The sequence below is a fragment of the Pleurodeles waltl genome, chromosome 4_1 (assembly GCF_031143425.1).
Source record: "Pleurodeles waltl isolate 20211129_DDA chromosome 4_1, aPleWal1.hap1.20221129, whole genome shotgun sequence".
NCBI lineage: Eukaryota > Metazoa > Chordata > Amphibia > Caudata > Salamandridae > Pleurodeles > Pleurodeles waltl.
Window position 1 is genome coordinate 490442975 of NC_090442.1, and position 288358 is coordinate 490731332.

At 49.6% G+C, this 288358-nt stretch overlaps 1 pseudogene; it reads right to left on the reverse strand.

The window, feature by feature from the left end:
• Positions 1–42302: 42302 nt before the first annotated feature.
• LOC138287168 (ribonucleoside-diphosphate reductase subunit M2-like) lies at positions 42303–159506 on the reverse strand (annotated as a pseudogene).
• Positions 159507–288358: the final 128852 nt, after the last annotated feature.

A 288358-nucleotide genomic window follows, 5' to 3' on the forward strand; every position in this document is an offset into this window, starting at 1 on the left:
AATTAAATTCATACTAAATATAAAATCATGCACTGCATCAGTATGTGCCTGGGTGTGTCACTCGATGCCTAAATATGTTCCTCAGTGTATCACAGTATCCATCACTTTGTTCTGGGTGTATGAGTGTACATATGACTATCTGTCTGAATATGTCAGTATATGCATGTGTATGTACCTCTATATATCACTGTATGCACCAGTGTGTTCCTGGGTGCGATAATTTATGCATCTGTCCCCTAACTGTGCCACCGTATGCAACTGTATGTGCCTGGATATCTTGCTCATCAGTATGCATGTAGGTATATTACAGTATGCATTTGTCTATAATTAGGAATGTCAGTGTGAACATCAGTGTTTACCTGAATGTGTCAGTATGTGTATCAGTGTATGCATCAGTAAATGCCTACCTGTCTTAGAGTATGCAGCAATGTGTGCCTAGATGTAACAGTGTCTATGTAAGTGTGTGCATTGGTGTGTCAGTGAATGTATCAGTGTGTACCTAGGTATATAACTGTATGCATGAGTCTGGGCTGGATGTGTTAGTGTATCCATCAGAATATCCCTGGAAGTGTCATTTAAAGCATCATTGTGTCCCCAGGTGTCTCAGTATATGCATCAGTGCGTAAATAGGAGTTTCAGTGTGTGAATCAATGTCTATCTAGGTGTCTCAATCTATGCATCAGTGTCTGCATGGGTGTTTCAGTGTATGCATCAGGGTCTGCCTATGTGTATACATCTGTGCATCAGTGTGTGCTTGGTTGTGTCAGTGTATGTATGAGTGTGTGCCAGGCTGTGGTCGTGTATGCATCAGTGTGTCCCTGCATGTTTTACTGTATGTATCTATCTAAGCCAGCATGTCTCATTTAATACATTAGTGTGCACCTGGGTGGGTCAAACTATTCATTAGTACGTGACTGGATGTGTCAGTGTGTGCCTGGGTGTTACAGTGTATGCATTAGTTTTTACCTGGCTCTGTTACTGTATGCATCACTACTTGCCTGGGTCTGTTAGTGCATACATCAGTGTTGGCGTAGATGTATCAGTGTATCCATGAATTGGCTGGTAGTGTTACTAGCTCCATTCTCTATTTGATTTCATAAGTACTAGGGGGCACATGTACATACCATTTTTCCTGTTGCAAACGGCCCGATTCGTAGAATCGGACCGTTTTCAACAGGAAAAAAACATTTTGATATGTACAGAGCCTATTTTGCGATTCGGTAATCTATTTACCAAGTCACAAAATAGGTTTGCTAGTTGCAAATTAGGAAGGGACGTTCCCTTCCTACTAGCGACCCGCAGCGCTATGTAGCATTGTTTTGTGACCGTGAATGTGGTCACAAAACAATCGTAGTTAGCACCAGTTTCAAACTGGTTTTAACCCATTCACAAACTGGAAGGGGTCCCTAAAGGAACCCCTTCCCCTTTGTGAATGGCAGTGAAAATATTTTTTCAGAGCAGTCAGTGGTCCCACGGACCACTTCCGGCTCTGAAAAATTTAAAATAAAACTTTTCATTTTTGTTTTTGAAATGCATCTCATTTTCCTTTAAGGAAAACGGACTGCATTTAAAAAAAAAAAACTGCTTTATTTAAAAGCAGTCACAGACATGGTGGTCAAATGCAAAAGAACAAGTGATGGACGGAATGCTGAACAATGTCAAACATTCACCCCCAGTACAGAGATCTGGGCCTAAGTCCATCGTTTTTTTGCTGCCCATGCCATTCCAGTTTGGACCCAGCCATATGCAAATCAGTCTTGACCCTGTTCCCCATGGGAACAGTCCAGCCCGAACTGCCAGGCCAGGTCTTCCCTGGACTGGAAACAAGCATCCTGGGACAGTTTTTGGGTTTCACCCCTCATCAGCCAGATTAGCTTGAATCCAGTGGCATGTCTCCAGCAGACCACCATCCTTGTGAGGGTGGTGATTCCCAATGGGGTCGCAAATTGCGACCTACCTCATGAACATTCATGACGTAGGTCATTTGTGACCCCATTGCGAATCAAAACAGTGTAAAGTACACTGTTCTACATAAGATTTTGGGGCTCGCAATTTGCGACTCGCAAACGAGTCGCAAATTGCGAGTTGCAAAACTTGGGGTCGTATATGTGGCCCTAAATCTTTACTATACTGTATATATACTTGGACATAGGTGTGTAGAGCTAATATCTTACTTAAACTCTGAAAATTGTGTCATGATCTAATAAGAAAGCATTCACTTTTGTCAGCTATCTTACTTAAAGGTTCCAGTTATTTGTACTAAACGGGGTGTACAAACCTTCTTAAACACATTGTATAATACCAAGTCTACTTAACCATAAAGCGATGTGTCTGTGCTTATCATTACACAAAGAGCATTTGAAGACTTCCTAAGCAACTTTTTTTTATACTACCTGAAAACAACAGTAAATAGCCACAGTTACACTTATAATAAGATGGTTCATTCATGTCTCTCTCTAACTGCTGGTGAAACAATCTCTGTCATTTCTCAATATATATGTAACTCTCTATGAGTTCTCTATTGCTTTTATAAATATCTATATCAGTATAGGCATAGACATTTCAAGTTAATACTAAGTACAACATTTTTAATGTTTTAATAAGTAATCACTGCATTCTGTATACTAATAGCTTCAACATAGCTCAGCGGTCAGTTAACTATACTGAAACAACATAGAAATTTCCATAAAGCACCCTTTTCTAATTTCTAGTGAATACTTTTAGTCATTTATTGGCTCGCTTCTATAATTTTATCATATCAATTACAAACCTACTATGTATATTTGTGATGACATTGTGGTAGCAAACTGCTGAGTTGCATTCACTTAGTATCCATTCATTCCTTTACTACTACTTTCTAACATAAAGTCTATTTTACTACTCTTGTAGCATAGTGTGTTTGCCTTGCAGTATCAGTTAGATTTTCTTCTCAACGGAAAATATACAAAAAACCAACTACAAGAATGGAAATCCACTTTCACAGCAGGCAACAATCACAATCTCCCTTTCATCTGAAACTCATGTTCTATCACTTATGACTGGCTTCTACACTTAACCCCTTCCAACACTTCTAAAAAAATAGCCCAATTCAGTAGGAGTTTTCGCTGGATCCGCAGATCCACCACAGAGCTCAGCAGGCCTCCCTCCTATTCCCGTGTAAATCTGTGAATGGATCTGCAGGAAAATCAAAAAAAAGAAATTAATGTATTAAAAAACACACATCCATATCAAAGTTTTTTTCTGACACAAAAGCAAATCTGAACAGCAAATAGTTAGTGCAAATCATTATTGCTTCTACAATTAAAATCATGATGTCACAGCCTCAACCTTTTTTGTATACCCTTCCTCCTCATGCTACTGTATGTACTCATGCTGCAGCAGGTCACAAGTTCATAACAGTTTATGACTGGAGCAGACTTACTTTTAAACCATCTTTAACAGGTATGGTTGAAGCTTTCAGAATAAACATCTTACATCACAGGTAGGAATAATGTTTTCCAGTTTTTACAAAGCCAATCCAACATTTACTTACAATTACCATAACCTCACTACCAAATCCACCAACAAACATATCTTCAAGAGCCAATTGAATCTGTTAATTCAGATTATTCCTTCTACCCTCCATGTTAACTGCATTTCATTTCATACCAGACTCATTCAGCTGCAGCCGTCTCCTCTGTGCTTCTCCAGATTACCTCGTAGATTCTCAGAGTGTGAATTGTGGGACAATGCTTTGTGTTTTGAATCAGAGAGAATGCAAAAAGAAGTGGTATTGACAGGGACCTAGGTTTATCTAATGTGGATATTACTTGGCTTGGCCAGAGAGGGTTAATATTATTTGGCTTGGCCAGAGAGGGTTCAAGTGGCATCAATTACTCCCTTTGGTTGAAAGCATCAAGGATTGTCAACATCCAAACCTTATGATTGTGCGATATGGTGGCAATGACATAGACACAGTTCTAGGGGTTGGTTTGGAAATCCCAATGAAGGATACCTTTAGAAAATTAATGACACTTTCCTGCACACTATCTTTGGATTTTCATACTCTTGCCAAAGGCAGAAATGGATCTAGTCAACTCAATTTTGCATGCAAATAGAGAAATCCAGGAAAAATGTTAAGAGAACTGTGTCTGCATCCCTCACTGACCATAAGGTTCTATATATCAGAACAACTTACGATTTGACTGTTAGGGTATATACAGAAATGATGGAGTTTACCTAGCAAACAAAGGAAACAAGGTGTTCCCTCATACCTGAAAGACTGAATCTTCTATAATTAGTAGTAGTGACCTACACAGAGTAAACAGGTTTTTTCAGAGCCAATTCATTACCCAGATAGGAAAAACTATTTATTTATAAATACTTATTTTTTAAAATGTCCTACGTATCCATGGATCCACCCGAGGATCCCAAAAACAAACAAAAAAACTATTTTTAACATCCTGTACACATGGTTTCCAATGTGCCATATTAATTTAAATGTATTTAGTAATATAACTTGTACCCTAACTCATTTATATGCATCATTGCCTACATATTGGCCCCAGGACCGTTGTGTACTGACTGTCTGTCTGAACACTGGATTTTACAGCAACTCTCTAGCTGTGAGACGGCTTAGACAGTGTCTATCCTACTGTGAGAGTGAATATGATAGTGTATGTCTCTATTTGAGGGTGAGTGTCAATGTGTGTCTCTGGGTGTGAGACTATGTGCCACAATCTCTATATTAGTGTGGGACTGAATATGAGACTGTCTGTCTGGGTGGGCGAGGGAGTGTGACTGGGACTCCCTGGATGTGATAGTAGGTGTAAGAATGTATTTTTAAGTGTGAGTGAGTGTGAGAGTGTCTGTGTGAGTATGACAGTGAGTGTTAGAGTGTGTCTCTTGGTGTGAGACTATGTGTGAGAGTGTCTGGGTGTGCAAGTAAGTGTTACAGTCTCAGTCTTGGTGTGAGAGGGAGTGTGACAGTGTCTTGCCTCAATGTGAGAGTAGGTGTAATAGTATCTGTCTCTGAGTGTCAGAGTAAGTGTGAGAGTGTCTGCATGGGTGTGAGAGTGGGTCTGACAGTGTCTGTTTGAGTGTGAGGGTGGATGTGACAGTGGTTATCTTGTGGCGAGAGTTGGTCTGATAGTCTCTGTATGGGTGTCAGACTGAGTATCAGAATGTGTCCGTGGGTGTGAGACAAAGCGTAAGAACATGTCCCTCGATGGGAGAGTAACTATGACAGTCTGAGTCTGGACTTGAGAATGGGTGTGAGAGTGTTTCTCTGAGTGTAAGTGTGAGAGTGTTTGCATGGCTGTGAGAGTGCCTGTCTGGGTGTTAGAGTAAGTGTGAGAGTCTCGGTGTGAGAGGGAATAGACAGCGTCTATCTCAATGTGAGAGTGGGTGTAAGAGTATCTTTTCTGAGAGTGAACATGAAAGTCACTACATGGGTATGAGAGTGGATTTGACAGTGGCTGTCTTGCTGTGAGAGTGGGTCTGAGAGTCTCTGCATGTGTGTCAGACTGTCAGAGTGTGTCCAAGGGTGTGAGATAAAGCATAAGAACATATCTCTGGGTGTGAGAAAGCCTCGGTGTGAGAGTAAGTTTAACAGCCTGAGTCTGGATTTGGGAATGGGCGTGAGAGTGTCTCTCTGAGTGTAAGAGTGAGTGTGAGAGTGCATGCATGGCTGTGAGAGTGGGTGTGAGAGTGTCTGTCTAGGTGTGAGAGCAAGTGTGAGTCGCAGTCTTGGTGTGAGAGGGAGTGTGACAGTATCTACCTCAATGACTCTCGATATAAGAGTTTCTCTCTATGAGTGTCTGCATGAGTGTGAGAGTGGTTGTGCGAGTCTCTGGGTGTGAGAGGGAGTGTGACAGTGCCAGCCTGGATGTGAGAGTAGGTGTAAGACTGTCTCTCTAAGTGTGAGAGTAAGCATGATAGTGTATGTATGGGTATGAGAGTGAGTGTCAGAGTGTGTATCTGGGTGTGAGACTACGTGTGACAGTGTTTGACTCGGTGTGAGAGTCTCTGTTTGTGGGAGGGAGTGTGACAGTGTCTGCCTGAATGTGAGAGTAGGTGTAAGAGTGTCTCTCTAAGTGTGAGTGTGAGTGTGACAGTGTCTGTGTGGGTGTGAGAGTGAGTGTCAGAATGTGTCTCTGGGTGTGAGACTACGTGTGACAATATCTGACTGGGTGTGCGAGTAATTGTGAAGTCTCACTCTTGTGTGAGAGGGAGGATGATAGTGTCTGCTTCAATGTGAGAGTGGGTTTGAGAGTAGTTCTCTCTTACTCTGAGTGTGATTGTGTTTGTAAAGGTGTGAGAATGTCTGTGTGGGTGTGAGAGTGGATGTGACTGTATCTCCCTGGGTATGAGAGTGGATGTGAGGGTGTTTGTCTGGGTGTTTGAATAGGTGTATGAATTTACATCTATTTTTTTTAATTCCGTGAAATCTGAGGATCTCCCTGTGGATTACAATGGGGGGCCGCAGTGAGCCCCGCGGATGGATCAGCAGATTTCTGAAAACATCAGAAAAATATGTTTTAAAACATTTGAAGACCATTTGTACATATTTATCTCAAGCATATAACACCCATGAGGTCAGGGAACCTCTACCCTGGCCCCATCATCTACATTCAGCCAAGATTTCAGTCCTGGGGACTGTTTCCTAATGATATAAATTGGTAGACGCAACATTCTTGTCCGGTTGCGGCCAGCCAATCAGATTCTTCCTGAGGCACTAGATAGCAATATTTTTTGGCCCAAATTACTCCAAACCCACTGAACAGATTTACCCAAAAAGTGTAATCTGTGGAGCAGAATATAGCTTCTTGCCGAATATGGTGTTATTACATTCAGTGGTTCAGCCTGTAGGTGTGTCTAAAGAATACAAAATCCCCATTGACACAGAATGGAGAAAAAGTGTTTAGGGACCCCCTCTTTATTTCAGGCCCCACTTCACAGACAGCAATCATCACTAGGAAATAAAAGTATATATATATATATATATATATATATATATATATATATATATATATATATATATTACTTAGTTACCTAGTGGTGGATTGCTGGGCGGCAGAAGGTAGTTATAGTTATGTGTTATAGTTATGTGTGTATGTGTATACATATATATATATATATATATATATATATATATATATATATATATATATATTTATATATATATACATATATATATATATATAAATATATATATCATTATTATTATTATATATATAGTTAGATAGATTTATATATATGTGTATAATAATAGGTATGTAGATATATATATATATATATATATATATATATATATATATATATATGTATATGATTCTTGTTTCTGGGTGATCTGTCAAGCAGGAACCGCTGAAACAGCCCCTATGCATACTCTGAAGCGTCTGTCTGCAAATAAATTCCTGGGAGTAGTCAGGGGCCTTGAGCATGGGGGCCATGCACATGGCTTCCTTCAGGGAGTCAAAGGCTTTCTGACAAGCCTCTGTCCAATTCATTGCTTTTTGGAAGTAAGTTCTTTCAAGGGTGACACAAAGGTACCATAGCCCTTAACAAACCTACGGTAGTATCCAGTGAGGCCTAAGAAGGCTCTCACTTCGGTCTGTGATCTAGGTGGTTGCCAGGCCTTGATAGTTTCAATCTAATAGGTGTTCCAAGTACACAACGGAACCCTGGCCAATCTGGCACTTACTAGCCTTGATGGTCAGGCCTGCCTGTTGCAGAGCCTGAAGCACCTCCTTGAGGTGGAACAGGTGTTCCTCCCAGCTAGAACTATACTGTAGAGAGCTATGTCATCCTGGTAGGCTGCACAGTAGGCATCCTTGCCAGCTAGGATCCCGTTCACAAACTGTTGGAAGGTAGCGAGGGCATTTTTTAACCCAAATGGCATCACCCGGAACTGGTAATGGCCATCAGGGGTGGAAAATACAGATCTCTCTTTAGTCCCCTCAGTCAAGGTGATCTGACAGTACCCTGAAGTGAGATCAAAAGTACTCAGGAACTTGGCAGCGCCTAGCCTGTCAATGAGCTCATCAGCTCGGGGGATGGGGTGAGCGTCCGTCCGTGTGACTAAGTTGAGACTCTGGTAGTCCACACAGAACCGGAGTTCTGGATTTGCACCGGGGCAGAAGCCTAAGGAACCAGCACCACAGTGCTGGCCCAGGGACTGCTGGATTTCTCCAATATCTTGGAGACCTCCTCCTTGATGCTGGCCTTCACCTAATCTGACAACCTGTAAATTTTGTTCGGGGACTGTCTCCCGTGTCAATGTCATGGACACACAGATGGGTGAGTCCAGGAGTAAGGGAAAACAGGGAAGATAACTGCTCCAACACCTTATAGTAGTCTCCTCTCTGATCTAGAGTCAGGGAGTCAGAGAGATTGACACCCTCCACTGACCCATCACCTTCTTTGGCAGATAGGAGGTCAGGGAGAGGTTCACTCTCCTCTTCCATGCCCTCATCTGTAACGGGGAGCATAATGACCTCAGACCTCTCAAAATGAGGATTTAGGCCCTCATTACAACCCTGGCGGTAACTCCCGCTTGCTGCTGTGCTGACGGCCGTCAAGATACCAAGGCAGCGGTGGAAATCCGCTACAGGTATTACGACAACCTCTCGTAATCTGCCACAATACAGACACCCACACAAGTCCGCCACACCAAATGTCAGTGATAAACTGCGGATAGCAAAACCTACACCGTCACGCCAATAAGAATACGCCCACACTATCAAGTCCCATGAATCAACGGGGCGGTCATTTAACCGCAGTAATCCATTGGCGGTACACACTGCAGCGCTCAAAATACACACACACTTACAAAACACAACCACATTGGACAATTCCAAATACACACACGTGATACACATACACACACCACACCCACATGCTCACACCACTATAAAACACATACCCACATTACCCACAACCCCTTACAACAACATTTTTTTGAAGAAGCAGAGAGAAAGAGAATAGCAAACACAACACCAGCATCCACAGGCACACAACATCATCACTCATACAACATCCACGCACCTCAATCAACACACACCAACACAACACATCACACAACACAACAAACATCACCTCACACATCACCCACACCACATAATGGCACCTCAAAGACACCCCAGGTTTTCAGAGGAGGAGCTCGGGGTCATGGTGGAGGAAATCATCCAGATAGAGCCACAGCTATTCCTATCACAGGTGCAGCAGACGTCCATTGCAAGGAAGATGGAGCTATGGTGGAGAATTGTTGACAGGGTCAACGCAGTGGGACAGAATCCAAGAACACGGGATGACATCAGGAAGAGGTGGAACGACCTACGGGGGAAGGTGCATTTTGTGGTATCAAGACACCAGGTAGCCATACAGAGGACTGGCAGTGGACCCCCACATCCTCCCCCACAACTAACAACATGGGAGGAGCAAGTCTTGGCGATCATGCATCCTGAGGGCGTCGCAGGAGTAGCATGAGGGCTGGAATCTGGTAAGTCAAATCTTTACTACTTTATCCCCCCTACCTGCATGCCATCACAAATGCAAGCACAGGAGTAGAGGGTAACTCACCCATTGCACAAGATGGCACACACAGATACAATAACAATGCATTTACACCCCAACAGGACCCCTACCCAACGTCACCGGACAGGAGGTACCTGCCATATCAAGTCCCCCCACAGAAGAGGCCCACAGTGACGACAGCAGCTCTGCACACCTGGATCAAGATGACCACCCCGGCCCATCAGGGACCTCTGGACAGTCGGTTCCCCTGCCACAGTCAAAAACCACCACTGAACCTCCCCCCTCAGGAAACAACACCACATCACCCACCCAGTGGGCCCACCCCTCTGTCCCCGGGACATGTCAATCAGCAGTGTGTCCACCACTACAGGGACCCCAGGCAACCCCACTAACCCAAGACAATCAGGGACCTGGGGTCAGTGGCAGTGGGCACACGGTTCAGGGGACAGAGGCACAGGATAACAGGGAAACTGGGAGGACTGTTGTGCGACAGGGGGAGGACAGGCCTAGGGAACCCACTCTCCACAAGGCACTCTCAAACATCATGGGATCATACCGCCATTCCCAGGAGACCATGGACACGGTACTGGCCAAGTTTCAGGAGACCTAGCAGCTGCTGGAGGAACAGTACCTGGGGATCAGGGAGGACTTGAAGTCCATTAACACCACCCTGGTCACCATTGCAGGGGTGCTGGCAGACATGGCCAACCAACACCATGAGGGAGACAGTGGCACACCAACAGGCCCCTGACACTAGCCTGAACGATGAACAGCCCTCCACGTCTGCCAGCGCTAGTGGACAGGAGGTCCCGCCACAGGACCAACAGGCCACCAGCACCCCACCCCCAGCAGAAGGAGAACCACTCCACAAACGGTCCCCGAGATCCAGGCACAAGACAGAGAACATTGCCAAGACCCCCGCCAGGAAATAAGACCCTCCTGATTGGCACCCTTCTGTCCCACTATGTCACCCTGACAACCTTGAACTGCCATTACTCCACCTCCTATGCCTCCTTGGACAATGCACCTGTGATAGAAAGAGACTGGACTCCACCATGGACATTCCTCCACCATCACCCCTGCCCATTGCACATACCCCTCCACTGAATAGCACTTAAATAAACACCCCTGAATCACAAAACGATCTGGAGTCAGTCTGTACTTTCACAAGTGTGTTATTACAACCTCTCTGATAATAGCAATGTCAATGTTCATTTTCACATACCAATGTTCAAGAGTTGTTGGGCAGCAGTAAACATAGGAGAAGGCAGAAAGTGGTACCGCGATCTGTGAAATGGAAAGCCAAAGTGAACTGTCAGGGCCCATCACAGAGGTAAAAAGGTAGAATCATGAAATGTCCAACAGTAGTATGATATGAGAGGAGCAGTACCAGTCTCTTACCTGTGTCGCAATGGAAGTATTGCATGATGATGTTGTTTCGGTTGTCTATATCTTCTTCTTCTGCCTCCTCTTCTTCACTGTCCACAGGCTCCACAGCTGCCACAAGACCAACATCAGGCCTGTCCTCCTGCAGAAAAAGCACCTGGTGTTGCAAAGCCAGGTTGTGCAACATACAGCATGCCACGATTATCTGGCACACCTTCTTCGGTCAGTAGTATAGGGAGCCACCTGTTAGATGGAGGCGCCAAACCTGGTCTTCAGGAGGACGAAAGTCCGCTCTATTATCCTCCTAGTTCACCCATGTGACTCATTGTAGCGTTCCTCTGCCCTTGTCCTGGGATTCCTCACTGGGGTCAGTAGACATGACAGGTTGGGGTAACCAGAGTCACCTGCAAATATCGAGGGACAACTGTTAGACACACCAACCCTTAGGGACGCTCCCATACCCAGACACCTATTCAAACTATGTGGGGACGTTGGGCTCACCTATTAGCCACACACGGTGCCTCTGGAGTTGGCCCATCACATAAGGGATGCTGCTATTCCTCAAAATGTAAGCGTCATGCACTGAGCCAGGATACTTGGCATTTACATGGGAGATGTACTGGTCTGCCAAACACACCATCTGCACATTCATTGTATGGTAGCTTTTGCAGTTTCTGTACACCAGTTCATTCCTGAGGGGTGGGACAAATGCCACATGTGTACCATCAATGGCACTAATGATGTTGGGGATATGTCCCAGGGCATAGAAGTCACCTTTCACTGTGGGCAAATCCTCCACTTGAGGGAAAACGATGTAGCTGCACATTTGTTTCAGCAGGGCAGACAACACTCTGGACAACATGTTAGAGAACATTGGCTGTGACATCCCTGATGCTATGGCCACTGTTGTTTGAAAGGACCCACTGGCCAGAAAATGGAGTACTGACAGGACCTGCACTAGAGGGGGAATTCCTGTGGGATGGTGGATAGCTGACATCTGGTCTGGCTCCAATTGGGCACACAGTTCATGGATTGTGGCACGATCAAGTCTGTAGGTGATAATGATGTGTCTGTCTTCCATTGTCAACACAAAAGAATGATGGACGGAGTGCTGACAATGCAAACACTCTCCCCCAGTCACAGATCTGGGTTTAATCCATCGTTTTTTTGCTGCCCATGCCATTCCAGTTTGGACCCAGCCATATGCAAATCAGCCTTGACCCTGTTCCCCATGGGAACAGTCCAGTCCGAACTGCCAGGCCAGGTCTTCCCTGGACTGGAAACAAGCATCCTGGGACCGGTTTCGGGGTTTCACCCCTCATCAGCCAGGCTAGCTTGAATCCAGTGGCATGGGAAGCACGGGACCCACGTCTGGGCATACCCTTCCCACTTAGGGCAATATTAACAACACAAAAGAATGATGGACGGAGTGCTGACAATGCAAACACTCTCCCCCAGTCACAGATCTGGGTTTAATCCATCGTTTTTTTGCTGCCCATGCCATTCCAGTTTGGACCCAGCCATATGCAAATCAGCCTTGACCCTGTTCCCCATGGGAACAGTCCAGTCCGAACTGCCAGGCCAGGTCTTCCCTGGACTGGAAACAAGCATCCTGGGACCGGTTTCGGGGTTTCACCCCTCATCAGCCAGGCTAGCTTGAATCCAGTGGCATGGGAAGCACGGGACCCACGTCTGGGCATACCCTTCCCACTTAGGGCAATATTAACAACACAAAAGAATGATGGACGGAGTGCTGACAATGCAAACACTCTCCCCCAGTCACAGATCTGGGTTTAATCCATCGTTTTTTTGCTGCCCATGCCATTCCAGTTTGGACCCAGCCATATGCAAATCAGCCTTGACCCTGTTCCCCATGGGAACAGTCCAGTCCGAACTGCCAGGCCAGGTCTTCCCTGGACTGGAAACAAGCATCCTGGGACCGGTTTCGGGGTTTCACCCCTCATCAGCCAGGCTAGCTTGAATCCAGTGGCATGGGAAGCACGGGACCCACGTCTGGGCATACCCTTCCCACTTAGGGCAATATTAACAACACAAAAGAATGATGGACGGAGTGCTGACAATGCAAACACTCTCCCCCAGTCACAGATCTGGGTTTAATCCATCGTTTTTTTGCTGCCCATGCCATTCCAGTTTGGACCCAGCCATATGCAAATCAGCCTTGACCCTGTTCCCCATGGGAACAGTCCAGTCCGAACTGCCAGGCCAGGTCTTCCCTGGACTGGAAACAAGCATCCTGGGACCGGTTTCGGGGTTTCACCCCTCATCAGCCAGGCTAGCTTGAATCCAGTGGCATGGGAAGCACGGGACCCACGTCTGGGCATACCCTTCCCACTTAGGGCAATATTAACAACACAAAAGAATGATGGACGGAGTGCTGACAATGCAAACACTCTCCCCCAGTCACAGATCTGGGTTTAATCCATCGTTTTTTTGCTGCCCATGCCATTCCAGTTTGGACCCAGCCATATGCAAATCAGCCTTGACCCTGTTCCCCATGGGAACAGTCCAGTCCGAACTGCCAGGCCAGGTCTTCCCTGGACTGGAAACAAGCATCCTGGGACCGGTTTCGGGGTTTCACCCCTCATCAGCCAGGCTAGCTTGAATCCAGTGGCATGGGAAGCACGGGACCCACGTCTGGGCATACCCTTCCCACTTAGGGCAATATTAACAACACAAAAGAATGATGGACGGAGTTGCCCTAAGTGGGAAGGGTATACCCAGACGTGGGTCCCGTGCTTCCCATGCCACTGGATTCAAGCTAGCCTGGCTGATGAGGGGTGGAACCCCGAAACCGGTCCCAGGATGCTTGTTTCCGGTCCAGTGAGGACCTGGCTTGGCAGTTCGGGCTGGACTGTTCCCATGAGGAACAGGGTCAAGACTGATTTGCATATGGCTGGGTCCAAACTGGGGTGGCATGGTGAGCAAAAAAACGATGGATTAAACCCAGATCTGTGACTGGGGGTGAGTGTCTGACAATGTTCAGCATTCCGTCCATCACTTGTTGTTTTTGCTTTGTTGCCCTAAGTGGGAAGGGTATACTCAGACGTGGGTCCTGTGCTTCCCATGCCACTGGATTCAAGCTAGCCTGGCTGATGAGGGGTGGAACCCCGAAACCGGTCCCAGGATGCTTGTTTCCGGTCCAGTGAGGACCTGGCTTGGCAGTTCGGGCTGGACTGTTCCCATGAGGAACAGGGTCAAGACTGATTTGCATATGGCTGGGTCCAAACTGGGGTGGCATGGTGAGCAAAAAAACGATGGATTAAACCCAGATCTGTGACTGGGGGTGAGTGTCTGACAATGTTCAGCATTCCGTCCATCACTTGTTGTTTTTGCTTTGTTTTCCATTGTCGACAGGTCCACCCGGGGTCTGTATACCGAAGGATGATGCCATCTCATCATCTGCCTCAGCGGATGTGCCCTATGGAGGAGAAGGGTGAGCAGAGGGTCATACACCACATAGCTTGCACAAGGGTGTTTTGAACTATTGTGATGTAATCCGTGTATGGTGCTGTCTGTCCCTATTCCTGCCCAAAAGTGTTGTGACGCAGTTAGTTGGCCTGCCATGTGGCCCCCTGAATTGACGGCTGCCTGACCTGTAAGGAGGGACAAGAGGAAATGAGGTAACTGCGCTGGTGTTGTGCAGCGTCGCGGTAGGCGAACGAAGACCGCAGCGCAATTCAGCATTGGTTATCATTGGGCCCTATGGGTTCCAGGAGCCAATGACGATATGTTCATTCACTTGATACCTGACCTTCAACAGGAGAGGAACTACACTGCAAGTGCTGCTGTGACCTGAGTCTGGAAGCGACAATGGCTACATTGTCTGGGGAAAGGGCTCCTGCCTTCACTGAGGAGGAGTTGGACAACCTGGTGGCTGGGGTCCTCCAGACAAACAAGTGAGTACACTGAGAGCATGATGGATGGGACATAAATGTATGGTGTGGGGTGAGTGGAAGATACATGTGGGGGGGTGCTGTGGCCAGCACGTGAGGATGGTCAGTGTATGTGTTTCTGGGCCAGGGTGGGAAGTTGTGGCCAATGAGTAAGAAGAACCGGACGGGGGAGTTAAATCCATTCTTACTTCACTTTTCCTCTAGGTCAGCGTCCACCAGAAGAAGGGTATTTGGTGTGCCATCACCAAGGAAGTGCGGACCTTCGGGGTCTACCATAGACGGAGCACACACTGCAGCAAAAGACGGGAGGACCTGCGCCGCTGGAGCAAGAAGACGGCAGAGGCCCAGCTGGAGATGGCCTCCCAATGTGGAAGGGGTGCCTGTCAGTCCATGACCCCCCTGATGTACTGGATCCTGGCGTTGGCATATCCTGAGTTTGATGGGTGCTTGAGGGCATCACAGCAGCCACAAGGGGTGAGTACAGTCTCATTCAGCTTACTCTGTGCGCTGTATGAGGTGTCTGAGTGGGGGGAGTGGGCTGTTGGTTCCCCTAGGCCAGGGAATACTTGCTGGGTAGGTCCATTGTTAGGCAGGCTCTGTGGCACTCCAACCCCAAAAGTGGTAGTGGCCATCTACACCTAATCAGGCTCCAGGTGTGCTTCAAATGGGCTTAGGCACTGTCCCCCATGGGCAGGTGTGTTTTCCAAGAACAGTTAGTGCATGGCCTGGTGCATAGGGCTGCTCCCTGTGTGTTGTGTCCGCCAATGGTGGTGTTCTTGCTGGCATTGACCATGTGTCTCCTCTGTCTTTCCCCCTTTTTGTTTTGTCACCCTGTCCTTGTGTGCATTAGCATCATCTGGCGGAGGAGCATTGGCACCGGAGCAGGAGGGAGCTGCAACTCACATGGCCCAGGAAGGTGAATGTATGGAGTCTGAAGGCACCAGTGGGACAGGGGGCCGAAGGGAGCTCCACGACGGGGACAGGAGGAGACACCAGCAACTCCTCCTCTGATGGAAGCTCCCTTGCGGTGGCGGGCACCTCCGTGCCCACTGCAACAACAGGTACAGCTGCCACCCCCCCCTACCAGCACCGCCCTCCCAACAGCTCCTCAGTGTGTTTCCCGTGCCCACTCACCCAGGAGGGTGGGCATCTCCTTCGCCCCAGGCACCTCAGGCCCTGCCCCAGTCCGCCCTGCTGCCCTCAGTGAGGAGGCTATTGACCTCCTGAGATCCCTCAATTTTGGGCAGTCAACCATTCTGAATGCCATGCAGGGTGTCAGGAGGGAATTTGCTACAAACAAATGCATACCTGGAGGGCACTAATTCTGGTGTGGCAGCCCAACAGAGAGCATTTCAGGCTCTGATCTCAGGACTGATGGCAGCCATTGTCCCTGTGTCCAGCCTCCCCCCTCCAACTTCCACTACCCAGACCCAATCCCCTCTACCTCAGCCTATCCCAAGCACACCATCAGACCAGTATGCACACTCATCAACACACAAAAGTGGTTCAGGCAAACATAAACACCACACATCCCACAGGAACTCACACAAGCACCATTTCCATGCAGACACTCCAACATCCACTGCCTCCACTGTTTCCCCCTCCTCCACCTTATCCACCTCCCTCCCAACCTCATCTCCACTCACACCTGCATGCACTACATCCTCAGTCACTACCTCCATCACTAGCACGCTCATCACCACACACTGCTCACGTGCAATCACCACCCCCACTACCATGCACACGTCCCCTGTGTCCTCTCCCAGTGTGTCTGTGAGCCCTCCTCCCAAAGTACACAAACACAGGCACACACCCAATCAACAGCCATCCACCTCACAACAGCCTCCACCCCATGCACCTTCACCCATACTCAGCAGACGTACACCTCCTACAACCACTACCTCTTCCTCCACTCACAAACCCCCTCCATCTTCCCCTCCCAGTGTGTCTAAAAAACCTTTCCTAGCTAACAATGACCTCTTCCCTACACCTCCCCCCCCTGTCCTTCACCTAGGGCCAGGATGTCCAGATCCCAGCCCAGCACCTCAGCTACAAAATCCTCAAGCACTGTGGTCCCTGCAAGTCCAGTGACATCGAAGGTGGCACCCATCAGGGCTGCCAGTGTGCCACCTAGTGATGGCAAGTATCACCCTATTCCACCACCTGCCAAGGTGAAGAAGGGGCCCACATGTCAATGGGAAGTCAGCTCAGGGAGCCTCCGGGTGAGGGACTGGTGTCACCCCTACTGCAAGACAGAACAGCAACCTGTACAGCGGTGGCCACCGCCGCAACCACCGCCACCTGCACCACCACCTCCACCATCACCTGCACGTCTGCTGCCTCTGCTACAGTCCCCAGCATCATCCCCAGTGGGCAGCCATCCGAGACTGCAGGAGACGTCCTGGTGCCTCCCTCCACAGGTGCTGACACCCACACCACCGGCAGCATCTCCGCCGCAGACACCGCCACCTGCCCCGCAACGTGCCCAGCCAGTGCCACAACAGCCGACATCAGCATCATCCCCAGTGGGCAGCCATCCGAGGCTGCAGGAGACATCCTGGACCCTGTACACACTACATGAGGCACCACAACCAACACTGGCAGTACCAGCAGTTGGCAGGCTAAGTCACCACAGGGTGGAGTGTGTCTCTGCCTCCACAGAGTATCATGCTACCTGTTCCCAGAAAATCTCATGGCTCAGACACCCAGGTGAGGGAATGGGAACTGCCACACCCCAGGTGCAGCACTCTTGGCACAAAGCCCCCTCCAGAACCAGTGGAGAACTGCATCCACTACCCCAGTCCTTGGCAGGATGAAGCACTCTGAGCACAAAGCCCCCTCCAGAACCAGTGAAGAACTGCATCCACTCCAGAGACTGTGGCTTTGCACTCCTCAGGACCAAGCAGTGGGCAAACCACCCACTTGAAGACTGTGGCCTTGCACTCCCCAGGACCAAGCAGTGGGCAAACCACCCACTTGAAGACTGTGGCCTTGCACTCCCCAGGACCAAGCAGTGGGCCAACCACCCACTTGAGAGACTGTGGCCTTGCACTCCCCAGGACCAAGCAGTGGGCAAACCACCCACTTGAGAGACTTGAGGGACTGTGACTTTGCACTCCCCAGGACCAAGCAGTGGGCATGGAGCCCCCTCATGGAGCAGTGGTGTCGTCCCATCATCCGGCAGAGGTGACCTCCCCCTTTCCCCCTGAGGTGCCTGTTTTTTTTTGACCTGATGCCCCAGAAGTGTTCTCTCCGTTTTGAGGCAGGTGTCATGTATGGCCTTCGTCCATGCTTTTTGGAACCACTGGTCCACAGATATTGAATGGAACAGTATACAGACTTGTATACTTGCTGTAAATATTTGTATATACTGATCTTTTAAAGTTCTGTTGGCCTATCTGGATTTTCGATGATTACCCGTGTTACAATAATTTCATTTGGTCCTTGCATTCTTCCAGGGGGTTACAGGGAGTGTGAGAAACTGGGGCTGATTGCAGAGGCCCCATAACTTTTTGCCCCCATTTTCCACTTTATGCTGGTGTTTTCCTGACTCTGATGGTGCACTGGGTACTGCTAACCAGTCCCAGGGCCTGTGCTCTGTGTAAAATGGATATGCAAATTAGGCTAATTATAATTGGCTAAGTTAACATACCTATAAGTCCCTAGTATATGGTAGGGCATGTAGGTTTAGGGACCACAGCATAGGTGGTGCACACCTAGGTGCATTGCTGAGGTGCCCAGTGTCATTTTAAAAGCAAGCCTGCCTTGCTGGCTGCTTTTAAATTAAAGTTATATGCAAATTCGACTTTGGAATTAAAGGTACTTCCAAAGTCTTAAACTACCTTATTTTTACATATAAGTCACCCCTAAGGTGTGCCCTATGTGCCCCTAGGGCTGGGTGCCATGTAACTATAAGCAGGGACTTTATAAAAATAGATTTATAAGCCCTGGTGAGGTAAAAACAGCCACATTCGTTTTTCCCTCATTGAAGTAAATGGCCTTCATAGGCTAGAATGGGCAGACTTTATTTTAAATTTTAAAGTCTCCTTAAATGTTACATACCAAGAATTTGGTATCAAATTGATTGTTATAATAAATCCCACAACTTCCAGTTGTTGGATTTAATATAACCAGTTCAGGTAAAAAGTTTAGACTTTACCTAAAAAGTTGCCAATTTCAGCTCTGCATTGTTTTTGCTGCTGTGCTCTGATTGGCCAGCCTGCAGCAGCTTCTGCCAGGCTACTTTAATGAGGTGTGAAGTGGCCTGGCTTCACACAAAGGAATGTGCTTGGGGGAGAGAATCTCCCCTCAGCAGATGGTGAGGCAGGAAGGGGGAGGGCTGCCAAACTGGTCTTCAAAGGCAGAGAAGGACATTTGCAGCACCCAGCAACACCCCCACATCCTGCAACCCCAGACAATTAGGTGCCCCCTTGATTAGATTAGGAGAGGGCAGGAGAGGGGTGTGTTTATGATTTTTAGCCACACCAGTGGGTGGGCTCAGCCAGATGTAACCTCCAAAAATCAGATTCATCCATGTTGGATTTTTAGAGACTGTTGCCTTCTGGGATGGATTTTTGCCACACTTCCCAGGAAGTGGTCATCACAGGGGGACGACCCTGTCCCTGATTGGAGAACCAGGGCCCCCCTGCTTTTCACCCAGGAGCAAGGATAAAACTGCCAGACCTGCACCCACGCCTCAGATCCCCTCCAGAATTCAACAAGAAAGGAACTAAGGAAGAAGAAGGACTGCCCTGCTGGACCCCTGGCCTGCACCTGGACCCTGCACTCAGAAGGACTGCACCAGCTGCACACTTGGGCTTCACCACAAGAAGGACTTTGCCTGGCTTCAACTGGTTCAAGGAGGGACTCCCTGTTTGCTACAGGTGAAAAATTGCTAACCAGAGTCCCCTGCACCAACTCCTGAGAGAAGCGACCAGCTGACCACTGCCAAGTGGCCAAAAAGGAGTTTGCGCCAGGTGCATTCTGGGAGTTGAAGTCCGCACCCCCAAGGACCATCACAGAACTTCTGGACCCTTGGGGTGAGCTGTGGACCCCAAAAGAACCTTAAAAGAACATCTGGGTGAAGCCCCAGAAGTTTGGAAAAGATTGGAGAATGTTTGAAAAAAAGCTCCATAAAGTGACCGACCCGACGCCGAAATTCTAGCCGGCTTGCCTCAACCGCGACCCGGCCTGACTTCGTGGTTCGTCCCGGTAAAGAAAAACATCCAAAAAAGAGACTAAGTCCGAACGTAAAAAGTTGACCGGGACCTTCCAGCCATCGTATCCGAGAAGGGCTCCACGGACGTCGGATCAAGATCCAGGTTTACCCCGGTCGAAGGATTTTCATCTCGAAAAAACGACTAAGTCGGAAGGTAAAAATCACCACCGAGGAAACCGACTTCGCGTATCCGGACAAGGGCTCCAGGAGGTCGGATCCAACTGGCAGGTTCGTCCCGGGGAAGAAAAACATAAAAAAAGAGACTAAGTCAGAAGGTAACTTTTTAACCGAGGCCTCCCGCGACTTGTAGCCGAGCAGGGCTCCATCGCGGTCGGCCTGAAAGTTTGACTTTGCCCCGGTCCTGGTGCAACCAAATGACTCGATTGGCGCTTTTTGTTTCTAAGCGCTAGAAAATAATAATACTTTAAAAATTCATATCTCCGGTTCCCCTGAACCGATTTTAATCGTTTTTGTGTCATTTTAAAGATAAAAATATAAGCTATTTTTATAAATTGGTTTTGGATTTTTACACTGTTTCCTGTGTTTTATTTAATTACTGTTTTGTGATATTTGAATGCTTTACACTTTGTCTCCTAAGTTAAGCCTTGACGCTCGATGCCAAGCTACCAAGGGTAGAGCTGGGATTAATTTACTGAGACCTAACTGTACTTATGTGGAGGTTTGTGGCTTGTTGCTAGGTGTAGGTACCTACCTGCCCTACCAATAACCCATTTTCCAACAGGGAGTAAATGTCATGTTGCTGCATGTGTTTATGTGTGTGTTGTTGGGGGTGGGTGTGTTGCATGTTGCGTACGTGTGTTGCTCTCTTTTTCCTCCCCCCTGTGTGCTAGGTGCAGTACTCACCGTGGTTGATGCCGCCGTCTTTGATGTTCCTGGTAGAAGAGGAGGTAAACCAACATTGGTAACACCTGTAGCTCAGGCTCCATGGCATCCTTGTTCCTCGTTGGGTGTCGAGAGGTGAGTAGTTTCCCTTCCAATTCCTGTTTCCGCCGTGCTTTTGATGTCGTTGGTACCGCCCCGGAAAATCTGGCGGATTGGTGCCATGTAATAGTGTGGGAGGTACATTGTCTTCCACCTGTCTGTTGGCGGTTACTGCCACGGTGTTTGTTGCTACCGCCGTGGCGGTCGGTGTGTTAAAGTGGCTGTCTGTGTTGGCGGTTTCCGCCATGGTCGTAATGCAATTTTTTTAACCGCTGGCCTGTTGGCAGTATTACTGCCGCTTTATCACCGACCGCCAGGGTTGTAATGAGGGCCTTAGTCTGTTCTGATGGAGAACCCTTAGGGGGTGCCTAGGGGTTTTGAGGTACACTAGGTAAGTGGCCTCCCCCTTCCGCTCCTTGATTTCAAATGGGCCAGACCAGCGGTCCTGGAGAGCCCTAGGCACTACTGCCTCCATCACCCAAACCTTGTCTCCAGATAAGAACTCAACCAGAGTGGCCTTCAGGTCATACCACGCCTTCATCACCTCTTGACTGGCCTCAAGGTTACCCTTGGCCTGCTTCCAAAAGCTTTGGGTTTGGTTGCAGAGGGCCAGAATGTAGCTGACCACATCCTGGGGAGGTGTCTTGGAAGCTTTCTCCCAGCCCTCCTTGACTATGAATAGCAGTCCCCTGACAGGATGACCACAGAGAAGCTCAACTGGGCTGAACCCCAGCCCTTTCTGTGGCACCTCTCTATAAGCAAACAACAGGCATGGCAAGAGGATGTCCCACTTATGCCTCATGGCCTCAGGTAGGCCAGTGATCATACCTTAAAGGGTACTGTTGATTCTCTCAACAAACCTATTGGATTGAGGATGATAAGGGGTGGTAAACCGGTAGGTTACCCCACACCCATCCCACATGGACTTCATGTATGCAGACATGAAGTTTGTGCCTCTGTCAGACACAACTTCCTTAGGGATCCCACATGGGTACATTTTCCCATTAGGGCTCTGGTCACCACCGGTGCAGTCACTGTTCTCAGAGGGATTGCCTCTGGATAGCGGGTGGCATGGTCCACCAAATCAGGATAAACATGTTGCTCAAGGCAGTTTTGGGGCCCAAGGGACCAATGACGTTAATGCCCACCCTTTCAAAGGGGGTACCAACGACGGGGAGTGGGATCAGGGCAGCTTTAAGCCTGTCCCCTTTCTTCCCACTAACCTGGCAGGTGGGGCAGGCCCTGCAGAAATTATCTGAGGCTACCCGCATTCTAGGCCAATGGAAGTGGGTGACAAGCCTGGCAAAGGTCTTGCCTTTGCCCAAATGTCCTGCCAGGGGGATGTCATGAGCCAGACCCAGTAGGAAGGCCCGGTAACACTGGGGGACCACCAGCACACATACTGCCCCAATGGCCGGAACCTTAGGCTCACTGTAAAGGAGATCATTCTTACAGTAGAGATGGTGATCGCCAGAGGCTTCACCAGCTGCTTGGGCTGCGGCCTGCTGCCTCAGACGCTCAAGGGTGGGGCATTCCTTCTGCGCCTTGCAGAATTCTGCCCTGTTTGGCCCACCCTCTACTTGCCAGCCAGCAAGTTCAGGCAGGTTTATCAGGTCAGCTATGTCCTCTCCAGTAGGCTCAGGGGCATCCTCCTCCTCAGGGGCCCCGTCCACCACCGTGGGAACATCTGAGGCGGATTTCCCACTCCTCTTGCCCTTCCTCTTTGCAGCTGTCTGGGCCATTGTTCCAGGCTCCAGATGCCCTTGATTCCCTTCCTGGGCAGCCATGGACCTTGTGGTCATGCAGACCCACTCAGGCAAACCTAACATCTTCAGGAGGGATCTGAGCTCTACCCCCTTCCAAGCAGTATGCTCAAGATCATTGCCTAGCAGACAATCTACAGGCATGGCAGGACTCACAGCTACTTTTAGAGTCCCCCCCCACTGAAAGGGAACCTAAGCCACCGGTAGGTGACTCTCACGATTGTCAGCGACTATGACCTGGTAGAATGTATTAAGGACTATCTGCTCTGCTGACACCAGCTGACTCTTGACAGTAGTCATATTGTCTCCTGTGTCACTCAGAGCCTCCAACTTTTGCCCATCAATGGTGACCCACTGCCTATACTTTGAAGTATTTGCAGACATGTGGGCTTTAGGCACCATCTTTCTATCTCCCAGGGATACTAGGGAAACCTCTGTCTGCCTCCCAAAGCTAACTGGGACTATCTCCCCCGAGCCAACCCAGGTGTCTGTCCAGTGGTGGACTGTGCTCTCCTGGATCACTGGGAGTCACCCTTAGAGTGCCCATGCTGTAGTGAATCCTAGTTTGTTTTAATGGGACAACAGGAGTTAGCTTAGCTTAGCTTGCAGACTCGTGCCCCCGTCACCTAGTGGCTTTTAACCTACTTAGCTTGCTCTGTCTTAGACCATTTATTTAATTAAATCTTTTAAAATGGCTGCCGTGTTTATAGTTTCCCCCTTTTGTTTAGAGTTATGTTATCAGTGTTACCTCGCTAAGGCGTCAACAAAGACAAACAAGCTATATGGGCCCACATTAGAAATTACCGTCCCAAGCATGAGGCGTTATCTATTGTTTTGGAACAACCTACGTCAGGGGTCCAAGTAGATCTGCATAAATACATCACACTTTAGACAGATAATCAGAGGGATTCCTACCAGATATCATTGCCGCTATCAATGCTGTACATCACCTTGACGCTGACCCGGACTTCGTTTTCTGCTGAAGTTTGAGCTCGAGACCTCATTCAAGGTAACCAGGGTTGGGGGCTCCTTCCAGGGACATGGCATTGGCAGATTAGGTTTAACATACCCAGCTCTCCTCTAGGTAGAAGGTTAGGCCTATTATGATAGGGTACACAACATATGACACGTTTCATGTCTTCCTATGCTATTACAAGATGGTGGGGGTCTTCATAATCATGACCCTCATCTTTACAATTTTATCTCTTGTACTGTTCATTATCCTAATCATTGCAGCCAATATGATTTACTGCGTTATGTTAAATAAAAACTATTGAAATATTACTGCATCTTTGTCATCGCCTGTGTTTGGTTGAGATATAATATATCTGTGAGAAAGGGGTAATCTCCGTTTAACCACGACATTCCCTGACATGTCATACTTCTGAGTCCATGAGTAAAGGCTGCCACAAATCACCTTCAACTGTTTGGGTTGTTGCTGAGGTACTGCTAGCGAGCCGGAAGGGTTGGGGCTACAGTGGCGATTTGCTGTAGGATAGGCATAGTCACCTACGAACATAAGTGTTGTCATTCCCAAACCAGCAGTCTTGCCCAGGGCAAGAGTCCAAACTACGACAATGCTGGTAGCACTCTAAGCATTTGGGAATGAACTTCCCTAACTTTCTGTCAAAGAAACCTGGTTTCTTCCCAAATCTAGAAAAGGAATGGTTACCACCCCACTTGGGAATTGTTTTGAGGTCCTTTTGAGAGTTCCTTGTCTTTAAGTTTATCTCCCCCTCTTTCTTCTGTTGGGAACCCTGACCACCTTTGTGGGTGTCCCTCCCAGATGCGTTTTTGGACACTCTGGTGCTAACCCAGAGGTCTGCCTCCTCAGCAAGCTTCCTGGGATCAGTCAGCTTACTATCTACAAAGTGCTGGCGCAACTCTGCAAAAGAAATACTGAGCATGTGCTCTCTCAGAATCAAGTCATATAACCCTTTGTAATCATCTACTTTGCTGCCCGCACTCATTCATCCAGTGCCTTATTGGAGAAATCAAAACAATCTACCCAAGTTTGTGTGAAGAGTTTGGTGCTGTCCCTGAACCTATGACGGTATTTCTCAGGGGTCAGCACAAACTTGGCCAGTAAAGCGGCTTTCATGGGGGCATAGATATTCCGATCAGGTGGAGCTAGTGTAAGAAGTGTGTCCCTCCCCACTGCTGGTACATAAAACCACAAGGCCACCCCCCAGTGCTCCTCATAGGTCCCATGGGCCCTTAGTGCAACTTTATAGGAAGCCAACCACTTGTTAATGTCATCTCCCACCACAAAACTTGGCACCACATTCTTGGGTATACGAACCTTTTTCTCCCCAACAGGTCCTGCATGTATGCTGCCACCATCACTGCTGGACTCAGATTGTCACTCCTTGATCTCCAGCTCCTTGAGACTCATTTCATGAGCCAACAAAAGTTTCTTCTCAGCCAAGGCTCTCTCAGCTTCAATCTGCTTGGCAGCTCTTTCAGCCTCAGCTTGTTTGGCTTCTCTCTCTGCCCTCCTTCCCTCCTGTTGAGCCTCAATTTTCAGCCTTGACATTTGCAATTGAAACTCTTTCTCCTCTCTCCTTTCCTCTGCGGTCAGGCCCTGATCAGAGACACTGCTCCCTGGTTTTGCAGGGGGCACAATTGCAATGGTAACTTCATCCACTGAGGGCAACAAATTCTCTGAGTGGCCAGATCAAAATCTTCAGCTCCTGCTTGAGACCAAGCCAGAGACATGTTGAATAAGGATTTTAGTCTTAAAATTGTCAGGAAAAGTGAAATTGCAAAAAGAGATAAAAAATCAAGTTGACCTTCAACTGTGGGTAGGTAGTGAAATACTTAGCTACTGTATGTCACTGCACAAATACAAGTCCTATCCTCATCGCTGATCACCAATATTAGAAATGGGGTCTTTGGTTGGCAGTCAGGTTACCCCCTGTCCAAGCAAGGACCCTCACTCAGGGTAAATCACACACAATCCAAATTATCCTGTGCCCACCCTCTGGTAGCTTGGCACTGAGCAGTCAGGCAATGTGTAAAGTATTTGTGCAATAAAACAGACAATAACACCATATAGCACCTCAAAAATACACCACACAGTGTTTAGAAAAATACATTATATTAATCTTTTTTTAAAATCTGTTTATTAAACATTATGCACACACAACAACACGTTTAGTCATTGATAATTTTCCAAATTGTTTACACTCATTTATAAGTCACTACAGGTCAAAACGAATCAAGATGCAATAAGTAAATGTTGAGATATTACTGAAAAGTGATATAAAGTGTCTTAAGTCTTTCACAAGCAAACAAAGGCCCTCATTACAACCCTGGCGTACAGGGGAGAAGTGGCGGTAAGACCACCAACAGGCCGGCGGAAAAAAATTGAATTATGACCATGGCGGTTACCGCCATGGTCATTAGCCACTTCTCCACTCCGACCACCAGGGCGGTGACGACTGCTGGCCTGGAGACTTCGGTCTCCAGCCCAGCGGCTGTCACCAGACCGCCGGTGGTATCAGGACCCTGCATACCACCATGGATTTCGGGTGGTTTGGAAAAGCCACGAAATCCATGGCGGTAGGCACTATCAGTGCCAGGGAATTCCTTCCCTGGCACTGATAGGGGTCTCCCCCACCCCTCACCCCTACCCCGAGTCCTCCCCCCACACTACCCTCCCCCATGCAACCCCCCAAAGGTGGCAGGAACTCCCTTCCCACCCCAACATGCACATATACACACCCCCTCTCCACCCCCACCCCCACCCCCAACATGCACATACACACACACACTACACGCACACATACACTACAACACATACCCGCACACATACAAACAGACATGCACACAGACTGATCCGCACACATTTCCCATTCACACAACACACTCCCCGCATGCATACATGCACTCACACACCTCCTCTACATACTCACACGCACACCCCCATGCACGCACACAACACACAATACCCCTCCACCCCCTCCCCTAACGGACGATCAACTTACCTTGTCCGTTGATCCTCCGGGAGGGGATGGGATCCATGGGGGCTGCTCTGCCGCCAGCACCCCGTCACCAGAACACCGCCACACCAAATCATGGACCGTGATTCGGTGGGCAGTGTTCTGATGTCAGGTCAGTGGAGGTGGAGCAACCTCCACTTCCCCGCCGACCGCCAGTATGGCTGCTGGCGACTCTTTGTCCGAAAAAGGACGGAGGGCTGCCAGCAGTCATAATACGCTGCACGGAAAACCGCCTGCACTGGCGATCTTCAGCACAGCGGTACCTTGGTGGTCTTGAAGAAAGACTGCCGCGGTCAAAATGAGGGCCAAAGTCTCTTTCAAGCACAAGGTACCTGGTTCACGTGAAAAATCTCCGCAAAGAACCACAGAGGAGGAGATGTGTGGAAACAAAGGGGTGTGCGCCGATTTCTTGGCCCGCACACAGCGATGCACCGTTTAGTTTTCACACAGGGATGGCTGTGCGTCGATTTTTGGCACTCGGCTGAGGATCCTCTTCTGGTTGCGGGGTTTTGAGATGCCCCGGGAACGATTCCTGTGCTGGCAGGATGAAGTCACAGGAGCTGCCTTGATTCGGTGGCCGTTGCATCAAACTTTCTACCACACGGCAAGCACTGCATCGATTAATCTCTGGAGGTCGGGCTACATCGTTCCGGTTTGGCTGTGCCTCGTTCCGGTGGGCCATAAGTCGAATTTCCAGTAGCTACGCTGGCGCTTCGTCGATATTCTCGATGCAAAGTCGAGCTGCGTTGTTCCCGATCTGCGTGCCGTGAAGTTTTCACCGCAGTGCAGGCTGCGCATCATGTCTGGCAGGCTGTGTGACGAATTTCGACGCACAGGGAGTACTTCTTGTAGAGATGAAGTCTTTTTGGTCCTGAGACTTCAGGGAACAGGAGGCAAGCTCTATCCAAGCCCTTGGAGAGCACTTCCTCAACACAGCCAGAGAGCAGCAAGGCAGCAGGGCAACAGCAAGGCAGCAGTCCTTCATAGAAAGCAGACAAGTGAGTCCTTTGGGCAGCCAGGCAGTTCTTATTGACAGGGTGCAGGTTCTGGTTCCAGTTTCTTCTCCAGGAAGTGTCTGAGTTGGTAGGGGCAGAGGCCCTGTTTATATACCCAAATGTGCCTTTGAAGTGGGGGAGACTTCAAAGAGTGGCTTAGACATGCACAAGGTCCCCTTTTTAGTTCAACCCTGTCTGCCAGGGTCCCAGTAGGGGGTGTGGCAGCCCTTTGTGTGAGGGTAGGGTACTGTCCTATGACATGCAAGTGTCAGGCCCTCCACCCTCCCAGCCCAGGAAGACCCATTCAAAATGCAGATGTATGCAAGTGAGGCTGAGTACCCTGTGTTTGGGGTGTGTCTGAGTGAATGCACAAGGAGCTGTCAAATAAACCCAGTCAAACATGGATTGTAAGGCACAAAAAGATTTAAGTGTAGAGAAATGCTCACTTTCTAAAAGTGGCATTTCTAAAATAGTGATATTAAATCCAACTTCACCAGTCGGCAGGATTTTGTATCACCATTCAGCCATACTAAATATGACCTCCCTACTCCTTTCAGATCAGCAGCTACCACTCAAACAATGTATTAGAGCAGCCACAATGTTAGCCTATGAAGGGATCAGGCCTCACAGCAGTGTAAAAATGAAGTTAGGAGTTTTACACTACCAGGGCATGTAAACTACACAGGTTCATGTCCTGCCTTTTGCCTACACAGCACTCTCCCCTATGGGTTACCTAGGGCATACCTTAGGGGAGTCTTCTATGTAGGAAAAGGGGAGTTTCAGGTTTGGCAAGTATTTTTGACTACAAAGTCGAATTGGCAGGGAAACTGCTCACACAGGTCTTGCAATGGCAGGCCTGAGACAAGGTAAGGGGCTACTTCAGTGGGTGGCACAATCAGTGCTGCAGGCCCACTAGTAGCATTTAATCTACAGGCCCTGGGCACATATAGTGCACTTTACTAGGGACTTATAAGAAAATTAAATAGTCCAATTGGGTATGCTCCAATGTTACCATGTTTAAAGGGCGAGAGCATTTGCACTTTAGCACTGGTTAGCAGTGGTAAAGTGTGCAGAGTTTTAAAACCAGCAAAAACAGTATTTAAAAAGTGGATGGAGGCAGGCAAAAAGTTAGGGTTGACCACCCTAAGGCTGTCAGGTCTAACATGTGTCCCCCCCCAGCTGAAAGTGGAGAGAGCTACCCAACCTCCTGGGACCTCTCATCGCTAAGGCAGAATATCTGGAGAGACCGTCAGCGGTGGCATGGACAATCCCCGGGCGATGCTCCACCGTAAAGTCCATCCCCTGTAGGGAAATGGACCACCTCAAGAGTTTAGGATTCTCACCCTTCATCTGCATGAGCCATCTGAGGGGCCTGCGGTCTATCTGAACCCAGAAGTGAGTCCCAAACAGGTATGGTCTCAGCTTCTTCCGTGCCCAGACCACAGCAAATGCTTCTCTTTCAATTGCACTCCCCCTCTGGGAGAGAGCATATGCACTTTAGCACTGGTTAGCAGAGTCTTAAAACCAGCAAACACAGTATCCAAAAAGTGGAGGGAGGCAGGCAAAAAGTTAGGGGTGACCACCCTAAGGCTGTCTGGTCTAACATGTGGTAAGTACCAGTGCAAGGTAGGGGCCTGAGTTATAGTTACCTTAGGACCCAAAGTTAAAATTATAATTATAGTATGCATTGCTAGGGGCCATGGAGGGGGCCTCAATGCCCCCACAGTCCCTGCTGTTTCCTGGCCACCAGTGGGAGTCTGCATTGCTCCTGCATGAAGAGAGCAGCAGAAAATGCTGCTCCCTGCGTACAGGTGCAAATCTTTCATCTGTTTTCCTGTCCGCTTGACAGAGGGCAGGAAAAACAGAAGAAAAGTCCATGCCCAGCAGGCAGGAGCAGTTTTCCTGCCCCCGGCAGCTGGGAGCAGACTTAGGCCCTCATTACGACATTGGTGGTAAGTCCTGCTTACCTCCATGCCGACTGCCGCCAACATACCGTGACCGGGGCGGTATACCGCTCCTATATTATGACCCACACATAGCAATCCGTCACTAGACAGCCACACACACAAGTCTGCCAGCCCAAAGGTCAGTGATAAACTGGAGGTACCAAAACCCACACTGTTACGCCAGCAGAAGTACGCCCACAGCATTATGACCTATGAATCACTGCAGCGGACATTCAGTGGGGGTAAACCATTGGCGCTACATACCGCTGCGCTCAAAATACACACACGCATACAAAACAACACTACATTGGTCAATTTGAATAACACACACCTGACACACATGCACACACCACACCCACACACCCATAACACTATAAAACACACACACATTACCCACACCTCTTTACGACTAACAAAAATTGCCACTAGAGAGAGATACAGCAAGAGCACCCACACAACCAGAGCCACAGAACACCATCACCCATACACCATCCACACACCTCACAGCACACACCCCAACACATCACCCCACACACCCTCACACACACCACTCACACTACACGCATGGCACCACAAAGACACCACAGGTTCTCAGAGGAGGAGCTAAGGGTCATGGTGGAGGAAATCATCCGGCTAGAGCCACAGCTATTCATAACACAGGTGCAGCAGACATCTATTACTAGGAAGATGGAGCTATGGCGGAGAATCGTGGACAGGGTCAATGCCATCGAACAGCACCCCAGACCAAGGGATGACATCGGGAAGAGGTAGAACGACCTACGGGGGAAAGTACGTTTCATGGTAGCAAGACCCAGATAGCAGTACAGAGGACTGGCGGTGGACCGCCTCCTCCTCCCCCACAACTAACAACATGGGAGGAGCAAGTCTTGGCAATCATGCATCCTGAGGGCCTGGCAGGAGTAGCAGGATGACTGGACTCTGGTAAGTCAAATCTCTATTACTATCACCCCCCCTACCTGCATGCCATCACATACCCCCACCCCTACCCTCACTTCATCACACCACCACCTCACATACACCCTACCATCACACCCTACCCATCCCAACACCAAGCCCTGCATACACCACCAATGCATGGACATCACTCACAGTCCTGCATGGACACCCATCACTAAAGCATGAACATTAGAGCGAATCACCCAGCCCACAAAATAACTACTCACAAAAGGCAAAGCTGACAGGGCCATCACAACCATGCAAGTCAACACACACATGCACATGATGACACACACAGAAACAATAACACTGCATTTACATCCACACAGGTTCCACACCCAACGTCACCGGAGAGGAGGTGCCAGCAACATACAGTCTCCCCACAGAAGAGGCCCACAGTGATGACAGCAGCTCTGCTTGCCTGGATCTGGAAGAACTTCCTGGCCCAAACAGGGACCTCCAGACAGTCGGTTACCCAGGCACAGTCCCATACCACCACAGAGCCCCCCCCGAGGAAACACCACAGCAGCACCCATCCAGCGGGTCCATACCTCTGTCCCCAGGACACGTCAATCAGCAGTGTGACCACCACTACAGGGACCCCAGGCAACCCCACAAACACAGGAAGATCAGGGACCTGGGGTCAGTGGCAGTTGGCACACGGTTCAGGGGACAGAGGCACAGGACAACAGGGAAGCTGGGAGGACTGCTGTGCAACAGGGGGAGGACAGGCCCAGGGAACCCACTCTCCATGAGGCACTTACCAACATCCTGGGAGAAGACCACCATTCCCAGTAGATGATGGGCCAGATACTGGAAAGGTTGCAGGAGACCCAGCGGCTGCAGGAGGGACAATACCTGGGAATCAGGGAGGACCTGAGGGACCACACCAATCTGGTCACCATTGCAGGGGCGTTGGCAGACATGGCTAACACATGAGGGAGGCAGTGGCACACAAACGGGCCCCTGACACTAGCCACACCGATGAACATCCCTCCACCTCCACTGAAGCCAGTGGACAGGAGGCCCCGCCAAAGGAACAATAGGTCACCTGCACCCCAACCCCTGCAGAAAGAGAACCACCACGCAAACGGTCCCTGCGATCCAGGCAGAAGCCTGAAAATATTACCAAGATCCCCGCGAGGAAATAAGACTCTCCTGATTGTCACCTATGTGTCCCACTCTGTCACCCTGTCCACCTTGAACTGCCATTGCTCCACTTCCTATGCCCCCTTGGACAATGCACCTGTGATACAAATAGACTGGACTCTATCCTGGACTCTCCTCCACCCCCCCCCCCAGCCTATAGCAATACCCCATCCACTTATTAGTACATGAATAAACATCCTTTTATAAAATACAAGCATTGAGTCTGCCAAGTGATTGAACTATGTATTTGTTTCACAATCAGTAGAGATTGCAATTCACCTGTACAGTCATGTATACTTATGTGTGACCTGTAGTTTGCTGCAGTCAATACACAGGAGCCAGAGTGGGGCACAGATATCTGTGAATAGACATGTTAAAGGGTACAGGAAGTGGCCATAATAGTGGGAACATCAGCGTGCCAGTGAAAACATACAACACAAAACTGCAATGGTAGGTGAAGTTACAGTGTCTTACCTGTGTGTCACTGAAAGTACTGTCAAATGATTGCTGTTCTGTTGTCCACATCCTCATCCTCTGCCTCATCTTCGTCACTGTCCACAGGTTCCATTGCTGCCACACGCCCATTTCCAGCCTCATCCTCCTGCAGAAAAGGCACCTGGTGTCTCAAGGCAAGGTTATGCGACATACAGCATGCCACGATGATCTGGCACACCTTCTTGGGGAGTAGCACAGTTAGGTGGAGGCACCGAAACCTGGCCTTCAAGAGGCCAAAGGTTTGCTCTATAATTCTTCTTGTTCATCCATGTGCCTCATTGTAACGTTCCTCTGCCCTTGTCCTGGCATTTCTCACTGGGGTCAGTAGCCATGGGAGGTTGGGGTATCCAGAGTCACCTTCAAATATCGAGGGATACTAGTTAGCCAGACACTAACCTTTAGGGCCAACCCCTCACCCATATACCAACATCCACTGGGTGGGGACCATGGGCTCACCTATTAGCCACACCCAGTGCCTCTGGAGTTGAACTATCACATATCAGATGCTGCTATTCCTCAAGATAAAGGCATCATGCACAGACCCAGGACACTTTGTATTCACATGGGAGATGTACTGGTCTGCCAGGCACACTATCTGAAAATTCATAGAGTGAAAGCTCTTTCGATTACTGAAAACCTGTTTCATTTAATTTCTCCCGGGGGGGGGTGGCAAAGACAGTATGTGTATGTGCACATCTATTGCCCCAAATATGTTGGGGATATGTCCCCTTGCATAGAAATCAGCTTTCACTGTGGCCAAATCCTCCACCTGGGGGAAAACGATGTAGCTCCACATGCGTTTCCTCAGGGCTGCCAAGCCCACTGTCACTTGGAACGAGCCAGTTGCCAAGAAATGAAGCACTGATAGGACTTGCACAAGAGGGGGGATCCCAGTGGGGTGACGAATAGCTGAGATCAGGTCTGGCTCACAGCTCTTAGATTGTGGCCCTCTCAATTCTGTAGGTGAGGATAATGTGCCTGTCCTCCATTGTTGCCAAGTCCACCAGGGGCCTGTACACGGGGGGATGCCTCCATCTCCTATTCATCCACAGCGGTTATAATCTAGGGGGCAAAACGATGAGCATCTGGTCAGTTTTCAACATTTCCTAAATGTACAGTGTATTGCATGTTGTGACAGAAACAGTATGTTGATGTTTAGCCCCACAAATTTGCCTATGTGTGCTGTGACGCAGTTAGGTGCCATGGCCTGCACCTCCCAAAATGGCGGCCGCCTCTCCTGTGTGCATGGACAGATGGAAATGAGGTAATGCCACTGATGTTATGCACCGTTGCAGGAGGTGGTCGAGTACCGCTGTGCAACTCCTCATTGATTAACATTGGGCCCTATGGGTTACAGTAGCCAATGATGATGTACGCTGCCGGTAAAGATATGCACCGCCGCAGACGTCACCGCCATTTTCTATTTGTTCACACTCTTGCTACCTGACCTTCAAAAGAGGACCTACACTGCAAGTGCTGCTGTGACCTGTGTCTGGAACTGACCATGGCTCGTGTCACTGGGGAAAGGGCCCCTGCCTTCACCGCGGAGGAGTTGGAGAGACTAGTGGACTAGTGGATGGGGTCCTACCCCAGTACTGAATGCTATATGGGCCTCCTGACCAACAGGTGAGTACACTGTGAGCACAATGTATGGGGTATGAATGCATTGAGTGCTGTATGGGAGGGCCTTGTGTGAGGGGGGGTTGTTGAGGGGTCCTGGGCAGTGTGCTGCATGTATGGTGGGCAATGTCTGTGCATAAGGGGATGGAAGGGCTATGGTGGGCCATGAGTATAACAGGCCGGATGGTATGACTGATACCTTTTTCTATGTTTATTTGTCTGCAGGTCAGCGCCCACTAGAAAAAGGGTATATGGCGTACCATTGCCACGGAAGTACGGACCCTGGGGGTCTACAGCAGGCGGAGCACCCACTGGCGCAAACGGTGGGAGGAACTGAGACGCTGGGCAAGGAAGATGGTGGAGGCCCAGCTGGGGATGGCCTCCCAACAAGGAAGGGGTGCCTGTTGAACCCTGACCCCCCTGATGTTCCCCATACTGGCGGTGGCCTATCTGGAGCTGGATGGGCTCTTGAGGGCATCACAGCAGTCACAAGGGGATGAGTACATTTCCCAATATACTACTTGCGCGTGGTGGGGTGATCTCTGGGTGGGGGATGTGGGTCTGTTGGTGCCCGTAGGCCAGGCCGGACATTGCAGGGTAGGTTCCATGTTGGGCAGGGGGTGATGAACTCCACCTCCAAACAAGCTAGTGGGCATCCACTACTGGACAGTACTCTGTGGGTCTCAGGTATGCTGCAACTGGCGTTAGGTATTACTGTCCATGAGCTGGTGACTAGCATTGTGACTGGTAGTGAATTGCCTAGCGCGTCGGGTTGTCCCATGTGCTTCGTGCACGCCAACGGTGGTGTTGTTGCTTCCATTGACAAAGTGTATCCTCTGTCTCTTCCCCCCTTTTTGTTTTATCATCCTGTCCTTATATGCATTAGTATCATCTGCCGGAGGAGCAGAGGCACCGGCGACGGAGGGAGCTGCATCCCACAGGGCCCAGGAGGCCGAATCCACCGACGGTGATGGCACCAGTGGGGCGGAGGGTGAGGGGAGCATCACAGCGGAGCCAGGTGGGGACAGTTCTGAAGGTGATACCTCCTCCGATGGAAGCTCCCTATTAGTGGCGGTCAGGTCTGTGGCCACCCCAACTACAGGTACAGATGCCACCCCCCCATACATCACCACCCTCCCAGCAGCCCCTCAGCAAGTTTCCTGTGCCTGCTCTCCCAGGAGGGTGGGCATCTCCTTCGCCCCAGGCACCTCAGGCCCTGCCCCAGTTAGCCCTGCTGCCCTGAGTGAGGAGGCTATTGACCTTATGAGATCCATCTCTGTTGGGCAGTCAACCATAGTGAATGCCATCCAGGGCCTGGCAGGGCATTTGCAACATGCAAATGCATTCCTGGAGGGCATTCACTCTGGCGTGGCGGCCCAACAGGGATCATTCCAGGCTCTGACCTCCTCCCTGATGGCAGCCATTGTCCCTGTCTCTAGCCTCCCCCCTCCAACTTCCTCTGCCCAGTCCCATGCCCCTGAACCCCAACCTATCTCAAGCACACATTCAGACCAGCATGCACTAAGACAACACACAGGAGTGGCTCAGGCAAACCACACATCATCCCACAGGCACTCACACAAACACCATCCAGATGTTGACATAACAACATGCCTCCACTGTGTGTCCCTCGTCCTAGTCGTCCACCTCCCTCCAGTAGCATCTCCACTCACACCTGCATGCACCACATCGACACCCGCTGCCTCCATCACCATTGCACCTATCACTACACGCCCCTCACTGGCAGTCACCACCCCCACATCCATGCACACATCCCCTGTGTTCTCTCCCACTGTGTCTGTGCCTCCTCCTCCCAAAGTACACAAGCGCAAGCATTCAGACACCCAACAGCCATCCACCTCACAACAGCATCCAGCCCATGCACATGCACCCAAACACAGCAGGTAGACCTCCGACAACCACTCCCTCTTCCTCTAAGGGCAAGGAGGCACCACCACACGACAAGAGCAAGTGCAAGGAGGCACCACCAGACTGCAGGGGCAAGGAGGCACCACCACACGGCAAGGGCTAGGAGGCACCACTACACAGCAAGGGCAAGGCAAAGAGGCACCACCACACGACAATGGCAAGGAGGCACCACCACACGTCAAGGGCAAGGGCAAAGGGCCTGCCCCTGCAGGCAGAAGGGACAGGAGGCCTGGTGCTGTGACAGAATCTGAGCCCACAAAACCAACCATGGTGCTTCATCTGTCAGAGGCTTCACAGGAAAGGGTGGAGCCTCCCCCCACCACTAGCAGAACGGACACCTGCACCACTGCCAGCGCCGCCACCTGCACCGCCATCAGCACCGCCACCTGCACTGCCATCAGCACCACCACCAGCACCACTGCCGGCAGAAGCAGCCGCAGTGGGCAGCCATCTGAGGCTGCAGAGGAAGGGCTGGAGCCTCCCCCCACCACTGGCAGCACCGACGCCTGCACCACTGCCAGCACCACCACCTTTACCGCCATTAGCAAAGCCACCTGCACCGCCTTCAGCACTGCCACCTGCACTGCAACCAGCACCACTGCCAGCAGCAGCAGCCCCAGTGGGCAGCTGTCCAAGACAGCAGGGGAAAGGCTGGAGCCTTCCCCTACCACTGGCAGCACCGCCAGCAGCCCCAGTGGGCAGCCGTCCGAAGCTGCATGGGATGGGTCGGAACCTCCCCCCACCACTGCTAGCACTGCCAGAAGCCCCAATGGGAAGCCGCCCGAGGCTGCAGGGGATGGGGCGTAGCCTCCCCCCTCCACTGCTAACTCTGCCAGCAGCCACAGTGGGCAGCCATCCGAGGCTGCAGGGGACAGGCAGGAGCCTCCCTCCACCACTGCTAGCATTGGTATTCTTGGTGTAGGAGGAGGTAGACCAGCATGGGGAAGATCTGCAGTTTGGGCTCCATGGCGTTGTGGTTGTTCCCTGAGTTTCTAGAGGTGAGTCCTATGACTTCTGTGTTCTGTTTCCGCCGTGCTTTTGTTGTCGTTGGTACTGCCCCGGAAAAGGTGCCAGATAGGCCTCTTGTAATACAGTGGGCGGAACCTTGTCTTCCGCCTGGCTTTTGGCGGTTACCACAGTGGTGCTTGTTGCTACCGCCGTGGCGGTCGGTGTGGTAAAGTGGCTGTCTGTGTTGACGGTTTCCGCTGTGGTCATAATTCAATTTGTTTCCTATGGCATTTTGGCGGCATTACCACCGCTTTATTACCGATGACCAGGGTTGTAATAAGGGCCTTACTGTTTGCTCTTGCTTAGCAGGAGCTGTCAAAGCTCCTGCCAAGCTACAGCAAACAACTATGTCCTGAGGATAGGCACCACCAGACATTGGTAGACGATCCTGGGGGGTTGCCATCTCCAGGGTCAGTAATGGCTCCAGGCCTCACAGCCCCCTTTCTTTGTTTTTGCAGGGCCTGCCCCGGGGAGATGGTGGTCTCAGGGGCTGAAAATATCCTGGGAGGGGTGCCATGTGGTCCCTTTCCCCCTTTAACTAAATTGGGCTGCCCCTAGTGGGCCCAGGAGGGTGGTCTGAGTAGCCCCCTCACACATATTAGCCCCGCTCCATGAAGGTGTTCTAGGTGCCATTAAAAGGCCTTGGAAGGGGGCCAAGAGTTTCACCTCCACCTCAAATAAAATAGTTCTGCCCCAGGGAGGTGGCCGACCCCGGGGTTAGAATTGACCATGGGGTAGGGGCTGTGTATGTACCTCTCCCCAGCTTAATTATTAGCATTTGTCCCAGGACCTGGCCCACCCCAGGCCAAGGTTTAATCAAGCATCGGAGACCGCTCTTTTAAAAAAAAAAAATGCTGGGATTTTGCAGATCCTCCATGATTTTTATGGCAAAACTTGAAAAAAAATACTTTTGGCCCTGACTTTATCATCATGCTTTGGCTTCTACTGTTATAAAGCTGGGCAGCTGCCCTTAGTGCTTTGTTGCTCACATTTTGAAGTCAAGGTTTTGGCTCATCAAGCCAGAATATTTATAGTAAATACACACAAGTTCAACAACAAATGTGTTTTCATGTTACCTTGTTTTTATATATCAAATTGCAACATCACAAAATAAAACGATGGCTGGAGTGTAGAAACTTTTCAAATCACCCCTTTTTGGACCTAGCCATATGCAGTCCGACGTGAACTGCCAAGCTTTCTTTCCAGTCCAAGGCTGGACTGTTCCCATGGGGAGCAGGGTCACGACTGATTTGCATATGGCTAAGTCCAAACTGGGGTAGCTTGACGAGCAAAATATTGATGGATCAAACCCAGATTTGTGTCTGGGAGAGTGTTTGAAAAGTTTCATAACTCTGTCCATCTTTTTTTTATGGTGTTTCTATATCTTAAAATGCCACATGATAGTTTTTAACTAAAATTACCTTATGGTGGCAGTACTAAAATAATGTTAAGTTACAGTCAATTTATGTACTGGTGCTCGCCTGATACTCTTCTGGCCCATACAGCTGTCTGAAGTATGTTAGCCCCCCTCAAGAACTTTCAATTCCTTAGGAATGAACTTGGAGGCCCCATTAGCTTCTGCTTCATCCATCATGAGTCTGAGCATCAGAAAGTGAGCAGCAACAGGTGAAGGGGTTTGCTGCACCTAATAGATGAGAGGCAAGTGACAAAATGGATTTCAAAACATGTGTATGCCAATGTGAAAGAAAGTGCAGCAACAGACGTTCACACGACGGATTATAGATTACATCAGTCACAGATCATTTTAGCCACTACCAGAAAGAGGACACTGGTAGGTACAAACTGCACTTTGTAGTCCATCATCCATGACCGATATCTCAGATATCCTCATGTTTGTTCTACCGTCATGAAGCTACATTTCCAGCACAGGGTCTGTCTGATTTATACACTGGCAGTCCAGCGGCCCTTTCAAGCATTGACAGGAACCGCTGCCACAGTGGTTCCTGTCAATGCGTTATACGTTTGAAAGACGACTTCGTGAAAATGACAGAGCTGTTCATCAAACGTGCATTTCTTTTATTTTCAAAAAGAAGAAAACATTGTTACTGTTGTATTGTGGAATTAGCCCCTTTTGTCTTATTTCGGGGAAGACGAGTGAATACTATTCTTGAGCCATTTTGGGTCAATGAATTTTTGGGAGAGAAAGGAAGAAAGTTTGTTAACGAGGATTGGAAATTCAGGGAACAAGAGAAATCTTTAATGAGTAAAAATAATTTTGATAAAAGGAACGCAGTGAAGAAGACTATTGTAAATGTTGGTGATTGGGTTATAGTCAAGAATCCTGTGTTGAGGACTTGTGGGAAGATACTCTTTTCTCCCATAAAAGTTGTAAAACTTTTCACTAATGCTGTGAAACTGAGTGATGGTCGAATTTGTAACTTAAATAGAATAAGTAAGATTAATGCTAACACTGCAAGTTTGGAAACTTTAAAGGGTCAGCAAGATGAAAAGTCTTGTCCTGCTGATAACATGGAAACAAGGAAATCTGAGAGGAATATTAAGACTCCTTCACATTTAAAAGACTACATTTTAAAAGGACGGAAGGAAGGTAATTCAAAAGCCGTGGATGAAAGACCGAAGAGGAATATCAAGACCCCTTCTCACCTCAAGAACTTTGTAATGCGATGATGGACATCTTTGTTTCTTTTGCTTTATGATATTTAGAATGTTACAATTAACATAAAATATGTTTTTCAAGTTTTTATTATTGTAAACTTAAAAGTTTTTATATTTCTCTTTAGTTTTGTTAGGTATCCACTAGGTGCCAATCAATGGAAGAGGGGAGATGTGTTGTATTGTGGAATTAGAATCTTGGGAGGTTCTGGAGGTTCAGAAAGGGAGAGCGAAGATGAGAACTCGGGGAGAGGAGACGGTTGATTTGTGAGAGGAGGCTGGGTTCTATTTTACGGAGACTTCGTCTTTGAGAAATAAACTTCACGAAATATTTCTTCACTTGTTTTGGATCAACGTTACCTTCATAACAGTTACCCTCACCATGGGAGTTTAAATTGTGATGAGCGGTACATCAAACTTCCAATTTTTTTAATTAGTTTAAAAAAAAAATCCAAAGTGGGATTTTCTTTTTGAAGAAGGATTCTCTTTTTAATACAAGAAGAAAATGCACCCCTCAGCGTGAGAGACTCCTCCTGTAGTGAGGGGAATATTGGACACTTTTCAGAGCCCCTCATCACCATGATGGCAGATATTGAAAAACAACTACATGTCCACTCATCTCAATTAAGTGCCAAATCTGTAGCAGCCTTTACACCAACATGCAGTTGAAGGAGTTTGACCATGGCAGAGAGAAAGCAGTCTCTGGTGCCGTCAAACTGTGGTACGCACAAATTTAAATCAGACAGGTGGATCATTATGTTGTCAGGGAGCAACAATGATGGAGTTCCTTCTCCAACATATAAATCAGGTCTTGGGTTTTATGGCTTGGGAGGCATACCACATGTAGTTGGTACCATTAATGAAACCCAAGTTGCAGTGGTGCTGCATAAAGCCCGGGAGCAAGTGTACCATCAATAGAAAGCATTGCTTCTCTATTAATATGCAGGTTGCTTGCATACTCAATCTCTATATCACCAGAGTGTGTGCAAGATTTCCAGAATACATCTCTGACTTGCTACCGCTATGTAACAAGTCCATGATACAGAAGATGGGATGCCTTGCATCAAGTAGGGCATGGCTGCTCGCAAGTTAAAATTAGTGCTGTCATGATAATAATTTTAAAGCTGTGTCTTTCAGATATATTTTCACTAATGTTTACTTTCGTGATAACTGTTTTCAGGGGACTCCGTTTATCCTAGCCGCACGTTGCTTTTAACAGCATTGAGAAACTAAACAACACCAGGGTAGATACACTTCAATGAGGCCCATGCACAAACAATGGGGCGAGTGCAGAAGGTGGTTGGGCTCCTAAAAGCCCAGTTCTTCTGGTGCCTAAACAAGACTAGAGAGGCCCTCCTTAACTCTCCTGGGAAGGTCTGCAAATTGTTATGTTAAGTTGTGTGTTTCATCCTGCAAACTAACATCTTTTGACTATGATTACCAATGGGAACCTGAGGATGCTGTTGGTAAAATGCAGCAGTAAGATGACAGTAATGAGGATGAAGGCAGTGACCCCCGGGTGAATGTAATGAAAAAAACAAAACGATGATAACAAGGAAGATATTCATAGGATTAGGGCGCTCACAGTAGGTCCACATAGTAAAAATACAACTTATTCGTGGCACGGTGCTCCTGGCAGGAGGATCTTCCTTAATCCTCTAATGTTTCAAGGGAAACTAACAGTGAAAAGACAAATGTCAGGGCACTCATGAATCCATGATTAAAAGTTAGTGATGTATCCAATCTTCATTGTATATTGACAACAACCTCATGTAGATTTTAGAGTCCACTTTATTCATAAAGCATCACAGCCCTGCCAAGATATATTTGAGCAAGCACTCGTATCGCTGTTGTTAGTGGATACACTGTTCAGTGAGGATGAAGAGCCTGCTTCATAGTTTTGTGGGGGTTCATTCTTTTTAATTAGATGATCATATTTACGTGAAAACGTGAAAATCCTACCATTTTTGTAGTCCAACTCATCTCGTCTAAGTTTACGCGCCTTTCTTTGTGCGATCTCATTTTGATGTTGATCAATGATTTCATTCAGAATTTTATAATTTTTGGCAGTTGGTTCTTCCAAATTAATATTCTTAATCTCTGTTTCCAATTCTAAAATCTCTGTTTGAAGTCTAGTCACTTTCCTATCAGAGCTTTCTATCAGAATATTCATAAGTCTGAGTGAACTTGAAACCAATTCCTGCTCCCAACTGTCCAAAAGATCTGGATCAAGATCATCAAAAGTGGGAAAAATGTGTGACCTTAACCCCCTAGGTATCCTGTTGAGTTTTGCATATTGTTTTAAGGTGGCCCCATCCCACCATTTTGACACCTCCTGTTTCTTCAATTTTTCCAATTGAAAGAATTTAGCACGGAGCCCCATTTTAATATGTTGGACACCTGTTGAATATGGTTTAGGTATAGTCCCTGTCTGCTCTAAGTTACCAAAGATGTCTGCTGCTAATTTATCACGATCCATATCCTCGATATAGAGTGTAGACAAACAATACACAGTAAGTTAATAATGAAAAGGTCTGGAGCAGCACCCCTATGTTTAACAAGAAAAAAACAAAACGATGATAACAAGGAAGATATTCATAGGATTATGGCGCTCACAGTAAGTCCACATAGTAAAAATACAACTTATTCGTGGCATGGTGCTCCTGGCAAGAGGATCTTCCTTAATCCTCTAATGTTTCAAGGGAAACTAACAGTGAAAAGACAAATGTCAGGGCACTCATGAATCCATGATTAAAAGTTAGTGATGTATCCAATCTTCATTGTATATTGACAACAACCTCATGTAGATTTTAGAGTCCACTTTATTCATAAAGCATCACAGCCCTGCCTAGATATATTTGAGCAAGCACTCGTATCGCTGTTGTTAGTGGATACACTGTTCAGTGAGGATGAAGAGCCTGCTTCATAGTTTTGTGGGGGTTCATTCTTTTTAATTAGATGATCATATTTACTTGAAAACGTGAAAATCCTACCATTTTTGTAGTCCAACTCATCTCGTCTAAGTTTACGCGCTTTTCTTTGTGCGATCACATTTTGATGTTGATCAATGATTTCATTCAGAATTTTATAATTTTTGGCAGTTGGTTCTTCCAAATTCATATTCTTAATCTCTGTTTCCAATTCTAAAATCTCTGTTTGAAGTCTAGTCACTTTCCAATCAGAGCATTCTATCAGAATATTCATAAGTCTGAGTGAACTTGAAACCAATTCCTGCTCCCAACTGTCCAAAAGATCTGGATCAAGATCATCAAAAGATCATCTTTACCTTGTACCTTGTATCCTATCAACAAACTCCCTTGCAGATAGATTTTGAAAATGTACTCCTGTCATGAGCATATGGTTCACAGCATAAGAGAGTCCTGACAAGTCACTCTCAAATAACAGATGGAATATGTACGGAATACATTGCCGAAACCTAAGGTATTCAGAATATAATCTTGTTGACCTGTATTCACTTGCTGGTATTTGCACAGGTTGGTCATCAAATCAGCTCCTACTCCTCTGGGAAATAGCTGCGGAAAACAACGAGCCTCTACACTGTTTTGCCACACACTCATTGGAGCTCCTCTTGATTCGTTCATTTGAAAGAGATCAATAGCATCCTCAACAACTTCTTTAGAATGAAGAGGATGGATACTACAGAGTTCATATATTTCTTCTGATTTCTCCTTAACTACTTTTTGTATTTGTCCACTTGATTGTAGTAGTTCATCATCAATGCAAGTTACATTTCCAATCATGTCAACATTCTTGTAAAAACATTATTTTAATTCAGGTATATTTGGGCTTCATTTTATTCACATCAACTAACTCTTGCCAGATTTTCTTACTTTTGGTAAGGACTCCATTTACTAGAATAATCAGTGCTTCATCTATATCTTTTTCAATACCCACAGTCTCAACATTTTATTCAATCTGATGGTAGACAAACAACTATTCCTTTAAGTCCTTTCTGAAGTTCTATTGGTGGGAGATTACCTGTCTTCGGCTCCATTTGAATAATCACTTGAAATGGATGAACAGTTTGTACCAGAATTGATTCATAGACATTTAATTGCTCAAGTTCTTCTGCAGTTGATTCCCATTCTAATATATTATGAATTGCTCCAGCTGGCATTTTATTATATTCTAATTTGTATTCCTGCTACTTATCATTGTTATCTTCTTCAATTTTAGAAAATACAACCACATTACGAGTTTGATTTTTATAGTGAGTATGGCAGCAACTAATACACACATACTCTGGTTTCTGAGAACATAGGGCCAGATGTAAGTAGAAAGCAATTTGCGAGTTGCAAATTGCGAGTCCTTCCGACTCGCAATTTGCAACTTGCAAATTGGTATGCAGAAAGGTGGACCCAGACACCTTCTGCGACTCGCTATGGGGTCGCAAAGACCCACCTCATAAATATTTATGAGGTGGGTCGCAGTTTGTGACCCCATAGCGAATCTAGGCACTCACTGGGATGGTGGCCTGCTGGAGACAGCAGACCACCATGTCCGTGACTGCTTTTAAATAAAGCAGTTTTTTTTTCTCTTTGCAGCCCATTTTCTTTAAAGGAAAACGAGCTGCAAATAGAAAAAAATACCGAAACCTTTTGTTTCAGTTTTTTTCAGAGTAGGCAGTTGTCCATAGGACCACTGCCTGCTCTGAAAAAATAATTTTTTGAGCATTCACAAAGGGGAAGGGGTCCCATGGGGACCCCTTCCTGTTTGCTAATGAGTTACCATCCACTTCAAGTGGAGGGTAACTGCGAGTTGATTTGCAACCGCTTTTGCGGTCGCAAATCAACTTACATCGCGGTGCGAGTCGCAAATAGGAAGGGAACACCCCTTCCTATTTGCGAGTCGGAAACACAATTTGCGAGTCGGTTCCGGCGTTTTTCGCTGTTTGCGAGGCGCTAATGCCTTCGTACATCTGGCCCTTTGTGCACTAAACTTGTCTATCCCTTTTCCAAATTTTTCAACACTAATCTCTGTGTCCAGTTCCTCTACACCTCCAATCACTACTTCCTCATGCTCCCTACTTTCTTCTTCAGGGTCAGAGACACTGAACTTAATGTATTCACAAATCTTCTCAACCTCTCCACAGTACCATGTAAAAGAGCTCTATTCAAATCTCCCAAACATAAAGCTGGACGTTTTACAAAATAAAGTCTCCTTACTAAATTTCACATTTTTGGATGATGCAGAGCTAAACTTCTAAAGTGATGAAAACTGCTTCTACACACTTTTTTTGGAAAGACATGCCAATGAATGGCCTTTAAAATTTGTTTGTGCATTTTCTGACTTTGCATGGATCTAATTCTTGAAGCATTCTAATGTTCTGTTCCAGACTTCTCCATGAAAATTCTCTTAAAAAAATATTCAATTTATCAGTAGATTCCTGTTGGATACTACGAATGTTACTGCACTTCCGCTTGTACACAGGAGCCTGTTTATGCCCTCCTTCTACTTCATCACCTATCAATTCTTCTACCTTCCTATGAACTATCTCTTCTTTTTCTATGGGAGTACTGTCTTTTACTTCACAACAATGACCAGTTGTGTCAACTGCAAACACTAATGAACTCTTGTGTAAATAACTCTCTTCATTAAAAAACGGTTCTGTACTAGATGTGTGCATCCATTCACCTTTAAAGATTTTACAATAATTAGTTTTGTTCATATGTCTTTTTCTCAATGTTCTTTTTCTCAAGCACATGACTGTTTTGTCTTGTGTCTTCATTCTGAGAAAATAGTTTTTCAGAGCAGGCAGTGGTCTGACGGACTACTGCCTGCTCTGAAAAAATGAAAAGAAAACTTTTCATTTGTGTTTTTGAAATGCATCTCGTTTTCCTTGAAGGAAAACGGGTTTCATTTAAAAAAAAAAACTGCTTTATTTAAAACCAGTCACAGACATGGTGGTCTGCTGTCTCCAGCAGGCCACCATCCCTGTGAGGCTGGCGATTCCCAATGAGGTCGCAAATTGCGACCTACCTCATGAATATTCATGAGGTAGGTCATTTGCGACCCCCTTGCGAATCGCAAACAGTGTAAAGTACACTGTTCTACATAAGGTTTTGCGGCTCACAATTTGCGACTCACAAAAACGAGTCACAATTTGCGAGCTGCAAAATTTGGGGTCGTACATCTGGCCCTAAATCTTTACTATAGTGTATATATACTTGGGCATAGGCGTGTAGAGCTAATATCTTACTTAGGTGGTTATTACAGCCCTGGCGGTTGGTGTTAAAGCAGCGGTAAGACCGCCAACAGGCCGGCAGGAAAAAAAATGGAATCACGACCGTGGCGGAAACCGCCAACAAAGACAGCCACTTTAACACTCCGGACGCCATGGAACCTGAACTCCACATCCTGCCAGCCCTTATCTTCTTGCTCCTCTACCAGGAGCACGAACGCCGGCGACGAAGACCACGGTGAGTACTGTACCTACGACACAGGGAAGGGGGGAGGGAAAAGAGAGTGACACACACACGCAATACGCAACACCCCCACTCCCACCCTCACCCACGACAACACACACACTAATACAGCATGATACATAACAGTTGCACCCACAACCCCCCTGGGAAGAATGCAGGGACAAAAGGAAATGAGTGTAACCATTGTAATATATTAAAATCCAGTACGCAAAATATATATATACACTATAAACAAAATATACACCAAGAATAGTGGTCCAGGTATTGCTCCATTGAAGTCCGTGGAACACTGAGCCCACACGGTATGGGGGAGGCCCACATTCAATCCCCGAAATGACGGAGAGAACACTGCAGGGGCATCAGATAGCAATAAAACAGGCACCTCAGGGGGAAGGGAAAGGGGGTGCACCTCAGCCGTTTGAGTGCACGACGCCAAATCCACGAAGGGGCAACATGCCCACTGTTCCATCCTGGGGAGTGCAAAGCCACAGTCTCTCAAGTCTCTACAGGGGTTGGTTTGCCCACTGTTAAATCCTGGGGAGTGCAAAGCCACAGTCTCTCAAGTCTCTACAGTGAGTGGTTTGCCCACTGTGCAATCCTGGGGAGTGCAAAGCCACAGTCTCTCAAGTCTCTACAGTGGGTGGTTTGCCCACTGTTCCATCCTGGAGAGTGCAAAGCCACAGTCTCTCAAGTCTCTACAGTGGGTGGTTTGCCCACTGTTCCATCCTGGGGAGTGCAAAGCCACAGTCTCTCAAGTGGATAACAGTCTCCACTGGTTCTGGAGGGGCCATTGTGCCCAGAGTGCTTCATCCTGCCAAGGACAGAGGTAGTAGATGTGATACTCCACTGGTTCTGGAGGGGGCTTTGTGCCCAGAGTGCTTCATCCTGCCAAGGACAGAGGTAGTGGATGTTTGTCGCCACTGGTTCTGGAGGGGGCATTGTGCCCAGAGTGCTTCATCCTGCCAAGGACAGAGGAAGTGGATGTGATACTCCATTGGTTCTGGAGGGGGCTTTGTGCCCAGAGTGCTTCATCCTGCTCGTGACGGACTCAGTAGCGTCAGTGCCCTTGGCGCTCATGGGCCAGCTGTGCTTGTTGTGGCGGTGTCATTGGCAGCGGTGCTAATTGCGGCGGTGCCCTGTTCAGCAGTGCTTGTGGCGGCGGTGCTCTGTTCAGCGGTGCTTGTGGTGGAGGGGTCCTTTGCCGTAACTCAGCTGCTGGTGGTCATGTCTGGCCCAGCGGGGCTGGTGCTGGCGGCCCTTCATGGCCCAGCGGGGCTGGTGCTGGCGGTCCTGTCCGGCCCAGCTGGGCTGGTGCTGGCGGTCCTGTCCTGGGCAGCAGGGTGGTGCTGGCAGTGGCCTCCTGGGCAGCAGGGCTGGTGCTGGCGGTGGCCTCCTGGGCAGCGGGGATGATGGCAGTGGCCTCCTGGGCAGCAGGGATGATGGCGGCCTTCTCTGCCGTGCTGCTCTTCCCAGACTTGCTGACTTTCTTGTGGGCCTTCCCCGCCTTGGAAAGTGTCGCAGCTGACTCCACACTCCCACCTGTACCCCTGGGAGCGGCTTTGGTAGCTGGAGTCTTCCCCCTCTCCCGCCGGGCACTGGCCAACTTTTGATGCTTGACAAGTGGGGGACTGTCCGTGCTGTGGCTCCGTGCCACACTGGCTGCTCTGGTGGCCGGTGCACTCCAGATTCTGGTGACTACAGGCACCACTGGTCCCGGAGATGTTGTGGCTGTGGTGCTAGGTTGGGACCTGGAGAGTCAGGCCCTAGGAGACGGACGGGGTGAGGGAGGTGAGGGAAAGAGGTCAAGGTTGGACAGGAAAAGTTTCTTTGGAACACTGGGACGGGTAGCTGGAGGGGGTTTGGGAGTGGAGGAAGAGGTTGTGGTTGTAGGAGGTGTTTGTTTGGTGACTTTGGGTGAAGGTGCATCCTCTGGAGGCTGTCGTGAGGTGGATGGCTGTTGGGTGGGTGTGTGCCTGCATTTGTGTATCTTGGGAGGGGGCGTCAGACACACTGGGAGGGGACACAGGGGACGTGTGAATGGTAGTGGGGGTGGTGACTGCACGTGAGCGGGGTGTGGTGGTGTGCGTGCTGGTGAGTGGCTGTAGATGTAGTGCATGCAGGTGTGAGTGGAGACTAGACTGGGAGGGAGGAGGGAGACGAGAAGGAGGGGGACACAGTGAAGGCAGTGGATGTTGCTATGTCTGCATGTGTGTGATGCTTGCTTGAGTGCCCGTGGGATGTGTGGTGCTTATGTTTGCCTGATCTTCCCTTGTGTGTTGAGGTGTGTGCATGCTGGTCTGAAGGTGTGCTTGGGATAGCCTGAGGTAGAGGGGATTGGGTCTGGGTGGAGGAAGTTGGAGGGGGGAGGCTAGACACAGGGACAATGGCTGCCATAAGTGCAGAGGCCAGAGTCTGAAAAGCTTGCTGAAGGGCCGCCTGACCAGAATGAATGACCTCCAGGAATGCATTTGTTTGTTGCAACTGCCTTTCTACACCCTGGATGGCATTCAGAATGGTAGACTGCCCAACAGTGAGGGACCTGAGGAGGTCAATGGCCTACTCACTGAGGGCAGCAGGGGTGACTGGGGCAGGGCCTGAGGTGCCTGGGGCGAAGGTGATGCCCACCCTCCTGGGTGAGCGGGCACGGGGCAAAGGCTGATGGGCTGCTGGGAGGGCGGTGCTGGTAGGGGGGGTGGCGGCTGTACCCGTAGATGCAGGGGACACAGATGTTGCCTCCACCACAAGGGAGCTCCCATCAGAGGATGAGTCCGTGTCACTGGTGTCAGCTCCTGTCCCCGCCGTGGAGCTCCCCTCGCCCTCCGTCCCACTGGTGAACTCCGAGTCTCTAGTCTCGCCCTCCAGGGCCATGTGGGATGCAGCTCCCTCCTGCTCCGGTGCCACTGCTCCTCCGCCTGATGATGCTAATGCACACAAGAACAGGGAGACCACAGAAAGGGGGGGGACGACAGAAGAAAGACATGTTGAGTGCATGCATTACCGCTACCGTTGGCGGACACGACAGACACAGAAGCCCCCTGCACTACGCCGCACACTTGGGCTCCACTGTTCAATCCCTGGGACATGGCCTACAAGGCTATGGCCGACATCTGCACATATGGATGACACAGGAGCCTGACTAGGTGAACTTGGCACTGTACACAGGTGGGGTGGGGTGCCACAGGGTCTGCCAGAACAAGGGGACCTAACTAGCACACTCGCCCTGGCCTAGGGAAACCCACAGCCCACCTCCCCCACTCAGACACCTCCACTGCGTGCAAAATCAGCTGAATGAGAGTGTACTCACCCCCTTGTGGCTACTGTGATGCCCACAAGCGCCCATCCAAATCCAGGTACGCCACAGCCAGGATCCTGAACATCAGGGGGGTCATGGTGCGACAGGCACCCCTCCCACGTTGGGAGGCCATTCCCAGCTGGGCCTCCGCTGTCTTCTTGCTCCAGCAGCGAATGTCCTCCCATCTATTACGGCAGTGGGTGCTCTGTCTGTGGTGGACCCCCAGGGACCGGACTTCCTTGGCGATGGCACGCCAAATATCCTTTTTCTGGTGGGCGCTGACCTACATGAATTGTACATGGGGAAAAGAAAAGTTATTACCAACTGCACCGTCACAGTCATTGGCCCTCATCCCTACCCTTGCCATGTGGCACATGCAGTCACCGTCGTTTCATGCATGCCTCAATTTGCCCCCCATCTTTCATCCACCCCACTCCACACAGGCATAGCCCATACAGCATGCTCCCAGTGTACTTACCTGTTTGTCTGGAGGACCGTAGAGTAGCGTGTACTGGGGGAGGACCCCATTCACAAGTTTCTCCAACTCCTCCGATGTGAAGGCAGGGGCCCTTTCCCCAGACGCATGAGCCATTGCCTCTTCCAGACCGAGGTCACAGCAGCACTTGCAGTGTAGGTCCTCTTCTGTCAAAGATCAGGTGTCGAGTGATTGAACAGGTAGAAAATGGCGGTCACGTCCACGGCGGTGCGTACCGTCACCGCCAGCATACATCATCATTGGCTCCTGGGACCCATAGGGTCCAAAGTTAACCAATGCAGAATCGCACCACAGTCTTCGACCGCCTACTGCGACGGTGTACAACGCCAGCATAGTTACCTCACATCCCATTGTCCCACTTTACAGGTCAGACAGCCACCATTTCAGGGGCCCACATGGGTTCATTTTTAACTGTGTCACACATACCTAGGCCTTGCCTCAACACTCATACAGGCCAAATTTCGGATTATGATTCGTGTTCTGTGTAAGCTGTGTGTACCAACCTCTGAGTTGGTTGACTCTGTGCTCGCTGTTGTCCTTCATAGGCACCGTCCGCTGGGACATTTGAGGAGATGGCGGCATCCTCCGGTGTACTGACCGCTGATGGACCTGTCGACAATGGAGCAAAGACATGTGATCATCACCTACAGGCTTGATCGTGCCACAATCCTGGACCTGATGTCAGCTATCCGCCATCCCACAGGAATCCCCCCTCAAGTGCATGTGTTGTCAGTACTCCATTTCCTTGCAAGTGGGTCTTTCCAAACAACAGTGACCTATGTTTTCCAATGCGTTGTCCAGAGTGTCGTCTGCCCTGCTGAAACACATGCACAGCTACATCGTTTTCCCTCAGGTGGAGGATTTGCCTATGGTGAAAGGTGACTTCTATGCCCTGGGACGTATCCCCAACATCATAGGTGCCATTGATGGGACACATGTGGCTTTGGTACCCCCGCAGGAGTGAACAGGTGTACAGAAACCGGAAGAGTCATCATTCCATGAATGTGCAGATGGTGTGTTTGGCAGACCAGTACATCTCCCATGTGAATGCCAAATTCCCTGGCTCAGTGCATGACGCTTACATCCTGTGTGGCTATTAGCTGAGCACCTGGAAGCAAGTCAGTGGGAATGGTTGTCTGGGTCTGGGGATATCCCTACTGGTTAGTGTGTGTCTAACAGTTGTCCCTCGCCATTTGCAGGTGACTCTGGTTACCCCAACCTGTCATGGCTACTGACCCCAGTGAGGAATCCCAGGACAAGGGCAGAGGAACGCTACAATGAGGCCCATCGGCGAACTCAGCAGATAATAGAGCGGACCTTCAGCCTCCTGAAGGCCAGGTTTTGGTGCCTCCATATGACGGGTGGATCCCTATTCTACTCACCAAAGAAGGTGTGCCAGATCATCGTGGCCTGCTGTATGTTTCACAACTTAGCTTTGCGACGACAGGTGCCTTTTCTGCAGGAGGATGGTCCAGATGGCGGTGTTGTTGCAGCTGTGGAGCCTGTGGACAGTGAAGACGAGGAAGCAGAAGAAAAGGACATCGACAACAGGAACACTGTGATCCTGCAATACTTCCAGTGAGACACAGGTAAGAATACAAACCTGCCTACTACATGTACTTTAACTCTACTACCTCTCTACTGTCTGTTGTTTTCACCCAGTGTATGGTCACTGAGTTGTCACTTTCCCTTACGATTTCACAGATGTGGGTCCCACTGTGTGACATCTGCTGTGTTTCCTCATGGACTAGAGCTGTGTGACATAGGTATGTTGACATGCCATTTGAAAGAGCATTTGGACACTGTAATTGCTAATACACTATTTCGAAATCACAGACTGACTCCAGATTGTTTTGTGCTTCAAGGGTGTTTATCTAAGTGCTCAATATTGGAGGGGGTTGTAAAATGGTGAGGGGTGATGGTGGAGGAATGTCAATGGCAGAGTCCAGTCTATTAGTCTCACAGGTGCATTGCCCAAATGAGCATAGGAAGTGGAGCTGGGGCAGTTTGAGGATGGACAGGGTGACAAAGTGGGACAGAAGGATGACATTTAGGTTGGTCTCATTTCTTGGCGGGGTCTTGGCATCATTCTCTGTCTTTGTCCTGGATCTCAGGGAACGTTTGTGGGGTGGTTCTCCCTCTCCAGGGGGTGGTGTGCTGCTGTGGTGGTCCTGTGGCGGGGCGTCCTGTCCACTAGCGCCGGCGGAGGTGATGGGCAGTTCATCGTCCAGGCTAGTGTAAGGTGCCCCTTGTTGTGCCACATTGTCCCTCCTGGTGTTGAGTACTTCCTTCAGCACCCCTACGATGGTGCCCAGGGTGGAATTGATGGATCTGAGTTCCTCCCTGAAGCCCAAATACTGTTCCTCCTGCAGGCGCTGGGTCTCCTGAAACTTGGCCAGTACTGTTGCCATCGTCTCCTGGGAGAGGTGGTAGGCTCCCATGATGTTGGAGAGGGCCTCGTGGAGAGTGGGTTCCCTTGGCCTGTCCTCCCCCTGTCGCACAGCAGCCCTCCCAGTTCCCCTGTTTCCCTGGGCCACTGTCCCCTGAACGGTGTGCCCACTACCACTGCCACCAGGTCCCTGTTGTTGTTGGGGTGGTGGGTTAGCATTGGTTCCATGTAGTGGTGGACACACTGCTGATTGACGTGTCCTGGGGACAGAGGTATGGGCCCGCTGGGTGGGTGCTGTGCTGGTGTTTCCAGAGGGGGGAATCTCTGTGGTGGCCTGTGACTGTGTGAGGGGAACCGACTGACCCAAGGTCCCCGATGGGCCGTGCTGGTCATCTAGATCCAGTTGGACAGAGCTGCTGTCATCACTGTGGGCCTCTTCTGTTGGTGGTATGGACATGTGTGGACCCTCCTGCCCGGTGACGTTGGGTAGGGGTCATGCAGGGGTCTAAAAGGATGTTTATTACATCTGTGTGTGCTATGGTGTGCAATAGGTGGGTGAACGTATACCCCAGTGCTTGCATTCCTGTGTGGGACCTTGTGTGATGGTTGTTTAGGGGGGTGTATGGGTATGTGCAGTGGCCATGCATTGGTTATGGGTGTCCATGCTTTGTTGTTGCATGCAGGGCTTGGTGTTGGGATGTGTGGTTTGTGATATTGGAATATTTGTGAGGAGTTGGAGTGATGGGGGTGAGGGCGAGGGTGGGGGTATGTGATAGCATGCAGGTAGGGTTGGGGATGTAATAGTTAAGATTTGACTTACCAGAGTCTATTCCTCCATCTACTCCTGCGAGGCCCTCGGGATGCAGAATCACCAAGACTTGCTCCTCCCAGTTGTGGGGGAGGAGGTGGGGATCCACCGCCAGTCCGCTAAACCGCAAGGTGGTGTCTTGAGACCATGGAACGCACCTTCCCCCATAGGTCGTTCCACCTCTTCCTGATGTCATCCCTATTTCTTGGGTGCTGTCCCACTGCGTTGACCCTGTCCACTATTCATCGCCATAGCTCCATCTTCCTAGCTATGGAGGTGTGCTGCACCTGTTCTCTGAATAGCTGTGGCTCTACCCGGACAATTTCCTCCACCCTAACCCTGAGCTCCTCCTCAGAGAACCTGGGGTATCTTTGCCGTGCCATGGGGTGATGTGGGTGATGTGTGGGATGGTGTGTGTAGTGATAAGTGGGGTGATATTTAGTGGTGTGTTGTGTGAGGTGCGTGGAAGTTCTGTGGGTGATGGTATTGTGTGCTGTGGGTCATAATAGCTGTGGGGGATTTCTGCGTCCGCGGCGGTGTGTTGGGGGTCTTCTGCATGCGGTAAGTGGCTTTTACCGCCAATGTTGTAATGAGGGCCTTAATCCGGTCCCTATCGTGCTCTCACTTTACAGTTAACTTAAAATCTTTTATGTAATGTAGAAACTTTTATTGCCGGTTACCTTTTCTTCTGGTATTTTATTTTCCAATTTAGTATTTCACTTTAATACTAAGTACAACATGTTTAGTGTTATAAGTAATCACTGCATTCTGTATATTAGCTTCAACATAGCTTAGTGGTCAGTTAACTATACTGAAACAACATAGAAACATAGAATTTCCCATAAAACACCTTTTTCTGATTTCTACTAAATCATTTTAGTCATTATTGTCTGGCTTCTATAATTTTAGCATATCAATTACAAACCTACTATGTATATTTGTGATGACATTTTGGTAGCAAACTGCTGAGTTACATTCACTTACCCCCTACCGCAAGTGGAACAAGATCTCCAAAGAACAACTGATCTCCAACCTCCCACAAGGTCCACCTCCCAGTACCAACGACCCCAACGCCGCCACCCTCAACCTCACACGATGGCTAGAAGCATGCGCAGACTCCCTCGCCCCACTCAAAATAACCAACAACACCTGCACCAACAAGACAGCCCCCTGGTTCACTGCAGAACTTCAGTCTTCCAAACGAGAATGCCAAAAAATTGAGAAAGCCTGGTGCCAAGAACCCTTAGTGAGCAACTTCTCCGCCCCCAAATCAGCCATGCGCAAACATCACTAACTCATCCAGACCACCAAACGAATCTTCTACAAAGAACGCATAGGCAACAACGCACACAACAGCAAGGAACTTTTTGCCACCACCCATGCACGCAGTCTCGACATCATACTGGACTCATCTCGCTCCATGACTTAGCAAATCAATGCAATATCATCCTCCTGCTTCAACACCCTTTGCATGCTATGCAAGACTTTCAAATGGATTCCTTTAGAAACAAGAAGAACGGTTACCCAGACCCTCATAAGCAACAGACTGGACTACGGCAATGCCCTCTACGCAGGGACCACAGCCAAGCTTCAGCGAAAACTCCAGCGCATCCAGAACGCAGCCGCACGTCTCATCCTCAACCTCCCTCACCACGAACACATCTCCGCCCACCTCAGATCCCTACACTAGTTGCCCATCAACAAAAGGATCATTTTCAAAATCCTTGCCAGCGCTCACAAAGCCCTCCACGACACTGGACCGGCCCACCTCAACGAACGAATCAACTTCCACAAACCAACTTGACAGCTCTGCTCCGCCGTCCTCCCCCTCGCTACAGACCCCCGCATCCAACGCACAACCTCCGGTGGCAGATCCTCGCTGCCAAAACCTGGAACTCCCTCCCCACCAACCTACGCAAGACCCAGGACCTCCTAGCCTTCAGAAAGCACCTCAAAACATGGCCTTTCATTCCTTTACTAGTACTTTCTAACATAAAGGCCCTCATTATGACATTGGCAGTAAGTGCCGCTTACCACCATGCTGACTGCCGCCAACATACTGTGACCGCGGCGGTATACCGCTACACATATTATGACCTACACATAGAAATACTCCAATATACAGACACACACACAAGTCCGCCAGCCCAAAGGTCAATGATAAAATGGCGGTACCAAAACCCACACCAATATGCCAACAGAAATATGCCCACAGCATCATGACCCATGAATCACTGCAACGGACATTTAACCGTGGTAAACCATTGGCGGTACAGACTTCTGCGCTCATAATACACACACACTAACAAAACAACACCACATTGGACAATTCAAACTCCACACACCTGACATACATACACACACCACACCCACACACCCACACCAATATAAAACACACACTACCCACAACCCTTTAGGACCCAAAGAATTTGACAACTGAGAGAGAGACATGCCAGAAGCACCCACTGAATCAGAACCACAAAACACCATCACCCATACACCATCCACGCTCCTCTCAGCACATACCCCAACACATCACCCCACACACCCTCACACACACCACTCACACTACACCCATGGCACCACAAAAACACCCCAGGTTCTCAGAGGAGGGGGCTACAGGTCATGGTGGAGGAAATCATCCGGGTAGAGCCACAGCCATTTGGATCACAGGTGCAGCAGACATCCATTGCTAGGAAGATGGAGCTGTGGCAGAGAGTCGTGGACAGGGTCAACGCCATGGGACAGCACCCCAGAACAAGGGATGACATCAGGAAGAGGTGGAACGACCTATGGGGGAAGGTTCATTCCATGGTTGCAAGACACCAGATAGCTGTACAGAGGACTGGCGGTGGACCCCGCCTCCTCCCCCACAACTAAAAACATGGGAGGAGCAAGTCTTGGCGATCATGCATCCTGAGGGCCTGGCAGGAGTAGCAGTAGGACTGGACTCTGGTAAGTCAAATCTTTACTACTTTATCCCCCCACCTGCATGCCATCACAAACTCCTACCCTCACCCCCATCAATCGACCACCTCACATATACCCCACCATCACAACCCACCCATCCCAATACCAAGCCCTGCATGCTATACCAATGCATGGACCCCCATCACAAACCAGCATGGGCACCCATCACCACAGCATGCACACTAGTGACAATCACTTAGCCAACCAAATCACAAATCACACAAGCCACAACTGCTTTGCTAATAACAACCATTGAGGGAAACATACCCATGCACAAGATGTCACACGCAGAACCATTAACACTGCATTTACATCCCCACAGGACCCCCACACAACATCACCGGAGAGGAAGTGCCAGCCACATCCAGTCTCCCCCCAGAAGAGGCCCACAATGACGACAGCAGCTCTGCAAGCCTGGATCAGGATGGCCAACCTGGCCCATCAAGGCCCTCTGGACAGTCGGTGACCCAGCCACATTCCCAAACCACCACAGAGCCTCCCCCCTCAGGAAACACCACCATAGCAACCACCCAGCGGGCCCATCCCTCTGCACCCAGGACACGTCAATCAGAAGTATGTCCACCACTACAGGGACCCCAGGCAACCCCACAAACATAGGATGACCAGGGACCTGGGGTCAGTTGCAGTGGGCACACGGTTCAGGGGACAGAGGCACAGGACAACAGGGAAGCTGGGAGAACTGCTGTGCAATAGGGGGAGGACAGGCCCAGGGAACCAACTCAGAATGAGGCACTCACCAACATCCTGGGAGCATACCACCATTCCCAGGAGACCATGGGCCAGAATCTGGCCACGTTGCAGGAGACCCAGCAGCTGCAGGAGGGACAGTACCTGGGGATCAGGGAGAACCTGAGAGACATCCACACCACCCTGGTTGCCATTGCAGGGGTGCTGGCAGACATGGCCAACACCATGAGGGAGGCAGTTGCACACCAATTGGCCCCTGACACTAGCTACACCGAAGAACAGCCCTCTGCCTCCACCGACGCTTGTGGACAGTAGGCCCCGCCTCCAACAGGACCAACAGGCCACCAGCATCCCTCCCCCTGCAGAAGGAGAACCACAACACAAAAGGTCCCTGCGATCCAGGCAGAAGACAGAGAACATTGCCAAGACCCCGGCCAAGAAATAAGACTCCCCTGAATGTCACCCTTGTGTTCCACACTGTCACCCTGTCCACCTTGAACTGCCATTGCTCCACTTCCTATGCCCCCTTGGACAATGCATCTGTGATACCAATAGACCTGACCCTATCCTGGACATTTCTCCACCATCAACCCAGCCCAATGGAATACCACCTACACTTATTATCACAGAAATAAACACCTTTGGAACTAATACAAGTATGGAGTCTGTCAATTGATTGAAATATGTATTAGTTTAACAAGCTGTAAACATTGCAATTCAAATGTAGTTATATTTACATAGGTATGACCTGCAGTGGGCAGCAGTAAACACACCAGGAGCCATAGTGGGGCACAGCTATCTGAAAATGGAGATGCCAAAGGGTACAGTAAGTGGCCATAGAAATAGGGAAATCAGGCTGCCATGTACAATGTCCAAAACAAAACTGCAATGGAAGGTGAAGTTACAGTGTCCTACCTGTGTGTAACTGGAAGTACTGTTGAATTATAATAATTCTGTTGTCCACATCCTCTTCCTCTGCCTCCTCATCGTCACTGTCCGAAGGCTCCACCGCTGCCACATGACCGTCTCCAGCCTCTTCCTCCTGTAGAAAATGCACCTGCCATCTCAAGGCCAGGTTGTGCTTCATACAACATGCAACGATGATCTGGCACACCTTCTTGGGTGAGTAGTACATGGATCCACCTGTCAGATGGAGGCACTGGAATCTTGCCTTCAGGAAGCCAATGGTTTGCTCAATGATCCTCTTTGTACGTCCATGTGCCTCATTGTAACGTTCCTCTGCCCTTGTCCTGGGATTCCTCACTGGGGTCAGTAGCCATGAGAGCTTGGGGTAACCAGAGTCACCTGAAAATATTGAGGGATACCTGTTAGCCAGACACTCACCCTTAGGGACAACCCCACACCCATATACCTACATCAACAAGGTGGGGACCACGGGCTCACCTATTAGCCACACCCTGTGCCTCTGGAGTTGAGACATCACATATGAGAAGCTGCTATTCCTAAAGATAAAGGCATCTTGCACAGAACCAGGATACTTTGCATTGACATGGGAGATGTACTGGTCCGCCAAACACACCGTCTGCATATTCAGAGAGTGAAAACTCTTTTGATTTCTGAACACCTCTTCATATTTCTGGGGTGGGACAAAGGCAATATGTGTACCATCAATAGCACCAATTATTGGGGATATGTCCCATTGCATAGAAGTCAGCCTTCACTGTGGCCAAATCATCCACCTGGGGAAATATGATGTAGCTGAGCATGTGTTTCATCAGGGCAGACAACACTCTGGTCAGCACGTTTGAGAACATAGGCTGTGACATCCCTGATGCCATGGCCACTGTCGCTTGGATGGAACCCCTTGCCAAGAAATGGAGGACTGACCAGGACCTGCACTAGAGGAGGGATACCTGTGGGGTGGCGGATAGCTGAAATCAGGTCTGTCTCCAATTGGGCACACAGCTCTGTGATTGCGGCCCTAGCAAGTCAGTAGGTTAGGATAATGTGGCTGTCCTCCATTGTCGTCAGGTCTACCAAGGGTCTGTACACGGGGTATGTCTCCATCTCCTATTCATCTGCAGCGTTTGAACTCTAGGGTGAAAAACGGTGAGCAGAAGGTCATATTCAAACATATACTCAGATTAATATGCCATGTTTGTTTTACAGAAACAGTATGTGAACTTGTAAGTCAGTTGATGTGCCTATGTCTGCTGTGATGCAGTTCGGTGCCATGGCCTGTGCCCCCCTGAAATGGCGGCCGTCTGACCTGTGAGGAGGGACAAGTGAAAATGAGGTAATTCTGCTGGCGTTGTGCGCCATTGCGGGTGGCGGTCAATGACCGCCGTGCAACACCACATTGGTTATCATTGGGGCATACCGGTTCCAGGAGCCAATGGTGATGTACGACAGTGGTGACAGTACACACTGCCGCGGACGTGACAGCCATTTTCTATCTGTTCACTCACTTGCTACCTGACCTTCAACAGGAGAGGACCTACACTGCAAGTGCTGCTGTGACCTCTGTCTGGAAGCGACCATGGCTCAAGTGTCTGGGGAAAGGGCCTCTGCCATCACTTCGGAGGAGTTGGAGAGACTGGTGGATGGGGTCCTACCCCAGTACTGTTTACTTTATGGTCCTCCAGACCAACAGGTGAGCACACTGTGAGCATGATGCGTGGGGCATGAATGTATAGAGTGCTGTGTGTGTAAGTCTCGTGTAGGGGGGGCTGAGGGGTCCTGGGCAGAATGCTGCATGTATGGTGGTCAATGTATGTGCGTAAGGGGATGGGAGGGATATGTTTGCCCATGAGTATGACAGTCCAGACGGTATGAATAATACCTTTTCTGCAGGTCAGCACCCCAGTGTCCCTAAGAAGCTTTTCCTCGCCACCCTTGACCTATTCCCTCCCCCTGCCCCCGTCCTTCACTTCAGACCAGGGTGGCCAGAACCCAGCCCAGCACCTCAGCCACCCAGTCCACGGCCACTGTGGTTTCTGCAGCAACTGCAGGTGTGAGAGGCTCAAAGGAGGCACCCGTCATCATGGCCAGTGTGCCTGCACCACCTGCCAAGGGTAAGAAGGGGCCGCCAGCTACCAAGGGCAGGAAGGGGACACCAGCCAGCAAGGGCAGGAAAGGAACACCAGCTGGCAGAAGAAAGGAGGCACCGCCATCTGCCAAGGGCAGAAAGGGGCACACAATACCAACCATGGCACAGCAGCCATCTGAGGCTGCAGGGGAAGGGCTGGAGCCTCCCCCCACCACTGAGAGCACCGTCACCTGCACTGCAGCCTGCACCGCCACCTGCCCCGCCGCCAACACCGCCACCTGCACAGCCAGCAACTCCACTGCCAGCAGAAGCAGACCCAGTGGGCAGCCGTCCGAGGCTGCAGGGGAAGGACTGGAGCCTCCCCCCACCACTGACAGCACTGCCACTAGCACCGTGGCCAGCACAACCACCTGCACCACAACTGACATCCACTGAGCAGCCATCACTGCCAGCAAGCATTGTGTGGTCATGACTACATGGGCTGCAGTGCGTTCTGGCCCCTGCAACACCTCTAGGTGTGACACCCAGGTGAGAGACTGTGACCTTGCACCATCAAGGATGAAGCACATTGGGCACAAAACCCCCTCCAGGACCACTGGAAGAAGGCATCCACTCACCCCCTCCTTGGCAGGATGAAGCACACTGGGCACAAAGCCCCCTCCAGAACCAGTGGAGAAGCCATCCACTCCAGAGACGGTGGCTTTGCACTCCCCAGGATCAAGTAGTGGGCAACCCACCCACTAGAGAGACTGTGGCTTTGCACTTTCCCAGGACCAAGCAGTGGGCAATCCACCCACTAGAGAGACTGTGGCTTTGCACTCCCCAGGACCAAGCAGTGGGCAACACACCCGCTAGAGAGACTGTGGCTTTGCACTCCCCTGGACCAAGCAGTGGATAACCCACCCACTAGAGAGACTGTGGCTTTGCACTCCCAAGGACCAAGCAGTGGACAACTCACCCACTAGAGAGACTATGGCTTTGCACTCCCCAGGACCAGGAAGTGGGCATGTAGCCCCCTCCAGGAGCAGTGGCGTTGTACCATCTTCTGGCTGAGGTGCCCCCCCCATTTCCTGTCCCCCTGAGGTGCCTGTGTGTTTTTGACCTGATGCCCCAGCAGTGTTCTCTCCGTATTGAGGTCAAGTGTGGCCTTGGCCTATGTGTTATGGCCCTGTGGGCCACGGACATTTTGGAGTGGGCATTGTCCCTTCTTTTGTACATATTGTACATACTGTTTATTGATTTAAGGATGTATTTATCTTAAATTGTACTATTACACTCATTTTAATCCATTCCTTTTGTCCTTGCATTATTCCTGAGGGTTATGGGGTGTATATGTAATGTTGTTGCATCTGTTTGTGTGTATGGTGTTGGGGGTGAGGGTGGGGGTGGTGCATGTTGCATGTGTGTGTCACCCTCTTTTTCCTCCCCCACTCCCTTGTGTGCTAGGTGCAGTACTCACCATGGTCGTCTTCACCGGCATTTGTGTTCCTGGTGTATGAGGAGGTACACCAGCATTGGAAAAATGTGCAGCTCGGGCTCCATGGTGTCGTGGTTCTTCCTTGAGTTTTGAGACGTGATTTTTTTCCCTTCAGTGTACTGTTTATGCCGTGCTTTTGATGGAGTTGGTACCGCCTCGGAAAAGCTGGCGGATTGACCTGTTTTAATACTGTGGGCAGTACATTGTCTTCCGTCTGGCTGTTGGTGGTTACCACCGCGGTGCTTGTTGCTACCGCCGTGGATGTCCGAGTGTTACTGCCACTTTATCATTGACCGCCAGGGATGTAATGAGGGCCAAAGTCTATTTTACAACACTTGTAGCATTGTGTGTTTGCCTTGCAGTATATGTTAGATTTTCCTCTCTTCGGAAAATATACAGAAAACCAACTACAAGAATGGAAATCCACTCTCACAGCAGGCAAAAATCACAAGCTCCCTTTCGAAACTCATGTTCTACTGCCTATGACTGGCTTCTATACTTAATCTTTTCCAACACTCCTCAAAAAATAGCCCAATTCAGTAGGAGTTTTCGCTGGATCCACAGATCCACCACAGAGCTCAGCAGGCCTCCCTACTACCCCCGTGTAAATCTGTGAATGGATCCGCAGGAAAATCCAAAAGTGATTTTTTTAATATATTAAAAAACACACATCCATAACACATCCATATCAAAGTTTTTTTCTGACACAAAAGCAAATCTGAACAGCAAATAGTTTTTGCAAATCATTATTGCTTTTACAATTGAATTGATAAAGTCACAGCCTAGACCTTTTTTCTATACCCTTCCTCCTCATGCTACTGTAGCTGTGTTACCATGATTACACCCACTACAACATTCTGCTGCAGAAGGTCACAAGTTCATAACAGTTTCTGACTGGAGTATACTTACTTTTAAACCATCCTTAGTAGGTATGGTTAAAGCTTTCAGAATAAACATATCCATGTAGTAATACAATTTTACCAAAGCCAATCCAACATTTACTTACAAATCCCATAACCTCACTACAAAATCCACCAACAAACATATCTTCAAAAGCCAATTAAATCTGTTCTTACAGAGTCTTCCTTCTACTTTCCATGTTAACTGCATTTCAATTCATACCAGACTCATTCAGCTGCAGCCATCTCATGTGTGCTTCTCCAGATTACCTCCTAAAAGCTCAGAGTGTGAATTGTGGGACACGGCTCTGTGTTTTGATTCAGAGGGGCATATTTATACTCTGTTTGCGCCGAATGTGCGTCAAAACTTTTGACGCACATTCGGTGCAAACCGTGCACCATATTTAAACTTTGACGCCCGCAAACGCCAAAATTCCGCTGTGTGCGTCATTTTCTGGATGCAGGAAACCACCTTGCGTTAATGACATGCAAGGTAGGCGTTCCAGTCCAAAAAATGACTTAAACACCTGTGCGCCTTATTTATCCAATCGTGCAAAAATCCCACACGGCCAGGAGGCAGAGTCGGGAAATGGCGCACAGCCCGATTTGCACAAAAAAATAATACCTGGGTCAGGGCAGGCGTTCAAATGCGGCAAACACACCTGTACTTAATGATAACACACAGAAGGAACAGCAGAGCTCCAAAAGGAAGACATGGAGTTGCTTTTCATCCAGTATGGACGCAGACGCAGAGCACAGGACCAATAACAGCAGCTTCCACAACACCAGCAGGGACCCCAAAGGCAACGCAGAAGCCAGAAGAGGATATTCCGCACCAGGACAACCCTCCTGGGACTCCGCCAACAAGACATCATCCAGAGGTACAGGCTCAACTGGCAAGCCATTCAGCAGCTGCTGTGCAACATTGAGCCACAGTTGGCACCCAGCTTGCAGACACCCCGCACCATTCCACCAGAAACCAAACTGCTATCTCAACTCCACATGTTGGCAAGTGGCTCCTTCCAAACCACTGGTGCCCTGGTTGCCGGGATCTCACAGCCCTCATTCTCCGCCTTCCTACCCAAGGTATTGGATGCCATCATCTCCCTCACACCCCACCACATCAGCCTCGCTAACACACAGCAGAAGCAGCAGGAGACAAAACAGGGGTTTTACCAAATTAATGGCTTCCCACACGTTCTTGGTTCCATTGACTGCACACATGTACGCCTTGTGCTGCAACCGAGCATCTATACCGCGACAGGAAGCACACACACTCCATCAATGTGTAGACCATTGTCGATCACTGAGGATTGATCACCAACATTGTGGCAAAGTATCCTGGGAGTGTACATGATTCATTCATCTTCGGTCACTGCACCATCAATCAACACTTCCAGGATGGACGATATGGAAATGGTCTACTTGTTGGTAAGTACAGAAACCTAGGTATATACACACAGCACAGCAACCCTGTAAGACACACAACACATACACCACGACATCGACACGAGGCCAGGAAGACAATGAGGTTGTGACACTGCTAGGCATGTGTGATATCCTGACCCATTTGGATATAGACCTATTGACAAATGACAGTACCAAATAACAACAGATGCCACTCCACAGACACAAGGGAACAATTTAAAACAACACAGTGACAATGACATGACCTCAACTGGCAGTACAACTTTGAAGATTAATCTTTCAATATCACATCAATAAAACTCAATCAAACACCCTTCCAACCAATAAGTACTGTGTAAGGGGTGTGTAATGTGTTATGCTGCAGGTCAAACACCATGAGACACATAGCATGATGATGACTACAATGAAGGTGACATGGAATCATTGAGGCTGTACCAATATCTCACATCACTCCTGCTCTCACATTGCCCACTACCAATAAGCAAGTGGACAGTGCGAAGAACACATGTTGATGTGACAATATTGAAATGCACATTCCTACACATACGGATTGAGACAATTTCACACACAACAGATGTACAGGCATACGGACCTTCTGACACTCAAAATGACAACCTCACAACCCAGTTAGCCAGCTGAACTGGAACATGTTCAGATGTATAGGTACACGTTACAACCTGAGTCGACTTGGCAAGGGCAGAGAAATAGGTCTGCTGAAAATTTGTCACAACTGTGGAATCTGTGCATAGTCAATTGTCAACACGTCGGTGCTGACAACATACAGAGATGTGTTGTACATTGTCACCTAGCCAAATCTAGGGTCTCACTGATGTTTCAATAATTCAGTTGCATATGTGAAGTTGGATGGGATGTCCAGGGTATATAGATGCAACCGTGTTACCACCACTGTGGAATTGATTCTGTGTATGGAAGTATCATCTCACCCCCATTTAAGACACAGGGACACCTCTTTCACATGACATAATGCAAGAGAGTACACAATGTACTGCAACTCTACAAAAATACTGCTGACATCCGGTCAATCAGCCAAACACCTGTTCAGATAAGGAAACAACCCAATGCTGATGGTACATCCTAGAAGCCTAGGATTCAACACAATAACACAAACACAGCTGAGTCACAGACAACACAAGAGAACAACTGCCATGCAAAGTGATAATCATGGTGCTAGCAACATCAACATGGTCGTACTCATTTTCCCTTTCAGCTGATCAGGGGTATGGGATCCAGCCATGGCTCATGACCCCATTTGCAAATCCAAGCACTGCAGCAGAGCGTGCCTATAATGAGGCACATCGGAGGACACACACCATAGTTGAGAGGACCTTTGGCATTCTAAAGTCAAGATTCAGGTGCCTCGACATCACCGGAGGCAGCCTCCTATACTCACCAGAAATGGTGTGCAAAATCATTTTGACCTGTGCCACCCTGCACAATATATGTGTAAGAACGAACATTCCCCTATATGAACCCGACCCACAAATGCCTGAAGAGGAGGAAGAAGAGGATACTGTCCATCAACCTGAGGGGGACCATCCAAACACAGCTGCAGGATTGCATCGCAGACAACATATTGTCAAAAAATTCTTTTAACTCTACTCATCCATCACCACTATCTTACCATATGTCAATAAACACCTATTCTAATCACTATATCATGGTATGGGTAATCATTTTTGCATAACATTATCCCTAACTATCAGAATCAGAGGGTAGCCTCATGGAGCATTGCAGAAATACAGATTAGGATACAGAAAGTTCCACATCAATTTTGATGTGTATTAATATACAGCCAAATTCACACACACTGTAAATTACATATATCCTGTACATTTCACATTTGAAGGCAATATCAGAGGACACAGCTATTTCACACATACATGTTGGCAACATGGTTCATCGCAGCATAAGGCACACAACTAAGACACCATCAATCAATAAGCGAAAAAAATGCCTCATACATGTTTTCGGTTTTGGAGGTGGGGGAATGTCCTTGACCTCGCTCCTTGGGACACTGGCAGCCCTGTTGCTTGGCGCTCTCCAAAATCTAGGTCTTGCTGGTAGATGTAGGGGGTTTGGGAGTGGAGGAAGATGTAGTGGTTGTAGGAGGTGTTCATTTGCTGACTTTCGGTGAAGATGCATGGGCTGGAGGCTGTCGTGAGGTGGATGGCTGTTGGGTGGGTGTGTGACTGTGTTTGTGTACTTTGGGAGGAGGGCGTCACAGACACACTGGTAGAGGACACAGGGAATGTGTGAATGGTAGTGGGGGTCGTGAGTGCATGTGAGCGGTGTGTGGTGATGGGCGTGCTGGTGATGGAGGTAGTGGCTGAAGATGTAGTGCATGCAGATGTGAGTGGAGACGTGACAGGGAGGGAGGAGGGAGACATGGAGGAGGGGGACACAGTGGAGGCAGTGGATGTTGGTATGTGTGCATGGGTATGATGCTTGTGTGAGTGCTTGTGGGATGTGTGGTGCTTATGTTTGCCAGAGCCACCCTTGTGTGTTGAGGTGTGTGCCTGCTGGTCTGATGGTGTGCTTGGGATAGGCTGAGGTACTAGGGATTGGGTCTGGTTGGAGGAAGTTGGAGGAGGAAGGCTGGACAAAGGGACAATGGCTGCCATCAGTGCAGAGGCCAGAGCCTGAAATGCTCGCTGTTGGGCTGCCTGGCCAGAATGAATGCCCTCCAGGTATGCATTTGTCTGTTGCAACTGCCTCTCTACACCCTGGATGGCATTCAGAATGGTAGACTGCCCAGCAGTGAGGGATCTCAGGAGATCAATAGACTTCTCACTGAGGGCAGCCGGGCTGACTGGCGCAGGGCCAGAGGTGCCTGGGGCAAAGGATATGCCCACCCTCCTGGGCTGCTGGGAGGGCGGTGCTGGTAGGGTGGGTGGCGACTGTACCTGTAGATGCTTTAGGCACAGAGGGGCCCGCCACCGCAAGAGAGCTTCCATCAGAGGAAGAGTCGGTGTCGCTGGTCTCAGCTCCTGGCCCCGCCTTGGAGCTCCCCTCGCCCTCCATCCCACTGGTGAATTCAGACTCCGTTGTCTGGCCCTCCAGGGCCATGTGGGATGCAGCTCCCTCCTGCTCCGGTGGCACAGCTCCTCTGCCTGATGATGCTAATGCACAAAAGAACAGGGAGACCACAAAAAGGGGGGAAGAAAGAAGAAAGACATGTTCAGTGCATACAATACCGCTACCGTCAGCGGACACTACAGACCAAGCAGCCCTCTGCACTACGCCAGGCACTTAGAGTTCCCTAATTAATCACAGGGACACTGGGTACATGGCCTATGCCAGATTGCTGCACACATGGATGTCACAGGGGCCTGACTAGGTGTAGATGGCTCTCACCACTGGTGGGGATGGGGTGCCACTTAGCCTGCCTCACAAACGGTCCTTGCCTACAAAGCTAGCCCTAGCCTAGGGGAACCCACTGCCCACTTCCCCCACCCAGACACCTCCAATGCGTGCAGAGTCAGCTGAATGAGAGTGTACTCACCCCCTTGTGGCTGCTGTGATGCCCTCAAGCGCCCATCCAACTCCGGATACGCCACCGCCAGGATCCTGAACATCAGGGGGGTCATGGTGAGACGGGCACCCCTCCCACGTTGGGAGGCCATCCCCAGCTGGGCCTCCGCCGTCTTCTTGCTCCAGCGACGAAGGTCCTCCCATCTTTTACGGCAGTGGGTGCTCCGTCTGTGGTGGACCCCCAGGGTCCGGACGTCCTTGGCGATGGCACGCCAAATATCCTTCTTCTGGTGAGCGCTGACCTAGAGGAATAGTACAGGGGAAAATGTAAAACTTTAACCGTCCGGACCATCACAGTCATTGTCCCACGTTCCCACCCTTGCCCTGACGCACATACACTCACCGTCTGATCATGCAGGCCTCATCTCCCCCTGTATCTTCCATCCACACCACTCCAAACAGGCATTGCCCATACAGCATGCTCACAGTGTACTCACCTGTTTGTCTGGCGGACCGTAGAGTAGCGTGTACTGGGGGAGGACCCCATCTACTAATTTATCCAACTCCCCCAATGTGAAGGCAGGGGCCCTTTCCCCAGACCCATTAGCCATCGTCGCTTCCAGACTGAGGTCACAGCAGCCCTTGCAGTGTAGGTCCTCTCCTGTCGAAGATCAGGGATCAAGTGAGTGAACAGAGAGAAAATGGCGGTCACGTCCACGGCGGTGCATACCGTCACCACCGGTGTACATCATCATTGGCTCCTGGAACCCATAGGGCCCAATGTTAACCAATACAGGATTGCGCCGCGGTCTTTGACCGCCTACCACGATGGTGTACAACGCCAGCGCAGTTACCTCACATCCCTTTGTCCCACATTACAGGTCAGGCAGTCGCCATTTCAGGGGGCCACATGGCATAAATTTTTAATGCGTCACACATATATAGGCCTTGCATATACACAGTGACAGGCACATAGCGTATTGACAAATGTGTGCAATAAAATTATTGTTTTACTACCTCAGTGTTGGTTGACTCTGTGCTCGCTGTTCTCATCCATAGGGCACGTCCGATGGGGCAGGTGAGGAGATGGCGGCATCCTCCGGTGTATAGACCGCTGTTGGACCTGTCGACAAGGGAAGAGAGACATGTAATAGTCACCTACAGACTTGATCGTGCCACAATCCATGAACTGTGTGCCCAGTTGGAGCCAGACCTGATGTCAGCTATCTGCCATCCCACAGGAATCCCCCCTCTAGTGCAGGTCCTGTGAGTACTCCATTTCCTGGCAAGTGGGTCTTTTCAAACAACAGTGGCCATAGCATCAGGGATGTCCCAGCCTATGTTCTCTAATCTGTTGTCCAGAGTGTTGTCTGCCCTGCTGAAACACATGCACAGCTACATCGTGTTCCCTCAGGTGGAGGATTTGCCTACAGTGAAAGGTGACTTCTATGCCCTGGGTCATATCCCCAACATAATAGGTGCCATTGATGGGACACGTGGCCTTGGTAACCCCCCGCAGGAGTGAACAGGTGTACAGAAACAGGAAGAGCTACCATTCAAAGAATGTGCAGATGGCGTGTTTGGCCGACCAGTACATCTCCCATGTGAACGCCAAGTTTCCAGGCTCAGTGCATGATGCTTACTTTTTGGGGAATAGCAGCATCCCTTATGTGATGGGGCAACTCCAGAGGCACTGTGTGTGGTTAATAGGTGAGGACAAGGACCCTATACCCTCCGAATAGTTGTCTGGTTCTGGGGTTGTCCGTAAGGGTTACTGTGTGTCTAACAGTTGTCGCTCGACATTTGCAGGTAACTCTGGGTACCCCAACCTGTCATGGCTACTGACCCTAGTGAGAAATCCCAGGACAAGGGCAGAGGAACGCTACAATGAGGCACATGGGCGAACTAGGAGGATTATAGAAAGAACCTTCGGCCTCCTGAAGGCCAGGTTCCGGTGCCTCCATATGACAGGTGGTTCTCTGTACTACTCACCAAAGAAGGTGTGCCAGATCATCATGGCCTGCTGTATGCTGCACAACTTGGCTTTGCGACAACAGGTGCCTTTTCTGCAGGAGGATGGTCCAGAAGGAGGTCTTGTGGCAGCTGTGGAGGTTGTGGACAGTGAAGAAGAGGAGACAGAAGAAGAGGACATAGACAACAGAAACAACGTGATCCAGCAATACTTCCAGTGAGACACAGGTGAGAAGACATCACTGACTCCTACATCTGATAAAATTGTTAGACATATCATCTGTCTGTCACTTTCACCCAGTGTGTGGACCCTGAATTGTCACTTTGCCTTTCCATTTCACAGATGTGGCTCCCACTGTGTGACCTCTCCTATGTTACCTCATGGACTAGAGCTGTGTGACATAGGTATGTTGACAATAGAATGGACATTGCTATTTTCCTCAGTTATTGCAAATACACATTTGTGAAAGCACAGACTGACTGCATATTGTTTTGTGCTTCAAGGGTGTTTATTTAAGTGCGAAATAGTGGAGGGGGTTGTAAAATGGTCAGGGATGTTGGTGGAGGAATGTCCATGGCAGAGTCCAGTTATTAGTCTCACAGGTGCATTGTACAAAGGGACATAGGAAGTGGAGCGAGGGCAGTTTAAGGATGGACAGGGTGACAAAGTGGGACCGAAGGACGACATTCAGTGTGGTCTCATTTCTTGGCGGGGGTCTTGGCATTGTTCTCTGTCTTTGTCCTGGATCTCAGGGACCGCTTGTGGGGTGGTTCTCCATCTGCAGGGGGTGGGCTGCTGGTGTCGTGGTCCTGTGGCGGTGCCTCCTGTCCACTAGCACCGGCGGAGGTGGTGGGCAATTCATCGTCCAGGCTAGTGGCAGGGGCCCCTTGTTGTGCCACAGTGTCCCTCCTGGTGTTCACAAGGTCCTTCAGCACCCCTACAATGGTGCCCAGGGTGGTATTGATGGACTTGAGTTCCTCCATGAACCACAAATACTGTTCCTCCTGCAGCCGCTGAGTCTTCCGAAACTTGGCCATTACCATTGCCATTGTCTCCTGGGAATGATGGTACGCTCCCATGATGTTGTAGAGTTCCTAGTGGAGAGTGGGTTCCCTGGGCCTGTCCTCCCCCTGTCGCACAGCAGACCTCCCAGTTCCCCGGTTTTCCTGGGATTCTGTCCCCTGAACCATGTGCCCACTGCCACTGCCCCCAGGTCCCTGCTGTTCTTGGGTTTGTGGGTTTGCCTGGGTTCCCTGTAGTGATGGACACACTGCTGTTTGACGTGTCCTGGGGACAGAGGTATGGGCCTGCTGGGTGGGTGCTGTGCTGGTGTTTCCTGAGGGGGGAGGCTCTGTGGTGGCCTGTGACTGTGTCAGGGGAACCGACTGTCCGAAGTCCTAGAAGGGCCGGGCTGGTCATCTAGATCCAGTTGGACAGAGCTGCTGTCATCACTGTGGGCCTCTTCTGTGTGGGTGATGGACATGTCTGGAACCTCCTGTCCGGTGACGTTGGGTAGGGGTCCTGCAGGGGTGTAAAGGCATGATTATTGCATCTGGGTGTGCAATGGGTGGGTGAGCCTGTACCCCAGTGCTTACATTCTTGTGTAGGGCCTTGTGTGATATTTGTTTTGGGGTCTGTGTGGGTATGTGTAGTGGACATGCTTTGGTGATGGGTGTCCATGCTTTGTTGTTGCATGCAGGGCTTGGTGTTGGGATGTGTGGTTTGTTATAATAGGACATATGTGAGGAGTTGGAGTGATGGGGTTGAGGGCGAGGGTGGGGTATGTGTTGGCAAGCAGGTAGGGTGGGGGATATGGTAGTTAAAGATTTGACTTACCAGAGTCCATTCCTCCAGCTCCTCCAGCGAGGCCCTCAGTATGCAGTATAGCCAAGACCTGCTCCTCCCATGTTGTTAGTTGTGGGGGAGTAGGTGGGGGTCTGCCACCAGTTCTCTGAACTGCAATGTGGTGTCTTGAGACCACAGAACGCACCTTCCCCATAGGTCGTTCCACCTCTTCCTGATGTCATCCCGTGTTCTTGGATGCTGTCCCACTGCGTTGACCCTGTCCACGATTCTGCGCCATAGCTCCATCTTCCTAGCAATGGAGGTGTGCTGCACCTGTGATCCGAATGGCTGTTGCTCTACCCAGATGATTTCCTCCACCATGACCCTGAACTCCTCCTCAGAAAACCTGGGGTGTCTTTGCGGTACCATGGGGTGGTGTGGGCGATGTGTGAGGTAGTGTCTGTTGTGATGTGTAGGGTGATGTTTTGGGGTGTGTGGTGTTTTGTGCGTGGATGTGTATGAGTGATGGTGTTGTGTGCCTCTGTATGCTGGTGTGGTCTTTGCTTTTCTGTCTCTCTGCTTCTTCCAAATTTTTATGTTGTAAGGGTTTGTGGGTAATGTGGGTGTGTGTTTTATATTGTATTGGGTGTGTGGGACTGGTGTGTGTATGTGTATCAGGTGTGTGTATTTTGAGTTGTCCAATGTGGTTGAGTTTTGTAAATGTGTGTTTATTTTGAGCGCGGAAGTGTGTACCACCAATGGTTTACTGCGTTGAAAGACCGCATCATGGATTCATGGGTCATGATAGTGTGGGCCTATTCCTGTTGGCATGACGGTGTCAGTTTTGTTATCGCCAGTTTATCACTGACCTTTGGTGTGGCGGACTTGTGTGGGTGTCTAGATTTTGGCGGATTCCGAGCTGTGGGTCGTAATAGCTGTAGCGGAATTCCGCGGCGGTGTGTTGGCGGTCTTCTGCACGGCAGTAAGCGGGATTTACCGCCAATGTTGTAATGAGGGCCTAAGTCTTGGTGTGAGAGAGAGTGTGACAGTATCTCCCTGAATGACTCTGAGTAGAAGGGTATTTATCTATGAGTGTCTGCATGAGTGTGAGAGTGGATGTGAGAGTCTCTGGGTGAGAGAGGGAGTGTGACAGTGCCTGTCTGGATGTGAGAGTAGGTGTAAGACTGTCCTTCTAAGTGTGAGAATAAGCATGAGAGTTTATGTATGGGTGTGGGAGTGAGTGTCAGATTGTGCATCTGGGTGTGAAACTACATATGACAGTGTTTGACTCGGTGTAAGAGTCTCTGTGTGTGAGAGTGAGTATGACAGTATCTGCCTGAATGTGAGAGTAGGTGTAAGAGTGTCTCTATAAGTGTGAGGGTGAGTGTGAAAGTGAGTGTGAGAGTGTGTCTCTGGGTGTGAGACTGCGTGTGACAATATCTGACTGGGTGTGAGAGTAAGTGTGAAAGTCTCACTCTTGTGTGAAAGGGAGCATGACAGTGTCTGCCTCAATGAGAGAGTGGGTGTGAGAGTAGTTCTCTCTGAGTCTGAGTGTGACAGTGTTTGCAAAGGTGTGAGAGTGTCTGTGTGGGTGTGAGAGTGGATGTGATGGTATCTCTTTTGGTGTGAGAGTGGATGTGAAGGTGTTTGTCTGGGTGTTTGAATAGGTGTATGAATTTATATCTATTTCCTTTTTAATTCCGTGAAATCTGCAGATCTACCTGTGGATTACAATGGGGACCTGCAGTGAATGCCACAGATGGTTCAGTAGATTTCTGAAACCATCAGAAAAATATGTTTTAAAGCAGTTGAAGACCATTTTTACCTATTTATCACAAGCATATAACACCCATGAGGTCAGGGAACCTCTACCCCAGCCCCATCATCTACATTCAGCCAAGATTTCAACCCCAGGGACTGTTTCCTAATGAAATTAAATGGCAGCCACAACATTCTTGTGAGGTTGCGGTCAGCCAATCAGATTCTCTCTGTGGCACGTGGATCCGCAGATCAATATGTGAGGAATCCACAGAGAATCCGCAGCACTAGATAGCAATATATTTTTGGCCTAAATTTCTCCAAAACCACTGAACGGATTTACACCAAAATGCGTAATCTGTGGAGCAGAATCTAACTTCTTGCCGAATATGGTATTATTCCATTCAGCGGTTCAGGCTGTAGGCGTGTCTAAAGAATGCAAAATCCCGATTGACACAGAATGGAGAAAAAGTGTTTTGGGACCCCCTCTTTATTTCAGGCCCCACTTCACGGATCAACTTTCAAGACAGCAATTGTCACTAGGAAATATGGGGCAGATATATCAATCTCTATTTCTGATTCGCAAAGTGCAATGTATCATATTTGCGATTCGGTAATAGCGAATTCTTAAAAATCGCAAATGCTATTACTGAATCGCAAATTGTGATACAGCCCCCATTCGCATCTTTGGGCCTGTAGGCCCATATTTGTGAATATTTTGCATGTCCCAAATTGTGAATTCCTAACCGGAATTTGCAATTTTTGGAAATGCAAAGTCCAGGGTGCTGGGGGCCTCTGCTGCACCCAAATTATTTTTTTACAACATGTAAGGTGCACACATGCCAAAAGGGCATGTGTGCTTTACATGTACATTTTGAAAATGTGCACATGGTTACCACCAAGTTCAACTTGGTGGTAAATAGCGATTCCTTAATGTCCAATTCGCATTAAGGAATTGCTTCTTACATGTGCTTTAGAAATCGCAAATAAGGATTCCTTATTTGCGATTTCTTATTTAGAGAGTCGCAATTTGCGAATCTCTAAACAGGGTCGCAATTTTAAGGAATCGCTATTTTAGCGATTCCTTAAAATTGCATTCAGAATGCCTTTGATACATTCTGAAATGGCTTTTTGCATTCGCAAACGGGCATTAGCACCGTTTGCGAATGCAAAAAGCTTTGATACATCTGGTCCTATATGTATATATATATATATATATATATAAAACCTAGTGGTGGACTGCCGGGTGGCAGTGGGTAGTTATAGTTATGTGTATAGATCAGAAAAACAGCTCCTTTATATAGAAAGACGCCTCTGCCACATGGTGTCTTCTTCATCTGAAAATAATTTATTATGGCAAACAAACAAAAAATACTCTACGTGTTTCAGGAGTCACAGCTCCCTTGCTCACGAGTAATCATAGTCCATACATCTCTTTCCATATATTCCTGCAACAAGTGCTAACAACATAAAAAACAGACTCATAACATTCCTTCTAATACGACGGCCATCTTGAAACTGGCTTTTTGTAATTGTTCAGTCATGTACCTTAATAATTGCTTTTTTAAACACATACATTTTTAAACAGTTACCTTTTTAAGAGTTACCTCTTTAACAATTAATTTTATAACAATTACTCTTTTAACAGTTACTTTCAAAATCAAAGGAGGGGGACGCACTGGGACTCCACCCCAGAGTATTTTTACATTTTTCAATATGGACCACCACCTTTCTGAGGTTTATTAATGTCATAGGGGTGGGCCCACTGGGCCCACTCACGCCCTGGAGACTGCCACCTCCCTGGGGGATTATTTAGCTTGTATGCAAGGAAAACTGCCACCTCCCTGGGGCTAAAACAATAATGGATGCAAGGGCCACCCCGCCTCCTGCAGCCCCGAGGACCACCACCTCCACAGGGCTGTTTAACATTGGTGGGGAGCCATGCGGCCCATTCGAGGAGCCATAGATGGCCCTGGGGACTGCCACCCCAAGGGCCAGCTTTGACAGCTCCCACCAAGTCAGAGCAAACACTCTACTCACAGCAATTGAGAGCTATCAAACAGCTCTCACTTGGTGTGACTGGAGGTTTCCTCTGTTTCCATGGCATGCTGGCAGGGAAACAGGAAACTATAGTTCTCACAGAGAGGGAGCTGCATCTTTAGCAATACCAGGAGGCAGGGGGTCGGCTGGGATTGCGGGCTTCCCCTGCACTCCCACTGCACACTGGGTGCCCTGGAGTACACCCAGGAGAGATAGCAGGCCCCGGGGATGTGGTCCTCTGGACCAAAATCCACTAGGGGAAGAGTGCTGAATTGCCCCTCATTAAATGGTAGTGGATCCCTAGGGAATAGGGTCCCCGGGCTGAAATCGGTCTGGGCGTGCAGCCCCCCACCCCCACAGTGAACAGTCAACCAACGAGGCAGCACTTACTAATTAACCACTAGAAAGTGCTTCAGTTGTATAGACATTTTGTGCAAAACTGTGGACTCTAGCTGGATAAATGAGTAGTTGTTCTGTTCTGGCCATTATGCTCTTTTAAGAGGAATTAAACCTCAACAGGAAGCACTTAGAAATATAAATGTAGCAGGTGCCCCAGTTGAAGATCCGCTTGTGGAAAGGACAAAGGATTCTAACTCTTGGGCTTGGCGAAGGCAAAGCAAGTGTGTTTATGCAGCGATTCCATATTGAAAAACAATCTGAAATCCTTTGTGAAATACATCTTCCATCTATTACAGTGCAATCACACACTCTCACAGCCACTTAGACCCTTTCACACCCACTCTCATACCCAAACACACACACTCTCACAGCCACTCACACCAAGGGACACTCTCTCACACCTATTCTCACACCCAGAGAGACAAGCCCTGTGGCCAACTCCAGCCGCACACAGCCGTTAGTTGTGTGCAGTGCTGGGTTGGGTTCTTAAGGGGGTTGGCTGCAGGGACTGGCTGTAGGGGTTGGGTGGTTTTAGGGTTTGTCTGTAGGACCTGGCCATAGGCCAGGCCCTGTGGCCAGCCCCCACCTCACACAGCCTTCATCTGTGTGCAGAAGTGGATGGATTAATAAAAAAATCAATGAAACATATATATATATATACACATACAAATATATATAGTCACTGAAATAAACAAAGGTTACGGGGAGATAGTTAGGTTCAACTTTTACACGCACAATTTCATACAAATTCTACAGGTATAGTTCTACTCAAGAAACTATAACTTGTGCCCTAAGGTATCTATAACTCGTGCCCCCACCATGCATAGTTTTCTCATTACTAATTGCATTTGAATGTTGCAGCTATATTAGGAATGCTGTAAGTCAAGATGTCATTACTGATGCAATATGTGGGGTAAGTACCACTGCATGGTGAGGGCCTGAGTTATAGTTACCTGACCCAAGTTATAATTATAGTTATAGTGTGCATTGCTAGAGGCCATGGGGGGAGCCTCAATGCCCCCACAGTCCCTGCTGGTTCCTGGCCACCAGTGGGAGTCTGCATTGCTGCTGCATGCAGAGAACAGCATACAATGCTGCTCCCTGAGCACAGGAGCAAATCTTTCATCTGTTTCCCTGTCCGCTTGACAATGGGCAGGAAAAACAGATGAAAAATCCATGCCCAGCAGGCGGGAGCAGTTTTACTGCCTCTGCCAGCTGGGAGCAGACTTACTGTTTGCGCTTGCTTAGCAGGAGCTTTCAAAGCTCCTGCCAAGTGACAGAAAACAACTATGTCCTGAGGATAGGCACCTCCAGACATTGGGAGCTGATCCTGGGGGTTGCCGTCCCCAGGGCCATTAATGGTTCCAGGTCTTGAAGCCCCCCTCCTTTGTTTTTAAAGGGCCTGCCCCGGGGAGATGGTGGTCTCAGGGGCTGAAAATATCCCAGGGGTTGTGCTGTGTGGTCCCTTTCCCACTTTGACTAAATTGGGCTGGCCCTAATGGGCCCAGGAGGGGGGTCCAAGTAGTCCCCACATATATTAGCCCAGCTCCAGGGAGGTGTTAGTTCTAGGTGCCATTAAAAGGCCTTGAGGGGCCAAGAGGCCCACCTCAAATAAAATAGTTCTGCCCCAGGGTGGTGGCTGACCTAGGGGTCAAAATTGACCATGGGGTGGGGGCTGTTTATGTATCTCTCCCCAGCTTAATTATTAGTATTTGTCCCAGGACCAGGCCCATCCTGGGGCTAAGGTTTAATCAAGCACAGGAGACCGCTCTTTTTAAAAAAGAAATGTTTGCTGGGATTCGCAGATCCTCCATGATTTTCATGGCAGAACTTGAAAAAAAATACTTTTGGCGCTGACTTTATCATCATGCTTTGGCTTCTACTGTTATCAGCTGGGCAGCTGCCCTTGGTGCTTTATTGCTCACATTTTGAAGTCAAGGTTTTGTCTCATCAAGCCAGAATATTTATAGTCAATATACACAATTTCAGCAACAAATGTGTTTTTATGTTACCTTGTGTTTATATATCAAATTGCAACATCACAAAATAAAACGATGGATGGTGTGTAGAAACTTTTCAAACACTCTACCCCAATGACCCCATTTTGGACCCAGCCATATGTAGTCCAATGTGAGCTGTGAAGCTTTCTTTGCAGTCCAGGGCTGGACTGTTCCCATGGGAGCAGGGTCACGACTGCTTTGCATATGGCTTAGTCCAAACTGGAGTGGCTTGAAGAGCAAAATATTGATAGATCAAACCCAGATCTGTGTCTGGGGGAATGTTTGAAAAGTTTCATAACTCCATCTTTTTATTTTGTTGTGTTGCTATATCTCAAATTGCCACTTGATAGTTTTTAACTAAAATTACCTTATGGTGGCAGGACTAAAAACATGTGAAGTTACATTCAATTTGTGTAAACTGATATAAATGTAAGTACATTTCATATATGGTGCTGACCTGATTCTCTACTGGCCCATACAGCTGTCTGAAGTATGTTAGCCCCTCCCCCAAAGGACTTTCAATTCCTTAGGAATGAACTTGGAGGCCCCATTAGCTTCTGCTTCATCCATCATGAGTCTGAAAATTAGAACATAAATGAGCAGCAACAGGTGAAGGGGTCTGCTGCACTTAATAGATGAGAGGCAAGTGACAAAATGGATTTCAAAACATGTGTATGCCAATGTGACAGAAAGTACAGCAACGGACGTTCACACGACGGATCATAGATTACAACAGTCACAGATCATTTTAGCCACTACCAGAAAGAAGACACTGGTAGGCACAAAATGCACTTTGTAGTCCAACATGTAGTCAGATATCCCTATGTTTGTTCAACCACCATGAAGCTACATTTCCAGCATAGGGTCTGTCTGATAATATGGCAGACCAGTACTGCATTACTGGTACAAGCATGCGTCATCCATGATCTTGCTTCCATCAATAACAACTAGATTGTCTCCAGTACAAACTAGACATTTACACAACCAAAGGTGTAATGGGTATCAACATTGACAGACTTTGCAAAATATAACATTAAGATGAAAAAGTAAATAAGAAATTACAGTATTTAGGAAAATGTATATAAATAATTAGGAGCTATTTTGGTGATTTCGTTTTTTTTAACCTATAAATTGTTATTATGGCGGTCATTACAACCCTGTCGGTCAGTGTTAAAGAGGCGGTAAGACCGCCAACAGGCCGGCTGTAAAAAAAATGGAATTACGACCGTGGCGGAAACCGCCAGCAAAGACAGCCACTTTAACACTCCGACCACCACGGCGGTACAAGCAAACAGCGCGGCGGGCACCGCCAACAGACAGGTGGGAAACAATGTACCGCCCACAGTTTCACAACCTACTAATCCACCACCTTTTCCGGGGCGGATTCACCGCAAACAAAAACACGGCGGAAACAGGACTTCGAAGGGAAAACACTCACCTCTGCACACCCCACGAGGAACCAGGACCCCATGGAACCTGAGCTCCACATTTTACCAGCCTTTATCTTTTTGCTCCTCTACCAGGAGCACGAACACCGGCGGCGAAGACCACAGTGAGTACTGCACCTATGACACAAGGGAGGGGGGAGGGAAAAAACAGTGACACACACACGCAACATGCAACACCCCCACCCTCACCCACGACAACACACGCACTAAGACAGCATGATACATTACAGTTACCCTCCCGGAAGAATGTAAAGACAAAAGGCAATGAGCTGAACAATTGTAATATATTAAAATTCAGTAGTCAAATAATATACATACACTATTTACAAATATATACACCACGAATATTAGTCCAGGGTATTCCACCCTTAAAGTCTGTGGACCACTGGGCCCACACTGCATGGGCGAGGCCCACACAAGATACCCGAACATGATGGAGTGAACAGTGCAGGGGCCTCAGATAGAAATAAAACAGGTACCTCAGGGGGAAAGGAAAGGGGGGGCACCTCAGCCGGTTGAGTGCACAACGCCAAATCCACAAGGGGACCCCATGCCCACTGTTCAATCCTGGGGAGTGCAAAGCCACAGTCTCACAAGTCTCTACAGTGGGTGGCTTGCCCACTGCTATATCCTGGGGAGTGCAAAGCCACAGTCTCACAAGTCTCTACAGTGGGTGGTTTGCCCACTGTTCAATCCTGGGGTGTGCAAAGCCACAGTCTCACCAGTCTCTACAGTGGGTGGGTTGCCCACTGCTATATCCAGGGGAGTGCAAAGCCACAGTCTCACAAGTCTCTACAGTGGGTGGTTTGCCCACTTTTCAGTCCTGGGGAATGCAAAGCCACAGTTTCTCAAGTGGATAATAGTCTCCACTGGTTCTGGAGGGGACTTGGTGCCCAGAGTGCTTCATCCTGCCAAGAACAGAGGTAGTGGACGTGATACTCCACTGGTTCTGGGGGGGGCTTGGTGCCCAGAGTGCTTCATCCTGCCAAGGACAGAGGTAGTGGATGTGATACTCCACTGGTTCTGGAGGGGGCTTGGTGCCCAGAGTTCTTCATCCTGCCAAGGACAGAGGTAGTGGATGTGATACTCCACTGATTCTGGAGGGGGCTTGGTGCCCAAAGTGCTTCATCCTGCCAAGGACAGAGGTAGTGGATGTCAATCTCCACTGGTTCTGGAGGGGGCTTGGTGCACAGAGTGCTTCATCCTGCCAAGGACAGAGGTAGTGGATGTGATACTCCACTGGTTCTGGAGAGGGCTTGGTGCCTAGAGTGCTTCATCCTGCTCGTGGCGGCCTCAGTAGCATCAGTGCTTTTGGCGCTCATGGGCCTGCGGTGCTTGTGGTGGCGGTGTCTTTGGCAGCGGTGCTTGTGGCGGCGGTGTCCTTGGCAGCAGTGCTTGTGGGGCGGTGTCCTTGGCAGCAGTGCTTGTGGCGGCGGTGTCTTTGCCAGCGGTGCTTGTGGCGGCGGTGTCCTTGGCAGCGGTGAGTGTGGCGGCAGTGTCCTTGGCAGCGCTTCAGCTGCTGGCGGTCCTGTCTTGGGCAGTGGGGCTGCTGCTGGCGGTCCTGTCTGGGTCAGCGGGGCTGCTGCTGCCGGTCCTGTCTGGGCCAGCGGGGCTGCTGCTGGCGTTCCTGTTTGGGCCATCGGGGCTGCTGGCGGTCGCCTCCTGGGCAGCGGGGCTGATGCTGGCGGTCGCCTCCTGGGCAGCGGGGCTGATGCTGGCGGTCCTGTCTGGGCCAGCGGGGCTGCTGGCGGTCGCCTCCTGGGCAGCGGGGCTGTTGGCGGTCACCTCCTAGGCAGCGGGGTTGATGCTGGTGGTCCTGTCTGGGCCAGCGGGGCTGCTGGCGGTCGGCTCCTGGGCAGCGGGGCTGATGGCGGTCTTCTCCGCCGTGCTGATAATCCCAGACTTGATGGGTTTCTTGTGCCCCTTCCCCACCGTGGAAGGTGTTGCAGCTGACTCCACACTCCCACCTGTACCCCTGGGAGCGGCTTTGCTGGCTGTTGTCTTCCCCCTCTCCCGCCGGGCACTGGCCAACTTTTGATACTTGACAGGTGGGGGACTGTCCGTGCTGTAGCTCCTTGCCACACTGGGGCGAAGGAGATGCCCACCCTCCCGGGTGAGCGGGCGCAGGGCAAAGGCTGAGGGGCTGCTGGGAGGGCGGTGTTGGAGGGGGGGTGGCGGCTGTACATGTAGATGCGGGGGCACAGATGGGGCCGCCACCACAAGGGAGCTCCCATCAGAGGACGAGTCCGTATAACTGGTGTCAGCTCCTGTCCCCGCCGTGGAGATCCCCTCGCCCTCCTTCCCACTGGTGAAATTAGACTCCGTAGTGTTGCCCTTCAGGGCCATGTGGGATGCAGCTCCCTCCTGCTCCAGTGCCACTGCTCCTCCGCCTGATGATGCTGATGCACAAATGTACAGGGATACCACAAAAAGGGGGGGAGACAGAAGAAAGACATGTTGGGTGCATGCAATACCACTACCATTGGCGGACACGACAGACACAGAAGCCCCCTGCACTACGCCGCACACTTGGGGTCCACTATTCAATTCCTGGGAAATGGACTACAAGGCTACGGCCGATATCTGCACACATGGATGTCACAGGAGCCTGACTAGATGTAATTGGAACCGTAACCAGGTGGAGTGGGTTGCCACAGGGTCTGCCTGAAAAAGGGGACTTAACTAGCACACTCGCCCTAGCCTAGGGAAACCCACAGCCCACCTCCCCCACCCAGACACCTCCACTATGCACTGAATCAGCTGAATGAGAGTGTACTCACCCCCTTGTTGCTGCTGTGATGCCCTCAAGCGCCCATCCAACTCCGGGTACGCCACTGCCAGGATCCTGAACATCAGGGGGGTCATGGTGCGACAGGCACCCCTCCCACATTGGGAGGCCATCCTCAGCTGGGCCTCCGCCGTCTTCTTGCTCCAGCGGCGAATGTTCTCCCATCTTTTCAGGCAGTGGGTGCTCCGTCTGTGGTAGACCACCAGGGTCCGGACTTCCTTGGCGATGGCACGCCAAATATCCTTCTTCTGGTGGGCGCTGGCCTACATGAATTGTACAGGGGAAAAAGAGAAGTTATTACCAACTGCACCGTCACAGTCATTGGCCCGCATCCCTATCCTTGCCATGTGGCACATGCACTTACCGTCGTTTCATGCATGCATCATTCTCCTCCCCTATCTTTCATCCACACCACTCCACACAGGCATTGCCCATACAGCATGCTCCTAGTGTACTTACCTGTTTGTCTGGAGGACCGTAGACTAGTGTGTACTGGGGGAGTACCCCATCCATGAGTTTCTCCAATTCCTCCGATGTGAAGACAGGGGCCCTTTCCCCAAACGCACGAACCATTGTCTCTTCCAGACTGAGGTCACAGCAGCACTTGCAGTGTAGGTCCTCTTCTGTCGAAGATCAGGTATTGAGTGATTAAACAGATAGAAAATGGAGGTCACGTCCGCGGCGGTGCGTACCGTTACCGCCGGCGCACATCGTCATTGGCTCCTGGGACCCATAGGGTTCAATGTTAACCAATGCAGAATTGCGACGCGGTCTTCTACCGCCTACCGCGACGGTGTACAACGCCAGCGCAGTTACCTCACATACCATTGTCCCACTTTACAGGTCAGGCAGCCGCCATTTCAGGGGCCCACATGGCTTTATTTTTAACTGCGTCACACATACCTAGGCCTTGCCTCAACACTCATACAGGCCAAATTCGGGTTATGAATGGTTTTCTGAGTAAGCTGTGTTTACGTACCTCTGAGTTGGTTGACTCTGTGCACACTGTTGTCCTTTATAGGCACCGTCGGATGGGACACGTGAGGAGATGGCGGCATCCTCCGGTGTATAGACTGCTGGTGGACCTGTGGACAATGGAGGAAAGACATGTAATCATCACCTACAGGCTTGATCGTGCCACAATCCTGGAACTGTGTGCCCATCTGGAGTCAGACCTGATGTCAGCTATCCGCCATCCCACAGGAATCCCCCCTCAAGTGCAGGTGCTGTCAGTTCTCTATTTCCTTGCAAGTGGGTCTTTTGAAACTACAGTGGCAGTAGCATCAGGGATGTCCCAGCCTCTGTTTTCCAACGTGTTGTCCGAAGTGTTGTCTGTCCTGCTGAAACACATGCGGAGCTACATCGTGTTCCCTCAGGTGGAGGATTTGCCTACAGTGAAAGGTGACTTCTATGCCCTGTACAGAAACCGGAAGAGTTACCATTCTATGAATGTGCAGATGGTGTGTTTGGCTGACCAGTACATCTCCCATGTTAATGCCAAATTCCCTGGCTCAGTGCATGACGCTTACATCCTGCGGAATAGCAGCATCCCTTATGTGATGGGGCAACTCCAGAGGCACTGTGTGTGGCTATTAGGTGAGCACCTGGAACCAAAACAGTGGGAATAGTTGTCTGGGTCTGGGGATATTCCTACAGGTTAGTGTGTGTCTAATAGTTGTCCCTCGCAATTTGCAGGTGACTCTGGCTATCCCAACCTGTCATGGCTACTGACCCCAATGAGGAATCCCAGGACAAGGGTAGAGGAACGCTACATTGAGGCTCATCGACGAACTAGGAGGATTATAGAGCGGACCTTCAGCCTCCTGAAGGCCAGGTTCCGGTGCCTCCATATGACAGGTGGTTCCCTATTCTACTCACCAAAGAAGATGTGCCAGATCATCGTGGCCTCCTGTATGCTTCATGATGGGGGTGGGGGGTATGTGATGGCATGTAGGTAGGGTGGGGGATATAGTACTTAAGGTTTGACTTACCAGAGTCCATTCCTCCAGCTACTCCTTCGAGGCCCTCAGGATGCAGAATAGCCAAGACTTGCTCCTCCCATATTGTTAGTTGTGGGGGAGGAGGTGGGTGTCCGCCACCAGTCCTCTGAACCGCAAGGTGGTATCTTGAGACCACGGAACGCACCTTCCCCAGTAGGTCGTTCCACCTCTTCCTGATGTCATCCCTATTTCTTGTGTGCTGTCCCACTGCGTTGACCCTGTCCACTATTCTTCGCCATAGCTCCATCTTCCTAGCTATGAAGGTGTGCTGCACCTGTGATCCGAATAGCTGTGGCTTTACCCGGATGATTTCCTCCACCATGACCCTGAGCTCCTCCTCAGAGAACCTGGGGTGTCTTTGCTGTGCCATGGGATGGTGTGGGTGATGTGTCGGGTGGTGTGTGTCATGATATATGGGGTGATATTTAGTGGTGTGTTGTGTGAGGTGCATGGATGTTATGTGGGTGATGGTGTTTTGTGCCTATGGATGCTTGGTTGTAGATTGTAGTGTCTCTCTCTGGCCTTCTGTCGCAATTGTCGTTGTAGGGGTTTGTGGGTGAAGTGGGTGTGTGTTTTATATTGTATTGGGTGTGTTGGAGTGGTGTGTGTATGTGTATCAGGTGTGTGTATTTTGAATTGTCCAATATGGCAGTGTTTTGTAAGAGTGTGTGTATTTTTAGCGCGGTGGTGTGTGCGCCAATGAAATACCGCGGTTGAAAGACCGCCGCGTGGATTCGTGGGTCGTGATAGTGTGGGCGTATTTCTGTTGGCGTGACAGTGGAGGTTTTGTTTTCGCCAGTTTATCATTGACCTTTGGTGTGGCGGACTTGTGTGGGTGTCTCAATTTTGGCAGATTCCGAGCTGTGGGTCATAATGACCATGGCGGAATTCCGCTGCCGTGGCGGTGTGTTGGCGGTCTTCTGCACGGTGGTAAGCGGCTTTTACCGCCAATGTTGTAATGAGGGCCTATGTGTTTTTAATTATTTGGAGAATTGCTAAAATAATAGTGTTGTCAATAAACGTTTAACTATTTGTTTAAAAAAATAACTATTATGAAACTATTTTTGAGAAAAATTTGATAATTAAACAATCAAATTATGTTTTTATGTAAAATATAAAAATGTTGTACATATATGTTAGTTTATATGGCCTAAATTCCAAGATTTTCAAATATGTCCCACACCTTGTGTGAACAATACAGATTGACACATCACACTCATATTTTGCAGGTATGTCTATACACCAGCCCAGGGAAGATGGGAAAACATATATAAGTGGAGTGAAAAGTGTGCAAACTTCATCCTGATCGGGAAACCATGCTGGGAAGGCACATCATTAAGAAGTACAGAAAGAACCAGAACATCAGTGAATCAAATTCTGCTACCTATTGTGAAGATTATGGCAAATTTATATTTCTGCAATATTTCAATAGGATGCTCACTGCCAACATTTGCAGCAGTCCTTTGACAAATCCTGCCTGGTGATCCTCAGATACTAGTTATGTTCAGCAGTATCACATATGAATAAATTGGTCACGTTTCCAATAATGTTGCTACACTCAACAATTTCAAAATTGAGGGCCTGATTTATACATTGGCAGTCCAGCTGACCTTTCAAGCATTGACAGGATCCACTGTCATAGTGGTTCCTGTCAATGCGTTATAAGTTTGAAAGATGACTTCATGAAAATGACAGAGCTGTACATCAAAAGTACATTTTTTTATTTTCAAAAGGAAAAACACATCGTTACCCTCATCATGGGAGTTTCAATTATGATGGAGCCGTACATCAAACTTACAAGTTTATTTTATTAGTTTAACAAAGAAAATTCCAAAGTGGGATTTTCCTTTTGAATAAGGATTTTCTTTTTAATACAAAAAGAAAATGCACCCCTCAGTGTGAGAGATTCCTCCCACAGCGAGGGGGACATTGGACACTTTCAGAGCCCCTTATCACCATGATGGCAGATATTGAAAAACAACTGCATGTCCACTCATCTAAATTAAGTGCAAAATCTTTAGCAGCCCTTACTCCAACACGCCGTTGAAGGAGTTTGACCATGGCAGAGAGAAAGCAGTCTCTGGTGCTGTTAAACTGTGGTACGCACAACTTTAAATCTTACAGGTGGAACATTATGTTGTCAGGGAGCAACAATGACGGAGTTCCTTTTCCTCCAACATATAAATCAGGTCTTGAGTTTTATGGCTTGGGAGGCATACCACATGTAGTTGGTACCATTAATGGAACCCAAGTTGCATTGGTGCTACATAAAGCCCAGGAGCAAGTGTACCATCAATAGAAAACATTGCTTCTCTATTAATGTGCAGGTTGCTTGCATACTCAATCTCTATAACACCAAAGTGTGTGCAAGATTTCCAGAATCCATCCCTGACTTGCTGCCGCTATGTAACAAGTCCATGATACAGAAGATGGGAGTCCTTGCATCAAGTAGGGCATGGCTGCTCGCAAGTTAAAGTTAGTTCTGTTGTGAAATATTCTATAAAGCAGTATCTTCCCGATATAGTTTCACTTATGTTTATTTTCTTGATAACTATTTTAAGGGGACTCAGTTTATCCTAGCCACACTTTGCTTTTAACAGCATTGAAAAACAAAACAACACCAGGGTAGATACACTTCAATGAGGCCCATGCACAAACAATGGGGCCAGTGCAGAAGGTGGTTGGGCTCCTGAAGGCCCAGTTCTTCTGGTGCATATACAAGACTAGAGAGGCCCTCCTTAACTCTCCTGGGAAGGTCTGCAAATTATTATGTTAAGTTATATGATTCATACTGCAGACTAACATCTTTTGACTATGATTACCAATGAGAACCTGAGGATGCTGTTGGTAAAATGCAGCAGTAAGATGACAGTGATGAGGATGAAGGCAGTGACCTCAGGGTGAACGTATTGAAAACATCTTTGCTGAAGTGGTAAGTGATTTAAATTAAAATGTAAATAGAAAAATGCAAGTATAAACATTTATCTTTTAGAATGTATGCTACGAATTAGCTAATTACTTTTCAGGTCATTTTATGCCATTATAGTTATAGGGTTTATGTTTGAAGAAACATTTGAGGAAAATACACTAGGAGAGTAGACCTGATTCAGAGCTTGGCAGATGAATTACAAACATAACAGATTTCCAATCCACCTTATTGTAGGTGCATTATATCCTATGGCACTTGTAATGGTGCAGACAGGATATTCATCGCATTTTTGGCTCATCCAACAAACTCTAAGTCATGCACAATGTCTAAATCTGACATATAATTATGCTGTTTGAAATTGTCTTTGTTATAGTTCTTCATGCTTTTTTCTCTGAAAAAGAAAACATATTCTATTGGGAAATGAAAGGTAGTCACACTCATATCTGCATAATTCCTCTCAGGTCATGTCATCCTGTCATGTGCTGGAGCCCTAGCAAGTCACTGGTAGGTAATTTGGTGTCTGGCACAGATGATGATGAAGAAATCTTCAGTGTAAGTTGCCTAAACATTGGTGGAATGTTTCTGAAAAGAATATCAATACACGTCCTGTCAGTGATGGAGTTCAGTTTCACATAAGGTAACTGCCACATGTTGTGTGTATACATTAAAGTCTACAATTTTTACTTGATGAGGTCATATCTGTTGAAATTGGGTGTAATTTACAACTATGTCTGAACATAGTATCTGGATAAATCTTGAGGACATCTCAAAGTGTGGCTGAAGACTCAAATTGATGTTGATAATGTATGTGGAGGAACAATTGTTAACAAAATGTGCCACTGACTTCATATTTTCACAATAGGTAGGTTTATTACATTTCAGTGTAAAGCAATAATGTATTTTTCATTATAACTCACAATCCTATTTGTTGTTTACTTCCTAATGTTGTGACTCCTCTGCATTGTTTCCAGTTGGATAAGTATTTCTACACATTGTTGATGTATCTTTCTCCCTTGCTGGGTTTTTGTTTGATTCAGATGTTTCCATTCCTCCAAAATGCAATAAATAGGTCAAGATAAAATTCTTAATACTGAAATAATTGCCTTTTTTCCTTTTTTGTGTTTAACTGATGTAAAGACCCTAAGGCCAGACTCCATTTTCTGCCTACTGAGCGTCTACCTCCAACATCTGTCCTTATCTATCCACAGGCCTGTGAAAGTATCAGGTAATCAAGACAATGAAATTAGTAAAGTACTTAATTTAGCATCAGTCTTTGACAAGGACCTTTTTTTATCTAATTTTCAAAGTCACTTAATAACAACAACATGAACAATGTAGTTTGAATTGATGTATTTTTACCATATTCATGTCTACTAATGTGTCTAATACTAGTATATTGCACACAGGCTATGTCAAATTTTCCTCAAACATTTCCCACTTAAAAGAAGGTCAGTGCTCAACAGTATAGAAGGCTCATTGAGTTCCCATTAGATTAGAGGTGCCCTTCGCTCAGGTTATAACACAAGATGCTGCCAGAGATTCTGGCAGAGACTAACAGATTTCAGTACTGACACAGCATCCAATGCTACACTAAGGCCCTCATTCCAACCCTGGCGGTCGGTGTTAAAGCGGCGGCTAACCTGCCAACAGGCTGGCGGTTAAAAAAATGGAATTCTGACCCTGGCGGAAACCGCCAACAGAGACCGCCACTTTAACACTCCGACCGCCACGGCGGGACAAACAAACAGCGCGCGGTCACCGCCAACAGACAGGCGGGAGACAATGTACCGCCCACCCTATCACAACCCACCAATCTGCCACCTTTTCCGGGGCGGTAGCCCCGCCGATAAAAACACGGCGGAAACAGACATTTCAAACGGAAAACGCACACCTCCATACACCCCACGAGGAATCTGGACAGCATGGAACCCGAATTACACATCCTACCAGCTATTGTATTCCTGCTCCTCTACCAGGAGCACGAACGCCGGCGCAGAAGACAACGGTGAGTACTGCACCTACGACACAGGGGAGGGGGGAGGAGAAAATATTATGGGCACACACATACGCGACACACCCACCCCCACCCCCACCCACTACAACACACACATCAATGCATAGCAATACATCACTGTTACAACCCCCAAGCCCCCCGAAAGAATGCAAAGACAAAAGGAATAGATCATAAACAGTCGAATATATTGGATCATTGCCTTATAAAAATATCACACATTTAAAACTAATATATACATAAATATTAAAAGTCCGATAATTCTAGCTGTCATTGTCCGTGGACCACTGGGCCCAAATCACATAGGCAAGGCCCACACAAGATACCTGACCTAAATGGAGAGAACACTGCAGGGGCATCAGATAGAAAAACTACAGGCACCTCAGGGGGAAGGGAAGGGGGGGCACCTCAGCCACATGAGTACACAACGCCAGATCCACGAGGGGCCTCCATGCCCACTGTCCCATCCTGGGGAGTGCAAAGCCACAGTCTCACAAGTCTCTACAGTGGGTGGGTTGCCCACTGTTCCATCCTGGGGAGTGCAAAGCCACAGTCTCACAAGTCCCTACAGTGGGTGGCTTGCCCACTGCCATATCCTGGGGAGTGCAAAGCCACAGTCTCACAAGTCTCTACAGTGGGTGGCTTGCCCACTGCCATATCCTGGGGAGTGCAAAGCCACAGTCTCTCAAGTCTCTACAGTGGGTGGCCTGCCCACTGTCCCATCCTGGGGAGTGCAAATCCACAGTCTCACAAGTCTCTACAGTGGGTGGCTTGCCCACTGCCATATCCTGGGGAGTGCAAAGCCACAGTCTCTCAAGTCTCTACAGTGGGTGGGTTGCCCACTGTCCAATCCTGGGGAGTGCAAAGCCACAGTCTCTAAAGTGGATAACATTCTCCACTGGTACTGGAGGTGGACTAGTGCCCAGAGTGCTTCGTGCAGCCCTGCCCGACACAGATGCGGGCCTGCCCCTTCCGCCAATGGGCCAGCGGTGCTTGAGATGAAGGGCCCTGTTCAGCGGTGGGTGAGACGTCGGTGCCCAGCGGAGCGGTGCTTGAGATGAAGGGCCCAGTTCAGCGGTGCTTGAGATGAAGGGCCCAGCGGAGCGGTGCTTGAGATGAAGGGCCCAGCGGAGCGGTGCTTGAGATGAAGGGCCCAATTCAGCGGTGCTTGAGATGAAGGGCCCAGTTCAGCGGTGCTTGAGACGGCGGTGCCCTGTTCAGCGGTGCTTGAGACGGCGGTGCCCTGTTCAGCGGTGCTTGAGACGGCGGTGCCCAGCGGAGCGGTGCTTGAGATGAAGGGCCCAGCGGAGCGGTGCTTGAGATGAAGGGCCCAGCGGAGTGGTGCTTGAGATGAAGGGCCCAATTCAGCGGTGCTTGAGATGAAGGGCCCAATTCAGTGGTGCTTGAGACGGCGGTGCCCTGTTCAGCGGTGCCTGAGACGGCGGTGCCCAGCGGAGCGGTGCTTGAGATGAAGGGCCCAATTCAGCGGTGCTTGAGACGGCGGTGCCCTGTTCAGCGGTGATTGAGACGGCGGTGCCCAGTTCAGCGGTGCTTGAGATGAAGGTGCCCAGTTCAGCGGTGCTTGAGATGGCGGTGCCCTGTTCAGCGGTGCTTGAGACGTCGGTGCCCAGCGGAGCGGTGCTTGAGATGAAGGGCCCAGCGGAGCGGTGCCTGAGATGAAGGGCCCAGCGGAGCGGTGCTTGAGATGAAGGGCCCAATTCAGCAGTGCTTGAGATGAAGGGCCCAGTTCAGCGGTGCTGGAGACGGCGGTGCCCAGTTCAGCGGTGCTTGAGACGGCGGTGCCCAGTTCAGCAGTGCTTGAGACGGCGGTGCCAAGCGGAGCGGTGCTTGAGATGAAGGGCCCAGCGGAGCGGTGCTTGAGATGAAGGGCCCAATTCAGCGGTGCTTGAGATGAAGGGCCCAATTCAGCGGTGCTTGAGATGAAGGGCCCAATTCACCGGTGCTTGAGATGAAGGGCTCAGTTCAGCGGTGCTTGAGACGGCGGTGCCCAGTTCAGCGGTGCTTGAGGCGGCGGTGCCCAGTTCAGCGGTGCTTGAGACGGCGGTGCCCTGTTCAGCGGTGCTTGAGACGGCGGTGCCCAGCGGAGCGGTGCTTGAGATGAAGGGCCCAGCGGAGCGGTGCTTGAGATGGAGGGCCCAGCGGAGCGGTGCTTGAGATGAAGGGCCCAATTCAGCGGTCCTTGAGATGAAGGGCCCAATTCAGAGGTGCTTGAGATGAATGGCCCAGTTCAGCAGTGCTTGAGACGGTGGTGCCCTGTTCAGCGGTGCTTGAGACGCCGGTGCCCTGTTCAGCGGTGCTTGAGACGGCGGGGCCCAATTCAGCGGTGCTTGTGATGAAGGTGCCCTGTTCAGCGGTGCTTGATTGAAAGGGCCCAGTTCAGCGGTGCTTGTTTGAAAGGGCCCAGTTCAGCGGTTCCGGCCCAGGCATGGGTGTCACTCGCCACCTGGCATGTGGCTGGCAGGGCCTTCCTGCCCATCTGTCCGTTGGCTTGCGGGCCCTCCTGGGCTGCCATACCGGGCCTCTGGGTGTCCTCCTGCACACCTGGGAGGGGGCTGGTGGGGCACTCCTGGGCAGCTGGCCTGCTGCCGGACTTGTCGGCGTGCTGCCCTTCCCACGTCGTCTGTGGCCCTTTGACCCCTTTGGCGGTGTGCCAGGTGGCACCCCACTTCCAGACGGAGCCAGGGTAGGGATTTTGGTCCCTGGTGTCCGTGGCCTCTCGCGCCGGGCACTGCTCACTTTTGGGTGCTTTTCAGGGGGTGGGCTGGGCGTGCCTTGGCTCCTTGCCGGAGTTGTTGCCTTTGAGGGTGGGGGAAAAGCAATTTGGAAAGAGAGTGACGGGTAGGTGTAGTGGGTATGGGAGTGGAGGAAGAGGATGTGGTTGTAGGACTGTGAAGTCTGGTGTCTTTGGGTGCAGGTGCTTGGGCTGGAGGCTGTTGTGAGGTGGATGGCTGTTGGGTGGGTGGCTGCTTGCGTTTGTGTGGTTTGGAAGAGGGGGTGACAGACACACTGGGAGAGGACACGGGACGTGTACATGGTAGTGGGGGTGGTGACTGCACGTGTGCGGAGTGTTCTGGTGGGTGTGCTGGTGATGGACGTAGTGGCTGAAGATGTTGTGCATGCAAGTGTGAGTGGAGACGTCACAGGGAGGGAGGAGGGAGACGAGGAGGAGGAGGACACAGTGGAGGCAGTGGCTGTTGGTATGTCTGCATGTGGATGTTGCTTGTGTGAATGCTTGTGTGATGTGTGGTGCTTATGTCTGGATGAGCTTCCCTTGGGTGTTGAGGTGTGTGCAGGCTGGTCTGTAGGTGTGTCTGGGATAGGCAGAGGTACAGGGGATTGGGTCTGGGTGGAGGAAGTTGGAGGGGGGAGGCTAGAGACAGGGACAATTGCTGCCGTCAGTGCTGAGGCCAGAGCGTTGAACGATCGCTGAAGGGCAGCCTGACCCGAATGAATGCCCTCCAGGTATGCATTACTCCGGTGCACCTCCCTTTCTACACCCTGGATGGCATTCAAAAGGGTAGACTGCCCAACAATGAGCGTCCTCAGGAGGTCAATGACCTCCTCACTGAGGGCAGCAGGGGTGACTGGGACAGGGCCTGAGGTGCTTGGGGCGAAGGAGATGCCCACCTTCCTGGGTGAGCGGGCACGGGGCGAAGGCCGAGGGGCTGCTGGGAGGGCGGTGCTGGTGCGCTGTGTGGCGCCTGTACCTGTTGTTGCGGGGGCACAGATGTTGCCGCCACCACAAGGGAGCTCCCTTCAGAGGACGAGTCGCTGACACTGACATCAGCACGAGTCCCCGCTGTGGAGCTCCCCTCGCCCTCCGTCTCACTGGTGAAATCCGACTCAGTTGCATGGCCCGCCATGGCCATGTGAGATGCAGCTCCCTCGTGCTCCGATGCCACTTCTCCTTCGCCTGATGATACTGATGCACACATGAACAGGAAGACCACAAAAAAGGGGGGGGGGGAGAAATGAAGACATGTTGAGTGCATGGATTAACGCTACCGTTGGCAGACAAGACAGACAGAAGCCCCCTGCACTACGCCGCGCACTTGGGGTGCACTACGCAATCCGTGGGACATGGCCTTCAAGCCTATCGACGACAACTGCACACATAGATGAGACAGGGCCATGGATACCTGAACTTGGCACCCTACAGAGGTGGGGGGCGGGGGCACAGGGCCATGCCTTACGGAGGGGCCTAGCCTACAGAATTCGCCCTGGCCTAGGGAGACCCACAGCCCTCCTCCCCCACCCAGACACCTCCACTGCGCGCAAAGTCACCAGAATGAGAGTGTACTCACCCCCTTGTGTCTGCTGTGATGTCCTCACGCGCCCATCCAAATCGGGGTAGGCCACTGCCAGGATCCGGGACATCAGGGGGGTCAATTGACGACTGGCACCCCTCCTACGTTGGGAGGCCATCCCCAGCAGAGCCTCCGCCGTCTTCCTGCTCCCGCGGCAGATGTCCTCCCACCTCTTCCGGCAGTGGGTGCCCCGTCTGTTGTGGACCCCCAGGGTCCGGACGTCCTTGGCGATGGCACGTCAAATCGCAATTTTCTGGTGAGCGCTGACCTATGTGACATGTACAGGGAGAGAAAATTGTCATCACCTTCTGCATGCTCAATGTGAGTGGCCCCCCATCCCCACCCTTGCCATGTGGCACATGCTCTCATCTGTCGTCTGATGCATGACTCAATCGCTCCCCTCCCCACCATCTTTCATCCACCCGACTCAACCCAGGCATTGCCCACAAAGCATGGTCCCAGTGTACTTACCTGTTGGTCTGGAGGACCGTAGAGTAGCGCATACTGGGGGAGGACCCCATCCACGAGTTTCTCCAATTCTTCAGAAGTGAAGGCAGGGGCCCTTTCCCCAGTCGCAGCAGCCATTGTCTCTTCCAGACCAAGGTCACAGCAGCACTTGCAGTGTAGGTCCTCTACTGTGGAAGATCAGGTAGTGAGTGATTAAGCTGATAGAAAATGGCGGTCACGCCCGCGGCGGTGCGTACCGCGACCGCCGGCACACATCGTCATTGGCTCCTGAAACCCATAGGATTCAATGTGAACCAATGCGGCTTTGCGCCGCGGTCTTCGACCGCCTACCGCCACGGTGTGCCACGCCAGCGCATTGACCTCACATCCCATTGTCACACTTCACAGGTCAGGCAGCCGCCATTTCAAGGGCCCACATGGCTTAATTTCTACTGCGTCACACATACCTAGGCATTTCCTCAACACTCATACACACCATTCAATGCATAGTGAATCGTGTTGTGTGCAAGCTGTGGAAACGTACATGTGGGTTGATTGACTGTGCTCGCTGTTGTCCTTCCTAGGCACCGTCCGCTTGGCAATGCGAGGAGATGGAGGAATCTTCCCATGTACAGACCGCTGGTGGACCTGTCGACAATGAAGGAACGACATGTCATTCTGACATACAGGCTTGACTGAGCCACTATACATGAACTGTGTGCCCAGCTGGAGGCAGACCTGATGTCACCCATCCGCCAACCCACAGGGATCCCCCCCTCTAGTGCAGGTGCTGTCAGTACTCCATTTCTTAGCAAGTGGGTCATTTCAAACAACAGTGGCCATATCATCAGGGATGTCTCAACCTATGTTTTCCAAGGTGTTGTCCAGAGTGTTGTCTGCCCTGCTCAAACACATGCGGAGCTACATCGTTTTCCCTGAGGTGGGGGATTTGCCTACAGTGAAGGGTGACTTCTATGCCCTTGGACATATCTCCAACATCATAGGTGCCATTGATGGGACCCATGTGGCTTTGGTACCCCCCAGAGAAAGTGAACAGGTGTACAGGAACAGGAAAAGCTATCATTCGATGAATGTACAGATGGTCTGTTTGGCAGACCAGTACTTCTCCCATGTTAATGCCAAGTTCCCTGGCTCTGTGCATGACGCCTACATCCTGCGCAATAGCAGCATCCCGTATGTGATGGGGCAACTCCAGAGGCACCGTGTGTGGCTATTAGGGGACTCTGGTTACCCCAACCTTTCCTGGCTATTGACCCCAGTGAGGAATCCCAGGACCAGGGCAGAGGAACGGTACAATGAGGCCCATGGGCGGACTAGGAGGGTGATCGAGCGAACCTTCGGCCTCCTGAAGGCCAGGTTCCGCTGCCTCCATATGACTGGTGGATCCCTAGTGTACTCACCAAAGAAGGTGTGCCAGATCATCGTTGGCTGCTGTATGCTTCACAACCTGGCTTTGCGCCGCCAGGTGCCTTTTCTGCCGGAGAATGGTCCAGATGGTAGTGTTGTAGCAGCTGTGTAGCCTGTGGAGAGTGAAGAAGAGGAAGCCGAAGAGGACGACATAGACAACAGGAACACAGTAATAGGGCAATACTTTCAGTGACACACAGGTAAGAGTACACACCGGCATATTACATTTACTTAAAGACTCCTACCTCTCTACTGTCTGACTTTTTCCCCCAGTGTATGGTAACTGTGTTGTGACTTTCCCTTCCGTTTTCAGAGCTGTGGACCCCACTGCGTGACATCTGCTTAGTTTCCCCATGGACTACAGCTGTGTGACAGCGTTTTTTTGGCATCACTATGTGAATAACAATTTTGGCACTGTCATGTCTAATACATTTGTTAAAATCACAGACAGACTCCAGATTGTTTATGTGCAATAAGTGTGTTTATTCAAGTGCTCTAATTTGGATAGGTGGTAGCAAATCGGTGAGGGGTGATGGTGGAGGATTGTCCATGGCAGAGTCCAGACTATCAGGTTCACAGGTGCATTGTCCAAATGCCTGTGGGAAGTGGAGCAGGGGCAGTTTAAGGTTGGACAGGGTGACAATGTGGGACAGTGGGATGACAATCAGGGCGGTATCCTTTGCTGACGGGGGTCTTGACATGTTACTCTGTCTTCTTCCTGGATCTCAGGGCCCGCTTGCGGGGTGGTTCTCCTTCTGCAGGGGGTGGGGTTCTGGTGGCCTGTTGGTCTTCTGTCGGGGCCTCCTGTCCACTGGCGCCGGCGGAGGTGGTAGCCAGTTCTTGGTCCATGCTAGTGTCAGGGGCCCTTTGAGGTGCCAGAGTGGTCCGCAATGTGGAGATTAACTCATTCAGGGCCACTACGATGGTACCCATGGCGGTACTGATGTTTCTCAGTTCCTCCCTGAACCCCATATACTGTTGTTCCTGCAGAAGCTGGATTTCCTGAAACCTGGCCAGGACCGTCGCCATCGTCTCCTGGGCGTGGTGGTATGCTCCCATGATGGAGGAGAGGGCCTCGTGGAGAGTGGGTTCCCTATGCCTGTCCACCCCCTGTCGCACAGCTGCCCTCCCAGTTCCCCTGTTTCCTTGGGCCTCCGTCCCCTGGACCGTGTGCCCACTACCACTGCCCCCAGGTCCCTGTTGTTGTTGGGGAGTGGGTTAGCCTGGGTTCCCTGTAGTGGTGGACACACTGCTGATTGACGTGTCCTGGGGACAGAGGTATGGGCCTGCTGGGTGGGTGCTGTGCTGGTGTTCCCAGAGAGGGGAAGGTCTGCTGTGGCCTGTGCCTGTCTGAGGGGAACCGACTGTCCAGAGGCCCCTGATGGATCGGGATGGTCATCTAGATCCAGGGAGACAGAGCTGCTGTCATCACTGTGGGCCTCTTCTGGGGGTGGAGGGGACATTTCTGGACCCTCCTGCGCGGTGACCTGGCGTTCGGGTCCTGCAGGGGTATAAAAGTATGGTTATTGCTTCTGTGTGTGCCAATGGCGTGCAATGGGTGGGTGCCCGTGTACCCCAGGGCTGGCATTCCTTTGTGTGGGCTTTTGTGACGGTGTTTTGGGGGGGGGTGATGGGTACGTGCATTGGGCATGCTTTGGTGATGGGTGTCCATGCTTTGGGGCCGCATGCAGGGCTAAGTTTTGGGATGGGTGGGTTGTGATGGTGAGACATTTGCAAGGGGTAGTTGTGAAGGGGGTGAGGGAGGGGGTATGAGTTGGCATGCAGGTGGGGTGGGGGGATGAAGTAGTGAAGATGAGACTTACCAGAGTCCATTCCTCCGCCTACTCCTGCGAGGCCCTCAGGATGCAGGATGTTCAAGACTTGCTCCTCCCATGTTGTAAATTCGGGGGGAGGAGGTGGGGGTCCGCCGCCAGTCCGCTGTACCGCGATGTTGTGCCTTGATACCATGGAACGCACCTTCCCCCGTAGGTCGTTCCACCTCTTCCTGATGTCATCCCGATTTCTTGGGTGCTGTCCCACAGCGTTGACCCTGTCCACTATTCTTTGCCATAGCTCCATCTTCCTGGCAATGGTGGTGTGCTGCACCTGTGTCCCGAACAGCTGGGGCTCTACTCGTAGGATTTCCTCCACCATGACCCTGAGTTCAGCATCTGAGAACCTGGGGTGTCTTTGAGGTGCCATGGGGTGGTGTGGATGATGTGTGGGGTGGAGTGTGTAGTGATAGCTGGGGTGCTATTTAGTGGTGTGTTGTGTGAGGTGCGTGGACGTTCTGTGGGTATTGGTATGGTGTGCCTGTGGATGCTTGTTTGTAGATTGTGGTGTCTCTCTCTGGTCTTCGTTCGAAATTTCTGGTCGTAAGGGTTTGTGGGTGATGTGGGTGTGTGTTTTATAATGTATTGGGTGTGTGGGAGTGGTGTGTGTATGTGTATCAGGTGTGTGTATTTCGAATTGTCCAATGTGGTAGTGTTTTGTAGGTGTATGTGTATTTCGACCGCGGCGGTGTGTACCGCCAATAGAATACCGCGGTTGAAAGACCGCCGCGTGGATTTGTGGGTCGTAATGGCATGGGCGTATTTCTGTTGGCATGACGGTGGAGGTTTGGTCATCGCCAGTTTATCGCTGACCTTTGGTGTGGCGGACTTTTGTGGATGGCGGTATTTTAGCGGTTTGCCTAGTGTGGGTCAGAATGACCGTGGCGGTTTACCGCGGCGGTGTTATGGCGGTCTTCTGTCTGGCGGTAAGCGCCTTTGACCGCCGAGGTTGGAATGACCGCCTAAGTGCTGAAACCAAGCCAAGCCAAGCCCAAAAGGAGAGGCGCTGAGCCCAGCTGATATTTGTTTTCTTTTTGAGGAAACACTCTCTTCCGGCTACTGATAACTACAGCTTCTTGCTGTAAACAGGTATGTACTGTGTTGAATCCCAAGAAACTCTAGATACAAGATAAGCTCCTCCTGGCTCTCCTAATATACTGCATAGAAGTAATCTTTTAGGTGTTAGATTGCCACCTAACATTTTGACTTCAATAGAAAGATTCATATTATTCTTTTTGCTAGTACCATACGTGAGTGCTATTTAGCTAATATTCTGTGTAGTTATTTTACATGTGCTAGGAAACACGATGAGTCTGTTGCAAGAAAACACCTTTAAATATACAATTTTGTCTTAGTACATAACTTGTATGCCATAATATAAATAATGAAATTAGGTTTGAATTACCACTGCATTCCTGATCTTTTTTAAAGTTACTGTTAGTAACCCAGAAAGCACAGACACTGCATCAACTATGTATTGAATAGGGATGTGTGGGTATATAACAACCTGTACTTTCACATTTAACCGTTGATGCTCAAAACTATGTTCAGACATTCAGCCTTGTAGAGCTAAGCTAAAGTCTTAATTTACACACCTTTTGTAGTTTATTACATAGTATGTAAGTTTTTTCATAACAAAAGAATGCATAATTTAATGTTAGTAATGTTACAACACAGATTTTGTTTTAAATTTATTTTTATCATTATTTTCCAAAGAATGTAATTCTCTGAAAATTAGTTGACTGGTATGTTGTTTGAGAAATTAAATATGAGTTGACAATTGCTTGGAGTTCTATTCAAGACAATTGTCCCTGAGTAGATTGGAAATATGTGGACAAAAGGTAGATAAGGTAAATAATCCAGGCACTCACATTAAATCACCACATTTTGTGGCGCTTGGTGGTGGCTTGTTAGTTGTTGTGCTCAACTAGACCAAATGAATGACCCATCCTAAGGGAAACTGAAGCAGCCTTAGTGTCAAAGGCGGGGTGGTGGCAGTTGCCTTTGTGGCCAACAGTGTTCCGCTTTCTGTGGAACTGACAATTGTAGATGTTTCTAGAATTGAGCAATCAGTGGATGATGCTTGACTACAGAAAACAGCAGCTAAATTAGATACTGCATCAAAAATGCTCTGAAGCCATCCTGCACCAAACCTGAATGTAATGTCTGCACACTGAGGTGATGCACCAGGAGATCATTTTGATATCTTTGGATCTCATTCTGTGCCCTCATTAGATTATCCTTGGTCCTTAAAAGTTCAATAATCTGGTCTAACTGTTCCTGCTTCCACATAGCTGCACCCATCAGGTTTCAGTCCAAAGTTGTTACATTGGTGGTCACAACCTGGGGGTTTCTCTATTCAGCAGGTCCTACCCTAACAATTTCCCAAATCACCATGTGAGCTTGACTCGGTGACCACACGTGCAGACTATCCCAGATGCACAGCAGATTATATGATGAATGTGCTTGTCATAGGATTCAGAACAGGGAGGGATATATTTGTTGGAGTATGGTGTTACAGGGTCTTATATGGAGTGCTGATGCAAATAAAAGGGACAGGACTCCACTGGATGCAGTAGGAAGACGGTCCCTTGAAGGCTTTTTGATTACCTTTCTTCAGGCAGAATGGCCAATGAAGTTGATGTTTCAGATCTAAATCAGAAAAATGAAATTATTTAGACAATGATAATGTATATTGCCTTTAAGTAATATGTTAACTGATATATCAATTGTGCCTGATATGAAATTGTGCAGATGTGTTAGTCTGTCCCAAATGTGACCTATACTCACTACACATTATGGGGCATGTTTATACTCCGTTTGCGCCGGAATTGCGTCGTTTCTTTTGATGCAATTTTGACGCAAAACTAACTACATATTTATACTTTGGCGTTAGACGCGTCTAGCGCCAAAGTCCATGGAGTTTGCATCATTTTTTAGCGTGGACACCTACTTTGCGTTAATGAGATGCAAGGTAGGCGTTCACGTCAAAAAAATCGACTCCGAGGCATGTGCGTCGGATTTATACTCCCGGGCAAACTTCACGCCCGGGAGTGGGCGGGTCCAAAAAAATGACGTACGGCCGCTTTTGCGCCGTTTTTTAGCGCCTGCAAAAGGCAGGCGTTAAGGGACCTGTGGGCTCTGAAGGAGCCGAGAGGTGCCCTCCCATGCCCCCAGGGACACCCCCTGTCACCCTTGCCCACCCCAGGAGGACACCCAAGGCTGGAGGGACCCATCCCAGGGACATTAAGGTAAGTTCAGGTAAGTGTTTTTTTTTTTTTTTGTGGCATAGGGGGGCCTGATTTGTGCCCCCCTACATGCCACTATGCCCAATGACCGTGCCCAGGGGACAGAAGTCCCCTGGGCATGGCCATTGGGCAAGGGGGCATGACTCCTGTCTTTGCTAAGACAGGAGTCATTTCTATGGGGGTTGGGAGTGAAAACAAACGGCGCAAATCGGGTTGAGGCGAAAAAATTGCCTCAACCTGACTTGCCCCATTTCTTGACGCCCAAGCTCCATTTTCCCCTACGCCGGCGCTGCCTGGTGTACGTCGTTTTTTTTAACGCACACCAGACGGCGCCGGCGGCTAACGCCGGCTAATGTCATTCAATAAATACGGCGCCCGCATGGTGCTTCAGAATGGCGTTAGCCGGTGCAAATTTTTTGACGCAAAACTGCGTTAGCCCAGTTTTGCGTCAAAAAGTATAAATATGGGCCTATAGCCTTCACATTACTCTTCAACATTTAAAAAAAAGGTTAATATTGGATGAAGTTACTTTAATTATAGTTTCACAGTTTGGGAAACAATAGTATGAGTGAGCTGTTAAACCTAGGGTTACTGGGGTCCATCATATTATACCTTACCAACAGTCCGTAAAGTATCCTTAAATCAGTTGAATTATCCTAGCCATGTTGTATTGTTTATAGGACATACATCCGAGCATGATTATAATAGGTGTAGTTTGCAATATGGACTTTAACAATGAGTCATTTTAAATCAAATGAGAAATCACTGTGTTTTAATATTAAGAATGAAAACCTGATTTTTCTTAAATATCTGATAAGCATGCATGGGTGAATCAAAGCCATATGTGTTAGTTGATTGCCTAACATGCCACCACCCACCTTTTATAGATTTGGTTTTGCTATCAAAATACACAGTGAATGTGCAGCTGTACCCCTATTTTACTGCATGCTATCTATAATTATACTTTCCCAAAAGAAAGTGAGACTTGAGTGAGGCAAATGAAACTCGTTGGTCTGCGAACACAGACCACTTTGCATTGCTTTTGAAAGGATTATAAATACACCCCTCTAGTACTATGTTATGTAGATGAGACCATGTATGCATGTTTGTTGTTTTAATCAAAATGGGTAGTTTGTGAAATTTTGAATAAACAAGTCATACATTATGTATACTGAAGAATTCATTTAAAAGTAGTGTTACTTACAATACAAAATTGGAAAATATTATTCTCATTTCACATTGCCACTCTTTAGCTTTTAGTTTCTGAAATGTATCTTTTAACAATATGCAGGAACTTGAATAAAATTAATTTCCCACAAGACAGATATTGTAAATCCCTAACTGAAACATTGAACGCCTAGTAATATTGATTCATCTCTTCTATGTTGTACAACCACAAAATATATGCTTTAGATTTTGTGATATCAAGAAAGGTATTATGTGGAATGTGCATGAGATCAAAGTGGTTACAGGTTGCATTATTATGAGAAAATGTGTTAGATGCAGCCGTTACATCAAGGAGGGTGTGATAGGTGCAGAAAATGTAAAGGTAAAATTGTTTAAACGGGTTTTCTATATGATTAGGTAGGCGATGTAATAAGTTGTCACAGTCATACTTTAGCATATTTGTGTAAATAATATGCCATTGGATGAGAGATTTTGGTTAGGTAATAAGAGTACCAGAGTGAAGAGAGGATGAGTGTGTTAGTGATGGAGAGGCGGTGTTTGTACTTACCTGTTGCCAGTTAGCCTGGAATTCTCATAATATCTTAGTATGGACAAAGCTTTCTCTTCCCAGGATGTGTGATTGAGTGGCCTAGAAGACCCAGGACAATTGCCAGGGCATCTTGGTGCATCCTGGAAGTTAGGAAACAGACTCTCACCTACAGTATGTTCCACTGATAGCAGATGTCCTCTTGTGAGTGTCTGGTGTTTGAGACAACATTCCCCTTATCCACTTGTCTGGCCCGCATTTGCCTTCTCTGGCTCTTGTATATACCAAGGCTCCAAAAAATTGTGATTGAACCTGAATTATTTAACTCATTTTTAGAGGATCTGGGGGCTCTTTTTCTAGCCATCTTTATACAATTGGAACCAGGTGTTGTGCTGCTGGTGCTCTGTGATGTGAGTGTTAAATCGTTTGTGTGATTCGAGCAGTATCTTTCATAGTGGTAGCTGCAGGTTTTGTTGTTGAGTTGATTTTGAGCTGGTGCCTATGGACTGACATGTCAGTCAATGCAGATGGATGAGTCCACCATTGGAAATCTCATCCTCCATTGCTATCTTCTGTAGTGAGGGTGTCACTGTCTCACTCAGACAGCATACATTTCTAGACATGGCAGACGAATGTCCACTATACTAACGCTCATGGAGTTTTATCTGTTGATGGTGGACGGGGAGACTGTCATCTGAGGACTGGATATCAGCTAACACAGAGGACAACCATCCCATGATTTCTACAATTTTAATTATTTCTGCCTCAATTAACCTTTCTAATTCTTTTCTAACTGTTTCTATGGCTTTGCAGGGTATACTTCTCACTTCACTAGCATTTGGTTTGGCATTGGTTTCATTTTTATGTTTTGAATGAAGCTTTTGAGACATGCCAGTTGGTTTCTATACACCTCTGGGTATTCCTCCTCAAAGCTAGAGTCATTCCATCATTCACCTGTCAGCTCATCCATTTCTGGCACATCAGTATTGGAGGATTGGTATTCAGATTTTAAAAAACTCATATCCTTGTTCCTAAGGTGAAACTAATGTGTGATATAATCACCTTTAATGAAAACTGGATACCTTTCCAGTTGAACATTTTGACTTTTCTACACCCAGAACAAAAAGCATATAAGTTTGACTGTTTAGGCCCCCTAACCTTCTGGTCGTGTGTCTGGCTTCTATAAATTAGCTGTCCTAAAGATTTCCACTTGTATCATTTTTAACCTTGCACCAAATTCAAATAACACCCCTAACTCAGTACATTATATTTAACCATGCCCAGTGGACTACTTTCTCTCTTTTTCCCAAAAGCTACAGCACTCTATCTAAACAATCGTCAATCACATCATTAATTTTAATTTGTCTATTCTTGCAGACATTCTTGTGACCCTTTCATCGACATATCTTGCATTTACCATATAACCAAGAGCTCCACATCCATAGCATCCTTCACAGAACATCTCTGAACTTCCTTGCTTTTGTTTTATATTGATAATTTACACACTCTATGTGTGCATTCTCTCTCTCTATATCTTCTGCATAAGGCATACTAGCTTTAAGTTTCTGTTATTAACAACACATCAGCGAGAGTGGGATTATCATAGATTCACAGCCCATTGTTGGCCTTCTTATAGTTACACTCTAATATAACCTGGTCTCTTATTCATTTTTTTATATGGTCACTCAACTTGTAGATTGAGGCTAGCTTTCTTACCTCTGGTATATCTACAGTTTCACAATAGTTTTTAAATGTGTTCCCAAAATGAAAGCTTTCCACACAGAGCTCACTTTTTATAAATAACCTATGAGTAATTTCGTTATACATATTCCATAATCATTTGAACAATTATCATGCCGTTCAGAAAGATACACCAATGTATTAAATATGTCTTGTTCCTCTGGACTTCGGCAATGTAAAAGTAATGATGTTTTACTTTCAGCTCTAACTACACCCATGCACACCAGTCGATAAAAACATTTTCTTTCCATTTTCCCCATTGTAAGGCAGATTCTCCTGATGAAGGGATAAAATAGGGAAGCTTTGAACAGTTGCATGTGAAAAATGTGATGCACAGGTAAGACCAGACAAGTAAACCAGGCTAACAACTGCACATAAAAAGAAAACTGATCACTTGTATTCAATATGATGCTCAAGTCCACAAATATTCTCTCTCTGTGTACCAGCTGGTCTGCAAATAATCTACCATTAGTAAAATGCACACAGGACAAAGGGTCAAAAACTCAATTTAATGACCAACTTATATTTCAACTGATTAGATTAGAAAACAACTACATGTGTCACCACTGATAGACTTGTGTGCTCAGTTTGTTGTTCCTGTGGCTGGCATGCATGCACAGGCTGAGTTTCCCCCACAATTATTTCCCTTCCAGGTGGCCATCATTTTGACCCCTCTGTACAGAGCTTCATACTGATGATGTTGATAGTTTTCCTTCCAGCCCAGATATGCAGAAGCCCATAGGCGGCTGGCCTGGTTTGTAGTGGGTACTTACACCTTACACTAGGTCCAGTTGTCCCTTGTTAGTGAATGTAGAAGTGTTCTAGCAGCTTAGGACGATAGAGGTAGCTATAGCAGAGCAGCCTAGGCTGAACTAGGAGACATGCAAAGCTCACGCACTACCACTTATAGTTACACAGTACTTATAAACAAGTAAAGACAATACTCAGTGTTACCAAAAATAAAGGTATTTATTTGGGTGACACAGTACCAAAAATATCTTAGAGACAATTCTCCTTCTGGAGGTAAGTATTATACACAATATATACACTAGACACACAAATGAGACAAGTAAATAGTCATAGAGCAATGCAAACAGTAGGAAATCCTATAGAATGCAATGGGAGAAAATAGGTCTAGGGACAACACAAACCATATACTAAAAAAGTGGAATGTGAATCACGAATTCCCCCTTAGACAAGTGTAGTGTGTGCAGAATCACTGGGAGTGTAAGAATACAGTAAAGGTAAGTAAATTACTCCAACCCAGAGCCCAGAAAAGCAGGAGTAACATACTGCAAGTTTCCTTAGGACACACTACACCTCATTTTGGGGATTGTGCGGCAGACAACCAAGTCTGCAAAGAACAACTGCTGGATTATTGGACCTGAAGACCTGCAAAGGAAGGGGACCAAGTCCAGAAGTTGAAAGAAGCTCCAGGAAGGACAGGAGCCCCTGCCAACCCAGAAGAGGGTGGAAAAGAAGAGTCCTGGTTAGTTGAAGACTGCAGACATGCACCCTAGGAAGATGCCAGTGGGATGCTGCATGATGCAAAAGATGTCTCATGGCGTGAAGATTGTTCCAGATGAGATTTTGTGTTGGAAGGTGCCAACAAGCCTTGGCTATGGCAAAAGTGTTTTTTTTATTAAAATGGTGCTGGTTGGATGCAGGAGGCTCCTGGGGGCCTCAATCCTGTCTGAGGAGGAAGAGGGGGCTATCAGTACTTTAGAAAGCCCTTAGGATGCCAGCCAGCACCACCAGAAGCCACAGGATCCAGGTTCAAAGGAGGTGCAAAACACAGTTGATGCAGCACAACAAAAGAAGGTCCCACGCCGCCGGAGAACAACTCAGCGAGTTGTGCGTCACAGGGTGGAGTGCTGGGGACCTGGGTCAGGCTGTGCATGAAGGAATTTTGCAAAGAGTGCACAGAGGCCTTAGAAGGCAAAGAAGACACAACACACAGGGGTACCATAATTCTCGGGGAAGGCAAGGTCTTAACTCCTCCAAATGGCGTAAGCAGGACCTCAGGACAGTCTATGTTGATGATGTCCACACTCTGTGTCCTTAGGAGCATGCTCGTTGCCGTGAGAGGAGTCCCAGGGTACCGGTCGTCACCTTGGAAGGTGCCTGCTTGGAGCAGGGGAGTGACTCAGTCACTCCACTGGAGATTTCTTAGGTCCTTCTGGTGCAGGATGAAGTCAGGGAGTCCCCAGAGCATGCACACCGTGGAAACTGTTGCAGTTGCTGACTTGGAGCTGAGGTTGCTGAAGAAAAGTGTCTCTTGTAGACACTTTGTTGCAGTTACAATGTTTCTTGGAGCAGGCTGTGGTTGTTCTGAGGTCAGAGGATGCTGAAGTTGTTGCAGAGGATTCCTGAAGGAAACTTGCAAGCAGAATCTGAAGAGAACCCACAGGAGAGACCCTAAATAGCCCTGAGAAGGGGATTGGCTACCTTATCAGGTATGGACATATCAGCAGGGGTCTCTGACTTCACCTGCTGGCACTGGCCACTCAGAGGCCTCCAGAGTGCCCCACACCTTACAAAGCAAGATGGCAGAAGTCTGGGACACACTTGAGGAGATCTGGACACCATCCCTGGGGTGGTGATGGACAGGGGAGTGGTAAACTTGTTTATACAAGGAGGGCACCATCTGTGCTCTTCAAAGCATTTCCAGAGGCTGGGGGAGGTTACCCCCCCACCAGCCTGTAACACCTATTTCCAAAGGGAGAGGGTGTAACACCCTGCTCTCAGAGGAAATGCTTTGTTCTGCCTTCTTGGGACTGGGCTGTCCAGACCCCAGGGGAGCAGAACCTTGTCTGTGAGGTGGCAGCAGCTGTAGCTGCAGTGCAACCCTCAGAGAGCTGGTTTGGCAGTACTGGGGGTCCATGGTGGAGCCCACAGGATGCATGTAATTGGCTCCCCAATACCAGCTTGCTTTGGAATGGGGGACGATTCCATGATCTTAAACATGTTACATGGCCATAATCGGAGTTACCATTGTGAAGCTACATATAGGTATTGACCTTTATGTAGTGCACATGTGTAATGGTGTCCCCGCACTCACAAAGTCTGGGGAAATGGCCCTGAACTATGTGGGGGCACCTTTGCTAGTGCAAGGGTGCCCTCACACTTAGTTACTTTGCACCTAACCTTCAGCAAGTTAAGGTTAGATATATAGGTGACTTATAAGTTACTCAAGTGTAGTACAAATGTCTGTGAAATAGTGTGTGTACTATTTCACACAGGCTGCAATGGCAGTCCTATGTAAAGGTTTGTCTGAGCTCCCTATGAGTGGCAAAATAAATGCTGCAGCCCATATGGATCTCCTGGAACCCCAATGCCCTGGTGTAGGAAGTTGGCTCTGAATGTACTATTTCAAAGTAAGAAATAGCATGCACAGGGGGTGATTCTAACATTGGCGGGCGGCGGAGGCCGCCCACCAATGTTCCCCCGACAAAATACCGCTCCGCGGTCACAAGACCGCTGAGGGTATTTTGAGATTTGCCCTGGGCTGGCGGGCGGCCGCCAAAAGGCCGCCGGCCAGCCCAGGGCAAATCTACCTTCCCACGAGGATGCCGGCTCCGAATGGAGCCGGCGTAGTGGGAAGGTGCGACGGGTGCAGTTGCACCCGTCGCGTATTTCAGTGTCTGCTTTGCAGACACTGAAATACTTTGCGGGGCCCTCTTACGGGGGCCCCTGCAGTGCCCATGCCATTGGCATGGTCACTGCAGGGGCCCCCAGGGGCCCCGCGTCACCCCCTACCGCCATCCTGTTCCTGGCGGGAGACCCGCCAGGAACAGGATGGCGGTAGGGGGTGTCAGAATCCCGCCATGGAGGATTCCCCCGAGCAGCGGAAAGTTGGCGGGAGACTGCCGACTTTCCGTTTCTGACCGCGGCTGAACCGCCGCGGTCAGAATGCTCGAGGGAGCACCGCCAGCCTGTTGGCGGTGCTCCCGTGGTCGGTGACCCTGGCGGTCACCGGCCGCCAGGGTCAGAATGACCCCCACAGAGTCCAAGGGTTCCCCTTAGAGGTAAGATAGTGGCAAAAAGAGATAATTCTAATGCTCTATTTTGTGGTAGTGTGGTCGAGCAGTAGGCTTATCAGAGGGTAGTGTTAAGCATTTGTTGTACACATACAGGCAATAAATGAGTAACACATACTCAAAGACAATTCCAGGCCAATAGGTTTTTTGTTTAGAACAATATATTTTCTTAGTTTATTTTAAGAACCACAGGTTTAAGATTTACAATCAATACTTTAAATGAAAGGTACTTCACTCAGGTATCATAGGAACATTGAATCAGCAAAATAGTATGTACAGTTTTGACAAAAATGGCAATAAGCTATTTTCAAACTAGACAGTGCAAATTTCAACAGTTCCTGGGGGAGGTAAGTATTTGTTAGTGTTGTAGCTAAGTAAACCACCTGCAGGGTTCAAAGTTGGGTCCAAGGTAGCCCACCGTTGGGGGTTCAGGGCAACCCCAAAGTTACCACACCAGCAGCTCAGGGCCGGTCAGGTGCAGAGGTCAAAGTGGTGCCCAAAACACATAGGCTTCAAAGGAGAAGGGGGTGCCCCGGTTCCAGTCTGCCAGCAGGTAGGTACCCGTGACTTCGGAGGGCAGACCAGGGGGATTTTGTAGGGGACCGGGGGGGACACAAGTCAGCACAAAAAGTACACCCTCAGCGGCACGGGGCGGCCGGGTGCAGAGTGCAAACAGGCGTCTGGTTTGCAATGGAGTTCAATGGGAGACCCGGGGGTCTCTTCAGCGAAGCAGGCAGGCAAGGGGGGGGGCTCCTCGGGGTAGCCACAACCTGGGCAAGGGAGAGGGCCACCTGGGGGTCACTTCTGCACTGGAGGTCGGATCCTTCAGGTCCTGGGGGCTGCGGGTGCAGTGTCTTTATCAGGCGTCGGGTTCTTAGAAGCAGGCAGTCGTGGTCAGGGGGAGCCTCTGGATTCCCTATGCAGGCGTCGCTGGCGGGGCTCAGGGGGGTTAACTCTGGCTACTCACAGGGTCGCAGTCACCGGGGAGTCCTCCCTGTAGTGTTGTTTCTCCGCAGGTCGAGCCGGGGGCGTCGGGTGCAGAGTGGAAAGTCTCACACTTCCGGCGGGAAACGTGGAGTCCTTTTAAAGTTGTTTCTTTGTTGCAAAGTTGTATCTTCTTTGGAGCAGAGCCGCTGTCCTCAGGAGTTCTTGGTCCTTTTAGATGCAGGGTAGTCCTCTGAGGCTTCAGAGGTCGCTGGACCCTGGGGGACGCGTCGCTGTTGCAGTTTTTCTTGAAGTGGGGAGACAGGCCGGTAGGGCTGGGGCCAAAGCAGTTGGTGTCTCCGTCTTCGCTACAGGGCTTTCTGGTCGGCAGTCCTTCTTCATCTTCAGGTTGCAGGAATCTCTCTTCCTCGGTTCTGGGAGCCCCTAAATACTCAATTTTGGGGTGTGTTTAGGTCTGGGGGGTTAGTAGCCAACGGCTACTAGCCCTGAGGGTGGCCACACCCTCTTTGTGCCTCCTCCCTGAGGGGAGGGGGCACATCCCTAATCCTATTGGGGGAATCCTCCAAAATCAAGATGGAGGGTTTCTATAGGCAGGGGTCACCTCAGCTCAGGACACCTTAGGGGCTGTCCTGACTGGTGGGTGACTCCTCCTTGTTTTTCTCATTATCTACCCTGGACTTGCCGCCAAAAGTGGGGGCTGTGTCCAGGGGGCGGGCATCTCCACTAGCTGGAGTGCACTGGGGCATTGTAACATGAAGCCTGAGCCTTTGAGGCTCACTGCTAGGTGTTACAGTACCTGCAGGGGGGAGGTGTGAAGCACCTCCACCCAGAGCAGGCTTTTGTTTCTGTCCTCAGAGAGCACAAAGGCCCTCACCATATGGGGTCAGAAACTCGTCTCTCAGCAGCAGGGTGGCACAGAGCAGTCAGTCCTGCACTGAACAAGTGGGTAAAATACAGGGGGCATCTCTAAGATGCCCTCTGTGTGCATTTTTTAATAAATCCAACACTGGCATCAGTGTGGGTTTATTATTCTGAGAAGTTTGATACCAAACTTCCCAGTATTCAGTGTAGCCATTATGGAGCTGTGGAGTTCGTTTTTGACAAACTCCCAGACCATATACTTAATATGGCCACAACTGTACTTACAATGTCTAAGAATAGACTTAGACACTGTAGGGGCATATTGCTCATGCAGCTATGCCCTCACCTGTGGTATAGTGCACCCTGCCTTAGGGCTGTAAGGCCTGCTAGAGGGGTGACTTACCTATGCCACAGGCAGTATTTTGTGTGCATTGCATCCTGGGGGGATGCCATGTCGACTTTGCCTTTTTCTCCCCACCCACACACACAATCTGTAATGGCAGTGTGCATGTGTTAGGTGAGGGGTCCCTTAGGGTGGCACAACATATGCTGCAGCCCTTAGGGACCTTCTCTGGTCACAGGGCCCTTGGTACCACTGGTACCTTTTACAAGGGCCATTTCCTTACACCTGGGTACCTAGGTACCATATAGTAGGGACTTATAAGGGGGGTCCATTGTGCCAATAGAAATAGTTAAATGAAGTCACTGGCGTACAGTGACAAATTTAAAAGCAGAGAGAGCATCAGCACTGAGGTTCTGGTTAGCAGAACCTCAGTGACACATTCAAGCACTACTGAGAACACATACATTAGGTCACAAACTATGGGCACTGGGGTCCTGGCTAGCAGGATCCCAGTGAGAAAGGCAAAACACACTGACATATAGGTTTTATCTATAAGCACAAGGGTCCTGGCTAGCAGGATCCCAGTGACACAGTAAAAACACACTTACACACACTCACAAACAGGCCAAAAGTAGGGGTAACCATGCTAGAAAGATGCTACTTTCCTACAAAGCCCCATTGTGGAATTCAATAGGTTGTTAGCATAATTAGTCAAAGTTAAAATACAATTTGTTTTGGGTCATAGACCCAAACACTCAGCATAATACATTGCCAATCTCCCTGATGCACAGCCTATAAGGATAGTTCTTCCCTGATAATGGGAAAATTGCATCCCATCATTTGATATTTGGGAGAAAGTGGATTATTAATTGGGGTGGATGGTCCAACACAAATGAAAATCTTTTTGTTTCAGTAATTTAAACTAGGGGTGGGAGGTGAACTCTGCTCCACCAGCAGAGTTTGTGGACTTTTGCCACTCACCAAAAACTCAGAGGCCCCCACATGCCAGGGTTTACCTGCACCCACCCCCATATTTTAGTTGAAGGGGCACTTTTAAATTGCACTTTCTGGTCCTCAGTTCTTATCCTTCAGTTTTGGTTTTCCTTACCCCACTTCCACATGTCTCCTAGACCATAAAATGCATATAAAACTTGCTTTCTACCCTCCTCACCCAGATGCATTCAAGGACAGAAACAAACAACAGCCACTTTCTGTAGCATATTTTATGAGGTGCTTGCATCTGGTTGGGGGGCAGGGTTCATGGTGCATGTCCGCTGCAATACTATGCTTTTAAAAAAGGAGAAACTGTCAGCATAACTTTATTGGACACTCAACTGGACAATACCATGTCAGATCGACATGCACCACCAGTTTCTGAACTGTTGTGTTTGGGCATGATAGTGCATTCACCCTTTGGTGGGGCTGGGGGATAAATTGATATACACTGCAGTGAACGTAGATTGTGTCATTAAAAGCTTACACTTTCTCATTAAATATGTGACTGAAAGTTTGAAATAGTAGCTGTGACAGATGCACTCTAGTGCACAAGCGCATACTTTAACAGTTTATTAATCACTGAAATAGAGGTGAGAAAAGATATGTGGTGTTGGTGCGTTAAAGTGCTGGAATATGGCTGCGGGCAGCTCTGACAGTGAGATGTTTCACTCCTACCTTCAATAAAGTGAGTTCATGGTCAAAAGTCTTGTATATATAAAATGCATCGCATGCACTTCTTCATGCTTTCACAGTTATAAAGTGTTTTGTCGGAGGAAGGCTGCACAGGGCCAGGGTGGGGTTACATGGGGACACTTGAAAGTGTTGGACTCTGGCTGCAGTCATCTTGGACAGTGGGTGACAGTTCACATTTGTTGGAAAATGTGTTATTGGTAGGGCAGGTAGGTACCTACACCTAGCAACAAGCCACTAACCTCCACATAGGTACAGTTAGGTCTCAGTAAATTAATCCCAGCTCAACCCTTGGTAGCTTGGCAACGAGCGTCAAGGCTTAACTTAGGAGACAAAGTGTAAAGCATTCAAATATCACAAAACAGTAATTAAATAAAACACAGGAAACAGTTTAAAAATCCAAAACCAATTTATAAAAATAGGTTATATTTTTATCTTTAAAATGACACAAAAACGATTAAAATCGGTTCAGGGGAACCGGAGATATGAATTTTTAAAGAATTATTACTTTTCTAGCGCTTAGAAACAAAAAGCGCCAATCGGGTCATCAGGTTGCACCTCGACCGGGGCAAAGTCAAACTTTCAGGCCGACCGCGATGGAGCCCTGCTCGGCTACAGGTCGCGGGAGGCCTCGGTTAAAAAGTTACCTTCTGACTTAGTCTTTATTTTGAAGTTTTTCTTCACCGGGACGAACCTGCCAGTTGAATCCGACCTCCTGGAGCCCTTGTCCGGATACGCGATGTGGGTTTCCTTGGTGGAGACTTTTACCTTCGGACTTAGTCGTTTTTTCGAGATGAAAATCCTTCGACCGGGGTAAACCTGGATCTTGATCCGACGTCCATGGAGCCCTTCTCAGATACGATGGCTGGGAGGTCCCGGTCAACTTTTTACCTTCGGACTTAGTCTTTTTTTTTGATGTTTTTCTTTACCGGGACGAACCACGAAGTCAGGCCGGGTCGCGGTTGAGGCAAGCCGGCTAGAATTTCCGCGGCGGGTCGGTCCCTCTCTGGAGCTTTTTTCCAAAAATTCTCAAATCTTTTCCAAACTTCTGGGGCTTCACCCAGATGTTCTTTTAAGGTTCTTTTGGGGTCCACAGCTCACCCCAAGAGTCCAGAAGTTCTGTGATGGTCCTTGGGGGGTGCGGACTTCAACTCCCAGAATGCACCTGGCGCAAACTCCTATTTGGCCACTGGACAGTGGTCAGCTGGTCGCTTTCTTCAGGAGTTGGTGCAGGGGACTCTGGTTTAGCAATTTTTCACCTGTAGCAAACAGGGAGTCCCTCCTTGAACCAGTTGAAGCCAGGCAAAGTCCTTCTTGTGGTGAAGCCCAAGTGTGCCGCTGGTGCAGGCCTTCTGAGTGCAGGTTCCAGGTGCAGGCCAGGGGTCCAGCAGGGCAGTCCTTCTTCTCCTTAAGTTCTTTCTTCTTGAAATTTGGTGAAAATCTGAGGTGTGGGTTTAGGTCTGCCAGTTTTATCCTTGCTCCTGGGTGAAAAGCAGGGGGGCCCTGGTTCTCCAATCAGGGACAGGGTCGTTCCCCTGTGATGACCACTTCCTGGGAAGTGTGGCAAAAATCCATCCCAGAAGGCAACAGTCTCTAAAAATCCAACATGGATGAATTTGATTTTTGGAGGTTACATCTGGCTGAGCCCACCCACTGGTGTGGCTAAAAATCATAAACACACCCCTCTCCTGCCCTCTCCTAATCTAATCAAGGGGGCACCTAATTGTCTGGGGTTGCAGGATGTGGGGGTGTTGCTGGGTGCTCCAAATGTCCTTCTCTGCCTTTGAAGACCAGTTTGGCAGCCCTCCCCCTTCCTGCCTCACCATCTGCTGAGGGGAGATTCTCTCCCCCAAGCACATTCCTTTGTGTGAAGTCAGGCCACTTCACACCTCATCAAGGTAGCCTGGCAGAAGCTTCTGCAGGTTGGCCAATCAGAGCACAGCAGCAAAAACAATGCAGAGCTGAAATTGGCAACTTTTTAGGTAAAGTCTAAACTTTTTACCTGAACTAGTTCAATTAAATCCAACAACTGGAAGTTGTAGGATTTATTACAACAATTAATTTGATACCAAATTCTTGGTATGCAACATTTAAGAAGACTTTAAAATTTAAAATAAAGTCTGCCCATTCTAGCCTATGAAGGCCATTTACTTCAATGAGGGAAAAACGAATTTGGCTGTTTTTACCTCACCAGGGCTTATAAATCTATTTTTATAAAGTCCCTGCTTATAGTTACATGGCACCCAGCCCTAGGGGCACATAGGGCACACCTTAGGGGTGACTTATATGCAAAAATAAGGTAGTTTAAGACTTTGGAAGTACCTTTAATTCCAAAGTCGAATTTGCATATAACTTTAATTTAAAAGCAGCCAGCAAGGCAGGCTTGCTTTTAAAATGACACAGGGCACCTCAGCAGTGCACCTAGGTGTGCACCACCTATGCTGTGGTCCCTAAACCTACATGCCCTACCATATACTAGGGACTTATAGGTAGGTTAACTTAGCCAATTATAATTAGCCTAATTTGCATATCCATTTTACACAGAGCACAGGCCCTGGGACTGGTTAGCAGTACCCAGGGCACCATCAAAGTCAGGAAAACACCAGCAAAAAGAGGAAAATGGGGGCAAAAAGTTATGGGGCCTCTGCAATCAGCCCTGTTTTCTCACACAACCCCCCCCCAGCCCACACGCCCAGGAGACTCAGCCCAACCCTGGGAGAGTCTTCCTGGCTTGTTAGGCGAGGAAGACAGTGAAGAAAACTGGCTGTCCCTTTGCAGGGCCTACTCTGCCTTATATCCTCCTGTCAGGGTCACTCCCTATGGGTAGTGAAGCCATCCCAACAGTAAAAGGACCCAACTCAAACTGAAACTTCCCTCTAGGGGGGTCTTCCTCCTTTCTCTCTGCCAACTTGGGTAGTGAGGTGCCCACCTCCCCTACTCCAAACTTTGCTAGGGCAACACCTAGCTTACCCAAAGAGGTCACCCAACACTTGAGCAACCCCACCATGACCAATAGGGTCAGGGGGCCTACTTTGCTATTGGCTTTGGGGTCTGCCTCCCAGGCCAAGTACAGTGCTGCCAGGAAGGCTAGCACCCAGCAGAGGCTACTGACAGCTGTCAGTACCCAGAACCACACCCTAAGCTCTCCACTGACAGGTGGCTGAGCTGCTTTAGGGGCAACTTTGGGGTCCTGGCACCCCTCTTGCTGTCTAGAGTGGGGGGCTACCACCTCCTGTGGCAGACACCCTCCTTCCACTCTCCCTTCTGTCAGTGCAGGGGCAACACCTTGCATCTGGACAGCTGCCTGACTACTCAGGACTTCCTTGGGGTCAGGTGAGGCCTCACCAGTGCCAACTCTGGGCTCCCCCCTTACTGGGGCAGAAGGCCCTTGGCTCCCTGGAACTCTCTTTAAGAGTGGCCTACCCTTCCTTTTCTTCTTTCCTTTTCTTGGGGACTTCTGTCTCCTAACTGTAGGAACTGACTCCCCAGGACTTTGGGTTGGGGGGGCGCCCTGGGCGACCACCCCATCTGTGACCAGACTCACCTCTGGGAGGTCATTGCCCAGGATACAATCTAGGGAAAGGTCAGCACTGACTACCACCCTAATCCAGTCAAGGATACCCTCCCTCTCTAGGGGCACTATGGCTACAGGTTTGGAGGTGACCTCCCCTGTGGCTATCCTGACTTTCTTTGTCTTTCCTGGGACATACATGTCTGGCGTCACTAACCGGTCACTCACTATAGTGTGACTGGCACAGGTGTCCCTCAGGCCAGTGGTAGGGATCCCATTCACTTGAATGTGGTGGAAGTGCCTACTCCCACCCTCAGGGATCACCAGCTTACCATCTGGTCCTGTCTCCCAGCACAATGCTAGGAGGACTTCATCATCTGAGGAATCCTCCTCTATGGCTACACTGGACAGCCCAGTGCTAACCACCTTCCTTGGACAGGCTGCATCTTCTCTGAAGTGACCTGTCTGCTGACAGTCAAAGCAAGCCCTACTGTCCAAGAGTTTTTTTAACCCTGGGTCTCCCTGTCTCTGCTTGTCAGAGTGGGAGTGGGATTTACTCTCCTCCTTCTTAGGGTTCTGGGGTACAGAGGGAGTCTCTGTGGTGGGCTTACCACCTCCCTCCTTAGGTTTTTGGGGACCTGTCCCCCCCTTCTTGGAGTCTCCCCCCTGGGACTTGACAACCACCATGGTTCTCAACCACTCATCAGCTGCCTCCCCTAGCTCTCTAGGGTTGGTCTGCTTAGAGTCCACTAGATGCTGGCGTAACCTTTCTTGGATACAATTGGTCAAGATGTGCTTTCTCATGATCAGATTGTATAACCCCTCATAAGTATCTACTTTGTTACCAATAATCCAGCCCTCTAGTGCCTTTAGTGAAATGTCCACAAAGTCAACCCAAGACTGGGTACTGACCTTCTGGGTGTCCCTGAACTTCATTCTATATTGCTCTGGGGTCAGACCAAACTTCTTGGCTAAGCACCTCTTCATACTAGGGTATGAATCTGCCTCCTCCCCCCTTAAGGTCAGAAGCCTATCCCTCCCTGAGTTGGGGACCAACTCCCACAAAAGGGAACCCCAGTATTGAGGCCTAACCCTTCTCATTTGGAGTGCCCTCTCAAAGGCCCCCAGCCACTTATCTATGTCATCCCCCTCTACATAAGCAGGAACTACCCCCTTGGGTAATCTGGGGCAAATTCCCCCACCCATGGACACCTCAGCTTCTTTATCGCTGCTTCCATCTCTTTTCTCTTTGTATGCCCACTTTTTCTTTTCTAGGGCCAGCTTCTCTGCTTCCAAAGCTATGTATGCTAGCTGGGCCTCCAGCTCTCTTTCTCTGATGGATGGATTCTCTCCTCTTGAAGGGACCCCCTTCCCACCACTAGCTTTGGGTCTGCCCCTAGTGACTGTATTTACTGAGGACCGTTCTTCCTCATCCTCACTTAGGCTCAGATGCCTTCCCTCCCCTGAGTGGTTAGAGCTTGCATCCTCCCTTCTTTCTCCCTCCTCTGAAGCTTCTTCTGACTCTACCTCTTGGGCCTCAGCCCATGCTGTCAGGGATGTGATCAGGATTTGCTTCCTGAGATCAGTGGTTGCAGGCAACCCTCTTTCAATACACAACCCCCTAAGCTGGACTACTGTCAGTGTGGGTAGGCTAGCCAGATCAAGCTCCATGGTTCCCTAGTTTTGTGTCAACAAAAACTTTTTGCAAAAATTGGAAACAAGAATTTAGAAAAATTACAAAAATTCAATAATTGAAATTAATCCAAATTAAAAATTAAAACATTTTTTTGCACTAGGACAATTTAAAGGTTTTTTAATTTGTTTTACCTAAAACTGTAACGTGATATTGAACACAAGTACAGGATCCCGTCGCTGCTTCCAATTATGTTGGAAAATGGGTTATTGGTAGGGCAGGTAGGTACCTACACCTAGCAACAAGCCACTAACCTCCACATAGGTACAGTTAGGTCTCAGTAAATTAATCCCAGCTCAACCCTTGGTAGCTTGGCAACGAGCGTCAAGGCTTAACTTAGGAGACAAAGGTGGTCATTCTGACCTCGGCGGTAAAAGGCGCCTACCGCCGGTCAGAAATCCTCCATAATCCCGCCGCGGTCGCGGAAACCCGCCACGGTCATTCTGACCCGCAGAAGGCAAACCTCCGAAAATCCGACCGCCACAACATACCGCCAGACCAGCGGTCGGCGGAAAGGTGGAGGTGACCAAACCTCCACCGCCACGCCAACAGAAATACGCCCATCCCATTACGACCCACGAATCCACGCGGCGGTCATTCAAACGCGGTATTCCATTGGCGGGACACACCGCCGCGGTCAGAATACACACAAACGAACAAAACTCAGCCACATTGGACGATTTGAATCCCACACACCTGATACACATACACACACCACTCCCACACACACAATACAATATAAAACACACACCCACATCACCCACAAACCCCTACGCTAAAAAATTCGTCAAGAAGGCAAGAGCGAGACACCAGCATCCAAAAAATAACAGCCACAGCCACTCAACACCATCACCCACACACTATCCACACACAAAACAACACACACCACCACACTCAACTCACTTAAATACACATACTCCACCCCACACATCATACACACCACCCCATGGCACCCCAAAGACAACCCCGCTTCACAGACGAAGAACTCAGGGTCATGGTGGAGGAAATCGTTCGGGTAGAGCCCCAGCTGTTCGGCACACAGATACAATACACCAGCATTGCCCGGAGGACGGAGCTATGGCAGAGGATTGTCGACAGGGTGAACGCAGTGGGACAGCACCCCAGAAATCGGGAAGACATCAGGAAGCGATGGAACGACCTACGGGGGAAGGTGCGTTCCATGGTATCCAGGCACAACATCGCCGTGCAGAAGACTGGCGGAGGACCCCCACCTCAACCCCCACAATTCACATCATGGGAGGAGGAAGTCTTGAACATCCTGCATCCTGACGGCCTCGCAGGAGTCGGCGGAGGAATGGATACTGGTAAGTTGAAGCTTCAATACTGCTTCCCCCCCACCTGCATGCCAAATCAGACCCCAACCCTCACCCCCATCCTCGAACCCCACCCTCACCCCCACCCCCATCCTCACCCCCACCCTCACCCCCACCACCATCCTCACCCCCACCACCATCCTCACCCCCACCCCCAGCACACCTATTCCCCGCCAATGTCTCACCATCACAACCCACACATCCCAAAACCTAGGCCTGCATGCGTCCACTAAGCATGGACACCCATCACCAAAGCATGCCCAATGCATATACACATCCCCCCCACAAGCCACCCTCACCAAAGCCCCCACACATGAATGCCAGCACTTGGGGACACGAGAACCCACAGATACACCCATATGCCACACATTGAAACTATAACCATACCTCTATACCCCTGCAGGACCCGACCGTCAACACACCGCGGCGGAGGGGCCAGAATTCTCCACACCCCCCACCCAAGAGGCCGTCAGCGATGACAGCAGCTCTGTCGACCTGGACACCGATGACCAGCCCGGACCATCGGGGACCTCTGGACAGTCGGTTCCCCTCACACAGGCCCAGGCCACTACAGACCCAAACCCCTCTGGGAAAACCAGCACAGCTCCCACCCAGCGGGCCCATGCCTCTGTCTCCAGGGCGCGTCAATCTGCGGTGTGTCTACCACTACAGGGCACCCAGGATAACCCACCACCCCAACAACAACAGGGACCTGGGGGCAGTGGTAGTGGGCACACCGGCCAGGGGGCAGAGGCCCAGGGAAACAGGGGAACTCGGAGGGCAGCTGTGCGACAGGGGGGGGAGGAGAGGCCCAGGGAACCCACTCTCCACGAGGTCCTCACCACCATCATGGGAGCATACAACCGCTCCCAGGAGACGATGGCGACGGTACTGGCCCGGTTCCAGGAGATCCAGGTGCTGCAGGAGGAACACTATCGGGGGTACAGGGAGGACATCAGAGCCATCAACACCACCCTGGTTACCATGGTAGGGCTGCTGCAGGACCTCGTCAACAACAGGGCGGACACTGAACAACACCCAAGGGCCCCTGCCACTAGCCTGGACCAAGAACAGCCAACCACCTCCGCCGGCGCTAGTGGACAGGAGGCCCCCGCACAGCAGCAGCCCACCAGACCCCCACCTCCTGCAGGAGAAGAACCACCCCGCAAGAGGGCCCTGAGATCTCGCAAGAAGACAGAGTAGGATGTCAAGACCCCCGCCAGCAATGGATACCACCTGATGTCATCCCACTGTCCCACATTGTCACCCTGTCCATCCTTGAACTGCCCATGCTCCATCTCTCCACAGGCCTCTGGACAATGCACCTGTGTGACTGTTACTCTGGACTCTGCCATGGACATTCCTTCACCATAGCCCCCACCCACTTGAAACCACCCATCCCATTTTGAGCACTTAAATAAACACCTATTTTGCACCAAAATATCAGGAGTCTGGCTGTGATTTCAATAGATTGTAATTGACATGACAGTGCAAATATGTCCTTGTACATGGTGAAGTCAACAAACAGCTGCCACAAAGCTGTAGTCCATGGGGAAACGAAGCACAGGACTCGTAGTGGGGACCCCAGATCTGAAATAGGGAGGGAAAAGCCAAAACTCAGTCATCATACACTGGGGCAAATAGACAGGCAGCAGAGATGCTGGAGAGTAGTTAGCATTTACTAAATTATCTCTGAAATGTTACCTGTGTCCTATTGGAAGTACTGTTCAATGATTCTGTCCCTGTTGTCTGTTTCAGCCCCGTCGTCTTCCTCCTCGTCACTCTCCACAGGTTCCACAGCTGCCACAACACCACCGTCTCGACCATCCTCCTGCAGGAAAGGCACCTGGCGGCGCAAAGCCAGGTTGTGAAGCATGCAGCAGGCCACGATGATGTGACACACCTTCTTAGGTGAGTACATTAGGGATCCACCTGTCATATGCAGGCACCGAAACCTGGCCTTTAGGAGGCCAAAGGTGCGTTCGATCACCCTCCTAGTACGCCCATGGGCCTCATTGCACCGTTCCTCTGCCCTGGTCCGGGGATTCCTTACTGGGGTCAGTAGCCACGACAGGTTGGGGTACCCAGAGTCCCCCACTAGCCATACACGGTGTCTCTGTAGCTGTTCCATCACATAAGGGATGCTGCTATTCCTCAGGATGTAGGCGTCATGCACTGACCCTGGGAATTTGGCATTTACATGCGAGATGTACTGGTCAGCCAAACACACCACCTGGATGTTCATTGAATGGTAATTTTTTCTGTTCCTGTACACCTGCTCCCTGTCTCTTGGGGGAACCAAAGCCACATGGGTCCCATCAATGGCACCAATTACGTTGGGAATATGTCCAAGGGCGTAGAAATCACCCTTCACTGTAGCCAATTCGCCCACCTCAGGGAAAATGATGTAGTTCCTCACGGATTTCATCAGGGCAGACAACACTCTGGATAACACCTTCGAAAACATGGGCTGAGACATCCCGGAAGCAATTCCCACGGTTGTCTGAAATGACCCACTTGCCAAGAAATGGAGTACTGACATGACCTGCACCAGAGGGGGAATCCCTGTGGGTTGGCGGATGGGGGACATCAGGTCGGGCTCCAGCTGGGCACACAGTTCATGGATAGTGGCACGGTTAAGACGGTAGGTCAGGATAATGTGGCGTTCTTCCATTGTCGACAGGTCCACCAGCGGTCGGTACACGGGAGGATTCATCCGTCTCCTCGCCCAACCCAGCGGACGGTGCCTAGGAAGGACAACATGGAGCACACAGTCAAGCAACCCACAGGTACGTACTCACAGCTAGCACAGTATACGATTCTCTATGCAGTGAATGGCGTGTCTGAGTGGCTATGCAAGGCCTAGGCCTGTGTGACGCAGTTGAAATTGAGCCATGTGGGCCCTGGAAATGGCGGCTGCCTGACCTGTGAAGTGTGACAATGGCATGTGAGGTCAATGCGCTGGCGTGGCACACCGCGGCGGGCGGCGGGCGAAGACCGCGGCGCGAAGCCGCATTGGTTAACATTGAAGCCTATGGGTTTCAGGAGCCAATGGCGAAGGGCGCCGGCGGTGGCGGGACGCACCGCCGCGGTACGCACCGCCGCGGACGTGACCGCCATTTTCTATCTACTTATCCACTTGCGACTTGAACTTTCACAGGAGAGGACCTATACTGCAAGTGTTGCTGTGACCTCGGTCTGGAAGGGACAATGGCTGCTGCGCCTGGGGAAAGGGCCCCTGCCTTCACTGGAGAGGAGTTGGAGAAACTTGTGGATGGGGTCCTCCCCCAGTATGCGCTACTCTACGGTCCTCCAGACCAACAAGTGAGTTTAATTCAGTATGGATTTGGGGCCACTGGCTGGCTTGGGGGCCTGGCGGGGGGCCTGGCGGGGATGGGGGGCATGTTGGGCCTGGCGGGGGGCATGGCGGGGGGCCTGGCGGGGATGGGGGGCATGTTGGGCCTGGCGGGGGGCATGGCGGGGGGCCTGGCGGGGATGGGGGGCATGTTGGGCCTGGCGGGGGGCATGGCGGGGGGCCTGGCGGGGATGGGGGGCATGTTGGGCCTGGCGGGGGGCCTGGCGGGGATGGGGGGCATGTTGGGCCTGGCGGGGGGCCTGGCGGGGATGGGGGGCATGTTGGGCATGGCGGGGGGCCTGGCGGGGATGGGGGGCGTTGGGCCACTGGAAAGGAAAATGCTGAGAAACTTGAACGTGGTATTTCTCCCTCCCTGTACGTGTCACATAGGTCCGCGCCCATGAGAAGATCGGGATTTGGCGTGCCATCGCCAAGGAAGTCCGGGCCCTGGGGGTCCACCATCGACGGGGCACCCACTGCCGCAAGAGGTGGGAGGACATCCGCCGCGGGACCAAGAAGACCGCCGAGTCTCTGCTGGGGATGGCCTCCCAACGTAGGCGGGGTGCCTGCCGTCAACTGAGCCCCCTGATGTTCCGGATCCTGGCGGTGGCCTACCCTGAATTGGATGGGCGCGTGAGGGCAGCACAGCAGACACAAGGGGGTGAGTACAAGCATTATCTACTCTGTTGTCGCGCAGTGGAGGTGTCTGGGTGGGGGAGGAGGGCTGGGGGTCCCCCTAGGCCAGGGCGATATCTGTAGGCTGGGCACCCCCGTAAGCCCCTGTGTCCCCAGCCACCACCCTCAGTAGTTTGTCAGTACAGCCATCCCTGGGCCGTGTCATCCATGGGTGCAGTTGTCAACTCTAGGCGTGTAGGGCATGTTCCACGGAATGCGTAGCGGACCCCAAGTGCGCAACTTAGTGCAGGGGGCATCTGTGTCTGTCATGTCCGCTAACTGTACTGGAGATCCATGTACTCAATATCCCTTTATTTCTCTCTCCCCCACCCTTTTTGTTTGTCTTTCTGTGCTTGTGTGCATCAGCATCATCAGGCGGAGGAGAAGTGGCATCGGGGCAGGAGGGAGCTGCATCTCACATGGCCCAGGAGGGCCATGCCACAGAGTCAGACTGGACCAGTGAGACGGAGGGCGAGGGGAGCTCCACGACGGGGACGACTGGACCCTGCAGCGACACGGACACGTCCTCGGAAGGGGGCTCCCTTGCGGGGGTGGCACCATCCGTGCCCCCCGCCATTACAGGTACAGCCGCCACCCAGCGCACCATCTCTGCCCTCCCAGCAGCCCCTCAGCGTTCGCCCCGTGCCCGCTCTGCCAGGAAGCCGGGCATCTCCTTCGCCCCAGGCACCTCAGGCCCTGCCCCTGTTACCCCCGCTGCCCTCAGTGAGGAGGTCATTGACCTCCTCCGAACGCTCATTGTTGGGCAGACTACCCTTTTGAATGCCATCCAGGGGGTGGAGAGGGAGGTTCATCGCAGCAATGCGTACCTGGAGGGCATTCATTCGGGTCAGGCTGCCCATCAGCGATCGTTCCAGGCTCTGGCCTCAGCACTGACGGCAGCCATTGTCCCTGTCTCCTGCCTGCCTCTACTAACTCCCTCCTCCCAGTCTCCTGTTCCTCTGCCTGTCCCACCCACACCATCAGACCAGCCTGCACACACCTCAACACCCAAGAGAAGCTCATCCAAACATAAGCACCACAGATCACGCAGACATTCACACACGCAACATTCCGATGCAGACATGCCAACAGTCACTACCACCTCTGTGACCCCCACCTCCTCGTCTCCCTCCTCCCTCCCTGTGACGTCTACACTCACACCTCCATTCACCTCACCATCAGCCAGTGTTTCCATCACCAGCACACCCTCCACTCCAGTCCGCACACGTGCAGTCACCACCCCCACTGCCATTTACACGTCCCCTGTGTCCTCTCCCACTGTGTCTGTCACCCCCTCTTCCACACCACACAAACGCAGCCACCCACCCACCCAACAGCCATCCACCTCACGACAGCCTATCCCTCCTGCACCTGCACCCAAAGACAGCAAACGTGACTCACCTACAACCACATCCTCTCCCTCCACTCCCATTCCCACTGTACCTACCACTCTCCATTGTCCCAAGAAGCTCTTCCTCGCCACTACTAACTTCTTTCCTGACCCTGAGCCCCCCCCTCCTTCTCGTCGGGGTAAGAAGAGCACCTCAGCCACCACCAGCTCTGCAGCCCCCTTGACAAGGGTGCAGGGGTATTGGAGCCCGCCAGCCCGCATGTCTGGATCTTCGCCCAGCAGCAAGGGGACAGCCAGCCCACCCCCTGGGAAGAGGAGCAGAAGGCGGAAGGGTCGCCGCAGGAGCCCGCCTTCTACATCCCCCCCGGACACCACCCAGAGACAGTCACCAGCCACAGCTCCAAAGGGAGGAAAGGGCCACAGGCCCACGACTAAGGAGGGCAAGGGCAGCAAGTCGGAGAGGTCAGGCAGCAGGCCTGCTGCCCAGGAGGAGCCCACAACCCCCATAGCCGCTGCCCCGGGAGGAACCGGCACAGCTGCCCCGGGAGAGCCCACCACCCCCATAGCCGCTGCCCAGGGAGGACCCAGCCCAGCTGGCCAGGAGGGCCCCACCACCCACAGCCCAGGTGGGCAGTGAAGGAGCACCATCCCCGCTGCCCAGGAGGGCACCACCAGGCAATTAGCAGTTGGCCATAGACCGGCCGCCGTCTCAAGAACCGCTGAACTGGGCCCCGCCGTCTCAAGAACCGCTGAACTGGGCCCTTCAGGGCAAGAACCGCTGAACTGGGCCCCGCCGTCTCAAGCACCGCTCCGCTGGGCCCCGCCGTCTCACGCACCGCTCTGCTGGGCCCCGCCGTCTCAAGAACCGCTGAACTGGGCCCTTCAGGGCAAGAACCGCTGAACTGGGCCCCGCCGTCTCAAGCACCGCTCCGCTGGGCCCCGCCGTCTCACGCACCGCTCCGCTGGGCCCCGCCGTCTCAAGAACCGCTGAACTGGGCCCTTCAGGGCAAGAACCGCTGAACTGGGCCCGCCGTCTCAAGCACCGCTCCGCTGGGCCCCGCCGTCTCAAGAACCGCTGAACTGGGCCCTTCAAGGCAAGGAGCGCTGAACTGGGCCCCGCCGTCTCAAGAACCGCTGAACTGGGCCCCGCCGTCTCAAGAACCGCTGAACTGGGCCCTTCAGGGCAAGAACCGCTGAACTGGGCCCCGCCGTCTCAAGCACCGCTCCGCTGGGCCCCGCCGTCTCAAGAACCGCTGAACTGGGCCCTTCAAGGCAAGAAGCGCTGAACTGGGCCCCGCCGTCTCAAGAACTGCTGAACTGGGCCCCGCCGTCTCAAGAACCGCTGAACTGGGCCCTTCAGGGCAAGAACCGCTGAACTGGGCCCCGCCGTCTCAAGCACCGCTCCGCTGGGCCCCGCCGTCTCACGCACCGCTCCGCTGGGCCCCGCCGTCTCACGCACCGCTCCGCTGGGCCCCGCCGTCTCAAGAACCGCTGAACTGGGCCCTTCAGGGCAAGAACCGCTGAACTGGGCCCCGCCGTCTCAAGCACCGCTCCGCTGGGCCCCGCCGTCTCACGCACCGCTCCGCTGGGCCCCGCCGTCTCAAGAACCGCTGAACTGGGCCCTTCAAGGCAAGGAGCGCTGAACTGGGCCCCGCCGTCTCAAGCACCGCTCCGCTGGGCCCCGCCGTCTCACGCACCGCTCCGCTGGGCCCCGCCGTCTCAAGAACCGCTGAACTGGGCCCTTCAAGGCAAGGAGCGCTGAACTGGGCCCCGCCGTCTCAAGAACCGCTGAACTGGGCCCCGCCGTCTCAAGAACCGCTGAACTGGGCCCTTCAAGGCAAGGAGCGCTGACTGGGCCCCGCCGTCTCAAGAACCGCTGAACTGGGCCCTTCAGGGCAAGAACCGCTGGCCCTTTGGCAGACGTGGCAGGGCAGGATCTATCTCGGGCAGGGCTGCAGGATGTCCTCTGGCCAACTTGCCTCCTCCAGTGGCAGTGGGGTCTGTTATGGACTGTATGGACTGTGGCTTTGCTCTCCCCAGGATGGCCCAGTGGGCAGGCCACCCACTGTATGGACTGTATGGACTGTGGCTTTGCTCTCCCCAGGATGGCCCAGTGGGCAGGCCACCCACTGTATGGACTGTATGGACTGTGGCTTTGCTCTCCCCAGGATGGCCCAGTGGGCAGGCCACCCACTGTATGGACTGTATGGACTGTGGCTTATGGACTGTTTGGACTGTGGCTTTGCTCTTCCCAGGATGGCCCAGTGGTGATGGAGTCCCCTCGTGGATCTGGCGTCGTGTACTCAAGTGGCTGAGGTGCCCCCCCTTCCCTTCCCCCTGAGGTGCCTGTCCTATTTTCTTTCTGATGCCCCTGCAGTGTTCTCTCCGTGGAGTTCTTGTCGTGGGACTGGGCCTTGCCCCTTTGCACAGGACCCCTGTGATCCACGGACAGTGGTTGGACTACATTTAGTAGCTGTATATATTTTGTACATAGTTTATTTATTTATTGGGATTACTGGTGTACATATTTCAATATATCTGCCCGTTTATGATCTCTTCTTTTGGTCTTTGCATTATTTCGGAGGGGGGTGGTTTGTGGGTTGTGACAGTGATCTGTGGGAATGCATTGATGTGTGTGTTGTAGTGGGTGTGGGTGGGTGGGTGTGTGCCGGTAATCTTTTCCCTCCCCTGTGTCGTAGGTGCAGTACTCACCGATGTCTTCCGCGCCGCCGGGCGTGCTCCTGGTATATGAGCAGGAATAGGAGTGCGGGGATGACCTGCAACTCTGGCTCCATACTGCCGAAATCTCACGTGGAGTGCGTAGAGGTGAGCGTTTTCCCGTTCGTAGTCTGTTTCCGCCGTGTTCTTATCGGCGGTGCTCCCGCCCCGGAAAAGGTGGCAGATTGGTGGGTCGTAATAGGGTGGGCGGTACTTTGTCTGCCGCCGGGCTGTTGGCGGGAACCGCCGCGCTGTTTGTTTGTACCGCTGTGGCGGTCGGAGTGTTAAGTTGGCGGGCTGTGTTGGCGGTTCCCGCCAGGGTCAGAATTGCATATTTTAGACCGCCGGCCTGTTGGCGGCTTGGCCGCCGCTTTATCACCGACCGCCAGGGTCAGAATGAGGGCCAAAGTGTAAAGCATTCAAATATCACAAAACAGTAATTAAATAAAACACAGGAAACAGTTTAAAAATCCAAAACCAATTTATAAAAATAGGTTATATTTTTATCTTTAAAATTACACAAAAACGATTAAAATCGGTTCAGGAGAACCGGAGATATTAATTTTTAAAGAATTATTACTTTTCTAGCGCTTAGAAACAAAAAGCGCCAATCGGGTCATCTGGTTGCACCTCGACCGGGGCAAAGTCAAACTTTCAGGCCGACCTCGATGGAGCCCTGCTCGGCTACAGGTCGCGGGAGGCCTCGGTTAAAAAGTTACCTTCTGACTTAGTCTTTATTTTGAAGTTTTTCTTCACCGGGACGAACCTGCCAGTTGAATCCGACCTCCTGGAGCCCTTGTCCGGATACGCGATGTGGGTTTCCTCGGTGGAGACTTTTACCTTCGGACTTAGTCATTTTTTCGAGATGAAAATCCTTCGACCGGGGTAAACCTGGATCTTGATCCGACGTCCATGGAGCCCTTCTCGGATACGATGGCTGGGAGGTCCCGGTCAACTTTTTACCTTCGGACTTAGTCTCTTTTTTGGATGTTTTTCTTTACCGGGACGAACCACGAAGTCAGGCCGGGTCGCGGTTGAGGCAAGCCGGCTAGAATTTCCGCGGCGGGTCGGTCCCTCTCTGGAGCTTTTTTCCAAAAATTCTCAAATCTTTTCCAAACTTCTGGGGCTTCACCCAGATGTTCTTTTAAGGTTCTTTTGGGGTCCACAGCTCACCCCAAGGGTCCAGAAGTTCTGTGATGGTCCTTGGGGGGTGCGGACTTCCACTCCCAGAATGCACCTGGCACAAACTCCTTTTTGGCCACTGGACAGTGGTCAGCTGGTCGCTTTCTTCAGGAGTTGGTGCAGGGGACTCTGGTTTAGCAATTTTTCACCTGTAGCAAACAGGGAGTCCCTCCTTGAACCAGTTGAAGCCAGGCAAAGTCCTTCTTGTGGTGAAGCCCAAGTGTGCAGCTGGTGCAGGCCTTCTGAGTGCAGGTTCCAGGAGCAGGCCAGGGGTCCAGCAGGGCAGTCCTTCTTCTCCTTAAGTTCTTTCTTCTTGAAATTTGGTGGGGATCTGAGGTGTGGGTGCAGGTCTGCCAGTTTTATCCTTGCTCCTGGGTGAAAAGCAGGGGGGCCCTGGTTCTCCAATCAGGGACAGGGTCGTCCCCCTGTGATGACCACTTCCTGGGAAGTGTGGCAAAAATCCATCCCAGAAGGCAACAGTCTCTAAAAATCCAACATGGATGAATCTGATTTTTGGAGGTTACATCTGGCTGAGCCCACCCACTGGTGTGGCTAAAAACCATAAACACACCCCTCTCCTGCCCTCTCCTAATCTAATCAAGGGGGCACCTAATTGTCTGGGGTTGCAGGATGTGGGGGTGTTGCTGGGTGCTCCAAATGTCCTTCTCTGCCTTTGAAGACCAGTTTGGCAGCCCTCCCCCTTCCTGCCTCACCATCTGCTGAGGGGAGATTCTCTCCCCCAAGCACATTCCTTTGTGTGAAGTCAGGCCACTTCACACCTCATCAAGGTAGCCTGGCAGAAGCTGCTGCAGGCTGGCCAATCAGAGCACAGCAGCAAAAACAATGCAGAGCTGAAATTGGAAACTTTTTAAGTAAAGTCTAAACTTTTTACCTGAACTAGTTATATTAAATCCAACAACTGGATGTTGTAGGATTTATTACAACAATTAATTTGATACCAAATTCTTGGTATGCAACATTTAAGGAGACTTTAAAATTTAAAATAAAGTCTGCCCATTCTAGCCTATGAAGGTCATTTACTTCAATGAGGGAAAAACTAATTTGGCTGTTTTTACCTCACCAGGGCTTATAAATCTATTTTTATAAAGTCCCTGCTTATAGTTACATGGCACCCAGCCCTAGGGGCACATAGGGCACACCTTAGGGGTGACTTATATGCAAAAATAAGGTAGTTTAAGACTTTGGAAGTACCTTTAATTCCAAAGTCGAATTTGCATATAACTTTAATTTAAAAGCAGCCAGCAAGGCAGGCTTGCTTTTAAAATGACACTGGGCACCTCAGCAGTGCACCTAGGTGTGCACCACCTATGCTGTGGTCCCTAAACCTACATGCCCTACCATATACTAGGGACTTATAAGTAGGTTAACTTAGCCAATTATAATTAGCCTAATTTGCATATCCATTTTACACAGAGCACAGGCCCTGGGACTGGTTAGCAGTACCCAGGGCACCATCAAAGTCAGGAAAACACCAGCAAAAAGAGGAAAATGGGGGCAAAAAGTTATGGGGCCTCTGCAATCAGCCCTGTTTTCTCACAACATTATTTTTCTCTTTGGTGAAATGAGTGAACCCTGGCAATATGAACCTATGCACACACTGAATGCTTATAGAATCTTCAGCTGCAGCAGGGGTTAGGGCCCGGGAGAGGTCTCTTTAGGTGCTGTGCACTGGCTGCAGAGAGCTGGGATACCGGGGCAGCAAGCAGTTTTAATTTTGTATTTAGGTGGGAGCTTGTGCACCCATGTGTTTAGCTTCAAAGTAAACATAGAGTGTGCTGAAGATGTTGCTTCAGAGATTGGAGACAGGTTTCTGGATTGGGTGCTGCACGTATTTTTTCTTTTCCTGTCTGCAGTTGCCCCTTTAATAACAATTGGCTGCAATAACAATAGCTTCTGCTGGGGGCCAGCTATTCCACCTGGGCTGCTTGATTAAGGCTGGCTGTTTTTGACTTGGACTGACAGATTTACCTGTGCTGGTTCTGTGTCCCTGTATGGTGAGCATTACATATGTGAGTAGTGTGCCTACCTGCCCATCATATGCATGGCTTTTCAAGGTATTTATCTTTTCTTCCCTTTGTAGTTCCCCAATTCGCTGTAGGTGCATCAGTTATCCACGGCGGCTGCTTTCTTCCTCTGGTGCAGCAAGCATTCAAGGGTCAGTCTTGTAAGACCTCACCGGCCCATGACGGTGGCCTACACTCAATCGACTCAGCAGACTCTCAGTTTGCCTTAGGTATCTACGATCTTACTAACCCTCACATACTGCTCACCTCTCTTTCTGGGGGTTGGATGCTTCACAATGGTTTTCTGCTGTGGGCTGCAATTTGATTATTATTATTGTGTCCTATGGAGGCTTGATAATAGAGCTGGGACAGCATTCCGCTGCACACTTACTATGCAGAATTTTACGGAATTTTTAGATAACCCAGTAGAATTATGCGTAGCTATGGCATAGAAGAGACTTAAAAAATGTGTAAAGCATTTAGAAGTACCAAAATGGTTACAACATAAAAGAAAACAATAAAAATCCCACTCCAATTTATAACAATAGAAAATATTTTTATGAATAGGATGGCACCAAGTTGACAGAAATCCAATAAGGAGGACCAGAAATATGAATTGCAAAAATTTGAATTACATTTTTAGCGCCGAATGCACAAAGCACCAGCCACAGGAAACTGGTCAAGCTAGACCAGAAAAAGACTGAAGTTTAAGGCTGACTGTGGAGGAGCACGGATCAGATATGAGACCCAGACTTGCTGTAGCCAAAGTGTCCCTTTCGGACTTAAAAAATGATGAAGAAGGGAGAGCGTGGGAAGGCTGCAGGCTAGATCAGAAGATGGACTTGTAGACAAAGGGTTGATGAAGGATGAGACTGTGGTGCAGCTGTTGATGAAGGCGGGAAAAGCTCAGAGTGAGAAAAATCCAAAGTTTGCACCCAGGAGGTCATCTACATTGATCCAATGCTGCTTGGCATCAGTCCTGGTGAATATTTCTACCTTTGGACTTAGGGTCTAATTTATATCCTGATGGGCAGCCTGCTTCCGCAGGGATCTCAAACTCACTGAATTTAATTTGCTGCAGTGGAGAAGAATGTAGCAGGAGCTGCAGGCCCACTAGCAATGCACCCTTGGCTGATTTGCTGGCAGATTGCTACTTGTTTCACGATGGTCGCACAGGCAAAAAGTATTTAAAATGTTTCTACCTTCCAGGTTTTGGGTTAGGCAAAATGAGTACACTGACGCGAACCAATGGTTCCAGGTCCTCCGGAAGAGCACATGGAGGCAGTGTTCTCCTCACAGGTCTTAACAGCAGGTGCAGTCCTTCTTCTCTCTTTCCTAGTTTCAGTAGTGTTCTGAAGGGGATGCTCAGGAGTGCCATGTTTAAGCCCAGCATTCACCTATGGGTGGAAATGACTCATGCCTCCTCCCTAAAAAGTTCCCAGTGATAACTCTATCCACTTGTATAGCAATTCCTGTGTGCACTACTGTAAATTATTCCAGAGCGCCTCTTTCTACCAAAATCCAATAAGGTTGAACCTTCCTTACCCTCTGCAGAGCTCCTGGGCCAACAGAGATATGGCTAGGGAAAGGAGAAACCCCAGTTCTTGGGGCAGCTCCTCTCCACTAGGATTGAAATGTAGCTGGCTAGGATGACAAAAGAGAGGCAGGCCCAGATGTGAGCTACATCTACCAATAACAGAGTAGGCATCCTTTAAAGTTAATTAGGTTCCGGAGCACAGAGTAAATTGTTATCCTTTCAAAGGAATAGAACGCCCCACACCCAAGGCCTTTGTATCTGCTCTATGAGCCAGTTTACACCTCATCAAGAAACTATTCAGCTTCATGTTAACACATTGTAACCGCTTGCAAATGGGCTGCTAAGGGTTTTAGGTAGGTTAAAGGTGACCTTTTGAAAGTTCATTTTTGTTAGATCTTGGCATTGTTTCCCCTAACTTTTTGCCTTCAGCCCTGCTTTTGCTGACTTCATTTTTTCTGGCCTTAGTTTTCTGCATATTTTACCACTGCCCACCAGCTCCAAGGTGCTTGGGCTCTTTCCCTAAAATATGGTAACATTAGCACATATACAATTGGCATATTTCATTTACCTATATGTCCCTAGGAAAGTGCATCACATGTGCCCAGGGCCTGTGAAATAATTGCTACTAGTGTGTCTGCAGCACTAATGGTGCCACCAACTTAAGTAGCGCTTTAAACCTATATCAGACCTGTGTGATCAGTCATGAACTGCCATTTTGACCTGGCAAAAAAACTTTTACCAGACAAGAACCTTTCTTTTCAATACACAACCGTCACCCCTAGGATAGGCCCTGGACAGCCCAGAGGGCAGGGTGCACTGTATTCAATAAGTAGAATATGTACTTTTTAGTTTTACATGTATTGATAGAGAAAAACTATTAAGTTCATTTTTCACCACTGAAAGACCTGTCTCCCCCATAGGTTAACACTGTAATTGACTTATTGCAGTTTAGAAGCGCAATTTCCAAATGGGAAGAGAAACCCCTCCAAGTTTGGTGTCTTTAGAGTCACAATTTAAAGTCCTGATTTCCGGTGAAGTCAGAGTTTAAATTCCAATTTTGAAAATGCCACTTTTATAAAGTTAACAAACACAACTCATGGATGGAATGCAGAACTAATTAAACATTCACCCCTAATCACAGAGCTGGGTTTAATCCATCAATTCTTTTGCTCACCACGCCACTCCAGTTAGGAACCAGCCATATGCAAATCAGTCTTGACCCTGTTCCCCATGGAAACAGTCCAGACTGAAATACCTGACCAGCTCCTACCTGGACTGGAAACAAACATCCTGGGACTAGTTTCAGCTTATAACCCTCCATCAGCGAGGCTAGCTTGAATCCAGTAGCATAGTGAGCCCAGGACCCACATGTGGGCATACCCGGCACGCTCAGGGTGACAAAATCAACCCAAAAAAATGATGGATGGAAAGCGGACCCAATTAAACATTTACACCCAGTTACCAATCTAGGTTTAATCCATCAATTCTTTCGTTCACCACGACACCCCAGTTTGGACCCAGCCGTATGCAAATTAGTCTTGACACTGTTCCCCATGGGAACAGTCCAGACTGAAACACCAGACCAGGTCCTACCTGGACAGGAAACAAGCATCTTGGGACTGGTTTCAGCTTATAACCCTTCATCAGCCAGGCTAGCTTAAATCCAATAGCATAGTGAGCCCAGGACCCACATCTGGGCATACCCGGCACACTTAGGGTGACAAAATCAAACCAAAAGAAAATGATGGATGGAAAGCGGACCCAATTAAACATTCACACCCAGTTACAAATCTAGGTTTAATCCATGAATTCTTTTGCTCACCATGCCATCCCAGTTTGGACCCAGCCATATGCAAATCAGTCTTGACACTGTTCCCAATGGGAACAGTCCAGCCCGAAATGCCAGGCCAGGTCCTCTCTGGACCAGAAACAAGAATCCTGGGACCGGTTTCAAGATATCACCCTTCTTCAACCAGGCTAGCTTAAATCAAGAGACATAGGGCCTGATTACAACTTTGGAGGAGGTGTTAATCCGTCCCAAAAGTGACGGTAAAGTGACAGATATACCACCAGCCGTATTACGAGTCCATTATATCCTATGGAACTCGTAATACGGCTGGTGGTATATCTGTCACATTTGGGACGGATTAAAACCTCCTCCAAAGTTGTAATCAGGCCCATAGTGAGCCCAGGACCCACGTCTGGGCATACACAGTGCACTTAGAGCGACAAAAGTAAACAAACACAAATGATGGATTGAATGTGGACTCAATCAAACATTCACCCCCAGTCACAGATCTGGTTTTAATCCAATAATTCTTTTGCTCACCACACAACCCCAGTTTGGACCCAGCCTTAGGCAAATCAGTCTTGACACTGTTCCACATGGGAACAGTCCAGCTTGAAACACCGGGCCAGGTCCTCCTTGGGCCACAAACAAGCATCCTGGGACCAATTTCAGGATATCACCCTTCTTCAGCCAGGCTAGCTTGAATCAAGAGGCATAATGAGCCCGGGACCCACTTCTGGGCATACACAGCGCTCTTAGAGTGATAAAAGTAAACAAACACAAATGATGGATGGAATGCAGAACTAATCAAACATTCACTCCTAGTCACAGATCTGGGTTTAATCCATGAATTCTTTTACTCATGAGTCCACCCCAGTTTGGACCCAGCCATACGCAAATCTGTCTTGACACTGTTCCCCATGGGAACAGTCCAGCCCTAAATGCAAGGCCAGGTCCTCCCTTAACCAGAAACAAGCATCCTGTGACCGGTTTCAGGGTATCACCCTTCATCAGCCAGGCTAGTTTGAATCCAATGGCATAGTGAGCCAGGACCCATGTCTGGGCATACCCGGCGCACTTAGGGCAACAAAAACAAACAAAGAAACACAAATGATGGATTGAATGAGGAACCAATGAAACATTCACCCACTGTCACAGATCTGGGTTTTATCCATCAATTCTTTCACTCACCACAACACACCAGTTTGGGCCCAGCCATGTACAAATCAGTCTTGAACCTGTTCCCCATGGGGACAGTCCAGACTGAAATTCCAGGCCACATTCTCCCCGTACCAGAAACAAGCATCCTGGAACCAGTTTCAGGGTATCACCCTTCATCAGACAGACCAGCTTGTATCCAGTGGCATAGTGAGCCCGGTTCCCATGTCTGGGCATACCCCGGCGCACTTAGAGTGACAAAAGCAAACAAACACAAATGATGAATGGAACAGAGAACCAATCAAACATTCACCCCAGACACAGATATGGGTTTAATCCATCAATTCTTTCAATAACCACGCCACCCCAGTTTGGAAGCAGCCATATGAAAATCAGTCTTGCCCTTGTTCCCCATTGAAACAGTCCAGCTCGAAACACCAGGGAAGTCCTCCCTGGATGAGAAATAAGCATCCTGGGTACCGGTTTCAGGGTATCACCCTTGATCAGCAACTCTAGCTTGAATCCAGTGGCATAGTGAGCCCAGGACCCACGCCTGGGCATATCCGGCACCCTTAGGGCATCAAAAACAAACAAACACAAATGATGGCTGGAATGCGGGACCAATCAAACATTCCCTCCTAGTCAAAGATCTGGGTTTAATCCATGAATTCTTTTACTCACAAGGCCACCCCAGTTTGGACCCAGCCGTATGAAAATCAGTCTTGACCATGTTCCCCATGGGAACAGTCCAGCCTGAAATGCCAGGCCAGGTCCTCCCTGGACCGGAAACAAGCATCCTGTGACCGGTTTCATGGTATCACCTTTCTTCAGCCAGGTTACCTTGAATCCAGTGGCATAGTGAGCCCGGTATCCAGCTCTGGGCACGCAGCAGTGACACATCACCTTTGGAGCTGCCACTGCACAAAGCTTCCCTGGAGCAGGCTTTCACATCCCTCATCTTGCTGCCACCAAAGGTCTCCATCGCAGCTTCACCCCTCACTGAAACTGATGCATTGCTTTGGCTGCCCAACACAACCAGACACCCGCCTTCGCATTGCAAGCCCCATTGACGGGATCCTCAGTATCAGTGCAACAGGACCTGGCACTACAGGCTTGCTGCATCTCGAAACCAACTCTTGACATAAGCTGCACAACATATCTTCAACTTGGATCCATGCATCACTGCAACCAGGATTAAGGTACTTTGTTAAGCTGGCCTAACTGGGTCCCTGTAGCAGGCCCATGCTTTATTTCCATCGGCCTGATCTTTTGACTTTGTCCAGATATCCTCAGTTGGCACTTTTTGCTTTTAAGCACCATACTACAGTTTATTCTTTAAAAATTAATAACTCAAATTCTTCTGAACAGATTTCTGTTGTTTTCAGTCTTGTTTTATTTATTAAATTAAGTTCTATTTTCCAAGGCTGGTGTGGAACCTTTTTGTCTGGTGTTTTCACTGTTTTGCTGTTTGAAGTGTTGCACAAGTAGTTTATACCTTGACTTCAGGTTAAGCCTGATTGCTCTGTGGCACGCTACCAGTGGGTGAGCACAGGTTAATTTGGTTATTGCTTGTGCCTTTCCTGACAAGAATGGTGATTGCTGCTTGACCAGGGCTCTGCCCAAGTCAACCAACAGCCTAATATCTTGCAAATTTGTAAAGTATTTGATGTAAACCTGACTTTACCAATGAATTTGATTTGCAATAAATAACTTAAAAAGTTGAAAACATTTACTTTTTATCTGGTTCCTAGGAGGAGATAACTTTATTGTCCTCACTAATGTATTCAAATGCTTTCCTATGGAAGTGCTAAACCCATTACAGTGAAAATAGCATTTGGGGCTTGTCAGTGTAAGGACATGATTAGCATTACACTTTTACAAACCCTTTTTTAAATATAATGCACCCTGCCTTATGAGAATTTAGACCTACTTAGCTGTGACTTACTATTATTTTAAATGAGGGGTTAGGCCTATCAAAAGTGGTTATTTTGACATATCAAATTTGCAGTTGAAGCTTACAGAGCCAGGTTACTCCTGGCTGGCCTGTAGTCATGTTTTACATTGTCACAGTAGTGGTTGCACAGTATGTACTGCAGTCCACTAGTAATATTTCACATGCCCTAGATACACTTTGAACCATATACTAAAGATATTTAGGTCAGTTACATATGTCAATTAGGGGTATAGCCAATTTCTATTTGTTTCAGGGGTCTAAGCACTGTAGTGCGAAACAAGGGGAGTGAGCATGCAAGAAGATGCATTTTTTACAGTATTAAAATGTGATAATGTTTGCAAAACACCGCTCGTTTATAAAGACCCACATTGCTGTATGGGGCTGGATGCGCTGCTAAAACAGACAATGAAACCCACCATGGGACTTCATGGGTGGGTGTCTCAAAGTGTACAGATTTAGAATTAAGGATAGTAAATCAACATGCAGCTATATAAACTAACTTGAGGTATATTTTCGCACTTGATATCCAGCATAGATTATTCCTGTAGCACAATACTTTTGTGAATGGCATTCTGAAATTAAAAATCCCCTCTTTTATACCCTGTATTCCCTTCTTTCTCCTACCACAAGTCTATTAGTCTGTTCCTTTTTCTATGCCCTGCCCCACCAAGCTACCTAATTACATTCCATTTCAATTGATATCACTCTTGTATTCTTCAGAATATTTCCTCTACCTTTTTTCTATTTTGTTTTTCTGTCTCCCTTAGCTGTACATCAATTTCTCATTTTCTAACTTTTCTTAATTCCTTTTTTCCTTGTCCTGCTTTAGCTCCATCACTTTCCTTCTCTTGTTGCCTCCTACTTCAATTTTCTCCACACACTGATTGTATTGTATTGCAAGATGTGTTGTTTTGTAATGTGTGTGGTTGGAAGTGTGTTTCCTTGGTTTGATCCTACATAAGAAGTGTTTCCGTTTCCTACAGGGAGACTGCTGTGGCTCTGCTATCTTTTTATGGTTCACAACACTTAGCAGTGTGATGGATGATGAAGTTTGAGAGTAAGGCACACAGTTCAGTTGAATCCATACAAGTGCACAATAACAAACCCCCCCTAAAGCACTAGTTGTGAAACTCCATCAGTAGGCAAACACAGCACCCTTGGATACATTGGGTTATCTTATTGTTATATTTCTACAGTGTAAGACCATGTTTCACATCTTACACAATGTGTATAGTTTTTCCAATCATCAAAGCAGACAATACTTACCTTGAACTAACTATTTACTGCATTAAAACAGACAAATGTGAGGAACAAGGTCACTTAAATAAAATACTTAAAACGCTAAACTTCAACTATTTGAAATAAACTTCTTTTGGGACGGAAAACATGTGACATTTAACTGAATATTACATTACAAACCCAGCCCTAAAGGTGTTTGCTATGCAACTGCTACAGCATATTTGAAAAAAATGCAGGTCCTTTAGGTCTGCGTGGTGTTTACAGTTTTCCGGATGAAGACTTACACTAAGAAAGTGAGTGATGGGTTGAAATGAGAATGGGGACAGCCTGTAAAAAGAGAAGACAAATGCTGCCTTTTTGTACAAAAATAAATGAACGCTCTGCTCAGCTCACTACTCTTAATCATGAAAAGAAAAAGCGACTTACTGAAAAGCAATGCACTTTTCAAGGCACACACATGCAAGGCTGTTGAAGTGAGCTTGAAAATGTAATATGCCAGCGCACATTTATCTGCAGAATTCGGTACAGATGCACAAGGAATTCCTTTATCCATGTTGTGCTGCTTTGAAAACAGAACTCAAAGCAAAAATGCAGAAACACTTCACCTTTCCCCTTAGCTAACACATACCTGGCCACACTGCACCCAGTTCATCCTGAAGACGACTAAGACTATTTCTCCAAGAGTGCTCATGTTTTACAAACACGTGGAGATACACACATCAAAAGAACAGGGTAGAGCTTGAAAAATAAAAATCCTAGGATCTGTGTGTATCTCAATTTCACACACATTGTTGCCTACCCATCCAAAGTGCTTGTCGATGTTGCCCACATGACCAACCCTTCTGCCTCCAACCCTGGCCACCTGTTACCACCTCAATCTGTGTGGAGTTGGAAAAAGCGTAGGGTGACCAGGCGTCCCAGATTTCCCTGTACAGTCCCAGTTTTTAGAGGACTGCCCTCCCCTTCTCTTAATTTTAAACAAATGTCCCGGTTGTTGGGACAAAGGTCAGACCATTACAGAAATGTACCGGTTTTTGGGACAAATATCATATTATCTAGGGAAGCATAAGTTAAAGGTATGCTTTCCTTCAACAGACGCCTACAAAGTATGCAATAATTAAAGTAATTTATCTACTACTGTCAGGTAGGGTGACCACCTGGCATTGAGGCAAATTCTGGACAGGACTGTAAAAAATTCAGGACAAAGAGTCAAAATTCAGGACACAAATTCAGGACAAAGGGTCAAAATTCAGGACAAAAATTCAAGAACAAACGCAAGAGAGGCCATGCCTCACTATGTTGTCAGTGCATTTATTTACTCTTTTTTAACATAGCACTATTTATTCACTGTGAACCTTTTGTGATTGCCTCCTGGTATGCTACATTCAGGTGTCACATTACATCCTTGTTCAGTAGTAAATTAATGCCCTTCAGTACTGCAGCAAGGCCATCACCCCTACCCAAATCTACCTGATCTTTCCTGAAGAGAAAGTAACAGCAACATTTTGATTATGTTTCTGAATATTTTAAAACCCCTAGCAAACAGTTTGGGACACATTAAGGTAATTAACCTTATGCTAGTTTAAACAATTTAAACAAAAGCATCTGGCTTACCCCAACCGCCCGTGGACTTTCAACCGAATGTTTTTTTAAGGAGGCAGGGCAGATGGTGTGGGCGACAGTCTCACACCTAATGTCAGGATGTGATGTCCCCATAACTTGTCTGTAGTCTCACTGCACTAGAGTGTATGAATGGGACTCTACATTTATCTCAGAAATGGGAGCCCGGACTACCAATCAAAGATAATAAAAGAGGAGAATGAAATTGAGATCAAATGGGAGATCCACGGCAAGTAATTCAAAGGGTTGTGGCTAAAAACTGAATAAATAAAGAAGAGAAGAACAAGGTGGGGCAATTCCTAAAATCAGACAAGATGGGTCCACCAAGACTATTCGAAGGTACTGGGTACCTTGGGAGTTGTCTCTGCACACAGGGGAGAAACAGAAGAGGCACTGTCAAGTGGTTGAACAAGCAGCACCCATCCACCTTGGCAAACTCTTCTGGTGCAATGGTCCGCTGTTAGTGCTTTTGAAGGGTGAGCAGAGGCCAGACCCCTTGCAAGTTGTGCAAGGCAATTGCCCGCTTTGTCCATGTCTTTATATGATTTTGAAATTGAGCAAAAGCCAAACTAGAAATCTGGGTTCTCCCTAAGTGTCAAGTACACATATAATCTTCAAAATATTTGGGATGTAAATTGCACAAACAAAATTTACAAATTTTAATTAGTGTTTCTTTAACATATGGCACTGTTTTCGCCTTCACATACAATTAGATCTCAGATTGAAATGGGAACCAGTTACCTTTTGATACCTAGTGATTAATATCTACCATTCTTACACTGATTTCCAGGATGAAAATCTCGGCAGAGCGAACGGTCCCTCCAAGCCCAGTTTGCTTTTTGGTCTTCTCTTCTGCTTTCTGTAAAGGCCACGTGGCACTACTGAAGATGGTGTGCTACCCCAATAATAGTATTTTTTGCAATCCTTCCCCTGCTCGTCCTTCATTCCTTCTTCAGATAGGCCACATATCTGATATGGTCACTGCGGCGCCATCGAGAGCTCTTCCCACTCTAAAGCTGACTTCAAAGTGAGAGGATTTATGCGACAATCTTGCTGGATACTGGGGTTAGGAAAGAGTTTTTTCTATCAAATGACAACATTTAAATAAACTTCAGAATATATCAGAATTGGAAGTACAAATCAAGCAAATTTTAGTTAATTCTGAACTGTGCTGGAAACAAATACTTTTACATGATTTAAACAAATCATTGCATTAGGTGATGCAATTTCCACACATCATCGTCTGTGCACAATATAGTTTGATTTGAAAAACTGTATATCTGTGCAAATGTAATGGTCATTTCAATCAAAAATGTGTTGTCTGTAATGGCAGTGTGTTAGCATATCATCCATACTGCACTCCACTCTGCTCTGCACTGCTACACACCACTGCACCCTACTCTGTGTCACTCTACTTTACTCCACTCCATGCCACTGCACTCTTCTCCATTCGGAAAAACTCCACATTATGCCACTGCACTCTATGCTACTTCACACTATACCTCTCTACTCCCCTCTGTACCACTCTACTCTATGCCACTGCACTCTATGCCACTCTACTCTGCATCACTCCACTCTATAGCACTTTGCCCTACTCTGCACCACTCTACACTAAACCACTGCACTCCCTGCAACATGAGTCTACTCTGCAATCTGTGCCACTGCACCACTCTACACCACTGCACTCTATGCCACTCTACTCTGTCCCATGCCACTGCACTCTAAACCACTGCTCTCTGCGCTAACGTACTCTAAACAACTGCACTGTACCCCACTACACTGTACTTTGCACCACTGGGCTCTACGCCACTGCTCCTATGCTACTCTACTCCACTCCATACCACTATGCCACTAACTTTATGCCATGCTGAACAGCAGCTACTCTGGTGTATAAAATGGCTAATAGCTAAAACACATTAGCAAAGCCAATAACTCTTTCGTAGAGGAGACCTATTGCTTTGCCAATGTTTGTTAGTACTACGAGGTACCGAAGTACCTAAAAGACCTGTGAAAAATACAATTACATCACAATAAAGGCTGCTACAAAATGCGCAAATACATTGTGGTTAAATTAAAAAAAAGTGCTTCTCAAATACAGATTTGAATAATATACAGTTTATACCTAGTACTAAAAAGTATAACACTCCATTAAAACCACACACTCCACAGCTCACCTTGGAACACCATTACAATACCTCTCTAAAAGAAATATCTTTGCCACCAGAAAACTTCAAGTGACTCTTTTTAGTAAAGACAATGTAGGTTTTCAAGCCCTTATGTATTTGCAGATTTACCATTTGAGCACATTTGCATGTCTTTAGGGAAGGAGACCCCTGGCAAGAATGTCTGATTCTCATCTGTCTGCCCCTCCCTCAGAGCACTGGAGACTCCCTGCCTTCCAGCCCAGCTAGGGAAACTGATCTGCCCGTTAATTTCGCCCTGCCTCCCTTGCCCTTTAGGTGAAAGGCTAAAATTACGGACAAATGCCGTCCGTTAAAGCTTTCATCACGGACAATGGACAGCAGGGCAAAATTACGGACAGTCCGTGAAATTTACGGACGGGTGGTCACCCTACTGTCAGGCAACACAGTCCCCTGTCTGCTCCCAGCTGAGAGAGGGAGATGGGAGCAGAGAGAGGTGGGTGGGGGCGGGTTGGGGTGCTGGGTGGGAGGTCAAGCCATAGTTAATTTTATATGTGTAGTCTTGTAAATGTGTGTGTGTGTGTGTGTGTATATATAGATATATGTAAACACACACATGTATAGGCACACATTCAGAAAGCTACACAAAAAACGGGGCAGACCCGATATAAAAGTGAGTAATGTCTTTAGTCCTTCTTTTATGTCTGACCTGTCCCGTTTTTGCTCCTCAAAATCTTGTCACCCTATTTGCTGATTGCTGAACAATTAATATTCACGGCAGCAGGTAGAATATATTTATTTAATAAAAAAACATATTAAGGAGACAACAACTATGAGGGCAGAGCCCCTGAGCCCATACCCAGAAACCGCCCCTGAGAAGAAGCACACTTTCATCTTCATCTACTGCTCTACAGAACAGGGCTCACACATACAAAACGCTTATGTGGCAGCCAGGAATCTGAACAGAGAAAAATCCCCACTGGTGAAAGCAGTGATAGCTGAAACACCATCAAACTGACCCTGTGTCCCGGTGTTGTGTACTATTTGGTATCCCCATTGTATTTTGTATCCCCTACTTTTCGGCAGACTTCGGAGGTTATGCCTATTGGGCAGCTCGGAGGGGCCCACAGCAGCCCCGCCCACTTCAGGAGAGGTGAGCCTAAGCAGGGAGAAGCAGCAGCGCTCTGAGCAGAGCTGCTGCTGGAAATAAACCCGTCGCTCTGCTTGCCAATGCAGGATTATTTTATTAAAGTGTTTAAACTATTTGAAAAAGTTAAAGCTAGAACTTAAAATCAGCAGGGCAGAGATAGGGCTTAAGACCAAGACCAATACTCGTAGCTGTACTAGATAGCCTGCAAGCTGGTCTTAAATGACACTGGTCCCAAGTTGCAGCTACTGATTTTGTGCAGAAATGCTTTGAAATGCATCCATCCCAATATAACACCACGAGTCGCTAAAGTCAAACATGCTGCATTTCATGGCAGTAGTGCATGCTGATCAACAAGAGCTGACTTAACACGTGTTCCCAAAGAGTTAATAGTTGTTGCTAGTTTTCTCAATTAGAGGTCACCATCCAACGTGAACAAATTATCTGTTGGCTTTGACATGAAGCAAATTTTTTGGTATTCGCCCACTCGCTTCTCAAAAAGGTTCATTTTTCTTTCCAGGTACAGTGCTTTAAATGGGCCGGTACTCACCGGTACTGAGTACCGGCACTTCTTATTTTTTTCACTCTGAGTACCGGCACTTCTCTGCTGCCAAGGAGAGTACCGGTACTCATGAAGGGTAGGCTCACTAGCTGCTAGTGCTGGTAAGCACTGGGCTCTCAGAGTTGAACCCGCCTCTGACAGAAAAGGTGCTTCTGTCGCCCTAAACTGAGCCCCGCTGAGCTATTCAGCGGGGATTATGTGCCTAATGTCTGGGTGTTTAGATCACTCTGTGTTTGACAGAACAGGGTCCATTCAGGCCCTGTGCTGTCAATCACATTTACACACTCGTGTGCGTTTGTGTAAACACAGGAATTGAGGCAGCCCCGCTGTGACAACTAAGAAAGCCATGGGAGGAAAGTTTAAAATGGCTTTGATCCCACCTGAGTCTCTTGAACAAGGGTCTGCTTATGTATGTGTGTTTGCCTGCTGGTATGTGTGTGTCTTTGTGTGAGAGAAAAGCGAATGAAAGAGAGAGAATCGGGGCACTTTAAGGAGGACTGTGTGGAATGCTTTGGGTGTGCGCCTCTGCTTGTTTCTTTCTGTGTGTGCACGCTCAAGAATATATAGTATTGTGCAAAACGACAGCAAATATGTTTGCCAGTTAGATAAATAGCGTTGTGTTTCGCTTACATTTCGTTTAACGATTTAACTTGTTTTGTTTGTTCAAACACATTTCTCATGGGCCTTGGCATGTGCTGCAACTGGTATATAAGTCAAAGTATCCCATGTCTTGCTCTTAGCCCTGCCCCTAGCCCCACCCACCACACTACTAGTATATGTTAATGAGTACCTGCACTTATTTTTTCCCACTTAAAGCACTGTCCAGGTATATATTTTCATAAAGTCAAAAGGATTTTCTGCTTTGGATGCTAAAACCCAGCTCCGACAGCAGTCGATCTGCTACAAATTCAATGTACAGCTTCATTAAAGTGCAATTCATGCCAATCAGGTTTACAGGCCGGCCTCCGTTACAAATTCTTGCTCTATCCTGACAGCATCAGTGCTTCGCAACTCGATTCTCTGATGGCTTCTTTACCAGGCCTTTCCACATGAGACACGCAAACCTTAATCTCTGCTGATAAGTTTATCAGAAAATGTAAGTCCTGGCATCAATCTCCTTTTCTTGACCAGAATATAGATGTGAATGAGCCAGAGAAGAAGATTCCCTCTACTGCCATGAATGCCACCACACCTTCACTGTATGTACCTTGTCTGTCTCCAATCCAAGGCATAGCCCAGTCAGCCTTCTTTTTAACACAAGGTAGGGTTTCAATGGCATTGAAGAGAAACTCGCTTTCGTTGGAATCCTTAATGAATGTATTGATAAGGAGACTGTACATTTCGGAAGGTATGTTCTCCATAGAAATTTGAAAACCATAACAAGCATTGGCAAATCCAATAGGTCTCGCCTACGCAAGAGCTATTGTCTTTGGCTATGTGGTTTGCTGTATTGTACACCAGTGAAACTGCTGTTCAGCATGGCTAAAAGTTAGAGGGCATGAAGTGCCAGAGTGGAGTGGGGGATTACAGTGTCATGTCATAGAGTAGATTTGTTGGAATGTTGTAAGGTTGAGTAAGAGGAGTAGAGTGTCTTAGAGTTGGTTAGAGGGGAGCAGGGTTCAGTGGCAAAGATGGTGTTGAGTTGAGTGGAGTGGAATAGGGTGGAATGCGTTGGAGTGGATTGAGGTAGTGGGGTGGATTAGAGTGGAATACAGTGGGGTGGATTGGATTGGGGATGAGTGGGTGGATTGAGTGGAGTGGATTGATGTGGGGTGGATTGGATTGGAATGAAGTTGGGTGAATTGAATTGGAGTGGAGTAGATTTGATTCACTGGATTGGAGTGGGGTTGATAGGACTGGAGTGGGGTAGACTGGACTGGAGTGGGTGGATGTGAGTGAGGTCGGGAGGATTATATTAGAGTGGGGTGGATTGGAGTGGGGTGGATTGAAATGGTGTGGGGCATGTTGGATTTGATTGGGGTTGATTGCATTGGGGTGCGGTGGATTGGAGTTTGGTGGGGTGGTTGGAATGGATTGGAGGAGGGTGGTATGAACTGGGGTGGGGTGGATTGGATTGGGGTGGATAGAGTGGTGCACAGGAGTGGATTGGATTGGAGTGGGGTGGATTAGAGCGGGGTAGGCTTGCTGGATGGGATTGGAGTGTGGTGGACTGAACTGGGATTGGGTGGGCTTGATTAGAGTGTGGTAGGGTGGATTGGGGTGAAGTGGATTGAATTGAAATGGGGTAGGATGGGTGGGCGGTCTGGATTCAGGTGAGTTGGATTGGGGTAGAGTGGTTTTGGTTTGGGTGGATTGCATTGAGGTGAGATGGATTGGATTGGCGTGGGGTGGACTGGAGTGGTGTGGGCTGGAGCGGGTGGACTGGATTGGGGAGGATCAGGTTGGGGCAGATTGAATTGGGGTATATCTGATTGGGGTGGTGTGGAGTGGAGTGGACTGGAGTGAGGAAATTCGATTGAGTGGGGTGGATTGGATTGAGTGGGGTGGATTAGGGTGGGGTGAATTGTATCAAATGTGGTGGCTAGGTGTGGATGGGATAGGGGTGGGGTGGATTGAATTGAATTGAATTGGGGTGGGTGGGTGGGTTGGATTGGGATGGATTGGAGCTGGGTGGGTAGACTGCAGTGGAGTGAAGTGGATTATGGTGAATGTGACTGGAGTGGGGTAGATTAAATTGGAGTTGGTTGGATTGGATTGGATTGAATTGGATTGGTGTAGGGTGGATTATATTGGTGTGGGGTGGATTGGACTGACTGGAGTGGAGTGGGGTGGATTGGACTGGGGTGGGGGCGATTGAACCGAGGTGGAGTGGATTGGGGTGGATTGGACTCAAGTGGATTGGGGTGGATTGGACTGTAGTGGGGTGGATTGGATTGGGGAGAGTTGTACTGGATTGGAGTGGGGTAAATTGGACTGGGCTGGATTGGGGTGGATTGGATTGGAGTGTGGTGGACTGGACTGGTGTTGGGTGGAGTGGAATGTAGTGTGGATTGTGGTGGACTGGAGTGGGGTGAATTGGGTTTGAGTGTGGTGGGCTGGATTGGGGTGAGGTGTGGTGGATTGGATTTGAGTGGGGCAGATTGTTTTGGAATAGAGTGGGTTGTTTGGGATGGGAGTGGGGCAGGGTGGGAGGGAAAGGCTATTTTGAATGAAAGTGGGGCAGATTGGAGTGGGGCATTTTGAAATGGATTGGAGTGTGGCAGATTGTTTTGTATTGGAGTGGGCTAGATGGGGGCGGGGCACATTATTTTGGATGGAGTGGGGCACATTGTTTTGGATTGGAATGGGGCAGATTGTTTTGAATTAGAGTGGGACAGTAGTTTTGGATTAGTGTAGATTGTTTTGGATTAGCGTGGGGGGAATTGGAATAGGGCAGATTAGATTGGAGTTGATTTGGAGGATTGGGGTGGGCCGTGTTTGGGACAGTGGTTTGAATTGGGGTAGGTGAATTGGTGAGAAGTAAAGTGGAGTGGTTTGGGGTAGATTGTAGTGCGGTGGATTAGAATGAGTGGATTGGGGTGTTTAGCTTGATTATGTGTTAAAGCATCATTTCATAAATTGCACATAATAGATATTAGAAACTGGGTCTTTAGTTGGCAGTCAGGTTATCCACTGTCCAAGCAAGGACCCTCACTCTATTCAGGGTAAGTCAAACACAATCCAAATTATCCTGTGCCCACCCTCTGGTAGCTTGGCACTGAGCAGTCAGCCTTAACTTAGAAGGCAATGTGTAAAGTATTTGTGCAATAAATCATGCAATAACACAGTAGAACACCAAAAAAATACACCACACAGTGTTTAGAAAAATATATAATATTTATCTGATAAGATGCAGGTCAAAAAGATCAAGATGCAATAAGCATATGTTGAAATATCACTGTAAAAATGATATAAAGAGTCTTTAGTGTCAGAAAAGCAACAAAGGACTCTTGCAAGCACAAAGTACTTGGTTTGTGTTCAAAATCTCCGCAAGGAACCGAAGAGGAGGAGATGAGTGGAAAACAGGGAGGTGTGCGTCAATTTCTCTGGGCGCACACAGACGATGCATCATTATTTTTCACACAGGGAAGGCTTTGCGTCAATTTCTGGCACGCAGACTTGCATCCTCTTCGGGTTGCAGGGTTTTCAGATGCCCCGGGGATGATGCATTGAAGTATGGCGCTTGCTGGACAAAGTCCCAGGGGCTGCGTTGATCCGGTGGGTGATGCGTGGAAATTTCTACCGCACGGTAGGTGCTGCATCGTTTCATCTCAGGAAGTCAGGCTGCTGTTACGGCGGTAGCCACGCTGGTGCTGCGTTGATCTTCTCCTTGCGAAGTCGGGCTCCGTCGTTCCAGCTCGACTTTGCGTCGATCCAGTGGGCCGTGCGTTGAATTTTTAGTCGCAACGTTGGCGCTGCGTCAATCTTCTCCTTGCGAAGTGTGGCTGTGTTGTTCCGATTCGGCATGCAGTGCTTTTCTCACTGTGATGCAGGCTGTGCGTTGTTTCTGGAAGGCTGTGAGCCAATTTTGGCTGCACAAGGAGTTCTTCTTGCAGGAATGAAGTCTTTTTGGTCTGAGACTTCAGGGAACAGGAGGCAAGCTCTATCCAAGCCCTTGGAGAGCACTTCTCAGCACAGTCAGAGAGCAGTAAGGCAGCAATACAACAGCAGGGGAGCAGTCCTTCTCAGAAAAACAGCCCAAGTGAGTCCTTGGGCAGCCGGGCGGTTCTTCTTGGCAGATTGCAGGTTCTGGTTCAGGGTTTCTTCTCCAGTGGTATCTTGTACAGAAGTGTCTGAGTTGGTAGGGTCAGAGACCCAGCTTAAATACCCAAATGTGCCTTTGACATGGGAGAGATTTCAAAGAGTGACTTAGAAGTGCACAAGGTCCCCTTTCAGTTCCATCCTGTCTACCAGGGTCCCAGTAGGGGATGTGGCAGTCCTGTGTGTGAGGGCAGGCTACTGTCCTTTGACATGTAAGTGTCAGGCCCTCCACCCTCCCAGCCCAGGAAGACCCATTCAATATGCAGATGTATGCAAGTGTGACTGAGCATCCTGTGTTTGGGGTTTGTCTGAGTGAATGCACAAGGGAGCTGTCAACTAACACAGCCAGACATGGATTGTGAGACACAGAAGGATTTAAGTACAGAGAAATGCTTCTAAAAGTGTCATTTCTAAAATAGTAACATTAAATCCAACTTCACCAGTCAGCAGGACTTTGTATTACCATTCTGGCAATACTAACTATGACTTTGTTACTCCTTTCAGATCAGGAGCTACCACTCAAACAGTATATGAGGGCAGCCCTAATGTTAGCCTATGAAAGGAGCAGGCCTCACAACTGTGTAAAATGAATTTAGGAGTTTTACACTACCAGGACATGTAAACTACATAGGTACATGTCCTGCCTTTTGTCTACAAAGCACACTGCCCTATGGGTTACCTAGGACCTACCTTAGAGGTGGCCTATATGTAGAAAAAAGGGAGTTTAAGGATTGGCAAGTACTTCTAAATGTCAAGTCAAATTGGCAGTGAAAATGCACACACAGGCCTTGCAATGGCAGGCCTGAGAGAAGGTTAAGGGGCTACTTAAGTGGATGTCGCAATCAGTGCTGCAGGCCCACTAGTAGCATTTAATATACAGGCCCTGGACACATATAGTGCACTTTACTAGTGTTTGAAAATGGGTTATTGGTAAGGGTAGGTAAGTACCTACACTTAGCAATAGGCCACTAACCTCCACTTAGGTCTAGTCAGGTCTCAGTAAATTAAACCTAGCTCAACCCTTGGTAGCTTGGCAACGAGCGACAAGGCTTACCTGTCAGAGTCACCAGATCCTCGGGGTATGTGCACGTTCCCAACACGTCTACCACTGAACAGCTCCAAGATTCTGATAGATAAATCACAGAGACTGAGAGAGTTCAAGAGGGGAAGAGGGGATTAGGAAGGGAACAGCTGGAAAGGAGACCTGTAGTAAGAAAAAGGTTAGAATACACAATATGAAAATTATATTTCCTGAAATCTATACTAGGCTATGAATCTAATCCTAGTCACTCTGAAAACATGAACAATCTAAGAGTTAAGTTTAAAATGACTAAGTTTCAAGATGGCCGGATACCTGTAGGGGAATCAAAATGAATTAAATGAAAACTTTCTTATTCAAGTACTTTCCTTTATATGAGGATCAGAAAAACATTCTGACTAAATTTTAAACCAGTCATATAAATGCTGTTTTGAGAATGTATACTAGGAGCATACAATATTGCATCTAGAAACTCTGGCCTTCTGTGTACTCTTAAAATGTTTCAACACAAATTGCGCATATTGCAGAGATATATATATATATATATATATATATATATATATATATATATATATATATATATATATATATATATATATATATTAAACACCATAAAAGATTGTGCACCATGAATAACACAATATGGATTCAGGAAACAAATCACATATCTTGTCAACTCGAATATTACATAATAAATATCTTAGAATAGTGGCATACAATAAACAACATGAAATAAACTCGATGAGAGAATCGTGCGTCTTGCCGATTCGAGTATCACCATGTAAAATATCAAGAAATTGTAGCACGCAATGAATATCAAAGTCAAATCATCATTAATCGAATCGCGCGTCTTGGCGATTCGTAAAACACAATATAAATGTCAAGAAATAACAGCTCACAATAAATAACAAGATCAAAGTACAATGAAACGAATCGCGCTTCTTTTGCTGATTCTTAAGCCACCATGTAAATTTCAAGAAATGGTAGCGCGCAATGAACAACAAAGTTAAATCCTCATGAAACGATTTGCGCGTCTTGCCAATTTGTAAAACATCATGTAAATGTCAAGAAATAGTATCGCGCAATGGACAACAATGTTTAAAAACCATAGAACAAATCGTTCATCTTGCCGTTTCTTAAGCCACCATGCCAATGTCAAGAAATGGTAGCACGCAATGAATAACAAAGTCAAACCTTTATAAAACAAATTGCGCGTCTTGCCTATTTGTACACTACCATAGAAATGTCAAGAAATGGTAGCGCGCAAATAATCTGTTACTCTTTTAAGAATTAAACCAAGAATATGAAAATTCTCAATAACGGTGTTGGGACAGTCCAACCACCATCTTACCGCCTGGAACAATGATCACCATTGAAGGATGAAGGGCAGAAGACTGGAAGATCCAAATAGGCCGCCTGGACAGGAGCTCAGGAAGAAGCTGCTGCTCTGCACCGGGACCTCTGAATAGTGAGCACCAGGAGTTGGGCTGGCTCTCTTTTACAGAGTCTAGGCCCAGCCCAGAACCACACCCAGGCATGTTGCAGGGAAAGGCCTGGAAAGGGGCCACACCCTAACACACTCTGAAAACCTGCAGCAATACATTGCAAAGGAACAGTATTTGTAAGCATATTAAAAATAAGTTTTCAGGATTGAACTCTGCAATGCAAAGGGTTAAACCACAACATATCAGCACAATGCATAAATTACGTTGTTTTGAGAGTGCTGGGTTTTTGCATTTTTGTCGCCAATAGAGCGCTTGCTGCTCTGGTGTTGACATTAACTTAGGAGACAAAGCGTAAAGCAGTCAGATATCACAAAACAGTAATTAAATAAAACACAGGAAACAGTTTAAAAATCCGAAATCAATTTATACAAATAGGTAATTATTTTAGCTTTTCAATGACAACACAATGAATAAAATTGGATAAGGGGAACCGGAGATATTAATTTTTAAAGGATTAATGCTTTCTAGCGCATAGAAGCAACTAGCGCTCAAATGGTTAAAAAAGGTCGCACTGGAAAGGAACAAAGTCCAGAGTTCAGGCCACCCACGAGGTAACACTGTCACACTTACTTTCAGAAGTGTTTGATTCAGGAAAGTAGTCCACAGCATCAGCCAAGGGTTCAGAGGCTCTGGTATTCCTCTTGGGGTCTGGGACTACAACTCTAACAATGCACCTCTTTAACTTATGGAGTTGCTCCAAACATCTCAAAACGTCTGTATCTTCTTCCAGAGGTCCTTTTTGTGTCCTTGAAGTGTCCACAACTTGATCCAGGGTTCCAGAAGCTCTGAGTTGCTCCTTGGGAGTTGGGACTACAATTCACAGAATGCACCTGGTCAGAATCCTCAAATGGCTACTGGACGCTTGTCAGCTGGTTTCTGCTTGCAGGACTTGATGCAGGGGACTCTGGGCAGCTCCTTTGTACCTGTAGCAAACAGGGAGTCCCTTCTTGAAGCAGTAGAAGACAGGTAAAGTCCTTTTAGTGGTGAAGCCCAAGTGCGCAGCTGGTGCAGTCCTCCAGAGTGCAGTGTCCAGGTGCAGGTCAGGGGTCCAGCAGGGCAGTCCTTCTTCTCCTGTAGTTCTTCCTTGTTGGAATCTGATAGGGATCTGAGGTGTGGTTGCAGGTCTGCCAGTTGTATCCCTGCTCCTGGGTGAAAAACAAGGGGGTCCTGGTTCTCCAATCAGCTGCACGGTCAAAATCAATCCCAGTGAGTAACATTCATCAAAAATCCATCATGGCTGAAAGTGATTTTTGGAGGTTACCTCTGGCTGAGCCCACCCACTGGTGTGGCTAAAAATCCTACACACACCCCCTCTCCTGCCCTCTCGTAATCTAATCAAGGGGGCACCTAATTGTCTGGGTTTGCAGGATGTGAGGGTGTTGCTGGGTTGCTCCAAATGTCCTCCTCTGCCTTTGAAAAACAGTTTGGCAGCCCTCCCCCTTTCTGCTTCACCGTCTGCTGAGGGGAGGTCTCCTGCGACAGGCACATCCCTTTGTGTGGAGCCAGGCCACTTCACACCTCATCAAGGCAGCCTGGCTAGGCTGCCAGAGGCTGGCCAATCAGAGCATAGGTGCAAAAACACTGCAGGGCTGAAGTTGGCAACTTTTCAGGTAAAGTTTAAAACTCTTTACCTGAACAAGTTATATTAAATCCCACAACTGGAAGTTGTGGGATTTATTATAACAAGATACCAAACTTCTGGTATCTGTTACTTAAGGGGACTTTTAAAATTAAAATAAAGTCTCCCCTTTCTAGCCTATGGAGGCCATTCACTACAATGAGGGAAAAACGAATTTGGCTGTTTTACCTCACCAGGGCTTATAAAACTATTTTTATACGGTCCCTGCTTATAGTTACATGGCACCCAGCCCTAGGGGCACATAGGGCACACCTTAGGGGTGAATTATATGTAAAAATAAGGTAGTTTGAGACTTTGGGACTACTTTTAATTCCAAAGTCGAATGTACATGTAACTTTAATTTAAAAGCAGCCAGCAAGGCAGGCCTGCCTTTAAAATGACACTGGGCACCTCAGCAGTGCACCTATGGGTGCACTACCTATGCTGGGGTCCCTAAACCTACACACCCTACCATATACTAGGGACTTCTAGATAGGTTGACTTAGCCAATTATAATTTGCTTAATTTGCATACTGAGTTTACACAGATCACAGGCCCTGGGACTGGTTAGCAGTACCCAGGGCACCATCAGAGTCAGGAAAACACCAGCAAAAAGTGGAAAGTGGGGGCAAAAAGTTAAGGGGCCTCTGTAATCAGCCCTGTATTCTCACAACTAGGGACTTATAAGTAAATTAAATAAGCCAATCGGTTATTTGTAGGAAAGTAGCCTCTTTCTAGCATGGTTACCCCCACATTTGGCCTGTTTGTGAGTGCGTGTCAGTGTGTTTTTATTGTGTTACTGGGATCCTGCGAGCCAGGACCCCAGTGCTCATAGATAAAAACCTATATGTCAGTGTGTTTTGCCTGTCTCACTGGGATCCTGCTAGCTAGGACCCCAGTGTTCATAGTTTGTGGCCTAATGTATGTGTTGTCAGTAGTGTTTGACTGTGTCACTGAGGCTCTGCTAACGAGAACCTCAGTGGTTATGCTGTCTCTATTTTTAAATTTGTCACTATAGGCTAGTGAATTCATTTACCAATTTCAATTGGCACACTGGACCCCCCTTATAGGTCCCTAGTATATGGTACCTAGGTACCCAGGGCATTGGGGTTCCAGGAGATCCATATGGGCTGCAGCATTTATTTTGCCACCCATAGGGAGCTCAGACAAACCCTTGCACAGGCCTGCCTTTGCAGCCTGTGTGAAATAACGCACATGTTATTTCACAGCCATTTTCACTGCACTTCAGTAACTTAAAAGTCACCTATGTGTCTAACCTTCACTTGCTGAAGGTTAGGTGCAAATTTACGAAGTGTGAGGGCACCCTTGCACTAGTAAAGGTGCCCCCACATAGTTCAGGGCCATTTCCCCGGACTTTGTGAGTGTGGGTACACCATTACACGCGTGCACTACATATAGGTCAATACCTATATGTAGCTTCAGAATGGTAACTCTGAATATGGCCATGTAACATGTCTAAGATCATGGAATTGTCCCCCCATTCCAAATGTGGTATTGGGGAGCCAATTCCATGCATCCTGGGGGCTCCACCATGGACCCCAAGTGCTGCCAAACCAGCTCCCTGAGACTTGCAGTGCAGCTACAGCTGCTGCCACCTCACAGACAGGGTTCTGCCCTCCTGGGGTCTGGGCAGCCCAGTCCCAGGAAGGCAGAACAAAGCATTTCCTCTGAGAGCAGGGTGTTACAACTTCTCCCTTCGGAAATAGGTGTTACAGGCTGGGGAGGGGTAGCCTCCCCCAGCCTCTGGAAATGCTTTGAAAGGCACAGATGTTGCCCTCCTTGCATAAACCAATCTACACCAATTGAGGGACCCCTTTTCCCCTGCTCTGGCATGAAACTGGACAAAGTAAAGGGGAGTGACCACTCCCCTGTCTATCACCACCCCAGGGGTGGTGCCCGAGGTCTTCCAGTGTGTCCCAGACTTCAGCCATCTTGCTTTGCAAGGTGTGGGGGCACCCTGGAGGGCTCTGAGTGGCCAGTGCCAACAGGTGATGTCAGAGACCCCAACTGATAGGTCCATACCTGATAAGGCAGCCAATCCCCCTCTCAGGGCTATTTAGGTTCTCTCCTGTGGGTTCTCTTCAGATTCTGCTTGCAAGTTTCCTTCAGGAATCCTCTGCAACAACTTCAGACTTTTCTGACCTCGTATCAACCGCAGCCTGTTCCAAGAAACGCTGTAACTGCAACAAAGTGTCTACAAGAGACACTTTTCTTCAGCAACCTCAGCTCCAAGTCAGCAACTGCAACAGTTTCCATGTTGTGCATGCTCTGGGGACTCCCTGTCTTCATCCTGCACCAGAAGGACCAAAGAAATCTCCTGTGGAGTGACAGAGTAATTGCCCTGCTCCAAGCAGGCACCTTCCAAGATGACGACTGGTACCCTGGGACTCCTCTCATAGTGACGAGCATGCTCCTAAGGACAAAGAGGGTGGACATCATTGTAATAGACTATCCTGAGGTCCTGCTGACGCAATTTGGAGGAGGTAAGACCTTGCCTTTCCCGAGAGCGACGGTACCCTTGTGTACGAAGTTTTCTTTGACTCCTGAGGCCGCTGTGCACTATGTGAAAAATTCCTTCATGAACAGCCTGACCCAGGTCCCCAGCACTCCATCCTGCTATGCACAACTCTCTGAGTTGTTCTCCGGCGGTGTGGACCTTCTTTTGTTGTGCTGCATCAACTGCGTTTTGCACCTCCTTTGAACCCAGATCCTGTGACTCCTGGGGGTGCTGGCTGGTATCCTGAGGGCTCTATAAAGTGCTGAGAGCCCCCCTTCCTCCTCACACAGAGTTGAGGCCCCCAGGTCCATCCTGGGTCCATCCAGCCCCATTTTGACACAAAATGCACTTTTGTTGTAGCCAAGGCTTGTTGGCAACTTCCAACACAAAATCTCATCAGCAACAACCTTCACACCATGGGACATCTTTTGCATCATGCAGGAACCCGCTGGAATCTTCCTATGGTGCATTCCTGTAGTTTTAGACTAACCAGGACTCTTCTTTTGCTCACTCTTCTGTGTTGACAGGGGCTCCTGTCCTTCCTGGAACTTCTTTCGACTTCTGGACTTGGTCCTCTTCCTTTGCAGGTCTATGGGTCCAATAATCCAGCAGTTGTTCTTCGCAGACTTGGTTAGCTGCTGCAAAATCCCAAAATGAGGTGTAGTCTGTCCAAAGGAATCTTGCAGTACTTTACTCCTGCTTTTCTGGGCTTTGGGGTGGGGGTAATTTACTTACCTTTACTGTACTCTTACTCTCCCTGCGATTCTTCACACACTACACTTGTCTAGGGGGAATTTGCGATTAGCATTCCACTTTCTTAGTATATGGCTTGTGTTGCCCCTAGACCTATTCTCTCCCAATGCATTCTAGGGGATGTCCTACTGTTTGCATTGTTCTATGACTATTTACTTGTCTAATTTTGGTGTCTGGTGTATATATTGTGTATAATACTTACCTCCAGAAGGAATATTGTCTCTAAGATATTTTTGGTACTGTGTCACCCAAATACATACCTTCATTTTTGGTAACACTGAGAATTGTCTTCACTTGTGTGTAAGTACTGTGTCACTGTAAGTGGTATTGCATGAGTTTTGCATGTCTCCTAGTTCAGCCTAAGCTGCTCTGCTATAGCTACCTCTATCAGCCTAAGCTCCTAGAACACTGCTACATTTCATTAATAAGGGATAACTGGACCTGCTATAAGGTGTAAGTACCCAAGGTACCCACTACAAACCAGGCCAGCCTCCTACAGTATTAACCAATGTCACCATGTTTTAAGGGAGAGAAAATATGCACTTTAGCACTGGTTAGCAGTAGTAAAGTGTACAGAGTCCTACAACCAGAATAAACAGTGTCCAAAAGGTAGAGGGAGGCCTGCAAAAAATTAGGGGTGACTACCCTAAGGGTGTCAGGTCTAACATGTGTCCCCCCCAGCTGAAAGTGGGAAGAGCTACCCAACCTTCTGGGAGCTCTCATCGCTAAGGTGGAAGTATCTGGAGAGACCATCATCCTTGGCATGGTCAATCTCCGGGTGATGCTCCACCGTAAAGTCCATCCCCTGCAGGGAAATGGACCACCTCAAGAGTTTGGGATTCTCACCCCTCATCTGCATGAGCCATCTCAGGGGCCTGTGGTCTGTCTGAACCCGGAAGTGCGTTCCAAACAGGTATGGTCTCAGCTTCTTCACCGATCAGACCACAGCAAATGCTTCTCTCTCTCAATAGCATTCAACCTCTGTTCCCGTGGTAATAGTCTTCTGCTAATAAAGAATACTGGTTGGTCAAGGCCCTCCTCATTTAGCTGTCTGAGAACTTGCCTTATGCCATGTTCTGAAGTGATTGCACAATAAATTCCTGGGAGAAGTCAGGGGCCTTGAGCACGGGGGTCGTGCACATGGTTTCCTTCAGGGAGACAAAGGCTTTGTGACAAGCCTCTGCCCCATTCACAAACTTAGGTTGCTTTTTGGAAGTAAGTTCTGTCAAGGGTGAATTAATGGTTCCATAGCCCTTGACAAATCTACATTAATATCCTGTGAGGCGTAAGAAGGCTCTCACCTCTGTTTGTGTTCTAGGTGTTTGCCAGCCCTTGATAGTTTCAATCTTGGCCTAGAGGGGCTGCTCCTTGCCACCACCTACTAGGTGTCCCAAGTACACCACGGAACTCTGCCCAATCTGGCACTTGCTGGCCTTGATGGTCAGGCCTGCCTGTTACAGGGCCTGAAGCACCTTCTTGAGGTGGAGCAGGTGTTCCCCCCAGCTAGAACTATAGACTGCTATGTCGTCTAGGTATGCTGCACAGAAGGCATCCTTGCCAGCTTGATCCCCCATTAACCCACCATTGGAAGGTAGCAGGGGCATTTTTCAATCCAAAGGGCATTACTTTGAATTGGTAATGGCAATCAGGAGTGGAGAAAGCGGATCTCTTTTGAGCCCCTTTAGTCAAGGCGATCTGACAGTACCCTGACGTGAGGTCAAAGGTACTAATTAACTTGGCAGCTCCAATCCTGTCTATAAGCTCATCAGCTCTGGGGATGGGGTGAGCGTCTGTGTTTGTGACAGAGTTGAGACCCTGATAGTCCACGCAGAACCTAAATTCTGGCTTGGCACCGGGAGCAGCAGCCTTGGGAACCAACACCACTGGGCTAGACCAGGGGTTGCTGGACTTCTCTATCACCCGATGAGCCAGCGTCCTGGAAACGTCTTCCTTTAAACTGGACCTTACTTTGTCGGACACCCTGTACATTTTATTCTACACAGGTGGACTGTCTCCTATGTCAATGTCATGGACACACAAGTGTGTGAGTCCAGGAGTGAGGGATAACAGTGAAGAGAACTGCTCCAACTACTCGTAGCAGTCTTCTCTCTGATCTAGAGTTAGGGAGTCAGAGAGATTGACACCCTCAACTGACCCATCACCTTCTTTGGCAGAGAGGAGGTCAAGGTGAGGCTCACTCTCCTTTTCCATGCCCTCATCTGTCACAAGGAGGATAATGACCTGAGACCCCTCAAAATGAGGCTTCAGTCATTTGTGGTGGAGAACCCTTAGGGGGTGCCTAGGGGTCTTGAGGTCCACTAGGTAAGTGGCCTCCCCCTTCCGCTCATTAATTTCAAATGTGCCAGTCCAGAGGTCCTGGAGAGCTCTAGGCTTTACTGGCTCCAGCACCCAAACTTTGTCGCCAGGTGATAATTCAACCAGTGTGGCCTTCCGGTCATACCACTCCTTCATCACCTCTTGACTGGCCTCGAAGTTGCTCTTGGTCGGCTTCAAGAAGCTCTGTGTCTGGTTGCGGAGGGCCAGCATGTAACTGACCACATCCTGGGGAGGTTTCTTAGGAGCTTTCTCCCATCCCTCTTTTACTATGCCTAGCGGTCCCATGACAGGGTATCCATTGAGAAGTTCAAATGGGCTTAACCCCACCCCTTTCTGGGGCACCTCCCTATAAGTAAAGAGAAGGCATGACCCACTTACGCCTCATGGCCTCAGGAAGGCCAGTGATCATGTCTTTGAATCTCTCATCAATCCCATTGGATTGAGGATGTTAAGGGGTGGTAAACCGGTAGGTTACCCCACACTCATCCCACATGGACTTCATGTATGCTGACCTGAAGTTAGTGCCCCTGTCAGACACAACCTCCTTTGGGAACCTCACACGGGTAAATATTCCCATCAGAACTCTGGTCACCACCGGTGCAGTCACTGTCCTCAGAGGGAATGCCTCTGGGTAGCGGTTGGCATGGTCCACCAAATCCCTGTTAATCCTGTTGCCTAGGGCGTTTCTGGGGTCCAAGGGACCAATGATGTCGATGTCCACCCTTTCAGGGGGGTGGCAACGATGGGCAGTGGGATCAGGGGGGCCTAAAGCCTTTTCCCTGTCTTCTACTATCCTTGTAGGTGGGGCAGGCCCTACAGAGGTTATCTGAGGCTACCCACATTCTTGGCTAATGGAAGTGGTTGACAAGAATGGCAAAGGTCTTGTCTTGGCCCAAATGTCCTGCCAGGGGGATGTTGTGAGCCGGGCCCAGTAGGAAGGCCCAGTGACACTGGGGGACCACTAGCACACGTGGTGCCCCAGTGGCCGGAGCCTTAGGCTCACTGTAGAGGAGATCAAGAAGTCCAGTCGCAAGAGAGAAGTCTTTTTGTTCCTGAGACTTCAGGGAACAGGAGGCAAGCTCTATCCAAGCCCTTGGAGAGCACTTCTTCACCACAGCCAGGGAGCACCAAGGCAGCAGGGCAACAGCAAGGCAGCAGTTCTTCACAGAAAGCAGTCAGGTGAGTCCTTTGGGCAGCCAGGCATTTCTTCTTGGCAGGATGCAGGTTCTGGTTACAAGTTTCTTCTCCAGGAAGTGTCTGAGTTGGAAGGGGCAGAGGCCCTGTTTATATACCCAAATGTGCCTTTGGAATGGAGGAGACTTCAAAGAGTGACTTAGAAGTGCACAAGGTCCCCTTTCTGTTCCATCCTGTCTGCTAGGGTCCCAGAAGGGGGGTGTCAGTCCTTTGTGTGTGTGAGGGCTGGGTACTGTCCTTTGACATGTAAGTGTCAGGCCCTCCTCCCGCCCAGCCCAGGAAGACCCATTCAATATGTAGATGTATGCAAGTGTGACTGAGCATCCCGTGTGTGTGGTTTGTCTGACTGAATGCACAAGGGAGCTGTCCACCAAACCTAGCCAGGAGTGGATTGTAAGGCACAGAAGGATTTTAAGTGCAGAGAAATGCTTCTTATGAAAGTGTCATTTCTAAAATAGTAACATTAAATCGAACTTTACCAGTCAGCAGGATTTTGTATTACCATTCTGGCCATATTAAATATGACCTTGTTACTCCTTTCAGGTCAAGAGCTACCAATCAAACAGTATATGAGGGTAGTGAATGGAGCAGGCTTGACAGCAGTGTAAAATTAATTTAGGAGTTTTACACTACCAGGACATGTAAACTACACAGGTACATGTCCTGCCTTTTGTCTACACAGCACCCTGCCCTATGGGTTACCTAGGGCCTACCTTAGGGGTGATATATGTAGAAAAAGGGAGGTTTTAGGCTTGGCAAGTACTTTTAAATGCCAAGTGGAATTGGCAGTGAAACTGCACACACAGGCCTTGCAATGGCAGGCCTGAGACAAGGTTAAGGGGCTACTTAAGTGGGTGGCACAATCAGTGCTGCAGGCCCACTAGTAGCATTAAAACTACAGGCCCTGGGCACATATAGTGCACTTTACTGGCGACCTATAGGTAAAAGAAATAAGCAAATTGGGTATTAGCCAATGTCATCATGTTTTAAGGAAGAGAGCATATGCACTTTGGCACTGGTTAGCAGTGGTAAAGTGCACAGAGTTCTAAAACCAGCAAAAACAGTGCCCAAAAAGTAGAGGGAGACAGGCAAAAAGTTAGAGGTGACCACCCAAGGCTGTAAGGTCTAACATGGAAACAACATCGCATTGCAATACTTCAAGCAAGATTGAGCGCCAACGAGCAAAAACAAAAAAAACATAAGTTGAAGGTGAGAAAAGAAGAGTTGGCAAAATAAAAGAAGGTTAGCTCTAAAAGAGAAAACTTTGCAATTTTGTTTGTCCTTTTTCGCCAGTCACAAGCCTTCTATTTTCAGGGTACTAGAAGCTAAAAAAAAACAAAATAGCACCTTGATCACATCAGGAGCAGTAGACAGGCACTGCTTAAGTTAAATCAATCAATCAATGCTTGGTCCATGCGCGACAGAGAGGAACAGAAATGGTTCTAGGCTTGAAATGGATGCATTATGAGGCTGTAAAGAAGAGTGCCTTGCAAGACAACAAATGATAAGTGACAGGTGGGCTCCGAGCCCTTTACTGTACACAAGGGTCTCCAAGCAAGACTAATGCATTAGCACTTGTACTCGCAGGCTCGACCCTAAAAACAGCGGGCACTTCTTGACTAAAACATTCAACCATGTTCTTGTGTACAACTCCATCTGCCATCGCTGGGTGCAAAGAAAACCAAGACATAGGAGATAAAGTATCACTCGTAGGGCTTCGGAGATTCCCAGTGCTGCAGGTCTTTCGAAAGAGCAACCCCCTCTGCCATCCAAAATGAAGATTCACCTTTTTTGCTAGATGTTGTGATACTTGATGGGGTAGATGACAAAAGCATTGAGGGTTCTCTTTAGGCAGAGGCTTCTCCTGCACCTCCCACAGCCATCTCGCTTTACTCTTCATTGTTTCCTTCTCTGCTTCTTGGAAGATTTTTTGTGAAGTCTTGGTGGCCAGTACCCAGGTGCTGCTGCGGGTGGGTGCTGTGTTTTCCTTGTCAGCGAAACTCTTGAGAGGAGACAGACCCAGGTACTCATTTTTAGCAGACAATGGGTTGCGGTCAAAAAGTATGTTGAGAAGATTTTGGCCCTCACTATGACATTGGGGGTAAATTCCGAATACTGCTGCAGTGACTGCTGCCAACACCGCTGCAGAGGCGAACATCCTTCCCCCAGATTATGACACATGCATACGAAACTGACTGAAAACAGCCACAACCACAAATCTGCCAGACCCACTGTACATAATAAACTGTCAGAACTACCAACCATACTGTTAGGCCACCAATACTACGCCCTCCAAATAATGACCCATGAATCACCACATCAGACATTCAACGGTGGTAAACAATTGGCGGTGTACACCGCGGCGGTGGATGTAACCACCCAAATACAAAACAAGACGTTGGCCAGAATAAAAAACCCACACCTGACACAAACAAACACACCCCACACACACACCCACAAACAGCACTGTAAAACACACACCCACATCACCCACAATCCTTTGCTAACACAACAAGACGCTACACTTTGCCATGCCAATTCAAAAGAGAACGGCACACACATATCACAACTACCTATTCATCCGACATGCACCACACACCCCACCACATCAGACATCACCCTCTGCACAACCTACACAAACCACACAACACCCATGTCCTCACAAAGGCACTCACATTTCACCGATGAGGAGTTGTGGATCATGGTTGAGGAAATAGACAGGGTAGAGCCACAGCGGTTTGGAGCAGAGGTTCAGCAGATATACATTGCCAGGAAGATGGAGCCATGGCGGAGGATCGTGGACAGGGGGAACGCCGTGGGACTACATCCGAAACATAAGGGATGACATTAGGAAGAGGTGTGATGACCCATGGGGGAAGTGCGTTCATTTGCAGCAAGGCAGCAGCTCGCCATCCAAAGGACTGGTGGTGGACCCCCGCCTGCTCCCCCACAGCTGACAGCATGGGAGGAGCAAATCTTGGCAATCCTGCATCCTGAGGGACTCACTGAAGTACCCAAAGTATTGGACACTGGTGAGTACAAATTTACTACCTATCACCCTCTGCATGCCATCTCGACCCCTCACCCTGACTCTCATCATTCCACTCCATCCCACACAGTGCACCACCCCAATTAACAAACCCAAATACCAAGCACTGCAAGCCATACCCACTGCATGCACAACCCTTCCAGTCCTGCATATACACCCACCACCAATGCATGCACAGCATTGAGAACTAACAATCTCACAATCCATCACCATACACAAACAAGGGTGGCAAGGCAACAGCAATAATACAGGGGAAGCTAGTAATGCAGAATATGTCACAAACATAGCATAATATATCACTTACATCCCCACAGGTGCCCCACCCAAGCTCAGTGGCGAGGATGTGCTACAGCTGCCCAGTCCACTACCAGAAGATGCCCCCAGTGACAACAGCAACTATGGTGCTCTGGATCTGGATGAACTCCCTAGCCCATCAGGGACCACTGGTCAGTCGGCTACCCCAGCCCACACCCAGTCCACCACAGAGCCTCCCTACTCAGAATCCAACACCACAGAAGCCACCCAACGTCCCCAGACTTCTGTCCCCAGGACACCTTAATCAGTAGTGTGCCCACCTGTGCAGGGACCCCAATCCACACCTCACAGGCAAGACAATGAGGGTCCTGGGGTCAGTGGTAGTGGGCACACCATTCAGGAGGCACAGGGGACCAGGGACGGTCAGAGGACAGCTGTGCACCAGGGGGAGGACAGGCCCACGATATCGACTGCCCAGGAGGCACTCACTAATGTCTTGGGGGATTACCAACAATCCCAGGACAAGATGGGTCAGGTGATAAACATCATGCAGGAGAACCAGCGGCTGCAGGAGGAACACCACCAGGATATCAAGCAAGAATTGCAGGCCCTGGACACCACCAGGGCCTCCATTGCAGGAGTGCTGGGAGATATGGCCAACATCATGAGGGACTACACAGCACACCACTGGGCCCCTTCCACTAGTCAGTGTACTGACCAGCCCTCCACATCTGCTGCAGCTAGTGGACAGGAGGCCCTGCCACAGGAACCACAGGCCACCAGCACCGCTCCCCCTGCAAAAGGTGAACTACACCGCAAACGACCCCTGCAATCCAGACAGACATCAGAGACAGTTCCCCAGAAAACCGCCAGGAAATGAGACCTTCCTGAATATCCCCCTTGTGTTCCACTGTGTCACCATGTCCACTGTTGAGACAGGGCTACTCACATGAAAAGCTGGATGTTTGCAGGGGCGATGGTATGCCCCGACCTCCTGGAATACCTCTTGGCACTTCCTGGTGGACACAGAAACCCCAGCAGGTGTCCCAAAAGGAAAGGGGGGAGTGTAAGAGAAAGAGACAAAACGCCTCCATGTCTTGCCGGTTCAGCCAGGCACCCTGTATCTTCGGGGGAGCAGGTCGTTGTTGACAGAGTGATAGTAGAGTTAGTGCACTCAACTTCCTTGAAACTGAATCTCTCTTTCTGATATGGGCACTGGAGCGGTAGAAGAACACCGGGATGCTCCAGCACTTTTCTTGGATAATAATAACTGTTGGTACAATTATTAACACTGCATTACCAAAATCCCAAACTGAGTACCGTAACAATAAGTACTGCGACACTAGGGCTGGCTTCAAAAAGATTCACTGTTGCATACTACAATTGGTACTGTGGTTGACCTTATCATGCACAAGAAAAACAAACAAGGGCATTAATTATATCACATATAACTTTCCTGCATGCATAGGGTTAAGCTAAAAGGAACAAAAACAATCCAAGAAACACAAATGTCCACTCTGGGTTTAAACAGTTAGGGCGGCACAGTTTGGTTTGGTTTCATTGTGTGTGTGAAATACCCTTCAAAAGCAAATTCTTCAAACCTGAAACCCAGGCATGAATGACACAATTAAAAACCAAGTGTTATGCTATGAGAGAAAGAAAAGTCATGTAAATGCTCTTTTAAAATTGCACTGTCACTTTTTGTAGTGCTTGAGCTCAAGCAGATTTCCTGAAGCACATTTAGGCAAGTAACTACAATAATAATGTAGAATGTTCAGAAATTCATTTGTCTCTTCAAGATAAGCACTCTGCCAAAATACGAGGTCTGAAATACACCAGCTGTTCTAGGAAAGCGTGGCGCTCAAAGAACAAACTCCCTGGAGAATACTAGTCACTTAGCTGCAGTCTTTTCCGGAGTGCTGCACAATGGCATAGGGTATGACTCCTGAAGGAATACACTGCCATACATTGGGTGGGAACTCAGGCTCACATATAAGCCACACTCTATGCCTCTGTAGTTGTGCCATCAGCTGTGGGACACTGCTATTCCTCAGGACAAAGGTATCATGCACCAACCCAGGATAATTGGCAGTGACGTGGGAGATGTACTGGTCAGCAAGGCACACCATCTGGACATTGAGTGAGTAGAAACTGTTCTTATTCCTATTCACCCGTTCATTGGCTAGGTGGGGGCTAAGGCAATATGGGTCCCATCAATGGCCCCAGTAACATGTGGTATATGTCCTATTCCATAGAATCCAGCCTTCACAGTGGGTAAATCATCTACCTGGGGGAATGTGATGTAGCTGCACATGTGTTTGAGCAAGGCTGCCAAAACCCTTGCAAGCACAATAAAGAACATTGGCTGTGATATTCCTGCAGCCAGGCCCACCGTCCCCTGGAAATAGCCTATTGCCAGGAAATGGAGCACTGAGTGTACCTGCACAAGAGAGGCTATCACTGTTGTGCAACCAATAGCAGGAGGCAGATCAGGCTCCAATTGTGCACACAACTCTGTGACTATGGCCCTGTCCAGACGATAGGTGAGTATGATGTGCCTGTCCTCCACTGTAGCCAAGTCCACAAGGGGTCTGTACACAGGTGCTTGCCTCCTCTTTCTATTCCTCTGCTGTGGTTGGTACCTAAGGGACCCAAAAGTAAGAAGGGAGTGACAACAGGAACCATGAGCATGCTTATATGTTGGACACTGATGAAAACATTACTTTATTAGTTAATAAAAACCATGAAATATCTAGAAAAGTTAGACCAGGTTAATAATATGGAGGGTATTCTTACCCATTCACCCATGACCCTCTTCGATTAACATACAAACCTCTTATGCTAGATAAAGTGCAAGTGCAAGAGTTTCAAATAAAAATACACATACTAAGATGATGAAACACAATCATAATAAAATATCTAACATTAAAAACACATAAGACCCAGGAACAATTCCTAAGCAGAGATCCTCCTGTTCATCACATCCTTACATATCTTACTTGTTCCAGGCCTATTTGTCTGTACCCTAAATATTCTTGCCCAATAACCCATCCATACAGTCTTTAAATCCTCACCCTTTGCAAGCAATGCTGTTATGCTGATAATAATAAAGTGTGATACACAGATAACTACAACACCCAACATTAAAACAATAAGCCAAAATAATAAAAGAACACAATTATGATAAAAGCCCTGATGCCCTGAAACAGTATTAATAAGAATACAGCCTAGCCCTTACTTACATGCTTCAAAATTCCTAAAGGGCTGGGGGCAGGTATTGAGTGGGTTATTTTCCCCACTTTACCTAAATGTATCTTAAAAACATCTATATCTCTCGCTTTCCTTGACATAGAAAAGGTTGTTGGGCAAGCAAACATACTCTATTCCCTTGACCTTAAACACAAAATGCTGATTATTGTCAAAACAGCCCATATTTCTTTGTTGGAGGGAGCGGAGAGAGATGACCAGAGAGGCAAACATTCTTAGGAACTGAACTAACCTAATGTTTAAAATGTCATTGCTTTGCTCAAGTGCTGACATGACCACTGGCCTACATGATCAATCTCCTAAGGCAATGGATTCCCTTCTCAGTAGTTCCCTTCTCTGGCTTTGGAGGACTGGACATACACAGACCACATGGGTCAATGTCTCCCTGGTCTGATGGCATAACCTGCAATCCTGGGATTGTATCTCAGCCTCCTTTTTCCATTTAGGTAGAAATCAAGGTTTGGGAAAACTCCCAGTTTCAGCCGTAAAAGGCTCTGTTTAAATCTCAGGGATATAGGAGAAGAAAGAATGGTGATCCCATCCCTAGTTTATAACAATTTAAAACCAACCATCCCTGTGACCGTTTGGATAGCTCTTCCATATCTCCTAGCCAGCTTAGAATTGTAACAGATTTATTTACTGCTTTCCTAAAGGCGTGGGTTGTCAATGAATTACCCCATAGATCACCGAGCTCCAGCTGTGCTATCCTTTTTTCTAAATGTTCCTTGAAGCTGCTATTACCCCTTTCAAGATTGATTTCCTGCCAGAGTAAATTAGCTAGGGTTGCCTTAGTGGCAATATGTCATTTATAGGAACCCTTGATTAATGCTGCAGGCCTTGCCAGTGATTGCTTTACTAAGGAAAATTCTAATCTATCATGAGCTGGAGAGGCTGATCTAACTAGCCAAAAGACTTGTTTATATGATTTGACTAGTTACTTATCTAACAAGGTCACCTCCGCCCCTCTCATTACTTCTTTACCATAAGAAAGTGTTGGTAGTAATTTAGCTCTCATAACCATGGTCATCTGCTTAAGACGACTCCCCAGGATTGATTTTTCTAGATTCCCAAAAGCTTGATTTACGGCTTTGGCCTTCTCCCAGATTACTTTTCTATGGCCTGCAAAAGTACCTTTTGAGTTGATCCTGACCCCCAGATATGTGAATGCTGCCACTTCCTAAATATGAGACCCGTTAAAACACCACTTACAGAGTAAAGTGGGTTTGCGGGTTGAGGGGTTTTACCTTGATTTATTTCCAAATCATTGGCTTGCACAAATCCTCCTAAACTGTCCAGCAGTTTCTGTAAACCTACTCTAGTGTTGCCAAACAACAACAAATCATCTGCATAATGTAGTTGGATATTTGGCGGCCGCCAACAGGAGGGGGCTGGGCTGGCCGGTTATCTAAGACTGGAGATTGGTTGAAAAGAAGTGGAGCTAAAACACAGCCCTGCTTCAGTCCAATTGTGGTCTTAATAGACCTGGATAGATAGGAACCATCCCCAAGCCACTGGGGTGTCAATAAACTCTTTGCTCTCACTTCTTTTGATTACCCATGGGGTTTCCTGTGGACCATCATTAGCCTGAGGGGCAATCCCTAGACCCCAGCCTGGCTTGGATGTGCTTGTGCATGCCCCCTCTAATTCTACATTTCTTGGACTGAGGGCAGGGAAAAAATGAAATCTGGATTAGGGCTTCTTATGGGGCCTGAGGATCCTCTTTTTCTGTAAAAATCAAAGCCTCGTCCTCTTCACTAGTTAGATTATTTAAGCTGGCCCGGCGTTGCATGCATTGCTGAATGGTCAGGCTGTTCAACATGGCTGACTGGAGTGAAACTGATCCCTGACTACTTAGGGAGTGCACTAGCCCCCCTGATGCCACCCTACTGCTCACTCCTTGGACTCCACCACCATCAAATTTATGGCTCTGCTCTCCAAGATGTTAATGATAGGGGAGAGCGGTACTGGGGGAGTGTGGGCTCTTTCATCCACCGATCCCCCTCTGAGGTCAACAGCCTGGGTCAAAATATGGGGTGTGGGGGGAGATGGCTTGGTGCTTAGTTATCCTATTCATCACGCCAAAGTAGTCTGTTATTTTTTAGGACCTAATTTGGGCTGGGGGTTGAGCAGTGTGTCTGTCCTCCCTGCACAAGGAGACCTCCCCCTCATGCTGAAAACTATTGGTTGTTGCCATATCCGATGCCTTTGTATTTATCAATTCCTTCTCAGGCTTTTGCCTTGATGGGCCCTCGTTAGATAGGAAGCTTGAGATACTATCTATCAATTGAACTGTGCTGTTATCTCTCCTTTTAGCCTGCATTCGAATTAGTACTGTCTCCTCTTTTCTCTTCCTCTTGTTTGTAGTTGAGGTCTTGCCTCTTATTTTACAAGATCTAATTTCTCAAAGATCAGCAGTCAGTGTGGCCAGGTGAATTGTTTTTGTTTTTGTTTTTTTGGAATCTAAGATATTTCAGTTGCTGCCAAAGGTGCCCAGGAATCAAAAAAGCCCACAGTGATCAGAGGTGAAGCTATGGAGCTACCTTATTCTGCAACACAATGATTCTACTAGGCCGCTCCCAATATACTGAAAACTTGACATTTTAATACGCTACTGGTAGGAAGGAATAGGCCTTGATGGTTGCAAATTTGGCCAAATGATCAATATAATACAATTGCTTGCTTACTCGCTTGGATTAGCTTGAATTGCTGAGCTTTGCTTGGTGTGGCTTAGTGTACCAAGCTCTGCTTAGTGTGGCTATGTTTGCTGAGCTTTGCTTGGTTTACTGAGCTTTACTTGGTTTGGCTGAGCTATAAGCCGGGCTATGAGCAGGGCTACCGGCTAAGGAGAGCAGGTCTTACCAGGCTCCCCTGCAAGCCTCACCCAGACCTAGCTGAATGTTGGACACTGGAACTGTCTAGGTGAGTACATTCGACTACAATGACACTTATTAATCTGTACATGCGTACCAGCAGTAGAAAATTGCAACCGCCTGTCCTGTGTGCAGGGTCAGGTGGAAGTGACCTCACTCCGCTGGCATTCACGTCATGGTGGGAGGCGGTCTGCACCGCTGTGCAATTCCTCATTGGCTAACATGGCCCTCTATGGAGTATGGGAACCAAAGATGATCAACGCCGGAGGTTGACAGTGTTCACCGCCGCGGACGTGACTGCCATTTTATTTCTAACACTTCACTTGATTCCTCACCTTTCACAGGACAACATCACCACTGCATGTGGTGCTGTGACCTGTGTCCTGAACCTACCATGGCACGTGCAACAGGGCAAAGGGCCCCAGCCTTCACGTCGGAGGAGTTGAAGAGACTCGTGGATGGGAATCCTACCTCTGTATGGGCAGTTGTATGGGCCTCCAGACCAACAGGGAAGTACACCGTGGGTACGTTGCATGCCACATTGTTGCATAGAGATGTGTGTGTGTGTGCCGGCAGTGTGTTATTTGGGGGGTATGGCTAGTGGCAGTGTTAATGCAGGGGTACAGTCATGTGTGTGCGTGATGAGTGGCTAATGCAGTTTGTAGGCCATGGGTTTGGCTGATTCATGGTGTACAGGCTGGATTGTCTGGTTCATGGTATCCCACTGTTTGTATTTCCTCTGCTGGTCAGTGCCCATCAGAAGAAGGGGTTGTGGTGTGCCATCGCCAAGGATGTGCAGACCCTGGAGGTCCATAGCAGCCAGCGCACCCACTGTAGGAAATGGTGGGAGGACCTGAGACGCGGGGCCCGGAAGACCGAGGAGGCCAAGCTGGGGACGGCCTCCCAAGTAGGGAGGGGTGCCCGTCAGAACCTGACCCCCCTGAAGTTCCTCATACTGGAGGTTGCCTACCCAGAGCTGGATTGGCACTTGAGGGCATCACAGCAGCCACAAGGGGTTGAGTACAGTGTGTTTGACAACCATCTCTGTTGCCTGGCATGGGATTTGGGGGCAGGGTACTAGTCAGTGGATGCCCCAATATGCCAGTTTAGACATTGCTGCGTGGTCCACCTTAGGTTAATAGGGTGAAATGCATGTTTTTGATAGCTACGTAGCTGGCTTTCCATGGCAGACAGGGCTTAGTTGGTCCTAGGTGGGGTAGCTGGCAGTGTTTGGCTCTACCTTCTGTGGTACTAAGCCAATGGTATGCCAGTGTGGTCCATACTGCCCATTCTCAGTCTCAGTGTGTGGCAGTGATGTGAATGCCATCTGTGCTGTTGGTGCTGTGATTGACCCTGTGCTTCCTTTCTCTCTCTCCCCTCTCTCCTTTTGTCATCTTGTCTATGTGTGCATTAGCATCATTTGGTGAGGGAGCAGGGTCACTGGCGAGTGAGGGAGCTGGAGCCCAGGGGACCCAGGAGGCAGAGTCCACCGATGCCAAGGGGACCAGTAGACAGAGGGCAGGGGGAGCACCACAGCGGGGACAGGAGATGATACCACTGACTGATTCCCGGGTGGTGGCGGACCCCTCTGGGACCACCCCAGCTACAGGTTCTACTGCCACACCCCGTAGCAGCACCGCCCTCCCAGGAGCCCCCCACTGAGTTGCTCGTGCCCGCTCACCCAGAATGGTGGGCATCTCTTTGGCCCCAGGCACCTTAGGCCCTGCCTCAGTCAGCCCTGCTGCCCTCAGTGAGGAGGTTATTGACCTCATGAGATCCATCTCTGTAGGGCAGTCAACCATAGTGAATGCCATCCAGGGACTGGCATCCTAGAAGCAGCAATGCAGTGCTTCCTGTAGGACATTCATGGTGACTTGGCGGCCCTACAGAGATCCTTTCAGGCTCTGGCCTCTTCACTGACAGCAGCCAGTGTCCCTGTTTCTTTTGTTCCCCCTCCAACTACCACTTCCCAGTCCCAGTCTCCTCACCCCCAACCCATCCCACACACAGATTCAGACAAGCATGCACATAAAACATAACACAAGACTCGCCCAGACAAATGAAGGCAGCAACTTCAGTCCACAAGCACTCACACAGCCAACAAACAGATACACACCAATCATCCACTGCCTCCACTATCTCCCCCCTCCTCCTCCTCCTCCCTCACATTCACATCCTCACTCACACCTGCATGTACTGCATCAACAGTCCCTGAACTTGCCACCTGCACAGCCTTGCCCACAGTCACCACAACAGCAGACCCGCAGACATGCATCCTACACATCACATGCGCAGTCACCACCACCACCATCACCACATCATGCAGCACACCCACCTCACTTGAAGACACCACCACAACATCCATCCATATGTTTGTCCTCCTCCACCCTGTCTGCCCCTCTCCAAAGACTCACAAATGCTCACACTCAGACCCCCAACAGCAATCCACCTTGCACATGCACACTTTCCATACACCTGCACCCAAGTTCTGCACCCCTCCTCCTCCTACAACCACTCCCATCCCTCCTCCCACATCCCGCCCCATTGGCCCTAAGAAGCTTTTCCTTTCTCACCTTGACCTCTTCCCTTCCCCGTCCTACCTGTAACAGGGAAGTACCCACCCCTCCAGCCTAGTACCTCAAGCACTTAGGCCCTCATAACAACCCTGGTGGTTGGTGATAAAGCGGCGGTAATACCGCCAACAGGCCGGCGGTAATAAAAATGGAATTATGACCATGGCGGAAACAGCTCACACAGACAGCCACTTTAACACACCGACCGCCACGCGGTAGCAACAAGCACCACGGCGGAAACCGCCAACAGCCAGACGGAAGACAATGTACTGCCCACACTATTACAACAGGCCTATTCCCCACCTTTTCTGGGGCGGTACCAATGACATCGAAAGCACGGCGGAACCAATGCACATTACGCAAAGGACTCACCTCTGGAGACTCAAGGAAGAATCACAACGCCATGGAGCCTGAGTTGCACATCTTACTCATGATTGTATACCTCCTCATTCACTGCGAACAGCAACACCTGTGAAGACGACCACGGTGAGTACTGCCGCCTAGCACACAATTGAGAGGGGAGAAAAAAGAGAGTAACACACACATGTAACACCCCCCACCCCAACACCATACACACAAACAGATGCAGTAACATTACATATACACCCTATACCCATCAGGAGTACTGCAAGGACAAAAGGAATTGATTAAAGTGAGTGTAATAAGATAAAATACGAGAAAATTGTGAATCAAAATCAATACAGTATATACATATATACAACTGGAGGGACGCTGCCCAGTCCTCAATGTCTGTGGGCCACAGGGTCACATCACATAGACCAAGGCCCCACTTGACTCCTGCAACAACACAGAGAGAACAATGCAGGGGCATCAGGTTGAAATGCAGAGGCACCTCCGGGGGACGGGGAACAGGGGGGCACCTAAGCCGGAAGATGGTACAACACCACTGTCTTGGAAGGGGCAACATGCCCATCACTGTGTCTTAGGGAGTGCAAGGCCACAGTCTCTCAAGTGGGTGGGTTGCCCACTGACTTGTCCTGGGGAGTGCAAAGTCACAGTCTCTCAAGTGTGTAGTTTGCCCACTGCTTGGTCCTGGGGAGTGCAAGGCCACAGTCTCTCAAGAGGGTGATTTGCCCACTGCTTGGTCCTGGGGAGTGCAAGGCCACAGTCTCTCAAGTGGGTAGTTTGCCCACTGCTTGGTCTTTGGGAGTGAAAAGCCACAGTCTCTCAAGTGGGTGGTTTTCCCACTGCTTGGTCCTGGGGAGTGCAAAGCCACAGTCTCTCTAGTGGGTGAGTTGCCCACTGCTTGGTCCTGCGGAGTGCAAAGCCACAGTCTCTCAAGTGGGTGATTTGCCCACAGCTTGGTCCTGGGGAGTGCAAGGCCACAGTCTCTCTAGTGTATGGCTTGTGCCCAGCGTGTTTCACCCTGGCAAGGAGGGGATGAGTGGATGGCTTCTTCCACTGGTTCTGGAGGGGGCCTTGTGCCTAGTGTGCTTCATCCTGGCAAGGATGCGGTGAGTGGATGGCTTCTTCCACTGGTTCTGGAGGGGGCCTTGTGCCCAGAGTGCTTCATCCTGGCAAGGATGCGGTGAGTGGATGGCTTCTTCCACTGGTTCTGGAGGGGGCCTTGTGCCCAGTGTGGTTCATCCTGGCAAGTAGGGGGTGAGTAGAAGGCTTCTTCCACTGGTTCTGGAGGGGACTTGTGCCCAGTGATGCAGCACTTGTGGAGTGCAAGATCACAGTCTCTCACCTGGGTGTCACACCTACAAGATTTGCCGTCTCCATGATGCACTACAGCCCATGGAGGCACGACTACACACTGCCCGCCAGCGGAGACGGCTGCTCAGTGGTGGCAGTGCTGGTGTCAGGGATGGCAGTGGTGGGGGGAGGCTCTAGCCCTTCCCATGCAGCCTCAGATGGCTGCCCACTGGGGCTGCTGCTGCCAGTGGTGCTGGTGGCGGTGCTGGTGGTGGTGTCACGGTTTCGGGCGGGTCTGATCAGGACTCTGGTTGGGACACCCCTTGAGGTCACCAAATCTCCTAAAGAGGTAGTGTACTGGGGCAGAAGTGCAGCTAAAGGCATACACGGGAAAAGACAGCTATGGACAGGCACCGGAAACAGGAAAGTAAAAGCAGAGCAACCCTTGTGTGAATAAACAGGAAACGGATTACTAATGGACAAACACACTGGGGTTGTACACAGAGTAGGGCGCAGAAACTCCCACAGTGGCAGGGAATGTCAATGCCTCTGTGCAGTTTGCTCTTACAGATAGTAACGCTGCCAGCCCCATAGAAAGGAAGGAGCATAAGTAATTCTGTCCCTGGAACCTAGAGCACAAACAAGGATAGTACTTGTACAAGACACGCTCTTGTGGGTCCAGCTGGAAACACAGTGGTGATTCCAGTCAAAAGAGCGATAGCACACTGTCACTGTTGGGCACGAAAGACAACGTATAACACTAGAAAAGGATGGGGGCTGGAATTGCCTCCTGGAAACCAGGAGCCAACCCCAGTACAAAGGAGGACACTTATATATTGGTCAAGACTGATAGAACACTTACCAGACCCAAATACCGAGAGGAAACAGAAACAGAAGGAATTAAGAGGCAGGGGCAGGAACTGGGAACATGCTCAGACTGAAGCAAAGGAAGGACTAGGACTGGAAAACAGGGCACAAACCTCTGGCTGCAACAAACAGAGACAGGACTGGGAAACAGAGAGCAGTCTCTGACTGGAACAAGCCAGGGCAGGGCTGGAATATAGGGAGTAGGAATAAGCAGAAAACCGGACTGGGAAACAGAGAGCAGGTTCAGGTTGAAACAAGGCAGGAGCAGGACAGAGAAACAGGGAGCAGGCTCTGGAAGAAACAAACAGGTACAAGGCTAAGAGATAGGGGGCAGACTCTGGCTGGAACAATCAGGAGCAGGACAGAGAAACAGGAAACAGGTTAAATCTGGAACACAACAGGAACAGGAACGAGACTAGAATACCATCCGATAAAGGGACTATAATACAAAGGAATCAAACTCCAATGCACGACGAGGATCTTGAGGAAATGGCTGCTTATAAGCAGTTCCAAGCTGCAGAAAACCCCAGGTGAAATCACGTGACTGGGCTGCACAGGAGAGGTCTCAGGTGTGTGTAGTTTCAGACACTCGAATTCCTGGTGCAGAGGATCTGGTGAAAAGGAGCATCTGGACCTCCCACAGAAAACAATGGGAAATAGAAGCCAGGCTTTCCTGACTACCATGCTGTGCATTATGGGATTTGCAGTTCCAGGAAGCAAATATTACAACAAAAGTATACCATGGCGAAAAGAGAAACAAACGGGAGTTAGCAAGGGACTCTAGATAAGTGTTCAAGGTGATTCCCAGGCTACCGACAGTCCCCTTACAGCACCCCCTAGAAATGGGACGACAGAGTCGTAACAGGCAGTGCTGGTGGCGGGGATGCCAGTGGTGGGGGGGCTCCAGCCCTTCCCCTGCAGCCTCAGATGGCTCAACTGCCATGGTTGGTGGTGAGGGCTCAGAATCAGTGCCAACACCAGGCCTCCTGTCCTTCCTGCATGCAGGTGCAAGCCCTTTGCCCTTCCCTTTGGCAGCTGGTGGTGAATCCTTGCCCTTCCCCTTGGCAACTGGTAGTGCCTCCTTGCCCTTCCCCTTGTCAGCTGGTGGTACCTCATTGCCCTTCCCCTTGGCAGCTGGTGCAGGCACACTGACAATGCTGATGATTGGTTCCCTGGAGCCTCTCCCACCTGCAATAGCTGCCGACACTACTGTGGCCATGGACTGGGTGGCTGAGGTGCAAGCCTGGGTTCTGACCGCCCTGGCCTGAAGGACGGGGGAGGGGTAGGGAAGAGGTCAACTGCAGGGAGCAAAAGCTTCTTAGGGACACTGGGGCGGGAAGAGGGTGAAGGTTTTGGACTGGAGGAAGAGGGAGTGGTTGTTGGAGGTGTTTTTCTGCTGTGTTTGGGTGCAGGTGCATGGGCTGGATGCTGTTGTGAGGTGGATGGCGGTTGGGTGTCTGAGTGCTTGCGTTTGTTAGGAAGAGGGGCACAGACACAGTAGGAGAGGACACAGGGGATGTGTGCATAGATGTGGGGGTGGTGACTGCCACTGAGGGGCGTGGAGTGATAGGTGTGATGGTGATAGGGGTAGTGGATGATGATGTAGTGCATGCAGGTGTGAGTGGAGATGCTACTGGGAGGGTGGTGGACGAGGCGGAGGAGGGGGACACAGTGGAGGCAGTGGATGTTGGTATGTCTGCATGTGGATGGTGTTTGTGTGAGTGCCTGTGGGATGATGTGTGGTGCCTGTGTTTGCCTGGGTGCATGCTGGTCTGAATGTGTGCTTTGGATAAGTTGTGGTTGAGGAGAATGGGACTGGGAAGAGGAAGTTGGAGGGGGAAGGCTAGAGACAGGGACAATGGCTGCCATCAGGGAGGAGGCCAGATCTTGAATTGATCTGTTGGGCCGCCATGCCAGAGTGAATGCCTCCAGGAATGCATTTGTTTGTTGCAAATGGCCTGCCAGCCTCTGGATGGCATTCACTATGGTTGACTGCCCAACAGAGATGGATCACAGGAGGTCAATAGCCTCCTCACTCAGGGCAACAGTGCTAACTGGGGCAGGGCCTGAGGTGCCTAGGGCGAAGGAGATGCTCACCCTCCTGGGTGAACGGGCACGGAAAACAAGCGGAGGGGCTGCTGGCAGGGCGGTGCTGGTACAGGGGGTGACGGCTGTACCTGCAGTTGGGGTGGGCACAGAGGTGTCTGCCACCAGCAAAGAGCTTCCATCGGGGGAGGTATCACTGTCCGAACTGTCCCCTGCTGTCTCCGCTGTGGTGCTCCCCTCTCCGTCCGTCCCACTGGTGCCCTCACCGTTGGTGGATTCAGCCTCCTGGGCCCTGTGGGATGCAGCTCCCTCTGTCACCGGTGCCTCTGCTCCTCCACCAGATGATGCTAATGCACATAAGGACATGGTGACAAAACAAAAAGGGGGGGAAGAGACAAAGGATACACTTGGTCAATGGCAGCAACAACACCACTGTTGGCGTACACGACACACACGCACACACAGGGAACAGCCCTATGCACCTGGCAATGCACTACCAGTCACAATGCTAGTCACCAGCCCATGGACAGGAATACCTAAAGCCAATAGCAGCATACCTGACACTCACAGACCCCTGCCCAGTAGTGGATGACTACTAGCTTGTCAGGAGGTTGTGTTCATCAGCCCCTGCCCAACATCGAACCTACCCTGCAATGTGTGGCCTGGCTAAGGGGCACCCAAAGGCCCACCTCCACCACCCAGAGACATCCCTAACATGCGCAAGTAGTCCATTGGGAAACTGTACTCACCCCTTGTGACTACTGTGATGCCCTCAAGTGCCCATCCAGCTCCAGATAGGCCACTGCCAGCATGCGGGCCATCAGCGGGGTCAGGGTTCGAGGGGCAGCCAACTACAGGTCATTCCTATGTATACATTAATGTACAGTTCTATTGCAGTGTTTAAACCTTGTTAAACGAATACATAGTTAAATCATTTGACATACTCCACACTTGTTATATTTTCAAAGGGTGTTTATTTAAGTGCTAAGAGGTAGAATGGGATGTGTAATGGGCTTAAGGGATGATGGAGAAAAGTCCAGAATAGAGTTCAATCTATTGTATTTTTGTATCACAAATGCATTGTCCAATGGGATATAGTAAGGGGGACAATGGCAGTTCAAGGTGGACAGGGTGACAGAGTGGGTCACTAGGGTGACAATCACGAGAGTCTTATTTCCTGGTGGGGATTTTGACAATGTTCTCTGGCTTCTGCCTGGATCGCAGGGACCGTTTGCGGGGTGGTTCTTCTTCTGCAGGGGGAGGGGTGCTGTTGGCCTATTGTCCCTGTGGTGGGGCCTCCTGTCCACCAGCGGCAGCGGAGGTGGATGGCTGTTCATCCGTGTGGCTAGTGCCAAGGGCCCGGTGGTGTGTCACTGCCTCCCTCATGGTGTTGACCATGTCTGCCAGTACCCCTGCAATGGTGACCAGGGTGGTGTGGATGTCCTTCTGGCCCTCCCTGCTCCCCAGGTATTGTCCCTCCTACAGCCGCTGGGTCTCCTGCAACGTGTCCAGTATCTGGCACATTGTCTCCTGGGAATGGTGGTATGCTCCCAGGATGTTGGTGAGTGCCTCATGGAGATTCTGTTCCCTGGGCCTTTCCTCCCCCTGTCGCACAGCAGTCCTCTCAGCTTCCCCGTTGTCCTGTGCCTCTGTCCCCTGAACTGTGTGCCCGCTGCCAGTGACCCAGGTCCCTGATCGTCCTGTGTTTGTGGGGTTTCCTGGGTTCCCTGTAGTGGTGGACACACTGCTGATTGACGTGTCCTGGGGACAGAGGGATGGGCCCATTTGGTGGGTGCTGTGACGGTGTTTCCTGAGGGGGAGGCTCTATGGTGGTGTGGGACTGTGCCAGGGTAACCGACTGTCCGGAAATCCCTAATGGGCCAGGTTGGTCATCCAGATCCAGGTGACCAGAGGTGCTGTCATCACTGTGGGCCTTTCTGTGGGGGGACTGGATGTTGCTGGCACCGCCTCTCTGGTGACATTGGGTGGGGGACCTGTGGGGATGTAAATGCAGTGTTATTGTTTCTGTGAGTGACATCTTGTGAATGTGTGTGTTGCCTTGTATGGTTGTGATTGCTCTGTCAGCTTTGCCTTGTGTGAGTAGTGATTTTGTGGGCTAGGTGATTCTCTCTAATGTGCATGCTTTAGTGATGGATTTCCATGCAGGGCTGTAATGGGTGTCCATACATTGGTGTTGCATGCAGGGCTTGGTATTGGTATGGGTGGGTTGTGATGGTGGGGTATGTGTGAGGTGGTGAAGTGATGAGAGAGAGGGTAGGGGTGAGGGTATGTGATTGCATGCATGTCGGGGGTGATAGTAATAGAGATTTGACTTACCAGAGTCCAGTCCTCCTCCTACTCCTGCCAGGCCCTACGTATGCAGTATTGCCAAGACTTGCTCCTCCCATGTTGTTAGTTGTGGGGGAGGAGGTGGGGATCCACCGCCAGTCCTCTGTAAAGCTATCTGGTGTCTTGCAACCACGGAATGCACCTTTCCCTGTAGGTTGCTCCACCTCTTCCTGAAGTTGTCCCTTGATCTGGGTTGCTGTCCCACAGCGTTCACCCTGTACACGATTCCCTGTCATAGCTCCATCTTCCTAGGAATGGATGTCTGCTGCACCTGTGATCCGAATAGCTGTGACTCTACACGGATAATTTCCTCCACCATGACCTTTAGCTCCTCCTCTGAAATCCTGGGGTGCCTTTGTGGTGCCATGGGTGTAGTGTGTGTGGTGTGTGTGAGGGTGTGTGGGGTGATGTGTTGGGGTGTGTGCTGTAAGGTGCGTGGATGGTGTATGGGTGATGGTGTTGTGTGGCTCTGGTTGTGTGAGTGTTCTTGGTGTGTCTCTCTCTCTCAGCTGTCAATTTTGTTGAGTTGTAAAGGGTTGTGGGTAATGTGTGTGTGTGTTTTATAGTGGTGTGGGTGTGTGTGAATGTGTGTCAGGTGTGTGTAATTTGAATTGTCTAATGTAGTGTTGTTTTGTTAGGTTGTGTGTATTTTGAATGTGGCTGTATGTACCGCCAATGGTTTACCGTGGTTAAATGTCCGCTGCAGTGATTTGTGGGTCATAATGTGATGGGTGTAGTTCTGTTGGCGTAATGGTGTGGGTTTTGCTACCGCCAGTTTATCACTGACCTTTGGGCTGGCGGACTTGTGTGTGTCTGTATAGTGATGGATTGCTATGTGTGGGTCATAATATGGGTAGGGGTAAACTGCGGCGGTATGTTGTCGGCAGTCGGCATGGCGGTAAGCGGGACTTACCGCCAATGACATTGTGAGAGCCTCACTCTGACACTGATGTATCCCCAAAGTCCCCAGCTACCTCCAAGGGGCACATAAGTGCAACACTGGCCCTCCTCCCCAAGGACACTCCTCTGCCCCCTAAACGGAGGGCTAAAATGCCGCTCCCTCCCATACAGACAACCAAGAGCATGGAGCCACCTCCAAACCCTGTGGCCAAGGATACCCATCCCAAGTCAAAGGCCAAGGAATCCCCTCCCAAGACAAAGGCCAAGGCGACCCCTCACAAAACTAAGACCATGGAGACCCCTCACAAAACTAAGTCCAAGGAGAGCCCTCACAAAACTAAGGGCAAGGAGGACCCTCACAAAACTGGGGCCAAGGAGCCCCCTCAAATACAAGAGGGTAAGGAGCCCCTCCAGAACCAGTGGGCAAGGAGGCCACTCCAGAACCAGTGGACAAGGAGGCCACTCCAGAACCAGTGGACAAGGAGGCCACTCCAGAACCAGTGGACAAGGATCCCCCTCCCAATGAAACGCCCCCACCCATCCCATCCCCCCTCCCCCCTGAGGTGCCTACCCATTTCCAACATGATGCCCCAGAACACTGTAGTCCCAATGTTGTCAGGAGTCAAGTTGAGGCTTGGACTTTGCCCTCTGGGCATTAGTGACTTTGAGCTGGCATTTGGGCCTGCATGTAAATATGCAGTTGTGTATGTTTTTGGATTTTGAATTTTCAGCCAACACGATTACAGTGGTTGGGACAGAGGAATGTGTCCTGGCTTTTTTAGCTCCTGGGCACTTTTACCGTCGATTTACTATGCAGCTGGTTCTGGGTGTGTGTGTGCTAGGCTACTGACTCACCATCGTCATTGGCGTTGGTGCTCCAGGATGGCCATGGCATGGTACAGCATCGGGAAGACTTGCAGTTCAAGTTCCATGGCGGCTGCAAACTCCTCCATGTCCCTGGAGGTGTGTGTCTCCTTTTATATGATGTGCTTCCACCAGGCTTTTGGCGTCATTCCCACCGCCCTGGAAATCCTGGCGATGTACTATGTCATAATATGGTGGGCGGATCCTTGTCTTCCACCTGCCTGTAGGTGGCTACCTCCGTGTTTAGTGGTCGTACCGCGCTGACAGTTGGTGTGGCGCCTTGGCTGTCTATGAGCGGGATCACCGCCATGGTCAATATTTGGCGATCATTACAGCCGGTCTGGCAATGGTACTACTGCCATTGCGGGCGTGGCGGTCACCTGACCACCAAGGTCATAATGACCACCTTTGTGTTGAAAGCTGAGCGTAAAAAAAAAAAAAAAAAACAGGGAGAACAGCAAACATGCTGGATGAGAAGTCTGCAAACGGACAGTTTGTTTATCCTGTGTGTTTGCATTGACAGTCCCAAGATAGTCATTAAATGTAAAACAAAGGAGAAAAATAAATGGAGATCTTGAATGTTAAAGGAAAAGATTAAGGAAACTGAACAAAATTAACATGAAGAAAAGATAATAAAAAAGGAGGAGAACCATCACAGTAATAAAAAAAGCAAGGACATTTTGCAAACACTAGAGAGAACCAAGAGATAATTACTGGAATGTAAAAGAACAAGAGAGAAAACTTGAGAGGAAAATGGGGAAAGAAAACATTTTGGCTTTTTTATAATAATACATATTCAAATCTTTAGAGATACTACAGGGTCAGAAGCAGTCAAGGCCTTCTTTATTTGCATGTAGATTTGCCTAATGGTGATATCCATATGACTCTGACTCCCTCTTGAACTCAGAGCTGATGAAAATCATACAACAAACATTATATCAAATATAATAAAGTTTGATCAAAATTCAAAGAAGTGTATTTCATGAACACGTGGAAGGTTTCACATTAATATGCCGCATTATAGGTTTGTACTGAGAAGCACTCAGTAAAAGTGTTTTTTAACCATGGGTTTTTAAACATCGCTGTAGAACCATTGCTGCCCATGCCTCCATACTGGTGACAGTGCAATTTGTGAATTAAGAGACAAAACAGTTGTCATGTGAACCCTGCATAATTCTCAGGTCATAATTGAGCAACATTATGGCCTATTGAATCAAACACAGTAGTTTTTTTTAGAGCTGGTATTCTGAAGTCACATTTGTTTTAAAGTGCTTTCATATGTAATTATAAAGAAAATTAAGTTTTAGTGAAATATATACATAACATCACACAATTTCAGAACGGAAGCTGTGATATAACTAGGCTTTCTGGTTTCACTTTTGTAAAAAGCAGTCATTAAATGGGTATTTACTTGACTCCTTTTAAGTTAAGTCTTGTTTTTACAGCTCTACATTTTTCTGCAGTTGGCATACAGCGTAACACGAACCTACGGCATTAGAGCACTTTACATCAGTATCAGTTAAAGTACAAAAGGTCAGATTTTTGGCATGGGGAAGGTGCCCAGAATCACAGAAGCCAATGATGAGACTTGAACCTCGTTATCCAATTCTAAAGTCGACAGCTGTGGCTGTAACGCCACATCCTGGGTTGAGAAGAGGATAGCAGGCCGAAGCCATATGAAAGCTCAGCTGGTTATGGGTTCCAACAGGACCTTGAGCGGAATCCAAAGAAATTGACATATTACAGTGAATGTGTACTTTTTTGGTCACAAGCAGTCTACATTTTAAATTACTTCACAATAAGGTGCTTGCTGTAGAGATCACTGTAGGCAAAATCCCAGGTTTAACATTGATGAGATAACTATGAAGGTTCATTCATTTGCTGAACAGATCTATGTACAATCTAGTTACAGGTTTTATTTATTGTAAAATAGCATCACCTTCTTACCAGGTCTTGCCCCACACTTCTATTAGAGGGAATGACCCCCGCAAGTTGTTTACACTTTGATAAGTATGCTGCTTTGTATACTGAATTATGACCCAAATGCACGATTGTGTATTAATTGTATTTTTCATGTTAAATCGACAATCAAATAATGAAAACAATAAAATAGCATTAAGGATTAATATGCCTGCCACAAAGCACTGTGTGTATCATGCAAGTATGTAGTCTTGTGGGACAGATTTGTATTTCACAATAACAGCTGTTGGAAAGTGGGTTATTGGTAAGGGCAGGTAAGTACCTACACTTAGCAATAGGCCACCAACACCCATTAGGATCAGCTAGGTGTCACTAATTTAACCCCAGCTCAAGCCTTGGTAGCTTGGCCACAAGCTTATCTTAGGAGACAAAGGCCCTCATTTTGAGTTTGGCACTAACCGGACCGTCACGCCGGTGGTGACAGTGAGACTGATGCCAGGATGGCAGTGCAGACTGCCATATAATGACAACAACAGTAAACCCAGTGCAACACAGCCAACTTACCGCAAGCAGCAGTGGTAGCCATCATCAGGCTTGCAGGAACTAAAGTACTGCCCACCATATTGCGAGTCACCAGGCCACCATCATACACCTTCAGGGCCAGCGACAACAACGAAGATGACAACCATACGTATGCCTAGCACATAGTGGAGGAAAAGGCCCCGTGATACACACCCACACATAACACATACTCCTGGCACGGACAGCGAAGGCCACACACACGCAAACAATTGTACCGTACCAGTACACATTTCTACACACACAAGCACACACAAAATACGAAAAAGCCAAGTACCCAATACACACACAAAGCCAAGCAGATATGTGCCAAACACACAGCACAATGCACACAAACACTACCAACACAGTCATACACATCCATAAACAACACCCCATAATCACACAACGACAACTAGACCACAATCACTTCAACACAGTCATAGACAGCCACGTCAAGAAACACCACACATCCACATAAAAAAATGTATTTAGCAGTGACACACAATCAATATCAGTGAACAGACATCCAAACAATGACACAGGTGACATGTCACGTACAATCAACATACAAAGGAATCTACAGATGCAGCACCACACACACAGACACACACACAACCCCATACAGTCCCACAAGCAAGCAGTCAGACAAATTACAACATGCACATGACACAACCCATCTATCCAGCGCATGCAACAACACAGACACAACCCGTACACAAACATCACACACCGTTGCACACAGATGTCACACAACCATGTAGAAGGAAACCAGGACACACATCTCATCTGGCCAAGCACAGCAATGTGGGCAGATGTATTGTGAACCATTAAATTAAACATAAACTAAATTCAAAAAGTGTCAAATGACAAGTCCAATGTGCAGAAATGCACATACCACATAGGTGGTCATTCTGACCTCGGCGGTAAAAGGCGCCTACCGCCGGTCAGAAATCCTCCATAATCCCGCCGCGGTCGCGGAAACCCGCCACGGTCATTCTGACCCGCAGCAGCCAAACCTCCGAAAATCCGACAGCCACAACAGACCGCCAGACCAGCGGTCGGCGGAAAAGTGGAGGTGACAAAACCTCCACCGTCACGCCAACAGAAATACGCCCATGCCATTACGACCCACGAATCCACGCGGCGGTCTTTCCAACGCGGTTTTCCATTGGCGGGACACACCGCTGCGGTCAGAATACACACAAACGAACAAAACTCAGCCACATTGGCCGATTTGAATTCCACACACCTGATACACATACACACACCACTCCCACACACACAATACAATATAAAACACACACCCACATCACCCACAAACCCCTACGACCAAAAATTCCGAAAGAAGGCCAGAGCGAGACACCACCATCCACAAACTAGCAGCCACAGCCACTCAACACCATCACCCACACAATATCCACACACAAAACAACACACACCACCACATTCAACACACTTAACTGCACATACTCCACCCCACACATCATACACACCACCCCATGGCACCCCAAAGACACCCCCGCTTCTCAGACGAAGAACTCAGGGTCATGGTGGAGGAAATCGTTCGGGTAGAGCCCCAGCTGTTCGGCACACAGATCCAATACACCAGCATTGCCCGGAGGACGGAGCTATGGCAGAGGATTGTCGACAGGGTCAACGCTGTGGGACAGCACCCCAGAAATCGGGAAGACATCAGGAAGCGATGGAACGACCTACGGGGGAAGGTGCGTTCCATGGTATCCAGGCACAACATCGCCGTGCAGAAGACTGGCGGAGGACCCCCACCTCAACCCCCACAATTTACAACATGGGAGGAGGAAGTCTTGAACATCCTGCATCCTGACGGCCTCGCAGGAGTCGGCGGAGGAATGGATACTGGTAAGTTGAAGCTTCACTACTGCTTCCCCCCCACCTGCATGCCAAATCATACCCCAACCCTCACCCCCATCCTCGAACCCCACCCTCACCCCCACCCCCATCCTCACCCCCACCCTCACCCCCACCACCATCCTCACCCCCACCACCATCCTCACCCCCACCCCCAGCACACCAATTCCCTGCCAATGTCTCACCATCACAACCCACACATCCCAAAACCTAGGCCTGCATGCGTCCACTAAGCATGGACACCCATCACCAAAGCATGCCCAATGCATATACACATCCCCCCCACAAGCCACCCTCACCAAAGCCCCCACACACGAATGCCAGCACTTGGGGACACGGGAACCCACAGATACACCCATATGCCACACATTGAAACTATAACCATACCTCTATACCCCTGCAGGACCCGACCGTCAACACACCGCCGCGGAGGGCCCAGAATTCTCCACACCCCCCACCCAAGAGGCCGTCAGCGATGACAGCAGCTCTGTCGACCTGGACACCGATGACCAGCCCGGACCATCGGGGACCTCTGGACAGTCGGTTCCCCTCACACAGGCACAGGCCACTACAGACCCAAACCCCTCTGGGAACACCAGCACAGCTCCCACCCAGCGGGCCCATGCCTCTGTCTCCAGGGCGCGTCAATCTGCGGTGTGTCTACCACTACAGGGCACCCAGGATAACCCACCACCCCAACAACAACAGGGACCTGGGGGCAGTGGTAGTGGGCACACCGGCCAGGGGGCAGAGGCCCAGGGAAACAGGGCAACTCGGAGGGCAGCTGTGCGACAGGGGGGGGACGGGCCCAGGGAACCCACTCTCCACGAGGCCCTCACCACCATCATGGGAGCATACAACCGCTCCCAGGAGACGATGGCGACGGTACTGGCCCGGTTCCAGGAGATCCAGGTACTGCAGGAGGAACACTATCGGGGGTACAGGGAGGACATCAGAGCCCTCACCTCCACCCTGGTTACCATGGTCGGGCTGCTGCAGGACCTCATCAACACCAGGACGGACACTCAACAACAACAAAGGGCCCCTGCCACTAGCCTGGACCAAGAACAGCCAACCACCTCCGCCGGCGCTAGTGGACAGGAGGCCCCCGCACAACAGCAGCCCACCAGACCCCCACCTCCTGCAGGAGAAGAACCACCCCGCAAGAGGGCCCTGAGATCTCGCAAGAAGACAGAGTAGGATGTCAAGACCCCCGCCAGCAAAGGATACCACCTGATGTCATCCCACTGTCCCACATTGTCACCCTGTCCATCCTTGAACTGCCCATGCTCCATCTCTCCACAGGCCTCTGGACAATGCACCTGTGTGACTGTTACTCTGGACTCTGCCATGGACATTCCTTCACCATAGCCCCCACCCACTTGAAACCACCCATCCCATTTTGAGCACTGAAATAAACACCTATTTTGCACAAAACTATCTGGAGTCTGGCTGTGATTTCAAAATATTGTAATTGACATGACAGTGCAAATATGTCCTTGTACATAGTGAAGTCAACAAACAGCTGCCACAAAGCTGTAGTCCATGGGGAAACGAAGCACAGGACTCGTAGTGGGGACCCCAGATCTGAAATAGGGAGGGAAAAGCCACAACTCAGTCATCATACACTGGGGCAAATAGACAGGCAGCAGAGATGCAGGAGAGTAGTTCAGATTTACTAAATTATCTTTGAATTTTTACCTGTGTCCTATTGGAAGTACTGTTCAATGATTCTGTCCTTGTTGTCTGTTTCAGCCCCGTCGTCTTCCTCCTCGTCACTCTCCACAGGTTCCACCGCTGCCACAACACCACCGTCTCGACCATCCTCCTGCAGGAAAGGCACCTGGCGGCGCAAAGCCAGGTTGTGAAGCATGCAGCAGGCCACGATGATGTGACACACCTTCTTAGGTGACTACATTAGGGATCCACCTGTCATATGCAGGCACCTAAACCTGGCCTTTAGGAGGCCAAAGGTGCGTTCGATCACCCTCCTAGTACGCCCATGGGCCTCATTGTACCGTTCCTCTGCCCTGGTCCGGGGATTCCTTACTGGGGTCAGTAGCCACGACAGGTTGGGGTACCCAGAGTCCCCCAATAGCCATACACGGTGTCTCTCTAGCTGTTCCATCACGTAAGGGATGCTGCTATTCCTCAGGATGTAGGCGTCATGCACTGACCCTGGGAATTTGGCATTTACATGCGAGATGTACTGGTCAGCCAAACACACCACCTGGATGTTCATGGAATGGTAACTTTTTCTGTTCCTCTACACCTGCTCCCTGTCTCTTGGGGGAACCAAAGCCACATGGGTCCCATCAATGGCACCAATGACGTTGGGAATATGTCCAAGGGCATAGAAATCACCCTTCACTGCAGCCAATTCGCCCACCTCAGGGAAAATGATGTAGCTCCTCACGTATTTCATCAGGGCAGACAACACTCTGGATAACACCTTCGAAAACATGGGCTGAGACATCCCAGAAGCAATTCCCACTGTTGTCTGAAATGACCCACTTGCCAAGAAATGGAGTACTGACAGGACCTGCACCAGAGGGGGAATCCCTGTGGGTTGGCGGATGGGGGACATCAGGTCGGGCTCCAGCTGGGCACACAGTTCATGTATAGTGGCACGGTTAAGACGGTAGGTCAGGATAATGTGGCGTTCTTCCATTGTCGACAGGTCCACCAGCGGTCGGTACACGGGAGGATTCATCCGTCTCCTCGCCAAACCCAGCGGACGGTGCCTAGGAAGGACAACATGGAGCACACAGTCAAGCAACCCACAGGTACGTACTCACAGCTAGCACAGTAAACGATTCTCTATGCAGTGAATGGCGTGTCTGAGTGGCTATGCAAGGCCTAGGCCTGTGTGACGCAGTTGAAATTGAGCCATGTGGACCCTCGAAATGGCGGCTGCGTGACCTGTGAAGTGTGACAATGGGATGTGAGGTCAATGCGCTGGCGTGGCACACCGCGGCGGTCAGCGGTCGAAGACCGCGGCGCGAAGCCGCATTGGTTAACATTGAAGCCTATGGGTTTCAGGAGCCAATGGCGAAGGGCGCCGGCGGTGGCGGTACGCACCGCCGCGGTACGCACCGCTGCGGACGTGACCGCCATTTTCTATCTACTTATCCACTTGCGACTTGAACTTTCACAGGAGAGGACCTATACTGCAAGTGTTGCTGTGACCTCGGTCTGGAAGGGACAATGGCTGCTGCGACTGGGGAAAGGGCCCCTGCCTTCACTGGAGAGGAGTTGGAGAAACTTGTGGATGGGGTCCTCCCCCAGTATGCGCTACTCTACGGTCCTCCAGACCAACAAGTGAGTTTAATTCAATATGGATTTGGGGCCACTGGCTGGCTTGGGGGCCTGGCGGGGGGCCTGGCGGGGATGGGGGGCATGTTGGGCCTGGCGGGGGGCATGGCGGGGGGCCTGGCGGGGATGGGGGGCATGTTGGGCCTGGCGGGGGGCCTGGCGGGGATGGGGGGGCATGTTGGGGCTGGCGGGGGGCATGGCGGGGGGCCTGGCGGGGATGGGGGGCATGTTGGGCCTGGCGGGGGGCATGGCGGGGGGCCTGGCGGGGATGGGGGGCATGTTGGGCCTGGCGGGGGGCATGGCGGGGGGCCTGGCGGGGATGGGGGGCGTTGGGCCACTGGCAACGAAAATGCAGACAAACTTGAACGTGGTATTTCTCCCTCCCTGTACGTGTCACATAGGTCCGCGCCCATGAGAAGATCGGGATTTGGCGTGCCATCGCCAAGGAAGTCCGGACCCTGGGGGTCCACCATCGACGGGGCACCCACTGCCGCAAGAGGTGGGAGGACATCCGCCGCGGGACCAAGAAGACCGCTGAGTCTCTGCTGGGGATGGCCTCCCAACGTAGGCGGGGTGCCTGCCGTCAACTGACCCCCCTGATGTTCCGGATCCTGGCGGTGGCCTACCCTGATTTGGATGGGCGCGTGAGGGCAGCACAGCAGACACAAGGGGGTGAGTCCAAGCATTATCTACTCTGTTGTCGCGCAGTGGAGGTGTCTGGGTGGGGGAGGAGGGCTGTGGGTCCCCCTAGGCCAGGGCGATATCTGTAGGCTGGGCACCCCCGTAAGCCCCTGTGTCCCCAGCCACCACCCTCAGTAGTGTGTCAGTACAGCCATCCCTGGGCCGTGTCATCCATGGGTGCAGTTGTCAACTCTAGGCGTGTAGGGCATGTTCCACGGAATGCGTAGCGGACCCCAAGTGCGCAACTTAGTGCAGGGGGCATCTGTGTCTATCATGTCCGCTAACTGTACCGGAGATCCATGTACTCAATATCCCTTTATTTCTCTCTCCCCCCCCCTTTTTGTTTGTCTTTCTGTGCTTGTGTGCATCAGCATCATCAGGCGGAGGAGAAGTGGCATCGGGGCAGGAGGGAGCTGCATCTCACATGGCCCAGGAGGGCCATGCCACAGAGTCTGACTGGACCAGTGAGACGGAGGGCGAGGGGAGCTCCACAACGGGGACGACTGGACCCTGCAGCGACACGGACACGTCCTCGGAAGGGAGCTCCCTTGCGGGGGTGGCACCATCCGTGCCCCCCGCCATTACAGGTACAGCCGCCACCCAGCGCACCATCTCCGCCCTCCCAGCAGCCCCTCAGCGTTCGCCCCGTGCCCGCTCTGCCAGGAAGCCGGGCATCTCCTTCGCCCCAGGCACCTCAGGCCCTGCCCCTGTTACCCCCGCTGCCCTCAGTGAGGAGGTCATTGACCTCCTCCGAACGCTCATTGTTGGGCAGACTACCCTTTTGAATGCCATCCAGGGGGTGGAGAGGGAGGTTCATCGCAGCAATGCGTACCTGGAGGGCATTCATTCGGGTCAGGCTGCCCATCAGCGATCGTTCCAGGCTCTGGCCTCAGCACTGACGGCAGCCATTGTCCAGTCCAGTCTCCTGTTCCTCTGCCTGTCCCACCCACACCATCAGACCAGCCTGCACACACCTCAACACCCAAGAGAAGCTCATCCAAACATAAGCACCACAGATCACGCAGACATTCACACACGCAACATTCCGAGGCAGACATGCCAACAGTCACTACCACCTCTGTGACCCCCACCTCCTCGTCTCCCTCCTCCCTCCCTGTGACGTCTACACTCACACCTCCATTCACCTCACCATCAGCCAGTGTTTCCATCACCAGCACACCCTCCAGTCCAGTCCGCACACGTGCAGTCACCACCCCCACTGCCATTTACACGTCCCCTGTGTCCTCTCCCACTGTGTCTGTCACCCCCTCTTCCACACCACACAAACGCAGCCACCCACCCACCCAACAGCCATCCACCTCACGACAGCCTATCCCTCCTGCACCTGCACCCAAAAACAGCAAACGTGACTCACCTACAACCACATCCTCTCCCTCCACTCCCATTCCCACTGTACCTACCACTCTCCATTGTCCCAAGAAACTCTTCCTCGCCACTGCTAACTTCTTTCCTGACCCTGAGCCCCCCCCTCCTTCTCGTCGGGGTAAGAAGAGCACCTCAGCCACCACCAGCCCTGCAGCCCCCTTGACAAGGGTGCAGGGGTATTGGAGCCCACCAGCCCGCATGTCTGGATCTTCGCCCAGCAGCAAGGGGACAGCCAGCCCACCCCCTGGGAAGAGGAGCAGAAGGCGGAAGGGGCGCCGCAGGAGCCCGGCTTCTACATCCCCCCCGGACACCACCCAGACACAGTCACCAGCCACAGCTCCAAAGGGAGGAAAGGGCCACAGACTCCCGACTAAGGAGGGCAAGGGCAGCAAGTCGGAGAGGTCAGGCTGCAGGCCTGCTGCCCAGGAGGAGCCCACCACCCCCATAGCCGCTGGCCAGGGAGGACCCAGCCCAGCTGGCCAGGAGGGCCCCACCACCCACAGCCCAGGAGGGCATTGAAGGAGCACCATCCCCGCTGCCCAGGAGGGCACCACCAGGCAATGAGCAGTTGGCCATAGACCGGCCGCCGTCTCAAGCACCGCTGAACTGGGCCCCGCCGTCTCAAGAACCGCTGAACTGGGCCCCGCCGTCTCAAGAACCGCTGAACTGGGCCCGCCGTCTCAAGCACCGCTGAACTGGGCCCCGCCGTCTCAAGAAACGCTGAACTGGGCCCCGCCGTCTCAAGCACCGCTGAACTGGGCCCCGCCGTCTCCAGCACCGCTCCGCTGGGGACCGCCGTCTCAAGCACCGCTGAACTGGGCCCCGTCGTCTCAAGAAACGCTGAACTGGGCCCCGCCGTCTCAAGCACCGCTGAACTGGGCCCCGCCGTCTCCAGCACAGCTCCGCTGGGGACCGCCGTCTCAAGCACCGCTGAACTGGGCCCCGCCGTCTCCAGCACCGCTCCGCTGGGGACCGCCGTCTCAAGCACCGCTGAACTGGGCCCCGCCGTCTCAAGAACCGCTGAACTGGGCCCGCCGTCTCAAGCACCGCTGAACTGGGCCCCGCCGTCTCAAGAAACGCTGAACTGGGCCCCGCCGTCTCAAGCACCGCTGAACTGGGCCCCGCCGTCTCCAGCACCGCTCCGCTGGGGACCGCCGTCTCAAGCACCGCTGAACTGGGCCCCGCCGTCTCAAGAAACGCTGAACTGGGCCCCGCCGTCTCAAGCTCCGCTGAACTGGGCCCCGCCGTCTCAAGAACCGCTGAACTGGGCCCGCCGTCTCAAGCACCGCTGAACTGGGCCCCGCCGTCTCAAGAAACGCTGAACTGGGCCCCGCCGTCTCAAGCACCGCTGAACTGGGCCCCGCCGTCTCCAGCACCGCTCCGCTGGGGACCGCCGTCTCAAGCACCGCTGAACTGGGCCCCGCCGTCTCCAGCACCGCTCCGCTGGGGACCGCCGTCTCAAGAACCGCTGAACTGGGCCCTGCCGTCTCCAGCACCGCTCCGCTGGGGACCGCCGTCTCAAGAACCGCTGAACTGGGCCCTTCAAGGCAAGACCCGCTGAACTGGGCCCTTCAAGGCAAGAAGCGCTGAACTGGGCCCTTCAAGGCAAGAACCGCTGGCCCTTTGGCAGACGTGGCAGGGCAGGATCTGTCTCGGGCAGGGCTGCAGGATGTCCTCTGGCCAACATGCCTCCTCCAGTGGCAGTGGAGTCTGTTATGGACTGTTTGGACTGTGGCTTTGCTCTCCCCAGGATGGCCCAGTGGGCAGGCCACCCACTCTATGGACTGTATGGACTGTGGCTTTGCTCTCCCCAGGATGGCCCAGTGGGCAGGCCACCCACTGTATGGACTGTATGGACTGTGGCTTTGCACTCCCCAGGATGGCCCAGTGGGCAGGCCACCCACTGTATGGACTGTATGGACTGTGGCTTTGCTCTCCCCAGGATGGCCCAGTGGGCAGGCTACCCACTGTATGGACTGTATGGACTGTGGCTTTGCTCTCCCCAGGATGGGCCAGTGGTCATGGAGTCCCCTCGTGGATCTGGCGTCGTGTACTCAAGTGGCTGAGGTGCCCCCCCTTCCCTTCCCCCTGAGGTGCCTGTCCTATTTTCTTTCTGATGCCCCTGCAGTGTTCTCTCCGTGGAGTTCTTGTCGTGGGACTGGGCCTTGCCCCTTTGCACAGGACCCCTGTGGTCCACGGACAGTGGTTGGACTACATTTAGTAGCTGTATATATTTTGTGCATAGTTTATTTATTTATTGGGATTACTGGTGTCCATATTTCAATATATCTGCCCGTTTATGATCTCTTCTTTTGGTCTTTGCATTATTTCGGAGGGGGGGGGTTGTGGGTTGTGACAGTGATCTGTGGGAATGCATTGATGTGTGTGTTGTAGTGGGTGTGGGTGGGTGGGTGTGTGCCGGTACTCTTTTCCCTCCCCTGTGTCGTAGGTGCAGTACTCACCGATGTCTTCCGCGCCGCCGGGCGTGCTCCTGGTACAAGAGCAGGTATAGGAGTGCGGGGATGACCTGCAACTTGGGTTCCATACTGCTGGAATCTCGCGTGGAGTGCGTAGAGGTGAGCGTTTTCCCGTTCGTAGTCTGTTTCCGCCGTGTTTTTATCGGCGGTGCTCCCGCCCCGGAAAAGGTGGCGGATTGGTGGGTCGTGATAGGGTGGGCGGTACATTGTCTGCCGCCTGGCTGTTGGCGGGGACCGCCGCGCTGTTTGTTTGTTCCGCCGTGGCGGGCGGAGTGTTAATGCGGCGGGCTGTGTTGGCGGTTCCCGCCAGGGTCAGAATTGCATATTTTGGACCGCCGGCCTGTTGGCGGCTTGGCCGCCGCATTATCACCGACCGCCAGGGTCAGAATGAGGGCCATAGTCTACATGTCATGGCCCCAACTTGACTCCTGACAGCAAATAGCCTCCACGTCACAGGGGCTTCAATGTGAAAGGCAGGCTACTCAGGTGTTTGGCTTGGTGGTGGAGGCTTGGTTTTGGAACTGGGGGTGTTTCTGCTTGGGAGGGGGGACTTTGGCTCTGGGAGGGGTGGACTTCTTACTGGGTGGAGCAGCAGTGAAGGAATGGGAGGTGGAAGGGCCTGGTAGGGGCAGGGGGGACATGACATTTCCGGGCAACACAGGGTGGGACAGGAGTAGGGGACAGTTCAAGGGCAGCAAGGAAGACTTTTTAGGTACACAGGGCAGTCACATGAATAAGGGATGGGAGTGTAGATAGAGGGAGTGCTTGTGTGATGTGTTGGTGTGCTGCACGTGGATGCTGGTGTGTGTAATGTGTGCGTGTATGGTGGGAGTATGTTGGGTGAGAGAGTGAGTGTGTGTGTCTATCTTGGGAGGAGGGTAGATATGCAGGAAGAGGAAAGGGAAGAGATGTGAGTGAATTTTGGGGTGGTGTGTGCAAGTGAAGTGGATGTGCTGCAGGTGGTAGAGAAGGTGGTCATGGTGAGTGTGGATGTAGTGTGTAGGGAGGGGGTCTGTGAGTCTGCTGTTGTGGTGATTGAGGGTATAACAGGACTACTGGAAAGATCAGTGTGTGATAATGCAGTGCTGGCAGGTGTGAGTGGTGATGTGACTGTAAGGGAGGCAGAATGAGAAGTGTCTGTTGTTGTGTATGAAGATGTGTGCTGTGTGTGTGCATGCCAGTGGATTTGTTTGTGGTGCTTGTGTTTGTATTTGCACACCTTGTCTGTTGTAATGGGTGTATGCTGGTCTGTAGGTGTGCCCTGGATGGTTGAAGGGAGAGGAGTTGTGGATTGGGAACAGGTAGCTGGAGGGGAGATGGAAGATGAAGCCACACTGGCTGCCGTCAACGAGGAGGACAGAGCCTGAAACAACCTCTGTAGGCCAGACAAGGCACTGTCAATGCCTTCCAGGTTGCCATTTGACTGCTGCATCTGGGATACCAGTCCCTGGTGGTATTTACGATGGTGTCTGCCCCACAGAGATGGACCTCAGGAGGTCAATAGCCTTCTCATTGAGGGCAGCAGGTCTGACAGGGGAAGGGGAAGAGGTGCCTGTGGCAAAGGAGATGCACACCCTCCTGAGTGAGCAGGCCTGGACAACTGGGTGGGAAGCTACAGAGAGGGCAGTGCTGGTAAGAGGGGTGGCAGACAAGGATGGTGGCAGACAAGGATGGTACTGGGGTGTTCCCAGATGGGTCCGTCACTGCCAGGAAGCTGCCATCGGAAGAGGAATCTGAATCAGAAGTCGTGGTAGCTCCAGTCTCCCCTGTGGTGCTCCCCTCGGCCTCCGTTCCACTGGTCCCCTCGGCTCACTGGTGCAAGCCTCCTGGGTCCCATGGGCTGCAGCATTCTCCCTCGCCGATGCCCTTCCTCCTTCTCCAGATGATGCTAATGCACACATAGCCAGAGGTGGACAGAGAAGGAGGGTAGGAGTGAAAGAAAGGAAGGAAAGGGTAAATACCTACACATCCATCACACATACAAACAATACACCCATTTGCCCCTGTCTGGAAAACAAGAGCCCATATTGCAGTCATGAACAATAGAGTTCTGCAAGCCATAACCAAACAAATCACCTGTTACCTCACTCCTGCAGCCTAGACACCTGATTGAAAATCCTACATGCCTGTCAACTGTCTAACTCACTCATCTATCAATTTAATCCATGAACATACCCAACTACATGTCAGTACTTACAGGATGAAACGAATCTGACCTCAGAGGTACTGTAAACTCAAATGAAATGACCAGTATGTGTGGAATACAATCTGTACAGATGTCCAGTGATATTGCAATGATATCAATTTAAATGGAAACTACACATACTTGTCATTACCCAAATACAGTGCAAGCAAGATCACTTTGGACTACTGCCGTAGACTCAGGAATGGCGTATGAAGCCAATAAAATGCTTCAACACTGGAGTAACTCACATGTACAGTAAAATATGTGGTACAGTACCACCACTTCAGTTGCTGCATGGCTTTATAACTAACATACTACACTGCAACATGATTAGAGGACAGCCAGGACTGTATACTCCCCAAATTCCATCTGACCTTGTAAATCCCAAGTCCAGTGAGGGACACAGTAGACAACCATGCAGAAGTCACCTAACAGTCTTCACTTACCCCCTTGTGGCTGCTGTGCTGCCCTCAAGCGCCCATATAACTGTTGGTAGGCCACCACCAGTTTGCAGGCCATTAGGGGGGTCAGGGTCTGACGGGCACCCCTTCCACGTTGGGAGGCCATCATCAGCTGGGCCTCTGCGGTCTTCCAGGCCCAGCATCTCAGGTCCTCCCACCGCTTCCTGCAGTTGGTGCTCCGCAGGTCATGGACCCCCAGGTTCTCCACTAGGTTGTCGTTGGCTCTCCACAACCCTTTTTTCTGGTGAGCGCTGACCTGCATGCGAAACATTGAGAAAATGGAGGACATGATGCAGATGATACCTATACAGCTGCAACCTTTGGCAACACACAACGTACACAGCCCATGCACATTGCCAACATACCAAATACCACATACATCATGTGCATGGAATACCCCAAATCAGTCATCTCATGTCAATGTGCACACACATTCGCCGTCCAACACCACCCGAAATGGAAGACAAAGGACGTTGTACTGACCTGTTGCACTGGAGCCCCATACAACCACCCATACAGGGGTAGGACCCCTTCTACCAGTTTATCCAGCTCCTCACCTGTGAAGGCTGGGGCCCTATCCCCTCCAGTGCGTGCCATCATGGCTCCAAGATACAGGGCACAGCAGCACACAAAGTAGAGGTCTTCCTTGCCCAAATGCCAGGAGTCAAGTGAGCTTGGCCATACAAAATGTCAGTCACGACCGCAGCCGTCATGACCGTCAGCGCTGGCGGTGATCGTCATTGGTCCTAGTTTCCCCATAGACGTCAATGTTAACCAATGAGGAGTTGCACTGCAGTTCCGACTTCCTTCCTCCATGACAACTGCAGCCGACAAAATTAGGTCACTTCCATCTGGACTCTGCATGCAGGACAGGCGGCTGCATCATTACCTGCAGATCGTCACAATATGCTTAGTTATAGGTTACATTTTGTCAACACTCACATATGTAGTGAGTGTCAGGTGACATTACCACAGTTTTTAGTCAATATGTTTGTATTGACAATCTGTATAGTGGAACATATGGAAAAATCTTTGTTTGTACATCACTACAAGTCCTGTACTAGTCTCTTGTCACAGGTATGACAATGTGACGGCATTGTCTGGGTAGGAATGGAGTGTGGAGTAATGTGTCTTTCCACAACATGACAGCCAACGTACATGACCAATACTTCCTGATTGTAATATGCCAGACATGGGTCACTGCATTGTGAGATGTGTCCAGATTGTTGTTTGTCTCATAGCCAGTTGGAGCCAGACCTCCTGCCAGCTTTGAGAAATCCCCATACCATTGCGCCAGCAGTCCAGGTGTTGGCAGCTCTACATTTTCTGGCCAGTGGCTTATTTCAGGTGACTGTGGAACTGACTGCAGGGATGTCACAGCCCAAGTTCAGTATGGTGTTACAGGATGTGCTGGATGCCCTACTGAAGCATATTAACAGATACCTATGGTTCCCACACCGTGCTGAATTGAACACTGTGAAGGCAGCCTTTTACAACATTTCAAATGTACCACGTGTGAAAGGGGCCACTGATGGGACTCGCATCGTCTTGATCCCTCCGAGGGCCAATGAACAGGTCTACAGAAACCGGAAGAGTACCTATTTGCTCAATGTACAAGTGGTGTGTCTTGCAGACGGTTACATATCACATGCGACAGTGAAATTCCATGGTCCGGTACATGATTCCTATGTCCTGAGGAACAGCAGTGTCCCTGCATTGATGTCACAGCTACAGGGAGAAAGGGCCTTGAAAATAAGTATGTGTACTGCTGTCCATGTAAGACGTTGCATATCCCTCCCCACACAGCTTGTACTAGGCCTAGCACTGTTTCCTATAGTCATAGATCCTTTTCCACACAGGTGACTCCGGATACCCCAACCTGCCCTGGCTCCTGACACCTGTTAACTATCCAACCACAGGAGGGGAGAACAGGTCCAATGAGGCACATAGCCACACAAGGCGCGTGATAGAGAGGACTTTCAGCCTCTTGAAAGCTAGATTTCATGCCTCCATGTATCTGGTGGTGCCCTACAGTCCGACAGGGAATGTCTGCAAGATCATTGTTGCATGCTGCATGATCCCTATTCTGGCCCTCAGAAGGCACATCCCACTGTTGGAGGATGGAGACATTGATGCTGGAGCAGTGGCTGAGGCCGGTGACCCTGATACTGAAGAGGAGGCAGACGAGGAGGAGGCACATGACAAAAGGATTTACCTGTTTCGTCAATACGTTTGATGATTTTCAGGTATGTGTGATTTGGATGTTATGTGCACTTGGACCATGTATTGCAAAAGCTAGTCTGTACTTAGATTCTGCATGCATCAAGGTGTGTGTGGAGACTATTGCCTTCCATCTTGGTTTCCGACCCTGAAAGGTTGCTGAATTACCATGAGGGGTAGTGGAAATGCATTGCTGCTAATGATGTGTTTAATGCTGGCGCCATGACAAAACATCCCTATGGTTGTACCCAAGTTTATTGATCCTCAGTCTGACTGTTTGGGTAAATGTAAGGGACACTTATCATACTTGTCCTGTTGTGTAGGCCTATCATGTTGTATTGTCAGCTGCTGTGTGGCAACTACCTGTTCCTGACTACACAAGGAGGTGATCAGTAGAGGATGTCAACCATGAGGGATCTTTACATTTCTACATATGTATGTGAGTGACAATCCAGGCCTTTACGTATGTGGAATCATAACTGCTGGGGCAATCATCCTATGTTTGTGTTATACTGCTCTTTTATGTATGGATATGGATTACATGACCTACAGCATTGAGCCTTATTCCACGTTTGTTTCCCTCTTCAGGTCACATGTCAGTTTGCAAGCTGATTACTGAAATGCCTGTTGGCACTCATGCCATTAGATGTTACTACAATGTGGATGTACTTACACACCTGCTGGAGATTCCTACTAAATCTGTCACTTTGACATTATTGTAGTCCAGATATGTGAATGTGATTTTTGCTTGTAAACAGAAATGCCACTTTGAACAATGAAGACACATACACCATTACTTGTGCTCATTGGTGTTTATTAAGTGTTTCACATCACAGTTCAAAGGAGTGGGGATAGGGTTTCAGTGATAATCAGAATGGGTGGTCTTGCTACTGTCATTGCCATGTTCTGATATGCATTCCAATTTCTTGTTGGTGAAGGGGGGCATGGTTTTACATGCAGGTGCACAGTTAAGAAGTGGATTTAGCAGTCATGCAAGGGTAGGGAGTACTGCATTGTGGTAGTTGTAGCACTTGCTGCAGTGTGGGCCTATGAGGAAATGGTGTTAGTAGGGAGCTGTGGCATGCAAGGGAGCGTATTTGGTCCATTGTGCAAGTAAGAGTGGTGTGGGGGGGGTAACAGGGAGGTGGGGGTACATGCTGTGCAGGGGTACATGATGGCCGGGGAGTGTAGTTGACTTACCAGTGTCCAGTCCACCTGGAACTCCCATTAGCCACTCTGGGTGTAGGATGGCCAAGACCTTCTCCTTCCACAATAATAATTCAGTGGGAGGTGGTGAGGGCCTGTGAGAAGGTAGCTTCTTTCTAGCACTGTTACCCCCACTTTTAGCCAGTTTGTGAGTATATGTCAGTGTGTTTTTACTCTCTCACTGGGATCCTGCTAGCCAGGAACCCAGTGCTCATAGTGAAAACCCTACTTGTCAGTGTGTCTTATCTGTTTCACTGGGACCCTGCTTGCCAGGACCCCAGTGCTCATAGTTTGGGGCCTGAATGTGTATACCTGTGTAGTGCCTAATCAGAACCTCAGTGCTTATGCTCTCTCTGCCTTAAAATTTGTCACTATAGGCTAGTGACCACTTTTTCCAATTTCAATTGGCATACTGGAACACCCTTATAATTCCCTAGCATATGGTACCTAGGTACCCAGGGTATTGGGGTTCCAAGAGATCTCTATGGGCTGCAGCATTTCTTTTGCCACCCATAAGGAGCTCAGACAAACATTTACACAGGACTGCCACTGCAGCCTGAGTGAAATAACGCACACGTTATTTGACAGCCATTTTCTCTACACTGAAGTAACTTATAAGTCACCTATATGTCTAACCTTCACTTGCTGAAGGTTAGGTGTAAAGTTACTAAGTGTGAGGGCACCCTTGTACTAGCAAAGGTGCCCCCACATAGTTCAGGGCCATTTCCCCGGACTTTGTGAGAGCGGGGACACCATTACACGCATGCACTACATATAGGTCAATACCTATTATGTAGCTTCCCAATGGTAACTCTGAATATGGCCATGTAACATGTCTAAGATCATGGAATTGTCCCCCCATGCCAAATCTGGTATTGGGGTGTCAATTCCATGCATCCCCGGGGCTCCACTATGGTCCCTGGGTACTGCCAAACCAGCTCTCTGGCGTTTTCTCCGCAACTATCGCTGCTGCCACCCCACAGATAGAGTTCTTCCCTCCTGGAGTCTGGGCAGCCCAGTCCCAGGAATGCAGAACAAAGAATTTCCTCTGAGAGAGGGTGTTACACCCTCCCCCTTTGGAAATAGGTGTTAAAGGCTGGGGAGGGGCAGCCTCTCCCAGCCTCTGAAAATCCTTTGAAGGGCACAGATGGTGCACTCCTTGCATAAGCCAGTCTACACCAGTTTAGGGAACCCCCAGTCCCTGCTCTGGCATGAAACTGGACAAATGAAAGGGGAGTGACCACTCCCCTGTACATCACCACCCCAGGGATGGTGACCAGAGCTCCTCCAGTGTGTCCCAGACCTCTGCCATCTTGGATGCAGAGGTGTGAGGGCACTCTGGAGCCCTCTGAGTGGCCAGTGCCAGCAGTTGACATCAGAGACCACTCCTGATAGGTGCTTACCTGACTAGGGTGGCCAATCCTCCTCTGAGGGCTATTTAGGGTCTCTCCAGTGGGCTTTTCCCCAGATAACGACTTGCAAGAATTCACCAGAGTTCCTCTGCACCTCTCTCTTGGACTTCTGCCAAGGATCGACCGCTGACTGCTCCAGGACGCCTGCAAAACTGCAACAAAGTAGCAAGAAGACTACCAGCGACATTGTAGCACATAATCCTGCCGGCTTTCTTGACTGTTTCCTGGTGGTGCATGCTTTGGGGGCTGCCTGCCTTCATCCTTGGCCCCTGGAACACAGGTAGTAGACCCAAGTGATCCAATCCGTCCAGTGGTCCAATTGTCCAAATTTGGAGGAGGTACGTCCTTGCCTCCCCTCTCCAGACTGTAATCCTGTGCACTGTATGAACTGCAGGTTCAAGGGCTTCTGTGCACATTTCCACAAAATCCTGCGTGCACAGCCAAGTCTAAGTCCCCAGCACTCTTTTCTGCGATGCTCAGCTCCCTGAGTTGATCTTCGGTGTCATGGGACCCTCTTTTGCAGTGTTGAGATGACCGCCACGTTCAGACATCTTGAACCTGTGTTCAAGGACTTCTGCAGGTGCTACCTTCTTGTGCATGGGCTCTCTACATTGCTGAGGGCCCCTCTGTCTCCTCTCCCAAGTGGCGACGTCCTGGTCTTTCCTTGTACCAGGTAGCACCCTTTTTCTTCAACTGCAACTCTTGCAGATAGCAAGGTTTGTTTGTGGTATTTTGCCAAGGAAACAACTCTGCATCCTCCAGCACTCCATGGGACATTATCTGCTTGAAGGAGAAGTTCCTAGCACCTTTCATTGTTGCAGAATCCTTAGCTTCTTCCATCCAGAGGCAGCCATTTTGCACCTTCATCCGGGGCTTAGTGGGCTCCTGCCCCCCTGGACTCTTTTGCGACTCTTAGACTTGATCCCCTTCTTTTGCAGGTCCTCAAGTCCAGGAATCCGTCTTCGGTGCTTTGCAGTCTGTTGTGGTCTTTGCAAAATCCCCTATCATGACTTTAGTGTGTTTCTGGAGAAATAGTAGTACTTTACTCCTACATTGTAGGGTCTTGGGGTGGGGTATCTTGGACACCTTTAGTGTTTTCTTACACTCCCAGCAACCCTCTACACATTGCACTAGCCTAGGAGTCCATTCGTGGTACGCATTCAACTTTCTTAGTATATGGTTTGTTTTGTCCCTAGGCCTATTGCATCCTATTGTATTCTACAGTGTTTGCACTACTTTCTGACTGTATTACTTACCTGATTTTGGTTTGTGTGTATATTATGTGTATTTTACTTACCTCCTAAGAGAGTATGGTCCTCAATACAGCCCTGGCAGTCGGTGTTAAAGCGGCAGTAAGACCCCCAACAGGCCGGCGGTAAAAAAAATGGAATCACGACCATGGCGGAAACCGCCAACATAGACAGCCACTTTAACACTCCGGCTGCCACGCAGTACAAACAAACAGCATGGCAGTCACCACCAACAGACAGGTGGAAGATAATGTACCACCCACACTATTATGAGAGGCCAATCCGTCACCTTTTCCGGGGTGGATTCAACGCGACTAAAAACACGGCGGACACAGGACTTGGAAGGGGAAACACTCACCTCTACACAACCCACGAGGAACCAGGACGCCATGGAGCCAGAACTCCAAATACTCCCTGCGATAGTATTCCTGCTCCTCTACCAGGAGCATGAAAGATGGCAGCGCCGACCACAGTGAGTACTGCACCTACAACACAGGGGAGGGGGAAGGGAAAAGAGAGTGACACACACACACGCAACACCCCCACCCTCACCCTCACCCACAACAACATACATACAAATACATGCATCAACATTACATTTACACCGCCCAACCCTCCATGGAAGAACGCAAGGACAAAAGGAAATGATTGTAACGATTTTAATCAATAAAAATCCATTAGTCAAAACTTTAAATACAGTACAAACAATTATGTACACCAACTATTCAAGTCCGGGTAGTGCACCATTCATAGTCCGTGGACCACTGGGCCCAAAATGCATGGGCGAGGCCCACACTCGATACCAGACTCGAAATGGAGAGAACACTGCTGGGGCATCTGATTGAAATTAAACAGGCACCTCAGGGGGAAGGGAAGGAGGGCACCTCATCCGAATGAGTGCACGACACCAGCTCCACGAGGGGGCTCCATGCCCATTCATGTATCCTGGGGAATGCAAAGCCACCGACTCTCAAGTCTTTTCAGTGGTTGGGTTGCCCACTGCTTTATCCTGGGGAGTGCAAAGCCACAGTCTCTCAAGTCTCTCCAGTGGGTGGGTTGCCCACTGCTTTATCCTGGGAGTGCAAAGCCACAGTCTCTCAAGTCTTTTCAGTGGGTGGGTTGCCCACTGCTTTATCCTGGGGAGTGCAAAGCCACAGTCTCTCAAGTCTTTTCAGTGGGTGGGTTGCCCACTGCTTTATCCTGGGGAGTGCAAAGCCACAGTCTCTCAAGTGGATAACAGTCTCCACTGGTTCTGGAGGGGGCTTTGTGCCCAGAGTGCTTCATCCTGCCAAGGACTAAGGTAGTGGATGTGATACTCCACTGGTTCTGGAGCGGGCTTTGTGCCCAGAGTACTCCATCCTGCCAAGGACTGGGGTAGTAGATGCCTTTCTCCACTGGTTCTGGTGGGGGCTTTGTGCCCAGAGTGCTTCATCCTGCTAAGGATTGGGGTAGTGGATGTATCTCTCCACCGGTTCTGGAGGGGGCTTTGTGCCAAGAGTACTTCATCCTGCCAAGGACTGAGGTAGTGGATGTGATACTCCACTGGTTCTGGAGGGGGCTTTGTGCCCAGAGTGCTTCATCCTGCCAAGGACTGGGGTAGTGGATGCCTTTCTCCACTGGTTCTGGAGGGGGCTTTGTGCCCAGACTGCTTCATCCTGCCAAGGACTGAGGTAGTGGATGTGATACTCCACTGGTTCTGGAGGGGGCTTTGTGCCCAGAGTGCTTCATCCTGCCAAGGACTGGGGTAGTGGATGCCTTTCTCCACTGGTTCTGGTGGGAGCTTTGTGCCCAGAGTGCTTCATCCTGCCAAGGACTGGGGTAGTGGATGTATTTCTCCACTGGTTCTGGAGGGGGCTTTGTGCCAAGAGTACTTCATCCTGCCAAGGACTAAGGTAGTGGATGTGATACTCCACTGGTTCTGGAGGGGGCTTTGTGCCCAGAGTGCTTCATCCTGCCAAGGACTGGGGTAGTAGATGGCTTTCTCCACTGGTTCTGGAGGGGGCTTTGTGCCCAGAGTGCTTCATCCTGCCAATGACTGGGGTAGTGGATGTGATACTCCACTGGTTCTGGAGGGGGCTTTGTGCCCAGAGTGCTTCATCCTGCCAAGGACTAAGGTAGTGGATGTGATACTCCACTGGTTCTGGAGCGGGCTTTGTGCCCAGAGTACTCCATCCTGCCAAGGACTGGGGTAGTAGATGCCTTTCTCCACTGGTTCTGGTGGGGGCTTTGTGCCCAGAGTGCTTCATCCTGCTAAGGATTGGGGTAGTGGATGTATCTCTCCACCGGTTCTGGAGGGGGCTTTGTGCCAAGAGTACTTCATCCTGCCAAGGACTGAGGTAGTGGATGTGATACTCCACTGGTTCTGGAGGGGGCTTTGTGCCCAGAGTGCTTCATCCTGCCAAGGACTGGGGTAGTGGATGCCTTTCTCCACTGGTTCTGGAGGGGGCTTTGTGCCCAGAGTGCTTCATCGTGCCAAGGACTGAGGTAGTGGATGTGATACTCCACTGGTTCTGGAGGGGGCTTTGTGCCCAGAGTGCTTCATCCTGCCAAGGACTGGGGTAGTGGATGCCTTTCTCCACTGGTTCTGGTGGGGGCTTTGTGCCCAGAGTGCTTCATCCTGCCAAGGACTGGGGTAGTGGATGTATTTCTCCACTGGTTCTGGAGGGGGCTTTGTGCCAAGAGTACTTCATCCTGCCAAGGACTAAGGTAGTGGATGTGATACTCCACTGGTTCTGGAGGGGGCTTTGTGCCCAGAGTGCTTCATCCTGCCAAGGACTGGGGTAGTAGATGGCTTTCTCCACTGGTTCTGGAGGGGGCTTTGTGCCCAGAGTGCTTCATCCTGCCAAGGACTGGGGTAGTGGATGTGATACTCCACTGGTTCTGGAGGGGGCTTTGTGCCCAGAGTGCTTCATCCTGCCAAGGACTGAGGTAGTGGATGTGATACTCCACTGGTTCTGGAGGGGGCTTTGTGCCCAGAGTGCTTCATCCTGCCAAGGACTGGGGTAGTGGATGCCTTTCCCTACTGGTTCTGGAGGGGGCTTTGTGCCCAGAGTGTGTCATCCTGCCAAGGACTGAGGTAGTGGATGTGATACTCCACTGGTTCTGGAGAGGGCTTTGTGCCCAGAGTGCTTCATCCTGCCAAGGACTGGGGTAGTGTATGCCTTTCTCCACTGGTTCTGGAGGGGGCTTTGTGCCCGGAGTGCTTCATCCTGCCAAGGACTGAGGTAGTGAATGTGATACTCCACTGGTTCTGGAGGGGGCTTTATGCCCACAGTGCTTCATCCTGCCAAGGACTGAGGTAGTGGATGTATCTCTCCACTGGTTCTGGAGGGGGCTTTGTGCCCAGAGTGTGTCATCCTGCCAAGGACTGAGGTAGTGGATGTGATACTCCACTGGTTCTGGAGAGGGCTTTGTGCCCAGAGTGCTTCATCCTGCCAAGGACTGGGGTAGTGGATGCCTTTCTCCACTGGTTCTGGAGGGGGCTTTGTGCCCAGAGTGCTTCATCCTGCCAAGGACTGAGATAGTGGATGTGACACTCCACTGATGGTGGTGCAACATGCAAGCTACCCAGGCTCCTGGAACTGACCACCAGCCTTGTACGACTGACCACTGGGGATGGCAGCCATGTCTGCGGTGGTGCCCCTGGCTCATGATGTTGCGGGGCCGCTGGCGGTGCTGGCGGCGGAGTCAGTAGCGGCGGTGCTTGCGGCGGGCTCTGTGGCATCGGTGCTGGTGGCGGTCTTTGTGGTGGCGGTGCTGGTGGCGGCCCACTGACTGCGGTGCTGGTGGCGGCCTCACTGACTGCGGTGCTGGTGGCGGCCTCACTGACTGCGGTGCTGTTGGTGGTGTCAGTAGCGGCGGTGCTTGCGGCGGGCTCACTGACTGCGGTGCTGACGGCAGTGTCAGTTGCGGCGGTGCTGGTGGCGGGCTCACTGACTGCGGTGCTGGCGGCAGTGTCAGTACTGGTGGTGCTGGTGGCGGGCTCACTGACTGCGCTGCTGGGGAAGAACACAGTGTCTGCGGTACTGGTGAAGGGCTCAGTGTCTGGGGTGCTGGCGGCGGTGTCAATGGCGGCGGTGCAGGTGGCAGTGCCGGTGGTGGTCTTGTCCGCCGTGCAGGTTGACTTCGACGTGGACCTGCCTTTGATTTTCAGGCCCTTCCCCACCTTGGATTGTGGCGCAGCTGTCTTGCCACTTTAAACTTTTTTCTTGCCTGAGGCCTTGGTGGCAGGGGTTTTCGTCTTTTTCTCTCCGGGATGTAGGCAACCTTTTCAGTTTTGGAGGTGGCGGAATGTCCTTGCCCTCACTCCTTGGGACACTGGCAGCCCTGTTGCTTGGCACACTCCACAATACCGCTGTTGCTGGCACCACTATGCCTGGTGATGTGGTGGCTGAGGTGCTGGGTTGGGACCTGGAAAGGTGGGCCCTAGGGGACGGATGGGGGGGGAGGTGTAGGGAAGAGGTCAACATTTGATAGGGAAAGCTTTTTAGACACACTGGGATGGGTAGATGGAGGGGGTTTGGGAGTGGAGGAAGGGGTAGTGGTTGTAGGAGCTGTTCGTTTGGTGACTTTGGGTGAAGGTGCATGGGCTGTAGGCTGTTGTGAGGTGGATGGCTGTTGGGTGGGTGTGTGACTGCATTTGTGTACTTTGGGAGGAGGGCTGACAGACACACTGGTAGAGGACACAGGGGATGTGTGAATGGTAGTGCGGTGGTGAGTGCACGTGAGCGGTGTGTGGTGATGGGCGTGCTGGTGATGGAGGTAGTGGCTGAAGATGTTGTTCATGCAGGTGTGAGTGAAGACGTGACAGGGAGGGAGGAGGGAGATGTGGAGGAGGGGGACACAGTGGAGGCAGTGGATGTTGGGATGTGTTCATGGGTATGATGCTTGTGTGAGTTCCAGTGTGTGAGAAAGTAGCCTCTTTCTAGCCTTGTTACCCCCACTTTTGGCCTGTTTGTGAGTGTATGTCAGGGTGTTTTCACTGTCTCACTGGGATCCTGGTAGCCAGGGCCCAGTGCTCATAGTGAAAACCCTATGTTTTCAGTATGTTTGTTATGTGTCACTGGGACCCTGCTAACCAGGACCCCAGTGCTCATAAGTTTGTGACCTATATGTATGTGTTCCCTGTGTGATGCCTAACTGTCTCACTGAGGCTCTGCTAACCAGAACCTCAGTGGTTATGCTCTCTCTGTACAAATTGTCACTAACAGGCTAGTGACCAATTTCACCAATTTACATTGGCATACTGGAACACCCTTATAATTCCCTTGTATATGGTACTGAGGTACCCAGGGTATTGGGATTCTAGGAGATCCCTATGGGCTGCAGCATTTCTTGTGCCACCCATAGGGAGATCTGACAATTCTTACACAGGCCTGCCAGTGCAGCCTGAGTGAAATAACGTCCATGTTATTTCACAACCATTTACCACTGCACTTAAGAAACTTATAAGTCACCTATATGTCTAACCTTTACCTGGTAAAGGTTGGGTGCTAAGTTACTTAGTGTGTGGGCACCCTGGCACTAGCCAAGGTGCTCCCACATTGTTCAGGGCAAATTCCCCAGACTTTGTGAGTGCGGGGACACCATTCCACGCGGGCACTGTACATATGTCACGACATATATATAGCGTCACAATGGTAACTCCGAACATGGCCATGTAACATGTCTAAGATCATGGAATTGTCACCCCAATGCCATTTTGGCATTGGGGAGACAATTCCATGATCCCCCGAGTCTCTAGCTCAGACCCGGGTACTGCCAAACTACCTTTCCCGGGGTTTCACTGCAGCTGCTGCTGCTGCCAAACCCTCAGACAGGTTTCTGACCGCCTGGGGTCCAGCCAGGCTTGGCCCAGGAGGGCAGAACAAAGGACTTCCTCAGAGAGAGGGTGTTACACCCTCTCCCTTTGGAAAAAGGTGTAAGGGCTGGGGAGGAGTAGCCTCCCCCAGCCTCTGGAAATGCTTTGATGGGCACAGATGGTGCCCATCTCTGCATAAGCCAGTCTGCACCGGTTCAGAGATCCCTCAGCCCTTCTCTGGCGCGAAACTGGACAAAGGAAAGGGGAGTGACCACTCCCCTGACCTGCACCTCCCCTGGGAGGTGCCCAGAGCTCCTCCAGTGTGCTCCAGACCTCTGCCATCTTGGAAACAGAGGTGCTGCTGCCACACTGGACTGCTCTGAGTGGCCAGTGCCAGCAGGTGATGTCAGAGACTCCTTCTGATAGGCTCCTTCAGGTATTGCTAGCCTATCCTCTCTCCTAGGTATCCAAACCTCCTTTTCTGGCTATTTAGGGTCTCTGCTTTGGGGAATTCCTTAGATAACGAATGCAAGAGCTCATCAGAGTTCCTCTGCATCTCTCTCTTCACCTTCTGCCAAGGAATCGACTGCTGACCGTGCTGGAAGCCTGCAAAACTGCAACAAATTAGCAAAGACGACTACTGCGACCTTGTAACGCTGATCCTGCCGCCTTCTCGACTGTTTTCCTGGTGGTGCATGCTGTAGGGGTAGTCTGCCTCCTCTCTGCACTAGAAGCTCCAAAGAAATCTCCCGTGGGTCGACGGAATCTTCCCCCTGCAACCGCAGGCACCAAAGAACTGCATCACCGGTCCTCTGGGTCTCCTCTCAGCACGACGAGCGAGATCCCTTGAACTCAGCAACTCTGTCCAAGTGACTCCCACAGTTCAGTAACTCTTCAGTCCACGTTTGGTGGAGGTAAGTCCTTGCCTCCCCACGCTAGACTGCATTGCTGGGAACCGCGTGTTTTGCAGCTACTCGGGCTCCTGTGCACTCTTCCAGGATTTCCTTTGTGCACAGCCAAGCCTGGGTCCCCGGCACTCTAACCTGCAGTGCAAGACCTCCTGAGTTGTCCTCCGGCGTCGTGGGACCCTCTTTGTGACTTCGGGTGAGCTCCGGTTCACTCCACTTTGTAGTGCCTGTTCCGGCACTTCTGCGGGTGATGCTTGCTTCTGAGAGGGCTTTTTGGCTTGCCCTCTGGGCCACAGCAGCATCCAAACCCTAACCGTGAGCCTTGCAGCTAGCAAGGCTTGTTTGCAGTCTTTCTGCACGGAAACACCTCTGCACAACTCTTCACGACGTGGGACATCCATCCTCCAAAGCGGAAGTTTCTAGCCCTTGTCGTTCTTGCAGAATCCACAGCTTCTACCATCCGGTGGCAGCTTCTTTGCACCCACAGCTGGCATTTCCTGGGCATCTGCCCACTCCCGACTTGATCGTGACTCTTGGACTTGGTCCCCTTGTTCCACAGGTACTCTCGTCAGGAAACCCATTGTTGTTGCATTGCTGGTGTTGGTCTTCCTTGCAGAATTCCCCATCACGACTTCTGTGCTCTTTGGGGAACTTAGGTGCACTTTGCACCCACTTTTCAGGGTCTTGGGGTGGGCTATTTTTCTAACCCTCACTGTTTTCTTACAGTCCCAGCGACCCTCTACAAGGTCACATAGGTTTGGGGTCCATTCGTGGTTCGCATTCCACTTCTAGAGTATATGGTTTGTGTTGCCCCTATCCCTATGTGCCCCCATTGCATTCTATTGTGACTATAGATTGTTTGCACTGTTTTCTATTGCTATTACTGCATATTTTGGTATTGTGTACATATATCTTGTGTATATTTGCTATCCTCATACTGAGGGTACTCACTGAGATACTTTTGGCATATTGTCATAAAAATAAAGTACCTTTATTTTTAGTATATCTGTGTATTGTGTTTTCTTATGATATTGTGCATATGACACTAGTGGTACTGTAGGAGCTTCACTCGTCTCCTAGTTCAGCCTAAGCTGCTCTGCTAAGCTACCTTTTCTATCAGCCTAAGCTGCTAGACACCCCTCTACACTAATAAGGGATACCTGGGCCTGGTGCAAGGTGTAAGTACCCCTTGGTACCCACTACAAGCCAGTCCAGCCTCCTACACTGTGGGATGTGTGGTGCTTATGTTTGCCTGAGCCACCCTTTTGTGTTGATGTGTGTGCATGGTGGTCTGATGGTGTGCTTGGAATAGGCAGAGGTACAGGGGATTGGGTCTGGGTGGAGGAAGTTGGAGGGGGAAGGCTGGACACAGGGACAATGGCTGCCATCAGTGCAGATGCCAGAGCCTGAAATGCTTGCTGTTGGGCTGCCTGGCCAGAATGAATGCCCTCCAGGTATGCATTTGTTTGTTGCAACTGCCTCTCTACACCCTGGATGGCATTCAGAATGGTACACTGACCAACAGTGAGGAATCTCAGGAGGTCAATGGCCTCCTCACTGAGGGCAGCAGGGCTGATTGGGGCAGGGCCTGAGGTGCCTGGGGCGAAGGAGATGTCCGCCCTCCTGGGTTAGCGGCAACGGGATACACGCTGAGGGGCTGCTGGGAGGGCGGTGCTGGTAGAATGGGGTGGCGGCTGTACCTGTAGATGCGGTGGGCACAGAGGGGCCCGCCACCTCAAGGGAGCTCCCATCAGAGGAGGAGTCGGTGTCTCTGGTCTCTGGTCTCTGGTCTCTGCTCCTGTCCCCACCGTGGAGCTCCCCTCGCCCTCTGTCCCACTGGTGACTCCAGACTCCGTTGTCTCGCCCTCCAGGGCCATGTGGGATGCAGCTCCCTTCCGCTCCGGTGGCACTGCTCCTCTGCCTGATGATGCTAATGCACACAAGAACAGGGAGACCACAAAAAGGGGAGGGAGAAAGACGAAAGAAATGTTCAGTTTATGCAATACCACTTCCGTTGGTGGACACTACAGACACAGCAGGCCTCTGCACTACGCCATGCACTTAGAGTTCCCTAATTAATCACAGGGACATGGGGTACAAGGCCTATGCCCGATTGGTGCACACATGGAAGTCACAGGAGCCTGACTAGGTGTAGATGGCTCTTACCACTGGTGGGGTTGGGGTGCCACATAGCCTGCCTCACAAAGGGTCTTTGCCTACAAAGCTGGCCCTGGCCTAGGGTAACCCACTGTCCACCTCCCCCAACCAGACACCTTCTAATATGTGCAGAGTCAGATGGATGTGACGCTACTCACCCCCTTGTGGCTGCTGTGATGCCCTCAAGCGCCCATCCAACTCCGGATACGATACCGCCAGGATCCGGAACATCAGGGGGGTCATGGTGAGATGGGCACCCCTCCCACGTTGGGAGGCCATCCCCAGCTGTGCCTCCGCCGTCTTCTTGCTCCAGCGGCCAATGTCCTCCCATCTTTTACGGCAGTGGGTGCTCCATCAGTCCCATGGTCCGGACATCCTTGGCGATGGCACGCCAAATATCCTTCTTCTGGTGGGCGCTGACCTAGAGGAATAGTACAGGGGAAAAGGAAAAACGTTAACCGTCCGGACCATCACAGTCATTGTCCCACGTTCCCACCCTTACCATGACGCACATACACTCACCGTCCGCTCATGCAGGCCTCAGTCCCCCCCGTATCTTCCATCCACACCACTCCTAACAAGCATTGCCCATACAGCATGCTCACACTGTACTCGCCTGTTTGTCTGGTGGACCGTAGAGTAGCGTGTACTGGGGAGGACCCCATCCACTAACTTCTCCAACTCCTTCGAAGTGAAGGCAGGGGCCCTTTCCCCAGACACATGAGCCATCATTGCTTCCAGACACAGGTCACAGCAGCACTTGCATTGTAGGTCCTCTCCTGTCCAAGGTCAGGTATCAAGTGAGTGAACAGACAGAAAATGATGGTCACGTCCGCGGCGGTGCGTACCGTCACTGACAGCGTACATCATCATTGGCTCCTAGGACCCATAGGGCCCAATGTTAACCAATGCAGGATTGTGCCGCGGTCTTCGACCGCCTACCGCGACGGTGTACAACGCCAGCGCAGTTACCCCACATCCCATTGTCCCACTTTACAGGTCAAGCAGCCGCCATTTCAGGGGGCCACATGGCATTATTTTTAAATGCGTCACACATATCTAGGCCTTGCATACACACAAAGACAGGCACATAGCGGATTGAAAAATGTGTGCAATAAATCCTTTTTCACTACCTCAGTGTTGGCTGACTCTGTGCTCGCTGTTCTCGTCCATAGGGCATGTCCGCTGGCGCAGGTGAAGAGATGGCGGCATCCTCCGGTGTACAGACCACTGGAGGACCTGTCGACAATGGAAGAGAGACATGTAATAGTCACCTACAGACTTGATCGTGCCACAATCCAGGAACTGTGTGCCCAGTTGGAGCCAGACCTGATGTCAGCTATCCGCCATCCCACAGGAATCCCCCCGCAAGTGCAGGTCCTGCCAGTACTCCATTTCCTGGCAAGTGGGTCTTTTCAAACAACAGTGGCCATTGCATCAGGGATGTCCCAGCCTATGTTCTCAAACGTGTTGTCCAGAGTGTTGTCTGCCCTGCTGAAACACATGCTCAGCTACATCGTTTTCTCTCAGGTGGAGGATTTGCCCACAGTGAAAGGTGACTTCTATGCCCTGGGACATATCCCCAACATTATAGGTGCCATTGATGGGACACATGTGGCCTTGGTACCCGCCCGCAGGAGTGAACAGGTGTAAAGAAACCGTAAGAGTTACGATTCAATGAATGTGCAGATGGTGTGTTTGGCCGACCAGTACATCTCCCATGTAAATGCCAAATTTCCTGGCTCAGTGCATGATGCTTACATTCTGAGGAATAGCAGCATCTGTTATGTGATGGGGCAACTCCAGGGGCACCGTGTGTGGCTAATAGGTGAGGACAAGGACCCTATACCCTGTGAATAGTTGTCTAGGTCTGGGCTTGTCCCTACGGGTTAGTGTGTGTTTAACAGTTGTCTCTCGACATTTGCAGGTGACTCTGGGTACCACAACCTGTCATGGCTACTGACACCAGTGAGAAATCCCTGGACAAGGGCAGAGAAACGCTACAATGAGGCACATGGGTGAACTAGGAGAATTATAGAAAGAACCTTCGGCCTCCTGAAGGCCAGGTTCCAGTGCCTCCTTATGACAGGTGGTTCTCTGTACTACTCACCAAAGAAGGTGTGCCAGATCATCATGGCCTGCTGTATGCTGCACAAATTGGCTTTGCGACGACAGGTGCCTTTTCTGCAGGAGGATGGTCCAGAAGGAGTTGGTCTTGTGGCAGCTGTGGAGCCTGTGGACAGTGAAGAAGAGGAGGCAGAAGAAGAGGATGTCGACAACAGAAACAACGTGATCCAGCAATACTTCCAGTGAGGCACAGGTAAGAAGACATCACTGCCTCCTTCATCTCATACAATTGTTAGACCTATCATATGTCTGTCACTTTCACCCAGTGTATGGACCCTGACTTGTCACTTTGCCTTTCCATTTCACAGATGTGGGTCCCACTGTGTGACCTCTGCTATGTTACCTCATGGACTAGAGCTGTGTGACATAGGTGTGTTGACAACACAATGGACATTGCTATTTTCCTCAGTTATTGCAAATACACATTTGTGAAAGCACAGACTGACTCAAGATTGTTTTGTGATTCAAGGGTGTTTATTTAAGTGCAAATTAGTGGAGGGGGTTGTAAAATGGTCAGGGGTGATGGTGGAGGAATGTCCATGGCAGAGTCCAGTTATTTGTCTCACAGGTGCATTGTCCAAAGGGGCATAGGAAGTGGAGCTAGGGCAGTTTAAGGATGGAAAGGTTGACGAAGTGGGACAGAAGGATGACATTCAGGGTGGTCTCATTTCTTGGCGGGGGTCTTGGCATTGTTCTCTGTCTTGTGCCTGGATCTCAGGGACCGTTTGTGGGGTGGTTTTCCATCTGCAGGGGGTGGGGTGCTGGTGTCGTGGTCCTGTGGCGGTGCCTCCTGTCCACTAGCGCCGGCGGAGGTGGTGGGCAGTTCATCATCGAGGCTAGTGTCAGGGGCCCCTTGTTGTGCCAGAGTGTCCCTCCTGGTGTTGACAAGGTCCTTCAGCACCCATACAATGGTGACCAGGGTGGTGTTGATGGACTAGAGTTCCTCCCTGATCCCCAAATACTGTTCCTCCTGCAGCTGTTGGGTCTCCTGAAACTTGGCTAGTACCATTGCCATCGTCTTCTGGGAATGATGGTACGTTCCCATGATGTTGGAGAGTGCCTCGAGGAGAGTGGGTTCCCTGGGCCTGTCCTCCCCCTGTCACACAGCAGTCCTCCCAGTTCCCCTGTTTTCATGTGCCTCTGTCCCCTGTCCGTGTGCCCAGTGCCACTGCCCCCAGGTCCCTGATGTTCTTGGGTGTGGGAAAACAGGGCTGATTGCAGAGGCCCCCTAACTTTTTGCCCCCATTTTCCACTTTTTGCTGGTGTTTTCCTGACTCTGATGGTGCCCTGGGTACTACTAACCAGTCCCAGGGCCTCTGCTCTGTGTAAAATGGATATGCAAATTAGGCTAATTATAATTGGCTAAGTTAACCTACCTATAAGTCCCTAGTATATGGTAGGGCATGTAGGTTTAGGGACCACAGCATAGGTAGTGCACCCATAGGTGCACTGCTGAGGTGCCCAGTGTCATTTTTAAAGGCAGGCCTGCCTTGCTGGCAGCTTTTAAATTAAAGTTATATGAAAATTCGACTTTCGAATTAAAAGTAGTTCCAAAGTCTTAAACGACCTTATTTTTACATACAAGTCACCCCTAAGGTGTGCCCTATGTGCCCCTAGGGCTGGGTGCCATGTAACTATAAGCAGGAACTTTATAAAAATAGTTTTATAAGCCCTGGTGAGGTAAAAACAGCCACATTCGTTTTTCCCTCATTGTAGTAAATTGCCTTCATAGGCTAGAATGGGGAGACTTTATTTTAATTTTTAAAGTCTCCTTAAAGGATGCATACCAAGAATTTGGTATCAAATTAATTGTTGTAATAAATCCCACAAATTCCCGTTGTTGGATTTAATATAACTTGTTCAGGTAAAGAGTTTTAAACTTTACCTGAAAAGATGCCAATTTCAGCCCTGCATTGTTTTTGCTGTTGTGTTCTGATTGGCCAGCCTCTAGCAGCTTGGCCAAGCTGCCTTGATGAGGTGTGAAGTGGCAGGCTTCACACATAGGAATGTGCCTGTGGGAAGGAATCTCCCCTCAGCAGATGGTGAGGCAGGAAGGGGGAGGGCTGCCAAACTGGTCTTCAAAGGCAGAGAAGGACATTTGGAGCAACCAGCAACACCCCCACATCCTGCAACCCCAGGCAACTAGGTGCCCCCTTGATTAGATTAGGAGAGGGCGGGAGAGGGGTGTGTTTATGATTTTTAGCCACACCAGTGGGTGGGCTCAGCCAGATGTAACCTCCAAAAATCAGATTCAGCTATGATGGATTTTTAGAGAATGTTGCCTCCTGGGATTGATTTTTGCCACACTTCCCAGGAAGTGGTCATCACAGGGGGAAAGACCCTGCACCTGATTGGAGAATCAGGACCCCCCTGCTTTTCACCCAGGAGCAAGGATAAAACTGGCAGACCTGCACCCACACCTCAGTTCCCTACCACATCCATCAAGGAAGAACTACAGAAGAAGAAGGACTGCCCTGCTGGACCCCTGGCCTGCACCTGGAACCTGCACTCAGAAGGACTGCACCAGCTGCACACTGGGGCTTCACCACAAGAAGGACTTTGCCTGGCTTCAACTGGTTCAAGGAGGGACTCCCTGTTTGCTACAGGTGAAAAATTGCTAAACCAGAGTCCCCTGCACCAACTCCTGAAGAAAGCGACCAGCTGACCACTGTCCAGTGGCCAAAAAGGAGTTTGCGCCAGGTGCACTCTGGGAGTTGTAGTCCGTACCCCCCAAGGACCATCTCAGAACTTCTGGACCCTTGGGGTGAGCTGTGGACCCCAAAAGAACCTTAAAAGGACATCTGAGAGAAGCCCCAGAAGTTTGGAGAAGTTTGGAGAACTTTTGAAAAAAAAGCTCCATAGAGGGACCGACCCGCCGCGGCAACTCTAGCCGGCTTGCCTCAACCGCGACCCGGCCTGATTTGCTGGTTCATCCCGGTAAAGAAAATCTCTGAAAAAGAGACTAAGTCCGAAGGTAAAAAGTTGACCGGGACCTCCCAGCCAGCGTATTCGAGGAGGGCTCCATGGACGTCGGATCAAGATCCAGGTTTACCCCGGTCGAAGGATTTTCACCTCGAAAAAACGACTAAGTCCGAAGGTAAAAATCTCCACCGAGGATTCCAGCATCGCGTATCCAGAGAAGGGCTCCAGGAGGTCGGATTGGACTGGCAGGTTCGTCCCGCTGAAGAAAATCTTCGTAAAAGAGACTAAGGGGGTGATTCTAACCCTGGCGGTCGGTGTTAAAGCGGCGGCCAACCCGCCAACAGGCTGGTGGTAAAAAAAATGGGATTCTGAGCCTGGCGGGAACCGCCAACACAGACAGCCACCTCAACACTCCGACCGCCACGGCGGTACAAACAAACAGCGCGGCGGTCACCGCCAACAGACAGGCGGCAGACAATGAACCGCCCACACTATTCCAACTCACCAATCCGCCACCTTTTCCGGGGCGGGAGCACCGCCGATAAAAACGCGGCGGAAACAGACTACGGACGGGAAAACGCTCACCACTACGCACTCCAGGAGGAAGGAGGACAGCATGGAACCCGAATTAAACATCCTACCTGCTCTCGTCTACCTTCTCATCTACCACGAGTACGAAGTCCGGCGCAGACGACAACGGTGAGTACTGCACCTACGACACACGGGAGGGGGAGGACGAAAGGTTACGGCACACACATATGCGACCCCCACCCCCCCCAACTATGTACTCACCAATGCAGAGCACCAAGTCACAGTGACACCACCCAAACACCCCTGAAAAATGCTAGGACATAATCATATTTGGAATAAATATTTATGTACCAAAAAGCTCCAGAAAATTAGCGTACAACCATGAAAGATATCCACAACAAAACTAATGACATACACATCAGTGTATAACTGAAGTAACAAGTCCTGCACATCCTACGAATTCAGCATGTCCGTGGGCCAAAGTCTTGAGAAACAAGGGCAAAGCCCACACAGGAGACCTGAGTCCTTTGGAGAGAACACTGCAGGGGCATCAGATGTAAAAACTACAGGCACCTCAGGGGGAAGGGAAGGGGGAGGCACCACAGCCACATGAGTCCACGACGCCAGATCCACGAGGAGCCACCATGCCCACTGGACCATCCTGGGGAGTGCAAAGCCACAGTCTCTCAAGTCTCTACAGTGGCTGGGCTGCCCACTGGACCATCCTGGGGAGTGCAAAGCCACAGTCTCTCAAGTCTCTACAGTGGCTGGGCTGCCCACTGGACCATCCTGGGGAGTGCAAAGCCACAGTCTCTCAAGTCTCTACAGTGGGTGGGCTGCCCACTGGACCATCCTGGGGAGTGCAAAGCCACAGTCTCTCAATGTCTCTACAGTGGCTGGGCTGCCCACTGGACCATCCTGGGGAGTGCAAAGCCACAGTCTCTCAAGTCTCTACAGTGGCTGGGCTGCCCACTGGACCATCCTGGGGAGTGCAAAGCCACAGTCTCTCAAGTCTCTACAGTGGGTGGGCTGCCCACTGGACCATCCTGGGGAGTGCAAAGCCACAGTCCATCAGGTGGATGACAGTCTCCACTGGTCAAGGAGGAGGCATGGTGGGCACAGTGAACCATAAACGGTGCTTGAGACGGTGGTGCCCAGCGGAGCGGTGCTTGAGAGGAAGGGCCCAGCGGAGCGGTGCTTGAGAGGAAGATCCCAGCGGAGCGGTGCCTCAGAGGAAGGGCCCAGCGGAGCGGTGCTTGAGAGGAAGGGCCCAGCGGAGCGGTGCTTGAGAGGAAGGGCCCAGCGGAGCGGTGCTTGAGAGGAAGGGCCCAGCGGAGCGGTGCCTCAGAGGAAGGGCCCAGCGGAGCGGTGCATGAGAGGAAGGGACCAGCGGAGCGGTGCTTGAGACGGCGGTGCCCAGCGGAGCGGTGCTTGAGAGGAAGGGCCCAGCGGAGCGGTGCCTCAGAGGAAGGGCCCAGCGGAGCGGTGCTTGAGAGGAAGGGCCCAGCGGAGCGGTGCTTGAGACGGCGGTGCCCAGCGGAGCGGTGCTTGAGAGGAAGGGCCCAGCGGAGCGGTGCTTGAGAGGAAGGGCCCAGCGGAGCGGTGCCTCAGAGGAAGGGCCCAGCGGAGCGGTGCTTGAGACGGCGGTGCCCAGCGGAGCGGTGCTTGAGAAGGCGGTGCCCAGCGGAGCGGTGCTTGAGAGGAAGGGCCCAGCGGAGCGGTGCTTGAGAGGAAGGGCCCAGCGGAGCGGTGCCTCAGAGGAAGGGCACAGCGGAGCGGTGCTTGAGACGGCGGTGCCCAGTGGAGCGGTGCTTGAGAGGAAGGGCCCAGCGGAGCGGTGCCTCAGAGGAAGGGCCCAGCGGAGCGGTGCTTGAGAGGAAGGGCCCAGCGGAGCGGTGCTTGAGACGGCGGGGCCCTGTTCAGCGGTGCTCTTCTCCACGGCGGGGCCCGGTTCAGCGGTGCCTATCTCCACGGCGGGGCCCTGTTCAGCGGTGCTCTTCTCCACGGCAGGCCCTGTTCAGCGGTGCTCTTCTGCACCGCGGGCCCTGTTCAGCGGTGCTCTTCACCACGGCAGGCCCTGTTCAGCGGTGCTCTTCTCCACGGCGGGGCCCGGTTCAGCGGTGCTCTTCTCCACGGCAGGCCCTGTTCAGCGGTGCTCTTCTGCACCGCGGGACCTGTTCAGCGGTGCTCTTCTCCACGGCAGGCCCTGTTCAGCAGTGCTCTTCTCCACGGCAGGCCCTGTTCAGCGGTGCTCTTCTGCACCGCGGGCCCTGTTCAGCGGTGCTCTTCTCCACGGCAGGCCCTGTTCAGCGGTGCTCTTCTGCACCGCGGGCCCTGTTCAGCGGTGCTCTTCTCCACGGCAGGCCCTGTTCAGCGGTGCTCTTCTCCACGGCGGGGCCCTGTTCAGCGGTGCTCTTCTCCACGGCGGGGCCCGGTTCAGCGGTGCTCTTCTCCACGGCGGGGCCCGGTTCAGCGGTGCTCTTCTCCACGGCGGGGCCCGGTTCAGCGGTGCTCTTCTGCACCGCGGGCCCTGTTCAGCGGTGCTCTTCTGCACCGCGGGCCCTGTTCAGCGGTGCTCACCCAGCAGGTCAAGGGAGCCAGACCTGGCCTCGACTCCCTGCTCAGTCGCCCTCGGACCGTGACGTTTCTGGACCCTTCGGGGACGGACTCCTGGCCTCCTTAGTGTCCTCCTTCCCAGCTGGGATGTGGCATGTGGTGTCCACCTTCTCCGCGCTCCTGCTGCCCTTCCGCTCCTTTGATGGGGCTCTCGGGCCCTTGCCTCCCCTAGATGGTGTGGGTGGTGAAGTGGCCGCACATTGCTCCTTGGGGGCAGCCCTGTCGGTCCTCGCACGGCGGTCCTTGTTTTTGCGGGTCCTCTTGCCGGGGGGGGGGGCTGGACGTGTCCTTGCTGCTGATCGATGTGTCACTGCTGGCAAAGGGTGGGCTCCAGAACCCAGGCACAACAGTGACACCGGAAGCTGGGCTGGTGGTGGCTGCGGTGCTCTTGGGACTCTTTGAAGATGGAGGGGGGAGGTCATCGGGGGGAAAGAGGTTAAGGTTAGCCAGGAAAAGTTTTTTAGGGCCAAGGTAAAGGGTAGGAGAAGTGGAGATGGAAGTGGAGGTAGAGGAGGTGGTTGTAGGAGAGTCAGGTGTGCTGTCATTGGGTGAAGGTGCTGGTGCTGTAGGCTGTCGTGAGGTGGATGGCTGTTGGGTGGGTGGCTGCCTGCGTTTGTGTGTCTTGGAAGAGGGGGTGACAGACACAGTGGGAGAGGACACAGGGGACGTGTACATGGCAGTGGGGGTGGTGACTGCACGAGTGTGGACTGTACTGGAGGGTGAGGTGGTGATGGAAGCACTGGCTGATGTTGGGGTGCATGCAGGTGTGAGTGTAGACGTCACAGGGAGGGAGGAGGGAGACGAGGAGGAGGGGGACACAGGGGTGGCAGTGGCTGTTGGCATGTCTGCATCTGTGTGTTGCTCGGGTGAGTGTTTGTGGGATCTGTGGTGCTTGTGTTTGGATGAGCTGCTCTTGGGTGTTGAGGTGTGTGCAGGCTGGTCTGATGGTGTGGATGGGATAGGCTGAGGAACAGGAGACAGAGACAGGCTGGAGGCAGTCAGAAGAGGGAGGCTGGAAACTGGGACAATGGCTGCCGTCAGTGCTGAGGCCAGAGCAGTGAACGCTCGTTGATGGGCAGCCTGACCCGAATGAATGCCCTCCAGGTACGCATTGCTCTGTTGCACCTCCCTTTGCACACCCTGGATGGCATTCAAAAGGGTCGTCTGCCCAACAATGAGCATCCTGACCAGGTCAATGAGCTCCGCACTGAGGGCAGCAGGGGCAACAGGGGCAGGGGCTGAGGTGCCTGGGGCGAAGGAGACGCGCGCCTTCCTGGGCGAACCGGCACGGAGCGAAGACTGAGGGGCTGCTGGGAGGGCGGGGCTGGTGCGCAGGGTGGCGGCTGTACCTGTAGAGGCGGGGGGCACGGATGTTGCCGCCACCCCTAGGGAGCTCCCATCCGAGGACGTGTCGCTTTCGCTGCTCTCACCAGCGGTCCCCGTCGTGGTGCTCCCCTCGCCCTCCGGATCACTGGTGCCCTCGGTGTCTGTTCCTGGGCCCACCGGGGCCTTGTGTCCTGCAGCTCCCTCGTGCTCCGATGCCATATCTCCTCCGCCTGATGATGCTAATGCACACATGCACAAGAAGATGAAGAGAAAGGGTGGGGGGAGAAAAAAGAAGTCCAGGTTGAGTGCATGCAATGTCAACACCGTTGGCGGAGATGACAGACACAGGTGCCTAATGCACTAAGCCGCGCATTCGGGGTACACTACTCAGTACTACTGACTAAGACAACAGGCCAAGAGACGTCAAACGCGCACATGGGAGATGCTGGACCTTCAATGGCTGTACTTGTCACCCTACAGAGGTGGGGGCCGGGGGCACAGGGCCATGCCTAAGGGAGAGGACTACACTACAGAAAGCGCCCTGGCCTAATGTCACCCACAGCCCTCCTCCCCCACCCAGACGCCTCCACTGCGCAGAAAAATAGGAGAATGTGCTGATACTCACCCCCTTGTGTCTGCTGTGATGTCTTAAAGCGCCCATCCAATTCAGGGTAGGCCACCGCCAGGATCCGGGACATCAGGGGGGTCATGGTGCGACTGGCACCCCTCCTAGGTTGGGAGGCCATCCCCAGCAGTGTTTCTGCGGTCTTCCTTGTTCCGCGGCGGATGTCCTCCCACCTCTTGCGGCAGTGGGTGCCCCGTCTGTTGTGGACCCCCAAGGTCCGGACTTCCTTGGCGATGGCACGCCAAATCTCGATCTTCTGATGGGCGCTGACCTATTAGACATGTACAGGGTGGAAAGGAGGAAATCATCAATGACCTGCATGTTAGATGTAATTGGCCCCCACCCACCCACTTTGCCATATGGCACATGCTCTCATCTATCGGGCGTTGCACTCCTCATTCGCCCCCACCCCACCAACTTACATCCACCCCAATCCACACAGGCATAGCCCATTCCATTAGCACCCGGTGTACTCACTTGTTGGTCTGGAGGACCGTAGAGCAGCGCATACTGGGGGAGGACCCCATCCACGAGCTTCTCCAACTCTTCAGACGTGAAGGCAGGGGCCCTTTCCCCAGTCGCAGCAGCCATTGTATCTTCCAGACCGAGGTCACAGCAGCACTTGCAGTATAGGTCCTCTCCTGTGGATGATCAGGTCTCGAGTGATTAATCAGATAGAAAATGGTGGTCACGCCCGCGGCGGTGCGTACCGCGACCGCCGGCGCACTTCGTCATTGGCTCCTGAAACCCATAGGCTTCAATGTTAACTAATGCGGCTTTGCGCCGCGGTCTTCGACCGCCTACCGCCACGGTGTGCCCCGCCAGCGCATTGACCTCACATCCCATTGTCCCACTTCACAGGTCAGGCAGCCGCCATTTCAAGGGCCCACATGGCTTAATTTTGACTGCGACACACAGGCCTAGGCCTTGCATTGCCACACATATACGCCTTTCAACCCATTGCCATTCTTTAACTGTGCAAGCTGTCTGTACGTACCTGTGGTTTGCCTGACTCTGTGCTCCATGTTGTCCTTCCTAGGCACCGTCCGCTGGGACTTGCGATGAGAAGGAGGAATCCTCGCGTGTACCGACCGCTGGTGGACCTGTCGACAATGGAAGAACGCCATATAATACTTCGATACAGACTTGACCGTGCCACTATCCATGAACTGTGTGCCCAGCTGGAGCCAGCCCTGATGTCCCCCATCCGCCAACCCACAGGGATTCCCCCTCTGGTGCAGGTTTTGTCAGTCCTCCATTTTTTGGCCAGTGGGTCATTCCAGACCACAGTGGCCATGTCATCTGGAATGTCTCAGCCTATGTTTTCTAAGATTTTGAGCAGAGTGTTGTCTGCCCTGATGAAACTCATGCGGAGCTACATCATTTTCCCCGAGGAGGGTGACTTGCCTACAGTGAAGGGTGATTTCTATGCCCTTGGACATATCCCCAACATCATTGGTGCCATTGATGGGACCCATGTGGCTTTGGTACCCCCAAAAGACGATGAGCAGGTGTACCGAAACAGAAAAAATTATCATTCGATGAATGTCCAGGTGGTCTGTTTGGCTGACCAGTACATCTCCCATGTAAATGCCAAGTTCCCAGGGTCAGTGCATGACGCGTATGTGATGCGAAATAGCAGCATCCCCTATGTGATGGAGCAGCTACAGAGACAACGTGTGTGGCTAATAGGTGACTCTGGTTACCCCAACCTGCCGTGGCTACTGACCCCAGTGAGGAATCCCCGGACAAGGGCAGAGGAATGGTACAATGAGGCCCATGGGCGTACTAGGAGGGTGATTGAGCGAACCTTTGGCCTCCTGAAGGCCAGGTTTAGGTGCCTGCATATGACAGGTGGATCCCTAATGTACTCACCAAAGAAGGTGTGCCATATCATCGTGGCGTGCTGTATGCTTCACAACCTGGCTTTGCGACGCCAGGTGCCTTTCCTGCAGGAGGATGGTCCAGATGGTGGTGTTGTAGAAGCCGTGGAGCCTGTGGAGAGTGAAGAGGAGGAAGACTCAGAGGACGACACAGACAATAGGGACAGAGTGATACAACAGTATTTCCAGTAACACCCAGGTAAGAATCACCCACGCCATTTCACAATTGCTTATAGCCTCCTGCATCTGTACTTTCTGTAGTTCCCCACAGATGTTTTTCATTAATTTTTGCCTTTCCCTTCCCTTCTCAGTGCTGTCTGACTCAGTACCTGACTTCTGCTTGGTTCGCCCATGAAATACAGCGTATTGACATTGGTATGTTGTCATGACTAATTGACAGAACAGAAATCGAACAGTAATATGTAATACATTTGTCAATAATACAGCATGACTCAAAACAGATTTGTGTGCAAAATGTGATTTATTTACAGTGCTAGATATCGGTACATGTGATTCTAAGGGTGATGGGTGGGGGTGGAGGAATATCCATGGCAGAGTCCAGTTCTCAGTCTCACAGGTGCATTGTCCTTTTGCCTGTGGAAGGATGGAGCATAGGCAGTTCATGGTTGGACAGGGTGGCAATGTGGGACAGTGGGAAGACTTGAGGGGGTATGTCCTGCAGGCGGGGGTCTTGACATCCTACTCTGTCTTTTTCTTTGGTCTCAGGCTCCTCTTACGGGGTGGTTGTTCTTCAGCAGGAGGTGGGGTTCTGGGGGGCTGTCGAGGTGTTGGGACCTCCTGTCCACTAGCGCCGGCGGAGGTGGTAGGCTGTTCCTGGTCCGGGCTAGTGACAGGGGCCCTGTGTGGTGCACCATGGTCCCGCAACGCGTCCTCTATCCTGTGGAGGGCCAGGACGATGGTCCCCATTGCGGTCCCGATGATTCTCAGCTCCTCCCTGAACCCCATGTAGCGTTCCTCCTGCTGTGCCTGGATCTCAGTGAACCTGGCCAGTACCGTCGCCATCGTTTCTTGGGAGTGGTGGTATGCCCCCATGATGGTGGTGAGGGCCTCTTGGAGAGTGGGTTCCCTGGGCCTCTCCTCCCCCCCCTGTCGCACAGCAGCCCTCCGAGCTGCCCGGTTTCCCCCGGCCTCTGTCCCCTGGACGGTGTGCCCGCTACCACTGCCCCCAGGTCCCTGTTGTTGTTGGGGTGTTGGGTTAGCCTGGGTGCCCTGTAGTGGCAGACACACCGCTGATTGAGCTGTCCTAGAGACAGAGGCATGGGCCCGCTGGGTGGGAGCTGTGCTGGTGTCGGCAGAGGGGGTCGGGTCTGGTGTGGCCTGTGGCTGCCTGAGGGGAACCGACTGCCCAGAGGTCCCCGATGGTCCGGGCTGGTCATCAGGTTCACTGTCGACAGAGCTGCTATCCTCAGTGTGGGCCTGTTCCGGTGGTGGGATGGACACTTCTGGACCCTCCTGGCTGGTGTGTTGTCGTTCGGGTCCTGCATGGGGTAAGAGAGTTTGGTTATTATTTCTGTGTGTGCAATAGCATGCGTGTTGTGGGTGCCCTTGTCCCCCAGTGCAGGCATTCCCTGGAGGGAGGTGTTGTGAGGGTATTTAGTGGGGGGGAGGGGTTAGTGCAGTGGTCATGCTTAGGTGATGGGTGCCCATGATTTGTGTTGGCATGCAGGAGTTGGTGTTGGGATGGGTGGGTTGTGCTGGTGAGACATTGTCAGGGAGGATGTGTGCTGGGGGGTTGGGGGTGAGGGTGGGGGTGTGGGTTGGCATGCTGGTGGGGTGGGGGGGATATAGTAGTTGAGATGGGACTTACCAGAGTCCATTCCTCCGGCTACTCCAGCGAGGCCCTGAGGATGCAGGATGGTCAAGACCTCTTGCTCCCACGATGTAAATTCGGGAGGGGTGGGTGGGGGTCCGCCGCCAGTCTTCTGGACCGCGATGTTGTGCCTGGAGACCATCGATCGGACCTTCCCCCGTAGGTCGTTCCATCTTTTGCGGATGTCCTCCCTATTCCTGGGATGCTGTCCCACCGCGTTGACCCTGTCCACGATCCGCTGCCATAGCTCCGCCTTCCTAGCTATACTGGTGTGCTGCACCTGCGAGCCGAAGAGCTGGGGTTCCACTCTTAGGATTTCCTCCACCATGACCCGGAGTTCTTGGTCCGAAAAGCGTGGGTGCCTTTGGGGTGCCATGGGGTGGTGTGGGTGAGGTGTGGGGTGGTGTATGTGATGCGGAGTGTGTTGGTGAGTGGTGCTTTGTGCTACTATGTGGTGTGTGTGATGGTATAGTGTGCCTCAGTGTGTCTTGCTATGGATTGTCTGCTGTGTCTCTCTCTCCTTCTCTCAGTAATTAGGGTCGCAGGGGTTTGTGGGTGGTGTGGGTGTGTGTTTTATAGTTGGTTGATTGTGTGGGAGTGGTGTGTGTATGTGTATCAGGTGTGTGTATTTCAAATTGTCCAATGTGGCTGTGTTTTGGTGATGTGTGTGTATTCTGACCGCGGCGGTGTGTACCGCCAATGGAATACCGCGTTTGAATGACCGCCGTGTGGATTCGTGGGTCGTAATGGCATGGGCGTATTTCTGTTGGCGTGACGGTGGAGGTTTGGTCATCTCCAGTTTATCGCTGCCCGCCGATGTGGCGGGCTGCAGTGGAGGACGGGTTTTTGGAGGTTTGGCCGTTGTGGGTCTGAATGACCGTGGCGGTTGACCGCGGCCGCGGCGGTGTTATGGCGGTCTTATGACCGGCGGTAAGGGCATTTTACCGCTGAGGTCAGAATGACCCCCTAAGTGTGAAGGTAAACTTTTAACCGAGGCCTCCCGTGGCCTGTAGCCGAGCAGGGCTCCATCGCGGTCGGCCTGAAACTTTGACTTTGCCCCAGTCGAGGTGCAACCAGGTGACCCGATTTGCGCTTTTGGTTTCTAGGCGCTAAAAAAATAATAATTCTGCGGTGGTTTGGACCGCCAATGGATTGTCATTGTGCTAAGACCGCAGTGCTGATTTGTGATTTGGAGGGCGGGATGTTGTTTTTTAAGAATTAATGTTTTTTAGCACCTAGAAACTGTGGCTCATATTTATACTTTTTTTAGCGATGCATTTGCCTCATTTTTGTATGCAAAAGCAGTGCCAACTTACAAAATATAATTGTAGTTTGTAAGTTTGCACCGCTTTTGCATCAAAAAATTATGCAAATTCGACACTAAAAAAGTATAAATGTGGGCCTCACAGTGCCACTAGGGATATCTGGTTGCACCTCGACCGAGACAAAGTCAAAGTTTAAGGCTGACCGCGATGGAGACCTGCTCAGCTACAGCAAGTGGGAGGCCTTGGTCAAATGTTTATCTTTGGATTTAGAGGGTCATTATGACCCCAGAGGTCTGCGTTAATATGGGGGAAAGTACTGCAGACAGGCTGGCGGTACTTTCCTCCATATTATGACATTGGTGGTTTGGCTGAAGCCAAACCGCCAATATACCACACCGACCGCCACGGCGATAACGGCCAACGGGCTGGAGACATCAATCTCCAGCCCGGCGGCGTCACTTGCCCGCCTGCAGAAATATGACCCCACCTACCGCCATGGTTTTTGTGGCATCCTTACAGCCACAAAAGCAAAGGTGGTATGCACTATCAGTCACAGGGAATCCCTTCCCTGTCACTGATAGGTGTCTTCCCTGCCCCCCTCCACCTCCCCAGCTTCCTCCTCACCCCCTTCCTCTCCAGACCCCACCTTCATACACACCCCTTCCTTCACACACGCAAACACACACCCATTCCAACATTCATCCATGCATGCATACATACATTCACACACACATCCACACACACTTACATACATACACACAGACACGCATTCACACAACCCAACATACATGCACTCACACCCCCAGACATGCACACACATACAACATGCAACACATACATGCATACATGCATGCACAGACATACACCCCCCCCCACACACACATACAACACCCGCACACCACTTCCCTGTCAGAGCACCGACTTACCTGTAGTCAGGGACTCCTCTGGCAGGAGACGGGACGGGGTGCTGCTGCCAGGAGCAGCGTCCGCCAGCAGACATCACCAGGCCACATTATTCTCATAATACTATAATAAATCTGGCAGCAATGCCACCTTACAGCCATCCGCCAGCATTGCCACAGCCAGATTTCTGCCATCCTTCTGGTGGAAATCCGGCTGTGGTCATGTTCCGGCGGACGGCTGGTAGCCACGACGACGGTCTTTTGGCGGCTGTCACCCCGGCGTTAGGCGGTTCTTAACGCCATTATTATAATAACCCCCTTAGTCTTTTTCTTGAAGATTTTCTTCAGAGGGACAAGGTCACCAATCCGATGTGACCTCCCTGGAGCCCTCTTCAGATACGCATTGCAGGAGACCTCGGTGAAGATTTCTACAATCGAACTTAGAAGATTTTTTGGGACAAAAATCTTCATCCGGGCCAATGTTTAATGCTGATCTGACGTCCCTAGAGTTCTCCTCGGATAAGTTGCACGAGAAGTCCTGGTCAATTTTTTACCTTCAGACTTAGGAACTCATTCCAACCCTGGCGGTAAATCCCACTTTCCACCATGCTGAAGACCGCCAACATACTGTTGTGGCGGCGGAATCCCACTACAGGTCTTACAACCCACATCTCGGAATCCGCCACAATACAGGCACCCACAAAAGTCCACCACACCAAAGGTCAGTGATAAACTTGCGATACCAAAACCTACACCGTCACGCCAACAAGAATACGCCCACACTATCACGACCCACGAATCAATGCGGCGGTCTTTCAACCGCGCTAATCCATTGGCGGTACATACCCTGCGCTCAAAATACACACACACTTACAAAACACAACTACATTGGACAATTCAAAATACACACACCTGATACACATACACACACCACACCCACGCACCCACAACCCTAGAAAACACACACACACATTACCCACAAACCCTTACAACAAAAATTTTGTTTTGGAAGAAGCCCAGAGAGAGAGATTAGCAAACAACACACCAGCATCCACAGACACACAACACTATCACCCATACAACATCCACGCACCTCAAACAACACACACCAACACATCCCCCCACACATCACAACAGACAGCACCTCACACATCACCCACACCACATCATGGCACCTCAAAGACACCCCAGGTTTTCTGAGAAGAAGCTCAGGGTCATGGTGGAGGATATCATCCGGGTAGAGCCACAGCTTTTTGGGTCACAGGTGCAGCAGACCTACATTGCGAGGAAGATGGAGCAATGGCGGAAAATCGTCAACAGGGTCAACGAAGTAGGACAACATCTAAGAACATGGGATGACATCAGGAAGAGGTGGAACTACCTATGGGGGAAGGTGCGTTCTGTGGTTTCAAGACACCAGATTGCTGTAAAGAGGACTGGCGGTGAACCCCAACCTCCTCCACCACAACTAACATCATGGGAGGAGCAAGTCTTGGCAATACTGCATCCTGAGGGCCTCGCAGGAGTAGCAGGAGGACTGGACTCTGGTAAGTCATATCTTTACTACCATATCCCCCACACCCCACCTACATGCCATCACATACCCCCATCCTTACCCTCAATCCCATCACTCCATCATCTCACATATGTCCCACTATCACAACCCACAAATCTCAATACCAAGGCCCTGCATGCAACACCTATGCATGGACCACCGTCACCAAAGCATGTCCAGTACAGATACCCACACAGACCCCAAACCAGCTACCACAAAAGGGCAACCACAATGCAAGCACAGGAGTAGAGGGTACCTAACCCAATGCACAAGATGGCACACACAGATACTAAAAGTATGCATTTACACCCCAACAGGACCCATGCCCAACGTCACCGGACAGGAGGTACCAGACATATCCAATTCCCCCACAGAAGAAGCCCACAGTGATGACAGCAGCTCTGCACGCCTGGATCAAGATGACCAGCCCGGCCCAACAGGGACCTCTGGACAATCAGTTCCCCTGCCACTGTCACTAGCCACCAGAGACCCTCCCCCCTCAGGAAACACCAGAACAGCAACCCACCCAGCTGGCCCATCCCTCTGTCCCCAGGACACGTCAATCAGCAGTGTGCCCACCACTACAGGGAACCCAGGCAAATTCACCAACACAAGAAAATCAGGGGCCTGGGGTCAGTGGCACTGGGCACACGGTTCAGGGGACAGAGGCACAGGATAACAGGGAAGCTGTGAGGACTGCTGTGCAACAGGGGGAGGACAGGCCCAGGGAACCGACACTCCATGAGGCACTCTCCAACATCATGGAAGCATACCACCATTCACAGGAGACCATGGGCACAGTACTGGCCAAGTTTCAGGAGACCCAGCGGATGCAGGAGGGACACTACCTGGCGATCAGGGAGGACTTGAAGTCCATTAACACCACCCTGGCTTCCATTGCAGGGGTGCTGGCAGACCTTATCAACACCATGAGGGACACAGTGAGACACAAACGGGCCCCTGACACTAGCCTGGACGATAAACAGCCCTCCACCTCCGCCGGCGCTAGTGGACAGGAGGCATCGCCAAAGGACCGACAGGCCACCAGCACCCCACCCCCTGCAGAAGGAGAACCACCTCGCAAACAGTCTCTGAGATCCAGGAACAAGACAGAGAACATATCGAGGGACAACTGTTAGACATCCTCCAAACATTAGGGAATCTCCCATACCCCGACAGCAAATGGAACTGTGTGGGGACTTTAGGCTCACCTATTAGCCACACATGGTGCCTCTGGAGTTGACCCCTCACATAAGGGATGCTGCTATTCCTCAAAATGTAAGCGTCATGCACTGAGCCAGGATACTTGGCATTCACATGGGAGATGTACTGGTCTGCCAAACACACCATCTGGTTTCTGTACACCTGTTCATTCCTGCGGGGGGAGACAAATGCCACATGTGTACCATCTATGGCACCAATGATGTTAGGGATATGTCCCAGGGCATAAAAGTCACCTTTCACTGTGGGCAAATCCTCCACCTGAGGGAAAACGATGTAGCTGTGCATGTGTTTCAGCAGGGCAGATAACACTCTGAACAATACGTTAGAGAACATTGAGTGAGACATCCCTGATGCCATGGCTACTGTTGTTTGAAAAGTCCCACTGGCCAGGAAGTGGAGTTCGGACAGGACCTGCACTAGAAGGGGTATTCCTGTGGGATGGCGGATAGATGACATCAGGTCAGGCTTCAACTGGGCACACAGTTCCTGGATTGTTGCATGATCAAATCTGGAAGTGATAATTATGTGTCTGTCTTCCATTGTCGACAGGTCCACCAGGGGTCTGTACACTGGAGGATGCCGCCATCTCATCACCTGCCCCAGCAGATGTGCCCTATGGAGGAGAACGGTGAGCAGAGGGTCATACAACACTTAGGTTTCACAAGGCTGTTTAGCACAAACGTTAAAATTTCTCTATGTGCCTTTGTCTGTTCGTATTCCTGGCCTAAATAGGTGTGACACAGTTATTTGGCCTGCCATGTGAACCCCCTGAAATGGCAGCTGTCTGACCTGTAAGGTGGGACAAGGGGAAATGAAGTAACTGTGCTGACGTTGTACATCGTCGCGGTCGGCGGTCGAAGACCGCGGTGCAATTCCGCATTGGTTATCATTGGGCCCTACGGGTTCCAGGAGCCAATGACGATGTAGGCCGGCGGTGACGGTATGCACCGCCGTGGACGTGACTGCCATTTTCTATCAGTTCCCTCACTTGATACCTGACCTTCTACAGAAGAGGACCTACACTGCAAGTGCTGCTGTGACCTGTGTCTGGAAGTGACAATGGCTACAGTGTCTGGGGAAAGGGCCCCTGCCTTCACTGCAGAGGAGTTGGAGAAACTGGTGGATGGGGTCCTCCCCCAGTACGTGCAACTGTACGGTCCTCCAGACAAACAGGTGAGTCAACTGGCACATGATTGTATGGAGTGTCATGGATGGAACAGACGGGGGGGAACAGGCCAGCATGTGAGGATGGTGTGTGTATGTATGTCTTGAGGGCATCACAGCAGCCACAAGGGGGTGAGTACACTCTCATTCAGCTGACTCTGCGCGCTTGACGAGGTGTTTGGGTGGGGAGGTGGGCTGTGGGTTCCCATAGGCCAGGGCAGACACGCAAAGGTAGATCCATTGATTTGCAGGCTCATTCCCACTCCAACCCCAAAGGTGGAATTTTCCCTCTACACCTAGTCAGGCTCACATGGGTTCCAGCTTGCATGAAATGGGTCTAGACAGGGTCCCCCTTGGGTATGTGCTTTTCCCCTGCACTGTTAGTGCATGGCTTAGTGCATAGGGCTGCTCCCTGTGTGTTGTGTCCACCAACAGTAGTGGTGTTGCAGGCATTGACCATGTGTCTCCTCTTTCTCCCCACCCTTTTGTTTTGTCACCCTGTCCTTGCGTGCATTAGCATCATCTGGCAGAGGAGCAGTGCCACCCGAGCAGGAGGGACCTGCATCCCACATGGCCCTGGAGGTTGCAGTAACGGACTCAGACGGCACCAGTGGGACGGAGTGCGAGAGGAGCTCCACAACGGTGACAGGAGCAGACACCAGTGACAGCGACTCCTCCTCTGATGGGAGCTCCCTTACGGTGGCGGGCACCTCTGTGCCCACTGCATTAACAGGTACAGCCGACACCCCCCAACCAGCACCGCCCTCCCAGCAGCCCCTCATCGAGTTTCCTGTGCCCGGTCACCCAGGAGGGTGGGCATCTCCTTCGCCCCAGGCACCTCAGCCCCTGCCCAGTCAGCCCTGCTGCCCTCAGTGAGGAGGTTATTGACCTCCTGAGATCCCCTCCAACTTCCTCCACCCAGACCCAATCCCCTGTACCTCAGCCTATCCCAAGCACACCATCTGACCAGCATGCACACTCATCAACACACAAGAGTGAACATGGCAAACATAAGCACCACACATCCCACCGGCACTCACACAAGCACCATCCCCATGCAGGCACACCAACATCCACTGCCTCCACTATGTTCCCCTCCTCCACGTCCTCCTCCTCCCCCCTGTCTTGTACCCACTCACACCTGCATGCACTACATCCTCAGCCACTACCTCCATCACCAGCACGCCCATCACCGCACACCGCTCAAATGCAATCACTACCCCGCTACCATTCACACATCCCCTGTGTCCTCTCCAAGTGTGTCTGTGGGCCCTACTCCCAAACTACACAAATGCAGGCATACACCCACCCAACAGCCATCCACCTCACAACAGCCTCCGGCCAATGCACCTTCACCCAAATTCAGCAAACGTACACCTCCTACAACCACTACCTCTTCCTCCACTCCCAAACCCCCTCCATCTTCCCATCCCAGTATGTCTAAGAAACTTTTCCTCACTAACATTGACCTCTTTCCTACAACTCCCTCCCCCATCCTTCCTTAGGGCAAGGCTGTCCAGGTCCCAGCCCAGCACCTCAGCCCCCAAATCCTCCAGCACAGTGGTCTCAGCAAGTCCGATCACATCGCGGGCGGCACCCATCAGGGCTGCCAGTGTGCCACCTAGCGAGGCCAAGGAGCAGGCCATTCCGCCACCTGCCAAGGTGAAGAAGGTGCCCACATGCCGGAGGGAGAAGCCACACCTATCAGCAAGCAAGGGCTCCTCCAAGCCAAAAGGGGACAGTGGCAAGGCACCAGCAGCGACATCAAAGGTGGGGAAGGGACACAAGCTGAAGAGCAGGTCAGGACAGGACCCAGGGGCCCCGGCTGAGGGACCAGAGTCATCCCTTCTGTCAATTACCTCACCAACCTGTACGGCGGTGGACACCGCCACCTGCACCGCCACCTGCACGTCAGCTGCCTCACCAACAGTCCCTAGCATCATCCCCAGTGGGCAGTCGTCCGAGGCTGCAGAAGACGTCCTGCTGTGTCCCTCAACAGGTGCAGTCACATGCACCACTGCCAGCACCTCCTGGGGTGAAAAGCAGGGTGGGGCAGACTGTCCAATCACATGCATGCCACTTCCCCTGTGGATGACCACTTCCTTGCAAGTGCTGGGAAGTGTGGCGAAAATCAGTCCCAGGGAGCAACATACTTAAAAAATCCAACATGGCTGAAACTGATTTTTGGAGGCTATGATCTGGTTAAACCCACCCACTGGTGAGGCTAAAAATCCTAACACACCCCTCTCCTGCCCTCCCCTAGTCTAATCAAGAGGGCATCTAATTGTCTGGGGTTGCAGGAAGTAGGAGAGGCCCTGAGTTGCTCCAAATGTCCTTCCCTGCCTTTGAAGACCAGTTTGGCTGCTCTCCCCATCCTGTTTCACTATCTGCTGAGGCAGATATCCTCCTCCAGGCACATCCTTTGCGTTCAGTCCACACCTCTTCACACCTCATCAAAGCAGCCTGGCCAGGCTGCCAGAGGCTGGCCAATTAGAGAAAGGCACTGCAGAGCTGAAGTTAGCAACGTTCAGGTAGAGTTTTAAAACTCTTTACCTGAATTAGTTATATTAAATTCAACCATGCACGTTGTGGGATGTATTATAAAAATTCATTTGATACCAAACTCAAAATATCTGGCTCTTATGAGGACTTTGTTAATTAAAAAAATCTCACCATTTTAGCCTATAGAGGCCATTCACTACAGCGAGGAAAAACAAATTTGGTTATTTTGCCTCACCAGGGCTTATAAAGAAATTCTTATAAGGTCCCTGCTTATAGTTAAATGGCATCCAACCCTAGGGACACTTAGGGCACACCTTAGGGGTGACTTGTATGTAAAACTAAGGTCGTTTCAGACTTTGGAAGTACTTTTAATTACAAAGTTGAATTTGCAAATAACTTTAGTTTAAAAGCACCCAGCAAGGAAGGCCTGCCTTTAAAATTATCCTGGGTACCTCAGCAGTGCACCTATGGCTGCACTACCTATGCTGGAGTCCTTAAACCTGCATGCCCTACAAGATACTAGGGATTTATTGGTAGGTTGCTAAAGCCAATTATGATTAGCCTGATTTGCATATCCACTTTACACAGAGCACTGGGACTAGTAAACAGTACCCAGGGCATAACCAAGAGTCAGTAACCCCCAGTGTCTGTCCAAAACGTTTGGGGGTGACCAGGGCAAAATGGAGGACTTTCTTACAACAGCTCTGTGAGTTACTACTTTTTTGTTGTTGTGACCCTTGCAGTAGTAGGTACATCCTAATAATGACTCATACAGATGCATATGTCATTCTTACAAAGCATGCATATGTTTTATTTTTGAAACATCAAACATGAACCCCAAATGGTATATGGACCAAACATCTACCCCATCTATCATCAAACATCTACGCTAGTTTATCTCATAAGTAGTTACGAAGTGACATGGGGCCAGATGTAGCAATCTACAATTTTGCGAGTTGCAAATTGCGAGTCAGACTGACTCGCAATTTGCAACTCGAAAAATTGTATGCAGAAAGGTGTCTCGCTATGGGGTCGCAAAGACCCACCTCATGAATATTAACGAGGTGGGTCGCATTTTGCGACCCCATAGCGAGTCCATGCACTCACAGGGATGGTGGCCTGCTGGAGACAGCAGACCTCCATGTCTGTGGCTGCTTTTTTAATAAAGCAGTTTTTTTCTTCTTTTTGCAGCCCGTTTTCCTTAAAGGAAAACGAGTTGCAAAAAGAATAACTTCCGAAATCATTTGGTTTCGTTTTTTTCAAAAAAAAAAAAAAGTTTTCGGCATTCACAAAGGGGAAGGGGTCCCATCGGGACCCCTTCCCTTTTGCGAATGAGTTACCACCCACTTCAAGTGGGTGGTAACTGCGAGTTGGTTTGCGACCGCATTCGCGGTCACAAAGTAACTCAGCATGGCAATGCGGTCGCAAATAGGAAGGGAACACCCCTTCCTATTTGCAAATTGCATCCTCAAATTGCGAGTCGGTACCGACTCGCAATTTGAGGTTGTGCATCGTGTTCAGCCTTTTGCATGCCGCAAACTGCGTTTTTCGCAGTTTGCGACATGCAAAAGGCTTCCTACATCTGGCCCATGGTCTGTTAGACCAGTCAGCCATCAGGTGGTCTTCCCCAAACCTTTTGCCTTTCTTTTCCATTTCTGCTGATCTCGTTTTTACTGACTTTAGGACTTCTAACTAGTGCATGTGCTCACTCCTTAAAACACGGTCACAGTGGCTTACCCCTAATTTGCATGTAACATTTACTTATAAGTCCCTAGTAAAGTGGCACTACCTGTACCCAAGGTCTGTAAATTAAACGCTACTAGCAGGCCTGCAGCACTGATTGTGACACTCACTGAAGTAGCCTTCCATTACAGCTTATGTGTGCTGATTTAAACTGCCATTTCGACCTGTCAAAATAACCCTATTTGCTGATCCAAACCTTCCTTTCCAATACATATAAGACACCCCTAGGGTAGGCCCTGGATAGCCAAGAGGGCAGGGTGCAGTGTATTTAAAAAGTAGGACATTTACTTTTAAGTTTGACATGTCCTGGTAGTGAAAAACTCCTAAGTTTGTTTTTCACTACTGCAGGACATACCTCTCCCACAGAATAACATTGGAGTTACTTTATTAATCAGCTGGGGATTTTAAAATGGAAGCAGGAAACCAGTTTGTGTTTGGTGTCTTTGAAATTGTAAAGAAAAATCCTAATTTATGGTGAAGTCGGACTTTAATGTATAGTTTTGAAAATGCCAGTTTGCATTTTCTTGCATTGGGCATTTGGGCCCATATTTATACTTTTTTAGCACCGCATTTGTGCCACTTTTTGACGCAAAATCGGAGCAAACTTACAAAATACAACTTATGGATGGCAGTTATAGCAAGATTAATTTGTTTTTTCTTGGTAGTAGGACAAACACATGTAGTAATTTCTTTGGGTTTAGTAAACTGTCCATATAGCAACAGCAACGCTTGAAACGCGTCAGCCGATACAATATTGCCAATAATGGATACACAATAAACTTCTGAGTATAAAGCAGTTTGTAGTGCCTGCTTTCCTTGCTTGGAAACTTGCGGCTGGTGTTGAATATATATATAATATATATATATATATGCAAAAACGAAAAGAGAGAACTCTGGGTAGTTCCCAAGTTTAGGTGGAGAGCAGCTCCAGTAAGAAGCACCCTGCAACACTAGCGACACTCTAGATTTTCTCACCTTAAATGTCTGTTTATCTAGCAAAGTTTTTAAGCATAGGAACAGCACAGTGCAATCCACGCCGAGCTAGCTGGAGACAATGACCCATATTTATACTTTTTTAGCGCTGCATTTGTGTCGTTATTTTATTGTATTTTTTAAGTTTGCGCCGCTTTTGTGTCAAAAAGCGATGCAAATGCAGCACTAAAAAAGTATAAATATGGGCCAAAGTCTTTTGCCATTTGTACAGCAAAGTCTTTAAGCATAGGTTTGACTTAGTGTCAAGCTTGCTGTGCTGTAAAATGACAAAGGCCATTCTCCACTCCAGGTCACAGTATTACAGCTTTGAACTGGTAAAATACCATCCAAGCGAACCTGGAATGAGTAAAAGCAACCCCTAACATGGGTTTTGCTCTCATTAGAGCTCTTCAGAAACATTTAGCTTTGGCCAGACATAAGGGAGCACCCTGTATCAGTCAAAACAAATCCATTTCAGGGTTAGAGTGACGCATAAATTATGCAAAAAGGAAAAGAAAACTCTGGGTAGTTCCCAAGTTTAGGTGGAGAGCAGCTCCAGTAAGGAGCACCGTGCAACACCAGTGATACTGTAGATTTGCTCACCTTAAATGACTGTTCATCTAGCAAAGTTCTAAAAATAGGATCAGCACAGTGCTATCCACTCTGAGCTAGAAAAAGACAAAGGCCCTCATTACAACCCTGGCGGTAGGTGATAAAGTGGTGGTAATACTGCCAACAGGCCGGTGGTTAAAAAAATTGGATCACGACCACAGCGGAAACTGCCAACACAGACAGCTACTTTAACACACCGACTGCCACGGTGGTAGCAACAAATACCGCAGCTGTCACCGCCAACAGACAGGTGGAAGACAATGTACTGCCCACCCCATTACAACCCGCCAATCCACCAGCTTTTCCAGGGCGGTACCAGCACCATCAAAAGCATGGCAGAAACAGTGTTTGGAAGGGAAAACACTCACCTCTCGACACTCAACGAAGAACCAGGATGCCATGGAGCCCGAGTTACAGGTCCTGCCCATGCTGGTCTACCTCATCATACACCAGGAATATCAAAGGTGGCGGCGATGACCACAGTGAGTACTGCACCTAGCACACAGGGGAGGGTGAGAGGAAAAAGAGAGTGACACACACACACACACACCCCACTCCCACCCACAACACCATATGCGCAAACACATGCAGCAACATTACATTTACACCCTGTAACCCTCTGGAAGAACGCAAGGACAAAAGGAATAGAGTCCAATCAGTGATATATTAGAAATAGGCAGATATACGTAACAAATATAAAAACAGTATTTACAAATATTTACAATATGTACAGAAGGCCGTACATTGTCCTTTCCAAATGTCCGTGGGCCACTGGGCCAAAAATCATGGGCCAAGACCACACTTGACTTCTGCCTCAATATGGAGAGAACACTGCAGGAGCATCAGGTCGCAAACACACAGGCACCTCAGGGGGATGGGGAAGGAGGGGGCACCTCAGCTGGAAGATGGAATGACGCCACTGCTCCTGGCGGGGGCTTCATGCCCACAGCGATGTCCTGGGGAGTACAAAGCCACAGTCTCTCAAGTCTCTCAAGTCGGTGGGTTGCCCACTGCGTGGTCCTGTGGAGTGCAAAGCCACAGTCTCTCAAGTGGGTGGGTTGCCAACTGTTTGGTCCTGGGGAGTGCAAAGCCAAAGTCTCTCAAGCCTCTCAAGTGGGTGGTTTGCCCACTGCTTGGTCCTGGGGAGTGCAAGGCCACAGTCTCTCAAGTGGGTGGCTTCTCCACTGGTTCTGGAGAGGGCTTGGTGCCCAGTGTGCTTCATCCTGCCAAGGATAGGGTGAGTGGATGCATATCTCCACTGGTCCTGGAGGGGGCATTGTGCCCAGTGTGCTTCATTCTGCCAAGGAAAGGGTGAGTGGATGCATATCTCCACTGGTTCTGGAGGGGGCTTTGTGCCCAGTGATGTAGCACTTGGGGTGTGGCAGTTCACATTCCCTCACCTTGGTGTCTGAGGCACAAGATGTGCAGGGACCAGGTAGCATGATACTCCATGGAGGCAGGGCAAGACTCCATCCTGCAGCAGTTCAGCTGGCGGTGCTTGCGGCAGTGCTTGTGGCGGGGATGCTGGCGATGCTGGCCGTGGTGCAGGTGCCGGTGGTGCCAGTGGTGGAGGGAGGTACCAGCCCGTCTCCTGCAGCCTCGGACGGCTGGCCACTGGGGATGCTGCTGCTGACAGTAGTGGTGGCAACGGAGGTGCAGGTGGCGGTGCTTGCGGCGGGGATGCTGGCGGTGCTGGCTGCGTTACAGGTGGTGGGGCTGTCGGTTCTGATGGTGGCCACCAGGCCCTATCCTGGAGCCTCCGACGCCTGAAGTGCCTTGGCTTGGCATTTCTGCCCCTTCATCGCCTTGGCAAATGCTGTTGGGACCTTGGCTCTGGCAGCTGGAGTTTTGGAGGAGGCCTTGCTGGATCGGTTGTGCTCGTTGCCCTTGCTGCATGCTGCCCCCTTCTTCAACTTGGCAGGTGGCGGAATGGTTTGGTCCTTTGCAGGGTTCAGTGGCACACTGACGAGTGCCCCCTTTGAGCCTCTGGGAGTTGCAGGTACTACAGCGGGTGCTGACTTGGTGGGTGAGGTGCTGGCCTGGGTTCTGTACACCCTGGCCCAAGGGGAAGGACGGGGGTGGGAGGGGTAGGGAACAGGTCAATGTTTGCTAGGAAAAGTTTTTAGACACACCGGGACAGGAAAATGGAGAGGGTTCGGGAGTGGAGGAAGAGGGAGTGGTTGTAGGAGGTGTCTGTGTGCTGCGTTTGGGTGAAGGTGCATGGGCTGGATGCTGTTGGGAGGTGGATGTCTGTTGGGTGGGTGGGTGCTTGCATTTGTGCACTTTGGGAGGAGGGGGTCACAGACACACTGGGAGAGGACACAGGGGACGTGTGCATGGTTGTGGGGGTGGTGACTGCTCGTGAGGAGTGTGTTGTGATGGGTGTGCTGGTGATGGAGGTAGTGGATGAAGATGGAGGGGGTCATTCTGACCCTGGCGGTCAGTGTTAAAGCGGCGGCCAACCCGCCAACAGGCTGGCGGTCCAAAAAATGGAATTCTGACCCTGGCGGGAACCGCCAACACAGGCCGCCGCTTTAACACTCCGACCGCCACGGCGGCACAAACAAACAGTGCGGCGGTCACCGCCAACAGCCAGGCGGCAGACAATGTACCGCCCACCCTATCACGACTCACCAATCCGCCACCTTTTCCGGGGCGGGAGCCCCGCCGATAAAAACACGGTGGAAACAGACATTTCCAATGGAAAACGCTCACCTCGACACACTCCACGTGGAATCGGAACAGCATGGAACCGGAACTCCACATCCTCCCAGCCATTGCCTTCCTGCTCATCTTCCAGGATCATGTAGGTCGCCGCGGACGACAACGGTGAGTACTGCACCTACGACACAGGGGAGGGGGGAGGAGGAAAGGTTACGGGCACACACATACGCCACCCACCCACCCCCACCCTCACCCCCACCGAAATACCTACACACCAATGCAGATTAAAAAGTCAAAGTGACACCCCCAAACCCCCAAAACTAAAATGCAAAGACAAAAGGCAATGATTGTAAAAATAGAACTATATTATAGCAATAATGAAGTATAGCGAACTTAGCAATATATACAGAATTATTACACATCTAGAACTATATATATACAAGTAGCAAAAGTCCGGCACATTTTTGCAAAGTTCAAATGTCCGTGGGCCAATGTGCAGCAACACCTGGGCAAAGCCCACACACGAGATCGAGTCCATTGGAGAGAACACTGCTGGGGCATCACAATAATAAAATACTGGCACCTCAGGGGGAAGGGGGGGCACCTCAGCCACATTAGTCCACGACGCCAGATCCACGAAGGGCCTCCATGCCCACTGTGCCATCCTGGGGAGTGCAAAGCCACAGTCTCTCAAGTCTCTACAGTGGGTGGATTGCCCACTGTGCCATCCTGGGGAGTGCAAAGCCACAGTCCATCAGGTGGATTACAGAGTCCACTGGTCATGGAGGAGGCATGGTGGGCAGAGTGCCTCGTGAAGCCCTGCCCGACACAGAACCGGGCATGCCAATGGGCCAGCGGTGCTTGACAGGAGGGCCCAGCGGAGCGGTGCTTGACAGGAGGGCCCAGCGGAGTGGTGCTTGACAGGAGGGCCCTGTTCAGCGGTGCTTGACAGGAGGGCCCAGCGGAGCGATGCTTGACAAGAGGGCCCAGCGGAGCGGTGCTTGACAGGAGGGCTCAGCGGAGCGGTGCTTGACAGGAGGGCCCAGCGGAGCGGTGCTTGACAGGAGGGCCCAGCGGAGCGGTGCTTCCCACGGCGGGCCCTGTTCAGCGGTGCCTGTCTTGGCGGGGCCCTGTTCTGCGGTGCCTGTCTTGGCGGGGCCCTGTTCAGTGGTGCTTCTCACGGCGGGCCCTGTTCAGCGGTGCTTCTCACGGCGGGGCCCTGTTCAGCGGTGCCTGTCTTGGCGGGGCCCTGTTCAGCGGTGCTTCTCACGGCGGGGCCCTGTTCAGCGGTGCTTCTCACGGCGGGGCCTGTTCAGCGGTGCCTGTCTTGTGTTTCGAGTGAACCACATCTGGCCAATACTTCCCGCTCAGTCAGCATCGGACCTTTCTGTTGCGGGGCCCTCCTGTGATGGAGTCCTGGGGCCCTGGGTCTCCTCCGATACCCCCAGAATGGGGCTGGTGGGGCCCTCATGGCCAGGTCGGCTGCTCCCTGCCTTCGGCGCTTTGCTGCCCTTGCCCTCCTTGGCAGACTCTCCGTGGCCCTTGGCTCCCTTACCCGATGTGGCAGGTGACGGTGCAAGGCTACCCTCCTTGGGGGCAGGCGTATCAGGCCTCTCGCGCCTGCCCTTCAGTTTTTTGCTCCTCTTCCCAGGGGGGGGGGGCTGGCTGTGCCTTTGCTGCTGGCCAATGTCCCTGCCCAAGGAAAGGGCAGACTCCAAAAACCAGGCACGACGTTCTTGGGAGTTGCTGGGCTGGTGGAGGCTGAGGTGTTTTTGGAACTCTTACGAGATGGAGGGGGTGGGTCAGGTGAGGAAAAGATGTTCACTTTAGAGAGGAATAGTTTTTTAGGAGCAATGGGAAGGGTAGCTGGAGTGGATATGGGAGTGGAGGAAGAGGATGTGGTTGTAGGAGAGTCAAGTCTGGTGTCTTTGGGTGCAGGTGCTTGGGCTGGAGGCTGACGTGAGGTGGCTGGCTGTTGGTTGGGTGCCTGCCTGTGTTTGTGTGAGTTGGAAGCGGGGGTGACAGACACACTGGGAGAGGACACAGGGGACGTGTACATGGCAGTGGGGGTGGTGACTGCACGTGTGCGGACTGGGCTGGAGGGTGTGCTGGTGATGGGTGTACTGGCTGATGGTGGTGTGCATGCAGGTGTGAGTGTAGACGTCACAGGGAGGGAGGAGGGAGACGAGGAGGTGGGGGACACAGAGGAGGTAGTGGCTGTTGGCATGTCTGCATCTGTATGTTGCTTGTGTGAATGCTTGTGTGTTCTGTGGTGCTTATGTCTGGATGAACTTCCCTTGGGTGTTGAGGTGTCTGCAGGCTGGTCTGTAGGTGTGGATGGGATAGGCAGAGGAACAGGGGAGTGGGACTGGGTGGAGGGAGTTAGAAGAGGGAGGCTGGAGACAGGGACAATCGCTGCCGTCAGTGCTGAGGCCAGAGCGTTGAACGATCGCTGCTGGGCAGCCTGACCCGAATGAAGGCCCTCCAGGTATGCATTGCTTTGATGCACCTCCCTCTCCACACCCTGGATGGCATTCAAAAGGATAGACTGCCCAACAATGATGGTCCTCAGGAGATCAATGACCTCCTCACTGAGGGCAGCAGGGGTGACTGGGGCAGGGCCTGAAGTGCCTGGGGCAAAGGAGATGGCCGCCTTCCTGGCCATGCGGGCACGGGCCGAAGGCCGAGGGGCTGCTGGGAGGGCAGAGCTGGTGTGCTGGGTGGCGGCTGTACCTGTAGTTTCGGTGGGCACGGATGTTGCCGCCACCGCAAGGGAGCTCCCATCCGAGGACGTGTCGGTGTCACTGACGTCTGCACGGGTCCCCGTGGTGGAGCCCCCTCGCCTTCCGTCTCACTGGTCATGTCGGAGTCCGTTGCATGGACCTCCGGGGCCATGTGAGATGCAGCTCCCTCTTGCGCCGATGCCACTTCTCCTCCGCCTGATGATGCTAATGCACACATTCACAGAAAAACAAAGAAAATTGTGGGGGGTGGAGAAATAAAGACAAGTTGAGTGCATGCATTGGGGACACCGTTGGCGGAGAGGACAGACACAGAAGCCCCCTGCACTACGCTGCGCACTTGGGGTACACTACTCATTCACTTGGACATGCCCTACAAGCCTATGGGCGACAACTGCCCACACAGAATACACAGATCCATGAATAGCGTTACTAGGCACCCTACAGAGATGGGGGGCGGGGGCACAGGACCATACCTCACGGAGGGGCCTAGCCTACAGAAATCGCCCTGGCCTAGGGATACCCACAACCCTCCTCCCCACCCAGGCACCTCCACTGCGCGCAAATATAGCTGAATGTGCTGGTACTCACCCCCTTGTGTCTGCTGTGATGTCCTCAAGCGCCCATCTAAATCGGGGTAGGCCACCGCCAGGATTCGGGACATCAGGGGGGTCAAGGTACGACTGGCACCCCTCCTAGGTTGGGAGGCCATCCCCAGCAGAGCCTCGGCGGTCTTCCTGCTCCCGCGGCGGATGTCCTCCCACCTCTTGCGGCAGTGGGTGCCCCGTCTGTTGTGGACCCCCAGGGCCCGGACGTCCTTGGCGATGGCACGCCAAATATCGATCTTCTGATGGGCTCTGACCTATGTGACATGTACAGGGGGGGAAAAGAAACATCATCACTTTTCTGCATGTTCGATGTGAGTGGCCCCCCCTCCCCAAACTTGCCATGTGGCACATGCTCTCATCTGTCGTGCCATGCATTTGTAATTCGCTCCCCTCCCCTCCATCGTACATCCACCCTACTCATCACAGGCATTGGCCACTATGCATTGGCCCCCGTGTACTCACCTGTTGGTCTGGAGGACCGTAGAGTAGCGCATACTGGGGGAGGACCCCGTCCACGAGCTTCTCCAACTCTTCGAAACTGAAGGCGGGGGCCCTTTCCCCAGTCGCAGCAGCCATTGTCACTTCCAGACCGAGGTCACAGCAGCACTTGCAGTATAGGTCCTCTCCTGTTGATGCTCAGGTCTCGTTTGATTAAGCAGAGAGAAAATGGCGGTCACGCCCGCGGCGGTGCGTACCGCGGCGGTGCGTACCGCGGCGGTGCGTACCGCGACCGCCGGCGCACATCGTCATTGGCTCCTGAAACCCATAGGGTTCAATGTTAACCAATGCTGCTTCGGGCCGCGATCTCCGACCGCCTACCGCCACGGCGTGCCACGCCAGCGCAATGACCTCACTTCACATTGTCACACTTCACAGGTCAGGCAGCCGCCATTTCAAGGGCCCACATGGCTTAATTCCTACTGCGTCACACATGGCTAGGCCTTACATCGACACTCATACAAGCCATTCAATCCAGAGAGATTCGTGTACTGTGCAGGCTGTGGGAACTTACCTGTGGGTTGATTGACTCTGTGCTCCATGTTGTCCTTCCTAGGCACCGTCCGCTGGGACTTGCGAGGAGACGGAGGAATGTTCCCGTGTACAGACCGCTGGTGGACCTGTCGACAATGGAAGAACGACATGTCATACTCACCTACAGACTCACCACTGCCACTATACAGGAACTGTGTGCCCAGCTGGAGCCAGACCTGATGTCACCCATCCGCCAACCCACAGGGATTCCGCCTCTAGTGCAGGTGCTGTCAGTACTCCATCTTTTGGCTAGTGGATCATTTCAAACTACAGTGGCCATTTCATCTGGGATGTCTCAGCCTATGTTTTCAAAGGTATTGTCCAGAGTGTTGTCTGCCCTGATGAAATACATGTGGAGCTACATCATATTCCCTGAGGTGGGTGACTTGCCTACAGTGAAGGGTGATTTCTATGCCCTTGGACACATTCCCAATATCATTGATGCCATTGATGGTACCCATGTGGCTTTGGTCCCCCCCAAAGACAATGAGCAGGTATACAGGAACCGAAAAAGTTATCATTCGATGAATGTCCAGGTGGTCTGTTTGGCTGACCAGTACATCTCCCATTTAAATGCCAAGTTCCCAGGGTCAGTGCATGACGCATACGTCATGCGAAATAGCAGCATCCCTTATGTGATGGAACAGCTACAGAGACAGCGTGTGTGGCTAATTGGTGACTCTGGTTACCCCAACCTGCCTTGGCTATTGACCCCAGTGAGAAATCCCAGGACAAGGGCAGAGGAAGGGTACAATGAGGCCCATGGGCGTACTAGGAGGGTGATCAAGCGGACCTTCGGCCTCCTGAAGGCCAGGTTTAGGTGCCTGCATATGACAGGTGGATCCCTAATGTACTCACCAAAGAAGGTGTGTCATATCATCGTGGCCTGCTGCATGCTTCACAACCTAGCTTTGCGACACCAGGTGCCTTTCCTGCAGGAGGATGGTCCAGATGGTGGTGTTGTGGCAGCTGTGGAGCCTGCGGAGAGTGAAGAGGAGGAAGACGAAGAGGACGACACAGACAACAGGGACAGAGTGATACTGCAGTATTTCCAGTAACGCACGGGTAAGAATCTACTCCTGCATCTTATTATATCTGTAACAGTACTGGCTCTCTACTGTCTGACCTGTCACCCAAATGTATGGTAACTTAGTTGTGAATTTGCCTTCCTATTTCAGTGATCTGGTCCCCACGGAGTGCCCTCTGGTTTATTTCCCCATGGACTACCGCTGTGTGACACTGGTATGTTGTCATCACATTGTAATTGGACATTTTTGGTTGGTTATATCGAATACATTTAGTTTAAAAAAATAAATAGCAGACTCCAGATGTTTTTTGTGCAATAATTGTGTTTATTGAAGTGCAAAAATTGGTGTATAGTTCAAAAAGGGTGATGGGTGATGGTGGAGGCATGTCCATGGCAGAGTCCAGAGTCTCGTTCGCACAGGTGCATTGTCCATATGCCTGTGGAAGGTGGAGCAGGGGCAGTTCAAGGTTGGACAGGGTGAACAAGTGGGACAGTGGGATGTCATCCGGGTGGATCCGTGCATGGCGGGGGTCTTGACATCCTACTCTGTCTTCTTCCTAGGTCTCAGGCCTTTCTTGCGGGGTGGTTCATGTTCTGCAGGGGGTGGGGTCCGGGTGGCCCGTTGCTGTTGTGTCGGGCCTCCTGACCACTAGCGCTGGCGGAGGTGGTGGGCTGTTCTTCCTCCATGCTAGTGGCAGGGGCCCTTTGGGGGGCCACATGGTCCCACAATGTGGTGACAATCTGATTGAGTGCCACCACGATTGTACCCATTGCGGAACTGATGCTGCGCAGTTCTTCCCGGAACCCCATGTACTGGCCCTCCTGCATGGCCTGGATCTCCTGGAACCTGGCCAGGACCGTCGCCATTGTCTCTTGGGAGTGGTGGTACGCTCCCATGATGGTGGTGAGGGCCTCTTGGACAGTGGGTTCCCTAGGCCTGTCCTCCCTCTGTCGCACAGCAGCCCTCCCAGTTCCCCTTTGTTCCTGGGCCTCTGTCCCCTGGCCGGTGTGCCCACTACCACTGCCCCCAGGTCCCTGTTGTTGTTGGGGTGGTGGGTTGCCCTGGGTGCCCTGTAGTGGTAGACACACCGCTGCTTGACCTGTCCTGGAGACAGAGGCATGGGCCCGGTGGGTGGGTGCTGTGCTGGGGTTTCCAGAGGGGGGTAGGTCTGCTGTGGCCTGTGGCTGCCTAAGGGGAACCGACTGTCTAGAGGTCCCCGATGGTCTGGGCTGGTCATCAGGTTCTAGGTCGACAGAGCTGCTGTCATCACTGGGGGCCTGTTCTGGGGGTGGGATGGACATTTCTGGACCCTCCGGGCCGGTGTGTTGGCGTTCGGGCCCTGCAGGGGTAAAAGAGTATGGTTATTGCTTCTGTGTGTGCCATGGCGTGCGATTTGTGGGTGCCCTTGTCCCCCAGTGCTGGCATTCCCTTGTGGGAGGAGTTGTGAGGGTGGTTTGGGGGGGGGATGGGTATGTGCAGTGGTCATGCTTAGGTGATGGGTGTCCATGGTTTGTGTTGCCATTCAGGGGTTGGTGTTGGTTTGGGTGTGTTGTGCTGGTAAGACATTAGCAGGGAGGATATGTGCTGGGGGGTTGGGGGTGAGGGTGGGGGTGTAGGTTGGCATGCTGGTGGTTGGGGGGGGAAGTAGTTGAGATTAGACTTACCAGAGTCCATTCCTCCGCCTACTCCAGCGAGGCCCTCAGGATGCAGGATGTTCAAGACCTCTTGCTCCCATGCTGTGAATTCGGGTGGAGTGGGTGGGGGTCCGCCACCAGTCTTCTGCACACCGATGTTGTGTCTTGACACCATCGCCCGCACCTTCCCCCGTAGGTCGTTCCAGCGCTTTCGGATGTCTTCCCGATTTCTGGGATGCTGTCCCACAGCGTTGACCCTGTCGACGATCCTTTGCCATAGCTCCGCCTTCCCCGCTATTGTGGTGTGCTGCACCTGTGTGCCGAAGAGCTGGGGCTCTACCCTGATTATTTCCTCCACCATGACCCTGAGTTCTTGGTCCGAGAACCTGGGGTGTCTTTGGGGTGCCATGGGGTGGTGTGGATGAGGTGTGGGGTGGTGTTTGTGGTGATGAGTGTAGTGGTGTGTGGTGTTTTGTGCGTAGATTTAGTGTGGGGGATGATGTTGGGTTCCTATGTGTGCTGTGGTTTGCGTTCCCTGTGCTCTCTCTCTGTGTATTGCGCCTTGTCTCTGAATTTCGATTTGTGGGGGTTTGTGGGTGATGTGGGTGTGTGTTTTATATCGTATTCATTGTGTGGGAGTGGTGTTTGTATGTGTATCAGGTGTGTGTATTTGTAATTGTCCAATGTGGCAGTGTTTTGTAGATGTGTGTGTATTTTGACCGCAGCGGTGTGTACCGCCAATGGTATACCGCGGTTGAAAGACCGCCGCATGGATTCGTGGGTCGTAATGGTATGGGCGTATTTCTGTTGCCGTGACGGTGGAGGCTTGGTCATCTCCAGTTTATCGCTGACCGCTGATGTGGCGGCCTTCAGTGGAGGTCGGGTTTTTGGCGGTTTGCCAGTTGTGGGTCAGAATGACCCTGGCGGGTTACCACGGCCGCGGCGGTGTTATGGCGGTCTTCTGACCGGCGGTAACTGCCTTTTACCGCCGAGGTCAGAATGACCCCCGTAGTGCATGCAGGTGTGAGTGTAGATGCTACTGGGAGGGAGGTGGACGAAGAGGAGGAGGGGGACACAGTGGAGGCAGTGGATGTTGTTATCTTTGCATGGGTATGGTGCTTCAGAGGACAGAGGCACAGGACAACAGGGAAGCTGGGAGGACTGCTGTGCGACAGGGGGAGGACAGACCCAGGGAACCGACTCTCCACAAGGTACTCCCCAACATCCTGGGAGCATACCACCATTCCCAGGACATGATGGGCCAGATATTATACAAGTTGCAGGAGACCCAGCGGTTCGGACGGACAGTACCTGGGGATCAGGTAGATCCTAAAGGACATCCACACCACCCTGGTCACCGTTGCAGGGGTGCTGGCACACATGTCCAACACCATGAGGGAGGTAGTGGCTCACCACTGGGTCCCTGACACTAGCCACACTGATGAGCAGCTCTCCACCTCCGCTGCCGCTAGTGGACCCCTACCCCTGCAGAAGAAGAACCACCTCGCAAATGGTCCCTGTGATACAGGCAGAAGCCAGAGAACATTGCCAAGACCCCCGCCATGAAATAAAACTCTCCTGATTGTCACCTTGTGTCCCACTCTGTCACCCGGTCCACCTTGAACTGCCATTGCTCCCCTTCCAATACCCCCTTGGACAATGTACCTGTGCTACAAATAGACTGGACCCTATCCTGGACTTTCCTCCACCATCAACCCAGCCCATTCCACTACGTCCTCTACTTCTTAGCACTTAAATAAACACCATTAAAAAATACAAGTATGGAGTATGTCAAATGATTTAACTAGGAATTTGTTTAACAGGTTTTAAACACTGCAATACAACTGTACAGTAATGTATACAAAGGAATGACCTGTAGTTGGCTGCAGTCAACACACCAGGTGCCAGAGTGGGGTGCAGATATCTGAAAATAGAGATGCCAAAGGGTACAGTGAGTGGGCATAGAATTGGGTGAATCTGCCTGCCATGTACAATGTCAAATACAAAACAGTCAATGCAAAGTGAAGTTACAATGTCTTACCTGTGTGTCACTGGAAGTACTGTTGTATAATAGCTGTTCTGTTGTCCTCATCCTCATCCTCTGCCTCCTCATCTTCACTGTCCACAGGGTCCATAACTGCCACATGCCCATCTCCAGCCTCATCTTCCTGCAGAAAAGGCACTTGCCATCTCAAGGCAAGGTTATGCCAGTTACCAGGAAAAGGAGCACTGATAGCACTTGAACAAGATGGGGGATCCCGGTGAGGTGACGGATAGCAAATATCATGTCAGGTTCCAATTGGGCACACAGCTGTGTGATTGTGGCCCTGTCCAGTCTATAGGTGAGGATAATGTGCCTGTCCTCCATTGTTGCCAAGTTCACCAGGGGTCTGTACACGGGGGATGTCTCCATCTCCTATTTATCCACAGCGGTTGCAATCTATGGGGCAAAACGGTGAGCAGCTGGTCAGTATCTCATATTTCCAAACACTACACATTATTGCATTTTGTGATTGTAACAGTATATTGTTGGATAGGTCCAAATGGTGCTTATGTGTACTGTCACGCAGTTAGGTGCCATGGCCTGCCCCATCTGAAATGGCGTCTGCCTGTCCCGTGTAGAAGGACATGTGAAAATTAGGTAATTACGCTGACGTTGTGCGCCGTAGCCAGAGGCGTTGCAGAACCGCCATGCAACTCCTCATTGGTTATCATTGGGCCCTTTGGGTTACAGTTGCCAATGGTGATGTACGCTGGCGGTGACGGTACGTACCGCCGGGGACGTGACCAACATTTTCTATCTGTTCACTCACTTGCTACCTGACCTTCAACAGGAGACAACCTACACTGCATGTGCTGCTGTGACCTGTGTGTGGAATCGACCATGGCTCGTGTCACTGGGGAGCGGGCCCCTGCCTTCATCGCGGCGGAGTTGGAGAGACTGGTGGATGGGGTCCTACCCTAGTACCGATTGCTGTATGGGCCTCCAGATCAACAGGTGAGTACACTGTGAGCACGATGCATGGGGCATCAATGCATGGAGTGCTGTATGTGAAGGCCTTGTGTGGGGGGTGTTGGTGGAAGGGTGAGGGGCAGAGTGCTGCATGTATGTGTGGCCATGTCTGTGCGTAAGGGGATGTGAAGGGCTATGGTAGGCCATGTGTGTAACAGGCAGGACGGTAGGACTAATATCTTTCCCTGTGTCCATTTCCCTCCAGGTCAGCACTCATCAGAAAAAGGGTATATGGTGTGCCATCGCCAAGGACGTGCGGACCCTGGGAGTCTACGGCAGACGGAGCACCCACTGTTGGAAACGGTGGGAGGACCTGAAACACTGGGCACGGATGACAGCAGAGGCCCAGCTGGGGATGGCCTCCCAAAAAGGAAGGGGTGCCCATCAAACCCTGACCCCCCTGATGGCCTGAATACTGGTGGTGGCCTATCCGGAGCTGGATGGGTGCTTGGGGGCATCACAGCAGCCACAAGGGGGTGAGTGCTGTGCCCGAAATACTAATTGCACCTGGTGGGGTGGTATCCGGGTCGGGATGTGGGCCTGTGGGTGCCCCTTAGCCAGGCCGGACATTGCAGGGTAGTTCCATTGTTGGGCAAAGTCTCATGGAAACTTCCTCCAACCAAGCTAGTAGGCATCCACTACTGGGCAGGGGTCTGTGGGTCTCAGGTATGCTGCAATTGGCGATAGGTGTCCATTTCCATGGGCTGGTGACTAGCATTGTGACTGGCACTGCATTGCCTAGTGCGTAGGATTGTTCCCTGTTTGTGTGTGTTGTGTACGCCAACGGTGGAGTTGTTGGCGATGTTGACCAAGTGTATCCTTTGTCTCTTCCCCCCCTTTTTGTTTTGTCACCCTGTCTTTATGTGCATTAGCATCATCCGGCGAAGGAGCAGAGACACCGGTGACAGAGGGAGCTGCATCCCACAGGGCCCAGGAGGCCGAATCCATCGATGGTGAGGGCACCAGTGGGACGGAGGGTGAGGGGAGCACCAGGGCAGAGAGTAGAGTGGGGAGTTTGGACAGTCATACCTCCTCCGATGGAAGCTCCCTGGTGGAAGACACCTCTGTGCCCAGCCCAACTACAGGTACAGCCGCCACCCTGCTTACCAGCACCGCCCTCCCAGCAGCCACTCAGAGAGTTTTTACCGTGCCCGATCACCCAGGAGGGTGGGCATCTCCTTTGCCCCAGGCACCTCAGGCCCTGCACCAGTTAGCCCTGCCGCCTTGAGTGAGGAAGCTATTGACCTCCTGTGATTCATCTCTGTTGGGCAGTCAACCATTGTGAATGCCATCTAGGCAACATACATATGCATTACTGGAGGGCATTCACACTGTCTTGGCGGCCCAACAGAGATCAATCCAGGTTCTGGCCTCCTCTGTGATGGCAGCCATTGTCCCAGTTTCTAGCCTCCCCCCTCCAACTTCCTCTACCCAATCCCGTTCCCCTCCACCCCAACCTATCCCAAGCACACAGGCAGACCAGCATACAAACAAGACAACACACAGGAGTGGTTCAGGCAAACACAAGCACCACACCACATCCCACAGGCACCTACACAAACACCATCCAGGTGCAGACATACCAACATCCACTGCCTACACTGTTTCCCCCTCCTCCTCGTCATCCACGTCCCTCCCAGTTGCGTCTACTCTCACACCTGCATGCACTACATCCTCATCCACTCCCACCATCAGCATCACGCCTATCACTATATGCCCCTCACCCGCAGCCACAACCCACACATCCATGCACACGTCCCCTGTGTCCTCCCCCACTGTGTCTGTGCCCCTCCCTCCCAAAGTACATAAACGCAAGCACTCAGACACCCAACAGCCATCCACCTCACAACAGCATTCAGCCCATGCACTGGCACCCAAACATATCAGACTGACACCTCCTACAATCACTTCCTTTTCCTCCACTCCCAAGCCTTTACCCTCTTCCCACCACAATGCCCCTAAGAAGCTTTTCCTCTTCACTGTTGACCTCTTCCCTACCACTCCCCCCTGTCCTTCACGTCGAGCCAGGGTGGTCAGAACCCAGGCGAGCACCTCAGCCACCCAGTCCACGGCCACAGTAGTGTCGACAGCTACTCCAGGTAGGAGAGGATACCTGACACCAGGCAGCCACACTGAAAGGGTCCCTGCACCAGGTGCTGCAAGGAAGGCTAAGGAGGCTCCACCAGCTGCGTCAAGGGAGGTCAAGGTGGCACCCCCAGCTGGTTCAAGGAAAGGCATGGAGGCACGCCCAACTGCTTCTAGGAAGGGCAAAGAGGTACCCCCAGCCGCTACAGGGAAGGAGGCACCCCCAGCTGCTACAGGGAAGGGTAAGGAGCAATCCCCAGCTGCTGACAGGAAGGGCAAGGGCCTGCATCAGCAGGCAGGAAGGACAGGGGGCCTGGTGCTGGGACTCATTTGGAACCCCCTCCACCAACCACAGTGGTTCAGCCGTCTGAGGCTGCTGAGGAAGGGCTGGAGCCTTCCCCGACCACTTTCAGCACCACCACCAACACCGCCACCAGCACCACTGCCAGCAGCAGCAGCCTGGGAGGGTAGCCATCCAAGGCTGCAGGTGAAGGGCTGGAGCCTCCCCCCACCACGGGCAGCACCGCCACCGCCACCACCACCACTGCCAGCAGCAGCAGCCAAAGTGGGCAGCCGTTCAAGGCTGCAAGGGAAGGGCTGGAGCCTCCCCCACCACTGGCAGAAGCAGCATCCCCAGTGGGCAGCCATCCGAGGCTGCAGGGGAAGGGTTGGAGCCTCCCCCCACCACTGGCAGCACTGCCACAAGCACTGCCACCAGCACCACTGCCCGCAGCAGCATCTCGAGTGGGCAGCCATCCAAGGCTGCAGGTGAAGGGCTGGAGCCTCCCCCCACCACTGGCAGCACCGTCACCAGCACCACTGCCAGCAGCAGCAGCCAAAGTGGGCAGCCGTCCGAGGCTGCAAGGGAAGGGCTGGAGCCTCCCCCCACCACTGGCAGCAGCAGCAGCCCCAGTTGGCAGCCGTCCAAGGCTGCAGGGGAAAGGCTGGAGCCTCCCCCCACCACTGGCAGCACCGCCACCAGCACCACTGCCACCACTGAGCAGCAGTCACCGTCGGCAGACAGTGTGTAGTCCTGCCTCCATGGGCTGTTGTGCTGCCTGGTCCTGCAAATCCTGTGGGTCTGACACCCAGGTGATAGACTGTGACCTTGCACTCCCCAAGATCTGCATCACAGGGCACAATGCCCCCTCCAGAACCAGTTGGAGAAGCCATCCACTCACCTCATCCTCCACAGGATGAAGCTCACTGGGCACAATGCCCCCTCCAGAACCAGTGGAGAAGCCATCCACTCACCCCATCCTCCACAGGATGAAGAGAGACTGTGGCCTTGCACTCCCCAGGACCAAGCTGTGGGCAAACCACCCATTAGAGCAGAGGTCTTCAAACTTTTTGATGCCGGGACCCCCTCTCAAAGATTTTTAGGTCTCAGGACCCCCTCCTGACAAAAATTTCTAGAACCTGGTACTCCTCATAATCGTCAATAATAAATGTCCCCATTTCCCACAGCAAATCATTTTTACAGTGAGGAAATAATATTAATATTAAACAGTGTTTAGCAAACCAAAGGTCAGTGAGTGTGGGTGCGTGGCCAAAGGTGTGGCTAAAAACAAAGGTCCTCATTTATGAGGATTTGGTATAGGACAGTGCCACAAGACTTCTTGCTACACTGCCCTACACCAATACAAAAGGGCAGGAATGGACCGTATTTATGAAATACACTGCATTTCTGTCCTTTCCTTCTGCGCTGGCGCACAAATTGCTGCCTAGCACCAACATAGCCAGGATTGTTTTTGTGCCGGAAGGGGCACCTTGCTGCACAAAAACAATCCAGAGAGGCATTGTACATCTTTCTATATGTGGGGCAGATAGCAACACACATGGAAAGAGGAAAAACAAGAAGAAATTTCTCCTCATTATGCCTGCTCTGGGAAGGCCAAAGATTTTGGCACTGCTCCAGTTTACGTCATTTTGTAAATCTGGGGCAGCGTCAAAATCCATGGGTGTTGCGTGGGAACACCCACCACAAAGCCCATGGAACCTCTCCTTGACGCAAAGTAAGGCAATGCAGTGGCTTGCACTGCTTTGCCTTACTCCATATCTATGAGGCCATTCAAAGCCATGTAGGGTGGCTTTGTGTCACCTCATGCGTATGATTAAGAGACTTGTGCCGCTGGAACGTCAAAAAAGTGATGCTCCAGCAGCTAACGCCTCTCATAAATAAACCCCAAAATATTCTAAGTTGTTTTTAAGTCTTTCACCGTCAGGTAGCTACATATAGAATAACAGCCAGCTTTAATGAAAAATAAATTTAAAAAAGCTGTTACTTATTGGGAAATGCACTGTAGTGCATTAGGAAACTTCTATTAGTTAATGCACACGCAGTATAAGATAGGCCACTACAAAGAGGTTTAAGATAAAACTGTGCTTCCTAAATGTAGATTTAAGTAATACCAGAGCATATGCTATACCTTTTTTTTTTAATAGCTGTCTCTTCAACACCTCCAGGTGAAGTAAGCGCTGTGTAACTACAATTAAAAGCACACACAATTCCTAACTCTTTGCACTACGCCTAGAAAAAAGAATAAATGTTTGTCATCACAAAGCTGTGAGTGATTTGATCAGCTCGCCAGCATCCTTTACAGTTGCAGATTACCCTTTACATTTGCAGATCAGCTCGTAGAGCACATTTGCATTTCATTCAGGAAGCAGGTGCCCTGGTGTGAAGGCCTCCTTAGCTGTCTGTGGCTTTCACAGCACAGGAGACTCAATACATCAAAGTTCACCTGAGGTATTTTAACAATCAGTTGGGGGAATGCGGGACCCCCTTTCCAGGACTCCACGCCCCCCCTGGGGGTCGCGACCCCCAGTTTGAAGACCTCTGCATTAGAGAGACTGTGGCCTTGCACTCCCCAGGACCAAGCAGTGGGCAAACCACCCACTTGAGAGACTGTGGCCTTGCACTCCCCAGGACCAAGTACTGGGCAAACCACCCACTAGAGAGACTGTGGCCTTGCATTCCCCAGGACCAAGCAGTGGGCAAACCACCCACTAGAGAGACTGTGCCCTTGCACTCCCCAGGACCAAGCAGTGAGCAAACCACCCACTTGAGAGAGTGTGGCCTTGCACTCCCCATGAAAGCGCACAGGGCATGTTGCCCCCTCCAGGACTAGTGGTGTTGTACCATCTTCCTGCTGAGGTGCCCCCCATTCCCTGTCCCCCTGAGGTGCCTGTGTATTTTTGACCTAATGCCCCCGCAGTGTTCTCTCCGTGTTGTTGCAAGAGTGAGGTGGGGCCATGCCCTATGTGTTGTGGCCCTGTGGCCCATGGACATTGAGGACTGGGCAGTGTCCCTACATTTGTAAATATGTATATACATTTTGATGCACGTATGCACAGTATTTTATCGTATTACACTCACTTTCTTCAAATCATTTTGTCCTTGCATTATTCCTGAGGGGTACGGGGTAGATATGTTATGTTGCTGCTTCTAGTTGTGTGTATGGTGTTGCGGGTGGGCGTGTGTGTGTTGTGTATGTGTGTGTCACTCTCTTTTTCTTCTCTTCTCCCTTGTGTGCTAGGCAGAAGTACTCACTGTGGTCGTCTTCGCCGGCGTTGGTGTTCATAATGTAGCAGAAGATAGGAGAGCAGGGGAAACATTTGCAACTCGGGCTCCATGGGGTCATGGTTGTTCCCTGAGTCCTTTGACTTCCGAGTTCTGTTTCCGCCAGGCTTTTGATGTTGTTGGTACCGCCCCGGATGGGTGGCAGATAGGCCGGTCATAATAGAGTGGGCGGTACATTGTCTTCCGCCTGGCTGTTGGCAGTTACCGCCATGGTGCTTGTTGATTCCACCCTGGCGGTCGGTGTGTTAAAGCGGCTGTCTGTCAGAGCGGTTTCGGCCGTGATCAAGATTTCATTTTTGTTACCACTGGCCTGTTGGAAGTATTACCGTCGCTTTATCACCAACCGCCAGGGTTGTAATGAGGGCCAAAGTCTTTTGCTATCTCTACAGCAAAGTCTTTAAGCATAGGTTTGTCACAGTGTCAACCTTGCCGAGCTGTAAAATGACAAAAGCCATTCACCACTCTAGGCATGGTATTACAGCTTTGGACTGGTAAAATACCATCCAAGCGTTCATAAGTAGAGGGGGATGTGCAGTTGGCTGGACTGATGGTGGAAGAAAGTCCCTGGTAGAGTCCAGTCTCTTGGTATCACAGGTGCATTATCCTGCCACAGGAGCAACAGGCCACCAGCACCCCACCCCCTGCAGAGAAGAACCACCCCACAAACGGTCCCTGCGATCCAAGCAGAAGCCAGAGAACATTGCCAAGACTCCGCCAGGAAATAAGACTCTCCTGATTGTCACCCTTCTGTTCCACTCTATCACCCTGTCCACCTTGAACTGCCATTACTCCCATTCATATGCCCCATTGGATAATGCACCGGTGATACCAAGAGACTGGACTCTACCATGGACTTTCCTCCACCATCAGTCCAGCCCATTGCACATCCCCCTCTACTTATGAGCACTCAAATAAACATCCTTGGAACAAATACTAATCTTTAGTCTCTCAAATGATTCACATTTGTATTAGTTCAACATTATCAAAACATTACAAGTCAAATGTACAGTGAAATATACTTTGGAATGACCTTTGGTGGGCAGCAGTACACAGAGCAGGAGCCAGAGTGGGGCACAGAGATCTGAAAATAGAGATGCCAAAGGGTACAGTCAGTGGCCATAGATATAGGCCTCCTGTCCACTAGCGCTGGCGGAGGTGGAAGGCTGTTCATCGGTTTGGCTAGTGTCAGGGGCCCGTTGTTGTGCCACTGCCTCCCTCATGGTCTTGCCGATGTCAGACAGCACCCCTGCAATGGTGGCCAGGATGGTGAAGATGTTTTTTAGGTCATCCCTGATCCCCAGGTACTTTCCCTCCTGCAGCCGCTGGGACTCCTGCAACTTGGCCAGATTCTGGCCCATGGTCTCCTGGGAATGGTGGTATGCTCCCAGGATGTTGGAGAGTGCCTCGTGGAGAGTGGGTTCCCTGGGCCTGTCCTCCCCCTGTCTCACAGCAGTCCTCCCAGCTTCCCTGTTGTTCCGTGCCTCTGTCTCCATACCCGTGTGCCCACTGCTACTGACCCCAGGTCCCCGATCGTCCTGTGTTTGTGGGGTTGCCTTGGGTCCTTTTAGTGGTGGACACAATGCTGCTTGACGTGTCCTGGGGACAGTGGCATGGGCCCACTGGGTGGGTGCTGTGCTGGTGTTTCCTGATGGGGGAGGCTCTGTGGTGGGTTTGGACTGTGGCAGGGGAACTGACTGTCCAAAGGTCCCTGATGGGCCAGGTTGGTCATCCTGATCCAGGCATGCAGAGCTGCTGTTGTCACTGTTTGCCTCTTCGGGGGGCTGGATGTAGCTGGCACCTCCTCTCTGGTGACGTTGAGTATGGGTCCTGTGGGGATGCAAATGCAGTGTTAGTGTGTCTGCTTGTGCCATCTTGTTCATGGGTGTGTTTCCCTGTATGATTGTGATTTCCCGGTCAGCTTGGCCTTTTGTGAGTGGTGATTTTGTGAGCTGGGTGAGTCTCTTTACTGGGCATGCTGTGGTGATAGGTGTCCATGCAGGTCTGTGTTGGGGGTCCATGCATTGGTGTTACATGCAGGGCTTGGTATTGGGATGGGTGGGTTGCGATGGTGGGGTATGAGTGAGGTGGTGGAGTGATGGGGGTGGGGGTAGGGGTAGGAGTTTGTGATAGCATGCATGTAGGGTGGGGGGGGATAAAGTAGTAAAGATTTGACTTACCAAAGTCCAGTCCTCCTGCTACTCCTGGGTGGCCCTCAGGATGCATTTTTGCCAAGACTTGCTCCTCCCATGTTGTTAGTTGTGGGGGAGAGGTGGGGTTCCACCGCGAGTCCTCTGTACGGCTACCTGGTGTCTTGCGACCACTGAACTCACCTTCTCCTGTAGGTCACACCACCCCTTCCTGATGTCAACCGTTGTTCTTGGATGCTGTCCCACGGTGTTGACCCTGCCCACGATCCTCTGCCATAGCTCTATCTTCCTTGCAATAGATGTCTGCTGCACCTGTGATCCGAATAGCTGTGACTCTACCCGGATGATTCCCTCCACCATGACCCTTAGCTCCTCCTCTGAAAACCTGGGGTGTCTTTGGGGTGCCATGGATGTGGTGTGAGTGATATGTGTGAGGATGTGTGGGGTGATGTGTGGGTTGATGTGTTGGGGTGTATGCTGTGATGTGCGTGGCTGGTGTATGGTTGATGGTGTTCTGTGGCTCAGATTGAGTGGGTGCTCATGGATTGTGTCTCTCTCTGTTGGCAATCTTGTTTTTCGTTGAAAGGGTTGTTGGTAATATGGGTGTGTGTTTTATAGTGGTGTGAGTGTTTGGGTGTGGTGTGTATATATGTCTCAGGTGTGTGTGGTTTGAATTGTCCAATGTTGTGGTGTTTTGTAAATGTGTGTGTATTTTGAGCGCGGCAGTGTGTACCGCCAATGGTTTACAGCAATTGAAGGACCGCCGCAGTGATTCGTGGTTCGTGATACTGTGGGTATATTCCTGTTGGCGTAATTGTGTGGGTTCTGCTATCGCCAGTTTATCACTGACCTTTGGTGTGGCAAACTTGTGTGAGTGTCTTTACAGTGGCGGTTTTCTCAGAGTGGGTCATAATACCCTTAGCGGAATACCGTTGCGGTCACGGTATGTTGGCAGCCGTCGGCACGGCGGTAGGTGGTATTTACCACCAGGGTTGTAATGAGGGCCATAGTGTGCTATGTATTTTAAATGTAAAATATGATTCAAATGTTTTGTAGGGACCACTATTTTGTTTCCCTAGTTGGGACTGGCATCAAAGTCTTGATCTTTAGTAGGTTCCAAGATGAGACTCGATCAGTTAATGTATCTTCAACTGAATACTTTGTAGTGGTCCAGGCTGGAACTGAAATTAAGAGGTTTTGCTTACCACCTCCAACTAGCTGTTCTGAACACAAAACACACAAAGTGCAAGAGCTGGTAAATGTATCTCAATCTCAGCAAATTGCAACCCAGGGTAAAATCAGCACATTTCACTTGAGCTGATGCAAATCCTGGATCCGGCTCAATAACAGGTCACACAGTTGAAAGCCCCTTAGCTTATGTCCTCAGGGAATTTTTGAAGGCTTTCTATTCTGTCAACTGGGACTTCTTTTGGGTTATGTATACCTATGTTCAGACCTTATATTGAGCCCTATGTGCCAAGGTGAGGGTGAAATGGGGCACCAGGTAGGTATGTCACCATTTTACCTTGCTGTTCACCATAACAATAAATTCGTCAGCAGGATGGAATCATAAAGAGGTTGATGTGTTGCTCTGCATCCACGATATGGCAATGACAGGAGATTGAGGTGGTCATTCTGACTTCGGTGGTAAACACAGACCGCCAAAGCCGCAGGCGCCAGAAGACGTGCTGGTAGTCTTGCGACTACCATGAAATGAGTACTGTAGTTTTTGGGGGGAATTCCTTCAGCAGTTGTGCTGGTGTTCAGCGGCGCCGAGACGGTCCCACAGCCATCACCACCACGCCATAAGGACTCTGCCTGCCGTATTACGAGCACTAATATGGCGTTGCGATCTCCTTATGGCGGGGCGCTGCTGGCGGTGGAAGAGCCTGTTCCCTGCCAGAGGACCTCCTCGCCGGACAAGGAAAGTCAATCGACTGACAGGGGACAGAGGTGACAGGGTTGGGGGTGTTGTGTATGCGTGTGTGAACGTAAGTGTGTATGCGTGTGTGAATGTAAGTGTGTATGCATGTGTGATTGTTGGTGTGTGTGAACGTAAGTGTTTATGAGTGTGTGAATGTAAGTCTGGATGCATATGTGATTGTTTAAGTGAGTGCGTGTTGGTATAATTGTGTGAATGTGTGCCTGTTAATACGAGTAAATGCGTGTATGTATACGTGTTGTTGAATGCATGTATGTATGCGTGTTGGTGAATGCATGTATGCATGAGTGTAGGTGAATGCGTGTATGCAGGGTGCGTGTGGGTGTGTGTGTGCATGTATGCAGGGAGGGTGTGGTGGGGTAGGGGTGCTGCGTTGGAAGGGGGGTGGGGCAGTGTGGTGCTGTATTGTAAAATTGTAATCTGACTCATCTGTGTTACACATCCAAGTGTAGAAATCCCACTTTTAGTTCTGTGCATACATGGCAACATATCAAGTTAGACAGGAGTAATTGGCCCAAAATATAAACAATGAATAGTAATAAGTGCCAGTCACAAAATTTACAGATATAGGTGCAGGCATGTAATGGTCTCTATTTGTCTTACCTTCGAGTAATCTTCTTGCACATATTCTCTCACTTTTGCACTAGCAGTGCAGGGTATATGCCCTGGATATTCCCAACCCATGTTGTGGTACTATCATTCATGCATCAAGTGGATAAAACTGGGGAAATCACCAGGCCCATAGCATGCATTAACAGCCTATAAGCAGATTATGCTTCCTTCAATCAGGGAGACTTTCTTTACTCTTCCAGAACATGGAGCAGTGCATCCCAGTCTGCAGCCACAGGGACGCTGTGCAGCTCCCAAATCTCCTCTCGTCTGAGTGCAACGGATTCAGCCCTACCACATCTGAGCATCACAGTGCACCAATGTTTTATCCCCGGGAGCATGGTTGCCTTCCAGTGCATGGTGATAGATCTGCAAACTATAAGCATCGGTAGGTCTATAAATCAGTTTACAGGGCTCCCTGCTTTCTTGCACTTGAACAGGCCCAGAATTCCACCCACAACAGTGTAGAGATCGCACAGCCTAGTAACGTCAGTCAGTGCGCTCATGATCTCTCTAAACAATGTTGCCGCTACTGGTGCACCACCTTCAGGGCAGCTCAAGTCAGACTCAAATACCCTGTGCAGCCTAGCTGGGGTGAGCTAAGCCCTATGCAAAATGTGGTGCTGAATATATTGAAACTTGACATTACAGGAAAGCTTACACTGACATATCAGTATACTGTCCCATTCTTTCTGTTTCAGATGTGAAAGCTTGTGGAATGATAACAAATGTGCTAAACAATACTGTAATCTGCTGTCAAATAAAAGTGAATTTGAATTTGTCAATGGTGAAATGGTAACCCTTGAAAAGGAGGGTATACAAGATATTACAACAATGCTTGAGAAATAATATTTAGTATCCCCATAGTTTTGTAATTTAGTAGCGATTAGATTAAGCATTAGCAGAAGACATCTTGTATTTAGCAACTATTGTGAACATTTCGCGGAATCCATTTGTATTCATGGCAGCCATTTTCTCTGCCACATGCTGCCATGTGCTCTGTCCTACCTTCCTGTTAACTACTCTTGAAAATCTGTCTAGTGACAAGTTATATTTAGCATCCCCCACTTTCGCACATGCCCAGTAAGGTCTGCAGCTTTTAGTAATTAGTAACAGACAGTAATGTGTCTACTAGTCCTGAAAACTGTTAGCCCCTCCTACCTGTCGACTGTGCATTTCCATATGACCTTATATGTATATAAGTCTTGCTTCTATAATCGTACCACCTTCTTTTTACCCCTTGCGTGTGTATAAAAGGACCATGCTCTCTTAGTTCTTTGTGCTACTTCAAACATTACCGAAGGGTGCTGTTTGAACTGTAGTACCACCTCTTGAGGTTTAATAAACTTTGTCTTTTATTTTAGTTTCTGTGCCAACTTCTTCCTACATGGTCTGAGGACATTGTGCAGAGAAGGGCGAACCCCTTGCACTAGTAGGCCCTGCTGAAGCTTACTTCGACAATAGAATGAGAAAATTTACAAAAACAAAAGGGAGTATACAATGCCACAGAAAAAAACTATCTTCAACCCTCCAGCATAGGGCCATGACAAGTTGTGTCCTGGCTAAATTTAACTCTAGAAACACATGGGATACCAAATATTAAACCCCTATGAGGCATTATATTTGTCATACCACATAAGAACTGGATATGAAATCTTGTGTAATGAAATCAAAAATGTGAAACAATACTATAATCTGCTCTGCTGTGAAATAAAAAGCAATCTCAATTGGTCAATGGCTGAAGGGTAACCCATGAAAAGTAGGGGACCCAATATATTACAGCAATGCATAAGCCATAATATGTGGTATCCCCATAGTGAACAATTTTGGGTATATCCAGGAAGGGTGGTATTTGGCAGACAAATACCATGTTAACCCAGCCAGGATAAGAACCTGTCAAATTGTATCCTGGTAAGTTCAAACCATAAAACAATAGGGGATACCAAGTACTTTACCCCATATAGGGCATTATATTTGGTATCCCTAAAGGAAACAGTAGAGAAACATGTGGAATTAAATAAAAAATGTGAAAAGATACTGCAGTCTGCTATCAAATAAAAAAGTAACTTCAATTGGATGAACAGCTAAAAGGTAGCCCTTGAAAAGTAAGGGATACCAGATATTACAGCAACGCCTTAGTTATAATTTTTGATATCCCTGTAGTAAAAGATGTTAGAAAACACATGGAAGGGTGTTCTTTGACAGGCAAACAGCCAATAGTAGGCCATGTCAAATGGAATCTTGCTAAGCTCTAACTAAAGAAACATAGGGTATACCAACGCTTTACCTCATATGAGGCCTTATATGTGGTATCCCCCAAAGGAACCGGCTGTGAAAGCTTATAGACTGTATTAAAAAATACGAAAAGATACTGTAGCCTGATACGGAATAAAAGGCAACTAGAATTTGTCAGTACCCCCCATAGTGGAAGATGTTGGAAAACACAGGGAAAGGTGTTATTTGGCAGGACAATACTGTGTTCACCAAGCCAGCAGAAGGTCATGTCAAATAGAATCCTGGTAAGCTGTAAACCAAGAAACATCGGGGATACCAAATATTATAGCCCATATAAGGCATTATTTTTGGTGTCCCCTTAAGGAACCAGATGTGAAAGCTTGTGGAATAATATAAAACATGTGGAAAGATACTGAAGTCTGCAATCAAATAAGAGGCAACTTGAGTTGGTCAGTGGCTAAAAGGTAACCCTTCAAAATTAGGCAATACTGAACATTAAAGCAATGCATGGGATCCCCACATTAAAGGATTATGAAAAACACTGGGATGGGTGCTATTTGGCAGGAAAATACTTTGTCCACCCAGCCGACAGAATGCCATCTCAAATCTTATCCTGGTAAGCTCTAACCCGAGAAACATAGGTGATACCAAATGTTATAATCCATATGAGGCATTATATTTGGTATCCTCTAAAGGAATCAGATGTAAAGGCTTGTGGAATGGAATCAAAAATGTGAAAAGATACTGTGGTCTGCTATCCAATAAAAGGCAATTTGAATTGGTAATTGGGTAAAAGGTAACCCTTGAAACGTCAGGGATACGAGATACTACAGGAAAGTAGGAGCCATAATATGTGGTATCCCCAAAGTAAAAGATGTTAAAAGACAGAGGGAAGGGTGGTATTTAGCAGGCAAATACTGTGTACCAGCCAGCAGAAGGCCATGTCAAATTTAATATTGGCAAGCTCTAAACTGAGAAACGTAGGGGATACCAAATATTACAGCCCATATGAGGCATTATGGGGGTCATTCTGACCCTGGCGGTCATGGACCGCCAGGGCCAATGACCGCGGGAGCACCGCCAACAGGCTGGCGGTGCTCCCATGGGCATTCTGACCGCGGCGGTACAGCCGCGGTCAGATACGGGAAGCCGGCGGTGTCCCGCCGGTTTCCCGCTGCCCAAGGGAATCCTCCATGGCGGAGCTGCAAGCAGCGCCGCCATGGGGATTCCGACCCCCTTACCGCCAGCCTGGCTCTGGCGGTTTCTACCGCCAGAACCTGACTGGCGGTAACGGGTGTCGCGGGGCCCCTGGGGGCCCCTGCAGTGCCCATGCCATTGGCATGGGCACTGCAGGGGCCCCCTAACAGGGCCCCACCAAGATTTTCAGTGTCTGCCAAGCAGACACTGAAAATCGCGACGGGTGCAACTGCACCCGTCGCACCCCTTCCACTCTGCCGGCTCCATTCGGAGCCGGCATCCTCATGGAAGGGGGTTTACCGCTGGGCTGGCGGGTGGCCTTCTGGCGGTCGCCCGCCAGCCCAGCAGGAAACTCAGAATAACCGCGGCGGTCTTTTGACCGCGCAGCGGTATTCTGGCGGTTCCCGCTTGGCGGGCGGCTCCCGCCGCACGCCAAGCTCAGAATGACCCCCTATACTGTATTTGGTATCCCCAAAAGGAACCAACAGGGAAAGCTTATGGAATGAAAAAAAAATTGAAAATATACTGTAGTCTGCTACCAAACAAAAGGCAACTTGAATTGGTCAGGAACTAAAAGATAACATTTGAAAAGTAGGGGATTCCAGATATTACAGCAATGAAGGAGCCTCACAGTAAGTTGTTGGAAAACACACAGAAGGGTGCTATTTGGCAGCAAAATACAGGGTTCACCTAGCCAAAAGAAGGCCATGTCGAATATATATATATATATATATACTTTATTTCGGCATCCAGCGCCATAAACGTCCTGCAGACAACAATAAAGAACTACATAAAAGAATACTACAGTAAAAAGTGCTAGTAAAAACACTAAGAGGAAATTAATGGCTAAAGGGCATTTGCTAACTTCCCCACACGCCCCCTAGGAACTTAGCAACTGCAAGGGCAATAGATAAGCTAGGATCTGATTTTAAAATCCTCGGCGCTATATCATAATTGCAAGTCCCCAATTGCTTACAATTTGGAGTTTACCATTTCACACGAAGAGAAGCATAAATTGGACAAGCAAAGAGAACATGAGCAATTTACTCTAGTCCTGCTTTGCAACTGAGACATTGTGAGTTAGAGGTAGCTCTATTCTGGCAACTAGATGTTAGTGAGTTAAGTGGAAGGCAGCCAAATTAAATCTGCATATAGAGCTTTCTGTCGCTCCCGAAAGAGATACAGTCAAGCTAGAGATCCAAAAACCTAGTGCATTTGAAATTCGAAAACTCACTTGGAAACTGCCCTACAGAGGAATGAGATGTCGCAGTCTGTGACACCCTCACCCTCTTCACCTTTTCTTTGGAGGGTAATGGCCCTGAAAGGGGACAATTCCACGCCTCTCCCAGCCAAATAACGGGCAATAATTTCTTCACTGAGCTTATCCAAGGCATCTTTTTGTAACTGTCTGGAGAACAAACTTCCCTAAATGCATTGGCATAGGAGGACGGTTCCGGTGTTGCCATTATTCTCCTCCAAAACAACAGAAGTCCTAGCTTGGCTGTATCAGCTATCGATTTTTGGGCCATATCCAAATACAAGAGGAGAAGTAGAGTGCTTGGTGGCAGAGACACAAGCTTCCATATGTTCGATGAGGACAAAGTTCTTTAGGGTCTCCAACCCCCATAGTTGCACCCTGTAAAGAGCCTTGCTAAATGGTTTTGCATCATAAATCTGGAGAATAGCAGCTATAGGTCTACTTGCGGATAAATGGTTCTCCCTCAATAAAACATAAACCAGTTGTCTTAGAATTTACATGTATTTTCCAAGACATTCTATCCAACAGCTCAGCTTGATACCAATGTATTCAAGGGTATTAACTTGATCAAGTTTTGTTCCACCCAGAGAAGGGCTCCCTCTAATGACTTATGTGCGTTAATTACCATGAACTTAGTTTTTGCTGTATTGATCTCTAGCCCTCTTAATATACAAAATTCTTCAAAGCGATTAATTAACAACTGAAGTCCTCTTGGGGTTTTAGACACTAACAGGGTGTCATCTGTGACTAGGATTGTCACTATTCTACCCTTGCCTAAGACTGGAGCTTCCAAGGGCTGGGAAGAAAGGAACTGGACAACATAGTTTAGGTACAAGGAAAAAAGGGTTGGGGCCAATACACACCCCTGCCATACACTCCTAATAACTTTAATAGGATCATTAAGTTGATCTTGCTGCCCTCAAAGTACTCTAGCAAAATTAGCTTCGTGAAGGCGGACAACTAAAGCTAAAATCTCTGTTGGCTTTCCCATTTCATAAAGAGTTTCCCAGAGTCTGCCTTCGGGAATCAGATGAAAGACTGACTTTAGATGTACGAATGTTACGTAAAGTCTCCCAATCACAACTACTTTCCAATACAGGAGCAAAGAACAAAATAACCGTTCAATTGTAGTTGTTGTTTTCCTAAAACCAGCCTTTTAACTGAGACAAAATATTGTTTTTGCTAATCCAATCTTGGATTTTTGATAGAAGAGCATGCCAAAACACTTTCTGGATTGAATCAATAAGGCTTATTGACCTATAGTTGCCAGGAAAGGACCTATAGAAAAGATACTGTAGTCAGCTATCAAACAAAAGGCAACTTGAATTGGTCAGAATCTAAAATATAACACTTGAAAAATAGGGAATACCAGATATGAAAGCAATGCAGAAGCCGTAATATGTGGTATCCTCATAGTAAAAGATGTTGGAAAACACACAGAAGGGTGTTATTTGGCAGGAAAATACTGAGTTTGCCTAGCCAACAGAAGACCATGTGAAATGTAATACTGGTTTGCTCTAAGCTGAGAATCATAGGTGATACCAAACATTACAGCCATATGAGGCATTATATTTGGTATCCTCTAAAGAATCAAATGTAGAAGGTAGTAAAATGAAACTAAAAATGTGAAAACATACTGTAGCCCGCTATCAAATAAAAGGCATCTCAAACTGGTCAGTAGCTAAAAGGTAACCCTTGAAAAATACGGGATACCAGATATATACGAACAATGCAGGAGCAGTAATATGTGGTATCAGTAGGAAAGTACCATCTTGCCTGGAATGTTACCGCCATTTTTACTTGTGTGTATGTTTATTTTTGCCTGTGTCACTGGGATCCTGCTAGCCAGGACCCCAGTGCTCATAAAGTATGCGCTGTATGTGTTCCATGTGTGGTGCCTAACTGTATCACTGAGGCTCTGCTAATCAGAATCTCAGTGTTTATGCTCTCTCTGCTTTTAAAATTGTCACTGCAGGCTAGTGACTATTTTTACAAATTCTGATTGGCACACTGGAACACCCTTATAATTCCCTACTATATGGTACCTAGGTACCCAGGGTATTTAGGTTCCAGGAGATCCCTATGGGCTGCAGCATTTCGTTTGCCACCCATAGAGAGCTCAGACAATTCTTGCACAGGACTGCCACTGTAGCCTGAGTGAAATAACGTCCACATTATTTCACAGCCATTTTACATTGCACTTAGGTAACTTCTAAGTCACCTATATGTCTAACCCTCACTTAGTGAAGGTTAGGTGCAAAGTTACTTAGTGTGAGGGCACCCTGGCACTAGCCAAGGTGCCCCCACATTGTTCAGGGAAATTTCCCCGGACTTTGTGAGTGCGGGGACACCATTACATGCGTGCACTACATATAGGTCAATACCTATATGTAGCGTCACAATGGTAACTCCGAACATGGCCATGTAGCATGTCTATGATCATGGAATTGTCACCCCCAATACCATTCTGGTATTGGGGGTGACAATTCCATGCATCCCCGGGACTCCAGCATAGAGCCCAGGTACTGCCAAACTAACCCTCTTGGGTTTTCTCTGCAGCTACCGCTGCTGCCAACCCTCAGACAGGTTTCTGCCCCCTGGGCCCTGGGCAGCCCAGTACGAGGAAGGCAGAACAAAGGATTTCCTCTGAGAGAGGGTGTTACACCCTCTCCCTTTGGAAATAGGTGTGAAGGGCCTGAGAGGAGTAGCCTCTCCTGGCCTCTGGAAATGCTTTGAAGGACACAGATGGTGCCCACCTTGCATAAGTCAGTCTACACCGGTTCAGGGATCCCCCCAGCCCTGCTCTGGAGTGAAACTGGACAAAGGAAAGAGGAGTGACCACTCCCCTGACCATCACCTCCCAAGGGGAGATGCCCAGAGCTCCTCCAGTGTGTCCCAGACCTCTGCCATCTTGGATGCAGAGGTGTGAGGACACAATAGATACCTCTGAGTGGCCAGTGCCAGCAGGTGACATCAGAGATAGGTGCTTACCTTTCTCTGTAGCCAATCCTCCTCTGAGGGCTATTTAGGGTCTCTCCTGTGGGTTTCTCATCAGATAACGAATGCAAGAGCTCACCAGAGTTCCTCTGCACTTCGACTTCTGCCAAACCGCAATAAAGTAGCAAGAAGACTACCAGCAACATTGTAGCTCCTCATCCTGCCGACTTTCTCGACTGTTTCCTGGTGGTGCATGCTCTGAGGACAGTCTGCCTTCACCCTGCACTGGAAGCCAAGAAGAAATCTCCCGTGGGTCGACGGGATTTTCCCCCTGCTAACGCAGGCACCAAACTTCTGCATCACCGGTCCTCTGGGTCCCCTGTCATCTTGACGAGCATGGTCCCTGGAACACAGGAGCTGGATCCAAGTTTCCCCGATAGCCAGTGGCCCTTCTGTCCAAATTTGGTGGAGGTAAGTCCTTGCCTCCCCACGCCAGACAGTAATCCTGTGTACTGCATGAACTGCAGCTGCTAGGGCTTCTGTGCACTTTTGCAAGACTTCCTTTGTGCACAGCCTAGCCCAGGTCCCCAGCACACCGTCCTACATTGCCCAACTCACTGAGTTGGACTCCAACTTTGTGGGACCCTCTTTTGTTGTGCTGAGTCAACCGCCGTGTTCAGATCTTCTGAATGCCTGTTCAGGTGCTTCTGCGGGTGCTGCCTGCTTCTGCATGGGTTCTCTGTATTGCTGAGCGTCCCCTCTGTCTCCTCCTCCAAGGGGCAACCTCCTGGTCCTTCCTGGGCCATGGCAGCACCCAAAACCTTCAAATGCAACTCTTGCAGCTAGCAAGGCTTGTTTGCTGTCTTTCTGTGTGGAAACAACTCTGCATCCTCCAGCACGCCGTGGGACATCTTCTGACCAAAGGAGAAGTTCCTGGCGCCTTCCGTTGTTGCAGAATCATTGTCTTCTTACCCCCAGAGGCAACCCTTTTGCACCTTCATCTAGGGTTTAGTGGGCTGCTGCCCCCCCTGGACACTTGTGTGACTCTTGGACTTGGTCCCCTTCCTTTGCAGGTCCTCAGGTCCAGGAATCCATCTTCAGTGCTTTGCAGTCAGTTGTTGTCTTTGGTAGAATCCCCTATCTCGACTTTACTGTTTTTCTGGGGTAGTAGGGTAACTTTACTCCTACTTTTCAGGGTCTTGGGGTGGGGTATCTTGGACAACCTTAGTGTTTTCTTACACTCCCAATGACCCTCTACACACTAAACTAGGTCTAGGGTCCATTCGTGGTTCTCATTCCACTTTTGCAGCATGTGGTTTGTGTTGCCCCTAGGTCTACTGTCTCCTATTGCATTCTATTGTATTCTACAGTGTTTGCACTATTTTTCTAACTGTTTACTTACCTGATTTTGGTTTGTGTGTGTATATTTTGTGTATATTACTTACCTCCTAAGAGAGTATATCCTCTGAGATACTTCTGGCATATTGTCACTAAAATAAAGTACCTTTATTTTTAGTAACTCTGAGTATTGTGTTTTCTTATGATATCGTGCTATATGATATAAGTGGTATAGTAGGAGCTTTGCATGTCTCCTAGTTCAGCCTAAGCTGCTCTGCTATAGCTACCTTTATCAGCCTAAGCTGCTAGAACACTACTAATCTACTAATAAGGGATAACTGGACCTGGCACAAGGTGTAAGTACCACAAGGTACCCACTATAAGCCAGGCCATCCTCCTACATCGGTGGTGCAGCGGTGGGATAAGTACTTGTAAGTGCTTTACCACTTTGTCATTGGTGCTTTTCATAAGAAAAACAAATACAAAATACTTCAGAATGTACACAGTAACCTAAACAGTTTAACTTTCCTTCTCCAAAACTTTCTAAAAAGTTTCTGAAAACTTTTAAAAGTTTTCACAAGTTTTCAAATATTTTTCTCTGTTCTGTTAAAAGTTCCAAAAACTTTTTTCTCTCTCTGTCCTAAACCTTTTCTATCATGTCTGCAGTAGAGCTTACCCCCACAGTTGTCCAGGCAACATATGGGAATCTAAACTTTAAAAGTTTGAGGGGTCTCTGCATTGAAAGAGGTTTAGCAATTGGAAAGAATCCTACAATAGATCTCCTCAGCCTTCTCCTAGAACGTGACCAGAACCAGTCTGGCCCATCCCAGGATCAGGAGGTAGAGGAGGGGGTACCCAGTCAGACTCAGAGGAGTCCCCTGAAGTTGCTGGGGAGGGTTCTTCCAAGGACCTGTCAGCTGGTAGGCCACCTAGTGACACTGGTAGTGGGAGGGGGTCACACATTAGTAGGGCACCCTTCACTCCTAAAGGCCAGGTTACTAGAGTCCAGTCAGTTAGGGACAGGTCCAACTCTGCCAATTCCCACATAACTTCTGTGTCTCACAATTACCAAGCCTTCTACCCTGAGGATAACTTAATGGAAAGGGAATTCAGAAAGCTGAGGTTGGAAGAGGCCAGGCTGAAACTTAAACAGCAGCAGCTGGCCTTAGACAGGGAATCTCTGGATGTGGAAAGGGAAAGGCAGAGGTTGGGGTTAGTTCCCCATGGTGGCAGCAGCAGTGTTTTTTGTAATAATCCTGTTAGAGAGCAAGATTCCAGAAACCTGCATAAGATAGTCCCCCCTTACAAGGAGGGGGATGACATTAAAAAGTGGTTTGCTGTACTTGAGAGGGCCTGTATGGTACAGTTGGTCCCTCAAAGGCAGTGGGATGCTATATCGTGGCTATCCTTCACTGGTAAGGGTAGGGATAGGCTCCTTACTGTCAGAGAAAGTGATGCTAACAACTACAAAGTTTTGAAGGATGCACTCTTGGATGGATTTGGCTTAACCACTGAACAATACAGGATTAAGTTCAGAGACACCAGAAAAGAGTCCTCTCAAGACTGGACAGACTTTGTAGACCGTTCAGTGAAGGCCTTAGAGGGTTGGTTACATGGCAGTAAGGTGGCTGACTATGAAAGCCTGTATAATCTAATCCTGAGAGAGCATATTTTGAACAATTGTGTGTATGATTTGTTGCACCAGTACTTGGTAGACTCAGATCTGACCTCTCACCAAGAATTGGGAAAGAAGGCAGACAAATGGGTCAGAACAAGAGTGAACAGAAAAGTTCATACAGGGGGTGACAAGGATGGCAAGAAGAAGGAAGGTAAGTCTTCTGACAAGGGTGGGGACAAAGATAAAAACATTCTGAGTCTTCATCAGGCCCACAAAAATACTCTGGGGGTGGTGGGTCTAAATCCTCTTCTCACAATCAGAAAAACCCTTGGTGTTATTTATGTAAAGTAAAAGGCCATTGGGCAAGTGATGCCACTTGCTCAAAGAAAAACACCAAACCTCCCACCACCACAACCCCAACTTCAAACTCGAGTGCCCCTAGTAATAGCAGTGGTGGTGGGAAGTCTACTACAAATAGCCAATCCAAGTGTGTAGCTGGGCTCACTATTGGCAGTGTAGTTGGGGTTGGTCTTGTTAGGAAGACCACAGAGGCTGTTTTAGTCTCTGATGGTGGCATTGACTTTGCCACCTTGGTTGCTAGTCCCCTTAATATAGGTAAGTACAAGAAACTACCCCTAATTAACGGTGTTGAGGTTGAGGCCTACAGGGACCCAGGGGACAGTGTAACTATGGTTATAGAGAAACTGGTGCACCCTGATCAACACCTACTTGGTCAGCAGTACCAAGTGACTGATGCTCACAATAACACACTGAGCCACCCCATGGCTGTTGTGAATCTCAACTGGAGGGGGGGGGGGTTACTGGTCCAAAGAAAGTTGTGGTAGCCACTGAATTGCCTGTAGATTGCTTACTAGGCAATGATTTGGAGACATCAGCTTGGGCTGAAGTGGAGTTGGAGGTTCATGCAGCAATGCTGGGCATTCCTGGGCATATTTTTGCTTTGACAAGGGCTCAGGCCAAAAAGCAAAAAGGACAGGGAAAATTGGATCCTGGAACAATGGACCAAGTGCTCCCAAAAGCTAGGGGTAGGAAGGGTAAATCCTTGCCCACTACCCCTCCCTCAACAGAAGATTCACCTTTTGAGGAAGAGGAATCCTCTCCCTGTGCAGAACCTACACCAGATGAGCTGGCAGCAGACACTGCTGAGCTTTTGAGTGCAGGGGGCCTGCTAGGGAAAAGCTGAGTGTGGCACAGCGGACCTGTCCCACACTAGTGGGTTTGAGACAGCAAGCTGTCAAGCAGCAGAATGGGATGTCAGTGATAGCCATAAGGTGTATTGGGAAGACAACCTCCTGTGTACTGACTCAAGGGACCCTAAACCTTGAGCTGCCAGGAGATTGGTGATCCCTTTGCAATACAGGGAGTTTCTTCTTACCTTGGCACATGCCATTCCCTTGGCTGGGCATTTGGGCTAAAGTAAAACTTGGGGCAGACCTGTTCCCCTGTTTCACTGGCCTCATATGTCAGAGGACACTACAGAGTTTTGTCACTCTTGTGTGACCTGCCAAGCCAGTGGCAAGACTGGTGGCACTCCAAAGGCCCCCTTAATTCCACTCCCAGTAGTTGGGGTACCCTTTGAAAGGGTAGGGGTCGACATAGTTGGTCCACTTGACCCTCCAACAGCTTCAGGCAATAGGTTTCTCTTAGTGGTAGTGGACCATGCCACCAGGTACCCTGAAGCCATCCCCTTAAGGACCACTACAGCTCCTGCAGTGGCAAAGGCCCCCTGGGAATCTTTTCCAGGGTGGGCTTCCCTAAGGAAGTGGTGCCAGACAGAGGTAGTAACTTCATGTCTGCATACCTCAAAGCAATGTGGAAGGAGTGTGGTGTTACATACAAGTTTACTACTCCTTATCATCAACAAATGGTCTGGTTGAGAGGTTTAATAAAACTCTCAAAGGTGTGATAATGGGACTCCCTGAAAAACTCAGAAGGAGATGGAATGTCTTGTTACCCTGCCTCCTTTTTGCTTACAGGGAGGTACCCCAAAAAGGAGTGTGCTTTAGCCCCTTTAAACCCCTCTTTGGGCACCCTGTGAGAGGTCCCCTTGCACTTGTTAAGGAGGGTTGGGAACAACCTTTAAAAGCTCCTAAACAAGACATTATGGATTATGTACCTGGCCTAAGATCAAGAATGGCTGAGTACATGAAATAGGGCAGTAAAAACCTTCAGGACAGCCAGGAGCTGCAAAAGCAATAGCATGACCAGAAGGCAGTCCTGACCCAGTACCACCCAGGACAGAAGGTGTGGGTATTGGTGCCTGTGGCCCCAAGAGCACTCCAGGACAAATGGAGTGGACCCCATCTAATTGTAGAAAAAAAGGGTGAGATTACCTACTTGGTAGACCTGGGCACTGCCAGGAGTCCCCTTAGTGTGCTCCATGTCAACCGCCTAAAACCCTACTATGACAGGGCTGAACTCACCCTGCTCATGGCAACTGATGAGGGACAGGAAGAAGAGAGTGGCTCTCTCCCTGATCTCTTCTCCACCACTGAAGCTGATGGCATAGTGGAGGGAGTAGTACTGGCAGATTGTCTTACTGCTGAACAGAAAGATAACTGTGTAAATCATTTAAGTCAGTTTTCTGAACTCTTCTCACTGATACCATGTACCACTACTTGGTGTGAGCATACAATCAACACTGGAGACAGTTTACCTGTCAAAAGTAAGATTTATAGGCAGCCTGACCATGTCAGGCACTGCATCAAACAAGAGGTTCAGAAAATGTTGGACTTAGGAGTGATTGAGCCTTCAGGAAGCCCATGGGCTAGCCCAGTGGTTCTTGTTCCAAAACCTCACAGAAAGGATGATAAAAAAGAGATGAGGTTTTGTGTTGACTATAGAGGGCTCAACCAAGTAACCAAGACAGATGCTCACCCAATACCCAGGGCAGACCAGCTGATAGATACACTGGCTTCGGCCAAGTATCTAAGCACTTTTGATTTAACTGCAGGGTATTGGCAGATTAAGTTATCAGAAGATGCAAAACCTAAAACTGCATTCTCAACCATTGTAGGGCACTATCAATTCACTGTGATGCCCTTTGGTCTGAAGAATGCACCTGCCACTTTTCAAAGGTTGGTGAACACAGTCCTGCAAGGGTTGGAAGCTTTTAGTGCAGCATATCTGGATGATATAGCTGTCTTTAGCTCCACCTGGGATGATCACCTGGTCCATCTGTGGAACGTTTTGGAAGCCCTGCAAAAGGCAGGCCTCACTATCAAGGCCTCAAGGTGCCAGATAGGGCAGGGGAAAGTGGTTTATCTGGGCAACCAGGTAGTTGTGGAACATATTGCACCACTGCAGGGGAAGATCCAGACCATTATGGAATGGGCTCCCCCTACAACTCAAACCCAGGTGAGAGCCTTTTTAGGCCTCACAGAGTACTACAGGAGGTTTATTAAGAATTATGGCTCCATTACAGCTCCTCTTAATGACCTCACTAGTAAGAAGATGCCTAAAAAGGATTTGTGGACAGCTAGCTGTCAGAAATCTTTTGATGAGCTCAAACAGGTCATGTGCTCTGCACCTGTCCTAAAAAGCCCTTGCTACTCCAAAAAGTTTATAGTCCAGACTGATGCTTCTGAATTGGGGGTTGGGGCAGTGCTATCACAGCTTAATACTGAGGGCCATGATCAACCTGTTGCTTTTATCACTTAGTGAAGGTTAGGTGCAAAGTTACTTATTGTGAGGGCACCCTGGCACTGGCCACGGTGCCCCCACATTGTTCAGGGCAATTTCCCCAGACTTTGTGAGTGCGGGGACACCATTACACGCGTGCACTACATATAGGTCAATACCTATATGTAGCGTCACAATGGTAACTCTGAACATGGCCACGTAACATGTCTAGGATCATGGAATTGTCACCCCAATACCATTCTGGTATTTGGGAGACAATGCCATGCATCCCCGGGACTCCAGCATAGAGCCTGGGTACTGCCAAACTAATCCTCTTGGGTTTTCTCTGCAGCTACCGCTGCTGCCAACCCTCAGACAGGTTTCTGCCCCCAGGGGCCTGGGCAGCCCAGTCCCAGGAAGGCAGGACAAAGGATTTCCTCTGAGAGAGGGTGTTACACCCTCTCCCTTTGGAAATAGGAGTGAAGGGCCTGAGAGGAGTAGCCTCTCCTGGCCTCTGGAAATGCTTTGAAGGGCACAGATGGTGCCCTCCTTGCATAAGCCAGTCTACACCAGTTCAGGGATCCCCCAGCCCGGCTCTGGCGCGAAACTGGACAAAGGAAAGGGGAGTGACCACCCCCCTGACCAGCACCTCCCAAGGGGAGGTGCCCAGAGCTCCTCCAGTGTGTCCCAGACCTCTGCCATCTTGGATGCAGAGGTGTGAGGGCACAATGGACACCTCTGAGTAGCCAGTGCCAGCAGGTGACGTCAGAGACCCCTCCTGATAGGTGCTTATCTTTCACTGTAGCCAATCCTCCTCTGAGGGCTATTTAGGGTCTCTCCTGTGGGTTTCTCATCAGATAATGAATGCAAGAGCTCACCAGAGTTCCTCTGCACTTCACTCTTCGACTTCTGCCAAGGATCGACCGCTGACTGCTCCAGGATGACTGCAAAACCGCGACAAAGTAGCAAGAAGACTACCAGCAACATTGTAGTGCCTCATGCTGCCAGCTTTCTCGACTGCTTCCTTGTGGTGCATGCTCTGAGGGTTGTCTGCCTTCACCCTGCACTGGAAGCCAAGAAGAAATCTCCAGTGGGTCAACAGAATCTTCCCCCTGCTAACGCAGGCCCCAAACTTCTACATCACCGGTCCTTTGGGTCCCCTCTCATTTTGGCGAGCGTGGTCCCTGGAACACAAGAGCTGGATCCAAGTGTACCCGACAGTCCAGTGGCCCTTCTGTCCAAATTTGGTGGAGGTAAGTCCTTGCCTCCCCACGCCAGACAGTAATCCTGTGTACTGCGTGAACTGCAGCTGCTAGGGCTTCTGTGCACTTTTGCAAGACTTCTTTTGTGCTCAGCCTAGCCCAGGTCCCCAGCACTCCGTCCTGCATTTCCCAACTCGCTGAGTTGGACTCCGACATCGTGGCACCCTCTTTTGTTGTGCTGATTCGACCGCCGTGCTCAGATCTTCTGAATGCCTATTCAGGTGCTTCTGTGGGTGCTGCCTGCTTCTGCATGGGCTCTCTGTGTTGCTGAGCACCCCCTCTGTCTCCTCCTCCAAGGGGCGACCTCCTGGTCCTTCCTGAGCCCTGGCAGCACCCAAAACCTTTAACTGAAACTCTTGCAGCTAGCAAGGCTTGTTTGTGGTCTTTCTGCGTGGAAACAACTCTGCATCTTCCAGCATGCCGTGGGACATCTTCTGACCAAAGGAGAAGTTCCTGGCACCTTCCGTTGTTGTAGAATCTTTGGCTTCTTACACCCAGAGGCAGCCCTTTTGCACCTTAATCCGGGGTTTAGTGGGCTCCTGCCCCCCTGGACACTTGCGTGACTTTTGGACTTGGTCCCCTTCCTTTGCAGATCCTCAGGTCCAGGAATCCATGTTCAATGCTTTGCAGTCAGTTGTTGTCTTTGCAGAATCCCCTATCTCAACTTTACTGTCTTTCAGGGGTAGTAGGGCAACTTTACTCCTACTTTTCAGGGTCTTGGGATGGGGTATCTTGGACGCCCTCAGTGTTTTCTTACACTCCCAGCGACCCCCTGCATACTACACTAGGCCTGGGGTCCATTCGTTGTATGCATTTGCCTTTTGTTTCCTATTGCATTCTATTGTGTTCTACAGTGTTTGCACTACTTTTCTAACTGTTTACTTACCTGATTTTGACTTGTATGTATATTTTGTGTATATTACTTACCTCCTAAGGGAGTATATCCTCTGAGATACTTTTGGCATATTGTCACTAAAATAAAGTACCTTTATTTTTAGTAACTCTGAGTATTGTGTTTTCTTATGATGTCGTGATATATGAAATAAATGGTATAGTAGGAGCTTTGCATGTCTCCTGGTTCAGCCTAAGCTGCTCTGCTATAGCTACCTTTATCAGCCTAAGCTGCTAGAACACTACTAATCTACTAATAAGGGATAACTGGACCTGGCACAAGGTGTAAGAACCACAAGGTACCCACTATAAGCCAGGCCAGCTTCCTACAGTATCCCCATAGTAAACAAATGTTAGCAGACAGAGGGAAGGGTACTCTTTAGAAGGCAAATACTGTGTTCACCAGTCAACAGAAGCTTACTGGCAAGCTCTAACCTGAGAAACATAGGGCATACCAGATATTATAGCACATATGAGGCATTATATTTCTTATTCCCCAAACTAACTGGATGGGAAAACCTGTTCAATGAACCACAAATGTGAAGAGATACTGTAGTCTGCTATCAAACAAAAGGTAACTTGAATTGGTCAGTGCCTAAAAAGTAACCCTTGAAAGGTAGAGGATACCCTATATTACAGCAATGCAGGAGTCATAATAAATGGGGCCCCCAAAGTAAAAGATGTTGGAAAACACATGGAACTGTTTTATTTGGCAGTGAAAAAATGGGTTTACACAGACAACAGAAGGTCATGTCAAAATGAATCCTGATAAGCTGTAACCCAAGAAATATATGGGATGCCAAATATTATAGTCCTTATGAGGCATTATATTTGGTATTCCCTAAAGGAACCGGATGTGAAATATTTCAAAATGAAAGAAAAATATGAAAATATACTGTATCTTGAAATGTGTGTCCCCTAAAGGAACTGGATGTGACAGCTTGTAGAATAAAATCAAAAATGTTAAAAGATACTGTAGTTTGCTATTAAATAAGTCAGTATGAATTGGTCAGTAGCTAAAAGATAACCCTTGAAAAGTAGGGGATACCAGATATTACATCAATGCAAGACCCGTAATAAGTGGTGAACCCATAGTAGAATATCTTGGAGCACAAAAGTAAGGGTGCTATTTGGCAGGAAAATACTGAGTTCTCCCATCCAACAGAAAACCATTTCAAATTGAATCCTGGTAAGCTGTAACCCTAGAACCCTATTTGGTATCCCCTAAAGGAACCAAATGTCAGAACTTGTGGAATGAAACCTGAACTGTGAAATGTTACTGTTGTTTGCTATTAAAAAAAGGGCAACTTGAATTGGTCAGTTGCTAAAAGGTTACCCTTGAAAAATAGGGAACCTGATATTATAGCAACACATAAACCATAACATGTGGTATCCCTATAGTAAGGGATCTTGGAAAACAGAGTGAAGGGTGATATTGGGTAAGAAAGTACTGTGTTCACCCAGCCATTAGAAGGCCATGTCAAAATGAATCCTAGTAAGCTCTAACCCAAGAAATATAGGGGATACCAAATATTATAGTCCTTATGAGGCAATAAATTTGGTATCCTCTAAAGGAATTGGATATAAAAGCTTGTGAAATGAAATCAAAAATGTGAAAAGATACTACATCCCGCTATCAAATAAAAGGCAACTTGAATTAGTCAGTGGCTAAAAGGTAGCCCTTGAAAAGTATGGGAATACCAGTATTACAGCAAGAGCTGTAGTATGAGGTATGCTCATAGTAAAAGATGTTAGAAGACAAAGGGAAGGGTGCTATTTAGCAGAGAAATATTCCATTCACCCAGCCAACAGAAGGCCATGTCAAATTTAATGCTGGAGAACTCTAACCCGAGAAATGTAGGGGATACAAAGTGTTATAGCCCATATGAGGCATTATATCTGGTATCCCCCAAAGGAACCCAATGGGAAAGCTTGTGGAATGAAACCAAAAATGTGATATCCCCAAAGTAAAAGATGTTAGAAAACACACTGAAGGGTGCTATTTGGCAGGAAAATACTGGGCTCATCTAGCCAACAGAAGGTCATGTCAAAATTGACTACTGGTAAGCTTTAACCCAAGAAACATTTGGGATACAAAATAATATAGCTGATATTAGACAGTATATTTGGTGTCTCCTAGAGGAATCAGATGTAAATGCTTGTGAAATGAAACCAAACTATGAAAAGATACTGTAGTCTGCTATTAAATAAAAAGGTGACTTGAATTGATCAGCAGCTAAAAGGAAAGCCTTGAAAAGTAAGGGATACCAGATATCACAGCAATACTGGAGATGTAATATTTGGTACCTCCGTAGTGAAAGATATTATAAGACAGAGGGAAGGGTGCTATTTGGCTTGAAAATACTGTGTTCACACAGTCAACAGAAGGCTATATCAAATAGAATCCTGGTAACCTATAACTCGAGAAACATAGCGGATACCAAATATTATAGCCCCTATCAGGCACTATATTTGGAATATCCAACAGAACCTGATGTGAAAGCTTGTGGAATTAAATCAAAAATGTGAAAATGTACTGTATTCTGCTATTAAATAAAGGGCAACTTGAATTGGTCAGTAACTAAAAGGTAACCCTTGAAAAATAGGGGATACCAGATATTACATCAATGTAGGACCAGTAATATGTTCTATCCCCATAGTAAAAGATAGTGGAAAACAAAGGGAATAGTGCTATTTGGCAGAACCATATTATGTTTAACCAGCCAACTGAAGGCCATGTCAACTTTAATCCTGGGAAGTGGTAACCCGAGAAACGTAGGGATAAAAAACCTTATAGCCCATATAAGGCATTATACTTGAATCTCCTAAAGGAACTGGGTGTGAACGCTTGTGGGTGAAACCAAAATTGTTAAAAGGTACTGTAGTTTGCTATCAAATAAAAGCAACTTTTAAATTGGTCAGTGGCTAAAAGGTAACCCTTGAAAAGTAGGGGATACCAGATATTACCCCAATTCAGGAGCCATAATATGTGTTATTCCCACACTAAAATATGTTGGAAAACACAGGAAAGGGTGCTATGTGGCAGGAATATACTGTTTTCACCCAGCCAACAGAAGGCCACATCAAATAGAGTCCTGGTAAGCTCAAACCAGAGAAGCATAGGGGATACCAAACATTATTCCCGTATGAGCTGGTATATTAGGTGTCCCCCAACAGAGCTGGATGTGATACCTTGTGGAATGAAAGAAAAAATGTTAACAAATAAAAGGCAACTTGAATTGGTCAGTGGCTAAAAGGTAAGCATTGAAAACTAGGGGAGTCCAAATGTTACAGCAAAGCATGAGCCTTAATATGTGGTATCCACTTAGAAAAAGATGTTAGAAAACTCAAGCAAGGATTCTATTTGGCAATAAAAACTGTGGGTTCATCCAGTGAATATTAGGCCATGTTAAGTTGTACCCTAATAAGTTGTAGCCCTAGAAAAATAGGGGATACCAAATATTATAGGCCATATAGCTCATTATATTTGGTATACTCCAAAGGAATCAGATGTGAAAGCTTGAGGAATTATATCAAAAATGCAAAACAAGACTGTAAACATCTAACAAATAAAATGCCATTTAAACTGCCCAGTGGGGTTACATATATATATATATCCAAACGAACAAAACGCTTTGCCTTCACCTCAGCCACTTACTTTACGGTGGATCTCAGCAGGGCGGCGTCCCCTCATATATTGAAACAAACGTTGTCAGAACCTCCCAGAGACAAATGTCCCACGAAGACAAACAACGAGCTGTGATCCCAAGCAAAAAACATGTAATTTATTGGAAGAAAACAATCCTGACGTGTTTCGGAACACAGGCTCCTTGTTCACAGGTCATGTGTTCTACTTCATTAAGCATTCATTTAAATTAAAGGAAGACAAACAACATAATAGAAGGACATACTCCACCAAATACACTATGTCAGCCATTTTGAAATGGAGTTGTTAATACACTCTGGCTAATTGCTAAATCAGTTTTTTCTTATATATTTACTTTCTTAATCTTAATTTCAATCTTAATATTCATTATTCACATTATTACATACACAATCAAATTTCACACTGATGCATCTTATTCTCATCTATTGATTTTCATTAAATCATTAGAAAAGTATATGTATATTTTACATTTTTTATATATTTCACTGCCATTGTATCAGCCATATTTAAATAGTGTCTAATCCATGCTTACATAAATTCGGGTATAAATAACTCAAAATTGACCCAACCAAATACACAATTATATTGCCTTGTAATACTCTCACAGATCACGGAAGAAAATAATATATACTCATCTTATCCGTAGATTATACTTCGCGATTATAATAACTTCTCATAATATCAACAGCCATCGTTATCACGATAGTGGGTACCCTTATTCAGGGATAATAGCTCTTTTGCGTTTCCACTGATACAGCAGTACCTATAACAAAATACGAAGAAATATATATTTTTACAAAGCAACAATAATAATACACAAACCATGCAACAACATCCAATTTTTTCTTTGTGGGACATTTGTCTCTGGGAGGTTCTGACAACGTTTGTTTGAATATATATATATATATATATATATATATATATATATATATATAGGTGTGTGTGTGTGTGTGTGTGTGTGTGTGTGTATATATATCCAAAGCAGCACTCATTGCGATCCTGTACCCAAGAGGGCTGGATTGCGGAGTCAGACGAGCAAACAGGTCATAATATCCAAAGTCCAAAACAGTTAATGGAAGGCACTCACTGAGGCATGGATTTGATCACAGCCACTTTTAATCACCCTTCATTTAATGGTGATTACAAGTTTTTTATTTATTTATATATATATTAGACTTGGCATCCTTGGCGTGGTCTCCCCTAACTTTTTGACTCTTCTTCCTAGGTTGTTCCTGTGTGCTAGACTGTATTTGCTGTTTTTGTTACTCTGGGCACTTTATCACTACTGACAGGTGCTAAAGTGCAAGTGCTCCCTATGTGAAATAGTATGTGTAATTGGCCTTTCCATGATTGGCATATTTGATTTGCCAGTAAGTATCTAGTAAGAGCCTAAAGGTGCCTAGGGCCTATAAATCAAATGCTACTATTGGGCCTGCAGCACTGATTGTGCCATCCCCATGAGTAGCCCTGTAAACATGGCTCAGGCCTGTCATTGCAGTGTCTGTGTGTCCAGTTTTTAAACTGCCAATTCGACCTGGCAAGTGTAACCACTTGCCGGGCCCAAACCTTTCCTTTATACAGGTAAGGCACCCTTAAGGTAGGCCCTAGGTAGCCCCATGGGCAGGATGCAGTGTATGTTAGAAGTGGGACATGTACTGATGAGCTTTACATGTCCTAACAGTGAAATACTGCCAAATTCAGGCCCATATTTAATGGAAAATGATGGACTGCGACGCTGTGCCAAAATTGGCAGTGCCGTGCTTCACCATTTTCACAACGCAGGGATGCGCCTTATTTAATTGAATACGGCCTACCCCTGTGTTGTCCCCTGTGCTGGCACTAAATTTAGCTGCCAGTGCCAATGCAGGCATCCTTGCACCATCGTGCAAGGATGTCTGCATTTAGGGGTTTGATTGTTTATGTGTGGGAAGGTGTCCCTTCCTGCACATAAACAATAACTATTGGAGATTTGACACTGTGCCAAAGAGTCATTTTGAAAGGATTGTTTATGTGCAGGAAGGGACTCCTTCCCACACATAAACAATCATGTCTGGCATTTTGCACTTTCTTTGTGTGCTGCAGAATTCAACACACATAGAAAAAGCAATAATGAGGAGGAATCAAAGTATTCCTCCTTGTTGCGCCTTCCTAACACCACTCCTAGGGTGGTGTTAGATTTTGGCTTCCTCAGGTTTACAAAAACTCATAAATCCGATGCAGCATCAAAATGACATGGGTATTGCTGTGGCAGGCCCACAGCAACACCCATTGCAAGCTCATTCCATGAAAACGGCTGCGTGTGAAGGGGTCATATTTAAAAGGTGGCTTTAAGCCACAAAAAGTGGCTTAACACCACCTTGTAAATACGGTAAGGGCATAGTGCCACTGGAGCACCACAAAAAGTGACGCTCCAGTGACGCTAGGTCCTCATAAATATGCCCCTAGGTTTTCACTGTTGCAAGGCCTAGCTCTCTCAGAGGTTAACATGGGGCCTACCTTTAAATAATCTTAAAGTGCAATTTCCCTTTGAAAGTAGATAGAGATTAGGAGTTTGGGGTCTCTGAACTCACAATTTTAAAATACATCATTTAGTGAAGGTAGTTTTTAGATTGTTAGTTTGAAAATGCCACTTTAGAAATTAGGCATTTTCTTGCTAAAACCATTCTGTGACACTGCTTGTGTGTGGATTCCCTGTCCGGGTCAGACTGACAGTTGGGCTGTTTGTGAATCTCCTCTAGATAGTGACACAAAGGGAGCTGGGGTGTAGCCTGCATATCCTGATGAGCCATCTGGGCTAGAGTGGGGGGAGGAGTGGACACCTGAATGGGCTGTGCCTGTCCTCACACAATGCAGGCTCCAACACCCGGGTGTGTGTCTGGGACAAAACCTGGGCAAGGCAGGATCCTGTAAACAACAGAGACGTTTCTTTGAAGTTGGGCAACTTAAAAGGCAGAAAGGGGTATAAATATTGGACTCAAGACCCCAGATTTTTAGATTTCTGCATGATCTGCTTCTAGAACCAAGAGGAACCTCTGCCAAGGAGAAGAGCTGAGGAGAATTGCTGCCCCTGCCTGCGACTGTGCTTGAGAAGAATCTCCAAGGGCTTGGACTGAGCTTGCCTCCTGTTTTTGAATCCTCAGGGACAGCAAAGGCTTCGCCAACCAGTCTCTGAATCTGCATGCTGTGGACTAGCTTGTCAGAGGGTGCCATTCGAGTCCCTGGGCCCTTGAGAGTGAATTTCTGGTAAACTCCCATGAAATAAAGCAGGACGACGCCGTGGGACTTCGTAAGGACGTCACTGCCCAGAAAACCCTGGATCCTGCCTGCACCTGAAGTCGTGGACCTCGAATGGAGCCTGACGACCCTACCGACATCGCAGGCCCCACGTCAGTGATGCCGCTGACGTCGTAAGAACTCACAAGATCCGAGTGTCGTAGCACCAACATTCATGACATCCAACTCTGTTGCAGCCCCTGTGGCATGACGGTGACCCCGTGAAGTCGCCCCGCAGTATTGTGACTTTGCTGGACTTCAACTGTGTTGGAGGTGCCCAGGGACTGGCTCCTCACAACTGACACTACCTCACATCCACCGCTCTACAGCAAGGAACCGACGCCCCTTTGTGATGCTTCCACTCCTTCGCCTTGTAGCACTGGAACCAATGCCACCCTGAGACCCAGCGATGCCTTGCTCTCCGACTCCGTGCACTGGCCTGTTTTGCACACTTTTGCTAAGGTACTGTACCTGGGGGTCCGTGTGTCTCCATAAACAGTGCCAGTGGTGTTGCATTGTGGGAAACTACTGCGTCATGACGCCGCTTAACATCAAATTGCAGCATTGGTGCTTCTAGGCACTATTTTTGTTTTTTTAATTGTGAAAGTCATATTTTTAACTGCATTGTGGATTTGTATCATATTTGGTCTTGTTCTGCACCTGTGTGGTGTCCATTTTGTAGTGTTTCACTGTATTGCTGTGTGTGTTGGTAAAAATACTTTACACATTGCTTCTGGGTTAAGCCTTTATGCTTGTGCTAAGCTATCAAGGGGGTGAGCGAGAGCTAACCGGGTGTGTTTCTCCTTTGCCCTGACTAGAGTGAGGGTCCTTGTTTGGACAGGGGGCAACCTGACTGCCAACCAAAGACCCAATTTCTAACTATATATATATATATATATATATATATATATATATATATATATATATATATATTCTACACCACTTAACTTTAGAAGCACCTTCATTTTTAATTACATCTTGCAGCAAAAGTTTAAAAGTATTATAATGTCTGTTCAAAATTCAAATGGTGTATTTTATTAACACGATGAACACCTTCACCTTGGTACTTCAGATTATATCAGTGCATTGAGAAGTCTTTTTTAAAAGTGATAGTTTTCAAACATGGATTCACAATCATTCTTTCTTCCCCACACACTGTCAACAATAGCGTACTATGAAGCAGGTTAGTTGTCATGTGCACTTTTTGGGTGGCCTGAGTTTCTATTATACATGATCAACATTATAGTTTATTAAGTCAAATAAAGGAGAAGGTTTTATGCAGCACACATCTTGTTGTCATGTATTTTGAGGTCCTCATGTGATAATGAAGAAAAAGGAGGGAAAGTGAAATAAAAAATTGCCTCAGATCACATAATTTGAATAAATTGAACAGTCGTGATTAATCCCAAGTTTTTGGTTTCATATTGTGCAATTCAGGAATTAGATTTATATGCCTCATTTCCCTTACAACTACTTTACCACCACCCTGCTCATATCAATGTGGTCCTTAGTCACATCACAGACCAAACTTTGAGGCCCTTGGGAAAATGTTTGCGAGCACCCATGATCTAACCAAACATGCACTCCTATTCAGCTTACTCTAAAAGTTATATGTTTGTTAATAACACCTTCTAGCATATTCATTGTAACATATTAATTATTTTAAAAAAGCACTTTATTTCCCCATTTTAATATCTTGCTTTTTCTCATTGCCTTTTTTACCCTCACCCTTTAATATTTTACATGTTTTGAAATTGGATTTCCCCCTGTTTTAGCCCCGTCATTGTTTTTATTCTCTTTCACTCTCTTCCCCCTTGTTGTGATTCCATATGCTCCAGCAAATATTTTCTTTGCTTTCACTATGTATAGTAACTCAATTGCCCTTTATATCACGTTTCACTCTTTGTATTTATAGCAGCTTTCTGTCTGGCTCTACTCGTGCAGCAATGACCCGCTGAAATATTAGACAAGTTCTATGTGATTCATAGCCAGTGCTGAGTTTGGTATCCAGTTGAATCGGGGATCCCCTAACCCAGGCCGAGGAGAGATTTTCCTCATGGTATGGACTAAAGAGATTTTCTGCTTCTGTCTGAACCTCCCGGGGCTGAGTTTTGTTTCTGAAAAGTGCAGAGGAGCCGGGGATACATGATACAATGGGGATACCAGATACTACACAACACCTGCTCGCTGCCTACCCATATCAATGGAAATCAATTCTCATGCAGAAGTCCATCCAGCATGATCAGATGCAGTTCCCTGTTTGCCAAGCCACACTATGCCCCTAGGCTACATATTTGGACAAAATGCTGGTCCAACCAAGGTCCACTGCTTCTGTCTCACATAAGACAGAATATGGACCGCAGAGACTATATTAGAACATTTGTTTTTCTTGGTTTGAGAGTGGCTCACTGAAGGGAAATCTTTCAAATATAATATTGGCTTGATCTTCAGAGTAGCTTTTATGTGGTGGCCTGCCTCATTAATGTAAGAAGTGAGAAAAACAAAGGGGTGGAGAATGGGGAGTGGCGATAAGGGCATCTGGGACCATTTATACAACATGAACTGGTCAGAAACACATGGTATGGACTAAAGAATTCTAGTATATTTAAGAAATCAGTGACTCTCGAGAACAAAGTCTGGGCATTGTTCAGGTGAAAGTGGACCTACTAGTTTGGAATTCAAGACTATTCTGGTCCTCACAGTTCAGCACGCTTTTCTAAAGTTTAAAGAGTGAAATCAATAAGGATTTTTATTTAGTAAAATAGACTTTAAATGCGCTATCACAGAGGCCAAGACTCCAAATAGTAATGCAGGCTGTATTACTTTTAATTACCCTGCTGTACATGGCTGAAGCCGTCACCCCATGCCTCAAGTCAGTATGGCGTCTTCTTTACTTGCCCTCCTGCTCACATAATTGCCAGTTGCCCTTTGCCTTATGGGTCAGGTTTGTTTTAAAGCTAATTTTGATATTTGGAAGTCCAAGGACTTAGTTCTATTGACCAGCATAGGTATAGGTCAATCACATTGAGCTGTTTCCGCACCTGCAATTATTTATTAGTGTTTGTGATGGCAAAACGCTTCATCTTTGTAGAGTCGACCAGAGTTTTGCCCTGACTATCCAGGCTTGCATTGTGACAGAGTAGTATTTGAGCTTGGTGCTGGCTTTGCTAAAACCAACAACAACAAGGTGGCGGATGGAATGCTTGAATTAATATGACCCGCTGGCAATAGCTTGGGACTGCATTCCGGCCTATTGTTGTCCACTTACCATGTCACTGCATACAAAGGGCTGCCTTATGCAAATCAGTACCAACCCGGCTCCTTATGGAAACAGTCTATCCTGAACTGTCAGGGTATATGAAGGGAAACAAAGATCAAACTAGAGAGAAGGAACTAGAGAGACTACGAATCACAGGGATACTTTCTTTGTATTTTGGTTCCTAAAAGTATTTTGAGTACTCAGACAGATACTCCTGTTACATACTTTTCAGGAGCTATAGTAGCCATATCCACGGGAAAAGAGGAACTATTTGAAGGGGACATACAGTTATCACATTGCCAACACCAAATGAAGAGAGAAAAATGCATCTGTAATCTGTGGTAGAACTTGTATTGCTATATGTTCACAGTCAAAATCATTGTGTCAAAATAGCAACAATTTTAGTTCACTTGATCAACAATATACACTAAGAAGTGTCACTGGTCCACAAAATGTATATATTGTCTTGAGAGGCAGACAAACTGTAAAAAGACATCCGTTAGCCCAAGTAGTCTATAGCACCCTTAGTTACTTACTGCGGTGCAGGTTTTGGTGACAAATTGATGCCCAGGGACAATGAGTGAAAAATCCAAATGCGCTGTGATGATGAAACAAGGGCTGTGTTAACTCTGCAGGCGCTGCATTGGTTTTTCAGCCACGAGACAGTTGCTGCGTTGATTCTGCATGTATTGCATTGATTTTTCCAGCACAGTGGACTTTCTCTCTTAGTTTAAGACTTTGATGGCCCTGACACTTCTTAACAGGAGGCAACCTGACAAGACCTTGGAGATCACTTATAGAGGGAAGGGAAAGTCCTTCCAGCAGAGTCAGAAGGGGAGCAGCAGGCCGCAGTGCAACATGCAGAAGAGCAGTTCATCTAGAAAAGGAGTCTATATGAGTCCTTTGGGCAACACTGCAGTCCTTCTTACAGAGTCCAGCTATAGGTCCATCAGTGTCTGATTTTAAAAGGACACATATCCAGTATATATACCCAAATGTGCCTTTTGTAGTGGAGGAGACTTCAAAGAGTGGTTTTGAAATGCATAAATTTCCCCTTTCATTCCATCCCTGTCTGCCAGGAAATCTGTAGGGGGTTATAAGCCCTTTGTAGGTGTTCAAGTCACCACACTTTGAAGTGTAAGTGCCCAGGAAGACCTATCAATATGCAGATAAATGCAGATGCAGCTGAGTGTCCTGTGTTTATGGCTATCTGGGTGAAATGTACAAGGGAAGCTGTCAACCAGCACAGACCAGACGTGGATTGGAGGCAGGCTATAAGGCACAGAAAGCAGTAAGTTCAGAGAAATGCCTACTTTCTAAAAGTGCCATTTCCAAAATAGTACTGTTAAATCCAACTGCACCAGTAAGCAGGATTTATCACTACCTTTGCTACCATACCAAACATGACAATACCACTCCTTTCAGATCAGAAATCACTACTTAAAAGTATATAAGGGATCTTCCAAAGCTGACCTATGGGAGGAGCAGGCTTCACAGTAGTGAAAAACGACTTTGGGAGTTTTTTCACCTCCAGGACATGTAAAACGTACAAGTACATGTCCCGCCTTTTATTTGCATAGCACTATGCCCTGTGGGCTACCTAGAGCCTACCTTACTGGTGACATATGCAATAAAAAGGGGAGTTTAAGGCTTGGCAAGTAGTTTTAAATGCCAAATCGAAATAGCAAAGAAACTGCACACACAGGCATTGCAATGGCAGACCTGAGACATAGGTAAGGGGCTACTTATGTGGGTGGCACCATCTGTGCTGCAGGCCCACTAGTAGCATTTAAAATGCATGCCCCAGGCACATATAATCCACTTTACTAGGGAGCTATAGGTAAACCAATTGGGTAGGAGCCAATGGTATCATGTTTAGGGCAGAGAGCACAAGCACTTTAACACTGGACAGCAGTGGTAAAGTGTGTAGAGTCCTAAAACCAGCAAAAATGAGATAAGAAAAATGGAGGGAGACAGGTAAAAAGTTGAGGTAAGACCACCTAAAGCTGTCAGGTCTAACACTTTATGTTTCTTAGAAAATCACTTTGTCTTTCAGTCGCTTACATTGTTAATCTATGTAAATGGATAATGGAAAATACGAAAATAAGAGTTGTGCACGGTACTGTTCAAATCACAACTTCCTTCTTCTCTCATTCCCAACATTCTGGTTTCTGTAATCTGGTCTCCGCTTCACCCCCATCAAAACACTGTTTTATGTACAGGACCTCACTTTTGAGATGCACCTGCTATGTAAAAGTATATTCATTACAAAGCCCTCTGCTACTTTCTGCAGCTATGGCTGAGCTCCAACAAATAGCTAAAAAGCTATATTTATGTACTTAGCTCCCTTTTAAATTCTCCTTCACCCCAGTGGAATGTACTGAACAAATACAGTTCTCACCTTTTTTCACTCAAGTATTCACACTTGCAATTTCCAAAATGGCATGTATTTAGTCTGCTGGATGCTTGGTCATTGACGTGATAAGGCAGCCGAAGGGCACTCTGAGTATAGAAATGACAGACTTTCTGTCATTGGATGAGTATCAAGTTCTAACTCAATCAATCTGCACAATACGTGGAGGCTACACAATTAGGTATGCACAGAGTGCAGCAAGATGTCTTGTGCATGAATGGTATGCATGTTGCAGATTTATGCAAATGCGTACAGTCTCTAGTAAATACACTATTTACAGCTGATATGCCCAATGTATTCCTTAGGTCTCTGATATATGCAAGGGGTGCACATAAACAATGTGCAGGCCTCTAATATGTGTCAGTTATCTGATCAATGTGGTATTTTTGTCTCAAGTTGTGTATGCATAGTATACATATATGTGAACATAATGGCTTAGTGAGTTAACGTTCACCACTGCCATCTGTTGCAATCTGCCAGTAAAATATTTGAATGCAGCCAGGACACGTCAGTCTCCCATCGTTCCTAGGTCAATCAAGTGACTCCCAGCAAACTAGGTAATAGGAACACCTGTTGTTTATAGCAAGTAGTCTGTTAAAAATGGAGTATGAAACACCATATAAGAGTAAGATATGATTATTATGCATCCAAAACCTGAGCACTAGCCATATACTAGAGTCATTCATATTGTTATGAATCTGAGGCTTCCATATAGATGAAAGACTGGTGTATATGTCTATATATCTATAGCTATAAATATAGATATAGCTATAGATATAGATACAGATAAAGATATAGCTATAGATACAGATATATTTAGATATAGATATATACCTTCCATACAAGAATATGATGGCATACTGTCTGTACATCTGAATTTGGGCTCTGATATATTCACATTACACACGCGCACTCAAATGTAGGGAAAAATTATTAGAAATAATAGATAATAAGGTTTTTTCTATGATTTGAGGGAACAAGTCCTTTAGACAGACATATTGGAACACATAAAACACATATTCTCTGTCTGCAAAAATACATCTTATTAGAGTCTTGATTTTGCTAACTTGACTTTTCAGTTACACATATTAACTTCTGCCCATTGAATTTACAAACAACTGTGTTGAATTCTTATGCAGGCACTATCGGTATGCATCTATCCCAATGACTTCATGGCTACCTACTTCAAGCCAATCACAAACAAACACAACTTCAATCCAGCAGAAGCTACTAACTAGCATTCAATCTACAAGAAGCCATTCTTGGCAAAATAATCAACACATAAGGCTTGGAGAAAAATCAACTCTCTATCACCAAACAGCTTTTTTGAATAGCCAGAAGACCAGTGTCTACAGAAATAGATGGGCTGTCTTATTATGACTAAACCCATGTACTGCCTTTAGTTTAGTGTATCAGCCCACATGGGTTCTAAGGTTGGAAGTTTTTGGTAATTAAAGAACCTACAGAGGTTGGATCTCCTCTTATCGTGCCAAAAGATGAAGCATCATCTCCTGCCCACTCTACTCTTCAAGTCCTTTCTGCACAAACTAGAGATCCCCACTATGTTTTACCGTCTCTCCACACCACAGCCAACTACTAAAACTCATCTGATCCTTTTATCAGACCTGTTACAGCCATACAGTAGACAGCCACTGAACTGTGAAGCTCAAAATCCTGACCTATCCTCTTCTGTCCCAGACCACAGCCTTCAAACCATGAGCAGAAAATACTAATCAGCCACCTGAAGTTTAACTCATCAAAAACTGTGGAAAATTTAAAAATTACCACTGCATACCCATCTGGCATCGGGAACTGGATCAATTCTGATTACATGCAAATAACCTGGACTTTTTCATGAGCACTGAACTATCACTAGTGCCATAAGTCCAAAAAGTTATTGAATGTGTCTTCTTGATCAAGCTAACCCCTCTGCCACATTTATTTCACCTAATTATCCCTCAGAAAGTCTGCTTCACCAACATCTTCATATTGTGTTCTACCTAGGCTAGGGAAACTCACTGTTCTTTCCACCCTTCAACAAATTGCACATTGGTGTTACATACCTGTTTCTTTGGAAAGCCACTCCCAAAAATGTACTGCCAGCAAAGTTAACAAATACTCACCATTTCCTTAGCTTTCAAAGAGGTAGCAAAATGCTGAATCTTCCCAAAAAGTTGTCCTCCAAATTGACAGCACCGGAAAACCAGAACAGATGATAAAGTTCACAATGCCATGAAAAGTGCACATATCTGGTTCTTATGTACAACACAAAAACTCTTTCCATATAACCACCACCATAATCCCAAACTCTACAAATTTGGAAAAACAAAGAGTAATAGCAATAATGAGATCAAATCCAAGTAAGGCTGACTCAGTCTTTTATTATTCTGAGGTCAGTAAGCTTAGTAATTGTGACACCTTCTATTTACAGTGTTTAAATACAGAGCTATATAGAAACAATTTTCCAATATTTTTCAGTAATGCAAAATCTATCTTTAACACATGGTTAAAAAATAAAGTTACACATCACTCCTCTTTTCATGTGGGTAAAACAAATCCCCTCTTTGAAATGGCCCTATGGAATCCCCATTTTTGTAAGGATATGGCAT